Genomic DNA, 254,216 nt, shown 5'->3' on the forward strand with positions numbered 1-254,216 from the left:
TGTTCATCGAGGGAGTAACCAGTGCTACGGATAGATACGGCTTGTCATTTCCCCGGATCAAGAAATCGGCGAGACAAACGTTATATTCAATTCTTTTTTCTCGAATAAAACTTTTATCCATGTAATTTTGAGGATTTCTTAATTAATCAATATTTGCTCATTTAGTAAATTTAACTTTGTTCCTTTCGTTTATTACATATCTGTAAACGTGATTTAAATTATATCGTGTTCGGTGTTATTTCAGTCGGAAAAATCTCACAACTATATTAGTAAATATGTAATGTGAAAGATATCAAGAATATAAAAATTCCTTTATTGAATTGGTAATATCCGATGGAACAGGTTACGTTATTAATCCCTCGTACTTCGCGATGTGTCAGGGGGAACACTAGAACCCCAAGCGGGAAACTCACCCCAGTGCAATGGGGGAGACGATGGAGTGTTCAACGAGGGAGCCTTACCGGGTGCTTGGTACTGTACGGAAGTTTACTATATATATGTAGCACTCGCGATCAATGATTTTCACGTGTATTTCTTTGAAAGCGAATGTGTTCATCGAGAGGAATTTCTCAGCTGTTACATAGATCGACAAGTTCACACGGTTGATACTATCAGTGTCAGATCCCTTGCTATATTCTCAAGGTTGATAACAGGATAAACTGCAAACTCTTTGGTTCGAGGCATCGCCTATGTGGGCGTAAAGGTATTATAGAATTGTATGAGCAACGTTACCATCTGGAGGAACGTTTGCAATTCACCGATGTTTCCTCTTGTACTCAGACACACCACGATCACTAAACCAGATTTTTCATTAAATACACGTGATACGATGATCAAGGTAATATGCCAATTATACATGAACTTGATTTGACAGTTTAGAGGAAACTAGGTATTTAATCCTTCAACAAAAGAAGTAGCAAGGTAGTCAAAGTGGTAAATATGTGACCTTTCATAATCATTTTATAGATTTTGGGATCTTGAATGATTCTTTATAAAATATATGGGTAAAAGTGTTTTGAATTATGTATTTTTTCGTATATCTTCCATTCTGGTGTCTTTGGTATAAATCCTATATATCTTAATCGTCGAAAATTGAAATACATAGTAGTGTATACGTTAAAACTGAATATACCGTATACAGGAACATATTATCCCAATTACCGCATGCTGACAATTCGACTTATGCACGTGGCGTTTCATAGCTGTCAGTTATGCGACGGGACAAATTTTCTTTCGAGAGTTCGACAAAGGAAGATCCCTTCGTAGCTACTGACTTCGTCATTGTTGACGATCGGGACGAATATAATTTTCCTACGTTCGCAGTAGCAATTCGGAGAGGCTGCAAGAAACACTCAGATTTTTTCTAGTTATTTCACAACCTGAGCCATAAAGTTCCATTCAATGTCAAGTCGTCACGTCAATCCTGTCTTTAGTCAATGGCTACACACAAAAGACACTTGATCATAACAGCTTACCGAGACTATCTACTACGCACATTCAACTCTAAATGAATTTGAAACGAATATTGAATCATTGAAAGTATAATATTTAATATTTTATTCTGCTTTATTATATTAACAACGTTTCAAGGATTTACCATTACTCGAAGGACTGAAAGATACGACATCGATGTTTTCAGAATATTCATGTACGTTTCCATATTGACGATAAAGAATTTCCCAGCCTTCAAGGAAACTGGATCTTGGCTTTTCATAATGACAAAAACGATACCTTTTGCCACATTTTTCGGTATATGATACCAGCTGCAGAAGTACACAGAGTCGCCGACGCTCTCCATTTGACGCTTTAAATATTCGCCCACGTAACTGTATGCAAACAATTGAACCAACAGACAGCTCATTACTATCAATGTTTTCATCGCCATGACGATGTTCCCAACGCTCAGATCGAGAATAAATTGAAATCCTAAAAATAGATACGAATCGTTCAAACAGATTGATCGTATTTAAATAAACTTATGCCATCGAGTTTCATATGATTTCATTAAATGAGGTAAAAGTGTTCACCCGTGGTACAAATAAGTATACAACTCGTGAATAGTTGCACGACCAAGACAGAGCTGATCGTCTCGTTCAACATCTTGGCCAGGTTCAGTAAGTACACATGTCTCTTGATTAATACTACGAAACGTTCCATTATTCTTTCGTTCTCGTTGCCCAGTTTATTGAATTCCAGCTTCAAAATTTCTACTTGGCCGCACAGGTGAAAAATGATACCGAAGAGCAACGAATCGCTTCCTAATTCATATTTCAACCCGAATGAGCAAGATTCTTGCGCTACTCTGAGCAAATATCTTTATATGTATCTTTCAGAAGCCAAACTGATCAATTCCATCTTTTATCGCGTTCTTTAAGTTCATTGTCCAAAACGAATAATTAGTTTCAACATTTGAGAGTTTAAACACGTTACATACGCACGTCCAAATTCCTTATTATACTTTGCGTTATACTGAGCCGAGGGTTTATTTTCAATATAGAGTACCATATTTATTTAAGTAAAATTGCGAAGAAAATCGTACGTCAAGTCTTAAGGACTGATTGTAAGAAGCCAATGCAAATAAAAGAATCAGTTCCTTGCATTTAAAAAGATGATGTTAATCTTTCTTCTTCGTTAAAATCTATGGATTAATCAGCATGGCATCTGACAATGGGTGATTCATTGAACACCCGATTCATTACCTAGATTTCCAGTGCTCGTGAACAACAGCATCAAGTACTCTATGATAAAAACCATAAAGTACAAATTATCCGGCAATTGTATAACGTCCATTACATATTCGGAAGGTATAGGGTAATCCGTTGTACTTTCTTCTGTTACGTTAACTATATCTTTTTCTTCATTTGCAGCCAGCATAGGAATAGTCATGTAAAGAGTGGAGCCGATATACGAAGAAAATATCACAGTGGCAGATGCTACTCTGCCTATATAAGCGTGTTTTCGTACTATCAATCGTTTGTCCTGACCCTCCAATTCTTCATAATCCTTAACCGCAGAAGTAAAATTCGAAATAAGGCCAGCAGGTCGAATACGAAACCATATAATTTTTGACAAGGCCACAACGCCGCTTGTTATTAATATCAAAGCGTCCACGTTTTTTCCGGCGTCGCCGCTGTCTAAGTACATTTCCATTTGTAAGATCGCTAGCATTAGCAACTGCAAAAGAACGAAAATTCTTAAAAGCGCCAATTTCAGCTACTCGGAAATCCTATTGATTAGGCTCGCAAATGAAAAAAGTAAAAAGAGCGATGGAGTTATTAAAATTTGCTTCTTTAATTTACCTTTGAATTCATTATTATTTACACAATCTGCTTGTCACAAATAAATCGATAGAAATAAGACATTTGTCTTTCAAGAAGAACGTAAATAGTGTAGAGTAATAGTAAAATTGTGGAATTAACAAAAACTGTAGCGGACTAAAGCGATTTTCAGAATGTTTATTAACACATTCGGATAAAAGTAAATAGACAGGTAATGGAAACAAGTATTGTGGTAATTCGAAATATTCTACCGAAATGTCAAAGTGTTTTCCGAAACAATAACTCCAATCTTCCACCGAGTATTTAATTGACATTTAAAGTTTAGTTAAATATTCAGCAAACCTTACGAAAGAAAAACCAAACATCAATTTTGTTTCGTCAGATACGGCTTGTTTATACAAAAATTAATTTTATTTATTTATTTGCTAAATAATTTAATTATAGCTTTTAATTATTTGCTAAATAATCTATGTACTATACGATATACAATAAAAAATAAAATGTATCTACATATATAACACTACAATTAGTTCCATTAGTTTGTCCACTTATTTTTTGTTCTCGATTCTGTATAACGAAATGCAAACATATTCACATCGAAATAGTATCAAAAAAGTTTCATACCACAAGAGAGATCACGATGATGCCACGCATAGCGGAAAAAATACCGTAATTTTGAAGAGGCCAGGTACCAACAGGCCACGATACGATCTTCATCGGTGTCATCGCGTAAGCGAAGTCTTTCCTCGACGACTCTTTCATCCTCGAAAACGAAAATCGAGAAATGATTCTACGTCGACGTTAGTACCGTACCTTTCTTTCTTCCCATATATTAACAAATTGTGTGTATTTTCTTATCTTTTATTTCACTGTAATCGCTCAATTATCTGCCGTGCAATAGGTTACCAATTCTATGCCATGTGCACATTTCCAAGGAAATTCCAGTGGCAGTTACTTCGCAGGTAAATACGTTATTGCCGATCTGCTGTACGATTAATACTGCATTTTCCGTCGTTCAGCATCTTCCGTTTCGAAAATTGGTCTCTGTTTTCAAAGAATATCGAACTCCTATGGTAAATTGTTAAATAGATCATGCGTTTCGAAAATTGGTCTGTGTTTTCAAAGAATATTTAACTTTCATGAAAACTATTAGATGCGAGTTGCAACGGTATGTAAGTAAATGTAAAGAACGAAAATCTATTTTCTTATAGTAAGAAGATACCCTGTGCTACAGGGAAAGTAGTAGAAGTGAAACGTCTAAATTGCAATCGATTATGTTTGAACGCAAGCGAAGGGTAAGATCGTGTTCGGAGTTTCTCAAAATTGCATCAAAATTACTTATTTAATCGCGTGCATTGATCCAAACAGTTGTATACTCGGTATTCAACAGACTAAAGTGTGCTCCGTGCGCATTTATTTGTGTGAAAGTTTGCGTCTTACGTGAGAGAAAATATCGTTGCTCTTCTTCGCTGAATAAGAGTAATATCGCCTTTGTTGCTCGAGGGTTTACAAAGGGTAATTCCTGGGAGGAATGCAGTAAATTTCAGCATAGCACACTAAAATTGGATCCAAACCAAACGTCCATCGAGGAAAGAACCGGTGCAAGGGATAGATATGATGTAGCATTTTGCCGGATTTAAAAAGTGAGAGGACGAATAAGAAAGTGGTCTGAAAATCGAATTTATCAAAAAGTCGGTAAGACTAATGTTATATTTTGCACGACTGTTGGAGTAATCTCATCATCAAGATGAAGCTTTTTTATGCACCGACGCTTGTGCTCTCTCGTGCTCAAGCAAACCAGGAACACGAAATCTGGCTTTGAATACAATACACAGGCTGCGGTGATCAAGGTAATATACCAATTATACTTGTTTTTACACGAATTTGATTTGGCAGAGTTTAGAAAATACTAGACATTTAACTCTCTTACAGTGGAAGTAGCAGGGTGATAAAAGTGATAAATTTATGATTTATCGGTAATAATTATATAGATTTTGAGATTTTAAACGAGTCTTAATAAAATATATGGATAAAAATATACTCTTTGACTTTTTAATATTTATGTATATTATTGATTATTATCATTTAGAAAAAAGTACACCATATTATGTACGTTAAAACTGAATATAATGGTATGTATGTTTATGTAAGTAAAATGGCAAACAAAATCGTATGTAAAGTTTTAAGGAGTGATTTTAAAGGACAGATACAAGTGAAAACAAATTGTATTGCACTTGAAAAATGATGTTAAACTTTTTCTTCATCAACATCTATGGAGTTAATTAGCATGACTCCTGGCAATGAGTACTTGGGGGAATTCATCCTTAAGCTGAAGAATAATCCGCCATTGGCCCAATCAGCGATTACATTGACGACGTTACACATTGTCTGCAGTGCCAATACGCAGATGGGATGAGGCAAAGTTAGCAAAATAGGCAGTATGTTGTCATCGAGTAGTTCAATTCCAAGGGATTGTTAAGATCTATCTATGGGTCCATCGAGTGTTAAAAGATCTGAAAAGAGGTAAGGCACGTCAGCTAGATGATTAGAAACTAATGGACTGCACCAAGTTATTATATTTCTTTTATGCAATATATTTCTACATTTGAAATATTATATAAATTTGACTTATGATGTAAAATACTGAATGGAGTAAGATTTGTGATAGTGTTACAATAAACTTAACGAGTATTTGCGAAACCAGACACTATTATATGATTAGCCCTTCAGTGACATACCTCTACTTTCGTTTACTTACTTCGATTTGACGTACGATTTATCCTAGCACGCACACGAAAACATTTACGCCCACTTACGTGCATATGTCCTCTTCTTTGATCTGTTTTCATACGAATAAAAATATACAGGCACAAAATAAAATTTTGTTTCTGAATGCCTCTGTCTGAGGCATTCATAGTGTTTATATGTATCCATATACGTGTGTCTGCTTGCGCAGAAGAGGCCCTTCTTGTTTTACATGTGGATTTCCATGTGGAGAGTCGGCTCTTGTTGTGTTCCTGTTCCTTGACCACAGTGTAATACAAATGAACTTTGGTTTTTTTCCTGTATTTCAGAATCAGAGACGCGAACACCCATGTAATGTCACGTCTATCCTGTTCTTAGTCAGTGGCTATAAACAAACGATGCTGCAATAACATCTATCGAAAATTGCGTGAATCATTGACCATAACAGTCTACTGAGACGATCTACTGCGTACATTCGATTCCAAAACTGTTTGATTTCGAGTATACGAAGTGAATATTAAAACACCAGAAAGAAAATATTTTATATTTTATTGTACTTTATTAGGTTTATACCGCTTCAAGCATTTACCATTACTCGAAGGACTGAAAGATACGACATAGAAGTTTTCAGAATACTCATATACGTTTCCATATTGACGATAAAGAAATTGCCAGCCTTCAAGAACACTGGATATTGAGCTCTCATAATAACGTAAATAAGATCTTTAGCCATACTTTTCGATATATCGTACCAGTTGCAAAAATATATCGAGTCGCTGATACCTTTCATTTGGCGCGTTAAATAATCGCCCACATAACTGTATGCAAATAGTTGCACCAACATAGCGTTCAGAACTATAAATCCTTTCATCGTCATGACTATGTTTCCGATGCTCAGATCGAGAATAAGTTGAAATCCTAAAAATAGATGAATATCGTACCTATATATAAATGATATTCAAATATTCTTATACCAGGCTTCGTGTTATTTTATTAAGCGAGATCAGAACGCTCACCGGTTGTACAAATAAGCACACAGCTCGAGAATAGTTGCATAACCAAGATAGAGCTAATTGTCTCGTTGAGTATGTGGGCTAGGTTCAATAAATAAATGTGCCTCTTGATTAACACGATGAAACTTTCCATTGTTCTTTCGTTCTTGTTACCTAGTCTATTGAACTCTAATCTCAGAATTTCTACCTGACCGCACAGGTGAAAAATAATACCGAAGAACAACGTATCGCTTCCTAATTCATATTTCAAACTAAATAAGCTAGATTCTTGCGTTATTCTGGGCAAGTATCTGTACATGTACCGAGCCAATCAAGCAAATCAGAAGCCAAACTGATCAATTCCATTTTTTATCGCGTTCTTAGTTTCATTGTCCAAAACGGATAATTAATTTCGGCATCTGGAGGTATAAGCGCATTGCATACACACAAGATACACGTCCAACTGTTCAAATTCCTCATTATACTTTGTGTCATACCGAGTCTGGAGTTTATTTTCAATATAGAGTGCTATATTTATGTAAATTAAATTGCGAATAAAATCGTACGTCAAGTTTTAAGGACTGATTGTAAGAAGCCAATGCAAATAAAAGAACAGTCCCTTGCGTTTGAAAAAATGATGTTAATCTTTCTTCTTCGTTAAAATCTATGGATTAATTAGAATGGCTCCTGACAATGGGTGGTTCATTGGACACGGCGATTCATTACCTAGATTTCCAGTGCTCGTGAACAACAGCATCAAGTACTCTATGATAAAAACCATAAAGAACAAATTATCCGGCAATTGTATAAGGGCCATTACATATTCGGAAGGTATAGGGTAATCCATTATACTTCCTTTCGTTACGTTAACTATATCTTTTTCTTCATCTCCAGATAGCATAGGGATAGCCAAGTAAAGAGTCGAGCCGATGCACGAAGAAAATATCACACTAGCAGACACCAGTCTACCCATATAAGCGTGTCTTCGCATTATCACTCGTTTCTCTTGGTCTTTTAGTTCGTTATAATCTTTAACCGCCGAGACAAAATTCGAAACAAGGCCATCAGGCTGAATGCGAAAACGTATGATCTTTGATAACGCCAAAATGCCGCAGGTAATTAATAGTAGAGCGTCCAGATTCTTCTTGGCGTCGCTACTGTCTAAATACAACTCCATTTGCACGATGATCAGCATGAGTAGCTATAAAACAAATTCAGTCACTCAGAAACCACATTGATTAGGTTCACAAATTGAAAAGTAAAAAGTGCGATGAAATTATTCATATTTGCTTTTTTAATTTATGCTTGAATTCATTATAATTTAAACGATTTCTATGCTATAAGAAAATTTATAGAAATACGTCAGGTGTCTTCCAAAGAGAATACAAATAATGTGTAGTAATTACAAAATTGTTGGAGTAGCAGAACGTGGAGCAGATCAATTTGACTTCTAGAAATTTCATTTAACACGTTTGCATAAAAGTAAGTGGATAAGTAGGAGGAGTAGTTGTCACTGTAGTTTCGTTAAATACGGCTTGTTATTTCCTGTTATTTCCTGATTAATCTATGTACTATAACGATATGCAATAAAAAGGATATAAGTGCACAACATTAAAACTAGTTCCATTTGCTTGCCCACTTACTTTGTCCCCGATTCTATATAGTTGGTAGCTAACGTGTCAACTTCGAAACAGAATCACAAAAATTTCATACCAGAAGTAGAATCGCGATTATGGCACGTATAGCGGAGAAAATATCGTACACTTGAGGAGGCCAGGTTCCTACAGGCCACGACATGATTTTCAGCGGAGCCATCGCGTAAGCGAAATCTTCATCCGACGACTCTTTCATCCTTACAAAATGAGGATCGACAAGTAATTCCACGTAATCGTGAATATCTTCCCTTTCCTTCTTCCAACATACTAACAAATTGTATATCTATTTTCGGTTTATCTTTTATTCTGCTATAATCGCTCAATTACGTCTGCTGCCCAATTGGTTACCATTTCTATTTCAACTGCACATTTCCAAGAAAATTCAGGTGGTGGTGGTTACTTCATAGGTAAATACTTTATTGCCACGCTTCTATACCGCGTTTTCTTTTGTTCGGCGTCGTCTGTTTCGAAAATTGGTCTGTGTCTTCAAAGAATATTCAATTTTTATTATAAATTATCAGACTAAGGTTGCAACGGTATGTAAGTAAACGCAAAGGAGGAAGATCTATTTTCTTATAGCAAGCAAATACCCTTTCTTGTAAGTAATGTGGGAAAACTGAAACGTCTTACTTATGATCGATGCAATAGATTATATTGAACGCAAGCAAAGACTGTGATCGTAATTGCGTGATCTCGAAATGGCTCTAAACTGACTTATTTATTCGCATACATTGATCGAAAACGTTGTGCACTCGTGTTTAAGAGATTATAGTATGCTTCGTACGTAGATATGTTAGTGAAAGTCTTGCGTAAGAGAATATTTCGCTGCTGTTTCTGCAGAGCAGCTGTAGTATCGTCTTTGTTACGCAAGGGATTACCAAGAGTAGCTCCCACTAGACATAGGAAAGAACAGTGCGAGTGTTAGAAAAAATGGCCCGAAAGTCGGCTAGATCAGAAAATTGGTGAAGCAATACTAACGTTGAATGAAATTAATTTTTATTGAATAAAGCTTTTACCAACGTAATTACGGGGTTTTTCTGGTTGAAACAAAATCAAACACGATATAATTTGCGGCATATGTGCTTATTTAGTGAATTTAACTTATGTTCTTTCATCTGTCACATGTGTGTGAAAGTGATTTAAACTATATCGTATTCGATCTTATTTTAAATAGGGTAATGCCGCAAATGCATTAGTAAAAGATCCGTCTGAAAAAAGAACACAAATAAAGAAGCTTCATCGTTAAATTAATAGTGCTTCATGGATCAGGTTACAGTATTCAGCCCTCGAACTTCACGATGTGTTTAAAGGGAACATTAGATTCCCATGCGGAAAACTCCCACCAGTGCAGTGGTGGGGATGACAACCGAGTGCAGAACGAGGGAGTCTGAGAGTCTTGTCGTGTGCTTGGTGCCGTACGAGAATTCACTGCATATATACGTAGCACTTGCGACCAATGGTTTCTACGTATCCATCATTACCCTCAAAATGGACAAATAAGAATTTCACGTCTTCGGTATTTCTTTGAAAGTGAATGGGTTCATCAGGAGGAATTTCCCAGCTGTCACGTAGATCGTTAAGTCTCCATGGTTGATTATTAGTGCCACGTGCTCGAGATTGATACTAGAATGTGATACTAGAAGTGTAGACGGCTTACGCGATACCTGTATCGAGATTCAGAGGATGAGACTCCACAGCATCGGCTGCGTAGACGTAAAGGTACAATTGTATGAGAATGCCAGATCAGGGCGAAGCTTTCAAGGTAATATACTAATTGTACCTGTCTCTGTTTTTACATCATTTTGAGTTGGCACAATTTAGAAAGAAGAAACAGTAGAAACTGAATGTTGTTCAAAGTGATCAATTTGCGATTTTTCATAATTTTGTAGATTTTGAGATTTGAATGTATCTTTTGCAAAGTGTATGGATGGAAACATGTCTTTTGGCTTATATATCCTCGATTTATATTTTAATCGTTCGCATTTCTAATGTTAATAATAAACGGAATGATCATGTATAGTACTCTAAATTTCCTATCGTTATCACAGGTATTTCACATCAGCTAATGAAAACGAAAACAGAGAAAAGGATGTAGAAATGACATATTTTTACCTTCGACGCAAATCAACGAGGCGCTCATCAGTAGTTGCACCAATATGATTATATCGAGGATTTGTTCGAGATTATTGCCCGGTACCAGGGTTGACAGTGTCGTTCCACGGAAAGTCGGATTTTTTCTAACAGCCAAACTTCTCGAAGTTAATCGACTTAATAAAATTCGTCTTGATAATCTCGAATTGACTACAAAGATGCATCGTTAAGTCGAAGAGTGATCCATCGTTGATACAATGAACGATTACGTTGTCGAGAATGTAAATCGCTTGCAATGCCAATACGCAAAAGTGATGGAGCAAAGACAAGTGGACGCAAACTCGCTTGCCAGAAAATAGTTCAATTTTTTGGGACTATTTAGACCTACTGGCGAGTTCACCGAGTTTTGGAACATACGAAGATAGGTAAGGCACGTCATAGTTAAAATGTTAGAAACCGATCGTTTTACGTGGAAAAGTAACCTTTACCTTGAATTGTTATATTTATTTTATACAATGTACTTTTACATTCGAAATATGTATATCAGAATTATATATACTGCCGTAAATATGAGGGCGGCAGCTGATATTTAGTATAAATTTATCAGCTAACTCAGTTGTATTATAAATATTTTACGTAAAACACGTACATGGTGTAAGGCACTAAATGGATAAAAATTTGTTATATGTTAATTTGTTATGTATTGTTGTTTATTGGTTATTTGTTAATAGATGTAACGAGTTGGGGTCCTAATACGATCGTATTTATATGGACTGCACATAATCTGAACAAATAAAAATATAAAAACATCCAATGCATTTCTCATAACGTTTGGGGAATAAAACAAATCTATATCTATATGTGAGTTTGCATTAATCGAATCTTGAAGTACTTTGGAACGGCTAGAATCAGACTTGGTCCGTGAAAGACAACCCGGAGGCATAACCAAGATACGGCATCATTAAGTAACGATTCGTTCTTTTTAAAAATATTCGATCATAACATCGCTATGATAAGAATTATTAAGAACTGATCAGCTCTTTAGAATTGAATTTATGTTATCATGAGCGTGTTTCGAATTCCGGCGCGTAACCGGAAAATTTGACGATTCTTTACCAGGTTTGGACAAATTTTATTTGAAATAAAGATAAAAAACAGTTTGAAATAATGAATTATTTTTGTTGTATGAACGATATAGGGAAAGTAATTTCGTTCTGCACAAAGTTCAAAGAAATCGTTTTCAAATAATTTTCTATCTTGGTTAACTTTCTTAAACAACATGACATGGTCTTTAATGCTAATGTGGATTTGAAATATTATTCGAGTTGTAGGCAAGGCGGACGATTTACTTTACAAAGTAACGGCATTTGTTCTGAGAATTGATTTAATTTCAGTTACTTTTTTGCCACGTGGCATTGGCCCCGACGTGTTCGACCAAACGAGTTTCTGCTGTACAGTAGAACTCCGTTTATATAATTTTTATTTATTTGAACTAAATGTTAATCAATGGCTGATTACAAAAACTTTTGCTAACTAAATCTATTCATTTAAATTTGTATTATATGAATGAAACAACTTAGGTAGCGGGGAGAATCAGTGATCTTCTAATCTATAAACTATTTTTATCAAGTTCATATAAATGAAGTTTCACTGAATTTAAGTAATAGCCAAGTTTGCATTTTACTAGGCTTTTAAACCCACTCGCGTCGTCATTACGAAAATCCACCGAACAAAGGAAGATCCATCTCTCGTAGGCCAAATACCAACTACTTCCAGCACCGTCTCCTACATTTTTCCGAAATCAGACTCTACTATAAGGTTTGCTACTCAATGGCACTCCTCTACATTCGTTGGCTTCGATGCAACGTACGATTTATCGTGGCGCGCACATGAAGGCAGCCAAGCTCTCTTGCTTGCATATGTTCTCTTCTTTCATCTATTATTCTCGCGTACAATATTGAAGAGAGTCCGGTATAAATCAATATTTTCGTGCGAATAAAAATATACAGACGTAATATGAAACTTGTAAAAGAGGGAGTGGAGCTTTGCCGATGATGATTATAACTTTAAGGCCTTTTCAAACTTGAATACTATTAACAATGGACGAAGCAGCGAATAAAATTATAGATACGACACGTTGTCTTCTAGGAATAAAAAAGAATTAAAGAATAAAGACGATACGGCAAAGTGTTTTCTGATATCTGTCGTAGTGCTGAATGTTCAGGTTGCATAATAAACATGGTACATCGTTTATGAGAGAACAAACGAGACAAAAGAGTAACAGTAAAGATATTTTCACATTATAGAGCGTAGACTTTAGTGCATCATAGAATCAAATTGCATCATAGCGAAATTCCTGTGTTCCGCATCGAGCATCGGAGTTCATCGAGCAAAACGTAGATGAAAACAAGAATTCTGATCTCGTAACGGTGTTTCTCGAGCCTAGCAGCACGCGTGCGTAACTAAACGCCACGGTATTTTTTTAACGCAATCAGTGCCGGAAAGAAGTTACTTCGACAGCTGTTCGAGCGATTTATGGGTTACTTAACCATTTGATGTCCAGGTTTTTTTTCAAGTTCACGGGGAATATACAAGAAACAATAGTGCTAGCAAAACAATTTACATTAGGTTGTTCATTACCATGATCACATAGGTATACTTCGAAGCAAAGTATCCGAACACTTATCAGAAAAAATATTATACAACGCATTACTACGTAAATTACAATATATTTATTAAAGATATATATTTACTAAAAAAATAATGTGCAGCACGAATAACCATCTTAAGCGTATAATAAATGCATTTCGTAAATATGTTTTGTGTTGAGTTTATGGTAACATAATTTATTCATCTATTGTACATTGCGAGATTTGTTTCAAACTTTACCAATACAACCATGATGATCGGATCTCATTACAGTATTAATGAAATTCCAAAATGTGAAAGTGTAACACACACAATATATTCATCAAATGTTTGTGTAGACGTTGAAATATATAGCTATGTATGTAAATATATAGCTAAGTGTATAGCTATGTCACTATGTATCACGGGTGTTAAGCGGTTTAATATGGTCGAATGCCAAGAGACAGTGGTTATCGAAATCTTGGCAACTGGCCATAGAATTTCGAACCGGTTAGGTGAATCTTTGTCGTGAGTAGATGAGACTCGACCTTGGCACCTCGAATTCAACGGATTGCGCCTTGTTGACGCGTGTTCTCTAAATTCGTTTCGGGGTCAATGACTGGTTGCCAGCAAGGGCCACCGAAAGTGGCGATCCTACCCACGATGCAAGCTGGTTTTATCGACCTATATAGAGGAAATATTTTTATAATTCTGGTAATTCTTCGAAATTCCACAGAAGGTTCGTATCTTTTCTGTTTCCATTTCAATACGTGTAGTTTGATATTTTGTTATTCAAACTTGCTGGTTTATGATTGAAAATATGTGGAAGAACCGCACTAAGCAATTTTAAGAATCAACAATACATATGAAGATTATACCAACAAAAACAGATTTCCCACCTTTTCTCCGTTTATAAGTAGTCTTTGTTTATTCAAATAAAAAATTTAAAAAAAGTGCAGTACTCGAACTTTCGAACAAACAATAATTCAAGATTCTTTCATGCAAATTCGTATTTACAGCTGCATACACAGAACCTTCGGAGAATATTTGAGAATACATCAAAGATACAGAAGGTGGCAAGGAACTACAAACGATGCACGGTGTTATCGACTTCTCGCTCGCTGCTGAATGTACCTACCTGCTTGGGTAGGTAAGTACCGTTCGTCGAGCTACCTTCGACGGCAGTCACGCCACAACCTTCGTCGTGTCAGGTGCGCACGGAGATCAACGGGACTATCTTTGGTTATTCGCGAAGTCTCTCATTGCCGGCGTCAACGCAATTCTTCTCTGAATCGCTGGTGTCCAGGTAAATCCACATATTTGGAATCGACTCGAAAGTTCATCGACTTTCGTGTGTTTTTCAGCAATTTTTGTTCGTGAAAAGAGTTTAAAATGTATGTAAAAATGTATGTGCAAAACTTGTTTCTTCGTTGGAATGCAAGAGCAAAAAATCAGAAAACAAAGCCTGAATTTCAAGTGAGTCTGAAGTTAGAAGATTCGTAGGAGAAGATGCATAGATTAATTTTGATGGAATTCGCAGCGTTTTCATTTTAATCCGATGTGCTTAGATATACGATGCGTAACGAATGGCGGTGTGTCAAGCTTCAATGATCATAACCATCGAAAACATAATTGAACACGCTCTAGTTGATCATAACTACCGTTGTTGCGCTTTTCCGAATTTTCATAACCTATTAAGTAACTCGATTGTAATACCGTTTTCTTTGCTTCGTTTCCTCGTGCAACTTGTTGCGCGATTCTTATCGCTTGAAATTTCTTGTGTACGTTATTGCCACCGAAAATTCAAGGTTTCTCATTATACGAAGCGATAGTTTATCGGTCGACTCGTAAACACAATGAAAAGTTGCATAATTCGCCGATTAATTAAAACAGAAACATGTTGCACTTTGACGAAACAATATTGATGGCAAATATACGTTGTGACCGATTTATTTTTAAAATAAAAGTTTATTTCAAGGAAACGTGTACGAGGAAACGAATAATCGTTCGACATAAATTTTAAACTATTTCGTAAAGATGTCGTAAATATTGTAAAACAAGCAAATTATCGCTATCTACGATAAGCTATCCATAACAGTGATATAACTTTGAGCAACCGGAATTTACATAAATGACAAATAGAAATACATCGCGCATAAACCAATTGTTTTTTCGTTTCAGTGTTTGCGAATCCTTTTAAGATAAAGTTTATTTTTAGATAACAGAGGCAATAACACAATAGCGAATCAACACATTACATAATAAGGTCGCGTTTCTTTAATTCGTAAAGCAAAAATCTGCCTACTCCAATCTTACGTCTTATTCCATCTTCTATATCCTGCACCTCAAATCTTACATTATGTATCCTTATCATGTATCCTACAACCGATACTTCATTTTTCATACCTAATAAGGTAAGTACATTAAAAAATTGTATATTAAACTCCACGATTTCTATTCCACTTCCACCGCTATTCACATATTCTATATCCTACATCCAACATCTAATATCCACTATACCATATCCATTATCCCAAGCCTCTTGTACAGTTCATAATACCATCCCACATTCCATTTTTCATATAGCTTATATCACATCCTATATCCTATTAGTATTACTAACCTATGTCTTTCCATTCTATATCCCGTATCTCATAATCCCATTCTCAGATTCTATATCTCATATACAATATACCAAAAAAATGTCTGTCATTCTTAGTTTCACAGTACATATATTCATCCCATATCTAACATTTCATGTTTTCCATTTCCTCTCTTGTTCCATATCTAGTACTTGCAGTTAATATTTTTCACCTTAATATCCACAACACGCATCACCATTCTACATTTCATAATTCATATTTCCACCATCATTTTATAGCACATTTCCTGCATGCCCTGTTCTGCATCCTATGTAGACGTTTCTTTTCAAGACAAACTACTAATTTTCCCGACCACATGCCCCATATATCTTACACATTTCCAAGCACATGTCCCATATCTATATCCAAATTTCTTACTCTTTATTTCATTTCCTAATTATTAAATTTCCCGCCGCATATTTAATATATACAATCCAATAATCCCTATTTTATACCATTGCTCCATTCCATACAGAAGGTACAAATTATCCTATCCAAAATTACAATTCATTAAATCCTACATATACACCATCCAATACCAATATACTACATCCAATGTTTCCCATCCCACACCGCTACACCATTCCTTAGTGCCGATATTCTTTGTTCTGTGTCCCTCACCACGTTACCCCCAACCTAGTTCATTAAATACATCCTTTCAAACTAGACGCACGAGATACATCATAGACTGTCCACAAAACATACAAAACAGTACGAGAAATCGACTCTTCTCACAAAAGAAAATCACTATCCCACAAAATGAAATTCGTTGTCCACAAATTGCCCACAAATTCCACAAAAATCGACACTTACCACCATTGCTATCCTACAAAACAAAATTTGTTGTCCACAAATTACTCACAAAAAGGAATTCATTTTCCACAAATTAAATTTATTCGATTTCTGGTGGACAGATTTGTGGACGGCGAATTTCATTTCGTGGAATAGCGATCTTCGTCTACGGAGGTGTCAATTTTTTGTGGGTCTTGTGGGAAATTTGTGGGATGTCACTTTCGTTTTGTGGGAAATTTGTGGGATGTCACTTTCGTTTTGTGGGAAATTTGTGGGCAACGAATTTTGTTTTGTGGGAAATTTGTGGGCAACGAATTTTGTTTTTGTGGGATAACGGTTTTGATTTGTTGGAATTGAGATGTCCTATAGGTTCAGTTGGTTATAATTCACGCTTTGTGGGATACATATTTTTTTCACTTAAATTGTATTTTTCAATTTTTTTGCGGGACTGACGATGTTATAGGAAATAAGAAATAAGAACTGAGTTTCGGATAATTGGTAGTATGATTTGAAATGTAGGGCGAAGGAAATAAAGTTTGTGCTCTGCAACGTAGAGCAGAAGATATAAGATATGGTTATATGCTGTGGAAACTAGGATAGAAGATAGAAGGGGAAATAGGGAATATGAAATATTTGATATGGAATGGAGAGGTGAAGTTTTGGAAGTAAGATGAAAAATACCGGTTAGAAATACCAGTTATGAGGTATAGGATGTGAGACAAGGAATATGAAGGATAGAATATGGAATAGAAAAGTGAACTATGGAATAGGCTTGGGATAATGGATGTAATGGGATAATTTCAGTTACTTTTTTTAAATTATGTTTTAACGTATTATTCTTTATTTCCAAAAGGATTGAACTCGTAAATATTTTTCTTTAAATGAAACCTGCGTCACGCTTATAACAACGGGGCTGGAAAATTTGCACGCCTGGAAAGCCAGAGGCACGGAAAACGATATATGGTTTAAATGGATCGCACGGGATGGTAAATTGTACTGAACGAGTATAGAAAAATACTCTGACCGTGTCTAACAAGCTCTTTTAATTACGTAGTAAAATGTCGGTTACGTCTATACGTATCTATATGTATGGATGCTTGAATGCCTAATAAGTGCTTATTCTTATCCTCTTGCCTTCTGCTGGTTTGCATCTTGACAGAGCTGCGTCACCTATCCAAGAACGGTACGCGTTGTTGAACAAAATCATTAATAATACACGAATTGTACCGTTATCCGGTTGACTCTTTGCTCGGAACGCTTATTCGAGCAGAGGAGACTGAACAGAGAAGAAGAAAAATACAAGAAGGGAATAGAAAGGACACGTAACACGATGCGCTGGAACATCGCGAGATCGTGGTTCCCCGAACCTGGAAATGATGTCGATGCCCGGATGACCTTGGAAACTAACCACGAACCGAGAGTTCTCCTCGCTTTCCCTCTCGTCCGCGCCAGAACGATCTGCATTCTGCACTTTCTGTGTTCACGATCGAAATCGATAAATAAGCTTGCCTCACGCGAAACACGCTGGCTAATTGTAAGAAACACTTTCCTGGACGATTTCACCGCGTTACACTCTGATTCAGAATGTTTTTCGATCATCTTGATGCTCCATTGTCTTTCTCTTTAAGGTTCGAAGCTCGATTTTTCACGGTGAATCAGAGAAGAAATTTGTTTAAAGAAAGAAAGAAGTCCGTTTTCAATTTCGGTGCCGAATGTGAGAAATGTGAATCAATTGACGGTCGTTCGATTGACGCGTTGAGTTCGGCGCGTTGGAGGAACGATGAGTAACAGTCTGTACCGTTAGCCCGAATCGTTTCTCCAACTGGAGAATGTCAATTTCATGCGGTTTACGGTACTCAAATTGCGCGTTAGAATACAACGCTTCGATTGTTGGTCAGTTCCTTTTCAATCACGATCGTCCTTCGGCTATTTACTTCTGACAGACATTGATCTACTGTTCTCTCCGGGTCTGTATGATCCGAGATAGATGATTTATTTTCATAGATATTATTCGAATGTAGATAACTTTTAAATATTTGATCCGAGTATTTAATATAATTTTTCTACCTTCTGTGTATTTCGCGCATTTTCTAAATAAAGTATTCGAGAAAGGAATATATCTGGAGAGATACAGACGCGATGAAGTGAAGGGAGCAATAGAGTCAAGTCGTGCCTTAAAGGACTATGTATCTTGCGAAGCTCGAAGACGAACTAGATATAATTCTGTCAGTAGCCAGATTGATCAACTGAAATTGATCAAATTTTCTAGACACTCAATTTCATTAATCAAGTGCATAAGTAACGTAAGTTTTCGTAAATTTCTTGATATACTTAAAACACGACATATACATACATACATAGGAGTAGGAGAAACGCTACTTTGGGAGATTCTAGGAAGATTTATGACATGGCAATCGAATAAGGGACAACGTTCAACTGATCGTTGGTCGGATAGCATTCCACGTGCAACGGTATTCAAGTGTCCACGAGCCGAAACGTTTCCGGTGTATTACTCACGCTTAAAATCCTGTCGACGACCTGGATACAGGCGCGGCATCCTAAAATAACTCGACCACGATCAAGATCCGGTTGAAGGTGAACGACTTTTCCATGTTCGTCGTGCTGTAGGACCGAGAATCAGATTCCAGAAATGTGAAAGAGGGACATGTTATGTTAATCTGTCGCTTCGTTAACAAATCTATATTCTTGCAGAAACAAAAGACGGACAAAAGAGAAACAATAAGGAAACATGCGGTTGCCGAGGACGTGCATCCTGTTGGTTCTGCTGGCTTCGGCGAAATGCGAAAAACACGAAGAGGAGGATACTTCAGCCGTGTTTCTCGAGGCTGCCAAATCCTTCTTCTCGAATAAGGACAATATTAATGGTCTACAAGGATTGGCAAGAGCGTTCTTGCAACCGGATGGCAGAAAAGAGGTAAGATGGCACTTGGAGTATAGTTGTTTCCACTCGAAGAGTATTTTAACATTTGTTTCTATCGTTCGTATCCGATACCACAAATAATATAGTATGCATAGAAATATGTTTCAATATACTACAAACACTTTGATATTTGCTAATTTATGTGTCACGAAATTATAGGAAATTAATTTAAAAATCTATGACATACGTAGAATGCGTAAAAAATTAGCTTATTGGTTGCATATAGCACAATTTCTAAAATACGAACAATTAATTATACAGATCTTTACTTTTGCAAATGTTCATATGTTAAAAATCGTAGCAATTGTATAGAATTCTATCGAACAGGTCAGCAACGCTTTCGACGGAAAGTCCAACCTAGACGGTATCGGTCAAATCGTATCTGGCATAGGAAGTTTATTCTCCGGGAATGGAAACAGCCAGGGAATCGATTTCTCCATGATTGGCTCGGTTCTCGATGGTGTAATGAACTCTGATAAAAGTACCAAAAGAACAGCTAGGAGCGTGGAAACAAATCAAGAGCATAGAATCGATCTGGAAAACATCGTGAACGTGGGAAGCATGTTGATGGGTCAACGTGGCAATTCCGAGTTATTGATGGGGTTGATACCGATGCTGCTGTCGAATCTTGGCGGCGAGAGCAACGAAGTTGACAGTGCGCCTAATAATATACACGATCACTCTGGACATTCTTGGTACATGCCACCGATCCTTGAAAATTTGCACGTAATGTGGGACCACTTCAGCAACTCGGAACTGGGTCAAACATTGTGGAAGAAAAGTGGTCTGGCGCAATTTGTCGGCCAAATGTCAGACTCCGAGGGACGTATCCAGTACGAAAAATTGCTGGATAGTTTCGAGAACCCAGGCCTGCGTCGCAGATGGATACGATCGCTGACGAATTATATCGGAGAGTGGATTTCCCATATCTCTGATCCGCAAATTCAACAGCGCTACTTGAATACTGTTCAGTTCGTGGGAAATAGTTTCTTGAAGTCTCAGGGATTTCCAAAATCGGCCATGTTCGATTCGATGAGACCGGCAGAAAGTCTTTCTAGGTACTATCGCCACTGCTCTAGTTATGCGCTTATCTGCTATAGTTATGTCTTAGTTATGCTATCTATCATGCTATAGTTAACATTTAATCTCTTCGCTGTTTTTAAAATGGCGATGTATTGCGATAACAGTGCAATCAAATTCTGGAAATAATTTCCTTATGTGAACTTAGTGTATGGATATTTATCCATTGATAATAGAATATATGTACATATACTTTTCGTGTAATAGATTTTAAAACAAGAAATGCATATTATACATAAAACACATAAATAATACATAAATACATAAATAAATATTTGACCATGTATCGTCGCAACAGTTACGAACGAACAGTATATAAAACATTTTAATTGGCAGTTTTCTGAATGGTTAATCAGTTAGAAATCAATAAAATAGCGCTTATTTTGTGATTTCCATTTCATAGCGTAATTATATTTCGACAGATTAGTGAACGCAGTGGGAAAGAGGTACTTAGGGATGAAAATCGACAGTTCGCAGTATATCAAACCAGCTGTGTCGTACATCAAGGAGTTGATCGCCCTGGCTTCCGAAAAAGGATTCATCATGTCTCGAGTGAACGCCAGAGGAATCAGCAACAAGCTCAGTGATATGATCAACAATGACATTATTAATCCAATGTTACAGGTAACAAATGAAACAGAATATATAATTGAATCTGTTCTATTATAGAATCGTATGTTAAATTAAGAATCAATTTGCAGTCTTATCGAGCGTACAAGTGGGCAATTAAAATGCCGCAATGCGCCAGTCAAATCTTGTGCACAATCAATGAAAGGAACGAACAAGATACGGAGCAGCCTCGTTTAAGAAGTACCTTATTGAAAGCGACGAGTTTTCCTGCTGCTTGGGCTGTCAGTTATAAATTAGGGACTAATTTCTGGGCCCTGTATGGAGCCATCATGGAACATGATAAGTGTACTGTAAGTGAAATGTCTTGACAAAGTTAATACAGAAGAGAATAGAGATATGAGATAGGGTAGAATATCTACTATCAGTGCTATTATCAAAAATTAACGATTGTGAAAAATTTGTTTGATTAGTTTCAATCCGAGATAATGATGATTGGTAACTAACAAATATTTAATCATCTATTATTATTATTATAGGACAAGTCACTGTCGTTTGTTGAAATTATTATTGTCAGATATTTTTATTCGAATCTACTCTAAAACTTCATAGATTAAAAAATAAAATAAGTATCTCATATTTCTTTCTCTCTGTCTCTCTCTCTTTCTCTCTCTCTCTCTCTCTCTACATGTTAAGAACTATGTTGATATATTTTCTTCAATTCTTAGCAAAAATATCCAGCTGACTGCACAGATTTCCATGAAGAGGAGATACGAATTAAAACAGAGAACATTCACAGTGAACTTTAATATCTAATTAAGTGTACCTTGTGAGAGACATTCGCGATTTTTAAAGTCAATTTCACGAATACACAGCCGTACCGTATGGCTGTCATTCCATGCGTAGTATATAAGATTATTAAGCGTTAGGGAATAAAGGAAGAGAAAGCTGAATCACTGGAAAAGTTCAAAAACGTCTTAGTGTACATAGAAACACAGCTGAGAAAGGAGTCGTCGAATAAGTAGATTTTTAATGTTACGAATTTTTTATTTATCTCGAATCTCACGCGAGGAATATTCACTTTTTTTCATGTACATTGTGTGATTCTTTTACTTCCACGGTGCTAAATATTTCTCGGTCAAGTGTCGTGAAATCAACAGTGATCAATTATAAGAGCACCAGTTTATAATTATTTGTATGCATCTTCTTTTTGATTCGCTATTATATTTATTTCTTTCTTTAATGGAATCTCTAAGAATTCTATTTCATAAGAAGAGCACTTGTGAGAAGGTACGTATTATAATATAGATATATTCTTTGGGACGTCGTAATTCTGAGCTTACGAAAGCTCCTTCCATGAAGGCCGGAAGTTGAATGACTAGATCTATTCGATCGTGTTCATGCGTTTGCGTTGTTTGCAACAGCTTCTGTAAATATTAGGTAAAAGCCAAATAAAACGTATGTTGGATGTACGAGGTACATCGTAAATCGTTGCGGTTTGTTGTTATTCTTTTACCAGCATTACTTCCTCTTGATGTTCTTGCATGCCCATTCAAGACCCTCCTAAAAAATGACGAAATTACGTTACGACTTTAATAAAATGCAGTCCACGACGTTTAAGCTTGCTGCGTTAAAAAGTTTTTGCACCTTGACTCCTTTTCCTTCGGTCGCGATGCATGATTGTATCTGCCAGTCGCGATCCTTGATATTGTGCAATCCAAGACCTTCGGCGATTTCGGCTGCTGTGACAGCTTGTCCAAGATCTTGTTTATTTGCATAAACCAATAAAGGAACAGCTTTTAATTTCTCTTCCAATAAGAGTTCTGACAACTCTTGACCTGTTTCTTCTAGTCTCTTAACGTCCGCGCTGTCCACGACATATATCTTTGCGGAAAAAAAAGAGAATGCAAAAAACTTAATGTTGAATCAGAAATCATTCGAGATACTATTTCACAAAACATTCGTTCAAACGTAAAACATCGAATAAAATAAAAAATCATTTCCTTTGATGGCTAAATAATGAAATAAATCGAAGAAAAATCAGTTACATATTCGAATAAACCACCTATACAATAATTTCGATATAACATCTGACTAAATAGGGTAATATATGTATCATTTTTAAAATATTTTGTGACAGTGTTTGAATAATTGAAATAACTTACTAAAACATCCGTATTTTCAAAGTAATTTCGCCAATAGGGACGAATTTTTCGAGCACCTCCAATGTCCCAAACGTTCAATTTGAATCCTTCGCTTTGGACGCTCTTTATATTGAAGCCTTGTGTCGGTGTTACCTTTAAGAAACAGAAACTTAGTATAACAAACTATCAAACTATAATATAAATTAATTGCAAAAAGAAATACCTGCGTAATATCTTCACTGGCCAAGGATTTTAAAATCGTCGTTTTTCCCGCATTATCCAATCCCAGAAGAAGCAGTCGTAATTCTTTGTCTGGATTGGAACGCAATTTTCTCAAGATTGATAAAAGTCCCTGTTATTAAATACACAAAAATATGAAAACATTTTTTAACCTTGTTCAAGCAAAGATCTGTATGGTATTTAAATTTTTGAATTTAAAACGCGCGCCTATTAACGCAGCAGACGAAATCACTTCGCGATGGCATTGGTGTTGTCGAAGGAAGTGTGTCAACCTGTCGTCAAAAATTTCAGAATTTTCTACAAATGTATGTTTGTTTATATGAGCGGAGTATAAAATAAGCAATAAATAGAGTTAAATAGCGAATTTTCATTCAGTGAAACGCATTGTGATAAAAGCTGTGACGTTTAAATTCAAGATTACAAATTTTAGGTTATGTTTCGTATATCTTGTCTATCTTGTGTGGGAAACAAATATCGTTTAAATAGTACGTAAAGGTGCATAGTAAGGTTGAGTGCATTAAAAATCAATTATCTGCGATTTATTACCATATTTCACCGTTGTTTATTAAATTGGAACAAAAAACGTGGCAGTAGTCGATCACGACACGTCAAGCGTTTGGTTATCGTCCCTCGAATTTATTGTGTTGTTTCTATCGTATCTAAGGAAACTGGTGGTATCTGCGTCACTTGACCAATAGTCTTTCACGGTATTTACATATGTAAAGACATAAATCAACAGATACATAATATTTAACTCTATTTTCATGTCAGCCTATCTTCTACTTGAATAAGTATATAATAAATAAAACATTCATATCTTTATATATAAAATCTTTATTTTGCTTTGTAGAGACATGCCATTTTATTATGCTGGTTTTAATACCAGTACATTGTTCTCTAACGATGGAGATATCAGCTTTATAACAGATTCATTTACTAAAGTATCGTTTCCTGGAATTACCGATTTTCAAATAGGTTGGAGTTACTTCCTCATTTGGAAAGGGAATGAGCTATACATTTCTAAAAAACTTGAGGAAAATAATAAAGATACAGGCGCAGATACAAATATTCAACTAATACAACTACCAAAAAAGTCACTGGATAGGTATATTCTTGGATTTAAATAATTAAAAACATATAGACGTTTTAGTTCAACATTCATATTTTTGTAGTTGCAAGCAAGCTGCAACTGGTAGGGACAATATAGTAATTTTATCTAATGATAATGAAATATGGCTATATAAGATCTATGAGAATACTTGGAAGAAGATAATCAATTTTATAGGTGATAGCGACAATTCAGAAAAGGAGTATCCTATTAAAATAATACAAGGAGGATGCACTGTAGTCCTTACTAATTTAGGTAAACATTTGCAGCATTGAGTGCAAAAGTGAACTACACCAAATCTTTTTCTCAATATAAATTTGTAACATTAATTTATTCCAATAAGCTATTTTATTCATCATGCAGCGTATATTAATCATATAGAAGTGGAAGAATTAACTTTTTCGAAATGGAGAATATAACGAAATTAACTAGAAAGCAAATTATTCAGTTTATTTAGTATTGGTGTTAGCCCATTTTTGCCATATTTTAGAGTCTAAATATTTCAAATACTATAGTTTATGCACATATCTAAAACGTGGTTTAGGTCGAGCTTTTAATGTCCCTATTCTGATTGATATACCAAAGAGGGTTCGATTCATAGACATTGCTGGTGGATTTGACCACACCATCTTGTTAGCAGAGAATGGTGACATTTATTCAATGGGAATGGGAACGTATGTACTCGATCATGTATTATTTCATAAATCAATACAGTCAAAGTAAAATGGACTGATTCGTACGAAATAGGCGTGGCCAATTAGGACACAATGATTTAGAGGACTGCGATAATCCAAGAATCGTTGACGCTTTAGCTGGCATTAAAGTAACGCAAATATCGGCTGCGGGTTGGCATACTGCCGTAGTAACTGATCAAGTAAATAAATATTTAAACTGCGAATATTTATGCAATCTTGAAAAATTAAACAGAATCCATATAACGTGCAAAAACACATAATATATTTAAAGTAAGATTACTTATTATAATATTTAATAGACGAAACAAATTTCTATTTAAGTTCCATTTCTTTAGTCACGTTCATGAAAATATAGGATTGTATAAACATTCGCAGTTTATAAATATGTTTCATACTACTAGAACAAACTAAATCGATGAACATAGTTGGCAATAGTTATTTTTAAACCATAGGGTGACTTATATATGTGGGGATGGAACACAAATGGAGAATTAGGGCTGACAAAGCAAGAGAGCAAAGTAGTTGCTACACCCACGTTAGTAGATTTCACAAACGATCAAGACGAGAATATAGAAGTTTCTGTGAAAAAAGTTCACTGTGGAAATACTTTCACCATTTGTATGACGGGTATATTTAAAGACAAAAAAAAGAAAAGATATCGTTATTTCAGAAAAAAATGCATTGCAGAAATTTACTTTTCCAACAGATGATGGAACGCTTTGGGGATGTGGATGCAACAAATACGGACAATTAGGGCAATCCCCGGAAAAACTTTCGAGTTCTTCAAAATTTATTAAACTCGACGTTCCCTTACGTCCGGAGAGTATTAAAGATTTTAAGTGTTATGAATGGGGCACAGTCCTCGTAACAGACTGATATTGTAACTTCGTCCAATGGCTAGTTTTACAAAGGAAAAATAAAGAGGACGTTTTCCAAATATTTGCGTGTTCGGTTATTTAATGTTATGCATCAGGCGTCTCGAATATTTCCGAAGATTCGTTCGCTTCTATTAATGGCAGAATAAATAACCGATTGGTCAACAACATTACTTCATCGTCCAAAGAAGGCGGAGGTGTTGGGGGTATTTTGTAATTTGTTTTAAGTTTTTTGCCTGTAACACAGAGATGATTAATTTTTTCTATCTGCGTATTTTCTAAACTGCAATACAACTCCATTTACTGAAACGTAATTCGTTTTAATTAACTAAACTGCATATAATAATAGCATAAAAATAGCAGAAAATGCATAAAAAATAGTACGTAAAAATTGATGAATTTCTATTATATGAATTACTTATTCCACGACGAGTTCAAATAAATGGAGTTCTATTGCAGAAGAAAGAGTGGTTTCATGTTAGCTTCACCTGCTTTATTATCCTTTTTAGATTTGTCCATTGTTTCGATTTTCTTCAAACTTCTTTGCAATTGCATATTAAAAGGGATCATCTTAGGATCTGCCGGTTTCACTGGGCGTGGTGTCCGGAAAGTAAATGGTAAATTGTAAGTCTCTATCTCAATTGGTTCCACGAAAACCGCGTAAACGAGGGCGTATCGTAGCTCGTTCGCGTACCTATTTAACAAAAATTGTTTTTATTTTCTCGTATTACCGTCTATTCTTTCTATTGTTTGGTAATAAATAGACTGCGGATAATTTGTGCATTTATGAGAACGTGTTTCCAAGAATGTGTAGAATGCACATAATGCATAAAATTATATAAGGTATTCAAAATATAGTTACTATATAGTTTAGCGAGCGAAATAAACCTCAGTTTACTTCCTATTTCTTTAATTATGTTTATAAAAATATGAATTTGCACAAATATCCGCAGTGTAATGATGAAACAGACAACTTACATATCGTAAGTAGCTTCAATCACGATATCTAATACTGAAACTGGATCGATAGTACCCGAAAGTTTGATGTCAGCTTGAGAAGAAGGTTCTCGTAAACTTGTCACGAATGTACGATCTATTATTAAAGCATATAATAAAAATTGACAAGATTGTTTAAACTACCTTCTTATCGATTGATTTCCTGTCGACAGTCTTTCTTCTATTTCTTCACCTGCTTCGCGTTCGTCCACGATTTCGTCCCAATATGGCATTTGTTTCTGTTCAGATATTTTGTTAGCTGCTGCGATGAAAATGTTTTTCAAATCTCTAAAAAATCCTTCCCGAGTATGTTTCCTATCTTTGTAAGTAGAATGATTTGTAAGTAGAATAGCATATAGTAGCAAATATCATACACGTACATTATGAACATGCCTCTTCATAAGTATTAGGATCCTTCTGGAAATGAAGAGAAATTACAAAATCTAGAATGTTGTTATTTTGTTCGAAACTTTGAGACACAAAGAATCTGTATGTTCGATATTATTAGGTTGTTCGGAATAATAGCTCGTTCCAATATTTTAGGTACGAACAATACGATTAAGCTTCTCGTTTACGTTTTTCTCTCTGCATCACTGATCAATTTCGCTGTTTATAATTTATACTGTTAAATGTTTCATTACGTTCGCGATCTTTTGGCTTTATTGGAATTTTATAAACGATCCCACCTAGCATTTCGATTCTATCGCTTTCCACTAATACATAATTCTGACCGATTAATCGTTCTCCTAATATCTGAGTGAATTATCATGTTTTACCGAGAATTAGGAAATGTCCCAATGCTTATGAACGGGAGTGTAATTATTCGATGAATTTGTTACCTCGGAGTAATCTAATTTCCCCAGCCAACCAACTGACCAAAACACTCATGTAATACTCATCGAGATTCTCTCTGTATCGTATCATGTAAAGGACCAATGTATCCAAGAACCAAAAGGACGCCATGTTCGTGGCATAATCGTCAATTCCAAGAAGATCTCCTAATAATCTGTAGGAAAAGAAAAGATGTGGTATACTTGAACTCGATATCGTTCGATTTATAGCATTCTAACTTAATGAGTTCTTGAGGTTTGTCGTTTTCGATACTGATCGATGTGTCAAACAAGCTCTTGAACGTACGTGGAAGCGTTGGTAGAAACTTTTTGACAAACTCACCGCAAACATTGAATTCGTCGATCGACTCCGTTTCGGTTCGCTGTAATTAACAAGCAATTTGAATTTCGTGAATTCGTCGTTGAAATCAAGTTTCCGTTAACCAGTGAACGAAATGTGACGTATAGATATAAATAAACGTTCCGATTAGAAACCTTAATCGATCGGGCCCCTCCATTTTCCTTGATTAAATTCGTTCTTAAGTTCGACATTTCCATTCTCGTTTACCGGCGAATCTTCTTAAACGATGACAGGGAACATCTTCGATGACACAGGGCAATCGATGCTCGTTGAGACCGAATCGAATCTAGAAGGCGATCGTCGGCAAGATTTCGGGATAGATTGTAATAAAAGAATAGTCAGAGTAGAACGGTTCGTTCGTTTTTTATTCATTGATTTTATTTTTTAATTTTTTTTTCCATATTTTGTTCAATATTTTCAGAAAATAACACTCCAAAGCGAAAAAACCGTATATTCTCACCAATCCCAATGTGTGTATAATATATATATATTATACTTCTCATATATAATATATATGTATATATATATAATATATATATATAATGTATACTTTTATACTTTATATATAATAATATTATGTAGAGTATAGCGCACACTTTAGACTGTTATCGATACCTTTTATAATTTTATCGATAAATTACAAATATTGAAAAACATGAAACAGACACAGCCGGCGGAGACACGGGGACTTGGGCGTCCTGGGACATCTTTCAGCGGATCCGTGAAAAAAGATTTCTTTTGTTCTTTCGAGCGCGCCCTGTCGCGGCTTCCGTTTCGCTCGATAGTTCTCGGATTGGATAGCCTCGGTTTGATCGACGACCAACACTCGAGAAAGAGATCGAAAGATGGGAAGACCGAGGTGAAGTGGGCGAGAGAAAAAAAAAGAAAGAAGAACGTTTCTTCCCCCGTTCGTTCCTTCTCCCTCTCCGATTTTCCCGAGAAAGAAAACGGAAAGCTAAAACGGAGAAGCCAGGGAAACGGAAAACGCGACCAATAACGCGCCCCATCGGGACACCATTAAATACTTATTATATTATATTTCGGTCGCTCGAAAATCCCCGGGTCCCGGCGCGACTGACATTTTTTTTTTTTATTTATATATTTTCACACCGAAGTCAGAAAGGCAATACGCAGTATGAACTTACTTAGTACATTTGTGTGTGTATGTGTGTACGCGTATGTGTGTGGCTTTTACAACTATTTTCCTTTTTGTTTCTCTCTCTGTTTTCTTCTTCTTCATTTATTTTTGTTCACATTGGTTGTGGTTCTTCTGTTACTCTTGTTGTCGTTTTCCGTATTTTATTCATGTTCGTTCGTATTTGTTCCTTTTTTTTTTTTCTTTTTTCTTTTATATGTTTGCTTCCACGCGTTCCTCCTGCAACTTCCTAACCTAACAAAGCTTCCATTTTCTTTCCTTGCGTATCTTTCTTTTTGTCACGAATTTTCGCGGTTTTCGATCGCATCTTATGTAACTTCATATCGATCGATTATAATTATCCCTTTCACCTCTTCGTCTCTAGCGTTTCCCTTCTTTTTTTTTTTTTTTCGTCCTTCTTGTTACCGTTCAAAATTGTTTCTCTTTGTTTAACTCTACGCTAGATATAGTGCTGCTTCAATCGTTCGTTCCGTCTTCCCCCGTTCTTCCCGAGTCTCGATAATCATCCGAAGATACGTGAGAGTAAGAGGGAGAGAGGAGAGATGATACAGAGAGAAGAGAAAGGAGCTTAAGAGGGAGGTGCTCTCGGAGGGGTTTTGTGAAGTGAAAATCGTATACAGACGCAGCCAATTAAATTTTTATCGAATGAAAACGAAAAATGAAAAATATACAAGAAAATAAAGAAACGACCGACCAGACAGAAGTACGAAAGAAGAAACCGGTAGGAATAAGCGAGGAGCTGTGATTTCGAGTCTTTCTTTCCTTATTTTTTCTTCAATTTAGATATTCACTTGAATAAATATGTTCTTTCGTCTTCGCAGAAAATAATGGTATTGTGTACTTACATATATCGAGCTTCGTGTACACGCGTGTAAATGCAGTTTCGAAAATGTGCAATATTTGAAAGAAAGAGGAAATCACTGGCAGAAACGTAAAAACGTCTGGTGAAGTGCAAACGAAAAATAAAACCGTGGAAATTAAATATTTTCAATCGATTTTATTGAAAATAATACAACAAAATATCTCATAATAATAATAATAATTAAAAATAATTAATAATAATTAATGATACGTACTGCTCTATTCGGTATCTAAATAATCATGTCTTAAAACGTCATTTAAATAATAATAATAATATTATCGTCGTCATTATATAATTATCGTAATAAAATAAAATAAAATAAAATAAAATAATAATAATAATAATAATGATAAAATAATAATAATCATAAAGACAATAAAGTTAATAATAATAATAATAATAATTATATCGTATAATAATGCATCAATAAACAAACTTAATAATCTAATTATTGGTTAATGATTCGTCATCGTCCTTGATCGCTATCAATGGATCTTTTTTTCTTTACCTAGCCATTAATAATGGATAATTAATTAATTCATAATTAAATTACACGTTGCTTGGATATGCACATACAGATATAAAGTCGTTTTTGGTCCCACCTAACTGCAAACATTATATTCGTACAATTTTTTTTTTTTTTTTGTTTCGCATGGATCGCTTTACATGTAATGCGTGTATGTAAGTAAGTGTCTCTGTGTGTCATGTAAGGTGTTCGTTACGTGTGCCCAAGTTGCGAAAAACTATTGTTAACTACCGGTAAAGCTGTCGTTTCTCAAAAAATTTATAATCGCGTATACACATGACAATGTTCCATTTGCCCATTTTTTAAATCGCCTTCTGCCTTTTTATCCTTCCTTTCGCGGTACTTTAATATTTCTCTTTTTTTCTTTTTTCTTATCCTTATCACTCTCTATCACCTTAGTTCTTTCTATTTTCATGTTTCGCGGAACTCGTGATCGTTCCCCTCGGGCGGTCCGAAATAAGCAAAAGAAAGAAAAACGAAAAACCGATCGTACCAATGTCGCGACCAAATGTGATCTGCCGTTTCGGAAACTTTCTACTACCCCGACATCGTAGCTGCGTTTCGTTCCAAACGAAAATTTTGTATCTTTCTGTTCTATCAATTTTCAATTTCTTCCTCGTATTGCCAATTCGCATTTAGTTTCGTTTCCCGGCAATGAATGGACGCGTCGCTCGAGACATGTTCCCATTTTATCGAACATGTCTTCCCGCACTTCTACCACTGATATATTTTCCTTTTTTCTTCCTTTTCGAAAAGAAAAACTCTTTACAACTGGCATTTCGTTATGCTTCTTTTCTTTTTTCTTTTAAAATACGCTTAAGTTACCTAGTAACATTATTCTCACTAGATACATCGCCGCGTAAAGAGGAACGTGTTGGACGACGTCCTCCAGAGAAATTTCCTGCCTTTTTTTTTTTTTTTTTTTTCTTGGAACTCAAGGATGCATTTGTTTCGACGTCGTCTTCACGGCCCACTTTCCACGACAATATTTTACAGCCAATCGAGATAATTTCGACGCGGGACCATCCTTCGCGGTACCGCCTCTATTATACCTAATTTAATCTTTCTCATTAAGGCTAGATTACGCGAATTTTATTTTACATTTTCTCGCACGAATACTGGTTTATATCAGTCGCACATTTTTCTATTAGTCTGGCCATCCGTTACGACAATTCGACGAAGTCTTACCGTGAAAACTGTTGCTCGTTTCGCGCTCTTTGCGCGTTCTACGATTTTCTTTCTCGCTTCCTCTCTTGCTTTTCTTATCTTAAAACGTTATTTCGAGGATTAATTTGGAAAGATTACGCGAGAAGACCGCGCCGACTTGACGTAAACTGGACTCACAACACGAACCAGACTGTATGCGGGGTAATGCCAGTTGCACGCTTTCTCAGAGACGAATTTTACAACGTCGAAGGACACGTGCGCTTCCACCAATCGAATTCGGTTTAAATGCTATGAAAATAAATGCTATATATACAGTCGACTGACCATTCGTTCGCTTAACGGAACAAGTTATCGCTAATGTAGAGAAAGTGCAACTTGGATCAGAAGGAATGTTGACGAGTTAAAAAAAGAAAAAGGAAGAACAGAGTAGAAAATTATGGAAAAGAAGGTTTCACGCGGAAGCGCACGTTCTTCCAATTCGCCTCCTCGTCCGCTATTCGGCGAGACGATTGACACAACTTCACGGAACGCGAGTGAATTACATTTTTGGAATCGTTGTTTAGTCACGATCGGCTCGTTTCCGGAAGTCGTGGCAATCGGTCGATCGAACTTTCACGTCGCATCGTTAACACATTTCAAACATTATAACCTCACAACCATTTTGATAACAATCAACCTTCAACAAAAGAGCGTCCTACTTCAAAGAATCTTTAAAAAATGCGTCAGCCCGCGAATCCACTACCAGCGATACGCGTCACTCGCTTTGTTCTTTCGTAACCATGTTCTTCGCTCTACATCTCTCGAACGTTCCCGATAACCGGAAGTCAATCCTGCCGGCTGACGTATCACATGTTTCAAAGCTGCGAACCACGTACTTGCGATTTGTTCCGTACTCGCCACTCTCATTCACTCGCAATTCGCTCGAACGCGACTCAAAAGAATGCCCAAAGTATGTCTTTTTTCTCGCTCAAGCTTCGATCTCGACCGTTCACTGCGTTTACAGCCGTTTCCGCTAACGCCAAGAACGCGTGTACCAACCATTTTTACCCGAATGCTATAAAAATCTCGAGTTTTATCGACGATCGGTCGCAGTGCACGACTGTTGTCGTTTAATAAAATCGAAATCTCGATAATCTAAATTTAAGATGGAATTTCCTATCGAGCGTTAGACTCGTACGTTTCAAATTATAGTTGTAGCGGATGGCAGTTCTCACGAACTGTCATTCCGATGAATACGTTAGACGAATCAAATAATACCATATATATACATTTTTACGAGAATCGTTACAGCGCATTTCGTTCTTTGGATGTTTCGTTAATGCGAATATGACAGTCGAAGATTGTTTGGAAGTAATTTTTCATCAAAGATGCTTATACCGTCTTTCTTGGTTAACCATTTACAGATGTATCTTCTTTTTCAAAAGTCACCGCAATAATCTAATGATAGAAACCATTAAATTTGAGGAAAAGAGCATCTAAAAAATTACTTTTGGTAAAATGCACACTTAGTTATAGCTCTGGTAACATGGAATCGATGAATTTTCAAATTCATGGCAATCTTCAATTCATACGAGAACCTTCCTAAAAGTTACTTTTGCCATGTATCCGACCATTAATCCCGAAAGGGTGGAAATATCCGATCATTTAAAAAAAACATTCGAAAAGACGTTCTTTTATATCATCTCCGTTATTCTTCGTTCAATTAAAATACGAAAAACGTTAGATAGGATTAAAAAAAGACAGTAGAGGAAATCCTACCTTAAATGCGGAAGATCGATCGCGGTCGAAATGAACGGCAAGCGATCGCCGATAAATATCCATCCGTAGTCGGTCTACAATTATAAGTAACAATCATCGAGCAGATGTTTGGTTGGTGCACGCGGCCTTCCCAAGTCACGTATTCCCGATCCATCGGGCGAACACCGACCTCACGTCCATGAGATACGACCTTTACAAGCTACGAGAATCCGTTTAGCTCGGAAGGATCGTAGATCATCGACGTGGAGAATCCTTCTTGCCCGTTAATTCCGTAAACCAAGTGATCAACAGAAGTAACGTTACTAATTGCACGATTTAAAAACTCGATTTAAAAACACGATTTAAAACTCCAGCGATACCTATTTCTAGTCGCGCTACGATTACGTACATCAACTCTATACAAATTCGCGTATCCCGCGTCTCTCGCGCGTCCAATTTCTATGATACACGCGTTACAACTGTTCAACTGCCCCATTGAAGCGTATCGATATATCTCGTATGCGATACATTGGTCTAACGTATTCGTAATTGTGTCTTTCGACGAAAAATTGGTCTATCGATGTACGATTGTAATATGTGTATCCGCGTGTGTATGTGTGTGTGTGTGTGTGTCTATCATTTTTCGTGTCGTTTATGAATAAACCGTAGGCGTATTTGTTGAATACATATATATATATATCTGCGTGTGTATGTGTATGTATGTGTTTGATGTAAAAAGGTACAGATTTTGTATATAGGTGTTTCGTTTTGATGATCGATCCCGCTTGTATTCCTCCAACGAGCTCTCCCGCATCGTTATTTCGCGAAACGGGTGGAAAAAGGAAAAGCTTTCGAAACGAAATCAGAAGAAGATGCAAGCAACCGGCCGGTGTAAAGAGAGTAAAATAGAGAATGGCTGCCTGGTTGGAGAAAAGGGCCGGTGATTCTCGCTCGCACGTGGACGTAGGGCTTACCGTGGACGAACTCAAAGGGCCTCCCCCTCCCCGCGAGTTACGATCGAACGCGACACGCCGTTTTGCTCGATTTGCTCGTAGCGGCTTCGCGATTATTAATAATCGTCAACGAGATAATTAGCGACGCGTGCACACGGCGCGTGAGCGCGCGCGTGCCCCCTGCGCCGCCTCATAATTATCTATATATATATAGATATATTTATATGTATATATATATATAAACGACAGCGCCTACCGCCATAAGAATGACCGATAATCGATATATAATCATCGCGGTGTAAACAATAAATGGCGACACGTATATCGAGAGGTCTCATATTTATAATATATATCTATGTAACGCTTTGGACGCGCCTTTAAACTCCTCCCTTTCGATACGAAACGATAATATATAACTGTAAAATCCATGTGGAATATAAAAAATATTCTCTTGACGTTTCCTACCTAACTATATGAAACACTGCGCTAAGACTGTATACTTCGTTACGAAACGTATATGCGCGCGCGCGTTTGTGTGTACGCGTGTACCTGTTTGCGTCTGTGTATGTACTGTAACGTTGTATACGTTGTCCATGTGTTTCACGTTCGTAGCTGTGTGTCTCTGAGTGCGTGTGTGTGTCTGTGCGTGCGTGCGTGTGTGTGTGTGTCTGTGTGCTGTGTGTCTGTGTGTGTATGCGTGTGTAACTGTGTTCATCTACAACGTCTGTCATGTATGGTATATTGTAGTGTAACGTATTCGTATATGTGTTCCGTCAGCTTTACGTACGATCTTTCTGCTCGAGCTTACGCGAAAGTGTTACGTCTAAGAAGCGAGGACAACCTGGGGTCCAGATCTCGACGTATACCTGACCGGTAGCGTGTTCGCTACACGGGAATGCATCGATCGCCCGTCTCGAGATCTATCGTTCTTCCTTAACGCGACAGAAACAGAGAAAGAATCTGCATGAGCTGTCTGCTCGTTTTGAGGAGTCGCGCGTGGGAATGGACCTTCGGCCGCGTCTCAGCCCGTACAAACGTCTCTTAATTCTACGAGATATGCCGCTCAACGAAATAGGGCTTGAAACAAGGAGAGGTAGGGCTAGCGGACAAGGGCAGGGACACAAGGGTAGAATGTATATAGAGAGTCGCGGCCAGACTCATCGCGTCTGGTCTTGAAAAGGTACGAAGATCATTAACTCTTAACGCGTGCAAAAGTGTTACACTTGCATTGTACTTGACGAGCGATTACAAGAAAGGGACGAGATGAGAGATAGAAGTGAAAGAGAAAGAGAAATAGAGAGAGAGAGAGAGAGAGAGAGAGAGAGAAAGAAAGAAAGTGGGAGAGAGAGAAATGAAACTTAACATCGGCTACGTTTAGCGGAGGTGTCGACGGTCGACCGTGAATCGATCGATCTGCGCGTCGGAAATACACCGTACATATCGATACACTGGAAACTTAGCGTCTCTATACACAGGGCTACCTAAGAAATAAGCTTCCGGCAGGCGAGATTTAAACGATACGCCGCGCCGTTCGAAACACGCCTGCGCGAAAGCGTCCACGGTTTTCTAACGTTTTGCTCCGTTTACTTTACAAGACATTAAGACTGGCTCTGTTGCGATTAGACGAGTGTTCAACGAGTGTTTTGGGATCAGGCTATTATTTACCTACGATTTCTTTCTTGTCTTTCATCTTTGCCCTTGTTTCACCTTTCCACGTTTCGTATTTTCGCGCGCGGATTTCCAAATTCGTATAGATACAGCGGGGACACCGGGTGCCATTCCGAGCTTTTTGCCATTCGACTAATTTCGGGAGATTTTCGCTGATTTGCGAAAAATCGCGCTTCCTCGCGAATTCCTTAGTGGGAGTATACCGTCGTTGAAAACTCGATGAAGGAAAAACAGTGTGTTCCGGTAAAGGTTAGTTAATCGTGTGTCGTAATCGCAGCATTCGTGGGTGATCTGATGTGTGTACGTGTGTGTCACGGTTTACAGAAAGTGATGCATAATGTCTACGCGGTATGTACAAGGTTGATTTTCTATCCGACGCTCGGCAAACACCGCGTCGGTGTTTGCACGATTTATGCCCAAATTAGATATACAGTTGATTAAACGCGTTATTCTCGCGCCTTCGCCGTGGCAAAGCAGCGCGAAGAGACGATCGCGAGCCGTCTGTTTCACGCGCAAAGTCCACGCATCTTATTAAAAAAAGAGCGAAAAGCTACGAAGATCCTCGCGGAATGTGTGAAGAAGCGATTCACTCGTTAAACTCCTCGTCACTGGCAAGTCGATACGGTGTGAATGCCCTGTTCGCCGATGGTAAACGCCAATTTTATACTTCTTCCCGGTGTAACGAAAGAGAAAATAAGGGAAAGTATATATCGAGATCCACGGGGAAAAACGACGCGCGAATCAATCATTTCGCGTTGCATCGATGAAACGGGCATGCGTGATATTTAAGGCTCGTTTCCACCGTCTTCGACGGCTGATATCCTTCCCTTGCGAATCAAGCGACCGTTCGAACGTCCATCGTTCCTCTGGCTGTCGTTTGTGCCCGTTCGAAAAGTCGGGCAACGTAGAAAGTGAACGTTTTTTTTTTTTTTTTCTAGAAAATACAACGGAATGATCGTGGAATGATCGACATACCGGCAAGAACGATCGTTCGAACGTCGTTTGCTTTCTTATTTTTCTCGTTCCTTCAATTTCGATCGACGAAGAATTCGTGGAAGAGTAACGTACCACTAAAGGGGAAATAATGTTCGACAGTGCGTTTATAGGTGAAAAGTCGATAGAGAAAAGAAAGAATTGAAGCGGCCAAGGTGTAGAAAATAAAGAACGATCGGTAACGAAGCCTGGAATAGTCGGTGCCGTTTGAAGCTTTCCCTCTTTGCAGCTATGCACGCGTATTATTCGACCGTTTCACTCTGTTCCCGAGAGTTGTAAGTACTTTGGAGGAAAAGAACGGGAAAAGAAGAAGCTCGATAGAGCTAGGAGAAAAGCGGTAGATTGGTAGAAGAAACTAACGACGAATGGGAGGCGTTCACGGCCCGGAGGCGCGATAAGAAACGGGAAGTAATCTACGACAAAAGTAACAAGAAACAAAAGATTACGAATTGCACTTGGGTTGGTCTCGGGCTCGCGAGCCGCGCTTTAATTAAAAAGTATAAAAAACAAGCTACATTAAAAAAGAAAAAAGAAGAAAACGTACGTATATTGAAGAAATTGATTCGTAGTTCGTGCGTTTTTACTTGAAATTAATCGATAACCTTAACGAATACGTAACGATGATGGTAATGGTAATGATGATGACGATGACGATGATGATGATGATGATGATGATGATGATGATGATGACGATGATGATGATGGAGTAATAATAAAAATGAGGATGACCCGAATGACGAGGACGCGTAAGGACGATAATGATAACGATATCGATGATTTAACGACTCGTGATGACAATGACAACGACAATGCGAAAGATGGGGATGATAATGATAAGTACTACGTACATTAACCTATTAACAAACGCACGATTGTGTTCGCGTTAACGCAGACACGCCCACATACCATACGTATTTAACAACGTGAAATACTTTACCCGATACCTATATTTACGAGTGATGTAAATTTTTTTAATGGTTCACGGACTAACTAATGTTCTTGTAACATATATAGACGGCACTAGTAATAGAGATAATGTTTCTAATGATGGTGATTACACACGTTAAACGCGCTTGTGTGCGTGCGTGTCTGTATTTCATCGCGAACGCATGCCCGTCGAATTCACAGACTTTCTCTTTTCGAATAACAATAGTAATAGTATTAGTAGTAGTAGTAGTAGTAGTAGCAATAGTAGTGGTAGTAGTAGTAGTATTAATAATAATGATAATTATAAAAATAGCGGCAATAATTCTACTAATAATAGCGGATAATAAAAATAATAATGTAACTATCAATGTTAATAAAAATATCAATCCTAATCATCTGAATAATAATAATAATAATAATAATAATAGTAATAATGACAAACGTAACAGCAATTAATACGCGTAATTAAATCAATGAGTCTCGTCGTTAGCGTTACACGCATAGAGCTAAAGCGGAACAAGCGCTTCGTTATTACGACGATTGCCGTCGTAATCAGAAAATAAAATTCGCCGGAACGATTAAGTATGCCCTATTTACGATCGATCATGGTCGACCAGTGATACAAGATAAAACGGCGTAAGACGGCTCGCTCTCGCATCGACGTTTCTTTCCTCGCGACATTTTTTGAAAATTCGAAGCAACGAGACGAAGGCACGTATCGCGCCGCCTTCGAAGCTTCATCGTATAGAGAGCACTCGGTTTTTTTAATTAATCGTAGGGAAAAAAAAATCGCTAGACGAAGCTCGGCTCGTGTGCACCTTTCCTTATTTTCTCTTTGATCCGGTGTTCTTTTCGTATCGAGAGGTTCGCTCGAAGGGTCCCGCGTCTTTCTCACAGCCACGCTAACGCGGTTCTCAGTCAACGATTTCGAAGAACGTTCTTTCCTCCCCCCGCGCTGCTTTCCGACGATCACCAAACGACGATTATCGCAAAATCTCGCGTTCCCTCTATACTTCCTTTTTTTTTTTTGTTTTGTTTTAAGAGCATATAAAAAGTCGTGTGGCACATTGACGGTTGGAATGTTATCATTGTTTCATTAAATTTATAATAAGAATCATAATAATTAATAATAGTAGTAATATAGTACTTCTTTGTGTTGTTAATAATATTCTTTTATGTATGTTTAATAATTAATTAATTAATTAATAATAATAATATAATAATATATATTTATATATATAATATATATAATATGTACCTTTTTTGTTTACTATAGTAGTTTGTTTCCTCTGCACTTATCGTTTATATTCTGTGCTGACTGCGGGTTTTGATTTGAGGGGACTTTCACCCGGCCCCGATCGTCCGACGCCATATTTATAACTCGTCGATCGTTCCCCGAGCCGGCGATCGTAAAAACGAAACGAACCGAATCGGAACGACTCGACCGCGTTATTTGAATAATCATCGCGCCGAGACGATACGGGCTACCAAGTGATCCTTGCTTATTATTTTTTTTTTTTTATTTTTTGCATTGCTCTTCGTGGCATCTGCGTTTGCGTTGATCACTGTTGGATAATATGAGATGTATAGATTTTTAGTAGCTGTACTTGTAACTCGGATGCACGGCGATCGTAGCGAGTGGTCGCACGTAGCGACGAACTCGCGATCGCGACGTGCTCTGCTCAGACAGAGAGAGATGTCTATTGTTGCTGCTTGTGTGTTGCTGGTTGCATTGTTCTCGGTGCCCGGGTGAGTATGCAACCCGTGGCACGGCGCAGGGAAACGATCGGACGGTCGCGGCGCCATCGGTTCGAACGGAACCTGCTCTTCGATCGGTCGAGCTGTTGCTTTCTCTTTATGGATACGTTCCACAGGACTCGCGAGAAAATTCGTCGTATTTCGTGCCCGTAGACGAAACTACTCGTATCGACAGCGATACGATCGCAACGAATTTTCGTCGTGATTCCGGTAAAGAAAGACGCGCGACATGTCGAATCCGAATGACGCCCGTCACGAACGCACCCCGCTTTAAACTGTAAGGAGACGACTGGTATCGGGAGGCTGCAATATTGTTGTAGCTGTATGTAGAAAGCAGACTGCGTGTATTGTTATACTTCTGGTGTTCGTTTAGCGTGTCACTGAGTGTGCGTGTGTGGTCGGAAATGCGGGTGAATTTTTCAAATTGCTAAAGGTTGTCCGGAGGGGTTGCTCGTGTGGATGGATGACGATCTGTCCAATGGGATTTCGGTGCGGAGGGGATCGGAGCGTGGGGATTTTACATCCGGTTTGGATTCTTTAGTTTTCTTTTTTTAATCTTCTTGTCCTTAATTACCTCTTTCGCTTTCGATCGGTTACTTTAAACTTTAAAAACTTTGTAGCGCATCGGAACGCGCCCGGTCTCGCCGAGAGTTTCGGCGGGACGCAGTGATCGTCAAGGCCGGAACAACGAACTGCAGCTCGAAGACGAAGAAAAAACGCGAAAACGGTTGGCTCCTCGAAGAGGTCTCTCGTATACGTAACGCGCCGCTCGGACGTGTCTTTTGATTAATTCACCGGCAGTTCAGCGTACTTGGTCCGTAACTAGTTGGTCGTACTTTGAAGTTCCGGTGCGTATGATTTCAGAGTGATTTTGGTACAAACAGGTTTGATTGAAACACCGAGTCACCACCGTTGTTCCAACGTTCCGAGATTCGTTGGCGAGCCGATTCGATCGGTCGTTTCATAGTCATACGTGATCGCCACTTCTTTTCATCGATTCGACGAGTTTTCCTATCGATCGACTCGTTCCTTCGTAGTTCCAGTCGGACGTTTCCAACCTTGACGTTTTGCGCGGCGAGGCCGGGCATACACAGTGACAATATAGAAAAACGGAAAGAAACGAAAGAACACGATATACAAACAACTAAAGCGCCAAACTACGAGTACTACCGGTGCTAACTACGTAGTACCAGCGCCATTTTTTCCTAACGCCTACTAGTCGAAAAGTCTAGGCATAGTCAGTGTCGAGACCGACCGCCTCCGATCTGGCCCGCCACCTTCGCGGAAATGAGATCCGCGACCGACGAGGACGCATCGCTCTAACCGCAAACAAGACCGACTCAGTTCGCTCCTTAAACCTCGAAATAGGAACATGAAAGTAATTTCGATTCGTATATGGAACAAGAAGTAATTGTACTTTAAAGAATACATCACCTTTTGATGGACGAATAATACCTTTGTTTCACGAACTTCGTTTTCACCCGTTGACGCTCGTACGGACGCAGCAGCGATCGCGCGCTTTCCCTTTTCTTTTCTCTTTTCTTTTTTTAATTTGCTTCCATTTCTAAATATTTTCCCTTCTTACTTCTCAAAATCTAACGACGCGAAACTCGAAATTTAAACCGATTGACGTTAGTTAGCCGAGCAGCCAGTCGATGTCGGCGAATCGCGCAACCGTTATTTTGTTATAAAATATTCGACAAAGGTTGAATAAAAATCCCGATAGCCTCTAACACTTGCCTCTACCGAGCACCGACCGATCGCAGCTGTCTCTCCGCGGGTGTCGAATCGACGAGCACCCATCGGCCGTGGCGTCACGCGTAAATCTTAACCCGCGCTAAGAGGTTTCCCAAACTGCGGCGCGAGATAAACTATCGCTAGAAACGTGCGTGTCTGTGTGTGTGTGTATGTATGTGTGCCCCGAGAATGAAAAAAGACGTTTACTGCGGCAGCGAGAACGGATGATTTCGCGTAGCTCGTTCATTCCCAGCTGTCGCGAGAGAGCTTTGCAAAGAAATCGCTGTCAGTCGCAATACGAGGAGGCTCCGCGATTCGGGCTGATGTCGGAGGCGTGGTCGAGCACTGGCTTTCCCCGTCTTTGCCATTCTCGCGCTCAAATCTTCCGATTCTTTTTTTTCTTTTTTTTTTCGTCGTATATCTATCTACCTATCTATTTAGATTCCTTCCTTTGCGCGTGTGCCGTCCGTGTGAAGTTACGCGGACAGCGCACGGGCGTACGCGTTAGAAGTTTCCATAATTATATTTCGGTGTCGAGAGCCGGACGTCGAATCGACGCCTTGTCGACTTTGTTCGCCCATTTTGAACACAAATCGGTAAGTTCCAGCGTCGCGTCACATCGCGCCGTTTAGCGTATACGAATTCGCGGAAGATTCGACCCACCGCTTCAGGGACGACTTCCCGCCTTTTAAAGTCATTGCATGACTAGAGCCTACGAATTACGAGCTTATTAAAGCCAATTAGAAAGGTACCAAGTTTTCCACCGTTAACGGACCGTACCATCTCGGTTTCTACGTTGGTTCAGGCGGTAATTTATCTACTCTCTTTGGCCCTTCTCGATCCTCGGCCGTGCGCGTCGTTCTTCGTTTTCCTCCTTCCCTCTTTTTGATTCGATCGAAAGACATCCGAAAAAGTGCCGGCAAAAATTGATCCAGGTAATACAGCTTAGTTTTCGGTCAAGCGATTAAATTTCCCAACGTCTTTGTACAATTGTCCACGAGACATCGAACTGGATATCCGTCGAAGAAAGACGCGAACGTTCGAAGATAGAGAAAACGGCGTATCATACTTTGTCGTCGAATCGACGTCGGCTGCTTCTTGCAGTGTATGCGAGTACGTGTACGTGTTCTATGTAATATGGTAACGTATGTCTCTGTGTGTGTGTGTGTGTGTGTGTGTGCGTGTGTGCGTGTGTGTGTATGTACGCGTGTTCGTCCGTTTATCATATGTATGTTGTACGTGTTATTCTTATGTGAACGACAGGCCAGCTCTTCGTTGATCACGAAAATCCCAACATTCGAGAATGCGTGAATTGAAAATAGAATTTAAAAACACGGTAACCTAGCGCGTAACAGTTCGTTTTCTTCATTTTTTCTTCGACGTCTGTTTGACGTGTACGTGTGTGGGAGTGTAAATGCGTGTCGAAGAGTGTTTCTCGCGCATGTGTGTATGCGTGCGTGTGTGTTCCTGGGTTTTGTATGTGTGTGTGTGTATGTGTGTGTCATCAAGAGTGTGTTGTCTTTGTGTGTGGCGTCAGTGTACCTAATTGCACTTATTCGACAAAACGGAACGTAAAAATGAACGCAAGATGGCGGCCGGACGGCCCTGGAACGTATACGGAGGTAATATACTTTTAAAATTTAGCTTTAAGGTCGCCCATCTCTATTTTTCTTTTTTCCACTTTTCATTTTTGTTCTTTTGCCTCTATCCCGTTCACTGCCTCCTGACTTTAAACCAACCCCACCATAGAACTAAAACTTCAGTTTGCTGCTACGGTATTACATTCGTCGTTCGTTCTGTTGCGAGTCGTAAAAACGTAACGTCGAAACTTAGGCACAATTTGGAACTGTTTAGACCATTTCTACACGACCCCACCCCGACGGTGTTCGCGCGTCTACCGTTCGAAGAAACTGATTGGCCAATTTTCAATCGATATTTCGTCAGTCTTCTCCGGTTAAGTTCTAAGGTTCGATAATCGTTACGAGGTTCGACTTGTTTCTTTTTTCTTCTTCTCCTTTTCTTCTTCCTCTCTTTTCTTTTTTTTTTTTTTTTTTTTTTTTGATTCGAACGAATTTCTTCGAAAATTATAACGCACGAAAGAAACGAATGTAGGAAGAATTTTCAGTGGACGGCCATCCAATTTTACTTCGGCAACCGAAACACGCGAACATCCCCTACGCAAACCATACCAAACGTGACGATACTCTGTGAGGTAGCTGACATTGAGCCGTTTCAGGGCCAATCGGACCAAATCTTCCAGTTTTTGGAAACACTAACCACCCGAAATGATCGTCGTTGCTCGATGTTGCGAGGCTGACGAACAAAGAAACAAATTATACGATAAACGATTGAATTTTGACGATCGAGAGTCTAGACTTAAAATTTCAAGCGAAAAGATCATTTATTCTCTCTTCCTTCTCGTTTTTACTTTTATCCTCCGACGTAATTCCGGGTACGAGAAGAAAATCGTTGTTGGTATTCGAATGTTCTCGTTTGCCCGCGATGAAACGGAAAACGCGCAACGAAAATATATGAAAGCGATGAAAAAACGAGAATCTTTGGGCCCGATTTTCCGAGCAATGCCCGCCATCTTGGTCCCGTCTGACCACCGGTGTGGATAAACGTAATCTCGCGATCTCGCTTCTCCCGTATTTGTTTCATCTTTTGGTTTCTTTTTGTTTGTTTGTTTGTTGGCTTTCAATTCGCTCTCTCTTACTCGTCATTTTGTCTCCACACACCGTAATTACAATAGTATTTGTTTTTTTTCTTTTATATCCGTAATCTTACACATATACACTAGCTGGTTACAATAATTTGTGAAAAATATACATCAAAATTTTGTTACTTTTTACATCACAGATATTTTAATATAATATATCTTCTTTTAATTCTTAAAGATTTCTTTTCCTCCCCGTTTTCGACCAATCCGTCTCTCGCCGGATCGTTTCAGCGTATCGCCCGCGACGTAAAAGGAGACGGCCGGAAAATCTACGAACGCGAAATCATTCCTCTGCCGACGTATCTCCCGCGAGAACGAATTTTGAAATGCCTTTGAAGAAAAGCCGCGTTTGATCCGATGAAATCTGGCCTGCGATTTCGAGAAGCCGATTCCACGACGCTGCCGCTACGTCGTGTGTATTAATACAATCCTTTAGTTCCGTGCTAACTGGATTTCTTATTCTCGTCCCGCCGTCTCCCTCGAAGAAAAAAAAGGAAAAAAAAAAAGAAGAACGTAAATCGACACTTCTCTCTACAGTCGCGTTGGCAACGATATCTGCCCTAGCTTATGCGACCTCGTTACATCCACCCTAACACTCCTCTCTAGCTATTTCTTTCAAAGAACGAATTTCGATAGCGACAATTTTCCTAAAACCGCTGTACACGATAACCAATGGACAGAATCTGTCCGTACGCCGATAATGTTTAAAATCACAGAATGTTGTCCAATTTTATACCTCTTACGTGAATATTTGCCCGCAAAAATAGAGAAGCATCTCTTTCATTTTTCTAGAAAATTTGTTTTCCTCTCTTTTCACGTGTGTTTTGTCAATCGTAGCAATCGGTTCGTCGATGTCCATCGTTTCGGACACCGGAACGAAGAAGTTCCGAATTCCCCGAGCCGAGAACCAATCGTCCCTCGGTCTCGTCGATCGAAATCGCTGTGGCAGACACGTTGACGCGACTGTGTCACTGGGAAATCATTACACGGCAGCCTCGTTAATTACGCCGTTAGCGCCGATCGTCCCAATTGTCGCGATTCAGTCGTCCCGTTCTTAGCGAACGCGGACGAGTCTCATAGCTCTCGCGTGTCTAATTCGCGCAGGAGTCGAGGCTGTCGTCGTCGAACCAGAAATTTCCTCTTCCACCACCCCTCTCCCTTCCGGAAACCTCGCGGATCGATCCCACGAGACAAATCCGCGATTACCATTTTTGATTATCGTCTCTACGCGAATTCTCGAGAAGTCATTTTGTGCGTTGTGCATCACCGAATCGAAAGTAACAACAAAATTTCACCCCTCTCCTGTCTTTTCCTTTCGTTTCTTCTTCTTCTTCCTCTTCTTTTCTTTTCCTTTTTTTTTTTCTTTACTTTTAATGTGTTCGAAAGAACGAACGAGAGCAGCGTCTCGCGCGCAACATTTTTCCGACAGGACATTTGCCGAAACCATTGAACGAACGTCGAAGCTCGAGAAATGGACGAGCGGAGGAAATCTCCGACGACGATGAGGTCGTCGATCTCGCGGACATAAGTCTAATTGCGGCGTCGCGCCTCTCGTTTCCCTCGGTTGTAAAAGCCGCGGGAAGCTACCGTGGAACCGCGCGTGGATCGACGACGACGGATATCGACTCCTGGTTAGAGAACGCGTGCAGAACGTCGCGACGTATACTTTTTTGTAACTGTAATTGAATTAACGACAATCATAATTTACGCACGTTTTACAATCATCCGCACGATAAATATCCATTTTTCACATCTAACGATAAATCTTTCGTAAAAGGGTATTATCGGGAGTCTCTGTTGTCCCGGGTGTGTCGGTGAACTGGATTTTTGCAAGGTAGAAAGGTGAAGGGGATTCGATTGAATCGGGGGAGGGGGTTAGAGGGTTTTGGGGGGTAAGAGTAAAGTTAGAAAGGCAAGAGGGATGAAGGAATGGGAGTTAGGGTAAAGGGCGAAGGGGAAGAGGAAGCAGGAAAAGAAGGCGGTAGTTGGAACGAGTGTAAGAAATATCCTTCCCTTCCTTTTTTTTTTCTTTTTTCTTGTTGGTGTAGTGCCTGGCGAATGTTTAGAAAAAGGTATCCTTTCCTTTTTGTTTTTCTTTTCTTTCGAGGTATCGTGTAGGTAAGATCACACCGAACAATTTACACTTTGACGCGAAGCGGGTAGTCGGCTGGTGAGTGATTAAAAAGGGGTGTGTTAGTGGATACAGGGTTAGAAGGAAGGTTTTAATTTACGTTTACACACAATCATGATTAGTGCTTTGCTTTTCACTTGTGTTTTTCTGCTGTTCAGCTTCGATATTAATTTTTTTTTTTTATTCTTTAACCCTAAGGAGACCTTAACGTTTACACTCAATAACTTGTTATTTTTTTTTTTTAATAGTTTTCCGACGCGCTTCTCTGCGTGGGTGCGCTTCACCCGTCTTTTTTTTTTCATTCCCTTTTAGAGTTTTCCTCCTTAATTCACGGTTTTTTTGCTTTAAGTTTAGGGGTGGATAAATTTTAAGTTTAGTTCCAAAAAACACCGAGAGAGTAGCCTTGCTTATACGATTTACTTTTTTTTCGTAAGGTATAATTTTTTTTGCGTTAGTAAGGAATTTTTGCTTTTTTTAAAACACCGAACATACATGCCTTATACTTTATGTACAGCCTAGAGTCTTTCAGTCGTTACTTTACTTAAAGAGAGTCATGAGATGAGTGCGTGAATTATCCTTTCGTTTCCTCTGTCCTCGTCCTTTTTTTTTTTTTTTTTTTTTTAGAATCAGAACTTGTGAAATCCTCCTCGACACGCGAGAAAGACGGAAAAATCGTGGCCCGCGGTGTGTACTTTAACGCGCCGAACTTCACTATTTTCCTCGAACGTGGTAACGTTTTCTACGCGTGTTTCGCTAAAACCAGTCATTCTGCTTTCGAATTCGCCTGCTTTCATCGATTTCGTCTTGGTCCAACGTCCTGCTCGGCTACTACAACTAGCGAAACGACGAAATCACCACTTCTTCCCTTCTTCTTCTTTTTTTGTATTTATTTTAACGTGTTCATTCTATATAGTCAAGGATCTCCTGTCGAACGGAATTCTAATTTGAAATACGAGAAGATACCTCGATAGTCGCGCGCACGACGCTCATGGATAACCTGCGAAAAAATTAGTCAAAAGAGGAGGGACTGGCGTTCTTCGTGTTGTATCGTCGCTCACCGCGACCGAAACGATCGTGATAGAATTTCGAAATTTCCATTCCAAGAAGTTTTGACGTTCGCTGGCCTTTTTGCTCGGAAATTACGTGATTTTCCGAAGCTTCCATCGGCTGTGTTAACGTCAAAGACGCAGATCAAGTACGTAACGATGACGATGGTGATAAAACGTTATATGAATTTTGCAGAGATTAATTTCTAAGGATCAGTCGCATCGTTGAAGAGAAGCGAAAGAGGAATTCTTTCTCCGATACTCAACGATGATGCTCTCTAGAACTCGTTACGGTAGCTGCCGTCGTCATAGTCACCGTCATTGCCACTATTAATGGCCGATAAGAAGCTTCGAAAAGTCGTTTAACGTCCGGAAAGAGTATCAACGAACATCGGAACGTGTTTCTTGAAATGGAAATCTCTGAATTCCCTTATTAGAAATAACGATGGCCGATCTTTTCGACGCGTTCGAATTTCATCTAATTTTGCTACGTTTTTTCTTCGACGTTAAAAGGAAAACACCATCGAGATACAATCGTGTGGTTCGTAGAAAAAGTCAGACAGGAAGAAACTAATGTCCGATCGTACGAAACGTCGTCACACTCGCCTGATTTATCGTACGTTTCGATCGTCGACCACGCGGATCGACTATCTAGAAGAGAAAGGGAACCGATTCCTCCCAGAAGCGAGTGGGATGTTTTCCTCGTGAAGAAATTCTACGAACGCCGCCATTACAGCTGCTTCTCTTCCTCTACGCGATAGAAAATTTGCAATTCGTATCAAAATGCGTGGCGTTGCCGCGCGTAAGAAAAATTTTTGCACTTCGGTAATGAACAACCGAGTGGAGAACAAGCGCACGCCTATACATATAGCAATCCTTTTTCTCCAAATGCCTTATATACATCTACGCGTTTCCATTTTCTCTTTCAACGTTTTCCTCGTACATCTCCCCTCGCCGCAGTTCCATGGAACAAAACGATCGTCGTCGATGAGAGAATCGAATTAAATTCGTCTGTCTTCCCGTTGCTTCTTCAAACGACAATCCCAATGTTCTTCGCTTTCGGAAACGTAACGCGCGTGTTCGTGAAATATTTACTTTTTCGTGCATCGATCAACGATAAGAGCGATCGTTCCCTCGTCGATGAAAATCGTTTCGTACCTTTCTAAGCAGCTTATTCCCGCTTCCCTCTTTCGTCCTTGTTCGATGCGACCCGTTTAAGAGGGGGTACGCGTTTTTACCGAACGCCAGCCTCGAAATAACCGAGATTAGAGAAATATTGTCGCCTTATGAAAAAACGTCATCTATACGCGCGCCAACAAAAGTCTTGGCTCGTTCTCGTTTCGCATACGTTCGTAATGACCAAAAATATATGTATATATATATAATATATAATATATCATTCCTTATATAATTATGTTGCTCCTTACGAGTTAAGTAATGTTAGTAGTAGGTAATAAGTTTTTTTTTTTTCTTGCATTAGGTAGTTTTACATCGATAGAGGAAAAAATACGTTGTTGCGTCGGCAATTATTCTTATTTCTTCATTTTTTGTTCGTCTTCTCGTCGCGTTCGCGCGTTCAAAATGTCTATCATCGGCCAACGTATCCGCGCGCGTTGTCGACCGGACAACCCTGCAGAATTTTCATCGCGCGCTCCTACCCAACGCGTATCTTCTCTACGGACGCGTGCACGCGCGGACTGTTTCACGTGCTGCTTCGTCTGTTCCCCGTTTTGTATTTTAACGCCGGGCCGTTGCATAGATCGGCATACGGTAATACCGTACACGCGCATTCTTGCTTACCCGACGGTGTCAGAGGCGTCCATATGTACGTGTGAAAATAAGTGTATCACCGAGCGAATGAGTACGTCTATCTGCGTGTCTCTGTGGATGGCCATGTGTGTGTATCGTGTGTATGCATTCGGTACAATAACGTTGCATCGTGTCTTGTATCCGTTTCTTGCCTTCTCCTCCAATCGAAATATCGCCATAGTCAAAAATGTACTACCGGTACGACCTACCGTCAGCTGGACGGAGATCGAGCGCCGGATACATGTAACTGATGGAATCGCAGTGGGTTCACGGGTGGTTGGGTAGCATTTACGCATTTCTGTGTTTTCTCTTTCTTTTTTTTTTCGTTACTCGCTTTTCCGTCTTTTTTTCTGTTTCCTCTATTGCCTCGCGACGTTCAAGGGGCTTCCGGGTGGAAAGGGCAGGGTCAGGCTCGGGACTACTACCGTTTCGTGCCACGTTTCGCGTTTTCTTCGAAACGTCCCTCGTCCTATACACGCACACACACACACCAACGGAGGAGGTGCTCGGCTTTCACGCCCTTCTCCTCGGAAACGGTCGCGCGTTCGCTTTCATAGTCGACGCGCGACGAAGTCGTACACGAATTTCCGGTTCTTTGTCGGTTCTGGCCGATGGTGTCGAGGCCAATCGCGAGACACAACAGTGACAATTATCGAGTACACGTTGGTGTACATGCTTGAACCGAAACAGAGGGAGAAAGAGAGAGACAGAGAGAGAGAGAGAGAGAGAGAGAGAGAAAGCGGAGGCCGAGGATCCCCGACCGTGGCAACGTGGTGTGTAAAATGCCGGTGCATTGGGCGGGAATGTGGACTCTTACCGTCTACACGGATCGTTCACCGTATATTATTCGTTACTTGTATACTTTACTGATCAACGATACCGACTTTCTTTTCCTACTGCTCAACGGAGTCTTCCATGCTGATAACGGATCCACGTTGCTCCGTCGTTTGCTGGCTGTTGGTCTGCTCGCCGGACCTGTTGTTCCCGATGTTGTAGCCCCGCTGCAGTTGCACAACCAATCCGCTCACCGCATCGTATTCCTTTTGCTGCTGTTGTGGCTGCTGCTGTTGTTGTTGCTGCGGTTGCTGCTGCTGCTGCTGCTGTTGAGTCTTCTGGCTCGAATGATCTACTATAAGCTTACTATCACAGGCACTTTTTTTCTCAGTTGATACGGCGTAGAGATTGTGTAAGTCCGGGTAGTGATTCAGCTGCTGCTGCTGTTGCGGCTGCTGAATGGTCAGAGTCTTTCTATCGCGGTCTTCCTGTCCGCCGTTGTGAACCTCCCGTTCCCTGCTGCTACGATCGATCCTCGAGTCCCGGGTACTGTCCTCGTCTCTGCTTCCGGCCCTTGAGATCGAGAGAGGTGTCGGCGGCGACGTGAGTCGATCGCTGCCGTCGTCGTTCCGGCCACGTTCCGACGGTGACGGGCTAAGGTCGACGGTGGGCACGCGTTCCGGTCTTTCCGGGATCGGCCTACCGGTTGTCGATGGTCCCCTGTAGCTCTCGTCCTCGCTGCTATCCTGAGCCAGCCTCGACACCGGCGTTCTCCTCGAGTTTCTGCACAGTTGATCGATCAACGTTTTGCCCCTCATCGATTCCGGGAGTTGTTGCTGCGAGGACGACTGCTGCTGGTTCCTCGCGTCGGTCATTGCCCTCTGGTCCCTTGGAATTCCCGTCTCGAGGCTCGACCTGATCAAATTGTCCAAGAAACTGCCGTTCGCTCCCGAACCATCGTACAAGCTCTCGGACACTTCCCGTGGTGCTTTGCTCATCGGCGTGCTACGAGAATTCGAGGTTCCAGGTGATTCAGCGGTGCCAGCAGCGACGCCTATCCCGTCCCTGTCTCGTTGTTGGTGTTGTTGTTGTTGCTGCACCATGGCCGCGTTTCTTTGTTGTTCCTGCAGACCGCGGATCCTACTCGTCGCGAAGTACTGTTCCGGTAGGATCGTTGGAACGTTCGGCGCTCCTGCCATGAACGGCGATGGCATGAACGGCGGCGGACTCCAGAAATTGAACGGCGTGAATGGCAAATGAGGCATGCCTTCTATGAACGGCGGCATCTTGATCCCGTTGGGTCCTGGGATACCGCCCGGTGACGTGAACGGTTTCTGTGGCTTTAATTGTGGTTTCTTGTCCGCCGTACCTGGTCGTATGTTCGCGGCTGCTGCCGCCGCTGCCACGGCTGAGGTCTCTTTCGTTTTATCGTCCGACTGCTTCTGGTCCCTGGAAATGATAACAAAGAAATTAGTAGAAAGAAGTGGAAATGCTACTCTTGGCAGGCAAAATATAAACGTGAAATAATATTAGGTTGTCCGAAATGTTTCTTTCGTTTTATACGGAAACAATGTTTTTTGTTTTATATTAATTTATTGAATTATGCACGAACATAATAATAGAAATAGAACGAACTGGATCATACCTGATTCGATAAAATAATATGAAACAGAAATTCGTGTCCATCGGACCACCTAATATGATTTCGTCCGTAAGAGTGAGAGAAAATTGTAGAAAGATTATTTACGTTCTAGCTAACGAATCAGATAAACAAGACCGTCCAAGACTTATGTCTCGATTAATCGAAGCAATAATATTCGAAGCGTATCGTCGGGGCATTAAAGATACGCCAAGACAAGAGTTTAGGCTAAAGAATAAGAGGAATAATCGCGGCATCTATTGTAACAATGTTAAACTTTACGTAAACGAAAACTCGACAAAAGGGACAATACACGGCAGGAAATTTAATCTAGTCGTACGATTGAGATAAACCGGGCGCGGCTATGAGATCGGGTCAAGCATGAGCACATACCTGACGCAGATTAACCGTGACGCGAGATAGCGACAGTCGTGCTCGACTTACGGTGTCGATTGTTAAAACGGGGTCGACTACGCGTAGACGGAGACTTCTGAATTTTTCAAACTTACCGACGATTAACCGAGACCGGCTCGTCGATTTATACCCCTGCGTGCTCTTCTTCCATCGGTTCCTTTCAGTTTTCCGGAACACGCAGAGGTCTAAACCGTTTGAACAGTTAAGATACAAGAACAAAAAAAAAAACGGCGTCAACGACAGACGCGTAGACGTAAACAATAGTCGCCCGCCGTTGGTCATTGCGACGAGGCGATGATCTGTCGTTGCTACAGATTGGCTAAAGCGTTCACATGCTTATCGAACGATTTAATATAAGCAACGATCGACGATCTACACATGAACGTACCTCTTCCTTGGCCTCATCAGGTGCCGTTCCTTAACTTTGTACTCGAGGGTGGAGTGCGGTACTCCGTAATAGCTGCCTGCACGATGCACGCTCATTTCACCCCGCTGAACCGCGCGCACAGCCTCCACCAGGCTATCCCTGTCGTAGTTCCTATACTTTCCGCGTTTCGGTCTGGTTCCTTTGCCACCGGTAGCTGGTTTCGGTTTGTTCGCTTCTTGGGCCTGCGGTTTCGCCTGCGACTGGGCTTGCTGCGACGCCGGCTGAGGCGGAGTGTATCTGCCTCTTTTGAACGGACTTGGATCCGTCATTATCGCTTGCTGCGACTGTACCACTCCGGCCGGTTGACATCCGGGCATTCCGGCTGTCGCGACCGTTTGACCCTCTTGGAATTTGACGCTGATGCTTTTCGCGATCACGTCGCGGAAATTCACGGCTACCGTTTTCCCCACCAACGAGTTGGTTGGGCTACTGGTGCCGGAGAACGCTGGACTCGCTCGTTCCAGGAGACCCGGACTCGAGGCTGCTGTCGCAGCCGCGAATCCTTGCGCGAATGCGGCCGACGTTGGCTCGCCGTTCTTGCTCGAACATCCAGGCGTGCTCGCGGGCTTGTAGGACGGAATCTTGAGGATCGCTCTGCCTTGAGCACTGTCGCTCGCCTCTTCCTCGATGTTTGGGTTGAAGTCGTCGTTCGTCATCGGGCCACGTTGCTGCTGCTGCTGCGTCTGCGACTGTGCCTGGGCTTGCGGGTGCGTCGAGTGCGGTTGATGGTGATGGAGCTGCTGATGCGGTGGCTGCGACTGGTCCCCGTTTACGCTTTTGTTTAGCCTCTTGTCTTCGCTCATCAGCCTTCTCATCACCTCTGGAATGCGATAGTCTTGCGTCTCCATGCCTGTTGATACGACAGAGATAGTTTCAGTTATCAATCAAAAGGAGCGTACGTGTTTGTTAAGAAATACGATTTCGTTGGTTCTTCACGCCTACGAACATTTGTCGTAATCGCGGATTAGCCCCTGAGAACTGTTTAAGCCACTTAAACGAACTTCCATTCAGAAAGTGGAAAAAGTGTCGCCGACCCGTCGACCACCATCTGGCTTCTATCGATTTCCGAAGACCTACTCGCTCGTAATACACTTTTCGACTTTCGTCTCGGTCCTTGCTATACACTGGTCGGCGAATGAGACGGTCTAACGTCTATCGGAAATAACCCAAATCTCGTGTTTCGACGGACGTACACCATTTCACGCACTTAGCTTTCCTACTATGGTTGCTATCGCGAATTTTATCTTTCACTTGCGAAAATACTGATTTTCGTTTTTACTTTTGTTTTCATTTCCTCTAACCTAAGCTACACACATTTCGATAGATCTGCGAGCTATAAAATGTATCCGCACATACTCTGCTTCTCCGAGCGAACAAATTTTTCTCAGATACTACGTTTCATCTCCATCGTACGAAGGAATCTTCATAATATTAGATAACGCGGAATTTAACATATGCTTGTACTCAATAACACGTAAATGTTACAACAACTATAACGACGCGCAAATACTTTTCGTAATCGCCGCGTGTACTATGTGTAATTGTAAAAAGTATATATATATAATACGCTGACAGTAGTTCGAGAATGTTTTAACAATATTTGTCTTCGTGGGAACACGACGCGCTTAAAAATTCGTTGGTTCGATGTTCTTAACGAAAGAAAAACGAAAAGAAGCCAACTGGAAAAAGGGTTAAGCGTGTTTCTCACCTTTAAATGGCGCAGCTGCTGCAAGCATCTTTTGAATATACGGGCCGATGTTGGCGTGTTCGAGCCCTGGCCACTCGGCTCCCGTCTCGTGTCCTCGTTGTAGCAACGTTCTGAGGGAATCACCGCCGCTTCCTTCGAGGGCGGAAAACCTGACAAGGTCTTCCAAAGACAACAGTGGCTTCAACAGAGCTTTCTCCACTTCTTTCTCCTCTTCCGCTCCGGACAGTTCTTTGTCGTCCACCTGTTAAGAATATTTTTTTCTAGCGTATTCCACACATTCTAGCCGCGATAAGGAAACGAACAATTCGAAACACGAATCGTTAACATCGATCGATCCTCTCGAGGAAAGTCTCGTCTTACGTCGATCATTATCGTAAAATCGGTATAACACTTTCTTGGCGACGTTCTTTTCGCTAGCAGGATTTCATCGAGAGGCGTTCTTCTGTGTTTGTATTTGCGTGTATGTCTGTGTTGTAACAGTGTCGGTTGTCCATGTAAATACACTCTTCTTCGTCGAATACAGAATGACCAAGCGTCATGCAGGAATTTGCCAGATAGAATCGTTCGCAAAAAGCATGTACGACGTATACAAAAATAAAAAGGACACAGAAAAAGAAAGGAACGCTTTGCCCAAATGTTACTCTCATGTAAAGTTTCCTGTACCGGGGTGGTTTTTCGCGCGAAAAGAAAGAGAAAGGCATGGTCGAAAATTGAAAACCAGCTCGAAAGTGTCTCGCTCTCCGACGAATAAAAAGGACCCGGTGCTACACACCGGCCATTGCCTCGTAAATATTACTCAAACAACATGCATTCAAAGTAAAAAAATCTACCAGGACTAAACTACCTGCGCTTCTCCTAATGACACCAGGCAGAACGTCGTTAAAAAGGAAAATGAACCATCGATTATTCGATATTCCAAGATCCATTTCCCAACAAGCGTCGTGCATCGTTCGAATGTCAAGATATTACGGACGCTTTTGGAAAATTAATTTTCGTCTAACGTGTATCAGTTTCTCGAATATATGTTGCCGGATAAGCCACGCCACTTGTCAGCATGCCTTGCTATATTGCAACGCCACGTAGAAACCATTACTTCCTGACATTCCCTTGCACCATAAAATCGACAGCTGTACTAGTAATACTGAAGCACGATCGTCTGTACAAAACACATCGAGGATGCATGGTGTCGAGGTCGGAAAAAAAGCGTATGTACTCGTGACAACGAATTCGAGGGCCCTAAGAGCCCGTCGCGAACAAAAGCTCGCATCCAAGAAGAACTCTCTCCTCTCGGCTCGAAACGATCGTCCCGAAGACTTACCTCGAGTCTTGCAACCTCGCCAAGACCAAGCGGCCGTGTGTTAAACTACAAATAGTGAGATAAAAAAGTTAAACAGCCCATGCAAAAACATTCGACACTACTGAGCATCACGGCAACCGATAACGAACCGCGTGAACCGATCCATCTTCGTATTAATCAGCTTCATTTTCCTTTATTTATAGTCAAATTAGAAGATGAAATATGCTCGTACGACAGTTGCAATCTCCTGTACCTGTATATAGTTCGCGAGTTGATCGGTTCACGCGAACTCTACGATCACCGTGGCAGAGGTATGTTTTGGGGAAGCTCCATTCGTTCTTCCTAACCAAAACCACACTTAGATACAAATAGGCGGTCTTCCTTCGCGAACGAATTATCGAGATTCAACTGGTCTTTTATATCTCTCTGCAACCCCCCTCCCCATTCCCTCTCCGTCATATTCTCTCCTTGTCCTTGGATGCGTCATCTTTCGCTTAAGATAAATCGCGTCCAAAGGCATCATCTCCTCTATCGAGCGTAATCTTTCCTCGCAACGTCCGATAACTTATGATTAATGACGGTGGAACGTGTATCGAACCTGAAAGGAACTGCACGGTAGACTTTTTAATTAAACAATCATACGTATACGAAGAATTGGAAATCGAATCGAACACATGGAGATACTTTAGAGACGGAAAATCACCACCGAATCTTCTACGTAGAAACTTCTACGAGAGGAAACGTTTTCTTTTCCTCTTTCCATTTTTCTTTTTCTTTTTTCTTTTTTCTTTTTTCTTTTGCGAGATGAATATAATTTCTCGATTTAATATTGGAGCTATTCCTCCTACCGTCACTGACACGATTATCGGACATTCTCGACGTAACGATAACTCGGTCGACGACTGTCACCGAGAAGGAAACTCGTGCCACCAGTGTCAGAAGAAGCGTGGTTTCGAAAAACGATCTACATCCTAGCGATCCACACTCGACCCTGTAAGATACTTTCCAGTTTGCACGCTCTCTCAGTTCGGTATATTTGCTATTACGATTACTCAATTCTCGATCAATTGCCAATTCTCAATTCTCAGTTACTCGATTATCAATTCTCGATACTTGATTCCCTCTGCTATAGAAAGTTAGGTACAGATACGACGTGATTTATCGTATCATCGCTCTTTTTTATTACATGTTCCCGCACCCTCTGTTTGCCTCTCACTTCTTCTCTCGCTTTCCGGTTTCTCTTTCTCTTGTTCTGTCCCCAAAACCTACCTCATCCACTTGCGGGGGCGGAGTGGTCGCGGAGGCGTTTTGGGTCGTATTTGGTGGTGTTGTAGTTGTAGTAGTAGTAGTAGTGGTGGTGGTGGTGGTGATGGTGGTGGTGGTGGTGGCTGGGGCGCCGGGCTCGTGAGGGTGTGAGTGGGTGCTAGACAGGGACGCGTCCCTTTCGCGTTCCATCGCAAGCTTGTAGACCTTGTTGCGCAGGGTGCTACGCGGTATCCCGTAGATCACGGCCGCCCTTCGTGTGCCGAGCTTGCCACTCTGGATATCCCTGAGCGCGGCTTGCAGTTCCTCCTCGGTGTAGGCCCTCCGGCCACCCCCGGCACCCACCACGGGGACACCACCGACGCCTGCCGCAGCTGCTGCTGCCGCCGCCACGGCCGCCACTGGCCCGGTCATACGTGGTTTTGCACGATAACAAGAACTAAAACATTCAACATGGTATCGTTTATCGTATTATCAATTCGCGTTACCATTTATCCTCTCCTTTACTCGACCGTCTAGTCGCTAGACCGCAGACGTTCGTGCAATTTTATATTTTTGCGAATGAAACTAAAGAAACGGAACCTAAACAGAAATCTAACGGGGAGTTATTTCTAGGAAAGCGTTTAACATAAAATTGAAACTACGCATCGTATACACCGATAATAAAGTCTTCGTATCTTTGCTCGAGCTTGGAATTCCTTTTAAACTCCGTTTTTGTTAGAAAGATAGAATCAGGACGAAAATGATGGAAAGAACGTAGGCAGTGAGAAACAAGTCAATGTTTAATCTTGCTATTTTTTATCGCCCTATTGCATATCTCTCTATCCCGGTTCATTTCAAATTCCTAAGCCGCTTCTCTGTCTGTTCGATCTACTAAATATCACAACAAGTATTCTACTTTTGATATCTTATTGAATGTATTCGGCAGATATTTGCAACCTTCCAAAAATCCATAAATACCTGCGATCTATTTTGCACGTTGACGTACCGACGAATCGAGATTCCAGATATCTAATGAGACCCGATAATTGCACAATCACGCTATATAACACGCCATACCGATATCCTCGTAACGAAGTTACTGGGTTATCGGGTGGTTTTCGTACCGTAGACTCACGTGTAGAAGCGGTTCATCGGCCAAGCTGTACCAACGTTTCCCAGCCACGTGGCCGGCGAGGTGCGCGCACGTGTTGTACACGAGAAACGAATCGATCCAACAGAGTGTGTCTCGTTAACGCTTTGATCTTTGACCTAGCCGGCTGTATTAGAACGAATTCTAGCTGCGAAATTAGACGGGCTAACGGCGAGAGAGCTGTCAGTTATTACGCAATTAAAATGTTCCTCGAATATGATTTATACGAGCCGTTTAGAAGCCAACGTTGAACAACTTTATAAATTTAGAAATACAAAGAACCGATAGCGTTGCAAACGCTGTTTTTTTTTTTTTTTTAATTTACCTTGAACTTTGTTATCACGTTACGAACACTTGAACGATCACGGCGTGAAACATGGAGAAAGATCAAAGTAGAAAAATCAGAGAAAATCAAGAAAACGATCGTTCTTCCACGACATCCGCGATATTCGTTAAATTTATACACCGAGGGATTCAAGATTGTTCGCAGAATTTCACATCGAACGCACGTATCCTGAATTGGGTTGAATTATGGGAGTAACTCGTTTGTTTCTTGGGGATCGATCGTTAAACGCGTGTTTATGTAATGAAATTGAGAAATTAATAAGAAGTTGAATTGTCCAGTTCGGCTTCCGAACGACTGCATACGTATCGTACATAGCCGATTTATTCGGCTTCTTACGTGTCGTAAGTCTCCTGCTATTTTCCCCGCTGATGCTATACATATTCATCGATACCTTTTGTTCTTTCTTTTTTTCTTTCCCGCTTGCTTTCTCTATCGTCGAATTAAGAAATTTCAATTTGTATCGCTGATGGCAGTTCGAAGAATCGAATGACGCAAAGACGACAGGTAGCAATCGGGCTGCTACAGTCTGTCCCGTTGTTTAACAATAAAATTGATAGGAAGAATTCCACGTAAAAGATGTCGCCGCTTGTTGGTGATTCGCGAGAACCGTGGCCCCCCATGATGAGTTCGTCGACCTATTCTCTCTCGGACAGCAAAGTAAGCTGATAAAAGTGTATTTCGACCGTTCTGCCCCCTCCTAAGCTTCGCCACCGCTTCGAGTGCCGCTTGCAACAACCGTATCTCTGCAGCCTTTTATTCTTTATTCGCCACGATACCTGCTGCACTGCAAATTTAGCTTCTCTCTAATTATCCTAATTTCAACATTATCCAAATTAACCATTCGACGAAAGATCAACCCCCGACGGTGTGATAACTGCAATTCGTAAAGGACGATTTAGAAGATAATTATTTCTTTCTCGTTAGGATTTCTTTCGTTTCTGCTATTAAATACTAAAGATACGATACTCTTCCGTAAGAAATAAATGTCAGTAATTTTCAAACGTTCGAGGAAATCGCGTCTAATCTCAAAAACAAATGAGAAAACAGTTAGTTTCGATATGGGATCGTCCGAGAATAAAATTATCCTTTCGTAAGAAAAAAGAAAAAAAAAGAAGAAAAAATGCGATTTATCGTACTTTTTACCTGTGACCTTACTATATTAAGCAGCGAATGACGTCAAAATAAAAGATCAACCAAGATGAATTTCTCATGACACTGCGTTATCCTCTTTCAGCTATTTAATGCCTAATCTATATGCTATTCCTTAGAGACATAAATAATTAGCGCTACATCGTTGAACTCGTAATTGCTCCTATTTTAATCCATCATTGTCTGTAGCACCGATTAAGATAAGAGGCGATTGCGGTCTGACGAAAATGATCAATAAACGCTTGCGAGAGAGATCCGGTGTCGTGTGGTCACGTGACGTCTGTTATCTGGAATTTCCACGCGGTACAAGAAAACTTTGTCAACAGCGTCGACTCGAACGATTGTTCGTCCGGTTGATCGTTCGAGCTTCTAATTTTTCGACTTTACTCGCGTGGTTTCGACGGCGGGCTATCTTATCGTTAATTGCGGTAGCGCGCATGCGCCGCCGCGAGCAGAGACTCTGGCCCCGTCTCCTTTTCTCCAGCGTTCCTCTCCGCGTTTCGATCTTTCTCGCGCGGCGTACGACACACGCGAGGTACTTTGTGCCTTCGATGTGTCAGGAGGTGCAGATTACGGTGGACTAATAATAGACGACGATAAAAATTTGACGCGCAAAATGTTCCGCGGGGAAAACAGCGAAAACACGAGGGCAACGTACGGACACGGTTCGCGACTTTGACTCGGCGTTATTCGTCTTCTCCCTGTTTTCCCTCCCTCCGTTTCGTTCCTTCGATCATCGTGCCATTTATTCATTTTTTTCCCCCACGAATAACGTCCGCTTCAAGGAACGTTATATTATTTGGAATCTATAACGTTCTTCCATTTCGACTTACTCGTGCCGAGATTCTTGAATTTTTACGTCTCGACCGTTGTTTTCGTCTCGACCGAGAACAAGATTTTTAAATGCTCGCTTCGAACGTTCGTGAAAATTAACAAAAATCTACGAGTCTACCGATCAGCGAGAAGCGTATTAACGAATTAAAGATACATTCCTCTTTAGACTTTTTTGTCAGACACGTTGTAACGCGTTATCCTATCTGAACTTTCGATAAAGCGAACAAAGACTACGTACTTCGCTAAAATCACCAAAAGTCTCAATAATAATAAAAAGAAGCCTGTTACCAAAAGTTTAATAAATAAGTCAAGGTATATTTAGAAGTATAACACCGAGTGAATAGAACGAATTATAAATGTAACGAGATTTTTGTTGTATTCGTGTGATATATTGCGATGCGTTATCCTACCTGAACTTCGTACAAAGTAAATTAATTACTTTAATCATCTTCGATTTCTATCTCTAACGTTCATTCCTAACGTTGATTTTTATCGTCAAACAAATTAAAGATTCGAAAGATAGATGTTTCCAGAAGATATTTAGCATAATAACGACCGTGTCTTATTTTCATGATAAATTCAACGAGTTTTTCAACAATGGTAAAACACGATTAGCTAGAAAATGATCGAAAGAACGTAACAGGGTTAAGAAACATTGAACTTGCCGACGCTTAAGTGAAAACTCGGAAAGACAGGCGGTTCGTGTTTTATCGCGAAACGTTATTCAAGAGAGCGCGTCGATTTTAGCTTTTAGAATTTTTAGCAAGGATCTTCCGATTTCTCTTCCGTTCATCTTCGATTAACTTTCACGGCCGATTCGGGCGCGCGCAAAGTTTCTCCTCGCAATTTTCGAGTCACCCTTTGGAACGGACGCGATGTTGAACCCGATAACCGGCAGGTTTCGTACGAAATAAAATACCCACTACCATTATATGTATATTCTCATTCGACAAACGGATAAACGGCCGTACGAGCGCGATAATTTTCGCGGCACGCGAATTCTATTGAAGAGATTAATGCGCGGATAACGCGTATGCTTCGACACGAGTGTTTTCTAAACAAACCGACAAAAAAATTGTAACAGACTTTCGTGCAAATTTTCGTAATGAGTAGCCGGACGAGCAATGGGATGCTCGGCGGAAAATTTTCCGAATAAGCAAACAACGAACCGTGGAAACTTTTTAATTACCGTTTCGTACGCCGCCGCTATAGATTCGAATCGTATACCGTGCATCCTATTTAATGACACAACTTCTGTACGATATAAAAGTATCCAAGGTACGCCGAACGATCGGTATGGCAGCTTCAAAACGATCGTATACCACGGTACGATCAGCCTTGACAGAGTGCGTCGCCCATTAAGTCGTCGTGTTCGAACACGAATCTATTCTCGATCCTTTGGAATACGCGGCATACGGAATGCGATCAACACTTTCTTTTGCTCGCGCGGAATGCAAATACCTATATCAGTGGTGGCTTCGTTTCGCTGCGAGGTGTAAAACGAGTCGCGTGATAACACTGGCAGGAATCGACGCGCTTCTCGTTCTGGTTACTAAGCATCACAGACGAATTTCAACAGCGCCAAGACGACTTTTTTTTTATTTTTTATTTTTTTATTTTTTATTCTTTTTCTAAACAGCCTGTGACAGCGTCGGAAAAATACGATCGATAGCTAGTTTTCGTCGGTGCATAGCGAGAACGCGAAATCGTTTAAATATTCTTGTTAAGAAAAAGGTTACTTACTTGAAGATACTCTTGGGGTCGATACCTGCTGTCATCCTCAGAGGTATTTTCTGTTGTTCCAATAGAGATATGTTGTTATCCTGCGACAGAAAGCGTCATCGTGTCATGCATCAGCATTTTATTTTTTTTTTTTTTTTTTTGGTAGAAAACGCTCTAGCGTCGTAAAAATAAATGATAACGTAAACGAAAATGTGAGAAGACGATAATTGCGTTGACTCTTATGTTTCGCGTTTCTAGACGCAAAGGAGAAGGAAAGCGAATCTACCCACGCCAGAAGGAACACGTACCTGAGAATTTTTCGGTTTGGCCGAGAGGTCGAGAGGTTGGTCGGCTGGCGTTGCACTGTCCTGATGAGGCTGCACCCCAACGAGAGGCGCCTCCCTTGGTGGCAGACACCACTGAGGCAGTAAGGTAGGGTAGGTACCGGTGAGAGCCGCGGCGACCACGGACGCCGCCATCGGGTCCACCTGGACCGACATCGGTGACTCGGCCGATCGCGAGCTGCTGCTACTGTCGCTCTGCGGACTCTGCAGGATTCGCGACATCGAACGTTATGTTCGTCCGGCTCGTCATTGGTCGGCGGAACACACGGAAAGGAACTGATTACCACCGGCGTGGGAGGGAAGAAACGATCATGGAAAAAGGAGCACATCCTCGTCGACGTTGGAGGACAAATCGAATCCTGATCAAATTCGCTTTTCGCCACGCAGGAATACGGGTCCGCCTTCGTGAAACTTTTATAAGGGCGGCGTGTCAAAGCGATCAAAGCAACGGATGCGAAGAGACGTACTCTTTTGCGCGTGATAATAAAGAATTGAACGTTTCCTAGTGTCCTGCGCCGGAGGACCGATATCCGTCATATATCACGTAAAGCGTTGTCCTTTCCGCGCGATTAATTATGCGCTTTGAAGAATTCCGCGTTGGCTAATGCAGTTTTATGCGCGACGAATCGCATCATGGCGACAGAGCATTCCGAGTCAAACCGGTGACGAATAAATTAGTCCTCCAGCTAAATTATTCTTCGATCGATCGTCAATTGATTCGTATTGAATAACGTCACCATGATGCGAACAAGACAGGTTCCGCTTAGCCATGGTTACGAGAATCGTACTTACGAGAGGTGGTTGATCATCGTGCGGTAGCTTGCCGTCCAGGCAAAAGTAACATTTGTCTAGCGGCTTCCAGTCTTCTGGCGGTGGGCTGGTGCGTCGGCTTCCAATAAGAAACGGCGGTACCGCGTTTCTAGCGGCTGCTTCAACCTCCCGGCACGGCAACCCTGACCTGATCGCATCCGAATCCGGCGTCGGTGTCGTCAATATCGTTGGACCGCCTCCAGAACTCGGCACTCCTTGCAACTCCTCCTCCGTTTTCACTCTCAATGAACCCTGCGTCACCGGTGTCCGCTCCAACGCGACTTCTTCCGTTCGTTCCTGTAACAAACACCGTTACACGTTATTATTCGCTCTTTCTTCGACTGCTTCACCCTGCCCCTGCCCCCAAGAAAAGAAAAAGAAAGGATTCTACAACGAACCTTGGTCCCTTCCGTATCTGTAGCGTTGGCAGTCGGATAATCCCGAGATCCTCGATCGTTCTCCCTTCTCAGAGGACTGACGGGCCTGTCGGCGTCTTCGTCGAGCTTCAGCCGTTTTTCCGCTTCGGCCTGCCCCCTTCCATCCTCCTCTTCCTCGTTCTCTTCGTCGTCCTCTCTGTCGTCGGTGGCCTCTCCGTCGTTCTGCCGGCGTTTGCGTCGCCGCCTCGTCGCGATCGTCGTGGTTCCCGTGGTCATAACAGCGGTGGTGTTCGGCGTGGTGATCGTCGCGATCGTGCCGGTCGCGGTACTGGTGGCAAGTATGCTCGTTCCCGTTGTCGTCGTCGACGTGGTCGTCGTGCCCGTCGTTACCGTGGTCGTCGTCGACGTATCCGCGGTCTTCGTAGCCGATTCCTCTCGGGCGACACCGTTCGCGAACTCGTCCTCGCCGACCTCGACTTTGATCTCGTCTGGCCTTAGGCGACGGTCTTCTTGTTGCCGTTGTTGTCGTTGCTGCTGTTGCTGTTGTTGCTGCTGATAGTGACGGTGGTGATCTTGAACGGCGGAGGGCTGTAGGTGATGGTGGTTCTGCAGGTGATGCCTTTGCAGGCTCTCCTGCTTGATCGGGCCCGTTGTCGTCGCCGTCGTTGCCGCTGTCGTCGTCGTTATCACCGGTGGCACCGTCGTTGTCGTCGTTATCGTTGTAGGTAACGAGGAGGACGCAGGATGAAGCGGACGCGACCCAATTTGTTCCAAATTCCCGGGCACCACCGGGTCGCAGGACGACGAGAACGCCGGGTAGAGCCGGTGGTGGGGCTGTGCCGTCACTGATTCGCTGCTGCGAGTACCGCTGTACAGGGTGTCCTGATATTGCTTCCATCTCCTACGGCCCATCAACTCCTCCGCTACCCGTTCCAGACCTGCGACACCATCGTAACTGCATCAAACAATGATGAGCGCCACTTGCCCGCAAACCCCTGTACAACCATTTTTCTAACCATACGCTCCGAGTATAAACGAGACTATCCTTATTTGCACTATGGCAGATTCGTCTTGCAAATTTTCCAGGCGTATTGAATTTTTCGTATCGATTAAAACGATCAGATTAGATCAACAGTGTCCGTTACTGTGACGAGCGAGCTTGACGAACGCATACCGCCTAGCCCTTCGTTCTTACGGACTTGTGTATTTTTGTTTCGGTATGGCCATACGAAGACTAATTTTTCTTCTTCGTTATAATTTCTCAACTCGTTACATTCGAACGTAAGTAGTTTCAAAATAGGTGATCTATATTCAGGGAGTTTTCATAAAGAACCGAAGACACGGCTAATGTTATAGCAATCGATATTTTTGACTTAACTGGAAGAATAACTAAACCGTACATTTTCAGTGCTACAGTCGAATAAAAAGGGAAATTTTGAAATATAGAATTGATTAACAGCATATGAAATTTCAAAAATTACTCTATCACGAAACACGATGAATATAACTTGTCGCATCATTTCCCTGTGGTTTTCACAGTTATACGACGTGAAAAATTTTGCGCTCTTCTATCATACTTGTCTTCTGTTGCAGTAAGAACATATAGATCATGTGCTTGTTATATAGTTTTAAGCAGCAAGAGAATTCTAAAAGCAAAGTGGCATTATGTATTCGATTATTGTTATGTTTCGAAATATGCTCGTATACTGACATATACAATTAAGTCGTTAATTATATCGTAATTGGTACTTCGTATTGCAATAAATTGCCAATATATATATAATATAAGTAATTTATGCTTAGTTTCGTTTACAAAAAGTTCCCGTTCGCATCTTATCTGAGACACCTGGTCGATGAGATGTTCAAACAATTTACGAAGAAAGAAACAACTAGTTATTTTTACGCGGACTCCGTGAAATTTACTGAACCGTTAAAGGGTTAATCATCGAAGTCGCTAAAAGGGCAGCGATAAATCATTGGCGGAGAAAACGCGAGGGCCTGAGCTCGTGGAAAACGCAAGTTGCTCGCGTGAATATAAAGATCCGTTAACCACGATAGCTCTCTGGTAATGCACGTCGATGTCGGAATCACCAAAATTGCATGCTCGAGAAACCGACCGGACGCGGTGGTTTTTTGAAGGACACGGCGGTAACACGCACGGCCCGGTATATCTGACAGAATGTCGCAACGAAGAAAATTGCGGCACATCAAAAGTGGCGGTGCAATGCGAACGCATTTGCTAATGTTTCCTCTTCTCTTTTTTCGCCGATCGTTCTATCGGATTGCTTTAGCTCCATTGCCATAACGATTCTCCCGCTTCGAGCTGCCATTTAGAAATCCCGTTCCGTAAACGATACTCGCGCTATTATAGCTTTTTTTGTACGTTCGAGTCGCTGTACAGCGACTCACGCAAGCATTTGAACATTTGCTATAGGACATTTTTCTGAATATATTACGTGCGTTACGTGGAACTTTTTGGAATTCCGGTAATTCACCGGTTAATGAGATAGAATTATTGTAATTACGTATATCGGTAATATTGGAAACCGATTCGAACGTGCGACAGTTACGAGACATATACCTGCAAAGACGTATTTAGTAAAAAAAATTCGCCCGCAGCATGCGAGTATCGACCATCTTCAACGTACGTTAAGCGTCGAAATAATTTTCTGATCTCCGCGAAGAGTAGATAGGTTTGCAATAAATATTTCCTAGCTTCTATATATATTTTCAGATTTGTTTCAAATCTCACCGATATAATCGCGCCAGTCGTATCTCATTACGGTGTAATAGGCTTTCACAAGTCACTGTACACCACTGTGATTCTCAATCCTCCAGGTACAAAATTCGCTCGATTTTATGAAACCCGAGAAACGTGGAAGATTTGTGGTATTTCTAATTCGATGACTAGGGGCCGTAATTCCTGCGCGAGTAATTCGCCACGCTCCTCAAAATCGCTATCGATAGATGCAACGATAACAGGACTTTTTAATTTCCTTATCCAAAGGTCAAACAGTCGAACGTTATCGCAACGACGTGCCGTGTCTCGCTGGTAACGGCAAAAGGTTCCGGAAAAATCAAAATCCGTCCCGATATCATGCTGTACAATTTTTAATGCATCGCTTGCGACCGATATTAATTCTCAAAATAAATATCCAACGTGAAATATCGAGTTCCAATGTAAATTCAACCACGTTTATTTTTCCTTCGTGATCGATATCATGATGAAACTGTCGACAATTCTATTTCGAAGCAACCGAGTAAATGCGTGACGACACAAAAATGGTCGACGCATGTAGTCGGTGAGCCAAGAAAAAAGTCCACGTAATCTCCTACGAACACCACGATAAAAATTCTCGATACTCGTACTCGCTCTATTCATCGACCATGCTCGAATTGGGCCGCAAACGCGTCTCTTCGCAGAGACCCACTTTGAATGCGTCAATTGATTCTAAACAGACACCCGGTACGGTGGCACGCGTCCCGCAAATGCACCATAACTGTCACGTCATTTGGTCGTCGCGTGTGCCACGAGCACATGCCAGCCGATGAATGTACGTAAATATATTTGCATGTGTAGGTAGAATTCGCGTGCGCAAGGAGATGGAGCGTGGTGGCGATTTTTCATGGCTGCCGCCTTTATTTCTCGCCGAATTGATTTTGTCGTCCAGCCAGCGCGGGATAGTCGCGCCGATTAAACTTCGACTCCATTGCCGCGAATTTCTACCACGTCGACCGACATCGCCAACTTTTCATACCGAACCGCGCCAACGTACGCCAGTGATTCTGCGCGTACTCTTCAAATTCCCGCCTTTTGGTTCCGCTTCTTTAAACCCTCAATTTCCTGTGTCTCACTTTCGCCTATAATCGTATAACACGCATATGCCGATTCGGATTGTATCGTACGAAAGTATAAGAGAAAGATAAGAACCAAGAAGCATAGGAACCAAAATTTTCAGAGTTGCTAAGAAAAGAAAAAAGAAAAGGGAAAAAGAAGAGAAAAAGAGAAAATATCAGAGAATATAGTACGTTCGGTGAATATCGATCGATAAGGTTATATTAAACGCTAGGTTTCGCTGCAAAAGGAGTGCGCGCAATGAAAAACATCTGAATAAATTATTATTGTTTGTCGAACGTTTCGAACGAATGACGACGCCCCCATCGTGGTAGCCCATCGTCGTTTGTACGGCCATTATTTAAACGCTCTAGTTCCACGCAGCTTATCAAATACAGGTATAATGCCAGTTTGCGGAAACGCGAACTGGATCTGCGCCGAGCGTCGCCGCTGCGACATATCTGCTTGCACGCGCTGCTGTCAGAAAAACGTATGACAAGCATTACGGTCAGGGCTGAGTTTATACAGGCGGACTTTAAATGCAACTCCAGCGAAATGTGTTATTTTCGAACGGGTAAAGGCTTATTTCGTAATTGTCCCTGGGTCACGAAAATCAAATTCCTAAATCACCTTCGTGTATTACCGGCCATCCGATTTACGACTAGATGTAGCAGGCGTTCCTATATTTTCTGCAAATTCGACGTCCCTTCCTTGCTATCGTCACACGCCCATTCTTCGTTTCTTCCAGGCGAGTCAATAACGTGACTAACGTGTTTCACGGCAACATTTAGCCGCTCGTAGATTTTAATACCGCATCGATAAGAGGAACACAAATTGCACAAGTTAACGCAATCACTATAATTCGCTAATCGGCGTATTTAGAAAACCTCGAACTTCTTCGTAATCGAACTGAGCATGCATCGAGACAACCACAACAATTATACGAATCATCATCTCGCGAGAACGTGCGGGCCCCAAGGCCGCGCAAGTGAGTCATGAAAATCTGTCCAGAATAAAGCGATCGTTACACGAAATTTTTTTTTCTGCGTTAAATTTAGCCTTGTTCCGCGATGACGTCAAATCCAACTCATCTACTGCCGCGAAAGAACAAAAGGAACGCGTTGTACTCTAACGCGCGTACAAGAACAAGGAAGATAGTCGAGATGCAAACATTTCTTTGTATTATTTAGCTCGTGAACGATTCACGCTGCTGGTCGTACGAATATCGCCACGTTTATCCTACCGCCTTTAATTAAAATGTGCTACTTTTTTTTAGTATTTCCGAACCGGTAGAAACCGAAGGTTTATCGCTCTATTTTCTGTCATCTTTGCTGCTCATCGTCCGATTCAAAGTATTTGGACATTTCTTAAAACGCAAAAGTCAGTTTTCGTGAGAAGTAAAGAGCGACGGAAGCTTCAAATGTTTCAACGTTATCTTGAAAAAACTGGGAAATATGCTGGATACGATAGTATTAGGTCGTCCGGTTGTGGACGCACATTTTTCGTTTTACATTATTTTGTCGAATTACGTATGATCCATTTTGTTCTATCAATATAAAGATTACAACGTTCGACGGATTAGCTTTTTGTTGTTTGTATAAAGATGCGTCGTTGTAAAAGACGTGCTCGTAAAAGACACTTTTCAGACAACCTAATGCTTTGTCTAAGGAGAATTTGACATTTTGACTGGATAAAATGTGACGTTACAAGTAAATTGTGCGACTCTTACCGTTCTCATCTTCCAACTATTTGGTTAGAAATTTGTTATTTCGTTTTTGCTACGAATCGAGATTTCGATGCTGTCGAGTATTATAGAAGCTTCATAAATAATGAACTCGCAACTTTATTCTTTATCGCGATTCGCTTTCACGACGCGAGAAGAATACAATGAAATTTTAACAAGGATAAGAATAAAATGCTATTTTGCAAAAAATAACTATAGACGTCAATTTCACCTGACTTACATACGTCTTTATAACCCGCGTCATGGATTTATAATTAGGCTATGGATATTTATGTATTTGTGGACAATTTGAATATGCAAAAATATACAGAATACGCACAACATGGAAAAATATACAATGTTGAGCATTCGTTCCAACATTCGAAGGATGACAAACAATACACGCCACGTTTTCATAAGCATGTTCATAAAAATATGAATCTGCATAAACATTAGCAGACTACACAGAATGTAAAATACTAAACGAGATAGAATTTGTAAAAATTGTTCAGTAAATGTATAACGAGTAGGTGTTCTAATATGTACGTAAGTACACAGCTATACTTATGACCAACAGCGTACACGTATGATACGTAAATACGATAAACGTTAATCACGCTAGATAAAAATCTAACACAATTGGACAACCATGGCAATTTCTAATTTCATACGATACGTTTAAGAAAAAATCGTTAAAAACAATCGTCTGGGGATTAATGATACTACGTATGCAATCGATGTACTTTCGACGGCGAATGGCAGCTAAGATTCCCCTTTTCTTCAAAAGGTCTGATCAACCTCGTCCAAGAGTATCCGAGTGTACATATACCTCAATCCGCGTCTACTGGTTGCAGCATCATCGACCTTGCATATAATCAATGGTTTCTGAGAGAATAATCCGCTAGGAAAGTAGCAATCGCGCTTTTTCCTCTCACCAAGTTCTTCGACGAGTGGGCGGCGAAACACGGGATCCGGATTTCCAAATGAATGAACGTAGCCAGCAGAATGCAACGATATAGGCAACGGAGTGAGGAAAGAGGAACAACGTCTCCGGGGACGAAACGTCTTTTGCAAGACATTTTCTAATGACGTAAACTGCGCCCAACCGAAAACGCAATCTACGTCTCGTAGTTCGTAACGTTCGAACCAGATCCTTCCAAGTTAAACTGTAAATTGTATCGTTCGCCACGATTATTTAAGACCGATCGTTCTAACCAACTGTGTAATACGGTACGAACGCTACACACTGTTAAGATACAGAGACGACACGAAGAACATGCTAAGAACTTGACGCACTCGTATCACCAACCATAAACTGTAATAACTAAACGCACACTACGTAACTCTCACTGGAAAACTGCTGGTATCGCTAACGCGAGAAACTGAAAGCCCCTTAAAACTTCAAGTTATACCATGTAAGCATGAAACGCTTCTCGCGATAAATCGTACACGTTACATACACATTACTGAGTAAAACAGAAATACGATTATTCCGACGATGTTCGGTATCGTTGCTCTTCGATCGTTTCTAATCTCGATATTTTTGAAGAGAACGGCGGAAAGAACGCTCGCTGTTCGCTGGATATTCACGGCGAGCAAAGTTCCCGTCCTTGATCGATTCTAGAAGTAATTAGACGGGTGGCGGCGCGCCTTTGGATGAAATTCCAGGCAGGAGGTGCCGAACCAATCTTATCTCGCGTGCCATTTAAGAAGAGGAAGAAGTAGGGCAGATGACCACGCCCGGGATTAAGCCAATGATGACGTAGACTTGGCACCAGGAACTTCTCCAGTGTATAAAACGATTATCCCCACCATCTCCGCCATTTCGTTGCAATAAAACGTTGCCGCGCATCGAAAGAATTTCAGAAACTCGACCCGAGTCCGACGTTCGGCCGAGTATCTTAAATTACTCGAAAAATTCCAACGACCTTTATGAGAATATCTTGTAAAAATTAAGTAGCTGGAATAGATATCTGTACAGAGGTGGAATATTTCAAAATAACTTAATAGGAATTTAAAATGGAATTTCTTCCGAGTATCGAGGCTTTGCTATTTCTTTGGAAAAACTCTTTGTAGAGGTTGAAAGAGAGCGGAGCATGTTCCGGGAAAATAACAAATGGAATCGTGTTGGAGAGGAATTTCCGGTATTTCCCTGATCCAGCGATCGCTATGGTCGTTGTCTTGATAAATGGTGAATCAAAATGAGGAAGATTCGAGAACGAAGGAGAATCTACTTTCCACGGGCGTCCTCCGTGAGCCGAGGATATAGCGGCACCATTCTTCAATTCTAAATCGAATGGCCTCGGGCCCCATCCAACCAATGGCGGAGCCGTAATTTTAGATCCAAGCGCGCGCGCTATATTTCCCCCACAGTCCTGCGTCTTGGTGCTATTCCCTTGGTCCCGTCACTAATCGCCGGCCCGTTTCGACCAATGGCAATCCGGTTTAGACGAGAGTAGAAGGTTAGGAAATGGGTGACCGGGCATGGTGGGGCTGCAGCTGGCTCTCACGGCGCACAAGGCTATCCTTTGTCCGAAACTCGCTTGCGATTCGCCGCCGATGCTAAACCTTCAGGACGATAATAACCAAACAATTACGATAACGACCCCGGTGCTGGCCAACATCTATGCTTCCGGTCGAGATATTATTTCTCGTATCCACCGAATTTCACTTATCCCATCGATATTTGGTACAGATCGACCTGACACGAAATCGAACATTTTTTTTCATACAGAATGTCGTACTTTTGATTTCCTCGAAACGATCCTCTTACACGTTTGCGTCGACGTGTCTTGAACGTTACGGTTCGTACACGTCGTGACAGACCTGTACCGAGGCTTATCGTTTCAGCGTGTCAGCCGTGAACCGTCGCGAAAGCTTACGATCGAAGATCTTCTAGTACAGATTTGACGATTCGATGATTCGACGAGGTAAGTATCGGCGAGAATAGACGAAAATCCGCGGGATCTATTTACCGTTACGGTAAGTAGCTGGACAAACGATCGCGCGATTGTTCGTAGTGGTGATAAATAGCACGCATAAAGAACGGTTAGGTTTATTGCGAACTCGCTTTAATTGCAACGATCCGGGTGTCTTTCGCCGGTTCGAAGGATCGTTCGTAACACTGGCGTAAAAATATTCTTGGTCGCCTACTCGAAAGCTATCAGCGTCGCTTTGTTACGCGATCACGAGATTCCCATTCACCGGCGAGAGATCGGTTACTAGTTTTCGAGGCGAGCAAAGGACAGAAAGCAAGATGGATGTCGAAATCCATGGAGCGTTACTTGTCTCTCAACAAGGCATGGAACCCAGCCGTGCCTCATTAAGATCTTGAAACGATGCTTGCCAAAGATAGAGTCTCCGAAGGTTATTTGTTAATCTCGCCGCGATATTAACACCTGAAGAATTATCGGTGAAACATTACACGCAGAGACGGGATTCTTCGAGCTATTCGAACGATTCAACGTACGTCTTGCTAATGTATTCTAACGAGGTAAACGAAAGTGAGTAAACAACGCGATTTATCGGGAGAATTGTTGCACGACTGTTCTCGTAGAAGAGAAAAATCTGGACAAATTATACGGAACAGGAAATCCCAGCCGCCAAAGGCTGTTACAAAAGCATGGTAACGAACAATGTACGAAGAAGGGCACAGCCTTTTCAGCAATGCTTCAACTCCTCTGACTGACTAACGAAAAGTACCAGCTGCCCCCGAAAATTTTGGTCTTTCACTCTCTTTGTCCTTTAGACTTTAACGTTCGTTCGAGCCGTCACCCCGTGTACCAGACGCTAGGCGCAGTCGATGTATTATCGAGCAACTGCTTCTTTTTCTTCAACAATGTTCGTCAAGGTGTGCACGCGTCGGTACGTACACAGATCTACGTGAGAATATGTACGAACGTAGGCTGACCTCGCGGACCATTCTTCTTCGTTCCTCCTTCTCTCTTTCTCTTTCACGTTCTTTCCCTCTCCTCGGCTTGCCTCCTCTCGCTCTCTTTCGCTTGCCATACCGCTCTCCTTGTCGCTCCACCTTTTCGCCTTCTCTCCTTGCCACTCACTCTTCCTCGACGATCCTCCACTGGTATAATGACCTCGGGAATCACTGCTCGGGTCGAACTAATGGAGCGATATCGTGCAATGAAATAATATACTGGAACAATGTGAAATTACAGCTCCGGCCGCTGCATTTACCGAGAGCAGGCCAGAATTTTCAAGATTCTGTAGCGGCGCACGAGTAGAGGACAATTCGAATCATGTTGTTGTTTTGTCTCGGAGTATCAAGATCGTTAGGGTACAAGTAACGTAAGAATAAATAAACTGCGGACAAAGCAACGTCGCCGCTACGCACAATCGTCGAACGAAGACGAATTTGAATTTTCCGACCCCCCCCCAACCCCACCCGAGCAGTATGAATAAATCGACGCAACCGAAAAAAGTTTAGTATCTACCAGTATCGACGAACTATCTAAGTGTTATCGCGAGTTATCTATCGAGTTATCGACGAGTAACTAGCGAGTATTTATCGAGTATTAATTAGCAATTTTACTTTGCCGTTAATACACTGTACGAGCGACTCAGCTCGAATATAGAATATAGAATTTAAATATATTCGACGGTATCGACAACAAGCAATAAAATCTAAGAAATCTCACGGTCAAACATCCTATATACAAGTGCTCTACGATTCGCGACTCGATGATATATGCACCGAGACGCAAAGAGTAAACAGAGACTAGCCCGCCTTCCCCACCCACTCCTTTTTTTCCTTCTCGCCTGTTTAGTTTGAATAGCATCTCCTTTTCTTCTGTCTCTAATCAATCGAGAACGATGCACGACTCCTACAAACCGGTAAAGTCTCGGTCGTGGAGCCGACATTCAAACTCGTGTCGAAGAAACTCGCCATACCACTTGGCAAACGTTATGCCGGTACGCTAGGTATTATCCAACCTGGAACACGATGATCACGGTGTTCACGTTCAAAGTTACTCGAATGGAGCTGGTTAAGGTCGGAAGTGTATAACAAACTTCTAAATGGCAAGACAACTTTATCGTCCGTTTCCTCGTGTCTCGGCCCTCGACGCTTCGCAAAAGTGATAACAAAAACGAAAATCCTGTTGATATGGTGAAAAGGAACGTGGATCGGCTCGTACTTTCGTCATATTTTAGCTTGCTAAGCGATGCAAGCGGCAATCGGATACCAGACGTACCGGCACAGTCGTCTTGTGACCCATTTATCGTCCGCTGCTGTCTAATGTTACCCGCGGGAAGAGTTGCATTGCAAGATTGCCGTGTGGGTTACGTGAAATTCATGATTTTAACGCGGCGATAAAGAAGTGACATTGACGAATTGGAATAGAACGGTTGGAACGCGGCACGGCGGAAGTGGGAAGGACATCATTATGTCGCGTTCATATATCAAAGCCTTAACATCCTTTTTCCATGCCTAATTATTTTGATAACGAAATCTGTCGCCAAATGTATTATGCGACGCCGTCTGTGAGTCAACACTTGCAAGCAACGCTCTATTCGATCAACGATGGAGTAATACAGATGTTTTTAATTTCAATCGAAAGAACGTACATACCTACTGCAAAACTCATAGAAATATTTAAGACAATGGTATTGGTAATTGCTTTGGCTCTAGCTCTATTTTAGTTCGCTATATTATTCCTTTGTAGCGAACCAGAAGACAGTTACGTAGAGATCAGTTTATCTTGTACTTCCCAATTTTAGTGTACTGTGTCGACGCGCAGTTGTAATTATAAAACGAATACGATGCTTATCAAACGCCCGTGTCACATGGAAAATTAAATCATACCTATATGTTGCGGATTTTATTACAAAGCTATTTTATGCTTACAGTTAGCATGTGCCTCACTTACACTTACGAACGAGAGTACCCGTTATGTAAAAAAAGAGAAGCAAGGGAGGAAAAAGGGCGAGTAAAAATATAAAATCGAGTTTCTATTCGAGAGTCTCTATATCCGAATATTTTTGTTACTATCGGAATAGGCAGGTATAACTACTAGTGTTTTCGACTCGGCGCTGAAAACGAACAGCGAGCGAACGATGTGGACTAGAAAGAAATATCATCATGATGTGTGTTTAGACACGGGTTGCGTCCCAGCGACGAAAGGTGCGACATATAAAAGAGAGAGAGAGAGAGAGTGAGAGAGAGAGAGAGAGAAACAAACGACAGAGAAAGAGAGAGAGAGAGAGAGATCTAAACGTGAGGACAGAAATGACAATAGTCAGCGTACAGGAAGTATTACGAGCTAAAAAAAGAAGAACGATATGCAGTGGCTCATGAAAGTATTCAAACGCTTACCAAGTAATCTTTTTATGAATATATTGCGTACGTTGTGTGGTGACCTTTCGAAATTTCATTAACGTTAAACACGACTATCGTGATTATAATAGTAAAATTAGAAAGCAACCCGAAAATGTATAATTTACGAGACTTACTTGCCGTAAACATACGCTTAATGGAAAATTAATACACAGTATCAATGGTAATCTCAGACGTACAATTAGTGTAACAGATGGTCTCGATACATATTGCGGCTTATTAATATATTGAATAATTGACTGTTCAAGTGTTTCGTATAGTATATAAAGTTTCTAGTATCGTTGAAATGCTTAGGTGAACCACTGTATAACCGAATACGAGAACGAAGAGATACGAAGAATAACCGAAAATAAAAGAGAAAGGGAGATAAATCGGATAAGGAGTTCCAGGGATAAAAATGCAAGTGAAAATAAGATAAGAATAGAAATTGAAAAGCAAGAATAGCGAGGACGCACGATGGAGAAACAGTGGGAGATACCACGTTCGTTGCACGTTCGCAACGTGCAGGCGTGCGCAGAGACACATGCACACGCGATAACGTTGACAATGGGTGTGGACATACACTTGTATCAACTAATATCGTCATTTTGACGTCGCGGTAAAGCAGAGCTTTGTGCGGATGAAATTCGATGGCCGATCCAAAAAGACAGATTAAAATGCAACAGATCACCGTCGCCATCCGTTATCGGATTAACGTTCCCAGTTTTTTTACTAGTAGATCTAACGGGCCGTTTCGCAAATTGTGCCGTTTAACGGGAAATCTATAAATTTATTGCTCGCCGACGGAAAAAAAGGCAAGCGACCCGTTTTCAGGACAATCCACGCGTTTCACTTGGACAGGTTGATTGTATTATTCGATATTATTAATAATTTCATAGGCAATCCACAGCGTGTATTCTGTATTTCACTGGTTCTAATTTCTAAATCGGAAATATTTTATAATTCAATTGATCTTTGATACTTTCACGGTGTAACAGACGAGAAACTCGAGCAAGTTGTCGAATATGTGCTATAAAGTATAGGTACTATAAATTTCACGTTTTAAATATTATTATACCGGCGAATCTATTAACGAAGTTGTTAGACTATGAAAGGTTGAATGGACGTATTTCTGCATCTATAGATCGGCTAGCACAATTGGTTTACAAGTCACAAATTACGAATTACCGATATTAATAGTCTTGCGTAGCACATACAGGAACAGGTTGGCCAATAAAACAAATGAAACTGCAGGTTGTCCGATCATCTTACCTGACGAAAAATTATGAAACGATGAAAAAATATTTTCTAACCTATGACTTGTAACTTGTCAATTTACTTATACATACGTCATTAGCTAGTGATCCTGGTGATAGAGATTTTACCGAAATATAACGAACGAAATAATTACATAGCGGTGAAGCTGCCCGTACTAAATATTTCTTTATTCGATTACATCGTTATATGGTTAACTTAACACTAAATTGAGCCCCTAAGCCAAGATCACTTATGCTTCGAAACTAAACACAGTTACCCATGTGACCATACGTTAAATTACCGACAGATTAGGCGGTTCTGTCTTAAGACCACGAAAGTGCTGACTCATAGAGGACACTTTAGGAAACTAGTAGACGATTCGTTCGGATTTCAATCGTCACGTTTTATACGTACATCGTTTGTAGTGCTATTGACCTTTTTATGTGTTTGCAATTTGTTTTTCTAAAAACCGCTTACGGATTATCGGGAACAGTGTAAAACGAAAGATTTCTTCAGTTTCGGCTGGTTTTTTAAATCATTGCTGAATTTCGCGAATTACGATCGTGTCGAATGTAATGGCCGGTGGATTAGTGTCCGGGGACCACACGTCTTAAAAACTAGGATGCAAAGTAACAGGAACGAAAGAGAAGAAAATAATCGTTGTTTTGTTACTTAGTGCATTATCGATCGAAACTTTCATAAATCGGTCAAAATTGCCTGTAGGACCTACTTTCCTGATTTATGACGGGTAAAAACGCATCTTACGAGGAAATACACAAGGTATATCTACAATTGAACTAACCTACGAATGCAACCAACGAATGCAGCTAACAAGTGTAACCAACGGTGCCAAATATCCACGTAATTGTAAGTACTATACACGCTTTCGTTACGAATTTGTCGCATGTTCTTTATCGTTTCGTTTATTTCGTACGAGATAAATATAAAGTTCGGATAGAAAAGTGAAAATAATTGAATCGGTAGGTACTTAAAAATCTTGACAATCGCAATAAAATATGTCTGAACCATATAGACCGTTCTATGGAAGCTACTTGCGCTGTTGCACAGCACGATTTAAATAATACATGGGACAGATAACTGGTAGACAAAACTGATAAAACGAAAAAGAAATTGTATCGCGAAAGAGATAATTTATCAAGTACAAAGGGGACAAAATTACCGGTGTACAATATGAATTTTACAACTAAAATCGACTACTCGCTGCAACACGTCCGTTATATTTTACAAGGAGAATGATCATTAATATCGTTTATTGATATTAATTTCTGTCAAGCTTCGTAATTATCTGACAGGGCATGTGATCATTTAATGGATTATTATGCGCTTCCATCTGAGTATTAACTCATTTTCCACGTTTTAAAAAACAGCTCGACACGGTTCGTTGGTAATTTTCGAAATTGTTTACACGCGATGCCTGGGCTCATTTACACATGGCGAAAAATATTTTATAAAATATTAATATGCGCAAAGTTTGCGCTTTACGCCCGATATTACCGTAACAAAATATTCCCACTTGGAATGAAAAATTAACAAGGGGAAATTTGATCGCGGCCACGTTAGCGAGACCAAAAGGATGCTTGGAAAAATAATTTCTCTGTGTAGGCATCGCACGAATCGGTGTGAAGAAAACGCGTCGGCGTACATTCGATACAGCAAATAAGAATAATATCAAACGACACGGACGAGTAAAACTCACATTGAATATCGAGTCGTCGGGTCGTTTGATAGAGTGCCATTCCACGCAGTAACCACAAAGTCGTCCTTTTGCCGGTTCGCTCTCGAGCGCGGTTCGTTAGGTCGTGCTTTCGAGCACTAATGCTGCTTTGAAGTTTTTCGGGAGGCGTTCCAAGGCGTTGCATCGCCCGGCGAAGAGTAGATAAAGACAAAAAGAAGGTGCCGCGTCATTTTCGTCAATTTAACTTGGGTCTCCCTTCCTGGTAGGCCACGTAGGATCGCTCGGCATTTCATCCCCCACCGAACCACCCTTCTCGCCACGTCCGCCCCTGTGGGCCACTCACCCCCACCGTTCGTATTCGCCTCGTCTCACTTCGTCTCACCCCTCCGCGCGCGGCTTGCTTCGCCTCGTCGAAGCGAGGTCAATCGACGGAGAGGGCTGAAGACGACCCCCACCCTTCGTCACCAGCCTCCCTACCACGGCTACTCAATATCGTTTCATTACGCACCCTGCTCCGCCATACCCATCCTCCACTTCCACCCTCGGAGTCTCGCTACCCGCCACCCTCGCTGCGCCTGCACCGACACCCGTCGCCACTGCACCCTCCCATCTTCCTCGCCCTGATCACCCCTGACCCTCCACCGTGCCCCTTACTCCTCCCTTTCCTCCACCGACTCCTTCTTCTCCTCCTCCTTCCTTCTCCTCCTTCTCCTCCTTCGCCTTCATTCTCTCCTCCTCCTCCTCCACCACCTCCTTCTCCTCGTTCCCTTGCCGTTTCACCCCCTTGAACGTCTCGTTCCTATCTCGGCGACGAAACACGAATGCCCACGAATTTTTATTGTTACTTCTCGCGCTGCTTCCTCTCGCCTCCCCCTCTCACGACCTTTTTTTTTTTATGCGCCTTTTAACGATCAGCAGTAACTGCACCCACCCGAACACTCCTGCTTTTCCTACCTCCTCATCCCTCTTCGCCATTCTCGGTCCTTTCCTCCCTTGCGCCTTGGAGGCGAGCATTTTCGAGAAAACCGGTGGTACGGGTATGGGTATGGTACAATGGGAAAAAAAAGAACGGAATAGGCGAGCGGAAAATTGTACCCTTGCAAAGTATTCGTTTATCTTGCACAATGTAACGAGCAATAGGGAGAACAAATAAACTTTCGGCCGTCGAATTTTTTGTTTTCAATTTGATGGAAAAACAAATCTCTCTCCCCCCCCCTCTCTCTCTCTCTTTCTCTCTCTCGTTGTATCTCGCGTCGATGAGCACGAATTTTCATAGGCCTACCCCGGCTCGATCGTGTTACGTACAAAATTTTTAACGTTCCATTTTAATTTTCGACGGTGTACATCACAACGGGGATTTTCATTCGATATGTATGTTGTACATATACTTCTCTAGTTTGAATGCATCAGCAACGAGCGTCAACAAATGCTCTCCGAGCGAGTACACGTGGCGTACCTATCTGTCAGAGCTGCAGATCTGTCTGCAAATATTTTCACTCTGTATATACGTACTCTACACGTCGATCCTCTTGTTCCTGGTAATCTCCCGTGTCGTGTGGTTGTGCGACGTCCTCGCGAGAATACAGCCACGGCGAATCGGCATCCTTACCGTTCTTAATCGCGACGTGCAAAAATCTCGCGATCCGATGTCACGTCCAGCATCGATCCGAAGATTCGAATCGATGGGAAATGGCATCGCTTCATTATTTCCGGTTCGAGACGCACGCAACGATCGCGCGTGATTAATCCGTTCGACGTAGATTACCAGTTACGACCACTTTCCGTACTCGAAAATTTTCAAAACCCTCGGCATCGATCGCCGCGCGTACACGTTCAAGCAACACGTGCAACGTAACAGGTCGCGATAGCGGTTGCTCGCGTGAGGCAGAACGATCGCGGTCGGTTCACAGCGAAGTCGCAAGAGCGTGGAGCAACATCTTGATATCTCGGAGCATAATCGACGACACTGAACCACGATGACGACGACGACGACGACGACGACGACACTGACACCATGAATTTCTTTCACGGTCCTACGGAACACTCGACAACTCTATCTCTCTGTATCAGGCCACGTTGCACCACGAAAGAAAGAGCGCTACTGGTGCGGGATGTGAGAAATAGAGGCACTCGTGAATTTCAAAAGCCTGCTGCTATCCTTCGTCACCCTTTCCCGAACGCTTACTGGTTGATCTCCGAAGATCATGGAAGTCTCGAGAGGAGTACGCCGGCAGAGGTCTAACGCGCACATACGCAGCTCTTCCTCGCGCTCTCCTACACCCCGCGTTTCCGCTTTCTCTTTCTCCTTTTCTCGGCAACGAGCCACTACCACCTTGCTTTTTAGAATCTTCGGCGGCCGACAGAGGAGGAGAACCGATCGCGAAGAAAAAAGTGGAAATACCAGGGGTTTGGGAAGAAATCGAAGGGCGGGTGTAAGAGTTGGGAGAGGGCGGGGGAGGGTCGGGCGAGGTGGAAGGATCGAGGGGGTTGGGAAGGACTCGCGAAAATTTCTCGACCACCAGCGGCAGCTGCGTTCCGAAATGAGGAGAGACGCGAACGAGAGAAGAGGTAGTAGGGACAACGAAGCTAGTCTGATGGGGGAATAAAGGTAACGGAGGGGTCGCGAGGGGGCCGCAAGGTGGCGGAGGAGAAGGAAAAAGGGGGACGTAGGGTGAGGTTACGAAAGTGGAGGAAGAAGCGTAACGGCGAGTGCACGCAACAGCGGCGCGCGTGGAAACGCGCCTTCTACGAGTAGCAGAACTCTTCTCTTGACGGACTAACCCAAAGGCGGAAGAAGGAGGGAGCGAAGGGGGAGTAGGAGAATAATGGTGGGGGCGTAAGCGACGAGCGGGCAATAGAGGGATGCGGATCGGGAAGAGGGAAAAGGGAGAAGGAGAAAGAAGGGAGGTAGTAAGAAGAAGAAAAGAAGGTTTCGGGCGGCGGCCGGGATCGCTCGGTTGTCTGTGGTCAAGGCACGCAGCTTGTGCAGTATTCTCTGCGCGCCTTACTCTCTTACGTAGAAGCTGTCGCGGGTGCGATGGTGTCGGCGCTGCCCGAGGCGGCTTTCGCGGAGAGGGGCTGCCGCACGAAAGCGACGCTATACTTCTTTTTCGTCCGTCTCACGACCGTCTGATCGAAAACAAAATCGACAATTTTCCGCGGAATATTTTCTAATTTCCAACTTTTCGAAATACTCGTTTTTAGGTGTAAATAGGTTTGAAAAAAAAAAAAAAGATATATCTGCGAACATAATTAAGAATACAGTCTGTTTTCTGATAATTGCACATTCACGCGTACAAGATCCCCATTTTCGTCCGTTTGTAGTCCGAAAACGAACTCGTAAATGGAGCAAGGATTAAAATTCGCAACTGGGAAGTTTAGCCTTATCTGTGGCACGATGCCGGGAGAGGTGTTATTTCATGAAAATTGTACAGAGAGGTGAAATATTGTAGAATTTAGCAACCCTCGGAGAGATATACGCGCGAAATATTGCTCTGTTTCTCGACAACGTGCAACCACCCTGTTGAACGTACGGACACGAGTAGGAGTCACGCCTGGCTCACAGTCAACCAGGATTCGGCGTTTCGGGTTCGCAACAGGTCTCACCACCGGCGTTCGTTCTCTCTCTTTCTATCTTTCCCTCTTCCCCTCTTTGACCCCTCTGCCTCCCGTTCCCGCCCTCATCCTCTCGCCACTCAAACCCCAGACTCACCCCACCCTTCGCAGCCTCATCTCTCTCTCTCTCTCTCTTTCTCTCTCTCTCTCTTTCTCTCTCCTGCATCACACATAGATGCTCGACTCTGTTATTGTATCTATATATCCTTGACATATTCGGAGAGTCACCAGCATGTGAGATTCGGAACGTGAGTCAACATGATCGTACGAATCATCCCTAACATCTGTATATAGACTGCCATAGAACGTAACGATTGTATAGTTATCAGCTATTCAAAAATTATGGTTCGAGATCAAAGAGAAAAATGTTAAGGAATAGGTTCGATGCGTGCTCTCCGATCGCAGGGTTCGCGACCTAGAGAGGGATGGAACCGTTGGTCGCAATTTAACTCACCGACTACGAAGACCATATTCTTTGTCCATCGCAGCAGCTCCCGTCGGATGTGTCTGCGTTCCTGTATGCAACGGGCATAGGGGCAATCCGCCATTTTTGAAATCACATCTTAGAATGAATGTGTGTGCGTGCCGGCCGGGTGCGCCTGCCTCGAGTTCCCGCGTGGATGTCCACCCCCCACGCCACCGGCCGTCCTCCGTCCACGTCCTCGTCGTCGTTGTCGTCGTCGTCGCCGTTGTCGTTCCCGTCCTCGTCCTCGTCCTCCTCCACCTCCTGCTCTTCCTTCTGTTTCCCTTGCTCCTGTCTCAACGTTCGATCGATCGACTTTCTCGATCCGCTGCTCCTTTCGATTCCGTTCGTCGTAGTTCGTCCAATGTTTCTTCGTCGTTGGACGCGCGCCGTCGACTTAAGGCGTGCGCGAGCAGGATACGAGGGGAGAAGGTAGTGCACACTGCCGCTCTAACGTGCACGCTGGATACGACGTCACGCGTGGCGTAACGTGCACCGAGATCGGGCAAAATGTTCGAGGGCCGATGATGGAAGCCCGATGGTCAATTTAGCGTTGGCGCTGGCGATTTTCGTCAACGTTCCTGTTTTCGTCTTCCTTCTCCTTCTATACTTCTTTGTCGCCGTCGTCGTTGTCGTCGTCGTCGTCGTCGTCCTCGTGTTGTTGTTGGTGTTCGTCGTTGTCGTCGTCGTCGTCGTCGTCGTCGTCGTTACGTCGGCTATGGCGGTGCTTCTTTGCAAACGTTGGAGGGATGGTGAGCCGATAGCAGCGTCGGTGACGGTGGCGGTGGCGGTAGCGGTAGCGGTAACGGCGGCGGTGGCGGTGGCGATAACGGTGGCGGCAACGGCGGCGATGTTGCTGGAGTAGGGATGAGAACGCCGAGAAACGACTACTCTCTCGTGTTGAGACAGGGTTAGGGCACGGAAACGCACAACATACGTGCACGCTTGCGCCCTGAACGGTGCGAGAGTGCAGTCTGTCGCCGCCGGCAAGTCCTGCCTTTTACTTCCTCTTTCGGCTTTCTTTCGCTTCAACCGATTTCGCCGTTCACGCTCACCCCTCCGATCCTCTCGTCCGGCCTCCTTTCGAGGAAACCGCTACTCGATCGAACGTTACCTGTAACACAAATTTCGGAATCTTCGTTATCCTTCCCCCGATACCATGGTGATATAACATCGCTTTATCCATAGACACGATCGATCGATCTCTCGATCTCTCGATCGGTTGGATTCCTTTCACGATCGATGAATGACCGAAACGATCGAGACACTGTTCGATCCTGATCACGGTTGTTCGAGAAATCGGACGAGCATTCGAGGTAGACAAAGGTTCTCGCGACACCTGCGTGTAAGGAGCGATGGGTGCTGGCCCCACCCCGAAACAGAAAGGGTGCCGCTACTCGAAATGAAACATTGCCGGTAAGAAGAACGTCAGGGCCGATGGTGTAGGTAGGAAAGGTAGTAGGGGAGACTCGCACTCTCGCGCGGTGACGCGATATGGGCAGGAAGGGTAGGAGGATGGAGGGTGGCGAGGGGGCAGGAGAAAGGGGAAGAGGAAGAGGCGCGCAGGGTGGTCGGAGGGTAGCTATAGGGGCGGATTCGCGCGTTCTACGCCTGCAAGGGGGTGGGAGAGCGTACCGCCGAGAGAAAGAGAGAGGAGGCAGAGTGCGCCTAATATGCAACAAGAGAAAAAGAATTGGCGATCAATAGGTAGTAGCTGGTAAGCGTCCTTTCATCCGCCCCCGCGGACACCCTCGTCCTTTCTACTTGCCCTATTCCCCTCTCGACCACCGTTCACCTCCTTCCTTCTCGGTTCCCTCTATCCTCGGCCCCCCCTTTGCGCCCCCGTGTCCTACCTTGCCAGCCCCTTGATTCTCTTACGTTCATCGCGAAACTCCTTCGCTCCATCGCCTTTGTTGTCGAGATATCCGCCCTACTCACGCGCCTAACTTCCTCTTCGTCGCCGAAAATCAAACATCACCTAATTTGCGTTTCTCTATTTCGCCTTCCACCTTTTCCCACGCGGGCCCATTTTCTCTCTCTCTCTCTCTCTCTCTCTCTCTCTCGCAACAAGGTTTTCCCTTTCTTTTCGTTCGCTTTTCTACCAACAAACTTTCGAGTAACTCTCGGCTACACGTGCTAGCGGACGACACGAGCGGAATAGCGCGTGCTCACATATACGAACAAAGAGAATAGTTAGGTGGCTTCGAAATGTAACTTTTAGTACATATGTGATGCACATCTTATTCTAATCTTAACAACGTGGACGAGATTGCACGGCAATTAAACGATGTTCCTAGCCTCCCTCGTTTTGTAGAAACTTTAACGAAAAGATTCCAGCGACGTTCTCTCTTTTTTTTTTAATGTAAATGTTCTATCTGATCGTAAATTCTGTAATAAACACGCGGTAGCGAGACTTGAGGTTGCCAGCGGACAGGGTCGGGATCGATCTTCATCTACTTGTCAGGAGGCGGAAGATCGATAGTATTTCGTTGATATGACACATACGGTGTAGGTGATCAAAATCGGAGCGGCAGCATTCGTTAAAAGCGTTTGATTCTCTGTGTTGATATTCCACTCGCGCATGGACGCCGTTCGATGAATAGAAGCTAGCCGTGGGCTAGTACGGCGATATCACTGACGCTGGAAGATCGATTGGATACTCGTGCTAGGTAAGCCTATACGAACAATATCGATGAAACATACGGCACTTTCTGTTCTGCAGTTCTACACGTTTGTTCCACATTTTCCGAGGGTCGCGTGAGGATGCATCCAAGTTTTCGTCGGCGTCGTTAAACTTTCACAAGCATCCGCTGCTCGAAGGAGAAAAGAAAAAAAAAAGAACTTGAAATTTCGTTGACGTTTCGGTAGTGGTACTCGAGTAATTAGGGAAATTCCACCGGTAGTTTCCCATAATCTCTCTATCTCCCCTCGACCGTTCCCAATCGTTAGAAAAAAAAAGCGAACGCTTTTGCTACGCGTTCCACTTTCAGCTCGGTGCGCCTCTGTGTACGTGTACGGGAGCTTCTACCGATGTCATTGAACCTTCGCAGGCATGCTGGGCGAGGGAAAAGTGACTAGACTCTCAGAGTACCTTGAAGTGGTCGGAGTTCTAAGATGCTCGAGTTTTGCCATATTAAGTATTTCTTTGTTCGACCTTTCGATTTCGACGTTTATCTTCCTTTCGTTTCTTCCTCTTTTCAACTTCTAATTACATACGCTTGCGTTCGAATATCTTGGGACTTCTTCTTTAATAAAATTTCGATACTTCATGCGGTTTAAGAATATCAAATTGCACGGATTTTTAAATAAAATAGTTAATACGTTTGCAGTACAGGTGCTTTCTCTATAAAATACGAAGTTAGATGGGTCATTACGATACAACTCGTCGATAACGAACGAAGCACAACGAATGTCCTAAGATTTTTCAGCGAATAAGCATTTTAATCGTGGTTATACGTTTGGGAATTTAAATAACCTTTCGTAGTAGTCGTTCGATCGGCCGATCGAATTCGAAAAATTATTTTTTCACGACTCGTTTAATTCCGCGAATGTAGAAGAGCTAACAACTCTTCTTGGTGTATCTGTACATCTTGGACGGTCACCTTACTCGCTCGGTTCCTAATCGATTTTCCCATTACGCGAATCCGGGGAGTGCTTCGCACACACTCGCTTCGTTTTCCGTCGTTCCGTGTCCAGCCTGCATTTCCGTCGACGAACAAACGGTCTCGATTCCCCTGTCCCATCTTCCCTCACTATCTCACCGTCCTTCTCTTTCTCTCTTCTTTAAGTACATCCACACGGCCATTTCTACTATCCATGTTTTCTTTTCTACATCTCTGCAATGGCCTTGCACTATGCGTACTTGTCGATTTCAAACCGACGTAATCGCGATTTCAACGTACTTTCTGATAATCGTAGAAAGGTACAACGCTTACAAATCGGCCGATCGTAGATCATCGTTGGCATTGTTGCAAATGGAGCGCGTCGTTTCCCAAAACCACCCATTCTCGGACGATCGATAAGATCTTACAGTTAATAGCAGGCTATTCGGTGGAAGATTTGGAACATAGAGGACAGATCGGAATTTTGTAGATCGTTGTTAATCGAAATACGAATGATAAAACTGGAATTTCACGGGTAATCGTTGGACGAGGAGTAATTGAAAGAATCGGATCGATCCGACTGAAATTCCTTCCAATCGATTTCTGGTTAATTAGACTCGTGATTAGGATATATCGATCGTTGTAACGAGTACCCTCGGCCAGAATGGTAAAAGTTAATAAGTAGTCGCGAAGTCGTTGGCGCGTGACTGTCGAGGAGCGCGCAAGGATTCGTCGCGTTCGATCGGAGGTCGCTCGTAACGTCATTCGAAGTTGAAGTATTTTTTTCGTGGCGGAAGAAACTCGATGACGAGGGAGGAAGATAGAGAAGCGTGGCGGTGGGGAGGGCAGAGTGTAGGACTGCTTCAGGAAGAGCAGTCAGGGGCGGTCGAGAAGGAGGATGAGGATGAGGATGAGGATGAGGACGAGGATGAGGATGAGGAGGTGGAGATGGAGATGGTAGAGGAGGAGATGGAAAAGGTGGAGGATGAGGTGGAGGAGAGAAGTGGGGGAGATGGTGCACTCGGTTTTTTCTCTGCTGGGGGAGGCAATGGGCGCGAGGCAAGGGTGCGTTGGATTCGGTTACTTGGTCTCACCCCTTGGACCACCTCCACCGGCGGTTCTAGCGGCAGCAGCAACAGCGGCGACGGTGGCGGCGGGGCAGCGGTGGCGGCGGCGGCGGCGGCAGCGGCGGCGGCGGCGGCAGTCGTGCACTCTCTTTCTCCATCTACCTCGACTGCTCCTCTTTTCTCTATCTCCTTTTTCGTCTTTCTTCCCCGCTCACTCTCGGTCCCTCGCACGGCTTTCGTTTTCTCTTTCTCGCTATCTCGCCTTCTCTTGCACTTTTTCTCTCCCTCTGTTCCGTATCCGTCTCTGTTCCACGCGCCTCAGCACGGTGCTTCTCGTTTTTTTAACGAAGGATCCGCTCAATACCTCGGCTGTCATAACCTCCCGGCACCCTTCCAGGGTGGCCCGGCTGCCACAGCAAACCCACCCTCAACCCTCCGCCTTGCGCCTCCACGGGGCCCACCGACCCTCCCGACCGACGAGCCACCACCTAGCACCCCCGCGCTCTCATTCCTCTTCCCAGTTTTTAACGTTTCGTTCGACGTTTCCCTCCGGGCGAGAGCCAGGGACGGCGTAAAGGGGGAAGTGCATTTCGTCGTTACTTTGTTTTACGTCCTTCCTCGCCTCCTCCTCTTTCTTCCTCCTCTATTCTTTTCTCTTCGTCTTCGTCCCTCTTTTTCTTCCCCCTCGGCTCACATACGACCACGCGTATATCCTCTCACGCATACTCGTTCACGGCCTCTTTTTCTTCTTTCCCTTACCGACACCACCCCTCTTACTCTCTTGCTCTCTTCCTCGTCGCGTCTCCTTCTTTTCTCTCCGGTCCAGTGTCCTCCATCCACCTCGCCCCGTACCTCCGCTGACGCCGCCACCCTCCGGGCCACACACGCACTTCGCCGGTCCTCCCTTGCTTTCGCACCCCGAGTTTTTCGTACGTTCCACGACGCTCATATTTAAAGGCCACCTGTGCTCTTTGAATCGCCTCGCGGAACGGTTCTTCCACCGGGATACCGTTGACTTTCAATTTGACCGAACACCGTGGAAGGACGATGCGCGAGAGCGGAAAAATTCTTTTTACGAAGCAACTGACTTTTTACGGAAAAAGAAACATTAATGTGCGAGCGAGATTCTGGTCCGGTTGTTTTAGAGAGGGTGACACAATTGACCACGAAACCCTCGTCGCGCTCGACCTCTTTTGATCGAATCTGTGAACGATGAACGGTTGGCTGCACCCCCGAAATCGTGTTCGGGTTTGCAAAGATTTTTAAATTCTGGCACAGAATCTGTACGATGCTCACCTATCACGTTACATGTATACCTATACCTATACGTGTGCTATATATCACCATATACCTACATCTCTGACATTTTTTAACGTACGATAGACATCTGAGAAATTGGTTTCAAAGTAATTCAATCGAGTCGTTGATTCGACTAGTCCTTTAAATCTGTACTTTAAATCTGATATATTAATTGTATTATTCTTTGCGAAATATTCAACGTGGATCGTCGAAATTCTGCATTTCGAGAGACCGGCTTTAGTCCGATGCCTGACTCGGTTGTCTGATTTACTGACACGAGGCAACTCCCAGAGAGCGTGGAAAATACAGCCGCGAAGTTAAAGGGAATAATAAGTAACAGGGATGCACAGAAGGCTATATAGGTAGGTCTTTTCTTCCCTCGAGTTCCGACACGTTCGTTTGCAACTTTCTTCTTATCCACAGATATAGACCAATCCGTCGAACAACCTAGTGATCACCGAGTAGGAATCACGTTCATTTCCTCTATAATTCTTTCTTTTTTTTCTTTTTTTTTTATTTCTCTACATACCACGTAAGCCGTTTATTTGGCAAATTGGTTAACTCGACGAAACAAAGTGTGCGTGAAATTGATGAAATTATGTAAACTAAGCATCGATCGAGTGTTCTGCCATTAAAAATTTCAAAACATCCGATTTACCCGTGCGTATGTATACTTTGGCCCGCATGCAATCGGGCGTCTGTGCGAAAAGTGGTCTCTGTTGGACCGCTTTTGAAAACACACAAGATATACTAATTTTGTAGATCTGAAACGAGAACGCGCGAGGCAACAACAAAGAGGAGGTACAGAATCGAGGAACGTTTTGAGGGAAATTGTATGGAATACTGGAAGAGATACTCCTCGTGGCCGGTGAGAACGCTTAAATCCTGTTTGGAGGCTCTCGAGAATCCTGTGTTAGAAGTACCAGCACGACATGGTTCTCGGGGAAGCAACAGTTCGTTCCGCTCCCCCTCCTCCCGCCCGCCGCCGCTTCCACCCTCTGGTATCCTCCTTTTGCTACCCTAAACCGTTGCCACCAAAGCACAGAGTTACCCCACCCCGTTCTCTCCGTGAATCTCCTCTCGCCACTGTGATGCTCCTCGTCGTTTCTCCTCGAACTCGCTCTCTCCTTCTCTTTGCACGCTTCCATGACTATACTTTGGATGTCTACTAAATTTAGGCTCCCGTTTCTCTCGCCTTCCTCTCTCTCTCTCTCTCTCTCTCTCTCTCTCGCTCGCTCGCTCGCTTACACACAGTCACACACACCACTTTCTCCTCCTCTGTACACCTTTTTCTTATTCTACTGCTCTACGGTTACGAACACACTTTGGACACCTTCGCCGACTCTTGCTGCTCATACCGACTCGTAGAGTAAAAGGGATACGACCCCTAACACTTCAGACGCCATTTTCTTCCCCGTATAAAACGACGGCGTGAGATTTAGCCCGAATCTCTTAGGGTCAGAACGCAATAAATATCTGCGACCCACGATCACGCTGCTGACTTCCCCGTCTTTAATTACATTTTCCATTGCCCTGCACTTTTTGTGTCGGTTACTGGCCATGGAAGATCCGAGGATTCATCGAGTGTCGCAGATGTCGTCGATTGTTAAATAGCCGATGGAAACTTTGCACCGCGTCCGACTTTGCTACAGCTGCGCGAAGGATTTGCACGGCGCGTCGATACAATGCGGTCGACGTTTAACGTGTGTGTCGAACAAATCACGTATGTACAGACATACTATATTGGCTGGTGAAAGTGTTTCAACGTTTACTCTAGGCAATTTTTATGCATCTATTATGCAACATGAGTTATCAGAATGTGTTTGTAATTTCATTTACTGGCAGGCAGATAGCAGTATCGTGATCGTATTGGTAATATTTGAAGGCAATCTGTGAATATTATATAGTACATAGAAATTGCACGATATTTATTATTATCGAATACATGTTTAGTAAAAAATTGGAATACAGTACGAATAATCATATCAAATGTATCTACGTATAATAAGTGTTAAGGATAATTGAATTTTAATACCTTCGCGATCTTTGTGAAAAAGTATGTTTGTATTAGATATCTTGTAATTTTCATGTGTATATTTTCAGATTTGTCTCAGAGTTGACCAATGTAATCACGATAGTCGAGTCCCGTAACGGGATTAACGAAATTTCAAAATGTTTCTCACAGCATACAGAATCTGTTCGTAAAACGTGTTTAAATGCGTTGAAGCTTTTGAATGGTATAATTTTTTCCACTTTTGAAGGAAATGTAGAAGGACGACGTTTTCAGCAGACCACTACTGGTTTCTATAAAATATTATCTTCCATATTTATTGTTATAAAAAATTCACCGTATTTCTTCAAGGCACGAAAACGTACCACGCCACAGAATAAAGTTATAACTTAATTAATTATGAAAGTGCAGAGACAATGCTTTTAAGGCTTGAGACACCCGACTAAATCCAAATTCTCAGGACATTGTTAAAGTATCCTATCTAACATTTCTCCACTTTTTAAGATACGTCGAGACATTTCTAATTCCCCGTATCTTTTCAGCTCTTAAATATAGTTAAACCAGACAGACCGTTACGAAACAACAATAAGTAAATATTTTAAACTAAGCGAAGAGAAACAAAGGCGGTACAAAGAAAATTATAGAACTGAAGTCTTTCTCAGTCTCGAAATGGTAAATGATTTAACCATTTAACCAAGGAGAGTAGTATGTGTCTTTTAGCTGAACACATATTAGTTTACATACACAGCTTTTCCATCAATGTGAGATGCTGGTCTTACGATACATTAACCCTTTGCAGATTAATCATCAGTGGATGAAATACGCCCCAAATTAATTATTTTTCTAACGTAACCAAGACCTGTTTGATATACGATTTCGTGATAAATGAGACTGGGTATTCTATTTTAAAAATTACGCTCCATCCTTATATATTCCACTTTCAAATTTTAATTAATTATTAGAAGGTGATATTATGAAAAACGTTTACGAAAAAACTGCAGCTTCCTTGAGGTTCCAAACAGTAGGTAGAACATTTGAACTAAAGAGGGCAGAGAATTCCTCTTGTCTTTGCCTGAAATGCCATCCGAGCGACAATAGTACGACGATTGATTTAATCTCACTTTGGTAGACGGATGAAATGCGATCGAACGCATTAAAAGTTTCGCCGCGTGAATAGGATAATCTCAATTTTCGACTCGATCTGAACCCGATGATTGCGATGATGTCCTCTGTGAAAACGAGTTGCAGAGAAAAAGCGTAAAAAATCTGTTCAGTGAATACAAGCATAGGAGGGAGAGTAGAAAGAGAGAGAGAGAGAGAGAGAGAGAGAGAGAGAGAGAGAGAGAGGGAGAGAGAGAGAGGATAGAGAACGTTGTAAAACAAAACGTTTCACTGGACGCAATTTCCAGCTGGGATTCCACGCTGCGAAATGCAATAAAAATCGTTCCGCTGCATCCGCGTGCTCTCCAACGCTGTTCGAAAAACTCGAAAACGCGTGACTGCTCACATTGCCGAGTTAAATACGCGTGCTCAAAGCTCGTGCTGCGAATCGTGTCGTTTCAAAACGAAAGGCAGGCTGATGTCATTAGAGGCGAAACCACGATCGAAACGTCATAAAGTTATGAGCGTGCGCGCGCTTTTGAAAAATTCATCAAGTAAAACGGTCAACGATTAATCCCGAGGAAACGATTAAATTATCACGGTGCTATTTCACGTCCGAGCGATCATTAATGAGCTATAGCGATCTAATTTTCTACCACCTCCATACGTCATCGGATGAACCAGCTCAATTCGCTTTGTTTGTTCGCTTGATCCTTATACGTCGTCGAATGAGGTCAATGCGTTGGTACACTGGATTTAAGTCTAAATCTGTATCACGTTGCGGCAAATTCAGATCACATTATGCTAGTTTACCATGTCGTTAACTACTCGAACGAGTTCTCCTCTTGTTTTCGAAAGTCCTTCGATCCACGAAAGGAAGTTCAAAAAGGAGGTGAAAAACCTATCAAAACCAATTTCGTATCTTCTTATCGATTCGATTACAAATTATCGTTATTATTAAATTTGTAAAAGATAATAACAAACGTGATAATAAGACGAATACAAGTTCACGAATGAATTACGGAGTCATTCGATTATCCTATTTGATGTAAAATCGTAAAAGAGGACGGAGAAGTCTATAAGCTGTAATGTACGACTTGTCGACTCACTAATATAGTCATAGTACACTGATATTAGTCGGTAAACGATTATACAATAGAGTCGAAATCGAAACTTTACGACACACGCGACGAATGTCATCGATGCAATACCGGAGAAGACAACTTCGTTCCAACTTGCTTCTCTGTTGATGCGACCAATAATCTCAGAAAGACACGTTGCGTCCGCCAGGACAGAGGGAAAAATTGTCAGGAGGTTGGAAAATCTAGCAGAACGGAAGTGCACGTGGCAAACGGAATTGAAATTAATTTAGCGAAACAACCCTTCGACCGGACGGGTAGAAGAGAAAATTTAGAAAAAGAGACAGACGTGTATAACGGACTAAAGAAGGAGGGAAAAGACGAAGTAGGCACGTGGTTATATACACAACGTACGTCTACGTATGTACGTACGATATGGAAAGCTCGGTTTCTCGCCGCGCTGGTGTGACGAAGACGAAGATGTGTGCGCGTTATACGGATTGCGAAAGAGTGGTTAAAGGAAAAGAGGGCTTCGTGCTGGGCCAGAAAAAAACTCTCGTGGACGCCGCCGTGTTCCTCTCTTTTTCTGTTTCGCTTCTATCGTTCGGTCCGTCCCTTTTCCTTCCTCTTTTTTCCACTTTCTTTCTCTTCTCTTCCCTTCTCTTCCCTTCCCTTCGCTTCCCTACCATTCCCTACCCTTCGCCCCTACGGTACACGTATGCCAACACTTCCATACGCGTCCGCGTCCTTCTCTCCTTCCCGTCTCCCTGGTTCCTCTCTTTTTCTCTCCATCGGTCGCTCTTCCGCGCACGCTCGAGTATACGACGAAACGCATCAAAGAATCCATCAAATTAAAAACGCAATTATAAAAAAGCGTCGTCGCCTCTTTGTCGAAAAGCAAGCCTGCCGGAGCGACCCTCCAGGCCCGTTCTCTCTCCCTCTCTGCCCACTTTCCTACCCTGCCAGCCAGCGGTCCGCAGTCGTACACCTCCTACCCCTTTTCTACCGGCTGTTCCCTCGTACGTACATAACTGGCGACGTAGCACGGTATATCAGTCGCTGTGCGTGGATGTGTCACACGATTCGAGCCCCTTCTCGTCGGCCACCTTCGCTCCACGTACGTAGTCTACGTACGTCTGGGTTCCTACCCCGAAAAAAAATGCTATCGATCCCCCGTCCTCTCCCGGTGGCGGGAGACCGCGTGCTGTGCCTCCCCCGGTTACCACCACGATCTCAATTATAAAACGCTTCGAAACATGGCCCGCTCTCCCCCTGCCACCCTCCTGCACCGCTGTAAGCCTAGCGTAAAGACGATGACTGGATGGCTGGTGGTATGAAAAGCGCGCCGTTCGACAACGTTGCAGCCGGTTGCAGCAGAGTCGTTGCACCCGCGCCGCTGCATCGCCCGACCGCCGTTCGTGTTTCGCGGATTCGTTTTCCGGGGGAACCCCTCGAGGGTTCCGCGTGCTCGCTTCTACCGCTTTGACGCTTACTTTTATCTTCCCCCTTATTATGCTTCGCGTTTTTGGTAAATGAAAATGCGTGGCTTACGCGACGACGGCGTTCAAAGTTTGAAAGTGCCTAGCCTCAGCCAGTCCAACCCCCGCGCCACTCTTTTCCTTTTTCTCTTTCCTCGACGCTCTGCGGAACACCGGGCGATGTCGCGTGTCGAACTGAACGCGGTAATATCGGGTGTTCGGTTCAACACCGCGAAAGACGGCATCGGAGTTTAAAAAGGGCGGACGGGTCGCGTGGCGGGTGATTCGAGTATGAATTGGTTATAGTCCAATTTCACTGTCCGCTACTTGGTATATAAGAATAACTATAATAGCTAGAGCATGGAAGCGTGGCAGGTGGCTGATTTCGTATTCGCGCGGCTTCTAAAACCACGCTAAGACCGGCCACCATCGAGACAGCAACTTTTGAAAAATAATATTTTCATGAGACGCTCGAGGGTAGACGGTCCGGAGGCGCTTATACCGCGAAACGGCTGGCAAATTTTTAAAGAGACCACGGCCAAGCTGTGACGTTATACCCTTCCATCGGTAGCTCGTCGATATCTCTTAAGGATAGAACACGGCGATCGTATACAGCCGGTGGTAGAAAAGAAATAGGGTTGAGCTATAGGACGACGTACCGGAGGGTGGTATGTACTCGCGGAACGAGTGCTACCTCGGCAATTAATCGTGGGAGCGAGAGATCGGTCGGACGTTCTCGGAGAAAAAACGGATATGTCTCGGTCTCGAAGAGCGCGACGAATCGCGAGGATAGGGGTGGTGGTGGAGTTCCAGCAGTACCCATCCGATACCTCCCCACCTCGGCTCCTTTTTTCTCTGCGAGCAGCTACCTATTGATCGGATATTCAAAAATTTCAGAAACGAGGAGATAGGAAGCCGGAGGAGGAGAAAGGACACGAAAGATGGAACAGAGAGAGAGCGAAAGGAAGGTAGAAGGTGGCGGTGTGGGGAATCGGGTGAGGGAAGTGCAGCGAAGTGGGGCGGCAGGGATGAGTTGTCGCGAGCGGACACCCTCGAGAGAGAGAGAGAGAGAGAGAGAGAGAAAGAGAGAAAGAAAGAAAGAGAGAGAGAGAGAGAGAGAGAAAGAGAGTGAGTGGGGGTTAACTAACACACTACTCCCAAAGACGCGGATTCCTTTTTGTTTTCACCAGACCTTTTTTGTTTCTTTCCCCTACGACCCCTCTGCTCTTCTTTCCTTTCCCTTTTTTTTTTTTACTCCCTAGACTCGACCACCACCTACCTCTCGTCTACCTAAAATACGAGTTCGATATTACCTTTCAACCGACGACCACTCGGCTCCGTACGTTCTCCGGGCACGTCCTTCGATCCGGACCGGTTCGACCATTACCGATCCCCCGCACAATTTAATTACTAGCATTTTATTAAAAGTATCGACAGCAGCCGTCTTGTTTACGACTTTGCAAATTAATGTCCCGGCCTGCCGCGAACTCTTCCTCGGTTCCGCTTTTGCCAATATCGGAGGAAGCATGGCCGGGAAAGCTCGACAAAAAACCTTGAAATTAATATTTCCTCCATTGCTTCGTCGAAAGGTAAAAGGACGTTGACCCTTGTAGGGGCTGGGGGTATAGGAATGCTGCAAAGCTATACGCGACCGATGCACGGAGCTACCACGCAAAATGACAATGCCGTTTATACCTATACGAACTACCGATACGTTTACGCGTTATCTATGTATGTACGTGTGTTTCGTCGCGCGACGCGTTTCTTTTCCCTTCGATTTGCAATTTTCCGACAGATTTCCCCTTAGTTATTCTACGAACGAGCGTCAAAAAATATAATAAATAGCGCGCCACCGTCTGGTTCGAGTCGACGAGCGGACGGTTGAAGGGGGAGGGGGCGGGCAGGTGGGGACGGTTGATCTGGACACAAAATCGACAAAACGCACGATGAAACGTCAGGTGCAAGACGGCCAATAAAATCCTGGCGAATGTAATTGACTGGTAAATAAAAGGCGCGAGACGCGAATCAATAACGAAGGGAGAAACAAAAATTGAAATACGCTTTGAAAATCAACCGACCGACGAGAGGTCTTGATGCGACGCATCGACTCTGATCTAAATTGCTCGGCACTGCCACGATACATGACGTTTATTAATTATAGGAAGTGGGATTTAGTTGGGGGAAGGGGTGGTCCGGCTGAACAACTTGTTGACTCCGGCACGCTGTTCGTACACGTCACACTGTTGGATGAAGGTGAATTTTACCATGCGTATCGAACGATCAACCTTTCAAGAACTCGTTTTTTAAAAATTCCCTCCACACCGTGGAAATACTAACTTTTACCGGAATATATATATCTTCAGGAAACGTTTTCGCTCGGCTTTCTTTAAACGTGATCATCGACACGCGTTTCTTTTCGCCAAGTAGCTCGTTGATAAGAGGCTTATTGTTGAATTTCACGGAGACAAAGACTGCTCGTGAAATATAATAACTTAGTATCTCCCTTCGACGCTTTCGTAAACACTGTATCGCTGAACAGAGCCGACATTCTCCAAACAATTCCTTGACTCGCTCCGCTTCTCTTCGTGATACGAGTCGCTCACGAGTCACGCTGATCAGCTGCGCAAATTGAAACGCGCGAGAGAATGACAATCAAAAATACCATGTTTCGATATTTCCCTTCGAGTTTACAAGCGTCCGTGATGTTCCTTTACTTAAAGTAAATTTATGAAAATTACATTTCCCTTTCTACGTGTTCAAATTCTAATTACGTATCTGGATAACGTGAAACTGATAACTTCGTGAAAAGGCTGGCTGATCGATTTGCCTTTTGAGAGGCTTAAGTCATTTACGTACGAAGAAAGACGGTTGGATGAAAGAAACGAGGGTAGAGGAACGAAAGAAACGAGGGAAAATGTATGCCGGAAATCCCACGTTCTTCGGACTTCTCCAACCTCTAGCCAACTACCTCCGATCCGATTTTTGGAAGTGCACTCTCCGTGCTCTAATCTGTTTCGAGATAATCCGATCTGATCTCGGAATTCTTGGAACTCGGTGAGAAGCTGCAAAAGTATTGGCGCGTTCTTATTTTCCAATGTAGCGCTTTTTATCAGCTTCTACGTATTTTCATTCTCACGGTATATATGAATATAACAAATTTGTCTAGTCCTGTGACAGCACCGCTAGATGACACGAAATTTGACACACCCGATGAAGACCGACATTGCGTTAGCGCAACATTCCGTTTGTCATTTTCTTTTTTTTTTTCAATCAATTTAATCTCCGGAAATTGCAACTTAATGTTCCATCCAAAAGAACTATTACTAGTCGAACACCAATCGTACGTTGTATGGTTATTTTAGCTGTTTCGATCGTACGACGCTAGATCCCTAACAGTGCACATACATTCATTGATCTTTTTTCTACGACCATTTCGCTTACTTAAACTCCAACGATCTCTCTTATGTCGCTTTAGATTTTCTTCATCGTTTCTTCCTACTACTTTATTAGCTAGTAATTCTTGATATTCATAAGTCTCTATATATTTAAATGGTCAGGCAATTTTTATTAATTATATATTAGCCAGAACTATGTCTTAGCTATTAAGTTCCTGCCATGTAATTACAATTATTTATCGATTACTCGAGTATCTTTCTCCTTTTCTATTACCAACGAGATTTCCCCTGTCAACATAACGGATGAATAAATTTGCCCTACGAAATTCTATTTTCCGACATTGTGGCGACGAAAAAGGGAATTCCAGGGACAAGTCGAACGTATCTTCCTCGTCGTCGTTTCTTCGATCTGGACTTTACAATTTCTCGAGATTTCAAGAAATCACAATTTCAATAACGTTATGACAAACTGTCGCTTGGTCTTTGATATACTTGCATCCAACTAATCGGTATGTAGATGACGATAATTAACATGCAATTAGTATGTAAATGCGATAAATGCAATGGCGTGGCAATATTTTTTATAGCTACCGGTGTCTCCCCTTTCGTCCATCTAAGCAAAAATCTGTTTCGCAGTATTCGCGCGAGTCAAGGTACGTAGATCGAGCGCATCTAGCAGAAGACAGACGTCTATACTATCCGGTCGGTTGGGAATGTTAGAAATTGAGGCGACCAGTTAGCGGCGATAGACGAGAACGTAGCGCAGAAGGAGAAAGACAATAGTCACCATTGGTTAGCACCAAAATGTCAGCTGACAGGTTTCGTGCGGTTACGTAAACTTATAGCGATGTAGATAGTCGAACTAGAATGGGGACGTTCCGGGCGTCGCGACTCGTCCGACGAAATGCACTTGCGTGCTGCACTGTCTGACGCAAAAACATAGCTCCTTCTCCCCTTCTCTTTTTCACCATCTTTCGCGATACTCTACACGCTCGTCGCGAGCTGCACGCACGCATGCAGACGAGCGAGCGTGAACGAGCCGGCTAGCGCGTTTCAGCCGCGAATCGTCGCGAGATGCGCGGAAACCATTCCAGAAACGTGATACAACGCGGCTGTGTCGACGGTCAGGGTAACAATATTGGTCACTGGCTGACGATTTATTGGGTCGAGATAATAAATTCGTTTCACAGGCGTATGGATTTCGAAGAATGTTATAAATAGTGCACGGACTTTTATGCAAATTCGGAATTTTTTATGGGTAGTCTTGAAAATGTTGCGAAGAATTTTGGGATATTTCGTACGCTTTCGCGTATCAAGCGTATCCTACGCATTTTTCGTACCTTAAAACTTCTCATAATTGCGAATTTGTAATTTTAACTTCGGCAAATACGTATAAAAGTCCTGAGTGTATTTTAAATTGATACGCGGCTGTAAGGCGTATTTGATAATTGAAATAGGTCGCGTTATAAATGCGAAATGGTTAAATCGGTATGAAATTCCTTTTCATTTTGTGAATGTAGGAAGAACGCGATTCTTTAAGCGTTATCGCGCAAACCTAATTATCAATTCGAAGCAAGTGATACGAAGGAAACACGCATGGAAACATCCAACGAGAATTCGATCGATTCACAAATTTGCGTTACGGTCCCCTTCACCAGAACGTTCCCCCGGAAAAGCAAAGATGGACTGGAAATTCTTCGCAGGCTCTGAAATTCCGCGCACCAGGGAGCAGCGATAAAAGTAAAGATTAATTCGTCGGTGAAACGCGATAGAGTCGGTCGTAGAATTTTGAAGCAACGTCAAGGTGGAAGGCTTAGGCCTCCAAAGAATCGATAAAAATGCAGCTGCGACGTGGAGCTCGTATGGCGGTGGAGCGCGGGATCGTAGGAAGGAAAATACGAGGGCGGCACTGTTTAGCCTCGGCCCGAAGAAGTGCAATCTATAATCGAGTCCGTTTACGATTGGCGAAAGTTAATTTCGTCGCTCCAGATTTTTCCACTCGTTGCAGCGTGCGCGGCAATCGCCAATTGCCAGATAACTTTACGACTGCACAGATAATTTAGAAATAACGAAATTTCGCGTGACGCAACGACAGTGCGTCCCACGAATCGAATCGTGCGTTGTAACAATGTCCCGTTATAAAAAAAAATTTCCCTTTTCCGCGACAAACGTTTTATCCGGCTGGTACAAATAACGCTATATATATATATATATAACGCGTAACTCCATCTCTTCGTTCGATAGAGAACGATAATAAAACGTCGATTATTGCTATTGGCACTAACGTTTCGTTTTAAAAAGAGGAGAAAAAAAGAAGAATCAGCGTTGATGTTGCTGTACCCCACTCTCATCTGTCTTTCCGCCGTTCTCAACTCCGTAATTTCGTGTACAGGCTAATTTGCATGATCGTTCATTGTCAATTTAGCAGCTCGGCAACGAAACAAGTCTGAACGTTGCCCGTTACATCTAGCGATAGAAGTAATACGTCCTGTGGCAACGCGTTTTATGGCCGTCGATCGATGTTACTTCAAAGTTTCGAAACGTACTTCTCTTATGAGATATATCTCGAGAACGGGATAAATTGCACGATCGCGTTAATTCTTCGAAGCGTCTAATTATAGCATTCTTTGAACGTTACACGTCGATAGATAACGATCGAGTTTAACAGACCTTCATCAACCGCTCTCCGAGATTTTTCAAATGTAGAAATCGCGATGCCAGTTGCTCCCCGGGCCAGTTACTTACAATTAATAACATTTCGGCGTTCTATTATTAAGCGCGTGTCAATGGCAGCTACGATAATTAGTAAACGCTGCTTTACGGTTGACGAACGTCCGTTGCACTCGAAGCTTATGGAACGGTTACCATGCTCCGTATAATCTGTAATGGAAAAGCTAGCTTCTCAGCCGGCCGGATTACAAATAAGTTAGAAAAACATCGATTAAATCTTGCAGATGATCGTGAACGAGAGCGAGTCCGTGGCACCGGTAACGACACCAGCGCGCAGAAGCGTGTAATTTAATGCTGTAACGATTAATTCGACGACGTCGATCTTGCTTGAAATCTTTTTGCGTGGCTTGTACGGTGACGCAAGAGAGGCAAAAAACCAGCAAAATTGGTGGAACAGCCTAGCCTTACAGCGCTATGTTTCAGTCGAACACTTACGTCACCGATGATAAGATCTTAATAAGTACTACGAAGAAACGTGAACCGGCAGACGAAACCGGCGAATACAGAAAATTATTATTTCCCCTCTTAACGTTTCACCTTCTCTCTCTCTTTTCCGCTTTATTTCTTACTTTCTTTTCTCGTTTCCCTTTCCCTCTCCTCTCCTCTCCTCTCCTCTCCTCTCCCCTTCTCTTCTCTCTACCGTTCGAGAAATAGCAATAAAATCAACGACGGAGATTCGGAACTGGAACACGTAACAGATACTTTTAACTAGGTAAATTAAAAGCGCATTTTAAACGCGTTTTTCAAACTCATATTTATGAGTATCCGTTGAAATAGTTAACAGTTTGGTTGGCGTTGGTAAGTTAGAAAGAGACGGAACGAGTCCTCGCGAGAACGTCGGTCGATCGTTTACTCTGCAAACCGACGCCTCTGTGCCCGTGGTGCAAGTTAATCTGTACGTAGACACCGTATCCTCGAACGCGATCAGTACCACGGCCGCTTATTGGCCTGATTTTCGCCATTATCAATATTAATAGAGTCTTGGTCCATTAGCTGGTCTAAAGAGCGGCCTGGACAGTAACCTATACAACGTCGTCGTCGTCGTGCGTCAAAGTCCAGCTCTACTCCTTTTTTATCATCGCCGTGTAGATTCGAAAATTCGTCGCACTAAGCGGCGATTTTGAAAAATCGAAAACGCGAGAAAGAACGCCACGCTACGAACACACTTGCAGAGAAAACGTTGCGCTATCGGATCACCTTGTTTTACAGTCACCTTTCAGTTAATTTATATCGTTGAATTGTAGTTTTTTAATCTCGCCTTTACGAAAGAAAATGTCAAGGGGATTTGCTGAATATCTTTTTCGTCGCTATATTTCCCCGTCGGTGTCTAAATTATCATTTCCCGAAGTTTGAAAGAGTTTACACAGCCACGATGAATAGACCGCGAATTTTTATGCATTTATGAATAAATCTGCAAAATTTCGCAGGATACGCGTAATAACAGAAAATACGTAAACTATTACTATCCGAAGTAACGGCACACGTTTATAATCGATATTCGCTAGGTGAAACAAACCTATATTTAGGTTTCTTTTTTTCTTCTTTTTTTTTAACTCTGATAAAAATGCGAATTTGCATAAATATCTGCAATCTAGTTACGAGCAGCGCAAGTGTATCACATGAAACAAGTAAAGTGTCCTGTGCCATTTCGCTAGTTCTCTTTTCAGTTCTGCATAGTACACGTACTACAAAGTCGATAGGAAGCAGTATCGTGCCATTAGACAAGGCAGGATGCGTATCTGGATGGGAATACAGATCGTGTCGCTTTACTCTTCGAATGCTGCATTTATTCATCGAGCCATGTCCAGAAAGGAAATGTAAAAATAAACGTTTCAACTGTTCTAAGCGATATTCTTCGCGTTTGGCGCGACGATCTTCTCTCTCTCTCTCTTTCCCTCTCTTTCTCTCTCTCTCTCTCTCAGTTGCATCGATTAATTAGCAAACGAAAGAGGTCGATCGTTTCTAAACCTGGACCAGATAGAGGACGAACGTCGATCGAGCTTGTTTCTGCGTTAATGGATTGCGGATGACTCGCTCGAACACCATATAATGTTCCCTTATCGAAAGTAGCGTATATAGGGAGTTGGTATCGATAGCGATGGGAAATCTGATGGATGAATATTTTCATCAACTTTCAGACGAACCGAAGAATCTATGTTTATCGTCGAGGAAAATGTCTTATCGATGATGAATAATAACGATAGGCGTGCGAACGTTGTTACACATATGTGATTGCGTTGGTGTTTCTCATTGCGTATAGATATACGCGACATGCAGATGTGTTGCGGTAATCCATGCACATCTGCAGTCATTCATAGCAAGAACAAAACCACGAACGTTCTTTCGATTTCTTTTTTCTACTTTTCAGCTAATAATCCATTGAAATAACGAGAAGCGACGAGCATAATTTGTCTTCCTATCGTCGTTCTCAAAAAATCGTTGACACAAGTCCCACGACATTGTGATACGATCAAATACAGTTTTTCTGCGATACAATTACAGCCCTATGAGCGTAACGACGAATATATCGTTAGAAAGAGTGAAATCGACGTTGAGGAAAAATTAAGCGAAGGTTGAACGAGAATTGCAAACGCGTTTGCTCTCTTGAACACGGACGCAAGAATCCAAAATGTTACGACTCTCGCGATTTAATAAATGTAACCATTCCGGCGAACAATACAAACGAAAATAGACGCGCGATCGAGATTGATTTAGTTCGCAGCAATCTATCAGACGCATGCTCCTCCTACTCGTCTTTCGTTCGACTCTGCAAAATATCTATTTCCTTCTCTTCGTTCTGGCGTTTCCACGCCGCCAGAATATATAAGAAAGGAACGACGCTCCCGGAACGGAAAACCGATTTCTAGGTATGCGTGGAACGTAGAGCGATCTGTGCTGGCGGACGGTGCTCGATGATCAAACTGTTTTGCATCTCGCGTCTAACTAATCCATACGTTTCCCTGACTAATTAACATTTCGAATACCCGATATGACCTGCACGTACGTGCGTAGCACGGATAAAAATAACTCAAAGAAGACTTTCAGTCGAGGACACCTTGTCTAGGAGGGACACGTGAAGTTACGCAAGCTTAAATCTACCGATCATTTTTCTAATTCCGCTCTGGCTTAAATACTTTTGGACGGCAAATGTAGTATACGTACGTGTATACACACGTACAGGTATCCCGCGAACAACGTCTCGCTATACGGTTCGAGCATCGGCCAGAACCCCGTACAAAACGGCACGTAGGTTATGAGAATTTTTAAGTTCGTGCATCGTCGTTTGACATTTTTCATTGTGCGCGCTATCTTAGATTCGCGCACGGAATTTTGGAATATTAAAATTTTTAGGTCGCTTTTGCTTCGCGAGGTATTAACCCTTCGCACTCGAAACTTCTTTCGCTATAGACAAGTGGCAGCTCGAAGCTTCCTGATAAAAAGTCGATGACAGTTTTTCACAACTGACATAAATAGGATTCATACGTAAATTAACGAAGCTCAGGAGACGAAGATATTTCGCCTCTCGTTTAACGATGTCAAGCGGCGATGAAGGACAAAACGTATGTACATGTGATATTAATACAGAGTAGGTACTTTCAATTAATTTACTGACTCTTTTAGCAAAAATATTTCTCTTGATTGTGAAAAGAAAATAGGGTAACTCGTTGGTTTTTGCAATAAGCCTGTTCTTTGTACCAGTTGTTTGTTTCGTATAACAGGGATTCGTAATATACTCGTGTTCAAAAATCTTAGGACGCGTCTCCTATTTTTAATAGAACTTTCCACATTTCATATAAATTATGGATTTTAAATTACACGCAATTTTCTCTAAAATTGTCAATATATTAACAGCGCGCGTCATCTATGTCTCAACAGTTCGCATCTTATATTTCATAAAGTATAAGGTTAAACGTTAAATGTTATTCAAATATAATCGATCCATAACTTTTTCTATGCAATTTCGTATTTTTATGGACACAATTGAACAAGTGAAATCTAGATAGAAATTCGTTTCATCTACTAAATGTCATGATAAATGCTCTACTTTCGATATCTGATATATCTCAGCATATTTTGTAGATCCTCTAAACTTGTGAAACGTTAAATCCAAATATACGCGAATATCCGTAGTCTAGTAATGATCGTTCTAAGATTTTCCAGCGAGGGTGTAACTATCACCGTGTTATAAGGGGGATACCTGTGTATGCGTTTCACTATGAACGATATTCGATATCGCGGCTCAAATTTATAGTATGGCGCCGCACGCGGAACGTCTGAAAGTTTAATCGCGGCACACACCGAGCTGTCCTACTGGAAAGACAAGTCTTGTCAGAGGAGTGGTACAAAGAAAACGTCGAAACGAATTCCGATCGCGAGAGTTATAGACCGCGGTTTTTCAAACGACTCGATGCAAAGTTTCACGAGTCGGTCTATAACCGCCAGTTTCGTATGAATCCTTTAAGCGATTGCCACGGCTCGAGTCGATCTTGGCAAATTTTTCGCCAACGAGTATCGCGTACTCGCGTCGTATCCAACTGCTACACCAACCACCAACGTTACAGTAACTTACGTATACGATAAACACGATGTACAGGTCTCGCGGTTAAACTACGAATCGAAACAACCCTCGACTTGCGCTCGATACATGTGCAACGTTACGAGGGACAAAGAACGGATAGGATTGAAATCGCCACTTTAGCCAACGATAAGAAAGATGCTTCGTATCGTCTTCGACACGTGAAGCCATTACGTAAGCCTTAATATGCTGACCCTTGAAACGGCTCGTTGATCTAAATGAATTCATCGTGCAGGCCTTGCGGTTTTTCACTTTTGCGTGAGAAAAGCTCAAATACGAGCGGATTCTCGATTCCAGACTTACGAGCAGGTAGACCGCGGATTTTTATGCATTTGCGGGAAACTCTAATGTGCGAAGATAAGCGAAATCCATGTAAGCAACGTACAAAGATATACGAAATATCGAAAGTAGCGTATCTGTTACTACGTTTGATTTAGCGAAAGCCTGCCTAGAGCTAAACTGTACGAATCGCGTGAACATAAAGATACGAATCTGTACAAATTTTTATGCAGAAATTCGAATAACCAGAAAATAGCGCGTAGTCTACGAAAATGTATAAAATATACAACTGTTGCTTTACTATTTGATAGGTAAAACAATTTTTTACCCGGTTTCCATCTTTCCTTGTTTCGCATGAATTTGAACAAAAATGCACAGTCCACTTGTCACTTATTGAATACAATTGCTAACGATAGTTTCTTATTTACGAGCAGGTCGACGATGTCGACAACGAGTGAGCGATGGTTTTCGACAGGATAGTCTGCACATGGCGGGCCGTCATCGAAGCGAAATAGCTGGGACCGAGTCACCGGGCCGCGTTCGGCACATGCAAGCGTTACGTAAGTCTAAATCTGCCGGCCATTTTGCTAACACGCGCGCGCTGGCGAGCGGATCGCGCGACCGCACGTATGCAGAAACGCACTGGTGCGTGCGTGGATGTGTGCGAGCCCTGCGCGTCTGTCGGCTGGCACCCTCTTCGCTCGCCGCGGCCTATCCATCCGTTTTCTGCCTATTCTACTGCGCGAGCCAGCGCACGCTCTGGGCTAAACATTTTGAATGTCACCGCAGTTAACCGACGCATCGTCGTTTCTACGAGCGAATCCACGTGCACTCGCGCACCACTCGTCGCTCGCTTCTCGCGTTTGCTCGCGCGGATTCGGATCCGCGCCGTGACGTCTCTAGATCAGGACGAATACGCGAGTTCGCGCTTTTCTTCCACGCGCCACCGAGACGCTTTCGGGGCAATTTTGACAACGTACGACGTTAAAAATCCAACGTTACACAACGAAGTGTTTCGCGGATATATTTCGGTAGGATCGTGATTCGATGGAAATGTTCGTGTCTCTCTATCGTTGTAAAAGCTCGTAAGCTCGAAGGAAACGAGGGAAAATTGTTATGGATGCATAGGGCGATGAGAATCGAAACTCGGAGAACGCGTACTCAGGTATGGCTCCTTTGGCTTCATGGCAAATCAGCAATACGTTTTCATGATTTGAGTAAATATAATGAATTTCTTGGAATAATAAAGGTAGAATATTATTCCATGGGGAGGATAATAGTCGACTAAGATACGCTGTTATGATCCTCGGCCAGGCTTGTGTAATGATCTTGTTTCAAGTTTATGTTAAAGGTTTCCTCGAGAAACACGCGATTCGACAGGACTACGTTCTCGAATCCTGTTGCGCTATTTTGATCATCTTCGACCCAATTGTGTTTTTCCCACGTTACGAATCGCGTGGTGTTCGAAAAACGCGTGGAGAAATTCTTATTAGTAGATTGGGAACGTTCGTACAACTCGGTAGATACGTTTGAACACGATTAAAGAAATGTTCCAACGTATTTGCAATCGTAAGCATAACGTCGAACAGACATCGCTTGTTACCTGGCCTCGCTTCCTTTCTGTTCTATTATTCTGTCAAACGTCACGTAGAATTTGCCATTTAAGCCGAACTCTGTTAATTTCGCAGCGCGATACGCGTACCCGAAGGGCCTTTTATCCTAGACTAAATGATCAAAGTCGGAAAGTAGGTCAATTCTATTCTGTTTCAATAATAAATGCCCAAGTAGGACTTTTTTTTTCGACCAGGGACCGAACCGGTTGATGGTTGGCCGATGCGTAGAAAGAGAGGCGCAACGCGAGAGAACAGAGCGAGCCGGAGAAGGTAGCGGGTCGGAAAACACCGGGTTTCCCGCGGGCAACAAAGGAATTCGGTTTCTGGCTGTGGTCGTCAGGCCAGGCGTAAGTAATAATCATTAAAGTCCTTGAGTAGCGTGCGTAGCCAGGGAAAGGTTATTCCGCGCTGGTTATTCCGGGGCGTTCTTTCCAATTGAAAAGCTTTGCGCAATTCGAATTCTTTCGTCAGCGTCTCAAGTACAGGCCGGGCAAGTGAGAGAATTCGCAACTCGGGGGAAACAATGAAGAATAATTCTACGCGGGGTCGCATAAAAGGACCGGCAGAGAGAAAGAATTTTGAAAATATTCGTGGAAGCGGAGTTTTCAAGTTGTCACAATGGCGCAACCTGTTGCTCACCGGGCTTAGAAACTAAAGGTTTGCGCTTAAACGTAACGGACATACTTCGTTTGCCTCTTTTTTTACACCGCATCCAACTAGGTTTTTGCTAAGTGCAAACGATCCGCGCGGTCATACGCGAGCCTCTTCCCCCTCCCCCTCCCCCTCCCCCTCCCTCCCTGCCCCTACTCCCCTTCCCCTTCCCCCGTTCCCTTCTCCGGCACCGTGTAATATTTTTGAAATAAAGAATCGCATTTTTCTAGCGGTCGCCGCGGAAACGAATTATCCTCCTCCGTTGCAATTTAGCTTTTCCGCTTGTTTTTCGTTCGTACTGTGCCGGCGGCTGGTGTAGCAGAGCGGCCGGGGTAAAATTATAAACGATTTCTCGAAAATTACGGTCGTATCGAGGAATACTTACACGTTTTACAGGATATCGCGATTCCATTGTTGGAATTAAATGCTGGTAGTATCGTGGTTTTCTGGCGAATTTATGTGACGAAGCGTAACAGAATTAACTGTGGCGCGCGGCAAATTGGTTGTGTTAATTTTTCACGTGCATTTTCACGACCGCGTATTGTTCCATGGAATTTCGCGGGATGCAAATATTCGAAAGGGCACTTCAGGCGTACATTTTGTTTTCACGAAACATTAAAATGAAAAAGGTCCATTACGATTCGTTCGAATTTAATTATCGTTATTTCAAACGGGCCCACCGGTGTGTTTATTTTACATAAAAATGCTGACTTCGGATTTTACGCGACCCGTAAAACTCTGTTTCATTTAATATCTTTATTCGTCCGCGTAAAACCATGAATCGACGGCCGACGAGACGAAACGAGACTCGACTAGGCGGCCAACGCGCGCCGATGGTCTATCCGTTGTTTCATTTTTCTCGCAAATTCGCATCGGCCAAGCGAACACGCGACGACGTTCAATCGCCGTCAACCTCACACCGAATTATCATTTCACGCCAATTATACGCACGACAGTTTATCGCATTTTACTTTTGTAATTCAATACCGACTCGATTAAACCAATTTTTTCTGTTTTACGCGCATTACGAATTACATCCATGCTCGTTTCGTCATCGTACTTTGATCCGCGTTTCCTTCTGTCCTCTCCCTCTCTTTCTCTCTCTCTCTCTCTCTCTCTCTCTCTCCCTTTTTTTTCGTTAGTCACTATTTATTTGCACGCAACGCGCGAATGTCACGTCTGTTTTCCACATCGATCGCGACTCCCGACGCGTAAAACCGTACAATAGATTTCCCGAAACCACGTCCGACGCTTCTGCATTTCTTTCGCCTTATTCGGTGCACTGTAAATATTTTTATCGTGCGTTTGCAAACATTGCGCAACGTACTTTAGAAACCATCAGGCTATCTTTTTTTTTTCCACGGCCCCGGTTACCGAGTTCGAGTTCGCGAAAATTGAACTCGGCATTTTCGAATGGAACAGAGGTGGGAGAAGCTCGGACTGCAGGCTCGATGGAAACCTCTCGCCGCTACTTAAGGACTTTGACACGCTATGCCTGTCGTTCTAAATCGAGGTCAAACCGAATTTTCTAGTTTAACCTACTAAATAAGGCAAATTTCTGCTTTCTAAAACAAGACGCTACGCCGGCTGATCGTAACTTCACCGTGAACTACGGGACTCAAAATTAGTCCCGGTGACTTGAGGGATTTCCAAACGACCTAGGTGGAAAGATACGACGTGCTGTAGTTACGTGCGAACCGTGCGAACCTCGCATCTACTTACGCTGAAACATTACGCTCGATATTGATTTTTGAGGCCAACTTCTCGAACGCTTCTATCGAACGATCAACGAAATAATCGCGACAAGGGTATAATTTCTTCGGTACGGCGTTCGTACGCCGTGTAGCGTTTGTCGTTTCACGGTAACCGTAATATACTTTTTTATTTCAACTCGGCGAAATTCGATGATAGTTATTAACATTCGCGTAAACAAATTCATAGTTTTAGGAACGTCGTTTAAAAAAAAATGGAACCACGGCGGACAGATGATCGTTTCGCTCGACAAATATTAGAACAAATACCATGCTTCGAGTAATTTGTATATTTTTCTACGTTTCCTACGTTCCGTGTATTTTTACACTTGAAATGCATAAAAATCCGTGGCCTGGTAATTGCTGGAAATGAGAAATTCGACGAGATGTGACGGACTATTTGCAACGAGGTGTTCCGAACGATCAAAACGCAAGGACATAAATAATCGAGCGATAAAACAGTAGGCTGTATGCGTGTTTTTGACGATTATGGGCTACAGTGGACGCTGATAGGGGAAAAGGTTGAGAGCAAACGTGAAATTTTCGGATCGTATCGAATCGAAGGCACCGAAGGTACTTTCAATGTAAATAGGTTCATTTCGAAATTTAAAGATGCCGCACACGATCTCCGACCGTTCCATGTAGTCCAGTGTCAACACGCGAAGAGAATTTCATATTGGTTATTATCATGCGAATATAGCAGGCCTACGATGACAACGGATTACATGAATAATTGTCACGTGCACGCCGAACGCGATATGTAAATCCGCTATTATTTGATACAGTTGCGACAATCGTTTGCCCGATTCGATGTTGCTTCTCACGATCCTTTGTATACTTTTGACATGGTGGATTGGGCGCTGTTTACAATTAATATCGATCGGCCGCTTCTTTCGCGCGGCATTTCGTCGCATTAGTTGCGAAACGTCGCTTCTAGAATTGGACGTGTTCGACGATCTCTGTATCGAACGTACTGCCCGTTTAAATTTAGATTGCAACATTCGTCGCTCGAGTAGTTGAAATTTCTATGAAAGGCGTTATGCGTCCATGTTTCAGCTTTTTCCTTTCTTTCTTTTTCGTTTTTCTTTTTTTTTTTTTTTTTTTCTTGTTTTTCCTCGTCTATTACATTCGAAATTTCGTTGTAACGCGAAATTTCGGGCATCCGCGGACGATATTCGCCGATAGTTTACATCGACAGCGTGATTGAAAACAGCGGTCTGTCAATGAAACGCTCGAAACTTTCTCGATCGCGCACAACGGTCCAAAAAGCGTTCGGATAAAGGTGTCGTCGCCACCAAGTCACGACTGACGGAGACAGAGAAACAAAATTCTGGATATCGCGACACGCGATACCTACGTGCGTGTGCGTGTTTTTTTTTTTTTTTTTTTTTTTGTTTCAGACGAGAGATTTTCATTCGAAAATGTTGTCGTATCGTCGTTGAACGTTCCGTGACACGCGCTCGAAAAATCGCCATCGCTTTCTGGAAATCGCCGTGGATTCTAGGAAATTAATAATACTCGAATACCTGATGCGAAGTTTCCAACAAACTTGGAATTAAATATCAGCCGGAATCTTGTCGCTTCGGAAAATTATGCGAAAAACAGATAAGAGCGAAAGAACGTGAACAACGTTTATAATTGGTAAAGCGTGGATACTTATGCAAATTCATATTTTTACGGGCACGGCTAAAAAGTTGGAATGTAAGTAGTACGGTGTTGTTTCATTGGTTGAGCGAAGAGCATAGAGGAAAAACAAGGAGGATCCTTGGTTTTTGATTTTTACGTTACTCGGTGATTGATATACGTAGTTAGAAAGAGAACAACTCGTTAGTTTCAGAGATATGTATCGTAAAAAATAGTTGGTAAACGCATGAAATTATGTAAGATCGAATAAATAATTATTTTTAATACGTTTAACGGAATGAAAAATACCTACATATTTAATCGCAAAGCCGAATAATAAAAGGACATTTTGGAATATTTTATATGTTTCTCTATATATCGTGTATAAATATTTTTCGATAATTACAACGTCGGCTTCTCCGCGACTTGTCGCAATACTTTTCAAGAATTAGAGTGATCGTGTTGTATGAAATCGATGACGCGTTAATTGCACCAATTTAAATAATCATTAATAATACGAAATGTCGCATACAGCGATCTTTGAACGACAACAACAGTAAACAAGAGTTCTCGAGTCGAAGAAATAAATGGAAATTAACAGACGGGAAAATCTATAAAAAGACGTTCGTTTTTCTCACTCGCGGCGATACTTGGGCTGAACTTGAACCTTCTATTTGCTCCTAATCACGGTGTTATCCTTCCCGCGACCGGTGTTAATTTTACTAAGTTATCGCGTCAATAAATGTCTACATCGACGGCTCGTGAAACGTTCGACTGACATAAATGCAGACGTTCGCTATTTCCGGAGGAACGCCGCGCGTCGATTTATCAAGAACCAGCCGGCGAGCTTTATCGTAGCGAATTCGAGGTTAAGAATGAATCGTCCGGCTAACCGAACGCGCGTTAACGTCCACCAATCCCCGCCTAAGTTGCGCACGATTTTTATTGTCCTCGAGAATGTCACGATTTCTTGTTTTATCTAAAAATTCTTTGTGCGGATACGATTCGGCGAACGGTCTACGAAAATTTGAAGAGAGGATCGCGAACAGAAAGCAACGGTTACCGGAAACGCTGCACCGCACGATATAATCGCGGCCGGCGTGAGTCTCGTTTTCCCAGCATCCGTGTTCTAATTGCCTCGCGAACCAAGCGTGCATCGCTCGATCGGCTATAACGTAACCAATAGCTAACACGTAAACAGTGGGGAATCTGTTTGCCTGCTACGACAGGGTGTGTCGTTATCGAAAGGAAATTTCGTTCCGACATTCGCCAAGATTGCAGCTGGAACCTGGTTGTTGGTCGATGGAAACCGACAGAGGCAAAGAATCGAACGATTCACAGAAAAATAACTCGCACGCGGATAACTCGAACGTTGGTCGGCGATAACGCGTGGACAATTTAGAATTTATTAAAGTTGGCGGAGCTGTCGGTTTTCGCTAGAGCGCGAACGCGACTTTCGCGTTTCGGTCGCCCTTGGATGTTGAAAATGCACAAGTACCGGTCGTTACGTGTTCCAGAGCGACAGGTTCCCCTGCGAAACACGTGACGCATTGCGTATACTTTCGCAATCGTTTGCGAGTGCGTCCCCTGTACCAAGTATACGCGACTGTTTCACTTGCAAATTAGAGAGAAATCGTTTAATTTTAAACGTTCCGAAACGACAGATCGGATCCGTTGGATTATTACGCGAAACTCGGGCAACATGGTGAAACATCGAGTACACGATAGACTAGAGTACGATAGCGCGACTATTTTCTATCGGATGCTCTTGGCTGCACAAAGTGCCATCGACGTTAATCGTTCGCCGCGAAAGGGATGATTTTTCGTTTTGTCGAGGTGTCGCGCGACATTTCGGAACTGCTGCCAGACACCTGGCAACCAACGTCGGCCCAGACATCGAAACCAGAAGAATCCCAGAGGGAGAAACGTAACGGACACGACGTAAGACCGGCTCGAGCGAACGTAATGAGGTCACTCGTTATACGAGAGGGAGGACTCGGCAATGAAAGGTAGACGATCGTAGACGAAACACCGATAAGAGGCTACCGGCGAGGCGAACGCGCATCAAACATTTGCAAAACGTACCACCAACGAAAAACACACTATCTACTTGCGTCTGAAGTTGAAATTGTCACCGCGTAGAACGAGGATGAAGGTTTCTGCACAGGGAAAATCTATGCAAACGGTGTAAACGCGTGGGTGAAACGACGAAAAAAAGAAGCGAAGAAAGGGGGGAAAAAAAGACGTGGCGTGGCTCGTTGAAGAGCGCACCGTCTTTTCGGCCATTTTGGTGTCTAAGAAGCTCTCTAGTGCGTCTTGTGGCCTGTCGATCTCCCTCCCTTCGACCTCTCCTCTCCGCAACCCGACAGCTTCGTCTTTCTTGCTCTCTCACGCACCTAGAATCGCATACGATGACACGTGCACACGCTCGTTGCATGCACACAGGCGCACGCGAGGGCACTCCTCTTTCCGTCTCTATCTTATCCCCTTATTCTTTTCCTCCTCCTCTTCGGCCCCTGCGCTCTTTCTCTAATCCCTCTCCCCCTCTGCCTAGCTTTCAATCTGTCTTACTCGCACGCCCTCCCCCTCTGGCGGCCCCTTCCTTTCTTCCCTCTCGGTGTGTCTCGTGCGCGCGAGCGCGACCGCGCTCACACGGACACGTACGCGCGTACGCGGCCGTTTGTACACACGTTGACAGAAAACCCTCACACTGGCGCGTATGTATACGTGTGCACGCGTACACGCGTGCTGTACTCGCGCGATTCGTTCTACGATGATTCGTTCGAGGTTTTCTCGAAACAGGGGACGAGAAAAACAATCATCGCCGGTACTCACTCTCACGACAGGAAGAATCACGGGTTGCACTTCCTTCTCGCGTGACGATCGGCGATGCGCTCGGTCCTCAGAATGGTTGGTAGCGGCTCGCCACTCTCGCGTCGAGCCGGTAGCCGCGCTCGTCGCGCATCTTCCTTGACATTTTCCTTCGAATTAAATCGCGATCTTCCTTTTCTTCTTCCTCTTTCCTCTCTCTCTCTCTGTGCTTCTTCCTCTCTTTCCGGCGTCGTTTTATACTTTCACGCACCGAGAAACAGAAACGAGACAAAGAACGTAACACAGGCGCGACCGCGAAACGATCGACGGCCGCGAACCGACAAGGTCTCCAACGAGAAACGTAGCTCCGCTCGTAGACTGACACGCGTACGAAAAAGGAGACCGAGCGCGAACTAACGAAATGGAATCGACGGTTGCACCGAACTCTCCAGTTGTACCGCCTCCCCTCCACCGTCTTCCTTCCACGCTAGGAGCCTGTTGCTCTCCTCCGTTCGATCCTTCCGATCCTCGACAGCGTCGCTGGTACTCTCCTCTTTCTCCCTCTCCTTCGTTTTTCCTTTTACCCTTTGCTCTTTTACCGTTTTCCTTTCCCGTCTTCCGTCTTCCGTTCCCTCCGCCACGAATTCGATTCGGCAATCCGAGCCACAGGAAATTGGAGGCGCGCGCGAATTTCACCGACGGATCTGCGTTTTGCCACCGTTCCTACGATCACTGCCACCAACGACGATCCTAACACCGGCCAGTTCTTCCTTCGCTACTCGCTCGTTCCACCTTTGTCTTCTTATTTCTTTCTCCCACTGCTTTTCCGTCTCTACCGTCCGGCTCCGTTTTTATTTCTCCGATCGTTCGCGATATGTACGATCCGTCGATTGTTCTACTCGCCGACGATGGTTCCTCTCTCGAAACCGAGTAGTTTTCTTGCTCGTAGCGGTACGCCTTGGCCGCAAGAACGCAGCGGAAAACCAGAAGTTTATGCAGCGAGGGCGTGAGTACGAAGCGCGGAATCACGGCGCGCGTGCACAACAACAACAGCAACAGCAGCAGCAGCGGTAGCAGCAGCAGCAGCAGCGACGACGACGACAACTGCGGTTCGTCTCGATCGGAGGAGCGAAACAACAACGAGATTGCTTAATGTATTTGTTGCACGAGTTCGACAATGTTATTTCACCAGGTTTCTTCTCTCTCTCCGTCGCTCTTCTCTCACCGTTTTCTTCTCCCTTTATTTTCTTTCCTTCTTCCTTCCTGCTCGTTCGTCTTCCGTTTTCTTTTTATTTTCTCGAAGACGCGCTTACGCACCGCCGAGGGAAACACCGTTTCTCATTTTCTTCGTTCGTTTCTTTTCGGCTTTACTTCTCGCATCCGTCTTTTCCCCGTCACTCCCCCTTGGTTTCTCTCTCGCGTGTTTCACGGGCGCACAGGCGAGAGGGAGATGAAGCGACACACGCACACGCACCACTTGCCCAGGCCTCGACGTTTGATCCGGCTCCGGATATGCGACGTTCGTCGAGTTGCATTGGGTCGCGCTGCGCTCCCGTAACTGCATCCGCGTCGGACGGTGCGGCTTGCGCGCTAGGAGCGCCGCCATCCAACCACCCCACCATCTTCGTCCCACCACCACCGCCCGACAACACCACCGCTATCCTCCTCACCACCGACTCGCGCCACTACCACTACTATAACACCACTACACCTTTTCCATTATGTGTATCGTCCACGTAACCAACACACGCGACCTTCTTCTACTCGCCTAACCACTACCACTACGTACCACCTATTCGCCGTTCTCATTGTCGATCCTCTCGTAGTCGTAGTCGTAGTCGCCGCCGTCGTCGTTCTCCTAGCGTAGTCATAGTCGTCGACGTTGTCGTTCTCGCCCGTTGCCACCGTCACCATAGTCATCCTCGTCTTTCTACCAGTATTTTCATCGTTGTCGTCGTCGTCGTCGTCGTCGTCGTCGTCGTCGTCGTCGTCGTCGTCGTCGTCGTCGTTGTCGTTGTTGTTGACGCTACGACCACGACCACGACCACTACACCATTACCTTCGTCACTGCCATCGTTCTCGACGTTCAACCGCTCACGCACGGTCACTCCGGTGTACCAACGACGAGCGCCAGTTATGAGTAGTATGTACATACTTCGAACCGCTATTCTTTTTCTACGACCGATCACACGGCATTGTAATGAGAAGCTTGTGCCACCGTACGATCATTCGATTTACAGTTTCACCGTGAGATCGTTTCGCTTCGTCGTTGTAATCGTTTTCTGGATCAGCCACCAAGCCACCAGACCTCTTATCTCGCTTACATTTTGGCGCACGTTTTGAAAGTCGCGCCCAAACGTTGCGCGCTCCGTGGCACGTTTTTATTTGTTGTTATTTATGGCGAGGACAAAGATATTATTATTATTATTATTATTGTTGTTTAGATTATTTGGATTATTTCAGAGGATATGTATCGGATATGGATGCGAGATTATTTTGAAAAAAATTACAGTCGTCGAACGATCTAAATGTTAAGAATTCGATGCATTTTGGAAATGGCGTCAGGTCTCGTCTGCGACTCGGTACGAATCCACGGGCGGATTTTTATTATTTATTTGCTTCGTATGTGGCTTTGTCATTTTTCCAGAGAGTTATAACCGTTGAAAATTTGATCGAGAACTCGGTCATCTGCCATTCCGCAACGACGATATATAAGAAAGGACGCTGGGATATAAAAAAGGAATGTGTGTAACACTGTAAAAATGTATAAGTGGAAATATTGGACATGTCGGTAGATAAAGTATTCTAATACAACGACGAAGAAACAGCTTTTGATCGACGTAACGTACTTCGTATCGCTCGGTTGATAAAAACCAAGAGAAATTTCTCTTTTAATCGATTAAAGGTTTCGTGAATTTCGTCTTTATTTTGCTAGCGCGACTGCGAGTCTAACGCGTTGCGTTACTCCAAGACATCAACTACTATCTTTAGAGCGAACGTTTGCTCATTTCGTAAAGCCACGATACGTATAGGGACGCGTTCGGCTCCCCGGAACCTGTTCCAGTCGCATTGCTTTGTCTTACGGTCATAGATCGGTTTAATGCATTCTTACATGCGAGTTTTATCGATTTCCTAGTCCCGCTCCTGTCAGCCTTCTCCTCGTAAAACGCGATCCTTCTAGAATTCAGCTTAAGAACGCCTCGCTACGTTTCTCCAGCCAGTCGAACAAATTTCGTTTCCTAAAATTTCGAGCGCCATGTATAGGAAATTGATCGTTTCCACGAAAACTTGCGCAACGAGCAGCTTCGGTGCAAAGAATAGCTCCGACTTTTGGCGTTACTTTGCGAATCGAGGGTCTCGTAACAAAGACTCTCCATATTTCAAAGAGAACAAAAGAATATTCTAGCATCCTTAATTCTTCCAGGTATAATATCTTCATTTCTCTATTGGTTACGTAATTTTTCTATACGGGTTTGAAATTATATCGCGAAAGAATCACATCTAGTCGAATCGAGAAGCTGTGGACGAGGGTTTTTACACAAGCGATTAAATATTCATTCGGCAATAAATCAACGTACTTATGAATCATCTATCGTAACGTCGGCACCATTGTGTTGCGAGTCTATCTTCCGGCTAAAAGGACGCGTTATTGCTTAAAACGTGGGAAAAGTTCGACCGTTTTTATAGGTACGATAAACGATAAACCGCAAACGTTTCTAAGATTTTTCACTGGCCGCTTACATTTCCATCTGCGAGGCTGGCAGTGGCGATTCACGCAAGAGAACACGCGCGCAGACGTTTGGTAACCCGCCTGATCCATTCCTCCCCGCTCCTCCGCACGCCACCGTGGCCATGACACTTTTAATAGGAGACAATTTGATGCAGTTGCTGCTGCGATTTGAAATTTAAAAGCTAATCGCTACGACGCACAGTGCCACCGCGTCCATTTGCTAGTTTTTCTGGAGATCGATGGACAATAAATACGTGGCGTGCAACATCCGGGCACGTACGAGGCGAATAAAACTGCAGCACAGCGCACACAGTTGCGGATCGACGTCTTTCCAAGCGACCGCCACAGCTCGAACCTGCGGCCTTTGAAATTTACATCCTCCGGTATCGTCTATTAATTATTATAATTTATTAACTGAAAATACGCATCGTTTGGCCGCGGTTACAGTCACGATAAAATCTTGTTAAATTGACCGTGAACATCCCATTAATGGGTGCATCTACGATAAACGCGATTATAACTTTTATCTGGCCGCGTTTAATCCGCCCGCTTCTTTCTTACCTCCAGTAATTGAACTCGCTCTCTTTCTTTCTTTCCTCTCTTTACTTATGCACGCAATATACGGCGGTGCGCTTCGCGTGTAGCCGAAGAAAAATTGTTTCGTTTCGCGACACCGTCTTAAGGGGTATCGTCGCTGCTGTTCGCGAACAGTATGTCATCCGCTTCTACGTATACCGATTGCGAATGTGTTCACAGCTGTCTACATCGCAGCATCCGATAGATACGCGTACTGTGTATTATAGCAGCTAGGCGAAATATTTTTTTTACCTATCAAAGACTGTGAGCGTGTTACAAATCTATAACACAATTCAAACAGAAATTTCTTCCATTCCCTAAATGTCACGAACCTTATGGACTTTCGATATTTTACGTATGTTTTTATATTACATCGTACGCTACGACCATTTCTAACAATTATACCGGCTATTTGGTCGTAATTTTCGGTGAATTTCTCGGTAGAATTAATTGCATATATGTAGCATCCGTATAATATATATATATATAATATACATCCATTGAAAAATTCCAACCAACTTTACTACGCTTGTTACTTTGCATTAAGGGACACGTACGATACGAACAAAGTATAACAGATTCGTAGTAACATACGTAGGAAATGAAATCAGCGAAAAGCATAGATACCAAATATTTATTATCAGTGGCCACAACTTATGGCCGACCATGTTTGTCCCTGCGAATCCTATGTTCGGTTAGGATAGTTGGCTGAAAGTCGAAAGTCCTATCTATTACATTTATTGGCTTATCTTATCACGGATAAGCCTATATTTTTCGCGTATCGTTTCAAACTTTACGCAAGACCACTCGGAATAGCTGGAGATCGACGGGCGGAGAGGGTGGAAGGAGGAAGACGACGGAGAAGGGGATCACGACGGTAAAAGAGGCGATCACGCCGGACCTTGAGGCGGGCGGACGGACGGTTTAGAAATTCGTTAGATAATCTTGGGGCACGGCGTGCTTCGGGTTTCAAGATGGCAGTCGAAAGTGGCTGATTAGATAGGACGCCCCATGTCGACGCCTTCTGTGCCGACTGTCGGAGCCAACGACGAGAACAACCGACGACAACGATCAAAGACGAGCGAACGGTTATGCAATTCGCGCGAAATTGGTGTATTTTCCCCACAAACGCTGGCGAGTGCGCTTTTGCACGCGCGCTGATCGCCGCGGAAACGAGAAGTAAGGGCACACCATTTGACCGTACCGACATTGCCGTTTAATCTCGCAAAACCAATTCCATGTATACTTGACATTAAATTTTCCACCGGCCTTCCAAGTTAGCGCGTCGTTATGTGGGCAGCCAGCTCCTACCGCTGCCTTTCTCTTTGCCAGCCAATGTCTGGCTACACGTACCGAAAAATCTACGCCTACTGTAGCGTCCGACTTCGTTCAAACGCTTTTTACAATTAGATCCACGTTCATCTATGGATCGTTTTCTTCCTTTTTCTTTTTTTTTTTCTTTACGATTTACTACGCACGTCGTTTGTTCGCGTTCGTCAAAATTGACCGGCTAAACCAGAGCTGTCTACGCACATGATCGTTCACAGGTCGAAGACGTTGATTCGACGTTTTTGAAACGTTCGACATTTTATGGCCAAAGCGGTTGTAATTTCACTTTTTGAAGTTTTACCGTCAAATTGGTTAATTACAGCGTTTGAAATTTTAGTACCGTTTAGTGGCTAATTCCGTTTTAAATATTTTCTTTTTTTAACTCTGGCCACAGAGCTTCGTTATCCGTGCTTATCGTGTATAATTTCACCGATTTTCTCTAATTTCCGTTTCGCGGTGTTAGCCGATTCGCTAAACGAGTTCCGTATAGCAATTGCACTCGCGAATCGAAAGTCTCACGAGCGACGTTTATCGCGCGATCGATCGATAAAGTTGAGGATAGTCAATCTGCGACGACTCGAAAGGGCGGGGAGCAAAGGAGCGTTATTCATAAGCTCTCGAACAAGATATAACGGTCGGCATTTTATGCGTGAGTTCTTCTTCACAGCCGCAGCTTGAGCTGCTCCGGTCGGATACACGGTTGTTTGCGTGTGCGTGTGTGTTTGTGTTTGTGTGTGTGTGTGTGTGTGCGTGCGGGCACGTACGTCGATGCCACGTGACGTCTAAATTCAGTCGGCCATTTTGGAGCATGATTCATTTGTTTAGAATGGGTTGGATAGGAGTAGGAGGCGGAGCCACGCACACCAAATCTTCGTCAACGTTTTAGATTCGAGTCGAACGCACCGAACGTGCCCAACTTTCGTCACACGTGTCCCTTCTCGTCCGCCTCTTATCCATCTTCGTTTCTTACCGATTTTTCCAACGCGATCTTCATCGGCGAAAGTTACGCGTGCTTATCGATCGAGCGCGGCACTTTCGAAATTTTTCAAGGCGCGAACAACGACGCTCTTAGGTGGCTGCAAAAAGAAAAAGAGAAAAAAAAAGAGAATGAAAAGAAGGAGGAAAGGAAACAGAAACGCGAGAGAGACAACGCGCAAGGCCTGGTGCATGGGAAACGATTTCGCATCGAGTCCTTCTGTTTCACATCGACCCTCGGCGAACCTTCGCCACGAATTTCGCGCCCTCGAACGATCATCGAGACGGCGACCGCGTTGTCTCACTCGAGCCGGGATCAAGGAGCGCGACAAGGTTACGAGGTACACGCTGTTCCCTCGAAAAGGAGCATGAATTATTTATCGGGCACAAATAAAATGAAAGGAAAGGAAGGCGAACGCACGGGACAATGACGATCTTATCTACGCGTTATCGAGTCGAACGGAATCTTTCGTTCTCGAAATTCTTTCTCCGTGTTAAGTCGGTTATAATCGATCGATTCCTTGCGTTACCTTCGCGCGTTTCTTTTATTCCGCTGTTCGTCGAAACGACCGTGTGCAACGAAGCTTAGAAGAAATTTATCTTACGCGCACCTTTTGTACACTTAATTAGTACATAGATCGCGAATTCATATCTTTTACGAGCACAATTAAAAAGATACAGCTTGGATAGAAAACGTTTTATCTATCTATAGGCAGACTGAACGTTTCATACGTCTCTGCGTATTACGTGCATTCTACACATTTTTGCGTCTTCGATTCTCCTGTTGCATAAATTTCATTATTTCACTCGTCGCTACACCGAGTGAAAATACTTTGGTATTTGCAACAACATTGAACAAAGTAAGAGCGCAATTAACGAGTGACTATATCTGGCAGTATCTAAGGTTACATCTAATTAACAATCGCATCTAAACCGAAGATCGCAATTAGCAAGGAGAATAGAGAGGGAATAAGAATAACGGAACAACAGTATAAACGAATATCCTGCTACGAATCTTAGCAATTTGTTTCTTTCCCGGACAGCGAACAAATCGAAAATATATCATTTTCACTCGACATCGATTATCCTTCGTTGGAATATCAGCTGATCGATTTTGCACATGGCGAGAGAATTTCCGTGGAAACGGAGCCGATCCGCCAGACAGACGGTCTCTTCCTTCTCGTTGGCTTCCTCGAAACGGCCGCATCGTGTTTGGTCGGACATGTTGCCGAAAGTCCGAGCGTCGGATGAGGGAGCTGGTACGGTCGGTGTGTGGACGGGCTCAAGGTCAGTGGCAGTGGGTCAGTCGGACCAATCGCGCTGCTCCTCTGACGAAGACCGCGCCGAATTCGAAGCACGCTTGAGAGGGGAAGCGAAACGAATCGAGACGAGTCTTTTTTTTTTCTCGAGGCCGGCCTTCTTCGACTATGGTTACAGTGGACGCTTATTCGGACGAATTGACGTTTCCAAGAATTCAATACGTCAATGTAATCAAATACGTATCTACGCTGCCGTTGATAACATGTTCGGACGCTTGTAAATTATTCGCGATATGTAAAATATATTCATTAATTTGATTTTCGCCTGTGATTTTATTTCGCCAATTTGTACTCGGTCGATGGCAGATACCCATGCGAACGATAGTTCAAATTTATTAATAGATATACGCGAGAAAACGAGACTTTAAACAGGTTTGTTCAATGTTGGAACGTTAGAACGTTAGAAATCTTTCTAGTCACATTGTATAAGCTCGTGTAGATCGTAAGCGTCGTTATACGTAAATACGAAATTTGGACGACGCGGGTATATGACTTTGTTTCAGTTGCAATTTACCTTACGAGTATTTGATCGCGGTTCGCTGCTACGACGATATTTTCGTACACGTACCTTTATTCCGCAATGATGCAATTTTCTTTATTATCAGGTTTCATGTTTCACCTTTACGGTATAAAATCTATAAGGTCGTACGAAAATACCGAACGATGCGAAACCTCAAATACTTCGGCTCGATAGATCGGTACACTACACGAACGAATAAATAAACAAATACAGCGGAGTGCAAATACTTTTTGTAGAGCCAGTGTTCGTCTGTCGTAACTTTGAAAATACTATTATAAAAATATCGATCTTTGGAAAAATGTTAAACTAGTCGTCTAAAAATATCTACGGACGTTATCGCGTGTATGTATAGCTTGCAATATACAGTTATTGCAGTTTTCAGACGTTTCATTCGTCCGAATACGCATCCGTTGTAACCGTGGCCTTACGCCACTCTACAGCGTGCAAGACTCCCTCTAGTCCGTCGTCTCGTCGATCGTCTGTTGCTCGTCATTGACACGATCGTTGTAATCTTCGTGGTGTTCATCGTCCTCGTCGTCCAGATCGAAGCGTGACGTCGTATCGAGCGTGTACGGTCGCGCGCGTTAATTCCGGTGTCGAGCCGGTGCGGTGCAGGAAAGAGAACGGACAGACAGACCGGTATGCAAGCCGGCCTTGACCGTATCTCTGCTTATCGCCACGTTCGCGCTCTACGCTCGACGTCACGCGTCACGTTGTCGACGCCAACGACGCGAGAGTTATCCGGCCCGTCGGAGACGACGCCGACTGCGGCATTCGTCAGCGCGACGCGAACGAGCCGGTTGTATTCACGCTGCAACCGTGTACCTAACCGAAGCCGATCTTCGGTATCCTCGGTGTAAATTCTGTTTTACCAGCTTCGTGCAACTCGTTCACCGAGAACGAGCGTAGAGTTCGAAGATGCGTTTTTTCGCGCGTTTCGTAATACCGTCAAGTTCCATGCAATTTACAATGCACCGATGTATTAATTCAATTAGAACAAACGCTGGATTTTCGCGTTTACGTCGGCAACGAAAACAGGAATCGTTTGCAGGATGCATCCCGATGCTGGCCCATTAACTTTGCTCGCGAGCAGAAATTTCCACGTCGGCAATTACTTAAATTAATTTCGCGATAATTGTATCGATTATGCAAATTACGTAATTCGTTTCATTAGCCGGCGATACGTATTATCGTAACGAGGCAACGAAACGTGCGCCTCGCGATTCGTAACGCACTTGGAAACGCGATAGTCGCGAATTTCGTCGAAGCCGATCGTATGACGTCATGGCAAAGTGGCGTCACGGTTGTTACTGTAACTTAGATACGAGCACATCCCTCTTCCACTATAATTTAGTAATTAAAACGATGTTAGCGAGTTGATAAGTTACAAGCTGAGACTCTCACTTGTTCTTTCCAGTTATTTCTTTCTTATTCATCCTCGAATGAAAAATGAACGGTTCTACGGAAGCAACCTTTATCCAGATTTCACAATTTCGTGGTCTAATTAGACACGGTTCCTGTGTGATATAATTACAGATACGTATACCTATATACTCATGAATATCTTTCGATAAAAAGAAGAAAAAGAGAGAAACTTGGAGCGTAGATACAGAACAAAAATCTTCTTTACATCGTCCGGCTATTAAATTTCGTTTATAGGTCCTATTTCAGCCACGTGTTATCCCTAGACCACGCATTACATTTAACCTTAGATTTGAAAAATTGTTAAGAACGCGCATAATATGCAAATTGTGTAAAATATTTAAAATATAACGCTCTCTGTTACATTTAGCGGATAAAGCGAGCTTTTATACGCTAGCTGCTCCGCTCTTTTTAATCGTATCGATAAAGATATGTATTTACGTAAACATCCGTAGTTACGAGGGGCGCCAAAGGGTTCTCCAAGCGATGGTAAATGCGAGCTCAGCTCTGCTCTGACACCGACGCCGTAACGCATGCATAAACGCCGGTGACGAACCGATGTTTATCCGTAAGTGTCGTAGCCTCTGTAATTGGTATTACGTAAGTAGTACTTGCACGCGGTGTTACTCCTGCGTGGATAAGCAATGGATAGCCAACGAATCATCGCCTTTCTCCTGCGAGCCGCTGGAACGCTCTCAAACTTTGCTCGCGACCGTTTTAAACGTTCGTTCAACGTTCCACGGGACATTTGTTGAAGTTAAAAGGAAACCTCAACCCTGGCGAACAAAATCGAAATGCTGGAGATCGAGATCGAAATTGTTGAAACGTAATTTTAACAGTCTCGGTACGCAAACGTTGGCGGGAACGTTCGCTGCATTCAAATCGTGTAGAAGATCGTGAGACTGGAGATCGTCGAATCCTAGCTGCGATTCGCGAGGAATGCGAGTGGAAAGGTTTGCCATAATTCCTCGGTAGGTGCAAGGGCAAACAGAGCGAGAGAAAGCGGCCAAGAGAGACACAGGCAGATCTAGTCTCTGCAAAGGCAAGACGCGGATCGATCCCCTATATATCGGACCGATGAGGTTAAACGCGTCATTACGAATCGATAAAGTCGAATCTCGGCAAGCTTTGTAACTAATTTGTAATTAGTTGGAGCGGCGCCAACGATTCTATGCACTGATAACTCGGCAAACTTTCTCGGTATACTCGTGCGCGCACCCGGTCATACGTCTAGGAATTAAGTTAATTTTCCACTCTGCTAGCACTTGGCAACACCACGATTGGTGTTCTTTTCGGGTTAAAGACAGACGTACGATGGAGGGTATAGTCCGGGAAAGTAAGTCGTTCAAGGAAAATACGTTTACTCGTTGCTCTTATTAAATATGAATCCGTTTTGCAAAATTATCGCTTTGTCATTAAATTTAATTTATCGTTTAACTTGTCGTAAAACTTACGCCCTTTTATCCTATAAATTTTCTTTCGTTTGCCACTGTATCTTAAGGAGGACGGAACGAAACACGACGACTGTGTTTCAAAAGTAAAATAAATTTTATTTCGTGTTTTACGTAGATTCATCTGGTAGATTTCAACCTGCTCGATTTTTCCATGAACTGCTCGATAGTTCCAGCCCTCAGAAATGTTAAGGTTTAAGGTTAAAGGTCTGGCGCATTCTACGTAGCGTTACACGTCGTTGAAAATCCAGAATCTGCCGAATCGCGAGAGGAATAGGAAAAGCTGGAGAACGGGGAAGCATCGTTTCCTCTCTCGTCTCTCGCGTTGGCTCTTCCGCCGGTCGTCTGGCCATATTTTGGCGATACCTACTTGTTGCGCGAGGTACGAGCCGCGCGTACATATGTACAGCGTGGCATCTACATATCGTAGTAGTAGGTGCCGGCGACGTCGGTCGCCGCTTGGCACAGGTACAAATAAAGTCAACGACCGGACGGACGCTCGCAATGATTTTCGTCGTTTCTTGGAAACCGGGGTGAACCGCGTATCGATGATACGTGTATCACGGTAATGAAACATGGTAGTTCCAACGGTTTGATCGGCGTCGTTCTATCCACTACACCCCCCAACACCGGTACGCGAACGTATTTAATTGACGTTTAATCGAATAACGCGCTTAATCGTCGGGCTTGTTCGCGAAAAGACTCGGTTAACCGCGTTTCGTCGTTATTAACGGCTAATTTCCCGAAAATTATCGAAGAGCGCGGAGAGAGAGAAAAAGAGATCGAGAGAGAGAGAGAGAGAAAGAGAGAGTGTGTGTGTGAGTGAGTAAGAGAGACGGCCTTCGACGCGCTTAATTCACTGGAAATTCAATGCAACATGAACCTGATTTTAGCTTTGACCAGTTTGCAACGAGGCATTTTATTCCCCTGCCGATTTTAGTTACGTCCGCTCGTGTAATTCTCTCTGTCTCTATTGTAATCACGCCTTTATGGTAATCGAGCCAATGATAATTTTGTTGAATATTTTCGATAACGCGAGTCGATGTTGAACGTCGATGTTTAATCGATTTATCGATAATCAAGCGTGCGCGATGCCTACGCTCGCAAAACGGAACAAATTGAACGGTATAATAGAAACTGAACGGCTATATAGAAGGTCCCGGTGGCGGTGTAATTTCTACGCGAGAGCGAATCGAATGCACCGGCTACGGCTAACGTAAAGCGCCACCGGTAAAAATTTTCGCCAGGATTTTTGCGCGTGCTGCTGGCAAACTGTTGCTGCGCGACATTGGACGCGATCGACAGTAGCATATGTAGATAGAGTAAGGTATATAAGAGAGAGAGCGGCCACGGGTACATGCTACATTCTATGTATTTCGGAGGTGGTTTGCCGCTAGTCAACGGACTACCCCCACTTTGTACGACTTGGAAAATTTTCGGGGGTAACTGACTGCGCTTTAAACTGGCTGCGGCTCTGCCGCTGCTGCGTCAGCTGCCGTCGCGTTCCAGTCGACCTATATATTCGGTTACGTTATATATGCACCTACATATATACTAATACCTACTGTGCATCCACTACGTAGCCAACGGCGCCGATATAAACGCGGTTACTACTTGTTGCTCTAGTCCCAGAAACTGCCAGTGTCCGTGCATTTCGGGCTTCTCTACTTTCCGTCGAACGTGTATAGTAAACCTCAGCGACTCTCAACTTTTGCATCCGTGAACTCGACGCTTCCGAATGTCGTTCGACAGGTGCGCCGAAAGTATTGCGTGGCCTACGACGTTCCGCTCTACTTACGGAACCGACGAATCTTTCAGCCACGACACAAGGAGTATCGAGCCACTTATTCACGACATTCGCCACATACACGACCGATATCGATGCTACATGTGCATACTACTCTATAGCTGGTTATACATATTAGGTACATGGTTGACGTATATCGTATTACGTATCTTTATTCCGCTTCGATCTGCCACATTCTGCTTGAATTCTGATGTTTGATTTCACGCTTCGTTTAACAAGTGAAGGGATTTTTCAGTTTTTCGGAAAAATTCTACATTCGTGTATGTCGTCGACAACCATTCTTCCTGCAGATCGAGGAAATCTGTTAATTATAAAACGCCAATAAACATTCGATATAGGCTGTACAGTTAAACGTATCTTTCTCGTGAATGTAGTTTCGATTGAAAATGTTTCGTGGTACCTTTCCGTCAGCTATTGTTCAACTCGCTGAGAACACAGCACGAGACAGATAATATATACAATGGTAGTATAAATTTCACATCTTAGCTGTAATTACATGTAACGCCATGATCGATATTTATTTCCTGGAAAAAATTCAAAGCGTGTGTTCTTTGCATCTGATACCAAGAACGCAAGAAATCTTAATGACAAGGAAATAATTATACTCCAAATTCGTGGTATTAAATTCTACGTTATTTTGATACGCTGTCCGCTGCAGATCAATTGAAAGGATTAAGGTAGTGTTTCACTAAGGAAAAATGAACTTTTCGGACGGAGTTTGGGTCGAGAAGCGAGAGACGGAAGAATTTGCGAGCTATCTTCATCTTGTCGATCGATTATGACACGAGAGTTCTGCCGGTCACGGACAATTAGATCAATGAAGGGAAATAAAGGAGAAATATTATACGAGTGCATAAAATAGCGGAGTCTCACGCATCGTCTTGTTACAGTCTATCTGTTTGATCCTATGCATTAAAGACTTCAGCTTTCTTCAATCAAACAGTGTTTCGCTGTTTCTCGATGCTTTAAGATTACAACTACCGACCTGTAGTATGTGTCTACCAAGTATTACTATACGTAGAGGATTATAATTAAAGCGATACGAAGAGCTCAGAAGCAAATCAATGTCAGTCAGTTTTTTTTTTTTTTTTTTACTAAAATGACTGATGTTGCACAGATATCCTTTCGTTGTAAAAATCTACGATCGACGAAACACAGTTTTCTTGTTACGATATAGCGGCGATAGTAGAATGTGCATTTTTATGCATTTATGGAAACTGCAAATATGGAAAAATATACACAAGGCGCGTAACATTTAACGATATACATAATATTCAAAGTTGCGTATTTGTTATGACGTTTAAAGGGCGTGAAAAAGCTCGATTTAGATTCTATCTTTGTTTATTCGTGTTCATAAAAATATGAATTTGTACGAACATCAGTTTAAGCAGTTTAATAACGATCGAATTATTTCCTCAGCTTGGAAAAGGTTTCCACAACAAAGGAATATTTACACGACATTGGTATAGCCAATGAATCATTCTTCCGAGCTCCACGCCTTTCATTCACCCAAAATAGATAGATACGCATATAATCGCAGTTCTATTCCTATAAATATTAACATCAAATATCTCAGGTACATCTAGGTACGCGGTTTGCCTAATCACAGAACCAGCGATCCTGAAACCCGTCAGTTTGACGAGTTTTCTAATTCCAAAATTTATTTACGATCTAGCCACGGTGACTTACGATCGAACCACATCTCAGCGCGGATCGGAGAATGCATCAAAAACCTCTACGGAAAATTCTAACAATCCTCACGAGTTACGTCTTTCGGTAAGCGTAGTCTAGTCTCGAATCGGCGTGCAGTGGATGCATCTGATATGCATGCAGACACCGAGACGCCTGCGAAGCGTCGCGTCGTCCGTGCGCATGTATTCGAGTTGTAACCAGCGACATACGAAGCAAACACAGACGCGCCTACACACCCTCGTACCCAATGTTCGGATACTCACTCATACTTTGTTCGTTTGGTCGATGTTCCCGTGAACGCGTTCGAAACTTGCCACGTGCTTTTTCGTGTGTGTACGCCATTTGCACGGTTACATGTAGGTTGCACACGTGCAACGGCGTACGTACTCACGGATGGGTGCTACGCTTTCGTTCATACACCTACATAGTTGGGTATAGTACAGTGCATACACATAGACGCTTATGTAGGAGCGCGCGCATGGATGCGCACAAATAGCTCGACCGCCTGCATCGGTGCATGTGCATGCTCGTGGCTACGTGTTCGTACGCTGGTGCATGTGCATGTGCATGTGCATGTGCAGCCGGCTGCGCCGGCTTGTATCGCTGCGAAACACGATGTGGAACACACTCGCTCTCGATGGGTCACTCTCACTCTCCCGGCCGAGAGGGAAATTTGGCAGCTGTTTTAAACCCGGCTAACTGGCCAAACTACCGACCCCATCTATGCTCGTGGTCCTTGCAACTCCCGCTTCCACCCCTTTTCTACCGTCCTTCTCTCGCCCTTTTTCCTCGTCCCCGCCGGCTTTCTTTCCCTCTCACGCTTTTCCTCCTACTACCACTCCGCGCTTTCGAGCTTTCGGCACTTTGCCACTCTCGATCGACCGTTCAACCTTCGTTTCGCACCACCTCCACCTCTCTGCTTTCCTTGAATTCTCCTTTTAGCGTAGCAGATTGTCGTAGAATGGAAATTGACGGGCAGCGCGAGTAATTTTTCCCGATGCGAAATATTTACGTGTAACGTAATGTTCGCAATAAACGCGTATTTTACACATTTGTACGTAAGCGGAGAAGATATCGAACAGCACATTGTTTCACGCTATCGCGAATCTCGCGAATCGTTCGTTTTTTCCCCTTTGTGCTTTGTTATTTTCTCTGTCCTCCGCATTTTTTCTTTTCTTCTTTTTTTTTTTTTTTTGCCAATTACATCGCAGCGAAGTGAACAACGTTTTCATTGCGAACGTGAAAACACTTTCAGATACGATTACAAGAGCCGTATCTATGACTTAAAATGAAGAGATTAGATTACGAAAAATGTAATGGAGAGCGAAAAACGTACGAGCGAGCGTTCGAGTTGCATCGAACAGGCCGGTTCGGCAGCGGATGTGTCGCGCACGATTATTTGTCGCGAGCGTGCATAAGTACGAGGGCGCTTACGCTGGCAACAGTACGAAGCACGCACACACGTCGCGTCGCTTCCTTCTTTTTCTCCCGTTGCCCCTTCTCGCTTTGATGCACTCCGCCCGTACTGCGAACTCGCCGAACGTGTAGCTTTTTTACCACACTGACCTAGGTTAAGTTGGCGTACAGTGCCGAATAATAAAACCGACGAAACCACTGACCCTCTCCCTCTCTCTCTCTCTCTCTCTTTCTCTCTCTTTCTCTCTCTTTCTCTCTCTCTCTTTCTCTCTCTCTTTCTCTCTCTCTCTCTCTCTTTCTTCTGGTGCGCGCATGCAAAAAGCAGCGTATGCACGTTCGTGTACGTACGTATGTATGTCCGTGTGTGTAACGTGGTCACGCAGACGCGGACAGACACGCACGGATATAAACGCGAGCGCACGTTTCAAACCACCGAACCCACTACGCCCTCCCAGCCAAATATAAATGCAACGGTGTGGTGCATCGTACTTGCACGCACGCGGGCTTGTTCCTGGCTGTGTGTCGGTAGAATGCACCGAGTGGCACACAAACGATCCAGTGCCGAGGGCAGGGCCACGGTCACCCGAAAATACGGCTGCTCCGAGCTCTCACTCTCGTTCGCGTTCACGTTCCCGTTTCCTCCTCTTTCGCTCTCTTCTCCCCTCCCAATCCTCCCGTTTCACCTCCTCCTCTTTTTATCCTTTTTAGTTTCACCCTCTTCTTCTCTCGTTTGCCTCGCTGCCTTTCAATGGCCCGCACTCTCTGTATTCGTATATTGTGCGCGCTACCGGCTGATTCACGAACCGCGACCCTCTCGATTATTTGCGCCAACCACTGTTCGGATACGGGGTCAGAAGAACAATCTGCTTTCGCGAACAATCGCCGCTACCGTCCATGCCAAGCCGAATAATTCTTCGATTCCGACGGAGGTTGCGCAAGGGCATGGTGACAAGTTTCGAATAAGACGCGAATCTTTTCCCTCCAGTGTCGTTACACTGCGTTGCAGAGGGAAGAGCAACGCGCGCCTAACGGCTAAGTAGCGCTCGTTACCAGATGCGCGATGATCGTACAGTACGCTGAAACGTACGAGACGTAATAATCGCCGTAAATATTACAACGTCCATGCGTTACATTTGTCGGGAAACTCGAATATAAATGATTTATCGAGTATCGTATATCATAAGCTACCGATCGATTTCAAGTCACTTTTTCGATCAAGTAGGCCTGCATCGGATCTGCTAATTCTATTATCGATTAGCAGTTGATCCTCCAAATATATCGATAACAGTGTCCTTTTAAAAGGAAATTAAATTTCACAAATGTCGTAATACTCAAGAACAACGCTAATACCCGGTAGAAAGAAAGCTTCTGTTTAGATTTCGTTTCTTTAACTATATTTATAAAGATGAAAAATTGCGAAGATCTTCTGATTCGATCGAATCGCAAGACACGAACGAGCCGAGCGAAGTAACGTATTCGTAAAACAAGTAGAAAATAAAGTCATTGAGAAACATCGAATCTGTTCTACGTATCGACAAATATTCTAACGTCTATAGCTGTTACTGTATCTAATCGCGAGTACGCTGCACGCGCGTGCATACATTTCCCTACGTAATCTGATCGATTGTTGAAACTCGCGTGAAAGTCGCTCGTCCGCTCCTCTAAATCCAAAGATTCGAAAGAGGCACGGAACGAATCTCGTGGTGGAAGAAAAAATTGCCGATAGGTCTGGTCTTGCGAACGATGGGACGAATGGTCGTGTACAGAGAAAGACATAAACGTGCGTATGGCAGGAACGTGGAAGAGTGGACCGGCGTGGTGATTACGCGCTCGAGGCACTCTTGGAACAAAGCGCCCTCTGTCCTAACGAACACGACGACCTATCCCAACGCGTAGCAACTCGCGCGTGCACGCGTGTGCACCGTACACGCCAGACGCGAACGGAATCGGGCTTGGCTGAATGGTTTCGAACCGGGCCATTCGTCGATGTACGCGCGAATATCGACAAAATTATACCAACACAGCGTAGGATCGCGTTCATTCAACGCGGTTTCGAGCGGCGATCGACGATGCATCGCATGACAATCTGCAACTCTGACTCAGCCGCGACGGTCAGGTGAGTCAATACTCGCCGATAATAAGCGAACGCGACTACACGCGACGAATCTTGACGCGTAAAATCGAATTCGCCGACGCGTCGGTGCAACTTTATCCGACTATCGTCTTTTTTCAGCGCGCTTCGGAACGTGCTTCGTTATCTTCGTCTCGAATGTTTCTCGCCTCTGTAAATTCGAATACGCGCGGCTTATGAGACAGGCGCGCTGAAATCGTCAGCAGTTTTAAACGCGAGTCATGAAGCACCGTTTCGGAGAAACGGTGGCTAAGGCCATAAATACTCCGTTAACCAACGCGTTGGCTCGCACTTTGTTATTCCCAATTGCCAAAACCAATGGCAACGTTTCGTCCAGCCTTTAGTCGCTGTACGGACAAAATGGTCTCTCTCTTTTTTATTTTTATATCGGGCGAATCCCGTGTATTCGATCGGACTACGTAGAAAAGGAATACGTGGCACTTGTACGCGTTTCAGAAATTGATCGTACACGCGAGTACAACGAGAATGCTTCGTACAAAATATACCTCTTATGGATTATTGTCCGTGACATATAACGAATATCGTGTTCTCGCATTCGCTATGCGATTATCCTTACAGAAGATGACTTGGAAATGACCACCTTGCGAACCAAGGTAAGCATGTACACGTCGTTCATTTGGTTACTCTTTCAATGGTTCCTAACGACGTAAGACGCGACAACACGCGAAACCTATCACGTGTCATAGTATACTTATTATACGGTGCTTATAGTTTCGGACGATATTATAAGTACGAACTTCTTCCGTTGTTTCGTACGTGCGATAAATTTGAAAAGCGATTCTCACATACGCAAGGCTGACCATTTTCAACCGTAGTTCTCGTTTGCCGCGCGGAAACTTGGTCGTAAACGCGGGATATCGCGTGCTCGATGCAATAGCAAAGTTGTACTCACTTGATTCCAGTTGTATGCACAGCTGCGAGCTTCTGGCTGATCGCAGGCCGAAACAGAACCGACCCAGTTCGCGTAAAATTCCACGTTTTCGCGTTATTCAACGGCCTGTCGCTTGATAGGTTGCAACGACTCGAGGCAGGTATTGTCGGGACCCGTCTTCGTTTTCCGCTCGACGTCCGCACACGCTCGACGAAAACTCGTGCAATTCACTGGATCGTGATAAAAATAATCCCCCATCGATCGATGCTCGTGCCACCGTACGTTTAACGAGTGGACACCGAAGACGAGCGCATCGCGCCACGGTTTCTCAGATTCCTTCCTGCCGGCGACTTGTTTTCGTTGCCTCGATTCACAGAAATTTATTGTTTTCAATGTAAAGGTTGATTTATGCGTCGGATACGGCTTTATCGGTCGCCACTTGCCGCGTTCCTTCGCTTGCACGCGCGTCCACCGAAACTATTGTTACAGGTTATTCACTCCCGAACGGCTCGACTGTGAAAACAACGTACTTAAAATATAAGAAACGATTTCACTAATCGGTACCCGACCGCCAGAGACAAAATTTCCCGGTCGCCGCGCACACTACGAAAACTGCACTCGGATGGCTATCGCACTTTAAGTACCATCCGATAAACGATAAGAGCTAGCTGGTAAAAAGGGTTATCTGGCATCCGATAATTTTCACCGAGTTCGATATCGAGCCGGTTGCTCGCGTCAAAGATGCACCGTCCGTCGTTATCGCGTTGCCTTAAAACAAGAAAAGGACGGTGAACCAGCCGAGAACAGAGGAAAGAAAGAAGAAGAGAAAGGAAAAAAGGGAATAAGAAAGAAAGGCGACGCGCGCGTGGTCGAAAATCCGTGAAGTCGAATATACGCGTGGAGGGAACGTTTCCTACGAGTCAGCTCGAGGATCGTCAGCGTCTAGACGCGCTCAGCCGTTTCGCGATCTTAACGTTTCCAACACACGCGCCCCGGCTGCAACACACTTTTATTCGGTGGCTTAACCGGTCGACGATTCACCGTCTCTAGTTTCTACGAAAATGGGCCGTTTAGGGCCGTCGAGGAGCCGCCGTCGTTGAACTCGGTATCGCGTGCACGCCGGAGGAAACTGCACCTCGTGCGTGGAAAGTGCGCTTTAAGTGCCGCCCGCCAAGCTGATTCGCCAGCTTTGCTTAAAGTGTCTCTGTTTCGCTGACTCGGACATGTTGTTCCGTACTGGCCGTCTGCACGTTCCGTGCATCCAGATAACACCCGTCGATTCACTAACCTACCTCACTTCTCCGCTACAGGGTGGTCCAAAATCTGCGAGCTGCGCCTCCGCCGCTGCTTTCCCGTCACTCCTGCATTTCGGCGCTCGATGCGTGCCGCGATCTTCCAACATCGGCGCTTCATCGATCCTTTCGCGAGATTCGATCTCGCTTTGATACGCGCCACCAATTTCCTAGCTTCCCTCTGAAACGGAAAAATATAGGTCGTCGGATCGTGTTCGCCAGCTTCCTTTTAGACGACCAAGACTTTCGTTTCGCGTTCGATAGATGCAATTCGCAAATATTAGGACGCTTGCTGATCTCATAAAAAAACTTACTCGTACAGGATATTGGATCGACGTACGATAGAAATCCATTTACTCGAACCGATCTCCTCGCAATGCCCAATTTACCGAATTTACGTTCCTCGACTCTTATTATCCGACTTTAGGTCACGCTTACGAATAAAAGGCTTATACGAACAGAAGTTTACACGCCTTGGCATTCTCAAATTTCGGCTTAGCAAAGTCCTGTTACATGCAAATTAACTGCAACTATACGAATGACAAATAGCGAACGAAGAGAGAAACAGCGGAATTCCTTTTATCCGACTGATCCAGTTATCCGACACCGCGTCTTGTCGGATAAATGGAGCTTTACCGTATGTAGAAAGTATTTGCAAAAGTTACTTTCGACAGCTACGGGAAAATAGTAAATTAACGATCGAGCGGCTGTCTGCAAGAAGGGTGAATGCATCTTTGTTTATAAATATCGTAGATCTTATAAAAATTGTACACGTACAGAGGATACTGACTCAAAATACGTAGAACGAATTTGTGAAAAAGTTGGGGAAAAATGATAAATCGACTTGTCTGCAACAAGAATTTATAAAATAAAGTGCTGGATTGTGCGAATGGATGGTAGCTTGTTAGTTTATTAATTGCAAGAGTTCTTAAAAAGGTTTGTTTATATTTAATTCTATATAGTTGCACTGTTTGACTAGAAAACGCAAATACGTCCGCATGCAGAAACTGTTGCGTAAAAGCGGTCTCGCGGATGGGACTCAGGCAATTTATAAATTCTTCGCACTTTATTCCTTCGATTTATTATATATTCCATAAGGATCCTAAGAGAAATTAGGCTACAGTACGTTTCAGTAGCCACTTCTGTTTTCCTTTGTTTCGCACAACCGTTTTGATAACTCTGCTACGTACATCGTAATCGCATCGACGCTTCGATTACGTCGCCAACAATGTCAATAAAGGCAGTATATTTTTCGTGCGCGTATATTTTTTGATAAAAAAGAAAAGAAGAACGAAATTCCTACTGCGCGACCTACTGAGAACCAGAAAATCTTTATTCGCAATCTAATGGAACGTCGCGTTCTGGACGTATGGTCTGGACGTTATCGCGCGATGTTGTAACATCGATTTCGCTAATCGTCGCTGTATCGCGTCGATTCGTAGATCCCATCTATCTGGACCGTGCACAGGACGTTTCGTTCGTCGATTTTCTTCAGACTGCAGACGCGCCGCGTCGTTGCATTATCATTTTCTGCCGTGCTGCGTGCAACGTAGATACGCCCGTAGATTTCGTTGTTTGTTTTCTCCCGGTTTATCGATAACGCTATTATTTTGGCGAGAACAATCGGCATGCAACGCGCGAGCATAACGACGGCTTATTTGCCTGCTGCCGATGCATTTCGCGTGTCAATGACACGTTAAAAAAACACGCAGATACGATTTAGCTACGAACTTACGTTATCTCTCGTTTCGAGCAATTTCTTTTTCGCACGAAACGATAGCGATCGTAGATTACGGACGGAAGACATTCTCGAATCAGTTAAAAGTTCGACTTATCGATAATCTCGCTGAAACTGTCTATTCTTCCGTTGATATGCACCGTATTTATAGTAAGTTAAAGCGTCCGGATACTTGTTTCTCTCTGTAATTTAATTGCAAGTTTACGGGGGGAAAGAAAAAGTCTGATTTTTGATAATCGATTACTTTGTTCCTTATCGTAGCTAGGCATAAACACGTATACCTGGTAGAAAATATTACGATACGATTGTTGAATATGCGATAACTAAATTGACATTTCTAATTGTAGGAATCTTATCGAAAATCTTGTGAAACTTACGGAGCACGTCTCTTTTATTTTTTATCGAAGTTGCATCTTCTTGTGTACAATATCTTACTACACCACAACCTTTCGCACACCGATGCTAACATATTCCCGTATTTGAGACAAATAAAGAAATTAATAAACAGATCGCAGAATATTTACGCAAATTCGTATTCTTCTCGCTGTATCCTTTCCTAAACCAATACCAGTTTTTACCGTCTATCGTAGATACGCGTTTGTCCCACTGATTATTCTCACTCTGGTCACTAATTGCCTCGGTGGATGCATGCGACTTTAATCTTGTAATTAAGAAGTGAAAAAACCAATGACACCTGGGTATATAAACTCGGACCTTTTTCATGAAATATGTGACGCGCATTCTGTGCGTCTCTACGCGCGGAAACCTATCGATATGCGTGTGAAAATGCGCGCAGTCTAATAATAAACAATACATATCGATTCTGAGATAACGGACGAAAAACGATCCTCGAGTGCATGTTTTCGTCGGGTCGTTTTTCCTGAAATCGAAATGAGCCGCTTATCTCTAGCCGCCAAAATACGCGTTATCTGACAGCAACTAACAAGTACTCACGTGTCCGCCGGCTCGATAAGATTGCATTATTTCGTCAGGCCCGGGCTCGAATTAATTACACCGGGAATAAAGACGCCCCCGCCGGCGCGTCCCGGCAACCGACGCATGCCGAACGATCGTCGTAAGCCAGATTAATGGAATTCTATCGAGAACAGACGTGCGCGTCATTGGCCACGCGTCCGAGAGACGACCTTATCGATACGCTATTTCGGCGGTGATAACGTCATTCGACGCGCATCGTGTCCACCAGCTCACAGTGTCTGCCGTGTCTACCGTGTCGTTGCGTCGACGATCGACCAGCAGTCAATTCCGTTGCGATAAACTCGACGAACCGCTACCTTTCGTCTTCTTCGACCGGAGAGATTCATCGACCGTGTCCATCCTTGCTACGTAATTCTTACCGATCTTGCTTTAAATACGCCGCGGTTCTTCCATGTTCGTGGCTCGATCTTTTGGCTTTTGTTTCGACAAGTAAACAGATTTTTAGTATCATCGCGAAATAAGTTTGATACAGCGTCGAAATAAGGAATCACGCGTACCAACAAAGATTCTTTCATATTCATCCGAAGCTTAAGACATTTTTCAATTATATCGTACGATCTATGTACGTTCGCTTGGTGTCGTTAACCCGTTAACGAGTTAACTTGTTACTCGAGTCACCGATCTTTTGCACGTAGTGTGCGTCGAAGAAAAATACGTTTATTTAACAATAACCCGTTTTTTTACGTAGATATCGTTTCATTCCTCTCGGGAATGATCAGCCATAGCGAAAGATCCGTAGTAAATTTTCGTCCAAGTTGGTAATTATCGGTACGGTATGCTTGCACCGTCGTTATCGATCGTTTTAGTACACACAGGTTGCAGATACGTATGTATTTCGTCAGAAGGCGATGTAACGTTGAACGCAACAAGCACGCTGACTGTATGGAAGCTCATCGAACAACGTAAAAACCGCCCTTCTCCCAAAATATACTAAACGTGGTTCAGACCCTTGTTCGGCGAGGGTCATTCCTTTCCGTTTCAACCAACGGCATTCGTCGTTGATGCAAGAATCAACTCGAAGGGGTTAAAACTTGCAAGACTCGGCTTTATATATCACTGCATTCGCGTGACTCGAGCGTTGCGGTAGCTCTGCCATGTTGGACTTTTATTTGTGTCGGATCTTGTTACATTCGGCGTGCATGCGGGAATACGGGAATCCGTGGCCGTGGAATTGCGTTGTACCGAAGCTACGTGTCGCCTACACACCGATATCCGCCTTCGCGGTGACCATACAGTTTCCGTGGAAAACAATCGATGCGAAAGCGATCGACGATTCTTCGACGATCAGCTGTTCCGAGGATGCTAATGAGACAACAACACCGAGAAGTCGCACTCGAAACCCCGTTCCTTTTTTTCTCTCTCTCCTCGGCGTACGTACGCGTTAAAACAAGAAACTGGTTTACGGATCGACTCCCACGCGGTCTTCCTCCTCGCCGTTACTTCATCGACCGGAGAACCGCTTTCGCGTTCACTTTGCTCGATCCGAAAATAAATCGTCTTCCGTCAAATATCCGGACTTGCCCGGTCGACCAACCTGGCCGAGACGTTATCGGACGATAAAATTTCAAATGTCGGGGAAAAACGTTGCTCTTCCGCTAGTGTTGCTGAATGCGTTACGAAATCAATCAGAGCGGCCGGAGAAAATGGAGCAACGTCGCCGCCGATCGCAAAATACAGATAACGCCTTACTCTCGTAACCTCACGCTTGCCCTTTCGCGATACCTTTACTCGGCTCGCTTATGACATTTTTTTGTTAAGCCAAGTTGTACTCCGCGCGACAAAGAGGGAAGCGGACGTTGTCTGAATCGAGCAACGACGATTCATTGAATTTTAATCGATCGTAAGAATTCTCCTGAGCAAGACTCATTCTCAACTCAATTCTACTGCTTTCGTTCTAATTAGCTATGTACGACGTACGGTTAAGCGAAAGATCGATAGTCTCAGCGTTAAAGACTCGTAGTGTCTCATAACATGCAACAAGTTTGATCGTTCTGTGCAAAGTTCAAGGTTGAATTTTAACCCTGCCGCGGACCTCGAATATTTTACATCGCGGTATCGCTTAGCTCGCGATCTGAATCTGATAGATTTTCGGAAAATCTTTACTACGAGATAGAGACGAGAAATCATCGAGTATACCGATAGTTTCGTATTTTCATCGAGCTTCGCCCGCATAACGCGAGATAAAAACGAAACAACACGACGGCGCAGAATAATATCGAAAGGAAATTCGCGTGGGATGAAATTTCAGCCTCCAAGGATCGAGCGATCTTCCATTGGAAAGCTACGATTTGATCGTAGATGACCTTAAAAATGAGAAAAAGAAAAAAAAAAGAACGGGACAAGGTCAAGACGTTGAAGCTGACCCAGATATTTCTACCCAATTATCCTATTTGAAGAATCGCCGATCGTTAACCGTAATCGTAAGGTGTTTCGGCGAGTTTCGAACGAAAGAGAGGGTACAGCTAAAATCTTCTTAAGCCTCATCGAGCACGATAGGTGTCGCGCATCTCTTTCATTGTTTTGACGCGTAGAATCGATCTGGCTAAGATGTCCCCCGATATTTATTAACACCCTGTATATCTGCGACGATCGTCTAGACGTCGCAGTTCTGTTTGTTCTCGAGAGGGTCCCCGATCGCGCCTTAAATTCAGCTTTATCTCGTCGCTCTGCCGGCTTTCCCTCTCTCTTGCTTCGTCGGTTTCTCGTCGTCTCGGTCGGTTCCCGTCGAATGTCGCGCATGAATCGACCGATAGCAGCTGGCCTCGCTCACACGTCTAAACGGGGTAAACGAACTCTTTGTACCGTTGAGTGGGGCACCGAATTGCGAGCCCAAAGTGCATCCGACGATAACGCAGCCCGATATTATGCTCGTTTCGCAGTGACACACGCGGTTCCTTAAAAACATTCTACTCGCCGTGTCCACAGCCGCGGCTAATCCCGCCTTTTTTCACCTTTGTCCATCGTCAACGAAATGCTAAACTCGAATGTCTCGTCTACGATGACGATCGATCGAATTTTGCTCTCGAACTCGGTAGAAAATTAAACGAAACTAAAAGCGGGACGCGGAGGATGAGGGAACCGCGAGACAGGAAAAATTTAGTTCGCAATAAGTAGGTCACGGAGTGTCTTCTGCGAGATCACCGTTATTTGTAGGTTAAGTTTCTTTGGTTTTCATTTATTTCAATACATATGCAAATATTACGATGTCGCATTAACGACGAACGAAAAAAAGGAAACGTATTAAAAGTTCGATGTCCTTTGAAATTTCCGCCGCGATGCATCGTGACTTCACTCTCCAAAAATGAAATACTCCTCGGGAATAAATGAAATTGCGTGAAATATCTGCGCGATGTTTTCCTATAGGCTCGTAGGTCGCTTCGTTATTCGCGAAAGAGGATCACACGCGCGTATTATACGGTCAAACGTTGTCAAAAATTGTTTGCAGGACCGTCGTTCGTCTTATTGCCAAGCTCGGCGCTATTACGCAAAAGTAATTACTCTCGATCAACTATAATGTGTGACTTGTAAAATTTCGTCGATAATACTGTACATCGAACTATGAATTCGATTCTCTGCGAGAGTTTCTGATAAAAGGATCCGGTTGGACAGGTTGAAAGGATGTCTCCGCGTCCAAGTTAATCGCGACTGTCTCGCCAGTGAAAACGAGAGAAAAATTACGGTATTGTTAAGATTCTCGTCACAGGTCAGCCGACAAGTTTTTGCGCGGATCGTTGTCCGATTTCTCGACTCATCGAGAGATTGAGGGAACCTAGACGATCGGCACCTTTGAAAAGAGACGAGGCAAGAGAGAATGAGAAACGAGTAAACGAGAGTCTCTGCTCATTAGACATCCGGTCGCTACTGTTTCACCGAGGATGAAGCGCGCGCTAGAATCTCACCAATTCGCATCCACCGGCTAATCCAGCGTGCGAGTCGTGCGAGTTTTCAGCGCGTACATACCGGTCATCCAGGTTAAGGTGTCACTCGATGCCCCATTACTTATCGGACTCGAAGTGGATTCCTTCTATTCGAGAGTTTCGATCGGCGGATCGCCGGATTCGCCAACACGACGACCTGGAAATCGACGAGCGAAATTTCTTCGAAAGTTACTCGCGCATCTCTCTCCAATCGTTTTATAATCTGACTTTTAATTCAGAAAAACGAACCCTCGTTGAAAGAGGCGACGAAGATGAAGCAATTAAGCTTTTAATTTCTTCGTCGTTAGGAAAACGAAATTCTTAATTATTAAGAAATTGACACTCTGCGGTCGGTATTTTTCTTCTGATCGCATTAACGACTAGTCCTAGCGATGGATATTCGCAATTTCCAAGACAAATTTTAGATGCTGCGACTGTGGCGACGTCCAACTGTGAAGACAGTATTTTAAACGCTACTACAACCGACTGCAAGAAGTTACAAAATTTCAAGATAGAGAACTGGCCAAGCAACGAAATAGTTGGACGATTATGGACAACGACCATACCATTTTACCATTGTACGTCGGCTTTGGAAAGCTATCGCGGGTTTAACTCTGTCGCGGTTCTCCGATTTTCGTAACTCGATCTCACTCTTGTTTCGATACGTAAAAGGACTCGTGCTACTTGAAGGAAGACGCTAATACAACGTTGGAATGCGAAGTCGTGCGTATCGCTGCTTCGCGTTGATAACGGCACGACTTAAAAAATGCACATTTTAGAAAAGAGACTTCGAGTCGGTGTTGTTGTAAAACTAAGGTTAGATCGATAGCGGCATAACTGTCCTCTGACGCATAACTGATAGAATAATAAATATACCGTTTTACGCGATAAAAATAGAAACATAACGTACACTCCTATTCGATGTTTCGTATTTTTCTTCGATTTAAGAAATTTGTTAATCGTGGAAGAACACGATTTGCTCAAAAATAATCGACGTCGTCTGACAATATGCCTATTACACGTAGCTGTGATAATCGTAAGAAATAAGATCGCTATGATATTTCTTTCTAATTGAAACGCATCTTGTCAGAAATAATTCTTCGAAGCAATCTCTCGCGGTAGGGGCAGAGATATTAATCGAACGATTAACGTCTGAACGAAATTGCAGCGACTGTGGACATTTAAAAAAGAAATTGGCGAGGAAACGGGTACAACGGCGTATCGAGAACGCGTGGTCGTACGAAAAACCTCGGCTTTTACGGTTTCAACGATAATAAGAGGAGCCTGCGCGAACGAATCACGAAAAGCGCAAGGAGAACAAAGAATACATTCTCCATCCCCTAGGTCGTGTCGCGCGCAGATAACTGGCGAGATAGCCCCGTTATCGCGGCGAGGGTCCGTCGAAAAATCCCCGGTCGAAGGATCATATCCATTCGAAACGGTTTCCGTGGGGTTCGACACGGTGGTAGGAGGTCCTTTGCCTTCTTACGATGGCGACGCCGCCAGTCTCTCCGTTCTCGCAAAAGCAAGATAACCGGAATACAGGTTTCTGCGGATAGAGTTGTGCCGTGACGACGACGCGAAATGGTAGGGAGTATACCGGTAGAGATGCTAATGTCGGCCTTGTGCCACATACCCGTGCTCCTGGTGCCCGTCCACACGCACTTACACCACTCCATGATCGTCGTGAGTATTGACGAGCGAGAGCACGCGGTCGCGCCAAGCGCTCCTACACTCACTACCACCTGTGTATACGTATAGAAACAGATACGCGTACGTACTCGTATTGCACGCACGTGAATACGTATAATACATGTACACATCTGCAGCCACTTGCATGTTGGCGATCGACTGCAATCCGAACGCGGATCGGTAGGCGCGCTACGCACCGAAACGCATCGCCGCGCCGGTTTGTCCTCTCTTCTTTCGGCGCTGGTGTCTGTATATGGCGACGCCAGATCCTCTATTCGCGCGGCGATTCGAGAACCACGCGGACCGACGTCGGATTAGACGCTCTCTAGCTATCGCGTTTCAAGCCGTTGCGACAGAGACGCGAAACCTGGACGACCTTGTTGAAAATTTGGTGACATCTCGCCTTCCATCTCTACTCTGCCTGCCTCTAGCTTGCCTTTATACTCTCCATCCGTCTGGCCTATCCTTTCACAGGTTTTAGATAGGTTTTCAAACGAGAACGGAAATTAATCTCGTTCCCATCGATCGTTGCCTCTCCGGCGAGATTCGACACGAAATTGGAACTCGCCCGATGTAAGCGCGTCCGCGCGGCGTCAATTTCTTGCGCCGCAGGTTCTATCTTTGGAAGAAAGAGATCGAAGCGGATGTATCGGCGAGCATTTTTCCTCGGTTCGTCATTCGATCGAAAAGCCTTGAATTACGTAAACGTTCGATAGGATTCGAAGGGGAGGGTGCGCGAGAGAGCGAGCACACGCTCGACGAACGAGAAAAATCGTCGTCGTTCACTCGTTCGTCGCCGCGTAAGTCGCAAACAGGCCTGGCTAACCGGCGGCCGCTAGGTTGCCGCGACGTATTATCGCGAGCGCCGATCGCAATTTCATCGCGAGCAAGAAAGAAGGTTAGGCCAGGCCTCGGTATAGGTTAGGCACGGAGCGCGTTGTATCGCGCGAAAATCGCGTGAAAAACTAGCTGTCCTAGAAACGAACTGGCCAGTCAGTGGCACAAACCACTCCTGACGCGAGCTCGCACGCGCGCCTACCTTCCATCATCGAGGCGTACTCGCGCCAGTCTACGCCTCGTTGAAAAGGGAATCCTTGTCGAATTTGATTTCCTAACGTTCGAACCGCGCAACCCTCGTCTTGTTCATCGTCACCGTGACATCTAACCGGCCTAGAAAAAGTATTCCAACGCTTACCACAAAATTGTAAACGAAAAACTTTTTGAAATTTCATTAGCGTCGTAACGAGACGCGATTATCGTCGTCGTTATGATAGCAGTAATTCATACCGATCGGAAAATATATATTTAAAAGTTGAAGACAAAAGAAACGCATAGAGAAAAATTAGTATACGGCATATATAATAATCCCGAACATGCAATTAGTGCCAAAGATGATTTATTAACAATCGTGTCTCGTTATTAGATTACGGATTTTTATGTGTTTCTAAGAAATTCTAAAGTTGAAAATTACGTGCAACACGTGCAAGATACGAAACGATATATAAAACATTCAAAGTATAGCGTTCTCTATAACACGGTCGATAGGTAACGCGTTTTCCTGCCGAGCTTCTACTTTCTCAATTACATTTTTCAGTTACATTCGAAAAATTACGAGTTCGCTGAAAAATTCTGTCCAGTCTACTCGTTACGACTATCAATGAAATTTCAACCTGTTTTCCCTATAACGTACATGTAAAAAGTTACAGTTTCTAAGAGTGTTCGAGCGCTTTAGCGGGCCACCGTATCCTCCTCCTATTGTCCAACACGCCGGTTGAACGCGCGTTTCACAGCACACCGGTAAAAATAATCGGTATATTTCTCTGCCTATCGGTGGCGATTCGATTTCCGATGCGCTGTACACGGTGCATCGTGCGTTCTCGGTCAGACGTTGGATGTCCATGCAAAGGTGTACAATTTACAGCGCCACTTCTCGATATTATTGGACAAAGTTTCCCGACGAATGCAACGGCCGTTGATCCAAGATAGAATTAACAATAAAATATTAGCAAAGTTGCTGCTGTAATTACGACGTTGAATTCACGAATGGATCTGGTTATTAGACGGCGTGGAACTGCGGTCGCGTAACTCGTTACGCCACCCCTTTTTTTTTTCTTCTTCTTCTCCTCACCGGCGCGAAAGTAGGTATCTATCGGGACGGTCGTAAAGCCGCAGAAAATAACCTTTGGAACTACCGAGATTTTCCATCGTCTTCTGATCTTCTATACCTATGCCAATCTTCTCGGCAATCGCGTTACGAAATGCCCTTCACAGGCCGCACGTCCAATTTCTCGAGGCGCTTCGTGACACCGTGACTCGCCTCTCGACCTAGTCTTCGATTCGACGAACAATTTAAACGGATGCGCCGATCTTTGAACCGACCGACCAACAAACCATTGCCATTTCGTCCTTCTTCGATATTCTCTCAACTCGTATTCGTCTATCTTCTTCTTTCTTTTCTCTATGTATCCGTCATTCCCAAATTCTTTGCGAATACGTGCACGACCACGACCATGTACGAAGCGTAAGAAGAGAGAGAGAGAGAGAGAGAGAGAGAGAGAGAGAAGAAAGAAAAGAAGAAATGTCACGAAATAGCTTCGATCAGAAAATTAGGTTTCGGTATTAAAGTGCGAATTTGGTCGCATTGATCGTAAAACGAAACGTATACTATTGCTGCAATCTTTAATGCTATCTTACGGAAACATTTTCGACATACTAATCGTTTGATAGTTCCGTAATCACAGTTCTCGCGCGCAAAATGCGTTATAAAGTGGGAAAAATACGTATTCCTTGTTTCACCCTTTACCAGTCGTACGCTGTATAGCCGAAACGTTTCGGAAACTCGCTACTCCGAGGTCTAGCATTAAATGCAAATCATCGGCTCATTATTCTCGCCGGTGGCTATGAATTTTCCGAGTCGCGACAACGCGAATCGATTACGCGTCGTTTTCAATCGGAGACATAGTCCTCCTTGCGTAATAGGTAATTTTAGGAACGCTCTTTTACGACGCATTTTAACTTCGCGGACACTTTACGTAACTTGTTTTGCCGTGAAATTTTACCGCACACGTTCTTGCTACGTTTCAAACTGTCCATTAGAACGCACCACACGATCTTGTCTGGCTTAGACGCGCTCTATCTCCAAGAAGGAACCTATCTGCCTGCTCTATTTATCTATTTCGCGACCCTGACTTCGTCTCTCTGATCAAGGTTGCTCTGCTATTCCTGCAACTTGATTGCAGCTAGTGGATTTTGTAGAGACTGTTAACTCTTCAAACGGTTGTGTCGTATACGCACGTCAGGGCCAAAGTCAATTCGCAGCAGGAACAACGGATACAATTGAATCGTGAAAATTGTTGTATATCTCGATATTTGTTCCTCGTATTTCTACGACTTTATGCGCGATATTTCGTGTATTAAAATGTACACGTCTAACCCGTTCGACAAATTCAATTAAATTACATTAAATGAAATTCGTTGAAATTAAATTCAATTAAATTTATGTCGGATACGTCGACTTATGAGATTGTACCGTGCCGGACCTTGAAATGTCTCGTCGCACTGGTCCACTCGTCCAAACTCATCCTCTTCTGTTTAATAATACATAAACTCAATCCTCAAGATACCGTATCGGTTATCGCATACATATACGGTAATAGCGGAAATTTCGTGTCACCGTGGAGTACACTCTCAGTGATGAACCATAACGAGGGATTAATTTCAATCGTTTACGAGGTCGTGTAGCAGAAGAAAGTGGCGGAAGTGACGCGTTGCTCGGACCAGCAGCTACTATAACCTTCGATCGGTCGTTGAAGATCGATGGCTTTGCCCGAGCGAATCCGCGGAAATCTCGACTAGAACAGACGCGTCCGAAACCATCTTTCCACGCCCTGATGCAGAGATTCGCGACAGCGACGAACGCGTTAACGCGTCGCACAAGGTTCGTTTTCCGTTATCCACGACCACTACGCGTACGTACGTAAGCATTTTAAAGAACGACCACGAACGACGACACGATGAATTCCTTCAAGGGAAATCATCGTGGGACGCTGCATGGCGATAAAGGAGAGACGCGCGCGCCTGAATTCGAATTCCTTGTTCAGGAAACTCGTGGAATTTGATTTGGGTGAAACGCGACGAAGATTGGCGAACGGTGGTCGGTTGGATAAAAGGAGCATAGAGAATCGTTAGAAATAGATGGTGAGGGACGGTCGGCGGATTTATCGTGCGGATGCCTGAGGATCACGCGGCCGGCTCCGCGCGAGTAATAATCTTCGAGTGTTCTCTAATGCGAGTTGGAACCGGGCGGCCTCCAACAGCCTGAATTCGTCCCCCTTTCCCCATCTGCCTCCGTGTCCCCGGTTCCTCTCGACCCCTCCTTTCGACAGGAGAGACGGCCATCTTGCTTAGACCGCGGCATGTGCACTGCCGAATGCCGCCATGCTAACGCGACAAAGAAACTTCTAACTCGAGTTGTCGTGGGTTGCCGGTGTCGGGCAGAGGGGCTTTCCATCTCGTCCGTTTGCGATCCACGCTCTCTGTCTGTCTGTCTCTCTCTCTCTCTCTCTCACTCTCTCTCTCTCTCTCTGCCTCTCTGTCTCCCTCCTTCTTTCTCTTACGCTCGATCCTTCTCGTTCTCTTACGCTCGATTCGTTCCTTCGTTTCGTTTCGTTCGTTCGTTCTTTCTTATTTTCACGTCGTCTCTTCCTTTCGTTCGTTCGTTCGTTCGTTCGTTCGTTCCTCCGACTCTGCGTACGCCGAGAGAGACGTCGACCACTTCAAGGACGACGATCGTGCCGATCGATCAAGCCGCTGGATCGCTGTGGTAACTCCAACCAGACGATGTCTCTCTCTTTCCATCGCGATCTATCTGCCTTCCTACTTTGCGCTTTTCCCTCTTTCTCCTTCGCTCGCGGACAGTTCCTCCTTTCCCTGTTCCTCTGCCGCGGAATCTTTGAAACCCCACTGCGTAACCGTTGTGGGACGCGATCGAGGCTTTTCTAATTTGCTTGTCAGAACGCGAGAACCATCTATCTAAGTTGATCGGAGAACGAGCAGGTTTGACGGTCGATCGGAATAGGAAAAATAACAGCGAGTCGCGCAAAAAACGCTTTGGTTTTACGTAATTACGAAGCGAGCGATGATCGTGTACCGACTGATCCTTTAACGATACCTGGATCATCGGACGAGCGAATTTGGAACGGTTAATTCGATCGTCTCGGGTTCATAGGAATTTTACCAAAAAATCAAGTGTCGTTTAAAGACGACTTGGTGTTTTATTTGCGTGACTCTTAAATCTTCTTTGTAGATTATCGGTAAAGGACTGGGTTTAAATCGCGAAACAGGCCTCGGTTAACGAGGCTCGAACGTAAGAGAAACAATACACGGTATGAGCGTGCGAATGAGTCGTCAGTCGATACGTCGGTAAAGCTTCGAATATAAAACTCAATAGAGCAGTTACTTAAACAGTTATTGTTCCGCTGTTCTATCGATATCGAATCTATCATCAAAATGTTCATTGGATCGGATTCGTAAATAATTCAAGAATTTTCGCAGTAACGAGTTTCACAGATTTTATAGAATTTTACAAATTTATAGCTTTTCCAATGTCCCTAACAATTTTTAAGCTACATCGTCGCCTCGATTACACGCTCACATTGCCGGCCCTAATTTCATCCGCCTAACTTTAGCATCTATAAACTAACGTTAGATTTGAAACTTTCGCGAAGATTAGATAGCATACAATACTGCGAGTGATTCTTCCAGTTTCAATCGTATTACTAGCACATTTATCGAGCTTTAGTCGAGGATTTCGCGGTGGCTCTAAGTCTGCTCCGATAGAAGTAAACCGAAAGCGCAACGTCGCGATACGTGGTCCATAAACTGACAGATAATTGCGTTTCCTAAATCATCGAGCTAGGAAATACTTCTCGTATAGGCCACCGTGTCCAGCCTCGAATGTTCAAGTTTCGAAATCATGCGCCACCGTCCACCGAGCGTAAAAACATTTTCACGCTGCGAACCAAAGTATCGTATATAATACGTGATTCTTTCTCCATGGACGACGTAGCTTACGCGACGAATGGAGGTTGAAATTCGGGGTCGAAGCGGCTGATCCGCGGAACGAGGTCGACGTTAAACTATCCGAATCGAAACGGCGGTGGGAAGGTGGTTGGTGTGTGCACGCGACACACAGAGCAGGAGGAACGAAACGAAACGAAACGGAACGGAAGAAGCGAGCCGCGCGGTGGTGGTTTGCGGCCGTTCGATATAACGAAACGATCGACAAGCACGATTGTTGTTGGTTCACGCGGCCGGCTATCGGGAAAATAGCGGCTGGCTACTTTCGGAGCCGCGGCGGTAACAGCGTCTGCCGGAGGCGCGGTAACAAAGGCTCGACACGGGCTTGCTCGATGCCGGTGATCGACGGAAACTCGACGCGTGTCCCCTTTATTTTTAATCTTTGCTTTAAATCACCGAGCCGCGCACTCGCGACACGCGTCGATGCTGTATTCGCAAATATCGATTCTGAAAAGCGCCGAACAATGCCGCTTATTTTCTGTTTTCAATGCCCATTGTGTCAGAGCCCGTTGCTGTCCAGCAACCGTGTTCTCCTTCTCTCTCTCCTTTTCTCTCCTTCTTCCGCTCTCTTCTCGTAGCCACCTCGCTCGTTTCTCTCCACTTCTGCTCGTTCTCTCTCTCTCTCTTTCTCTCTTTTTCGTTCGATTCTCTAACCACCGTCGTCGTTGCATAGTTTAAAGCTTCGCTGCGGTCACTTTGAATTTTTAGTCATTTTTACGTGACGCTTCTTCGCTATCGCTCTAATTACTGCTGCGAAGTGGCTGGATACTCGATCGTCGTTGACCAGACGTCTTTCGATAATAAAATCACGTTTCTCTTTCTTATTTCTTCGTAATCATCGTCGTTACGTTACGTTACGTTACGTAGAACAGAACGTTACAGAACGATTCGATCGTTTTCAAGATTCTGTGGATTTTGTTACTCGACGAACTGTTCGTCGTCGGATGCTTGGATTTTCGAATAGCAGTCGGTTGGGCTAACCGACGAAAGGCCAAAGGTTGTATAATCTAACGTCTCTAACGTTTTTCTAACTTTTTCTCGAGTTAGTTCGCTTTATCGAAATCTGTTATACAAATTCATATTGAGATTACGAGAAGGAATTCCAAGTTTGTCCAGATATTTCCCACCGTTGTTTATTCTTTCGTCCAGATAGCTCAACTCTACAGAGTTCGGAGAAACGTCTTCTCTTTCCAGCATGTTTCACGCGCGGTACTCTTTCGTATTCCATCTATGAATTTCCTATACTTTGTTGTACTCTGACAAACCAAATTTGCAATAATATTGCGTAACTTTTACATATTCCGTGATAATCGTGTCGCGTTACGGAATATTAATTTCCTACCGAACAATCTTCTACGGCCATTTTCAAACAAATTCCACATTTTGCCGGTGAAATCAGGATATACGGCGTCTCGTTACAATTCTAATGAAATTTCAATATCGGCGAAACAAATTCTTCTCGGTTCACGACCAACGTTCGCGTCGAATCGAATCGTCCCACCATCGATTTATTCCGTGGAGCAACATTCCTATTAACGGTACAGCGAAGCTAATAAAAGTTAACGAAGGGTGTTTCTTAATACCTCAGCCTGTTCGTATTAATCGACTTTGTGCGTCGTTTGTATCTGAAATGTATCCGATTTGCGTACGCTTTATGCAAATCGAATGAAACTGTTTGTTAGCATTGCAAATATAAAACGCGGCAACGATGTAGCTCCGATGCGTTGGTCTTGGGCAAATTTGCCACGCCGCTGAAACCGGACAGAATGAAATCTCGGTGAATTGAACGCGATATATGCTGTAACGAGCCGTTAAGTTGCAAATGAACGCGTACTTACAGGTCGCGATATTACGAAAGCGATGCAGTAACCAAACGATGTTGTCGCCAGCAGAAATCCATTGTATATTCCCGGCGTTTCTTCCGACCATCGAACAAGTGTAAAACAGCGTGTCCGCGTCGGTTACGTCCCTCTGTACGCGAAAGACGCGTTTTGATTTACGGCGACCAGTCGACTGCGAATTTTTATGCATTTCGCAGGAAAGGAGGATGGTCACGCAAAGTGTCCAACTTCTACCTGCGGCGGTACGAAAAATTCTGATCAAGCATCGTTGTACGAGTCCTAAGGTGTCGTAAGAGTACCATCGTTTAGGAAAAATGCGAATGGAAAGTTGTAACAAAATGGAGACGAAGTTGCCGGTGATCTGAAAGGCAAATTCGAACTTTTCCAGTTCGAACGACGATAATACCGAAACGAATGCACGAAATGCAACAATTCAAACGCTATTTTGTAAACGAAAATCGATATTTACACGGAATGCAAAAATATATTCGTGAAATCGTTAGCTAATAACGATAAGACGCGACAAATTAAGATAAGATATTACGATGCAAATATTCCATGACACACGCGTTTCTAATTTCATATACTACGATATAACGTACTTTTCAAACAGAATGCAACGCGTCCAATGTATTTCGGAGCGCTGTCAACCTTCTCCCCATCTTTCGCGACTTTCCTTTTCCTAATTCCTAATGATGACTCAAGCCTAACGAAGTACTTTGCCATTTTTTAACCATCCTTCTTCGACGGCGCAAACTTGCGCATAATCCGCGAAATGCGAGAAAGTAGCTGTATAAAATATCCGAGATACAGCGTCTTGTATAACAGTTGATCGATCAAACGATTTTCTACCGAGGTTCTAACTTTTTAATCGTATTCTCGAATATACGAATTTGCATAAAAACCGGCAGCCCAGTGACAAGCGATTGCGCCGTTGAAACCGCGTTTAATAAATGGCGTACGATCGTTTAAATTCGTATAGCCTGGAAATTCGAGCATCGTGATTGGCCACCGTTAGATTTTTCCATCCGTTCGAGCGTATCGAGTTACCGTTACGTTTTTGTTCCGCTGATTTTGTCGTGTATCGGCGCTGCCATTGCGGTAATCGAATTTTCTGCACGCGCTTTTTCGACAACTATATCGGGCCCGCGTCTTTGTATCCCGAACGGTGAAAATCGAAAGCTAGCAGAGCCTATCTGGTTGATATTTCTGACAGAATACCCGGTTTGTTACGCTCGCGGTTAATTGATTTTGTCGTAGGCAACACACGCGCGTGGTAGTATCGAATTTTCGTTACAAAAAGTCCCATCGAGCCACGCGTCACCGCGTTTCGTCCAAGTGTCGTTGTCCGGCCTTTGCGGTGTGTCGCCTGCAATTTACATGCGAATGCATGCCACCGCTTACGTTATCCGCCGTTTACAAATAACCGTGAACGGCCTCGTTTTGCAAATTGCCGGCGAAACTTTTGTGCTCGCTATCTCGGCCGACCGAAACGTTTCAAAATCGACATCTTCGCTGTTACACATTCTCGCATACTCTGTATAGCTTCTAGCCTAATGTATTTTTACCGCTTCTGAAAAAAGAAAAAAAATACAGCGATCGTAACTGTGGCAAATAAAACACGAGCTATAAAAGGATAAAATACGAAAATAGGGAAAAGTACGGCAAAGTCGTACAGCTATAGAAATCATGGAAGACGATACGAACGGCGAACGTTCGAGGTTGAAACGGAAAAGGCAGAGTATCGTCCGCGAAGTTGCAATTCGCCGATGCACGCGGCAGCGGAGGCAAAGTGAAAGTGCAGTGTGCAGCTCTCTGCGCAAAGCGGCTCTCAGCGTCTTGAAGCCGGGGAGCGCAGAACCTTCTGACCTTGTCCCAAATACTGCGACTGACTGGCTCGTTCGTACCTGGACGACGACGATGGTGGTGGTCGTGCCATGCCGGCATACGCTGCGCTGTTCGTGCAACTTCTCTCCGATGCCGCGTGTACTGCTGGCCCTCTGCTCTTTGTCTCGGATCGCTTGCTGCGCTTCGTCGACTTCCTGTCAGGATACTGCTTGCTTATTACGTTACTTTGGCCACGGTGCCAACGTCTCCAGCACGCTCGAATCACTGGCTGTTGTATAGCTTGTCTCCGCGCTCACTGTCGTGCAACATCGAAATATCCACTCGGAAGTGCATACAGTCTCGTTTATAAGTATTTCGATACTCCGCTACGATTCCATCGACAGATTCGTATTTTCACTATATTTTCAATCTTCTAAACGAAAGAACGATTCTTTACCTTTCGATCTTTGCCTTTTCGCGTCTCAATGTCGTTTCGATGTTTCAACATTACGCAGAGACGTTAAAAATCGCTTCGCATGGATGTCTCTACAGCGTCAAATCTCGTTGATCTTTTCTTCATTCTTAATCTTAATCTTAATTCTTCGGTCTTAATCTTAATTGCACTTCTAAATAGTTGGAGTAATTGGTATTAACTATTGTTTATATCGGTATGTACCAGCTGTATATATCTGCCTCGGATAAGATCAGATGCCAATTTTAGATCCGAGAGTTTCTTATCATTTTTCCATGCCATGGCACCTGCTTTAGCAAAATTCATATATCGTCACCACCGATTGACCAAACGTAATGACAAAATGTTTTTGCCTGCCAGGATACGTACGGCTAGCAACGAATGTTATCGAATAAATTCTTAAAATATGGTGGCCGAAAAATATTGTGGATAGCATCTGGAATTTTCTAGCGAATTGCTGTCTGAAAACCTGGAAACTTGAACGTATATGTTAGTTCGAGGCGTGCCAATGGCGAGAAAGACGAGCGATTCGAGAATTTCGACGAAACGTCGAACGTGAGTTGCGGCGAGAAGAAGGACGAAGAAGAAAACGCGATGGCTGCGAGATCGATGGTTTCAATTTTTTTTTACGACTCTCTGTCGTGAGAGATGCTCGTGAAATTTTAACGGGTTCTCTGCAACGACCTTCTCCTCGGATTCCTCCCGGAGGATTCGAATCGGCCAGGATCACGTCCGTTTATTACAGATCCGTGTTGCGATGCATGCGATTCGCATCCGCAGTGGCGATTCCTTTTCGTCGGGATCGCTTTACGTTCGAGGAATACATTTGAGAAGAAAGCCATCTCTCTCCCGCTTCGCGACATCGCAAATGAGCGTCTTGGCGATATGTCCCGATGCGATGCCCGACATCGCATAAAACTTAACTGCGAGGAAAAGAAACGCTCTCTTTTTTCTGCATAAATTTCGAAATTCGAGTTTTGGTCAACTCCTTAGATCGAAAACTCCATTGCACGACGCGTGGATGTGCGCGTAAGTCAGGGTCGGTCGGAAACACTCTCGAGAAGTATCGAATTTGCGTTTGCCTGGGACTCGTTGCGGAACGTCCTTGCCTCAATGCGTACGGTAAATATGTAAATCGCATACGCAGCTGGATACACCGGCTGAACGCAGCGCAATGGCTAATTTTCTGAATACACGTGCACAAGGTAAAGATATTGGTGGTTTAGGAATCGCTTCAAATCGTTTCCCACGCATATCACAACAACTGCAACTTTTGTTTCGAACTATGTCTTTCCTATGGCAAATAATTTCCTATTTGTTCCAAGTGCTCCCGTTACGAGACTCGTTCTGTATTTACGGTAGAGGATCGTTAAAATAATACGAAAAAATCCCGAAAGAACGTCGTCTATTAAATTTGGATCGTTCGATCTGGCGATCTGGTGCGCAGGTGGCGAGAAGGCGAGAACGTTTGGGTGCTGACACGGACAGGATCGTTCGCAAGCGTATCGGCCGAAACGCTCTCGTTTTCGCTGTCCGCGCGTAGAAATGGGTTGGCCGCTGCGAAGAACACGGTGAAGGCAATTAAACGGCAGCGACGGTGCCGATCTTTGTCTCCTCTTGCAATCTCAGATGCAATTAAATCGGATATTTCAGTCGGTGCCGTTTATCGCGATTCCACGAAAAACCTTCCAACAACGACCGGTTGGTCGAAGTAAAAACCGGGCCCTAAGGTTTCCCCTTCTGTCGATCGTTTTTCACGGTAGATCCTTCTCCCTTCTTCCCGTCTCCCGCGGTCCACCCTGTTTCCTCCTCTCCTTCTTCGTCTCTTCTCTTCTCTTATCCTTCCCTTCCGCCACCGTGTACTTATCGATCGTTCGAATCCTTGCGCCCGATATCGGCGCGACGTAATCGAAAACAAAACCGGTTTCGTATATATTATTATCCCGCCGTTGCAAATCACTCGTATGTCGAAACGATCCGCCGACCAGGATGCCCATTAGGCTAAAACGCTGCTACTCGCCTATGAATCGATGGCTCTCGGTTATTATCATCCCTGTGTTCTCTATCCTTAGATCGAGGCGGCGAGAGCGCACCAGAGCGACTCGTCTAAATTAATTTCTTCCCCGTTCTCTCGCCGAACAGCCCTAATTAAACGATCGAACCCCTCATCGTCGGATTTGTTCGACACGCACTCGGATCTCCGGATAGCTGCGGATAATCGTGGCCTAACCGACGTCCGTCCGAGTCTTCCTCTTTCCTTTATTTCTTCCCTTTTCTTATCTCTCTTTCTTAGATGGTAATTTTTCTAACAACAGATTTTTCGAAACGCACCAGACGCGAGGAAGACGATGCGTGACGATCATCGCGCGTTAAACTCGGTTTTTGCTCGTTAAGTGGCATCTCGATTAAAAAACGGCGTACTGGCAGGAATAAGGGCGCGCAAGGATACGTGCAGGGTAAACGCACGTCGTATACGTAATTGCGAAATACTGTTTCCGTTCGTTTCGTTGCAAGTGACGCGAGCAGGGTCATTCCTCGAAGTCGTTAAGCCCCTAAGAACGCACGATCTGCCGTTCGACCCGGCTCGAGAAGTCCAGTCTCTGCTGTTGGGGTTGAAAAATGGAAAAAAAGCCATTTACAAGATATCTTCGAGCGTCCATCTTCGAACAGCGATTATCCACGTCTTTCGTTTTAACGCACGCGCAATTACTCAAAAATTCTAATGTTTGTCAGAGAGAAGAAAATAGATTATTGTCTTTTTTATTTGATAATCTCAGGGAGAGAGAAAGAAAGAGAGAGAGAGAGTGCAGTGTCTCTGATTCGATAACCTTTCAGTAATCAAATTTGCTCGAAAATCGTGGAATCTCCATGGTCACGGTCAACTAACAACTTGTTACTCTCCTCGAATCTAACTCTAACTAAATGAACGTTGCGTTGCAATGGACATTATTAAAACTGCATAGCTTTTCGATATTGTTGGTATAATAAGATATAAGTTTACCGTCTCTCGCGTGTTTCCTATTTTATCCGAATAAATTATTCCAAGAGAAGAAGATATCCGAAGAAATACGAATGCGAGGAGGGAACGAGACCAGGTTAAGAGTGCTTTCTACAGTATGATGCATCACTTTTTGCGTCTCGTTGTAAGAGCAAGGTCGATCGCGGCAATCGGAATTTGAATATCGAAATCAGAAGCAGATTCTACCATCGATGAAAATGCCGGAATTCATCGGGGCGAACGTAGGCGGACTTTGAAAGACCCGTATACCTTTAGGACGACGCGATCGACCTTTTTCATCTCGCCCAGGCGCGTCAAGTTCCGTTTACGCATGTTCCTAAAGTATCAAAGCATACTCCTCGTACGACTCGAGAGTACCTCGAGAGCGTCGTTTGATTCAATTGCGACAACTCGAAAGACGGCTTGCTCGCTTCCGCGTGCTTCTTCAATACCGTCTCGAATGAAAACGTTGATACGGAACGTTCTTTGTGCGGCTCTTTTACGCCGCGTCGGTTCGATTTCCCAGAAAAGCACGCGCAACACCAGGTACTCCGAAGCCTTTCTCGTTTTAATTATCAACGAGTCTGTTATACGACGGCGTTTTATGTTTCGCACTCGATTAGCGTAGCCGTTGGCGAAAATGGAATATCGCGCAGACGTCCGTTCGCTTCGTTGCGACGACATCCTTCGCGTCGTTGTCATTCGAGTTTTACCAAACGCGGTTATCGAGAAGATAAATGGAGATCCGCGTCCAAATTATTTCTCTCTCGCTACTCGATACGACAAAGTCTCGCAGTAAAGGAAAAGAGGAAAAAGTAAAAGAAAAGAGGATAAAGAAACAACCTATACGCCAACTTATAGTTGAAAAGTAAAGGGAAACAGGGAATGTCACAAAATAGCTTCGGTGGGAAAATTAAGCTTCGATGCTTTAGTCCACTAGAAAAGGAGCAACGTTCGATGAATTTAACCGTAGCTATGGTCTATAAAACGTAGTTTATGCTTCGCTTAGACATCGTAAAGATGAACGATCGACAAATTACCGATTCTTTTACAGTAATCGCATTCCACGCGTCGTTCCAACAGCGAACTCCCTTTTCGACTGTTCAATTTTAGCGTCAAAAAATTGTTAATTTAGCATCAAGTAATTGTTCTATTGCACAGACGTTTCAGACGATTCGATAGTTCCGCCGTGACACCAACAAAATGCGTTGTAAAATAGAAAATTACGAAAAGCGCAGAGTCCTCTTAATCTTCGATAGAGAGAGGAAAAATTCTGACCGACGGTATCGTCCGTACCGATTTCCCGAAGCAAATCGAACCTCGGACTGTTGCGTGTCGGACGCGATGTGAGTTGCAGTTAACGTGAACGCGGGTTCGAGGCAGCCGCACGATTTGCATGTCGCTCGAGGTATCTCTCCTCGGTTCGTAATGAATAATAGATTAACGGCCGCTTATTGGGCGGCCCAACGAGGCCTTCGCGACCGTCAAATGTTAGAACGTTCTAAAATGGCCGCCCCGAAGGCCAGACCAGGTTTTTACGACGACCGGTTTAGAAACCGACTGCGCTTCCCGCACTACTTGCCGTTCGATCGCTGTCCACTGCCAGAAACCAATCACGATCGCTTCTCGAGAATCGACGTTCGATGCGTGCCGACCAATCCAGATCCCATGCAACATATATACGACCTGGCTTTTCGTTCTCGTGCGACTTTGACTTTCTTTCTTACTCCGACTTTAATCAATTATCCCTACCTATATACATATATATATATATATATATATATATATATATTTATATGTATATATATGTATACATATACACATACATATATGTACGTATACAACTATGCACTCACGATAAGATGTAGCCTGTTTGTTTTTTCTTTTTTCTTTTTAATTAATTAATTAAGTATACCAAAGATTAGATTAAGTATACGAAGATTATGTAAGAGGAAGAGTACGCGAAGGCGGAACGGGTCGGTAAAGACTGCGGTTTCTTACGACGCGAAGTCGTGTTGTCCAAGAATCGTAAAGGTGTGCCAACTACTGATTCAAGATCGAGCATCGATCAGACGGCTCTTCCACCGCTTCGATGGGACGAGTTTCTTTTTCCACGAATCGAAAGCGGTTCGACGCATTTCCTAGCCCACTGCCCGATATCTTCCGTCTCTTTTTTTTTCTATTTTTCTTTTTTCTTTTCTAAACCTCGATACGACATTGCGCGTCGAATAAGCACACAAGATCGAGTCGGCGAGACTGGGCTAATTGTCTCGAGCTAACGAGATCGAGGATTTTCTCGCCTCGATAACTTTGGTTACGTTTCGCCGACCGATCGGTTCGCGGCGTAAGAAGACCGATCGCGCTCATCGATCACCGCGTCCTCTGGCTGACCGGTAAAAACGTTTGATAAAAATAGCCGATAAAAATGGCCGATAGAAATGGCCGAAAACCGCAGCCACGCGGACGATCTCGTCTTCCAAGCGGACACTGGTAGCTCTAGCTGGTAGACAGGGATCGCGTTCGCCGCCACGCATGCTCCATGTTCGAAGGCCTCGTTTTTCGCTTATTTTGTTCGATCGGGCGAAACGTCGCACCGAGACCAGACCAACCGAGAGGAAACAAGATGACACGAGAGAAGAGTCGTTAGCTATCGGTGGGATCTGAAATACTTGGAATCTGCGTTGTGTATAGGTGGCGACAGGTTCGAATCACTTGCAACGTGACTCGAAGATTAAAACTCTCGAAATTCTTGGCAAGTCGCGAGTCCTCATAGATCTTGCTTCTTTAAGGTCTAAAAAGTCTCGATCGGGTTCAAAGTCTAAAACGTCTCGAAACTCTTAAGAGATTCGATAGATTTCGAAAGCTTGATCGGAGTATTCGATGTATTACGAGCTCTTTGATTACTTCTGTTCAAACGGTATCGTTGATGTAATATGTTAAAGAAAGTTCGGAAATTGCGAGTTATCGTAAATACGTTTATTTCACGACGATCGAGACTCTCGAGGCTCTAGAGAGACTCGTCGAGACTTTCAGAGTTTTAACCCTTAACTACAAAAACTCGGTTTACTCGATAGTACTTTAGTCGTTAAATCGTCGCATTCGAAAGATTAATCTAACACAGATACGTACTAGTTTGTTAAAATTCTTTACTTATTTTAGAAAAGAACATGGAATAGAGCTATCAGAATTTCTCACCGGATCGTGCCAATGAAATATTATAGAAACTTATCTCGATATGTTTCTCCGAGCCAACGGAAGTCTGCGATTAAGACTTAAATTGCGATTCAAATTTTTCGTCGCATATATATCTATACCTATGTTGGAAGCGATTCGACGTGTTTCAGATCCCACCGCTAGTTGTAGAGCACGCGTTCAACGCTGGTGGACAGAGAATGACAAAGAGAAAACATTCTCCTTCGGTTTCAGATCGACGATACGAAACGGTCGTTGGACGACCGTGCGCGCCATCGAGGATCGAGAGCGAGAAAGCAAAACGAACCGTCGTCGAATCTACGACATCGCGTTCGAACAACCTCGATCGTTGCACCTTTTTGTTCTACCCAGTGCATCGTCGATGGCTGGTTACAATTTCACAATAAGTAGTAAGAACAAAGGTCTGCTATTACGTCCCCTGGCAGACAATACCGGTCGCGGATAATGAATCGTAATCGCGATCGACTGTTTCGCGGCACGAATTAGGCGAGCATCGTCTGTGCTTAGAATACGATCGTCGCGAATAACAAGCCTCGAATAATGCGACCGGTACAACGTCGTAGATCGTTACACGCTGGCGTGCGCATACAAACTGGATATGGACGCGAGTAGTCTTTGCACCTGCCAGGCGTTCGATTTACCAACTATTTACGATACGCGTGGACAAACGTTTGCCGTCTCGCCTCGAATCTCGACCAAATCACCGTCCTTCCTCCATCTCCGCGGATCATTGTATTTTAATCGTATTTTTGTTCCCTACAGCCGCGAAACGGGACAATAAACCGACTGCGAGAGAAACGCGGAAAATAACGAGCGCAACAATGTCCACGTTCGCTCGATTATTATTCTTTCCATTCGTTGGAACGCGCGTACCGATCTTAAATTGCGGCTCCAAGTTTTTCATCGTTTAACAACGATGCGTATACACGCTGGTTGTAACGAGTATTGGCGCGTTATTGTATGCTTATGTACGGCGTTTACGTACTAGTCAATTAGATCCAAACACAAGCTACGACGATCGAAGTATAATCGTTTAGTTGTACCTTTATGTGGCTACAAAAATTTCACGCTGTGGAAATGGAATATACGATAGAACCTGACGAAACGGCCGAATCGAAAAATAAATAATCGTACGTGCCAACACGTTTTGTAGCCACTGTGCGATCCTGTCCTAGGATAGTTGGAGATTCCTCGCGAACAAAAATTCCAAACTCGAATGATACGGATATCGTGGCCACGGTTACAGACAGGTGAACGATCGGTGGATTCCATGTAAAAAAGAAAAAAAAAGAAAGAAAGATAAGAGATTAAAGTGTGTTTAGCACATTTTTGGGGAAAAGCGGTTTCTAAGTTACACCGTTCCACGAGTTTCAAACGGTTCGTACTTTCTGACGAAATATCGGCGAGCTCGTGCATACCTTGTTGTTAATTCAACTTGGATCATAAATACAGAACCTTGCGCGAGAGGTTTCCATTCAATTTACGATCTCGCTATACTTTCCCCCTCGCTACCATCAACGAATCGACAAAAACCTATCGATTATGCGTTACCGTTTCTAATTGGAACTGCCGGCGCGAGTTTAAGAGGAGGAAAACGCAGGAGAAAAAAAAAACACACACACGAAATTAATTTCCGCCTGTACAGGAATTATTCATCGTATTACGGGAACGCTCGCGTTGAATTCTAACGAGACGGTCGCGCATAGACGTACTACGTATTTCTAGGCAGCGTGTGGTATCTTTTTATAAAATCTTATTTGTCTCGCGAAGGTATTTCTCTCGGCGGTACGTCGTTTCTCTGGATTCAGCGCGGCGACCAACTATCCGCGCGCTGTCCTTGTAGATTCTAATGCTAAATCCGTCTCTCTGAACCTCTCTCTATCTTTCGAGCAACCGATTGGAATGCATTACCAATGGTTTTAAGAACCTTGAAGCCACCGGCCACGTTTGAAAGTAAGCTGCACAATTTCTTACCCACCGGCGAGTCACCACTCGGAATAATTGCTCTTTGCATGTATTACGGTCAAAGTTCGAATCTCGTTCTCGCTTGCTTCATCGATCGATCGCTGCCCGCTCTATTAATTTACTCGTCCGTCTCATTTTTTTCGATCCAACAACGACAGAGGCGCGTATTTTCCAAGATCGCCGGACAATAGTTTCGCGAAGCGCGGAAATCGTCGTGCTATCGAACGTCAAATCGACGATGACACGGTGCCGATATCGCGCAGCGATTAGATACAGATAGAAAAAATACGTAACACAGAACGTACAGCCAGATTCGATAATTACGGTAGCGGACAAAAGAAAGCGAAAAGTTCGCGAGCGCTTTATTTCTCTATACTCATCGTGTAATTTCTCTACTAGATATTTTTCACCACGTTGCTCACCTGTCACCTGTTTTGCAGGTGTACATGCTCGCTCGGAAATCTTACGGCGGTCGTTACGTTTCGTTTAACGCGTTGCGACGAACTATGGACGAGCCGCGTCGTGAAAAACCGTGTAATTCGAAATGTAAAATTCCTCGTCTACGCCAAATATCGAAGTTTTATCGAAAATAAGAGATCACCGGTCTTACGATTTTTCCACCGCTGTGTATATTGCCATGCTTCTTGCCTCCGGTTTCTACAATCTTATTTTATTTATTCTACGTACGATCTATATTTAAACTTCTTGTTTTTTTCGTCCGTCAACGTGTATCTGATCATCTCGACGAGCAAACACGATCTGCCGATTAGACGGACTTCCGCGATGTCGAAGGTCGTCCGACAGCGGAGTAGATGGCAGTTGCACGGACTAAGTAGGTTTCTGGGTAGCGAATCTTACCAAACCACGCGGCGTTTCGTACCGATCTCGCGTCCCAAGCTTCACCGGTGAGTACGCCTTTCCCTCGGAACCATTAGCGTGGTTTTACGTGGAACGATTATTCCACGGATTATCTGGCGAATTTACGCGTTTCGTCGAACCACGGCTTCCACCGCGTCCAGGTTGGGCACGCGGAACGTGGTGGAATGGCACGACCTTAAGGCGCGTTCGCAGAGCCACTCCCGGCTCGGTAGCGGTGCGTAAAAAAAAAAGAGAAGAAAAGAAAAACCGTTCGCGAGACTTACTTCAGGGCTATCGGGAGCAAAGTCTCGAAACTCGTCTCGATCTCTGTTATCCGATAGGAGATCCTGAATTCCTCTTGTTCGGTAAACGATCGGGATCGCGCGACGCGATAGACGCGTTTAGTCGCCATTCTAACGATTCTGACATTCGTACGCGGAGACGCGACGGTACAGTGGCGTGTGAAATTTCCCGGCCAGAGTCAAATTTTAGCTGTGGTTATATTCGAATGGCGAGTGATATCAGGCGGAAGATTCTGCCGAGCAAAAGAAAATGGTACAGTGGAGAAACGCTATTGTACAGTTGTACAATGTTACTTAAAACACTAAGAAACAGCAAATGGTAGAAAGTAAAAATAGTCGAATAGTAAATATAAGGGGGAAAATGTACACGGCCGGAAACTTGTGCACAGCACTGTACAATGGCTCGACAAAGTATTTAAACACTTGCCATAGAATCATTTATAATAAAAGCACTCGTTAAAGCACGAAGCATTCTGAAATTAGCGCTGTATTTATCTAGTCTGAGAAAAATCTAAAAATATATGCGGAGGTTACCAAAGATTTTATGGCAAACGTATCTAGTAAAAAATCAATGTACGATATGAATAAGCATATTAAATTAAAAAACAAATGAATATGGAACGTGTTTAAAAGGGGAAAAAAAACAAATCGCCTACTGTTACCGCTTATAACAGAATTATAGGAAAGTAGAGGAAGTAAAACACGACAGACACTGAATGTGATAGACATTTTGCCCTATTCCATTATGGTGGCGAGCGTGTTAAGCGTTAATAAGTGTTAAATATGGTCCCATTAAATATTGATTTTATCGATATAATGGATAATTGTCTGTTTAAATGCTTATCGTGATCGATGTCCTAATTGTTTTCAGCCCTTGAAAATCATGCTTCGTAAAAAGAAACGAGATCTCGTTAATTCATAGATCTCCGCCAGTATTTTACAGAAAACAGCGTTCTGCGTTTTTGCTTGTCTCCTACCATACCAAAAGATATTTTTACCAAAAAATAGATTTTTATTATCGTGATAAACATCCTTTCTTCGTGTACGCTACGCGATAATCGCTCGTTTTTTAATGTGCCAGCTAGACAGCAATTGCTACGCAATCGTTGCGTATTTTTCTCGTGCGACGGCAACGATACGGATTAATTAACGTTTTTGCTGTGAAAATCAATCTACGAGGAGACGCGTCATTCACGACGCTTCGCGACGCCTGGCCTTCGAATAGCTGGCGTAGATGACGTCAGGCCCTTCTAAACAGGAGGGGCCCGGGCGACTAAACATGGCCGTAGATTTAGGCGACCAATCGCCAACAGCCAGCACCAGTCCCCCTTTCTAAACCGTTCATGGTCCTAAAAAGACCCGCACGAATTTCGGATTCGAACCGAATGGCCGACCGAAAATGGCCACACGGCAGCCTTCGACGATTCTTAGATTAACTGGCCCTTAACGCGTAACGCGTACATTTTCATAAATCGTTCCCCCCAAACGCAGGAAGATAACAAAGTTACGTAAGCAGAATATTATCATCGATACTACATACACGCGAAGTGACGAATCAAGCGAACAAATATAAATTACGAAAACTATACACGTTTCTACAAACTTTCATATCCGACTTTGTCCAAACAAATACGCGTGTTCGTAGGAAAGAAGCGCCGTATAAATCTAGAACTATAATTGTTCGTATTTGTGGAACAATCGTAAAACGAAAAATGCGAAATAATAATTTGTTTAATTTGCCGTGTTCAGAAGTGCAAACTTCAACTAATTCAACTAAAAAAAGAAAGAACCTTAATATCGTACTGCATTGACAGTGGCCGCGACATTTCGTGGAATTTTGATTTCGCCGTCTATAACAATCGATCTTTGTTCTTGACGAGATCAACGTGATTTCGAAACGACTCCGCTACACGACGATCTATTTATATTTGATCAACGTTGATACTACGATGCAGTTTTGAAAAGTGAATAATCATGGTCGGGGAGTAACTTCCTTGCCGATAAATATACGTACCTCGTAGTCAAATGACGACGAATGACAAAAAGTCTGAGACGTCTTTCGCGTCTTCTTGTTCCGCCCCTTGGATCCTCCTTCGACTTAAATTTCACGACGAAACGATGGCCGAGCGAGTGGATCGATCGATGCATTCATTAGACCAATTATCGTCGTTCCAACGCGACGCGCTCGTCGATCGCAAATATTTACGCGCCGAGCACGCAGCATTAATATTTATTGCATGCAAACTACTCTGCCGACCTCGGTGTATCAGCGTCGTTTTCGCAACGATTGGTCCAATTTCCGCGGTATCCGATCCATCTTTGCCATCGTCTCGATCCATTCTCTTTGAAACAGCGCGGATCTACGAACGAAGCAGAATCGAGCGGAATGCGCGAGGAAAATCGAGTCAGCGAACGGACGAATTTTGGGGGCCGCGCGTTTCCGCAGCCGACCGCCGATTTTGAAAAGCGACGTCATGCTGATCTTCGGCGAAGGAATAGAGAAATTAAAGAAACGTCGCGTCGAAGCGTATTACAAATAATATGATTATAAGTAGTTCAAGCAAAGAGTAGAGACATTAATTAAATGCATTAGCATACGAGGTCAGCTTGGAAGCCATTGATTAACTGTAGCTGTAAAGTGAAAAGTAACGTGCGTTGAATGTTATAATTTTTCAAAAATTTCCTTTGAATCTACGTTAAGTGCATTTTCTCGGAATAAAGGAATTTACGAGGGTAACTTGTTTCCTCGGTCAATTCGATACTAATCGCACATCCAAATAAAGTAATCGAGAAACTCGCAAGAAGTAGCGTTGATTAGATTGGCTTCTTAGACGCTCATATACATATCCGTGTACAGTGTGCCGGACTGAAGAAAGTTAAAAATTCATACTTGTGCATAATAACTACGTTACATTAACGACAACTACATAACATGTGCATAATTAGTAGGTATATTATACCATACATAGGCATATATTAGCTATATTAATTCATGATTCTTTTTCTCCTCGTCGATTATAACTTTTTTTTCTAAAATTGTCCTGCTTTTTCTACTGTTCATCTTCCGAACTTTCTTGTCTCTTCGTCTTATCGTCGGATAATTGAAATAATCTTTGCTATTAGAATGCGCTCGCGTCTCTCGATCTTACGATTAAAATTCTACTACGAGTAAATTGTGAAAAATATGAAAAATTCCGATGTTCCTGATGGAATGACCAGACGTATACACATGCAGCTAAGGCTGTAGCGGTTTCTTTCAGGCGCTTCGAACAGAGGTGAACACCGAGCTAGTCCCGGCGTGTGGTAATCGTCGTTTGCAAGATGTTTACGTAATTTCACCTTTTTTCGCATGCATCTCCGCTGATCGGGCACCCGCCTCCCCTCTCTTGTGGTGTCGTGTTCCCCTCCTTGGCTCTCAACCTCTTTACCGATGCACGCGAGAAGCGGTTTATAATACCGCCATTAATGGACGTCGTCGTGTTTCTCACGACACGGACAAAGTTAAAGTTTCTCTCTTCCTCTTCGTTCTTGTCCTTTTTCTCAAAATGAATCAGACTCCAGCACCTTCCCACCGATCGAGCGCACCAAACTTTTCAACGATCGCGTGCCACTCGCTGGAGAACGTAAACCGAGGCATCGAGTAGCCGCGGCGCCGATTCATGCCTCGACAACCCAGGGTCGCCGCGCAACCACTCTGCGAAAGCGAGTAAAAGTATCATTCAACGACGTCGATCGAAGCTACGCGGCCCTTTTGTCCGTTTCGATTCCAGCGATTCGATCGTTCCAAGAGTCTTAATACTCAAAAGTCACGTGTCTCGATCGTCTTTGAGTCGCAACCTCTCGCCCCCTTTCGGAGTAGTCGAACGATCTGCAACCCCTTTACGAAGAAAAATCACGATTGTCGAATTGCGTGAAGAATAATGCAAATTATCGGAGTAAAAGCATCGTTCGATGATTATCGTTCGATCGAGACTTACGGCTCTTTCTTTTAGATCGCAGGAATTTGATGGTCCGACGAATTTTAATACTCGTCGCGTTTCTCGATTCTGTTCGAATCGCAACCCCTTTTGAAGCAGTCGAATAATTCGCAACCTCTCTATAAACAAAAAAACACGAGTGTCGAACTGTGCGTAGAATAGCTCAAATATATCGTACTAAGACGTACATGCGTGACTCAGCGATCGAGTCTGTCGATCGAAGCCCAGGGCGCCTTTATCGGTTTCTAGGACTCTACCAATTTGATAGTTGGTAGGCGAAAGACTTGAAAGACTCTTCATCTAAGGAAAAAAATAGTTCTAGTATAACGCGACGATTCAGTCATATTGAAATAAATAAGCGCCAAAGATGTTCAACCAAACTCGCGATGGCGATTCTCCAGGAAACTTTGCAACCCCCGTCGGATTCATGACTCACAGGCTGGAAAACCGAGCTTTAAACGCGTAGTCGCTTGGCAACGTACACGTACCGTGAGACTTGCGCGATGCTTTTTTCAATTTCTTTCTGCCTTCTACGTATACATTTAGCTGTTCAGCGACAGACTCACGCTGCGAACAAAAGTCACGCGGATCGTTGATAGCTCCTTACAGTCTTACCCTGTTGAAACAAATATTAATGCTTAAAAGAGCCACGTTTCTAGCGAAACGTGTTAAGAACTGTTTCGCGGATCTTCAGCGTGGTTGGAAAGACATTCGATGGAAATATAGAAGAAAAATACGCTATTCGGATTGGAGCAAAGTACGAAAAATTCGCGTTACCGTGAGAAGCGACTGCACGTAGAAAATAGGTGTTCTCACGCGGCACGTCGCGAGCCTCGCGTGGACAAAATTTTTCACGCGGTCGCGTAAGATCGTCGCTCTCCTGCTTTCTCTCTCTCCTCCTTCCATCTTCTCTATTCCCCTTATCCTATCCGTGTTCCCCTTGGGCCGGCCCTCTTCTCGTTTATTTCCATCGGCTGTCTTCTCATCACGAGCGACGCGAACAGCAGCCGTGCGTGAGCTCCAACTTTTTGTCGGCCGTCGACCGGCCGCCGTTCTCAATGATTCGAAACCCGTTTCCACGCACGTACACGCGTCCCCATCTCCGTCTTAGACCGCGTTCCTTCGCAAACAACATGCAACAGCGTCACCGGAAATTTTGGTGTCTTTACTCGTAACATAGTCGATCGAAGACGAAGAGGAAAGTTTCGATCGCGGTGCTCGCGGCCAGTTCTCGATTCGAGGCATCTCCGCGTTTCTTTTATATCGAAGCTGCTGCTAGCTGATCGGAGCAATGATAGGCTGTGACGTCCTGCTTCCTGGACGGGAAACAGGGTCTGCCGTTCCTCCGAGAAGAACAGATTTATAATAATTATCTGAAAAGAACGAAACGCATGCTCTCTCCAACAAATTACAGAGGAGGGTATTAGTACGGCGAGGCATGGCACGGCATCGAGCTTGACGGTAGGTCAGTACCTTCTGCCTATTCGAAGCCCTCACGCCGCGCCACGCCGCTCCTTTCTTTTTCTCCCTCCGGTGATCCCCTTACCGCTTCTGCCGCTCTCGGTGGTTCAGCTCTGCTCGAACCAACCCGGTCATTCGAACCGACCAAACTGGTTTCGCCTCGTTTTCCGATGTCGCACCGTGTATTTGATAGATTTCTGCTTCATCCCGATCACGCTCCGTGAATTCGACTTCTCCGGGTCTTCGAAAAGTCCTAACCCGACTGAAACTGTTTGTGCCTCGTTTTCCGATATCGCGCCGATACGTACAATCTGATACATCTTTTTACATCTTTATGGTTGCTTTATAGTTGCTTTATAGTTGCTTTATAACACGCCCCGTGAATTCGAGTTCCGCTGGTTTTCCAACCGTCGCTGACAAGTTCTTCCAACTTCTTCGAAAATTGTAGATTCCACGGATTGTGAGATCGTTACGCCACTTATGAGCGTGAGTATGCTCGTCGAATTAACCATCGGTAAACCTACTTGATGATAATTTCACCTCGTTCGAGGTCGAGACGAAGGCAGGTGTGCGAAACCGTTGCGTGGAGAGTTTTTAACAAACCTTCGGTTTAAGTCGATCCTTGGCAAGCCTGAGAATCGGTTGGAATTTTGCAGGAGCCGGTTCGATGCACCGGTGTACACCGCGACCCGACTTAATGAAAAATAATCTAGATTCCGGATAAGGGTGGAAACGAGAGCTCGTTGGTCGTTATTGCCACGCTCATCTAGATAGACGCCACCTTAAAATTCACTGGCATAGGTATCGTTAATTACGCGGATCGTCCTTCCTGTCGGTGTTTCGCCAATTCTTCTCTCCCCTTCAATGGCCACTGAAACAGATAACGTCTCTTAGAATCCTAAATCTAATTCTCCTCGCCATCTATTATTTCTCGTTTACGTGGCAGGAGGTTTCGCACAAGTGAAATAAACCAGCGAAAGTTCAGTTAACGCGTTCGGTGGGAAGTGGACGCGCGTATTTAGGAAGAAGCTCTTCGTTGACGTATCGTCGATATACGTAGCGACACAATTTTTTGCAATTAACGCGTGTGCTCGCCGTTCTTAGAGTCGACCCAAAGGGAAACTAGCTATTTACATTTTCTTCGAGGAAAATAGGAATCGTGGAGATGCTCCCGAATTAAACGCGTTAACCGAGCATTAGCTAAACCTTCGTCCAAATAGACAGAGTTCAGGTAAAAGAAATGAATTTCTGCTGCAAGCGTTTATCCGTTTAGTTAATTAGCCGGATAAACTAGCCACGTCGATTACATTTCGCTACAGTGAAGCGCACGACATAACTATCGGAGCTAAGGAACGAAAAAATCTATCGAACGAACGGCTACGTCGACCCTCGCGCCATCGTCGCCAGCGCTCCCTCGCTTTATCTAATTATCCGCTCGCGTCTCTACGCGTCCCTTCTTTTTTTCATTTGCCGTGCTTGTAACATATTCTACCAAGGGGGCAGTTGGCCGGAGGACATAATAAATTCCAGTGGCGGCTTTTCCCCGCTCGCGGCTTCCGACTCACAGAGCCGAGTCTCTTCTCTTTGGCCTCGTCATCGGCCACTCTTGTCTCCGTCTCGGTCGCTCGCCAGCCAGCGCATCTGGACGTCTCTCGTTCGTCGCCGTAAACGGAGGAAACGCCGAGGAAGACGCGAAATATGAAAAAGGAAAGAGGTTGAAGAGAAACAGAGAGAAATAGAGAGAGAGAGGAGAGTCGGGTCGCCTGGCGCGTAATTGAAACGTCCTGTACACGCCTATAACGCAGGAGGAACGCTGTTGCAGTTCATCAGTCATTCCGGGAGTATACGGCAGTCATCGCGGATGCATTTGCAACCCCACAGAGCGCGAAATGACGTGGGTGGTAGGGTGATGGAAGCAGCGGGAGTGGAGCGCAGCCGGGGGTGTGCTCGCGCCCCCGTTCGTCCCGATTCGCCCCGGTTCAGCCCCGGTTCGTGAAGGGAGACCAGGAGAGCGGAAAGGGAGAGGATAAGGGAGGATATATATTCGCGTATACCTACGGTTCGCGTATACGTACTCGTGGGGTAGGTCGTGATTGCTCGACGATACAAAGGATGGACAGAACCCCCCTGGGCACCCTTCCCTATTACGCCCGTGAAACTCCTCCGGTGGCACGAACGGTTCGCCCTCCAAACCAACCGATAAGACAAAGACCGACCGAAGGAGACGGGGGATACCGGTAAATTGAACTAGCCGCCGAAGACGCACCGCTCTGGGCACGCTTCCGCCCTCCTGTCACAGTCGCGGAATTTCCTCTCTTTCTCTGTTTATCTGCACAGAGTCGTGCGAATATTCGTCCGTTCGTAGCACTCGATTTTTCGAACACGTTACCACCCTCGTGGAAAAATTGGGAATTTTTACCAATGTTACATTCGCCTATTAATATTAATATAATATGCAAACAGTTGTTTCTGTGCTTCCGATTTTAATTTCATGTACGTATTTGTACTTGAATATCTACTATAGAAAATTCTCACGAATATATTGGATGCACAAAATCTATCAAATCATATGAAACTAATATACACGTGGACTTAATTAATTCGAATAGAAATGCTACGATAAAGATGAAACGATCGCAAATGAGAAGCCATGTTTCTCTTTTATAGAGAAACAATCTTAAGGTTCAATATCTCGTCGACAAACTCCATCGTACGTGTCGCAACTATCGTCGTATTCGATTTTGGAATTAAATTAATTTGATTTTGTGTTTCTTCGTTCTCTTGCATTTTTAACAAATGTTAACCACGTTACTCGTATACGCGGACTGTTATTAATTAATTTATTATTAGTCTTTTGTAACCACTCTACGTGTCTCCATCGAATCTCCAGTCTCTTCTGTCCATTTCATTTCCCTTTTTCCCCTCAGTGTTATGCTTTCACCCTTCCAATTCTTCGTCGACCACGTCGCTGGTTCCTCTTCCCGTTGCCTCGTTGTCGCCGCAACGCAAGGGATCGTCTTTGACAATTTAATAACGTTCAACTCTCGCCGCATCTCCGCCTCTCCGACTTCCACTTTCGCGTTAATCCCGCGCCACAGGGTGGCTCGCCGTGGCATAGACGAAATTATCGGGGTCCGAAAGACAGAGGGTCGTTCCTCGCGGAGCAACGTTTGGCAGAGGCTGCGCCGGCTACGGAAATTCGTCGCAGCATTGTTTTTGAAGTTTCAATTAAAGGCGGATGCGTGGGTCGTCGAGGACCAACGTTTTGCAGACGTTGCACCGGATCTCGGATCTTGGCGAAAATTGTACAGTCGCCGCGCGTTCGTCGCGTTTCGCCGAGAAAGCAGCGATTGTACGAGTGGATGGATCTCCAGAGGCGTGCTCGCTAATTGGATTAATTCCGATGGCATTTTTCCGCGTTACCCTTCGAGCCGTGTAGACGAAATAAATAACGCGAATTACGTGAATTACGTAAATCGTAATGAATAGTCAGTAACGGCCGGGAATTTCTTTCAACTGTACGAGACTTAGCGCGCCAACTTGAATGCGCGTACACGATACGGCCTTTAATGTTATCTAGAAATTCTCCAGTTGACGTATATTTTATATTTTATTACTTTTCCGATTCGATTATTACTACTGTCCAGCTAACTAAACACTGCTACTTGGTAACATCATTTAATAGCGGTTTTCTATCGGTGTCAGATTGGAAGACCAACTAATCGACTCCATTTTCTACAAGTTTCTTTTCATTTTGACAGCAGTCCTACGCATGATCGATCTTATATTTTCCAAAAACTGGAACGATTAACCTCGATGAAGCTGACCAGTTTGATCTCTGAATGGTTCATCAGTGCTTATTATACGTAGAAATACTTATTCGTTTCTACGTATATTTCAATGTACGTATTCGCGCTATCAACGCAATGTAGTAACCACGAATGAGTTATTAGCGTTATTCGCTATACCTATTCATTACCCATACTATCGGCGTAATAGCCAAAAATAAATTACCAGCGTAGTTTGTCTTTTACCTTCTTTAATATTAAGGCCTATTATTTATTACACTTAACTGCTTTAAGATATAACATACTATATTATACTATACTATACTATATTACGCTACAAGATCAGCTAAATCTATAATTACCGTTGAGGTATAATAAATTAATTGCTTTATTCGCACACAACATCTATACATATATATTACACTCTGAAGACCTCGATAACCTTCTTACACGCACGCTTCTTGTCAAACAGACTGTTCTAGATGCTTCTAACAGCTACCAACAGTCTTTTGTCTCGACTAAGCCTGAACGTCCTCTGACGCTTACGCACATATTCGCATGTACAGTGTAAACGTATCATCTACCTAACAATTACAACGGAACTAAGCATCTTTTCGAAGCGAAAAAACATAGAAAATAACGACAAAACAATTCGTTGAATCATCCTTCTCCGACTCTATATAACGCGTGACGATACAATCTAAAAATGCTTTGTCGTATGCAGAGAAGTTATGCATTTAGGGGTGAAAATGAATGGTCGAGCCGTTACAAAATCTGCATCTAAAGGGTTAGAGATGCCGATTAAAACTAACGTTCCGCGTGATAATTAACGCGTTAAGTTTGCATTGTCCGTGGACCCTTCGTTCGGCCAAGTTCAGATCTCAGATAGAAGGAAGATTTTCGCATCGTCGGGGACGAGCCATTGCCGGGAAAACGAAACGCAAAGCGGAGCAGGAACGCGGAAAGAAGAAAGGAGACGGAAACCCGCTAATAAAAGCACCCCGCAATGAGAAAGTCTTGAACTGCCGGCAAATGAGACGTTACCCGAGCTCCCAGTTACGAGTTACGTATGCGTTGGCGCTTTGTACGAGCCAACCAGTTCCTTCTTCGCTTATTCTCGCGCCCCGCCATTTCTCACTTTTATTCCTGCACAGCGATTCCGTTAAAGTTTCCCTCGTTTCCGTCTTCTATAGGAATTATATTGTAATCGAAGTAATTTGCGAAAACTACACCATGGTGCCGGCAGAGAGATCGTAGATTGAGAAAAATAAAAGCCAAGAACGTGGCAATCGCCGAGCAAACTCATCGAGTTCTACACGCCACGCGATATCGTGTGTCCTCGCGGGCTTCCTCCTCGACCTTTCCGGATAACGCGCCGTTCCCTTTCGCACCTGCCGAGCGATTGCGTACAATTTCGCTGCCTCTTCGCCACGTTGGGCAACAGTTCGTCGTTAAATGTCGAAATTTCACAGCCTTTTATTTGTGCAGCTAAAAATAACTGCCGCATCGAAGATACGTTAGCGCCGAGACTCGTAGATTGAAAAATTCTTCGAATTCGAACCGTTTTCCTTCGATGCTGGCTCGTGAAAGCGCTCGTGAAAAAACTTTCGCTTAACATCCACGACTTTCGCGAATACTACACGCAATTTGTATTTTTAATTATATTACAGCCGATTATATCTAACAATTTAATCTTTATGTATAATTCCTCAACATGTTATATACGACGCGCGCGACAACGTATAATTACGCGCGTTATAGAAACATTTAGGAATATCGTTAAACGCTGTAGTGCGACGCAATTGTCACGAAACCGCTTCTACTTAAATTATTTACAACGGAATAATCCTGAAACTACTAGTTTACTTTTTACATCGATTATATATGCATTTATATAAAAAGCGCCGGGTGCAAGGAACAGAAACCGGACTACGCGTGCAGCGTTACTGTTCGCGCGAAGCGGACTTTTACGCTGTTCTTCGAGAATAATTAACAACCGCAGAACGAACAACTGAATTATAGGATTAATTGGAAAGGAACGATTCATCCTTAGTCGCGATCAAGCATTCGAATAGAACAATGCGGAGAGGGAAAATTCATTCTATTAGAAACGTGAGAGCTATTTCACGTATGTGTACGCGTATTTCGCGAACGTTTCTGACAAATTGAAAGTAGAAGATTCTAAGCATTACAGGATATACAAAGCGGCGAATTTGCATCGTAACTCGACGTTATTACAATCGCTCGTTTTTCTATATTATCTTCGTATATTATTATTTCAATTATCTCGGCCAGTCCAAGTCCGCTAAATTTACATGCTGGTCCGGCATGTAATAATTCAAGGCCGAGAAGTAGTAGCGGGGTTAATCCCGAGTGTAACAGCGGCGCGCAACAACGTTTCCCTCGCTTCGATTTCCGCGAAAGGGCTGTCTCTCCTTTGTCGCATTAACGAACGTCCGCGATAAATTCAGCGAGGACTGCGCCGTGCGCGCTTCGTGTCGCGACAATAAAACGCTGATGAGTTCTTAAGAATGCTCGTCGTACAATGAGTCCCGCGTACGAATTACTCGCCGTCTTCCTCTTCTTCGTGCTAGCCAGCTTCTCCGTAGAATTTCAATTTCTCGCGCGTGCGATTGGGAAAGAACCGTGCGAAATAATCGACGCCTGGCGAAAGCAATCGCAGATACGCTAAACGTACTTTGAGTAGAACAGATTAGGTATTTTTTTGTTCGTAGCATCGGTGATTCGAGGGGGAAAAAATTGAGCTTGTTGAAAACAAGCTTTATCTGGTTGCGGTGTTGCACGGCGCGGTAGGGCCGCTCGTTCGTTCATGATAAGCCTTATCGAAATAATTGCCTTATCTGAAAATGTCCATTGCTCTTCTCGCGAAAATCCCTCGATAGGTGCAGACGAATCGTCGAAAGTCGCTACTGATCGATATATAGTAATATTACGTCTATAATATTCGTAACGTTTCGGTATAATGAAAATTATACTAATTTTACCGTTACCGATCGACGCGTCCATTTCTGCTTAAACAACTTGAAAAATAGCTCACTGCTATTTGACATGTAATAGCGTTCTATCTATTCTATCTACCCGTAGTAGAGTTTATTGTTGTAAGAAATTCATTATCTGTTTTCGAATCGTGGAAATGCGTTACGAGAGCAGAGGGTATAGTTGCGATTTACAATTTAACGAGATATAACACACTAAAGGGATGGTACTTGTAAAAATTGCGATACCTGGCTCGAGTCAAAAGCTGAAAATCTTGACTCTCAACGCTACTATTTTTAACTTTAAAACGACGCTTGTGCGCGTGTTTCTCTTTTTGGGAAAACGAGTGGGCAATTTTAAAAATTCATCGATGGTATCGAAATACGATTGGATCGGAAACGATGTACGAACAACGTAGCGTTTCTTTGGCCAATAGATTTTTTAACGAAACAATCATTATATTACGTAATTGCTGCATGTTGTCTCAAGTATCGGCAATTATATCATAACAGAACCGTATTCGAGTAGACTATGATGTAGGATCTTGATAAAAACAGTTTTTTCTTTCTAAAGAAAGATAAAAATCAATAATTTTATACAAAAATGTAATATCAAGACAATATGAAAATGTATATAATTTTAGGTAGAAATATGCAGGCGATCGAAACTTTTCGATGGTTTTGGATGGCTACGAAACGCAGCGTACAACGAAATCACCGACTTTGGTCGCTCGTACTCGATTCGTCGATTTACTTTTGATGCGCTCAGGGTTACGCGAATCGCAAAAAATATTCGAAGCACTCTCGAACCGGGGCCTTGAACGAGTTTGTTTGCGAGGGCCGCGTTATCGGTGCAGTCGACACGCGGGTTATTTTTTGCGGAAGACGACAAGCGTCGATCGAGCTTTACAAATGTGGACTGCGGTCACGCGGACAGACATCATCGTGAAAAATTGGCGCAACTTTTCGTAAGAGCGCGATAACACGGTGATATCGCTGTTTTTAAACAATCGAAACACACGGCAAAACCTTAAAAATAACTTAGAGAAAACGATGTCCTTCGTCTGAATCCATCGGCTGTATCGATACGATGATTAGTAAAAATGGACAGCGTCGAACAATCGTCTAGCTAAGTTTCTTATCGCGAGGGGAAAGGAGGGGGGCATTTTCAACGGGGAAAAATTCCCGATAACGAGAAAAATACGCGAAATCGTTCAGTGACGCGCAGTTTTCTCTTATCTGCGTCTTTAATTAGCGAACAAACGCATTATAACGTTTCGGGTGCGAATAGATCGATCTTCTCTCGGAAACGTTCTTTGCCGAATAATAATTACGCAACGGAGAATAATACAGATGGAACTTTTCCGATGACGAACCTCGTTGACACGTGAAATAATGCGATTTCTATCTTTACTGCTTTAACCGGACAACAAGTTGTTCCATACGCAAGTATTTCAACGCTTATCGTATATAACTTTTATGTATACATTGTAACGCGTTGCATAAAACATTCTGACATTTCATTACACTGTAGCGAGCCCCGGCTGCCATGATTAGGTTAATAAAATTAGAAATCAGTCGGAAAACGTACATAGAAGTTACAAGATATTTATTACAAACATATACTTACTAAGGAATCGACGCGGGGCATGGATTTCTTGAAAATTATTTCTACGTAGTTTTATTAACTACGAAACAACTGTTTTTGTATTTCTCTCGCCATCTGTAAGAAGAAACGATATTCAACGAGACAAGAAACCTTACATTCTTTTTTTTTTTTCAAGGGATGATTTCAAACCGCACAATGCCACCACCAAAAAACGGGTTTCCGTTATGGATGATCTATTCTACTTGCTCCGCAAGCTGCACCTAAATTCTCGGTCCTTTATGAAACGTACATTGTGAGACCATTTGCATTGTAAATTGTTGTCATTGTAAAAAAATTTAGCTATTATTCGTTAATAAGCCGAGCATACTTCTATATGTATCAACGTTTGCTCGTACGTACGTACGGGAAAGATATTTCCCGAAAATATTTCTGATTTTTATGTTCCAAGTATCTCGCTATAGAACTGTACTGAAAATTGTTTGTTCAATTTATGAAATTATCTCCTCGCTTGACACAAAGATCACATTTTTTCCTCTTTCGGATCACAACACGCCGCTTCGTCTAGCTACTAGGTCAAACTCTTTTATCGAAATAGATTTCAAACGTTTCGATATCTCATGCGCAATATTTCCTAAACATTGGTCCAAAGGTTACCGTAGATTTCGTGTTGGATCTCGATCCTCCGACAACCTACTCGTTCCTCAATAACCAAGAATAACGTGCTCGAGTAGAAGAAAATTTTCGTACGTGCACTTGGCTCGAGTTCTCGATTCTCGATTCTCGGAACCGACGAAAGGGCTTCAGCTTTTCCCTTTACCTACCACTCCTCTCTTTCTCTCTCTCTCTCTCTCTCTCTCTTCGTTTCAGCTATACAGGGGTTCCCTTGTACTTGATACGGGGTGCGCGAAATGCCCGATGGCGTTTCCATTTTGCGACGGGATAAAAATTGCGCGGGTTGCCGCGCGACAGTCAGCGATTCGCGTTTCTGTCATGCAGCTTCCCTTGCTATCGGAAACGAGACCAGTTCTCCGGTGAAAACCGGACCTCCCTACTTGCAAACGGTTTCCCTCTTGAATTCTCGAAAAGCCTAAGTCTCGATCGTCGACATAAAGAGAAGAGAAGATATAGTTCTCTGTCATCGAATCACGACCATTCGGAATTTCTTCTTTTAGTAAACTTGACAGGCATTAGCCTGAGTTCTATTGGCAAAGTTCATTGATTACTAAAATGTTTTGTACATGTGCATGTTGGTAATCTATGTTTTTTATTTCCGCCCCTCGTCACAGTTGATATATTTTTGCAAGTCGCTCTATATGCGCTACTTGTCACGCATTTTGTGTTCCCATTATATCGCTCAACACGTATATTGGCCTTTTTATCGTCAAATCGAATAACGCGTAGCGGTCGATAATGAGTTTGTAACTACTTTAACTCGGCTCTAGATATTCGCCGGTGAATGATCGTGGCGATACGATGATACTTTTCGATATGATGTAGTAATAAATTGAACAAATTAGACAGCAGCCATATACAGTAACCGTACAGTAATGTTTACGTTACACCAAACGTTTCCGATACGAGGTTGCGTATAGAAATTACAAGATATTTATCGCGAACGTATATTTGGTCAAATATTTAGCTATTTCCAGCTGTCATTGCAAGCCATTGCAAGCATACAATGGATGTCAAATGCTTAAATTTACTAATAGAACGAATAATTTATTGTTTAATATACTTGTACCAAATATCTTGCAATTTGCACACACATTTGTATCGCATTTGCTTCGAACCTTGTCGATATCGATCGGACACTTTCGAAAGCCAGTGTTTCGTTTTAAAAGAGACGCAAACTTCTGCGCGTGATTCTAATTGGATGGCCGGTGAGCGTAAATCGCGGAACGTTGCGAGTTCGGGGGCAAACGAAGATATCTCCAAAGACGAGTCGCTATCTCTCGTTCGTGTACGTAACATCGATTTGTTTGAAGTCGGCCAGAACCTCGTGCATGATGCACCGATAACCGATACGCGGGCACCGGGTGCATCGAACGATTCACGCGACGTCTCTCTGTCGCTGAGTCGCCGTAACGACATGTTTGGGACACGTGTCGGAACGCAACGGCGACGAACGCGTTCGAGGGACGACTTATTCGCTTACCGAGAGTCGCGACGATGATAATTCAAACCGAGGACCACCTTTTTTTGCGAGACGAGACCAGGCATCCGTGTTGCGCGGAGGGGAGGTCGACAAATAACGAGAACACCGCTGCTGGAGGCCGCTGACCCGTCTTGTCACGTGCAACACGACCACGCCATTATCTCGCGGTTCTGCCGAGGAAAAAATCAGAAGGCGATCGAAATGAACGGTTGCTAAAAATAACGGCGTCGTCCGATCGTTCCTCACCGCCGATATTCCTCGATATCTTTGTCTTTGCCACTCTCCGATGGCTCCGTCGTTCGCTGGTTACCCTATCTACGATCCACGAATTTTTATATTTCGATCTTGCCGTCATTTTCGCGAATCGAACGAGTTTGCAATGTCTCGTGAAGATTTTTGGATTTTAAACTTTCACGACGATCGATCAACGTCACGCTTTTGAATTTTCGAGACCGATCGTGGTTACGTATCGTTACATATCTATCGAAGTTTCGTGAACGTTTAACATAAAAGTGAAAGAAGAAATCGTGCTTGCAAAACTGCCTGAAGAACAAATAAATAAATAAGAATAAAAAGAACACGACCATGGAAACTGTCCGTAACGACGGGAGAACGTGGCAGTCTTAAAAATACGCTTTTTCGTAACGCTCCTCGCGTGGTAGATCTCTACGCTTCAGTTCGAGAAACCTGTGCTGTTTCCGCAGGAATAACGCTCGGTAATATGATCTCGTGGTTTCTTGGTTCGTCTTGCATTATTCGAGTAAATGACAATTGAATGGGATTATGTATTCTCGTATATTCGTGGTCCGAGGGCAAGAGGCTAAGAAGAGCCGTAAGCGACTAAATTTCGATTTTAGCTCGATATTTCAAGGTGTAGAACGAGAAGGATGTTCGAGTATCTCGGAATCGAGCGGTTTCTTGCCGACGGTCGGCGCGCGTGTTCGTGCCTCTCCGTAGGAACGGATACGTAAATGCAGTTTTTCGGTAGCGTGACACGCATCGTCGGTGCGTGCGTGCCATCTGTCGCTCCATGTGCCGTTCGCTCGAGCCACGTCCACGACCACGACCAGCCATACCCAGCTGCACTGCGTGGAGAACAATCAACGACGATTCGACTGCTTTTCAGCACGCGGGCGATCCACGGGTTTCCGACCGTCTCGTTCCCTCGTCCTCGGCCCTTCCCACGCCGTGGGAATCTCGCGTGTCCTCGGTTCCTTTCCAGTCGAACAATACCGATTACGAAAGTCCCTTGCGATTCGTACGATTTTTGATCGTCATCCTAGAGAAGGTTCGTTCGGACGCGTCGTTCATCGCTACCTGATCGGTTTGATAGGAAACGTTGAAGAGAAAGGAGGCTGTTGCGTTCGATGGACAGAGCCGTACATCGAGATCGAGTTGTTTGGATTTACCCTGTCACAAGCAAACTCTAAAATCGTTATCTAAAATCAACCATTGTATTATAATTTACGATATTACGTTATAATGGCTAATTTTAACGAATGACTGGTTTATAATGGATAGCTTTCAAGCCTTCCACATACGTATTACTATAACTGGACCGTGGTTGTTTATGCGAATTCATATTTTTGTCGATATACCGAAAGAAACGAAAGCTAAATAGCAGTTTATTCTACCCTGTAAACGTTACGATCAATACCTTACTTTGGATATTTCGTACGTATTTGCATAATGCATGCATTGTGCACACTTTCGCGTCTCTAAATTTCCTATAAACGCACAAACATCCGCGGTCTAAATATAACATACAGAAATCTATATATACGTAAACGCGACGCGAGCGGGTGTTAATTTCCATTCATCGCGAGCGCGCTCGCTTTTTCCTCGTATAATCCAATAAACCGCTGAAACGTTGAACGCGCCAGAGGAAACTCGCTCGTTTGCATCTGGCCTAAACGGCGTTTAGTAAACGCACGTTTCCTCCGCGAAGCTCGCCAAGTCGAAACGTGGGCTCGGGTTGCGCGTGGGCCACCGATCGTTCTCGATCGACCCTTTCGAGCGGCGAGCCGACATTCCGCGAGATCGACCGTAAAAATTCCCGTCGAAGGCTAAATCTTAACCGGCGCGCGGTTCGTCGTTGTCGAGGAGAAAGGTGTCTATCGCCGGATAATCCGAAACTACCTGCCAAACAAACCTAGCCGCGTCGAAAAATCTCTCCTTTGTTCTTTTGCTTCTTCTCTTTCCTTCGTTTTCTACGAACACCGCGATTTTACGTTGCGCGATGACGAGCGCTGGAACGCCGATTCGTTACGCGAACGACGATAAAAAGCGCGGACTCGGGGCGTCCGGCAGATAGGAGCGGCGATTCGTAATCGGCGCTTTTAAACGCGAATAATGTAATCGACACTGAAAGAGTCGCTCGGTCGTAACTTCTGACAGCCGGTGAATGGAAACGTGAATGGAAACAGCGTGCCGTGCGATCGGTACGAAAGTAAGAGGCGTTCATTCGCTCGCGAAGCAATCAACTCCGCGAACCAAAAGTCAAAGGATCGTTCCTCAGTCGCGGAGAGATCTTTCAAGGTAGCCCGAGAATGGCCGAGGAAGTTGCCTCGATTCGAACCGTTCCATGCGCTCGTTTCTTTTCTTGCCGGACCTTAAATTAACGCTCCATTAGAGAACCAACCATTTTTCGACGAGATCACGGCCGAGTAATCGTTTCCTCGATAATGTCAACCAAAATTGTCGCGTTTTATACGAAACCAGGACGTGTCCTAATATTTATCACAGTAGTCGAGGAGCGTGGATTGCGTTATATTTATTTTTATACTTGCGTCCTTAATTACACGAATGAACAAGGCTGGAAAATGGAATGTCGACGTTAGGCACAGTTCGACGCGTTTGAAGTCTCGAAACGGCGAAAAAATACAGTCGCTAACAGTTAAAGAACCTTATCGTTGTTCAAGGATAAAGCAGTTCCGGCCAGAGCGAGCCAGATATTTGTAATTATCGCAACAGTCAGCCGTAGTCAATTAGCGCGGCATGTTATATTGTAATCGATCCGAAAATGCGAATGCGAGTGAGCCGATAAGATGGGAGGAAGGAAACCCGAGAAAATGAATGGGACTAGGAAGAAGAAAGGGGAAGGGCGGGGAACACCGTGGAATATTTCTTTGATTCGTGCGTCTAACGCTCAACTGCAGACTCCCACGATCGGTTCATGGTCTTGGCTCGCAAAGTCGACGGAGATCGGCGCAACTGCGCGATCAGCATTTCCCAATGCCTTTTTCTCGCGATTTCTGCGACAACGACCAACATTTCAACTACGTAACACTATCGTGCATTTGTATCGGGACCATCTCCAAGCACTGTCTATTGTTTCTTTTCTGCTTAACTCGCCAGCCGTTTATTTTATCGTTTCTTATACGATACCTCTTCTCTGACTCGGATAACGTTATCCTAAGATTATTCGAACCGTTTCTTCGTTTTTAATATTTCCTTTTGCTCGTGCACCATATTTTCTCCTTCTTTCGTTATTCTACTAAATACCAACGGTGACTCGTAATACGCGACGAGCTTGACTATTCGATGCGAAATACAAAATTCGGTTTTAAGATATCCAAGCTTATCTAACTATTATTATATTGACTAATACAGCTTGTTAATCGTAAAATTAATTCAACTATTATATCCATGCTATCCTTCGATTCGTCGAAGATTAGACTTCTCCGAACATTCCGAAACAACTTCGATGGTATTTTTCGCGAATAATAGAAAGAGCAAGGGAAAATCGATTAGAAAGTGGATAGATGGGTTGGGAGACACTGGCGCAGCTACCTACGTGTAGCATTTTGCATCGCGATGTATACACGTATATCGCAGCGCATAGAGAGGCACACGGAATCGAACGGGTGTAAAGGCGCCCTTACGATCCCACGGCGACTCGGCATGCTTCTGTGGCCTTGCCGCGTGAAAGGCACACGGAAACTGGCGCGTCCATCTTGTTACGTAAAGCCCAAGTTTTCATGAGACCGCCCGCTACTATCCGCGGAGACGCAACGATTCGCAGGAGGAAGGAAGAGGCGTCGGACGAACGTCGACGAACCTTTTGAATCGCGACCGACGCCGCCGGTCCGCGACGCGGCATTCCTCTCCGCACAACCAGCATCGTTCTTCGCTCTAATTAACTCGCGGCACGAACCCCTCTCGCGGCTTTGTCCCTCGACTCGATGTCGAGTCGCCGCGATAGGACTCTCTGCTCAGCCACTCGATATTCCACGAATTAAAAATCAAGTTCCTGCAGGATTGTACGGAAACTTCGCGTACGAGAGTCTGTGGCGCGTTTCGCTCAAAGCTGAATCAACAGCAAAATATGATTCTTCGGATCGATCGTCGATCGTCTTAGTAGACACGAGTTGCGGACATTTCGCCAGAAGTCGACGTAACACGAAGCACAACGCGTCACATGCTTGAAACTTGCGCTATTACGCTAAATATGCTTCAGACACTTATTTGAGGTTTCTATTCAGTCGTAGAGGGAGTGGCATCTTACGGGTGCATAGCGCATTTTCGTCAAAGTTGAATTAACGGCAAAGCGTGGTTCTACAGTGCCTGTCGATCGTTTCAGTAGACGCAGGTTGCAGTTATTTCGTCAGAAGACGACGCAATATCGAATACAAGAGGTGCGTGAAGTGTGTCGAAAATGGTGGAACAGCGTAACCGAAGAACCGATTTTTCCAAAAATGTACCGAACGTGTCTTTTTTTATTCTTCTTGTTGCTGGTTGCCATCCGATTTCAGAACCGATCGATTCGATATCACGCGTACGCTATTGACCATAGTTATTAAGACATCTGCTGGTCTCTCACGAAATACGTTGATCGATTCATCCCAGACTGATTTAATTAACCTAAGGATATTGTAAAATTGAAATTTTAGATTTACACGAGACGACGAACTAGGATACGCGATAAAAGTTGACGAAAAGGTTGCAGGAATTCTAGAGAAATAACGACTTAACGCGAATTAATTCATAGCGTTTTATCCTTAAACTTATTTGGAAAATAGTGGCCAAATTAGATGAGATGAAATTTGAATTTGAGAAGTTTGACCAAAAGCTGAGTTTCATTTATGCAATTATTTACAAAGTTGGCGTAATCGATATAGAAAAATGATAAACGTAACGAGTATTGATACGAATGGCAAAATTGGTCGGAGGGACTGGACGAATATCACAAATGCGAAAGAATTTTGAATATTCGATATGCAAGTTCTACGTATTGTGGGATTTCAAGAGAGATAAAAATACTGAAGGTTCTGCCAATTTTTTGGTGATTATCGAGGTCATCCATACTTTCCGTAAGTGTCTTAATACTTAATACAAAGATCGTTAAAAGATACGCGAGAATCTAATACAGGATTGAATAATTCTTAAGCGATTCGAAGATAGGCGTAAGTCGAAGTGAATTACATTTTTCTGATAGTTTAGCCGCTACTAGCTTGGCTACCGGTACTCGCCCGTTATTTATGAATGAATTAACGTCACGCTATCTCCGCTGCGAGTACGCTGCCGATTACTATTAAGAAACCGTTCCACGAAGCGTCGCCTCGAAACATGGAATGCGACTGACGTAGAACTTAAAGTTAGCCGAGTTAATTCGACGATTATTCCGAGCTAAAAGCATTATACTCTTGCTCAAAATTCTTACGACGTCTCCTAATTTTAATATACAGCTTTAATATTTTACGCACACTATGAATTCTAAATTGTATACATTTTTTGACAAAATCGTTAATACATTATCAGTCTGTCCACTCGTTGTCCTATAAAGCAATTCAATAAATTATCGCAACGTAATAACAATTCATTTATAACTTGTTTTCCATTTTGAAGCAAATAGAATAACTTTCCTAAAATAGTTGATCGATTCAAGAGATATGTTTGCGGTATCTCGCTTTTTACGTAGTAGTTAGTGGCATTGATCAACGTAACAGTTGCGAGCCTCAAATACGTTTAACCCAATACGTTCGGAAGGTGTATCGACTTAATGACGAAAGTCACGATTGATCTGGCGAGATTTAAAATCGAAACCGATGAAACAAACAACGGTTCTTCGTAGACTCGCTTCGTAGGAAATTTCGAAAGACGATTTCGAAAGGCGCGAAAACGCCTGCAGACGGTTCACGATCCGATCGAAACGGGCAAATAGATCTCGTTGCGACACAGGCTTTATGTTTTTCGCGAAACGTGGATAGGTAGCGCACGTGGATTCTTGCGAAAATGCCTGAGTGGCCTGAAAAAATAAAGCGCATCGATAAGCGTCGGTACCTGATAAAGTTGCTCGCTTTATCGTGTTTGCCCGACGCGATAGCGATGCGCAAAAATGAGGTTGAAATTGCAAAACTGCAGCGGTTCAACGGCGAGCAAAAGAGGGGGGTACGAGGGGCGAGAGCAGGGCGAGGTTGATAAATCGCGCAAAAGGGTCTCGTGGCAGGGAACGTAACGGGCTATGGGGGTCGGGGTTCGGGGGCATGAGACAGAGAAGGTAGGAAAGAGGCGGCGAGGGGACGAAGGCAAGAGGGACGAAGCGAGAGAGAACGAGAGAGAGAGAGAGAGAGCTGGTGCATTCGATGCACCGCGTCGAGGGGACCGCGTAATCTGAAAGGCTTATAAACCTGCATCCGGCGCGGCGATCGATAACGGGAGTTATCGGCGTTTCCTACGAATCGCCGCGACTTCCTCCCTTTCTTTTCTACCTTGACGCGCGCGCGCGCGCGCGCGCTATTTTTCCTCCTGTGTTCTCTCGAGCTTCGCGAGAGAAACGAAAATCTCCAGTCCCTGAGTCGGTCTGATCGACTCTCTTCGAGAAAGCTCGAAGGCCATTGCGGCGATTAACCGTTCGTACGATAGAAGATGGAAGTGTAGCCGGTGCAGCACGAGAAGGCTCGTTTGTTCGCGACTCTTTCGCGGTGATTACGCAACGCGTATCGTTCTTGATATTACGGTTTTATGGTGACTGCGTGGCGAAGGGGTCGAGCGGAGTTAGGGGCTTCCCGCAACGCTTCTCCCGCAAATATGCTTAATTCCAGGCGAACGGAGACGGAGCCCGGCCCTTCCTGGCGGGACAGCCTCGGTCTTTTATTAATTGATCGAAATTAGAGCGAGCACTCGGCCCGCTTCATTGACAGAGCTACCGACGGTGCAATGACCGCACTCGGTGATTCGACTGCAGCCGATGACGTGCCACCCTGGTAATCGGCCAAATGTTTATTTCGCGCGTGACACGTTCAATGTGCTTCGCGTTACGCGGAAATAATCAAAAAATTGTTCTTTATTCGTTCGTGGAATAATCGCTATCGTCGATCAGGTTCGTCGAATCTTTCGAAATTTTCGTCTCCACGCTCTTGATCTTTACTTTTTCCAAGACGATATGTAATGATAGATGTGGTTAATGGTAGAATGGCACATTTTTTATTTTACTAATTTAATCGGTAGAACTACCGACGACGCGAAAAGTGTAAAATTTGTATTAAAGAAGAGGAACTTGTAATGCAACAAGAAACGGAAGCTTTCGTTCATATACTTTGCGAAAAATCATTCGAATCTCTAAAGATGCACCGTCGTAAGTTTATAAAATTTCTATGAAAAAATAAGAATTGGTCGTTTCGACCACTCTGCTAGTTCCGGTGCTGAAATATTTTGCTCGATCGTATTCGTATGATATTTTAACGAGCTCAAAATATTTAGGAAATGCCTACCGTCGCTGTTCAGATTCAACGTGGCAGTCGACATGTTGAATAATCGTGTCGTAGGCGAGACGTAGAAGAGCATCGTCGAGAACTTCCAACTGACGAAAAATCGAGATTCTCGAATGCGTAACGTCTCTTACGTCGCGGGAACTGGCCTGCTAATGACGCCGGTAATCCGACGAGGAGTCACGCGTTAAACTCGACGCGCAATAGCATTTGATTTTACGACTGTTCCACTCCGGTGGCGCGACTGTTACGAGGAAAGTTGCACTCAGCAAGATTTTAAGGGGATCTGAAACGCGTACGCTGGGTTTGCACCGCGGGAACTCCTCCGTACACACGCTAATTACGAAACACGCTATCAACTTGTTCCTTCGTGTCGTTCGTACTTCTTCCGTGTTCCGTCATCTTTGTTTCGCAAGCGTCTTCGAGAAAATTCTTCCTCGAAAATCTCGGAGAAAAGTCCCCGAGATGCTGATTCGACGTTGGACTCGAGACGAAATCGACGATCGAGTGAACAGCGGTAATGAACGGTATGCAGAGTTCGTTTGTTCCATCGGGCAGCAGCGCGATTGAACAGCTCGTAACAAAAATGACCCTTGTCCATGTTTATTTCTCTCTAAGGAAACCAAAGGATGCTCGGATATCTTTAATCTCAATTTTTTTCAACAAGATATTCATCACATTATACGATCGTGGCGAGTATATGTGCGATCATATCATAGGTGCAGGACTGTTTTAATTAAACAGTCAAGTGCAATCTCGACGAAAGTTCATTTAAAATCGCTTAATTTTCATGAATTGGAAGCAACGCGTATGATCGTCAATTGCTTTCGTAACACTCACTTTTTCGACTGCTATTTTATACTTAAATACAATGGTAATCGATTAATCGTCTTCTTGACGATTTAAATCAATCGTCGCATTTCATACGAGACCAGGAAGCATTCTACCGATACTTATCAACGGCGTGTATGCAATAAAAATCGAAGCTCAGTTTGCAAAGAAGAAACGTTAACCGGTGAAAGATCTATATAGTTCTTTCTCTTGGATCTTCCATTACTGTCGAAACGACTGGGTGCACCGTGCGTGCCCTCACCTCGCAACAGCCTTAACCTCGAGGTAGGTCGGATCCCCCGAGCCGAATGTTTGCCAAAGCGAAATGTTAATAAAACGAATCGAGGCTGTGGTTAGCTGAAGCCGCGGTGAAGGTCGGGGGCGGACCTCCAGTCGGCCGAGTATTCGGTAGGTAGACAAGGTCCGACCTCGAACTCTGCCGCGAATCGGGGACCTTCGGCGTGTATTTTTCGCCCGTTCGTCGTTCCTCGCGTTCGTTCCTTGCCGGAGGCAGACATCTTCCGTGGCGTTTAAGGACGGCAAAGCGGCGAGAGAGCGACGTATCGAAAAACACAGTTTATATATCGGCGATCGGAGAGCTAACGCGACGATAGCCGTTTTTAATTACGCGTTACACGCAGAAGCGTCTCGGTTCATCTCGCTTCACGCGTTGGCATTTAAATAACGGTGTGCGCGTCAGCTCCTTGATCGTCACACTGGAAATTATCCAACGGAGGATCGATCGAGTGGAGCGTGGAGAGTGCGGTGGCATGGCAGTCGATCGGTGGTGGCTCGAGTGCCGGGCTTCCGTAGTTGCCTCCCGTAACATAGTTTCGCAAAAACCGCCGGCTAAACGGAACACGCGCGGCGCAGCTCGCGTAACGCGCGCCGCGATCTGGAAACGAGGTACGCGCTCGTAATCGCCGTCTAGGTCTCGTGCTCCTCTTGGTAGGTAGCTGGTGCACGCATGTTCGTACGGACGCGTAACTCGTATACGCATGTTCGTGTCGTGGAAATCGGTAATTCCGAGAAACGGATATCGTCAGAGGAGACATTATCCCTGCAAACAATGCCCAAAGTTAAGAGGTTTTCGCGGGGAATTCGAGACGGATGCTCTCGGATGCTATCCTATCTAGCCGGCCCTCTCATTGTCTCTCTGTATCGTCGATAAACCCGCGTATTCGCGGCGAAACGCGCATTGTTTGGGCAGCAGGGCGAGCGCGCCCGCTCACCGGCACGCACGCACACATCCCCTAAGCCGAGGAGCGTGTGCGCGCGGATTAAGCGAGTACACTGTGGATTTATGAGCGGACCCCGGTGGGCATCGGTTCAGACAATGCGTGTGCACTCGGCAACACGGGCATTAAGCGAGCACAGTTTTACCTCTTGCAAGTGCAGCTTGAAATTAACTAAGTAACAATAGCCGTCGCCCTGATTTCGCTTCTCCTCTCTCCTATTCCGTTCTCGTTCCATTCTCGTCCTTTGCTCGCGGTATTCTTTCCAAGAGCTTCCTTTGTTTCTTTCGAACGCGGTTTTTCCCGTCGCGATTCCGGCAAAGGAATTGAAAATCAGCCCGCGACTCGCAAAACCGATCGCCAACCGATCGGTTCCTAGTTACTGCTTTTTATTCGATTCAGTTGGACAGCTTTCGAACAGTGGAAACGAAAGTAGCTCGCATAGAGCGGACCGTATTTTAGTTGAAGCAAAGTCGCGTTCTCGTGGACGCTCGTAACGCGCGATACTCGATACTCGATAAAGCGCATTTCGCGGCTGTAATGGATCGCTTGGCCTGCACACGAGTTAATAGGTGTTTAAATTACTCGCGGCTACTAGGCGGTGATGAGCGCGCGTCACTCGTTCGGAAGAGAGCCGGCGAATTAGGCCGCGCCACGTGAAAATAATTAATCGACGATCCGGCGAACGTGATTACTGAGTTTTGCTTTGGATACTTTTCCCAATGGCACATTCCACATACCAGATGAAATTTGGTAGTTAGTATCTTGGTTAATAACGACGTGCTCGAAATACGTATGAAATCACAGCTTCGCTAATTTACGTATTTGGAAAATATAGCTTTTAACAGCGACGTGTCCGGCCCAGAACTTCTTTAAAATTAATATCGCATTAATTGAATTTCGGATAAAATCGGATCGGTACCTTCGAAAGAAGAAATTTTGCCAAACCCTCCAAATGACAAAGACTTCTAACCCTTGACCCTAATAAATAAAGGCTTCTTTTTTCACGAAGAATCGTTGTTTGTCCGTTTGTACCACCATTGCAGAAATATTTGCATATTCTCTACATGGTAACCGGTATCTTACAAGTTTGATTGTCCGTGACTCTCGCTGTACGTACAGCACATAGTTGTTCCCAGTATCTCGACAGGGTCAATGTCGACGTCGATTCGAACAACCTTTGGTACGGTTCGAAAATCAAACCGATTAGTCGACAGCGGATCGGACTTTTATTTCCCGAGCGAAACGAACCCGCTTTCCCTCTTCGGTCGAAGCTTGGTTTCCCCGTTGTACACGTGTCACGGGCGAAGCGCGATTCATTTTCATCGACGCTCGGCAAATAAACACCTTGGACGGTTCTACCGCGCGATACACGCGTACCGCGTCTATTAATTGCGCCATCCAACAGCGATCGGTTATCGGGCGTTGCGATCGTTTCTCCGAATTTCGTCGGAGCAGCCACGTCCACGTTATCTGGCTTGACATTGTTTCGAAATCAAATTGTCCTATATATATATATATATATGGAAATTTATCATTGATCGTCTGGATCTCGATGCGCGAAGATTACGCGTTTCTTTCATCCTAGATCCGTGCTTCGCACAACGCACGCTTCTTGCGTAGATAAAATCGCGATTCTAGTTCGTAACTCATCTGCACTCATGCGTGCTCAAGCGATGCGTTGAAACACGAGATATCAACTACAGCTTTGACTTGTCCTATCGATAAATTAAGTAGGTTTGTAAGTATGTGAACGAAGGAAGAGATAGGGGGAAGGGGAAGAAGAAGAAGAAGAAGAAGAAGAAGAGAAAAGAAGAGGCGCGCTGGTAAAAGCGAACGTGACGGCCAATATTAATCCTCGTGTTTCTATAGCCGAGTTACTTAAGACCTACCAGACTTAACCCAATTTCCTGTGCTCTTCGATGTTTTTACGTCTCGATCTTTCGTTTCGATCGGAGGAAGGACTTTGAATGTTTTAAGAAAAGCTTCGGTGGAAAGTTAAAACGAGCAGTTGCAAAATATTTACCGCGAACGTCTATTCAATGAAAAATTAGTATACATCGTGAATAGCCATCTCAAGCATAGTTACGTAAACACGATGCCACTGAATATCGATGTACATCGATACAATGGATAAACAACTGCTTAAACACTTTTGCAAAATTCTACTAAATACCTCGTAATTTCTATATACGGTTACAAACGTGCTTCGAACGTTATCAACAAAATCGCGATAATCGAGTCTCGTAACGGTGCTAACAAAATTCGAAAATGTTCTATAAAACGCACGTAAAGTATATTTACGAAAGGTATCCGCAAGTATTCTTAATACTTTCGTGGTATTACCAAGCATATATGTCTATATCACGAACTTCGATTGATCCATAATTTTGTAATCAAAGTACACCTTGTAAAAAGTAAACGGGTATTAGGATATTTAAGATACTGTAAAATGGCGTATATATGTATATATCTGTGCATGCAGGTATTGCAGGACTGGACGAGTTCGATCGGTATTATTTATTTATCGCTGCCTACCTACCTGCGCCAGTTACGGTTGGCATTCCGCGAACCGGCGCCTACGTGCGAATGCAACTCGTTGCCGAACAACCTCGAATCGTTTCCGAATCGATTTCCAAATCGGTTTCCGTCGCGAATCCTTCCTCGGATGCACCCTTCTCGCAAGGCCGCACACGACTCTCTCTGGTCGACACCGTCGTCTCTTCGAGTGTCCAAACTGGCCGCCAACTCGGTACAAGGTCGAGCAAATTGGCACCGCCACCGACCATGAATCCATTCCGAGAATGTCGCCTTCGTTGCTCCGCTTCCGACAAAGAGGCAACTTTGTCTTCCGTTGGCCCCTCGCTTTTCGAGGTCGCGCCGTTCAAATTGAATTACGGCCACGCTTAATAACTTCTAAAACTAGATCGTTCGACGTTCGTCGATTATATCTCGCACCACGAGCGGTTTCGTATTCAAATCGACTAGTAACGTTCCACGATGGTCGATCGAATATCGAACTATTTCGAACGACGCGTTTCGTCTATCGAATGCACAAACTCTTTTCGTTGTGTTCCGTACCGAAATATCGGAAAAGACGGAGTGACATCAGTGCGTTAGTCTGTTAAGTGTCTTTTATTATGTCTGTTAATCTTCAATTAAAAATTCCTATACGCAAGATGTAAAATTTAAATTCGCGTCAATCGTAAAGTAGGATTATCTGAGTCAACGTCCTAAAATTCGATCTTTGCACGGAATAATTGAACTCGTCGTGTATTATGAGACACCATTAGTTTTTAATACAATAACGAAACAACAAGAGAAGGAATAAGTGAGAATGATTTGAACAAGCTCGTGGTGGATTTATTTTTAACTAAGCAACGAAACAGCATCCAGAAGTAACATAACGCACTATTGAATTACGATAATCACGGCTGAGTATATTAGCATTGAGCAAACTTCTTTCCCTCTGACGAGTTACTGTTATACGACACTCCGAGAAAACTGGCGGCCGCTAAGCTATTAAATGTAAGTACGCGCGATATATTTCACCGTTTATCGCGCGCCTAACACCGAGTCAAATACTCGGTATTCAAATGTAGATCGTTCAACCAGACGTAGATCGTCGAACGTAGATTCGATCATAACCGAATTCGGCGAGTCGCAAGACAAATTACTTGGCCGAAGAAACAACTCTGACATTAATATCTTCTGACGTTTTGCTTGACGCCTTCGGTTTCCTAACGTTGATTCGGATGTGTCCAACGATCGACGCGGATAGCGAGCGGGCAGAAAGTCGATAAATCGACGCCGACCGAACCTACGGCGTTGTATTTGCTTTGCAAAAGTATCCTGTCCCGGGCCGAACAAAAGAACCTTTTGTCCCGACGCGAACGCCCATGCTCGGTAATTATCAACGCTCCTATTCATCGACTTCGTTTCGCGAGTCACTGGTTCGTGACTCGCGCGCGCGAACCGCCTCTCCACGACCAGGTCCCTATTTTTCCCCATCGTGAAATTTTTCGCGATGCTCGCCGCCTGCCTGGCAAACATTTCGGGCCGCAACATTTCCGCGTTGCTTCGATCGTATCGATAGGAGCTCGAGAGAAAGAGGCAGGGACAGAGAGACGAAGAAACGCAGCCTGGAAACGCGAGCTATATGAAACGACCATGGCCACCATACGGACTTAATAACAAGACGCGTACGCGCGCTCGGCCAACGATCGCAAACGAAAGGACTGAAGGGGCAACGCCGGCCAACGGGCCGGAAAGGGGAATGAGAAATGACGAGGAGAGGAGAAGAGCGAAGGAGGGGAGGACCACGAAGTCCATAAAGCAAGTCCCGACCTATCCTCCGTGGCTCGCATTCCCGCGGGCCGAAAACGCGGAGCCAGTCCCATGGATCCAGTACCAGGAGGCTGCAGCCCCTCCCTTTTTCTCTCCTTTCTCCACTCTCCTGCTTCCTTTTCTTACTCTTAACCGCCGCCTCTCCTCCTCTTCTTCCTCCTCTCGGTTCGTCTTTGAGTCTCTCTTCTTAGGCCTCTCGTCTCTCCTCGTCATTTCGTCGAGTCGTTCGGGGTTTCGCCTGGGTTGGTTCGTTCGCGGTTATGCCCGCCAGTCCATGTGCCCCGTTCACGGTGCATTGCACCGTGGCCACGAAGCTGGAAGCAGGCGAAAGAAAAGAATTGCGGTTTCTGTTGCGCCTCCGATGCTCTTTTTGCTTCTGCGTAACGTTCCATTCCGTTTCGAGGACGAGAGATCGTTAACGAGTATCAACCATCGTTTCCCTGATGTATCGTGGTGTCTTCTCGGTGTCGTCTTATTACAGTTACGACCATTTTCATCCTATAAACGATCCCGAAAACGATCTAGGAAGTTACGAGCCCCGTGGTAGAATGGCGACGCGAAATCCTCGAAAAAGTCGAGTGGAGCACGCGCACCTGTGGCGTTCGTCCGGCACACGCGAACGAACTATAGCTGCGTCGAATTCTTCGCCGACTTTTGGCAGGCAGTGTACGGAGGGTGTTCGAGGGGCTGAAGGGGAAGAGTTGGGACGCTGGGAAGGGGACGAGGTGCAGCGGCAACGGCAGCGGTCGTTGGGTGAGGTCAGTGTCGGGCGTTCGCAAGTTGGACCGGGCCCTCCGGTCTTCGCCGTCCCCGGCACTCCTGGCACCCGTTGCACGCCTGCACGTATGCTCATTTGCGAGCGTCCGCGTCCACCGGACGATCGCACGTCGATCGACCTCGGCTGCTTTCGTTCACGTTCGAGGACTCCCATTTCTCGTTCCTTCTTCTCTCATTCATGAGGACGATGTAGGTTGCTTGGATAGCCCATGCCCGATATCAAGTAAATCCCTTTCGTCTCTACTCTGCCGCCTACCATACGATAGTAAAGCGTATGCTCGATACGTTTTCCGTTCTCGACGAAAACGACGAAAGGGACAAAAAGGAGGAGGAAAAAGGAACGTGACACCGAAGAGACGCGGATCAGCCGAAAGTGACGATGGGTTACGTTGGCTCGTGAAACGAGTGTACGCGCTCGAAAGAGACGAGCGTGTGTCGTCCATGAGAAAGTAAAGAGACGCGCGTGTGCGTCCGCTCGCGACGCGCTCCCGGTTTCGCAGTGTGTTCGCCAGGAGAGGTGCATCGCCCTCCGTCGCTGCGTCAAGGCCAGCGAAAATGCTCGCGCGCTTCGCTCGGCCGCGCTCCTTTTCTCTTTCGACGCGTTCCGCTCGCTCCTGCTCCGTCTCCATTTCCATCTTCGTCCGACTGTAGCCCCTCTTACAGCCTCTCGTCTCTCTTTCCTTCTCTCTTTCTCCCTTTCAGACACTCCACTAACCGCCGAAAGCCGCGAGACCCTTTCCGCTCCGCGCCATCCCTCTCGTCACGGTGGCTCTCTTTCCTCTTCGGCCGCATCGCGCGCGCTACCGCCCCGCTTCGTCGCGTGAAACCGTGAGACGAGAGAGACGAGAAGAGAGGTATTTTTGCCGCGTACGGATTGGGCGTGCAGCGTTTAAGGACAGCGGCGATGATCGCGCGGATTCTTTGCCTCGTTAATTCTGCTTCGATGCCGTCCACGGGATTCGTTGCTCTCGCAATTAGTCGTCCGTGGCCGCGTCACGCAGCGTCGATCCGATCGACCAGCGGAATGCGATCGGCAAGATAATCGACTTCTCCTCGCGACACCTTCGCCTCGGTGCACCTTCTTTCCATTTCGGAAGTCGTACGCTTTCGTTTCTAACTCTTGGAAGCTTTTTCGGACGATCGAGACAAAACGTCGCGAGACCATTTGATACGCGTCTCCGCCATCGATAAAACGCGATACATCGCCGGAAAGCTTGATTATTGCTATAATTTCCTATTGATAAATTGCGGAATATATTATATTCTAAAGACATATCTATCATCTGAATTCAATGTCTAATCGTGAGATACGAACCCTTGCGTGACTCGCTGCGTATATTATTTCATTTTTACTCTTCTGCTCTAACTCTTCGCGTCATCTTGTCTCGTTTACTTTCGTCTACCGAAGGATTCCTATCCTTCGACAATAATAATAGCAACGATAAATTGGCTTTGTTTTTTCAGGTTTTGCTCCGATGAAATGTACCGAAACGTTTACGAAACGTCCGAACAAAACGCGGCGTAAAAATAACACGATCGAAATTCAGAGAACCATAAATATGTCATGGTGAAAGTTGGAAATCTAAAATAATAAATTGGTCAGCTTTAAAATCCAGCGAACATTGACTCGTCGTAGTGGAAGAGAGCGGCTTTTAGGCGGATCATTACCGGTAACCGACGTTGGTCGGACAATGCCGAGCCTTGTCTCCTTCCTTCTCTTCTTACGTATGTAGATCGTTACGGTAGCCGACCTAGTCTTTAACCGCATCGCTCGAGACGAATGACGAGGTAGAAGAAACTCGACGAAACTCCGACAGTTCTCATTGGTACGAGACTATGCGGATCGTTGTCCTCTGCTGGAAGCAAGCTTCTTCTCGAAACAGGTGTAGGTAACAGCGGATACCTATCAACTATCGTCGAACGTTCGCTCGTATCGAAGTAACGTCCGAAGAATGATATTTCAGTTGCGACTGTGATAAGCGCCAAGTGTTTATGGATTACGAGCGATAAAACTCTATGCAAACTTACGATGCTCGCTGACCACCAGTAAAATGCTACTAAATAGCTTCCAGCTAATTAACGCCAGCTATCGACCCATCATCGATCGATTGAGTTTCAATGGTTTATCGGCCGGCTAAAACGAATCAATAAACTGTTTCTTCGATAAATTGTTAACGTGTTTGTCGACACAATACCAGGAATATCTGTTTTGTCAGCAATTAAAATCTCCACAAATCTTTTTCATTGCTTTTTCTTTTGTGCTTTTTTTTTTTTTTTTTTTTTTTTTTTTTGATACAAACTATTTGCAACGAATCGATGAAATAGTATCAATTCAGGAGAGTTTACGGTCTAAACACCGACGCATTTCGATTAGTACGAGTTAAATTCGTATAAAGTTAAAGTTATTTGTACCAAAAATTAAATAGTATTTTTCAATTGTGCGTCGAGAGTTTCGAATCGCGGAAATAGAGCACAATGTTTCGAAACTATCATTTAACGTACTCTTTGACAATACTCTGCTGCTTTGTTCGATGAATGAAATTCGTATAAATCGAGACGGGGAGTTAAAAAATTCGTGTGACCTTAAAAATGTTCACCGATGCAACCATCGCTGCGACTTATCGAAATGCCGGTCGATTGGAACGATCGAAGGTAAAATATTAAGAAATCCGTGTCTCCCGGTGAATTCGCAGAAATTCTAGCTTCTCTTTGTCAAGTTTCATAGTAACGCGTTTTACGCCCAGACACAAGGAAATACATGCGTGCCGGAAAGCGTAAGAGAGAGACAAAGAAAGTGAGAACGGTGATAGAATAACGAAAGAAAAAAGGGACGAAGCAGGGATGCTGAAAGCCGAGAAGGACGAGAGACGAGAGTAAGAGCTGGCATTCGAAGCGTGGGTATGCGCCACTTTGAAATTATGCAACGGGCAAGTTTTAGTGGGCCGTATAGTTACGCCATAAGGATAGTCGTTCGTTTATAGTCGCCTCCTGTTGTCTTTCGCGCACGGCGGTATCTACCGGTACGTCTCCTTTGCGTATTCCCCTACAACCGTACAAAATCACATTCTACCGTATAAAATAAATCGTGTATTTGTTGAACGTTGTCACAGTGAACATGAAATAATAAAGCTGGAAACTGCGTTCGTTAACTGTTGTGAAAATAAACATAGAACGATATAAAGATAGAATCCGGAAGATTAAATATAGTAGGTAAATTGATAATAAAGCGGAAATCTCTTCTTTCTCCGATTTTATCCCCTGTGTATATTATTCGCTATGCGAGCGAAAATAATTCCAAGCAACTACCACAACGATAAAGACTTAATGCAAAATAGAAACATCGATTGTACGGGAGCCAGCCATTTCACGACAAATATCTGCCAACAAGGTGCGCGTAAGGTCGTGGCCGGAAAATAAAGCCGAAAGCTCGCCGATAGAGACTCGTTCCCGACTCTCTTGCCATTACACGGTATCGGTATCTCAGCCTCGGGCTAATGTAACTCTCGTGTACCGCGCGTGTGCCTACAGATCCTCGCGAGCAACCGTTAACCAACCGTCGAGTTTATTCGGTGACTTTGGTTCCCGATTATAACTGAATCCACGAACACCTTTGTTTTCCCTCTCCTCTGTTCTCATTCTCGTAGCGCTGCGGAGCACAATGACGCTACGGCGACACGGTGCTCGTAAGCGCGTAACCGCGTTGCGCAACGATCGCCAGTTTACGAGGCTGTTCGTTCGCTAAGGACGAACATCGACTTCTCCACCGTTTCCCGGCTATCGGACTCGTCCGTCACCGATCGCAATCCGCCTCGATCACATCCCAGCTACTTTAGTACGACGTCAACCCCGATTCTGCATGGAAACTGTGCGAGTTCCGTTCTCGAATTCCGATTACTCACAGTTTTTTTTTTTTTTTTCTTCTTTCTTCGTCGTCGACGACTCGTTCCACGAATCTTTTAATCACCAGCTTCGAGTACCCATCCAGGGGGCTTTTCTTCGGTCAACGCAGCAGCAGCAGTAGCGAGGTACACGCGAGCGCGCAGAGTGCGTGCAAAGGGTTGGCAAAGACCCTCTATGGGTGGCTTCGAAAAACAGGGCAGCCGTGCCGTAAGGACGAATGGAAAAGCCGCACGAAACGAGCAGCTATAGCCCTCCGGACCGTGGTATCGGCATGAATGAATAAACAGCAGCATAAATAAGCTGCTTAAAATTAGCTGTTACGGAGCGAGCGAATTGCATTTAAGATGCTATCGACCGGTCGAGGTGCTATAGAACAGGAGGCGGTGGTCGTTGGTTCGGTCGAGCGGTCGGTCAGTGCCGGTGCCGATGTCGGTGACGGTGACGGTGACGGTGACGGTGACGCTGACGGTGGTGATAACGGTGTGTACCGCTGACGCCGCTCGAGGATGCCCCAGACGCCTTCCCCTTCGACGAACGAGGGAACCGGACAGCTGTCCCAAGGTGTCATGGTCACCGACCCTCTTCCATTCGAAACCTTTCGTTCGCGGTAGGAAAAGCGTCCTTCTACCGCCAATTCATCTTTCAAAGGCAGTGTCCGTTTCAAACATTTTAAACTTTTCATCGTTAAAAGATGAAAGATTGGTATCGTATCGCGAATCGTAATTAGTAATAAACGAGAGGGATTCCCTTTCTATAACAGAGTCGAGAGTGAAACGCGATGGCAAGGTAGAATTTTAGGAGGCTTAGAAGCGAACGAGCGTTGTGCGTCGCTAGTTCTTTATTTATGAGATTAGAGAAGGGATAATTGACGGTGGAAACGATACTGGCCTCGTGCCTCCCTCCGTTTCCGGTAGCGTAGCCGGTCGCGTCCATTCGTCGCGTAGAAAACGGGCATAACGAAAACGAGAAAAGTCTGTCCTCTCGGGTAAACGCGATCGACGTCCAGGACACTGCTGCTCGAGCCTTTAGCTCGGCGCACCGCATGACATCGCGAGAATCGTCGCAAAGATCGGGCGGAGTGAATCGGTTGGCCGCGTTCGGCCGCGACAAAAGATCCCGGGGCTTATCAACCGAAACGTCGGGACGCGGCTCGTGTAGTAGAAGAGAAAGAGAGAGAGAGAGAGAGAGAGAGAGAGAGAGCGGGAAGGCACGGGATTTTTATTCGAGCGGCGTCGAGTGGCGTCGACGTCCGGCCGAGGCAACTATTTTAACGTCGGTCGCGTCGCTCGCGGTATACAATGTGTTGGAGGACCGGCTCGATCATCGCTTCGACCTCGCAATTTCGATCCGCGACGCGGGTCGTTGCACCGTCCTCGACGCAGCGTCGAAGGCAACCGGCACATACGCACGCCGTGCATGCATATGCACAGGCGAGCCTCCACTCGCACAGTCTCGTGCGCGCTCTATATCGATGCACGGTATTATGCACATAGGCCACGCGTGCATCCCTTTGACGACCATAAGCCACGGTTAGGGGTGCCGCGGTGAAACGCGGTAAAGTAGAGACGTGCACGCATACGCGTTCACGGCACCGCGCTTATACACGGTGACTCGGTGCCAACCGCGCGATCCTATCGACAGCGCGTGTCCGCGATTCCTAATCATCCACTTTCCTCCACTTTTCTCGGTGTCTTCGCGATAGAAAATAATTGGCCGTGACTTCCAAAGGAATCCTGTCGTCTACGATATGGGTATGCGGATAACGTATACTTATCTATATATATATATACAGCTATTACGAGACATTCGTTTCTAAAGATAGGTGGAATATTCGAATGGAAAAATTTCACGCTTAACGAAGATCACGGTGCTCGATCATGGACGAGCATTTAGCAGACACCGGGTGTACGGGCGTGTTTGCGAACATGCTCGTCCAAGGCGTATTCGAGGTGCATGTGTTCGGCCGTGGAATCGATGAAAATAATTCGTTGCCTTTTTTCGTGATCACCGTCCCAGCCTTTCGCTCCCCCTCGCTCTACTCGGCCCGGTTTCACCTTTTCTCTCTGTTTCATCCAGTAGCTTTCCATTTCTCTTCTGTCATCGGGATGGAAATGACACACAGAGAGCGGCCGAGCGAGAGCGAGAGCGAGATCGAACGTGCCAAGAGAGGGAGAAAAAGCGAGAAAAAGAGAGGCTCCCAATCGACGGGAAACCACGAAGAGGATCGCGTAGAGGGCTCGGGCGTATAATAAAGCGTAATGGACGCGCCTCGGACGATCGATTCGCCCTTTTTTTTCGTGATTTTCTGCCGGCATGCAGTCGGCAACGGGCGCGCGTAATACGGCGAAATGGATTTTTCGACTGACGTCTCGCGATCGTGACAGGCCAGTCGCGTTGGTCTGGCGAAAAACTGTAACACGGCCGGAAAAATTCATAGAGCAAGCGGATTTATCGAATCCCTACACCGATTATTAAAACGATTGTCGAGACATTTTTGAATAGATTTCAGCGTAGCGTCGTCGCGCGCCAGCCATCGCCGTTACTCGTTCGCATCCCGATAAAACGAGACCCGTAATTAACCTTCGAACTCGATCGAACGTGAAATTTAATGATATTTATTTAAAGACCGTTCGCAAAATCCGTCGCTAGGTTTTCGCGTTTTCCGTAGGAATATTACGTTATCAAAATGAAGCGTTATTAATAATATCGCTGCGTCGCGTTGTAATCACGCGCCAGTAACGCGATATTTCAGTCGATATTAAAATGCACGCGTTAAAATAATACGATCCGGTAATCGGTCGTTCGTTCCGTCGTGACGCCCGTTTCTTTGCACAGGCGCCTTTGCCCTTGGAATCTCCGCGAGCCGCGAGTTTCAGTCGCATTTCGCCTCAACTACCCGTTTCTCGTCCCAAAGGATTCGCGTCTTTCCTCCATCGTCGCGGTTCTTCCATCGGAACGCGCGCGCAAAATCCAAGAGGCGTCAGGCCCCCGTTTACTCTCGTCCGTCAGTTTTCATGCGTTCGATTATTTGTTCGGGAAAATTGTACAGGCCAGCGACGAATTTGAACGGCGAAATTAATTTCACGTGTGCGTATCCTAATTATCGGAATCAGATACGGGATTATTTACGGACACGAGGGACGCGCGTCTCTCCCCGGTGAAATTATTACGTTGCCTGGCTCTGATGGTTCGTCCACGTTCGAGATTCTTTCGATGATTTTTCGTCGAGCGCGTAACGTTCGAGCCGGCTTTAGTTCGCCGCGCATTCGCCTCGCGAAACTGGTCGAAGCTGGCGCGCGTACTCGTCGAATCGAAACCACTTTTTCTGACGCTGAAATAACCGAGCGTACGTTGGTCGCGGTGCGTACAGCGACTACCTGGTGCACTGCACGAACACGCGAGGGGAATCGAGAAAAGAGAGAAAGGGAATACAAGAGGCGACCGGCCAGGCTCCCATGCGGGAGCAAGAACGACGAAAAAACGTCAGCGGAACAGAGAGACGAAAGGCAGGCAGGCAGGCAGGCAGGCAGGCAGGCAGGAAGAGAGGCTGCAGGATTTCGCGTACGAAAGAGCAGGAGGAGCAGGAAAAGCAAGGGCCCGAGCGCGCACAATGCACGCTCCGCAGAATAAACCAACTCTTTCGTCGCGAGAGCAGAAGTGGGCCTGCGAGTAACCTCGAAAGGGTGCCCCTCGAAATCTCAGGTGGGGCGAACGAACCGTACTGGGAGCTGAGAGAACCGGCTGGAATTTCGGGTAGGTCGAGATCCTGTTCTCTTTCATCGGCTGCTCTTCCTAAATCGCCGTTCGAGGTTCTCTTCGTCTCTTTCTTTTTCATCCTTCTTCGTCTCGCGTCTTCTCCGCCCACACACGCCTGCCTCTCGCGTCCTAAATTCGTTCGACCCTGAGACGTTTATCCGTCGTCTTCATCGCCTCTTCTTGGCTTCCTCGTAGAGCGTAATATTTTTTTCGCGTTTCACTCGACGCTGCTGTCCTTCTCAGACTGGCTGTTACGTTCCAATAAATATATTCAAACGTGGATGCTTCTTAAACGGTTGGTTTCGATGTCCGATATAATTTGTTACCGTAGTAGACTTCTGATAAAAAAAAAAAAGGACTGAACTCCAAGCTGGATAAACGAGTAACCGGTTAATTAAAAAATATACACCTACGTATATCGATCGTCGTTTACCGATTGTTAACGAATATTAATTGTTACAAATATATCAGCTACATATACCTATAAGAGAGATACGTTAAGTTTATACGTATATTCTTGTACGTGTGTATGATAAAAATTGCATTTAGTCGGACGAAGAAGGGTGATTGTCATGCGATGTGTCAATGATTTTCCTAATCGCTCGTTTTCCTCTCAACGAAAACGTGATCGGTATTTTGCCTGTTCCACGCTGTTTTGTGATAAAAGCATAGATATATATACATGTTCCAACAGAAGAAGATACTTGAAGTGATACAAAGGCGAAGAAGAGACGAGGGGAACGGCAAGGTTAAGCCGTTGTAAGCATTTTTACGCGGCTAAAAAATAAAAATACCACGATCAATGGCAATTTCGGATTCGATGTACCGAATCGTCGAACAAAGGGAGACAGGATTTGGTTGGTTCGCCCGATCTAAACGGCTCTTTCAACGCCACGGAAGCACGGGCAACCGGCCATGAAATATAGATGGCTCGGTTACGAGCAGGAGAATGACAGTAATGGAAGTAGAAATAGAAACGATGCCAGAACGATATAAGATGCAGGAGGAGCCAGGGAATGTGTATCGGAATACCGAATAAAATGGCTAGAAGGGAAGCAGGTAGAGAGAGGAGTGCCCCAAACTGTTCGAGATGGTGGCAACGTGGTCTCCGGCATTTTGGGACGGCCACTAAGCTCTAGCCTACGAAAGACCCACCCATCTAATCGCCATTCTGACACGAATAAGAGTCGTGAAACCTACGTTCGAAATGGCACCCGTTCACTCAAATGTCGTCGCTCTATCGAAACACGTATATACGTTTAATTTACAGAGGAAATCGTAACACTGTATATACGCTTCGATGGACGTCATCTATCGACTTTTTTCTTTAATTGAATCGAATTACGAAATTCCTTTTATCGAAGTGTGCATACGTTTTTCTGACCCCTTCGTAGTTATTTTATACGATAGATCTTTTGATCGAAACTTGCGTGCAATCGCAAACACAGAGACGTCGATGTTCCAAATTAATTTACGCGAGCAAAGTCGTTATTGTACGAGAGCCGTATCGGGAATTCACAGCAAGTTCTAAATAAATATGTACTTATACAGTGTGCGTCAAATGTGCGTTCGCGTTATATTTTTACCTTTTTTCCATTTTTGATAAATTATTCGTATATGTGCGCGATGCATATATCATCAGTCACGGGTCTGGAGCATTACGAGGCGGGAATTATCGCGTCCAAATGCGAACAGTTATCAGCGAAAACCGAAACGAGGGCGGGACGTACACTTTGGTGGGCAACGGTGTGCGTACGTGGAGGAACTACAGAATTTAACGATATTATTTTTATACCTCTGCCACGCAAATTTATAAAAATTTGTTTGCTGCCAGACGCAAGTAAATTGAATATCAACGAACCAAGTGGAAAATAAATTTTATCGGAGGGCGTTTCTATAATTAACAACGGTCAATCGGGACCGAGAGAAATGATTTCAATTTGAAAAATTGAACCGGCCCGGATTCGTCGAACGGGATTCCCCGCGAATGGTTTCCTTTTCAGCGGGCGCGACCGGCTTCGCGAAACACCATAATCGTTATCAACGACGTTTCCGTTGAACCACGGAACCGAGAAGAAGCCGACGGTCGAAGACCTTCGGGCACTGGTTTCTCTTCCCCCGGATTTCTCACGGTGGCCCCTTTTCCGGTGGCCCGTCGGCCGTTCCTCCGTATCTGGAAGACGCCAGGAAACAGCCGGGCAGAAAAAAAAGGAAAGAAAAGGAAAAAACCGCGCCAGAGGAACGAATCGAAACGTTCCCTGGACGCAGAACTCGAACTGCCATCGATGACATCCAACGTCTATCGGCAGCATTCGCACCGTAAGGCACGTTAGACGCTAGGTAATTCAATGCCGCTATTTATGCTGCCACATTTCAGAAGCTTGACTTTAAAGCTCAATTATGCCTTACGAACGTATCGCTCCTGGCGCTTCCAAAAATACAAGCGTAGCCCTGAACATCATTGGCCAAAGCTTACAATTCGAATTCACCGTTCGTACTGCTTATTCCGCGGATTAAATCGAGGTTTACACCGAAACATCGGGCGACTTTCGCTGTATGTATCCGAGGGACCAGGACCAGGTCGCGAACAATGCGAGTCGACGGTATCGCGTTAGCGAATCTACGCGTTCCACGTTGGGCATTTCCATCGGATTCTCGCTCGGTCCCTCGACACGACACCGAGGAAGAAGGCTGCGCCGGCCAGAGGGGCGTAGAGAGGAACGGAGGAGTGCACCGGTGCGCCAACTCAATTTCTCCTCTTTTGGTACCCAACTTGTGGCTCCGGGTGGCGGGGTTCCCCCACTAAGCGAGGCACACAGGCTCGGGCTCGGGCCCGAGGATCGAGCATGCCGGGCCCTCCCTGCGTCCCTCGGCCCCCGCCGCGACCCTGGCCCCGGCCCCGCACGGCCCCGTAGCCAAGAGGGTCCTACGGCCATTGATCCCGACCTTCGCGCGCCGAACGAGCGCGATTGCCAACGAAAGCCAACTTGCCGAACCCGAACCTGCCGCACGCGGTTTTGCGTTGCCCCTCCCGTACCCGCGCCGCCGCCACCGTCTCAGCCGCCGACACCGCCACCGCCACCGCTGGGCACCGCACCATGCCGCGCCACGCCATGCCACGCCACGTTCCCCACCGGTTCCCCATCTACCTCCTCGTTTCCTCCATCCTTCGACGACGAACCCACCGCACCTCCTGCCCTTCCTTTTCTGCTTCCTTCTCTTCTACTCTCTTACCCTAACCGTCCTAACTCGAACCGCGATTGCACGTCCGATTCTTTCCTTCTTTCTCTCAGCTCGTCTTTCGTCTTCCCTTCTTCTCTCGGTTCCTCGCATCGTGTACCCCATGCGATTCGCGAGGGCCCATGCCCGGGACGACGCGACGGGACGGGTGAAAACGCTGTACCGCGTACTACCTGCAGGGGGATGGCGAAACGTTCGCTGCGTTTAAAAATACCTTTCGTGGAACTGTCATTTTTCCTGCCTTTCGCGTACCGTTTCCTTTTTTCCTCGCTTCTCGTTATTTTCCTCTAAGAATTCTCGAAAAATCTCCTGTTATCGAGTCTCGTGGGATAGCGTGATTATAAGAATTTAATCGTTGCGATCAAGTAGCTGGGCCACGTAATTCGCCCTGTAACTCACCAAATTCGCTTGCGTACAATTTTTAAGCGATCCAGATTTAAAAGCCGGCTGTTTGATCCGTTATTAGCGGGGTTAGCAATAATAATCTCCTCGTTTCTGATATTTTCTCTCGCTGGTCCCGAAGATGATACTCGAGCACCGTACATTCTCGTTCTTTCTTCGTTATATTAAATACTAACGATGTCTTGTAATATACAAAAGTTGGTTTTCTTCTGTGCAAAGTTCAAGATTTTAATTGAATTAATTAGAAGATGTTGAAGCTTAGATAACTCGCTCAAGTAACTCAGTATCTTAATATACGTCCCGTGTATTTTGGATTTACCGGTACCGAACGGTACGTGGAATCAGTACGGTACAGAGATCGAGACGCTTCGTGACGTACGAAATCGGCGTGCTCGAAAACTACTCTCATCCGATATGAAGCTAGAAAACCTGGCTGACTCTTCTTCCGCGGAGAGAAGCATCTAGGTCCTTCGTGCGGCACATGGTCGAATAATAGATGCGTGTTTTACCTTGAATTCAGTCATTCCGCTTCTCAATTCAACACAGTTCGACAGCCGACCGCGATGGCTCGTCACGCGCGAGAGCTTTCGCGTGCGTTTTGGTTGTTACACCCGGAGCTTCGTATCCGCACCTGCCTGTTATCTGCTTCGCCTTAATAACATTTCGACCGACGACGCACGCAGATATCAGGGCTGGACTCGCGTTAGAGTCCTCGGGAAATCGACGTCCAGCACGAAATTCCGTTTTCGGTTCTTAGTGTTCCTACACATGAGTGAACCGGAGCGCCATCAAGAGTAACGCGCTCTTTGCCACGCGCATTAACAGGATCATGTTATGCGGAGCTTACTAGCGGAGCAGTGCTACAGTATAGCGTATAGTGGATTACACATTCGTTAGAGGACGTAATTAATACATTGCCTGGTCATTGAATTAGGAGCACGCGCAGATATTTCACTTTTCTAATTATGATATGCCTTATACGTACACTGGCACGCGAGAGTCACGGGATACGTGTCATTTTTAATCAAAATTTGGTACCTGTTCGATATAATTTACGAAGTTTAAATTACATGCACGTTTCGATAAAAATTTTAATGCATTACCGTTTCGCGCATTAGTTACTTCCTTCGTCGTATAAGCCATGAAGTTAAATGACAAATTTATGTATATTACACGTTTCTATGAGTATTTAAATGCTTGCAATTTTGTAAAAATATAATAATTATCCTAAGATCTTAAAATTTGCGTCCAATAGATAAACAAATTATAGAGCAGTCAATCTTAATGTATGTATCTTGACATATAAATACCACCAACAGCGAGCCAAATATACAATAATTCATTTCTAAATGTAGTTCCAATATTTACTTTATATTTATTGCGAGAGGAAGAAGCAAAAGCACCGCAAAATTCACGCGCAAAACTTCATTAATAAATATCAATTGACACGTTTGAAAAAGTATTTTGGTTTCAATTGAGTTTTGCTTGATTTTAGTTGGTTTACCCGAATTAATGAAAAGTAGACTCGTATCCTAATTTCAGCAGCCACTTTCGTTCCTTCGATTCCTCGACTCGCGTATCGCGAGCTTCGTGGATTGAGAGGTCCACGCGGTCAAGTTGCGCACCGTGTCGTGGGGGTGACATACGCGCGTATAGATACAAGTACGGTAAGTAATCGTTACCGTAGCTACCGGTATAACCGGCGTTGAAATTAACGCAACGACCGACGCTTTGTTGGTCGCTAACGTGCGTACGATGCACACGCACGCAGCCAGATCTTGTATGCACGCACGTATGCACGCACGCATGCACGTACGCACGCAACCGGCTGACCAGCCGGCAGTCTTCTATTATTTTGCGCGTCAACACCGACCGCGAGTTTGCGGATATAGTTTGGGGATCGCGTTACGCGGTGTCCGCAACAAATACGCGTTGAATCTCGCGCGTCGAATTCGCACGCGGTCGATGTAATAAGATTCTTCTGCTATTTATGACCTCATCTGTCCCCATCTTCGCATTTTCCACAACGTCTGTCCCTAAAATAATCGGGTCTTTAACGGTAAAAGGGAATTGTAGCGGCTCTTCTACAAAACTTATGGTAGGGCAGGATTGTTTGCGTCACTTAAGCTTCAACGTTTTAACGCGCGGTCTTGATGCTAACGAAAACTAAGAATATTAACGTTTAACCAACTTCTTCGTTTTTAACAAATAGAAGTTAAATATTCTCGTAGAAAAAATGGTCGTTGAGTTGCTAATATAAGCGATATGTGTCAGTGTTTATCACCTGACGGCCGAATATATAATCTGTTTTCTTATGTAGATGAAAGATAGCTCATAACATAATTTGGCAAATTACTCTGCCGAGGAATAATAGAGTCCTCTTCGTTTCCTACAATTATTCAAAGCTTTACGATAGCGGAGTCATTAGAATTGCAGATATAATAGATAAAACGAGGATCATTTTTGTTCATCGAAAGTTCCATAAAAAATGTGCTAGGTGAACTCGTGTGACGCTTATGCTTCTAGGTGAATCTGAAAGATTTTGGTAACTAGATTCTAACGTGTATATTTTTCTTTTTTTTTTCTTTTTTGTGATACCGTCGTTCGCTTGCATAGGTTTTTGACATTTTCCATGTGTCACGTTTCTAGTTAAACCTATAATACTTGGGCAATCCTTGACTTTAATCCAATTTTGGTATCGTCGTTCATTTTGCGTTTAACGTCTCTCAAAGTTGGTTTCGATTTTATGTAGTACGAAGTTTCAAAAGCCGACATTCCTTGAAACGACTAAAGAGCAGCCGCAAAACTTGTGGAACGTCCTGTAGCGTTACATGCTATAGCCATCGCGTTACGTGAGTAAGATGATTCGAAACAAGGTTATTGGCTCTGCGAACGCAGCTGCCGGCTGCTTGTGTTGCTGCAGCTTCTCCAGCAACCGTCGCACCGCACAGTTCTCTCAATCCTTCTTTGTCTTTACTTTCGTCTACCCATTCATCCATTTTTTTCTCCACTAATCTTCCTCTTACACGAATCAGTCTGCCGAAATAAGCAACGTAATGATGCGACCATCGGAAAATCCAGGCGGCTTGATAGATCGGTTCGCGATACATGCTTTATCGTCTCTAATGTCGCTTCAATTGATCTCGAATCGAAGTTGTTGGCAGGGAGGATATTTCTACGCTCGTAACGTCGCGTTATTCCAGCTCGTGAATCGGGGACTGGTTTTAATTGATAGATAAACTCGAGAAGCATCGACGCGTGATGCTCGAAATTTCCTTCGACGTTGAAATATTTCATTGGTTGGAGTTTCGCATCGAGTTTGGATGAGACTGGGAATAGTGGGAATGCTCGATCGAATTCCAAGCGACTCGGCTGCTGGCGGTGACTGTACCCGAAGTTTGCGGGCCCGCCGAAGTGAGGTGTGTACCTACTCGCCAGGTACACTCTGCTTGCAGTCGTGGTAGGTCAGTATACCCTGGGCAGAAGTATTCGAAGCAGCAACGTTCAACGTCCAACCGAGCAAGCAGCCAACCAGCCGGCGCGCCGAGGGACAAAGAGCGGCCGCCGGCCCAAAAGAATAAATAAATAAAAGAGCCACCGAGAAAGAGGGACGCAGAGGAGCGCGGCCGAGAGACGAGGAGGCCGAGAGAAAGGGCCAACGGGAGGAGGACGAAGAAGACGAAGCGGAGGAGACAGAAGAAGGATAACAGAAGAGGAGGAGGAGAATGCCCCACGGGACGAGATGGAGAGAATAAAGTGGTACCAGGCCGAGTGGCCGCCATCAGTGCCAAGGACACCGACCGAAATCCAAGGGTACTAGCAAGGCCGACACAGGACCCAGCCCACGCCACGGTACATTTACTCGCTCCTTTGCTTTCGCTCCTGCCCGCCCTTCTCTTTTTTATTCCTCTCCTTCCCTGCTTCACCTCCGTGTCCTCTTCTTCTTCTTCTTCTTCTTCTTCTTCTTCTTCTACGGCTTTTGCGTCGTCCTCACCGGTCCATCCACTTTCCTTTCCTCGTTTCTCTTTTTACCGATTCTCGAGCAATCTCTTCGGCTTCCAACGAAAAAATGAACGCGCGCTCGTCACCGGCGCCGATCGTGCCGACCGAAATATGTACAAGGGCGTCGCGAAGGCCAATGCCGGAGCCGACAAACCGCCGACTCATCCCAAATCATCGTCCGCCGCGCGGACGTCGCTTCGAGGCGAAACTGGTCAAATTGAAAGTGCAAGGCACCCGTACAAAGAGACGCGGAACGAATTACGGAGAACGAAGGTACGACATACAGCATCGGACATCTGTCAATTCTCTGCAACTTCATCCAATGAACGGTATAATAATATCGAGGGAAACTTCCTCGTCGTTGCATGCCAATTTCGTACAAAAATCCGCAATTTATTCGGGCATTCAAATCCCTGACGCGGAGCGCTAGGAGAATCTCTAGGAGAGTTCTGGAAACGGAGAAAGACAGATGATCACGGTGGGGACGAAGGCAACAACGGCGTTGGAAAATTCACCAAGACACGTCCAGAGCTGCTGCTCGCTGTCTCCTTCTTCGAACCTGAATGATTCGGTTAAAAGGTGTCCGGCGGAGGAACGGGTTTTCGATGGTTGTTCCAGTTTCGCGTCAGGTTTTTCGTCACCACCTGCCAGTTCGAATTAGCTTCCGGTGTTCCGGCGGCGAAGCTGGCTTCGCAGACTCTTTGCGCCGTTAATTGCCAACAACGAGGAGGATCCCCTCGCCCTTCCCTTGGAAGGCCATCATTAAAAGAACGAGGCCGGCGGCTGCGGGTCTCGAGTTTCGAGGCAACGTTAGGTGGATGACCGCAGCTCGCTGCGCCAGGGTTGATGACTGGCGTCGTTGCGAAGGAAAAATTCCAGAAAACGTGGGGGGCGGATCGCGAGGGTGGACCGGTGTGTGTAAGTGCGTTAGCCGGCTACGTCGAGCGAGGGTAAAAGGGAGAAGAAGTAAACCGTACGCATATGCGTAGGTACGGGCGATCGGCAAGAGTATAGGTAGGGTTATTTCTCTGGTTAACTCTCGCGCGCACTCACCCTCTCTCCCTTCGCATACGCCTCTCTCGCTCCATCCTTCCGCGTGTGTTCTCTTCTTTCTCCGTCGGCCGCTTCCACGGTCCGAGCGACTATCTCGCTCGCCATTCTGCCCCTCTCTTTCCCTCTCCCTCGATTTCTCTCTCCCCGTTTCTAACCCGGTTACTCGTTCTCGCTCTCTCCCCCTGGCTCTCTCTATTTTTTCATCCCCCAGAAGGATGAGCCTGGACGGGGTGGAGCCACCCACGCCCACGCAAGCCGGCTCTAGGCCTACCCCAACGTAACTCCCAGTGCGTATACCTACCCTTTAGGCTGGCAGCCATCCCCAGATGCAGGCGACGCGTAGGGGGCGTGTACGTGCCCTTGCCGCGGCAGGCCTAGCTGCGAACAGGTTTGCCAGTCCTGGCTGCTAGCCACCGAGCACGTGCACGTTTTCACGAACACGGGATGGAGGGAGCTACACGCTTCCGTTGCTTAAGGGGCCAGGGCGGGGGGAACATTTCGATGCCGAGGGTGGAAAAAGCCATCGTCCTCGACAAATACCGAGGAGGGAGGACGAACGTCCGCGATCTTCGAAACGCGATCTCCGCGAATCCTGATCCTTCTTTCTCGAAATTTCCTTCTCCCTTTAACTGACCGTCGGTGGTGTCCAACACACCCCCTTGGCGGTATTTAAGCGATTCCCCTGATTGGTGTGTACAATTACTGGTACGGGGATTACGATGGATCGCGATACCGCCAATTTATACATGCACGTAAAATGCGTCGAAAAGTGGACTGATCAACTCGAAAAATTAGTAGAGTAGAAAAGTAGTGACGTTGCAGATATGGTTTATTTCAATTTACCTCGACATTTACGATTATTTGTGCCGTTTCTTTCTGACGAGTAATCTTATGGATGCAAGTAATTTGTTTTTTGCCAAGTCGTTCTTAATCATCTCGAATAATGCAACTGCAGGTTTATAGAAAATGGAGTTGATCAATTTGATTTCTCAGACGTTGATATAATAGAGTACGTTATTCGAGTAATCCTTGTCAAGCGACAAATATAGTTTTTTTTTTTTTTCTTTTGCATGCTATTGCGATGTGGTCGCGCTCTGTCGCCGAGATCCACTTTCTTCTCGCTAAATGGTAAAGTCACCCATAAAAAATTTACGCGTACAATCTACGATACGAAATTTATACGCTGTTGTACGTGTTACAGCATTCGCTATTTAATTAGATCCAAGTATACAGTAGGTGTATTAAATTTCGTCTCATTTGGTAATACATTTAAATCACTGCAAAAAGTTGATACTATAGAAGTGAACCTGATTTAAAAAGACAACTGTACGTACAAATACCATTTCTTGTGGCATCGCTCAAAGCTCGGTCATAGCAATAACAGTTCCAACTATCTTACCGATACGTATCTACTTTTACTTTTATTTTTACGAGTTTCGTGCATCGTGTCGACGTCCAAAGAAATCGAGCGATAAAAGATGAGAACTGGAAAGGAAGAAAAGAACGAGGAAGACAGACAGCAGAGTCGAAGAGGTTACCGATTGGCGCATCGTTTGCATTCCATCCCGATCTGGCAACGATGCGTCATCGTCGTATCGTCCTCGTTCTTCGTTTCGATATCTCGATCATTGCTCGCGCATCGGTATTAAACTAAACGGACGCTGTTCGATTTATCGGAACGCGTGAATCCGAAAGATACGATCGCATTCACAGCTCGCGACTGTTCTGGTTCGGAAGATCGACCTTCACAGGATAGCCCGCAAGTGTGGAGCGGACCGTTTTGCTGCACGTTTTCTTCGCGGCCTTTCCTGCCCTCTCGCTTCCCCTCGCCGATCCACGTTGTCCACTGGCCGATCCACGATGCACGTTGCACTCCTCGATCGGTTTGTTCTTCTCCGTTATAAACGAAAGGCCGTGGCCGACTGAAACACACCGTGGAGCAGGTGCCAACCGGTTCGAGAAACGTCCATCTCGTTTATATGACTGCCATCGTAGTAACCCTTTATCCCTCCTTGCCTCGTGTATCGAGCTTCGAGCGTCGGAATCTTAATCGACGCCCCTTTCGATCCTCACCCCTTAAGATTCACCTCCTTCTTCGAATATTTATTTTCGCCTCGTTTTCTACGACCAAACGCGATTACAGCGGATCCCGAGGAATTACCAACGATCAAAGTGTCCATTTTTGGCGGAACAGTACGTTGGTGGAAATTTCCGAATGCCGTGTAAATAATTCGAATAAAAAACAGTCTTAACAGTGAAATTAAAAATGGATTAATTCGGAAAGAACATCGAACAGGGGATGGTTAATCTGATTTAGGAGCGTTTGGTTAAAGCGAATAAACGGGCAAGCCAATTTTTTATCACCTAATGATTAATTAAATTTTAATCCGCTGCTCGCTCCTTCGATCGCGAGTTGCGTCCGTTCGTTATTCTCGCAGCGAATGGATCGAACGTCGACTACAAACGACAAAATTACTCCAAGAGACGGATGATCGATTTCGACACAGTGAATCCAGTTGAAAACGCGTGGAAAATTCAAAGGTTCGTCTCTCCAGCCCTCGGCTAATAAAGTCTTCGGCCAGGAATAACGAGCGGGACGAATCGAAAGCGCCTGCTGGCAGATTACGCGAAAAGCCACTACGAACGGGTGCGTTCGAATCGACGACGAATCGACATCGAATCGGGGGCAATCGTACACAACGAGAGTAATTTTTGCGCGACGTAAACGGGCTTCTCACGTAACACATGCTCCGTACGCATGCAAGCACACGCGTAAGTACCTTCTTCTCCGGACGGCTCTTCTTTCTTATCCCTCCGCTGTCCTCTTCCGATCGCACGCGCACAAACACACGCTCGCAAACGCGCGCTCGCTCACACACACACACGCACGCACGCACACACGCACACCGTACGGACTCTTTCTCTCTATCCTCCTGCACTACGTACCCCTTCCGCCCTCGGCAGCGCACACACACGTCCCTCCCTCTGTTCTGTGTTCGATGATCATCGTCCCTGCTGCACCGTGCGTAACAGAGTAACGCCGCCAATAGAAGATCGTCGCTCGTGCGACGAGGAAGCAGGATAATCCAGCAGGAAGAATAAAGAGGGCCAGATGGTGGGCATGTCGCGTGAAAGAAGGACGAGGGTAGCCGTTATTTTTATAGCGTTACGGTAGGTTAGAGTCGCGTCCAACCAACGTTTCAGGCCCAACCTAACCCTGCCTGGTCAGGGCTCCATACGCGTCTCTCCCTCTCCTCTGCCCTCGCCTTCTCCTCGCCGCTCTTCTCTTTTTCTCCTCTCCTCTCCAACAGTTCCTCTCCCCATCGCTCACCTGTCTCTCGATCTCCGTTGTTCTCGTCTTTATCGGAGGAACAGTGCCGGTCTCGCTCCCACCCGCAAGGCTGCGCGCATTTATAATGCACGCAAAATTTCATGCAGAGCCGCTTCGGCTGCCTTCCAATCCTTTGATAACACGCTTCTGCGTGCATACACGCGGTCCTCTCTGTTTCTCTGTGTGAGCACACGTGTAACCGCTACGGGACGGAAAGAGAGGGTCGCGGACGATCGCTTCGCGGAACCTACCTGCATCTATGGTTATGCGCGCGCTCTCGCGCGTCTATATTTAAAAGCGCCGCATGTTTTCTCTTCTCTTCTCTTCTCTTCTCTTCTCTTCTCTTCGGTTCGTGTCTCTATCGTTCTTCTCTTCATTTCTCCGCGTGTCTCTGTTTTCTTCTCTCTTTCCTCTTTATCGCGTCGTCTCTGGTGTGTGTCACTTGGTCGTTCTTGGTCGATCCCTCTGTTCCCTCCTCGTCAGCACACCCAGGCCCCGTCGATCCTCGCCCCGACGCTATTTCTCCCCCTACCTCGTTGGGGAAACGCGCGACAACTTCCGGTGGCCGACCAGCACGCTTTCACGATCGAGATGCGTCTCTCAAGCGACTTCTCGAAAAAATATCCCTCTCGCGCTGACACGACCGCCTGTGTACTTACTCGCATCGATATACGACTTTCCTTCTCTTCTTCTCTCTCCCCCTCGCATTTTTCTCTTTGCATCCGTCCTTCTTCCCCCTTTTGCTTTACGTGTTGCCGCGCTGGACCACCGAGCTCTCTATCGGCCGTTTTGCGATCTTTTTATAGGCAACAAACGACAAGTTAGCCGCGCTCCACGCGGTAAACAGGACACGTTGGGATTCGAACACGCTGCTTCCCCGTCTACTTTCAGATTTTTATCGATTCGTCCGATAGTTTCGGTTGATTTCCCTTCTGAATTCCACCATTGTTCCATACTATATGGTTTTTCGGCAACGTGCAAGCGTCTCTGGGTTTCCGGCTATCTCGTAATTGATTCTGGCATGGCGAAACGCCAAACGGGTCTGCTCGGTGGAACCTTAAACAAAATTCCAGCGGCGGGTCAATCTTCGCTCGCTCGAACGTAAATATTCCGGAAGAACCGCGAATCGATAGCAAGCTATCCCCCAGGTTCGTCTACGTCTTTATTCGCGGTGCTGCCGACAAATGGAATTTGCGCTTCCTTTTCAATGGGATGTGGAAGCCGTAACATCATTTTACGTTACATCTTGTCTCATAGGAGATCGAAAACGGCACGCGAGGTGTCGTGGTTCATCCGCGCGATGCATTTTCCGGTCTTCAACCTACATGCGACTTTTTACGACCGCTACTCTTTATTCGTCTAACTCATGTCCGAGCGTTTCGATTCCACCACTACTTTGTAATTTTCGCTGCACGAACGAAATCCTGCCGCGTGCCGCTTTATAATCGTCGCGAGAATCTGACGAAATGGGGGGAGGCGTCTCGAATTTCGGAACTTTGACAATGAAAGATCTTTGGCGGAGAAGCGACGTCCGCGCGTCATCCCTCGGCTGTAATCGAAACTGAGCGCGAACAGACTGACTGGTACGCACCCTTTCTCCTTTCTCGGAATACCAGACGAACGCCGCAGTGTAGAAGACGCGAGTTAATTAAGCGAAATGCTCCCTTAACGCGATTAACAGTGTAAGGGGGTTTTAATTATTGCAGGCATACTTCTTCGCCACGAAAATCGCAGCTGCTTTCGATGACAAGGCCGCAACGCGATAGAAAGGGAAGATCGCGAGTCCGTTCAGCAGGGTTGACGGTAATAGGGAGACTCACCATCCCTAAATTGCTCGCTCCTCAATTATTCAGCGCCGTTTCTCCTACCACGAACGTCGTCTCTCTTTTCCTGTCTTTCTTGCCCCCGTTTCTCGTTTTCCACCGGATTCCGTTCTTCCTTTCCCTTCACCTCGACCACTCTGTCTCGGCTCGTTTCTCTCAGCCACGCCGTTTCTCTCTTTCTCTGTCAACTCCTCTTCTCCCGGAATTGAAGTACCACCTACCCAATGGCCTACCTCCATTATGCATCGGCCTCGACGACGCCACCACCGTCGCCGCCGCCACCGCCAAACGACGACGACGACGACGACGACTACGATGACGACTACGACGACGACGACGACGACTACGATGGCGACTACGACGACTACGGCGACGACGACGACGACTACGACGACGACGACGACGACGATGATGCCGAGGTCCTCAATACAAGCCGCACAGACATTTAATTCAGTTCAGCACCGCGGTATTTCGCGCCTCGTGATGTTCCATTAAAACCCGAGACAATAACCTGACAGCTCTGATCGGCACGTCTCCGCCGGTTCCCGTGTACACCAATCTCCACTCTTGTTTAAAACGAAGCCAAAGCTGTCTACCGAGAAACTGGCTTCCGGCTTCCACGCTGCTTCATCCACGGATATGATTCTCTTTCTCTGTATTCCTTCCGTCCTCCTCTATTTATCAGACTTTCTCTCTCTCTCTCTCTTTCTTTCTCTCGCTATATGTCGCCCCCGTACTGTTCTCGCTTCTCGTTCGATTCACGCCACTGCTCGCTTGACCCTGTTAGAAATTTGTAAAAATCTCGGACCACGTGCGGCTCATTTACGGTTAAAAACCGTGATTAACTTTTGGTAAGATTAATCGAGGATAGGGTAGCGAAAAGGTTTGCGAGAAAAATATAGAAATCGTGCATTAGACAAGCTACAGGTAATTTTTGGTTGAATTCTGAAATTAACAGAAATAAAAGTAATATAAAAGTTCCCTTTCCTTCTTTTCCTTTTCTTATTCCCTTCCTTCTCTTTCTCCTTGTCTATGGACCGGGATTGGTCAGAACCATTTGTTCTTTACCTCCATGCGTCGTTTCCTTCTTTCCTTTTCCTTCGCTTTCTTCCTTCGCTTTCGTTATTCCCCTCCTCGTTTCTCCTTCGAAATATACGAGGAGTTCCTCTCATTCAGAGAAATACAAGCGATACTCATTCCCTAACGGCGAGCATAGAAAGATACAGTATATCATGTAATAATAGCTAGTCTTCGTCGACAAGATTTACGACGTGTCAGTTTAAAATATATCTGTCAGATCAATCGCTACCACTGCAGAGTTAATAAAGTCCGAGTAATCGTTTCTTTTAGTACCGCGTCGACATGTTTGGCTTCTATCTTGGTTTATCGATTAAAGAAAATAATTACGTAGTTGCGCGAGTCAATTAATACACTCGTCGTTACTAAAATATGATTATTCCATCCACTTCGTTATCCGAGATATCCTTTAACCAATAACGTCAGTGTCAATCCTCGTTATTGTTTTATTTCGCTTCCTATGAAAATGCGTAATTTCGAAGACACAGCAGTTGTGTCGATATCGCCTTAAGACAAGTAGCTGCAAATGTGTCGAGCTTGCATACTTTATTTTGTTTTTTTTTTTTTTTTTTTAGATATACATACATATATGCAATAGTGATATGAATATGTATTCCCAGCAACCGACTATTTCTTTGTACGAATAAGCTATCAACCAGATCGGTCTATGTATCGTTCGATACGATACCTCGGGCCAAAGTTGTTGGCACCGATACATGTGGGTCACGAGCATGAATGCCGTTTCGCTGGCTTCGAGTTCTTTCGCTTCGTCCGATTGTCGCGACTCGAGCAAGTTCTCCGCAGCGGCAGTCAGTCGAGGCACCGAGACAGCTTTTCTCGGCGAAATAATTTCCCGGAAAATTAACGTCTCCAGGCTCGTGCACGCGTAACGCGCGTACACGCGTGTATACACGTATCCCCGCGGCCGGCACGCATGAAGAGAAACCGGTAGATAAGTAGGGGGTGAGCTAGATCGCGGTGAGCGGTACTGGTGCAGCCGCTCCGCCGCTAGAACAGCAAGGAAAAAAAAAAACGTTCGAGGGAAGAAGAAGGGTGGCGGAAGAAGACCAGACGAGAAACCGTGCGCAAACGTGTGTATGGAAGCGCAAAGAAACAGGACGCGGACGGAAGCTAACGGAGGAACCAAGTCAGGAAGCAGAGACCTAGTGGCAAATGTCGGAACTGACTGTGAAGTAAGGGGGACGAAGAATCGAGGTGTAACAGGAGGATGGGTGTTCTCGAGTCTTTGAAACTTCAGCTTTCGATCTCTCGACGAAAAAAGAAAAATGGAGGATTAATATCGCTCTCGTTAGATCGTGTCGATACGGAAAATTCGAATCGTCTTGCGTTCCTCGTGTTTGACGGTAGATGAAAGGTAAGATCGAGAGATAAGAAGGGCAAAGTCGGAGGGAAGGTCGCGACAAACAAGCTTAAACAGGCACGTGAACCGAGTTAGAGGAAGAGAAAGAACGAAAAAAAAAAAAAGGTAGAAACGAAGAGACAACGGGGGCCAGAGAGTCACAGAGCGTTATAAGATCGATAGTTGATGTGATAGCAAGCCAAGCCAGGCCAAGTCAAGCCAAGCCAAGCCAAGCCAAGCCAAGTCATGCCGACCCAACCCAACCCGACACAAGCCAACGACGAGCCGACCCAACCGAACCCAATCCGACCCTCGGTTCGTTCACCCCCGCGGCACATTCGCGCCATTATCTGTTCCAAATGTCGTCAACGGCATCGTTTCGTTTACGGTGCGGCACATCCACCTTCTCTTCGCCGGAGCACACCGACTCAGCCCACGTTCGCTCACCCCTCCGCGAAGCGCGCGGGATATATGCCCCCTTTTACCCCCGCGGCTTCTCACAGCCCCTCGCGGCCCCTCGCAAACTCGTGCAAGCCAACCGAGAAACCGGGCAGAGACTTGCCCCGTTTCCTCCTCCGCATTCTCTCTGCGCCCAACCTCGCACACCACCCCCCGTCTCTCGCCCCTTACTTGTTTTTAAGGTTATGTGTTCGCCGCGCATTACGACCCATTCCGGTGCTCGGCTACGTCGTTTTACGAATCCCTGATTCCGCCTTATCGTCTTCCCTCCCTCTCTCCTTCCTCTTTACATTCCCCACCCCCAGCCCCTTTCCACCCCCTGCGCCACCATAGCGCGGGATCCTCACGCCGTTACAACGGACGCTCTTCTTTTTCGAGTCTTTCGCTGGATTTCTCTTTTTTTTTTCCCCCGTTGTATTCCTCGCCACGGAAACCTCCCATCTTTACGATTTCCTTCAACGATCGATTTCCACCAACGATAACCAATTTTGTCGGTCATCGAGGCGACAGAAAAATTTCCAGAAGAAACCGCGTCGAAATAAGAGAGGAACGAGTATAACGCGTCGCGGTGCGGGAGAAGCGTCGACGACGTTGTTTGGTCACGCGAAGAAGTGTCTCGAAGCCGGTGTAGAGAAATTTCTGTATGAAGCTCGACGAGCCGCGAGGGAAAATTACGAGCGAGAGGGGTTAAAAAGCAGCACCGTAACGCTTAGCGCGCGCACTCGAGAGAAGAGCCGGATAATTGAATGTCGAAGACGTTTCTTTCTGCCGTTTACGAGAAAGGAAGAGCAAAGTTTTCTGGCTACGTCTCCGTGTATTTTTCCATAAATGGGATGAGGTGGCGCGTTTGAGTGGCAGCTGCCACGCGAAATGCTCCCTCTATTCAGTTTTATGTCCGATGCATACAGGTTACGCCGATAACGCTAGAGAGCTAAGACGCGCGCACTTTTGCTCGATATTCACCTTTTCGCGTATTCTTGCAAAGAAACGTTCGTCAAGGGTAAGTGCAGATGATGCTCGGCCTGAAAAGACTCTACGCTATTACAAAAATACCTAGAAATAGAATTTGACTGCGACGATATAATAGACGTATCGTTGCATTCGATAGTCGACTGCCCCCTAATCTGACCGACGAACGAAGAGAGCGAACGCGAAGCAACGTCAACTTCGCAAGAGACAACTAACGCAAGACAGTTCCATCTTTCTTCGACCACCGCGATGCACCGGAAAGGAACAACTCCCGACTCGAGTTAGCTCCGAAGAGATTCGAGTCCAACTATTAGCGTAATGCGAGTGGCCGGTGTCGGTAACTGGTCGTAAGATTCGAGTTAAGGGAAGATCGTGTAAACGTTGCTCCGGCTTTACCAACTAATCGAACGATAGCGGTGAACTTACTTTTGACCGGACGACCGACAGACCGATCGATAAAACGCATAAATTATTCGACTCGTATGCTTCGGTCGTTTCTTTTAATCGTTCGAATCCAAGCAGCGTTCGATTGTACGTTGGTAAAGCGTTGTAAAAACTCGGTCCACGATTTATCGCGTCTCGGGGAAGAATTTTTGCCTTCGTTCCCCTCTTCTCCGACTTCAACAAGTAGCTAAACTACTCGCTGCACATAGATCTGCCATCCCCTTCGTCTCTTCGATCGCTAGACCGAAACTCGGTTAAATCGTTTTACCGTCTCCTTAGGATCTTCCGCATGGTTGATTCCAGGCGAGGGTTGAAGCGTGCGCGAAACAAGAGAAACGAGGAATTTTAGCGGAGCATGGCATCGCGAGGAAAGTGGCGCGCAAAGTTGCCAGAATTACGTAACGTCTACCCACATAAGGGAACTCAATGTCACGACTGAGCCGAGTTGAAAGAACATGCACTACCATTCACGGCAGACTAGTCGGCCGTGCCGAGAGAAGAGCAAGACGGAGATCGAGAGAGCTAGGGAACGCGAACGAAGGAGAAGGAGAGAATCTCCCCACCAAGGTCCGTGTCTCCGCGTCCCTATCTCTCCCCGCGATCGGGCCCGATGCACGGAACTTCCTCCGCTACGCGTACTTCCGGCGGACGCCTAAATTTAGGCTTGAAAGCTTCGACCGACTACCCGCGCGCCTCTTCCTCCTTGCCATAGTGTTTCTATCACCGCGTGGCCGATCGTCCGATCGTCAAAGGGGAATAAGGAGCGAGAGCGACGAATACGAGCAGCGTAAAAGGGAAGACCGAGGTGAAAGAGCTGAGTATAGAGGGTTGGCGGGAAAAGGAGGGAGAAGAAGAAGAGGGAAAAAGGAGAGACGGACAGATACGCGTGGTGGCCGGCTGTCCGGCCGTCCGATCGGCTGGCAGGTTTACAAGGAAGGTAAGGCAAGACGAGGCAAGGAAAGGCGAGGCAACGCGAGGCAACGCGAGGCAACGCAAGACAACGCAAGCCAAGGCATTGCAAGGTAGGCAGCAGGCAAGCAAGTAAGCAGGAGAGGCACATCGCTCCCCAGGCTAAAGAGTATCTACGACACACACCGTCACGCATTCACCCTCGTCCGATCCCAGACCTGCCTGAACTCTTTTTCCCTTGGTCCCTTCTTTACCCTCCTCCCTTTCCGCTCGCAGCTCTCACCGCGCAGCCGAGCTGCCTGCTCTCCTGCATGCCTGCCCCTGGCTGGCTGCCTGCTTGCTTGCTTGCTTGCCTGCTTCCACCACCGTCATCGCCGTCGTCACCGCCGCCACCACTACCATCGCCACCACCACCATCGCCACCACCACCACCCACTAACGCCGCTATCGCCACCGCCACCGCCGCCGCCACCGCCGCCACCGCCGCCGCCGCCGCCGCCGCCGCCACCACCTTTCTCTCTCTCCTCATCCACCTTCTCGACCCTTCGCGCACTCTGCTCGTCCCCCTTCTACGTCTTCCTCACTGACTCGCTGTTTCTACCTTCCTTCTCGCTCTGCCTCTCTCAGACTCTGGGTTCTTCGCGGGATCCCCTCGCCCTCGTCGCGTCATCTCAGTCGTTGCTTGCACGCCGAGCTGAGCTGAGCCGTACGTGCCGTCTGGCCCCTTTTCCCCGTACTCCTCCACCCGTCTCTGCCACCCGCCACCTCCTACTCCTTCTCTTTCTCCTTCTGCTTCTCTTCTTTCTCCTGCTCTTTCTCCTTCTTCCTCTGTGCCACGCGTTTTCTCCTTTCCTCCTCCCTCGCCCTTACCATCGCCGCCGCATCCACCACCTCCTCCTCCTCCTCCTCCTCCTCCTCCTCCTCCTCCTCCTCCTCTTCCTCTTCCTCTTCTTCCCGCCGCCGATTTCTCCCTCCCCTGGCCTCGCTGTTCCCCTCGCGCGGCCCTGCGCCCAGGGGTGAACGAACCTACTAAATGACGGCCATGAAAACAGCCGAAGCTCGGGCACGAAGGATGAAGAAAGCCACGGACCGAACCCGCGGGAAGATTCGCCTTTTCTTTCTTCTCGTTCTTTTCTTCCTTTTCCACTTCCTCTTCTCCATCCTGCTGATTATCCTCTTCTTCTCCCTGGATCGTCCTTCGTCCTTTTTGGCTCACTCAGATCCTGTCCAATTCTCCTCGGTCCTCTTCATCCTTCGCCGTCGGTGCTTCGCGTCTTCCCTCTCCATCTTTCTCGCCCCGAACGAGTCTTCTCCACTCGAGCTGTTTACCTCAGGATGCACAATAACCGCGAAACCGGCCGGTCGAACGATTTTCCAACAACGCCGGTCCATCGGACGACGAACGGGATCACCAAGATCAGAGGTCGTTGCTTTCCTATCGATCATCTCTTCGTCGATGATTTTCTTTTCGAAATATTCGCTAAGCGTGAGTTCTGGAAGAAAGAAACGATGAAACATTCAACGCTCCGTCGTTTTCGAGAATCGCTCGTCCGTAGAAAGTTGGAAAAATTGATCGAAGAAACAAAGAACGACTCCGCAAGCACGTCGCCTTATTTTCTGTTAAAAAGAGCAGTGGTGCGATCGAGCGATCGCGAAATCGATCGAGGCGCGCTCGTTTCCAGCGAATAGGAAGGAGCCGTGCGATGCGCGCGCGCGCGGTCGCGCGCGACGTTTCAAAAGACAGACGTCGCAGTGTGCCGCGACTTCCGATCCCATCGACGAGACATCCATGGAAAGTTTGCGTCGCTGCGTCCTGTAATCATCGTCGCGCGGGCACGTAACCGTGGAAAACGCCGGGAAACGGCGTATAGGAATTACGAAGTCAGTGTGTCTCGTCGACTCGGCCGACTACCCTCGAATAGGCATCGTGCCGGAAGAACTCACCGGCGGAAGTTCGATTCTCAGGATCGATTCCGTATGCCGTCGGGCGTGGGTGCGTGCGCGTCTCGCACGCGACGACACCGGGACAACCGTCGTGCGAGCGAGCGAACGCGACCAGCCTTGCGTTTGCAAGGCGATCGGTTCTGCGCTATTTTTAAATATCGATCTTGCAATCATTTTGGCCCCTTAAATGCGGACGAACGAGTTTAACTCGTCCATTGGATCGCATTGGTTCTGAAAAATCTTAGGGCATCCGTCGGTTTTCGTTTGATTTAAATTTTTAATCCGACAGGCGAGAACCCTCTAGAAGCAATGCGAACAAAATTAGAATCACAAGTTACAAGCAATACGAGCCACTACTTTAGTCGCGTGTAGGGAAAAACAGAACTCAAGCTAGGTATGAATGCAAAATAAATAATTAATGGATAAGTAATTCGAGAAATAAATAGAATTATATCGGATAAGTATCGATACCCTTTATCGATATGCGGGACCAGGCCTTGAACGCAGAATTATTTTTATCGTACCTTAAGACAAGTATCTATCTGAAAGAAAATCTTGCTTCCTAGAAAATTTGTTCAAGCGTATACCGCGCGTCTGTCGATAAATCACCGTCCGAAAGTGTCGTCTAACTGACGTAAATAATCAAAATTATAATATCCACTTCGGCGTAATAATCTTACTATTGTAAAGTTCCTTCCGAAATACCATTTTCACCCCTCGAAGCGTCCGCCGTCCTTGTCCAACCAGCGAGAACGAAACAACCATGTTCGTGATCATCGATGAGTATGCTCGCACGCGTGACGCGCGCGTATTACGTAATCTCGCGACGATAAGAACTCGTTGCTCGGTTATAGCTCGTAAACGCCGCTCGAGCCTGACTCGTCGCGCGACTCGCTGGATCGTAATGTGTTGGACGCGCTGCCGGAGCGCCCCCGTCGCGCACGAATAACATCGAGATTCATTTTGCGCGATTTATTCGCGGAAGGTCGATCGCGAGGATCGATCGCCTTCTATCATCGAGAAACGGAAAAATGATCGGTTTATACCAGTCGAATTTCACGAACGAAACGTAAGGAAAAACTGTCCTGGATGGTTTGCGCCCGATTGCCAAGGCTTTTTGCCCGGGGACGCACTACGGACAGGCAACGCGCTCGAGTTTTTGCCGAAGGAACGGTAATTTGCTTCCGTTTATAAAGGCGTGTAACACAGAGCGCTTCAGGATTAGACCGCAACCGGTCTCTCCGTCATACGAGGCCTTTGCGTGAATATCGGTCTTGCCGTAACTTTTTCTCGCGCACGCCAAGTATTTTTATTAGTTTACATGAAATTAAACCCATTTCCTTCCGGTCTAATAAATAAAACAGCTAATAATAGCCGGGAGAGCCGAGGCTCCCGGAGATGAGCAACGTGTACACGCCTCGCCTCGCTTCGCTCCTGGGTTTGCCCGTCATCTAAGAACGTTATTGGTTCTTTTTCATCGTTGCGTCAAAAAAGGATCCTCCTTTTAGAGCGACGGCTTCCCCGATCGCCGATAAATTGACCCTTTATCCTCGGAATTTTTTCACGGCCGGGCTGCCTGCCTGCCTGCCTGCCTGCTTGCCTGCTTGCTTGCCAGCCAGCCAGCCAGCCAGCCAGTCTGCCTGCCTACTTGCTTGCCATGTAATATTAGAAGTCGCTTTTTAAACCGCCAACGCGCGTTCGCGGTAACGCGTGCCGGTGGAGCTTTTCGTCATGACGATATTTACCGTAGGAAGATGGTAAGGATCGATAGAGGAGTCTGCCGGAAACGATCTGGTCGAATGTCCCACGATTGCGACGATCGATCAAATTACAGCTCGATTGAAATACGTTAAGAATCTTAGATTAAATTACCACCTGCAACAAGTACGTTCGGTTAAGATTAAAGATAACGTGTATCTGTATCTAAACTGTAACTTTTCTGCGAAATATTTTTCTACGCGTACTTTGGTTCGTTGTATTATTATCGTCTATTATCAATGGTCCAATAAAATCTCGCAAGAACGATATGAAACAAAACTGACCCGATGAATATTTCTTGTTGGGCAAGCATCGTTTGTACAAAATTGTCGTTATAGCTTCGGTTATACTTTCCATCGTACGCGCATACTTGTCACGGTGACCAGATGAAAATTTCATCGTACTTATCGGAATTAACGCGATTATAGCGACAGTGATTACGAATATGGATACGAATGCGACCACGATGATACCGTGAATTACGACCGGAAGCTTACGAAAAGCTTTGTTGACCGTGGAGGATCGGTTTGGCAGCGTCTTGTCGCGACGCGTCGCGTTCGGTATTGTTTGTTTAGGCTCGCGTACGCGGTATCCAGTCGCAAAAAAAAAATACACGTCGAGTTATTGTACTCGGGTTATGCGTGCTCTCGTGGCCACGGTTTCGAGCGACGAAGAATAAGAGAACGAAGGAAGGAGAGATCAAAACGAGCTTCGGGTTTCGAGTCGTAAAACCAGAACAGCCTCGACCGAACCCTCTCTTCCTCCTGTGAACGTCGTGCCGTGTGCCCTCTGTCTTGCTCTCGCCCTTTCGTTCCCTTTTTCCTCACCGGTTGCACCCTTCCCGAGATTTCCTTCGTCCCCGTTTCGCTCTCGATTGTTTTCGGATCAAGCAACCATGGGAATCGCTGGAAACAACGCGGAAAGAAGGCTTCCGAAGATTCAGCCACCGGTGTATACAACCCGAGGGGAAATTGATCAAAACTCGTTGCGGCTGCAGAATTTTCGCGTTTCAGCGAAGACCCCTGATAACCTATTTCTTTTAATACGTTCCTGCGTCGAAATTATTCATATTATATATAATTATGCGTATATTATGCTTGGATAGAAATACAAAGTCACGGATCGTTGAGGTATTCGTGAGTCTTCGAGTTTCAATTATTCCGTTTTCATCGTAGTACGTTCCGTTTTGTTTCCATGTTTCGTCAACATTCCGATCCATTTCTGCCTCTTCTCTTCTCCAAATGTCTAATCTGATCACCGTAAAAATTCGAAATCTAAAATTTAAATTTTAATATATCTGAATATAAATTGTCGAGTAATGGCGTACAGTTACGATTCTCTTGGAATAAACGTAGATACTTGTAGCTTATGGGCATCAGATCTCGGAAATATATGTTACAATATCTCAATTATGAAAATGAGAGTAAAATCTGGATATAAAAATCCGAAGACCGTGGCAGAGTTAAAAGCTGCAAGTTGACGTACTTAATGTTTAGATACGGAACGCTGAAACACGACTACAGGCAAGGGCTTCATCCCTCTCAAGATAATCGTGTCAGATAAAGAGGTTATTTACTGTACTCCAAGTATCAACGAAAAGGATATTTTTATATGAAATGTACGATGTACCGCCAAATAGGTAATTTCGAACAATTTCGTGCAATTTCAAAATCGGGACACGCCTCGTTCGATGTTAAACAACGAATGATCGGTGCTTGAGATCTAACGACTGACGAAAATTATTGAAGCGCATATCGCGTTGCAAGGAGATTGCGTGAGTTTTCATAAACGCGTGCCATGAACGCGTAACACACTGCCTCCTCCACGTTCACCACGTGCTCTCTAGTCCGTCAACAACGACTGTTCGTCGCGCCATGAACGGAAAAATCACTTCGATGGTTTCCGCGATACTGAAAAACAGGCAGACCCTAGATTCCAGCCAATAGTACGAAAGCAAAAGTGTGTTTAAATCCCGACGATTCGAATTAAGAACATTAACGTCAATTGTACCGTGCAGATTTATCATTTATTTTAATTTTCTAACGATATTTAGGGTTTAGTTGACTTTTCGTAAGTGTCCCAACACTTGCGAACAGCAGGGATGGCGAAACTTTTGCTATTTTGATAGAAGATACGAGGTGGATGATGTTCGACATCTAAACCCTGACCCTTAACTAAACTTTCTCTAGATTTAGAACTTTGAAAAACGAGGGTAAGATTAATTGAAATGCGTGGACATAACGACTCGGTTATATTTAACGATTCATTTAGTAACTCAACAACGAAAACACAGAAAATAGCAAAGCGGCCAACAAATTGCCCGTGAGAAACGTTTAGGTGACATCCTTAATCCGTAGTTTCGATGATCGATTAATAAAGGAACTCGAACGAAAGTTTAAATCGGTGTTAAACGAGTCGCTTCGAATCGGAGAACTTCGTTCAACTTCTCCGAACGAGTCGACGTCGTTCCGTCACCGGTCGTTTAATTTCACTGCTCGCGCGGTCATTAACTAACGTCGAATATGCTGATTACCAGCGATTAGCATTCTCCGCGATTATCGTGGACTTTTTAACGATTCCACTTCGTCCAATGATCAGGATGCGATTCCTACGATTTCCCTCCTCTCCGTTTCACCACCGCTTGCACCTGCGTCACGCGAGGGATGTCGCAGGTATGCCGTCAAGACGGACTTCTCGAAATGCGGCAAGAGACGCGTTATTAGCATACGCGCGCGGTCAAACGAGCCCATTGTCTCGTTATCGATGTCGAGGTTTGGAGGCGCCGCGCACAGAGGAACTCGAAGAGCAAGAGAGAAACTGGGAGAGAGAGAGAGAGAGAGAGAGAGAGAGAGCTACGTATGCGGCAGTGTATCGTAATGGGCTTCGTCTCGACCCGTCTGCGAGCACTGTCTTCGTCTCCCTTGCTGCTTAATCCTCCCTCTGGGTAAGGGAAGGTGCGATAACAAGCCACCGAGCTACCTTCTTCCCTAGCTATCGCCGACTCTGTTCTAGGACCTCTCGAGACGGGAGAATGTGCGCACTCGCGCAACGAGAAAGAATTCAGGCCGTACGTGGCCGTACAGAGCGCGAGCCGGCGCCCTGTTTCCATCGCCTGCCGACAGACTAAAGCGCGTCAGACTAAAGCCGAGATCTAGACGAGGATATTTAGGACGAGGATTTTAGGTCACGATAAACATCGCCAACAAATCCCCCGCCTCTCGGAGAAGCTTCGCTCGAATACGTCACCGTTTAACGGTCGACGACACCTCGGCTTATTTCATCCTCTCCCCCGAATACTATCCCTCTCCTTCTTCCTGCGCAGTATGAAACCCTCGGGAACTGCTACGTATGTTATCGTCCCCCTCGTTCCAATTAATTATCGAATAAACGTCTCCGCGAAGAAAGACAAAAAGGAAAAGAGATTCTAAACGATCATTAACGAACGGTTCTTTGCGCACCGTGCTGTGGCCTTTGAAGGTTCAAGAGGATTGTTAAAATTCCGGTCGCGCTACTTTTCGAGCCGGCCACGAATTAGCCTCATCGATAGGTCAACCTGGATCCTGTAATTGCGGCCGGTCCATTCTCCGCGGATGCGAAGTAAGCGAATGACCCTTTGAGGCAGATTCGCGCGTAATTACAGCTGACGAGCTTAAAGCGGCGGTACTCGAATAAACTGAATTTCGGCCAGAGTGCCACTTCAGAGGAGAGGCAGGTCGGAGTGCGGAGCCACGTCGCACCGTACCTATCCGCGGCTGGACGAAAAGCGTGAACAGCCGGGCTATAGATAGCGGCCCGGCTGCGTTTCAGCGTCCAAAAGACCGGGTTTAACCGGCGGCGGGCCCACAGAGAAAGAGAGAGAGAGAAAGGGAGCGGAAAAGGAACCGACTCTTTGACGAAAAAAGGGTAGCTCCTCTTTGCCTCGAAACGCTCGTTGTTCCCGGCGGTTTACGAGTTCGTCGCGCCGCGAAATTTTCTCGCATCGACGCTTTCGCGAGAGAATTCACCTTGATCGGTCTCCTCCGTCTCGTTGCTTTCTCCGGCGAAACCGAAAGTGAGAAAAGCGACGAGCAAAAGGGAGGAGAACGAGGAAGGGCAAAGCGACGGTTTTGACCGAGAACGAATTCGTTCGACGGATAAGTTGGACAGTGGCACACAGCGATCGCTGCACTTGAACTCGTTCCACGAAGCTGGAGTGTTCGACTGGAGAAGAAAGGGAGTGGATTCGCAGGTACTAGAGGGGGAAATCAGGTTGTTGCCGTTGTAGGTATCGGATCAAGGGGCGAGCCATGAAAATTAAGATCTTCGTAAGTCGATTTGCGAGAAAGTTTATTTCGTAGATAAATGATAACGGAGGGAGCGTACCGGTTTGCGAACACCTTTCATATCTTGTACGCGCTTCGCTTTAACACATACGTTAACGAATCGCTTAAAAACGAAGACGAAGAGAAGTGGAGGGATCAACGTTCCTTCTTCGCTACCGATACGAGCTTCTAAGCTTGTAAATCCTGTTGCTTTGGCCGCACATCGAGTAACGTATTAGTTGAAGCTAGTTTATTTATCGTCATATTCTTTTATCGCATATTCGTCGTTCGTTCATCGAGACGAAATTTTTGGTAGCGCCCGATCGAATTTATAGCAAGCGAATCTAGTTATCCGAACGTGGACTCTTATTGTACGAACGAATAACGATAAGAATCGAACAAATGCAAAGAATCTACGAAATAATAGATCATTATCTTTTTACGTATAGAAGTCTGTTCTTGGAATCAATGTGCAATTTCGCGAACACATATTTAGTCGGCGACCATTCCGCTAAGGCGACGAATTAAGTAGATACCGCACTTTGGTGGTCAGACGATTACTAGGCGCGTTTCGTAAAGCGTGTGTGCGAGTGCGTGCGTGTGAAGGAGTGATTAAGATAGCATCTAAGAGATAATTAACATTTGAGAGTTCGATAAGAATGTTTCTTTATAGACCTATTGTTGCTATAAATTCTTTTTTCTCTTACCTACAAAATCGATGAGATTTCTCGCCTCTAACGCAAACGCGACACTCGGTTACTGTTCCAGTTCTCGAATTTTTATATCCGACTACTCGTTTCGACGAAGACTTTCAACGAAATCTCACGCGTATCGATATCTCCCGCGAGATTAAGAAAATTGTCAACGTTAGAATTCGTTGAAAAACAGGAAAGATTCTGCAACAGACTTAAAAACACGTTTAGAAGAACGTTATATCGTTATAGCGATACATACAAACATGTTACGCCGATAGTAAATGTGTGTGCGCGAACAGTAGCTTATTTAACCGAGAGACGCCTCCAGACGCATATATCTAACACTAATATAAATCCCACCTTCGAACTTCCGGCAAGGCAACGGAGAAACTGAAAAGAAAACGGAAATGCAGGCGGTTGGAAAAAAGGAGGAACGAGGAGAGAAACAGCAGCAGTAGCAGGGCAGCGGTAATAACAGCAGCAGAAGAAGTAGCAGCGGAGATGGAGAAGGAGGAGGTTCGGTAGGGGAAGCAGGAGAGGAAGAAGCGGCGATCGCGCGAGGAAGAGGAAGAAGGTCGTGACTCTGGTAGCCTACATCCAAACGCGGTTATCTCGTTCCCTCTCTCGATGTCCTGATGCCTTGGCGGCGCGCGTGTAAACGCAACTTCTCTCTCGCTCCCTGTCCGTTACGCCGACGTTAACGGCCCTTAACCATACGGCTTGGCCTTCCTTAACCCTCCAACCGGCGATACGAGTTTCGTTAAACGGTCGTCCATCGTTTCTCGACCGTATCGTCTAGCCGCGCCGATGAAACGTCACCGGGACGATCGCGATAAAGCGCCGCGAACTCGCCGCGGACCTTTCGCTTCTCCGCTCGACTTTCCTGATTTTGCACCACGGATCCTAGACCGGTCAGAGTCGTCGTGAAGAGATCTCCGGCGAATTGACGGTCGATGGATCGCTGAGAAAAAGGAAGTCGAGAAGATGCGATAAATGTTAACCGATTTCAGCGTATATACCGAGTTATATCGCGTCGCGCGCTCAATTATTCATGCAAGCATCGCTGGGAACGGTACGGTGCCGTGCAGCGGGTATCCCTCTCGTTACGTTCGAATCGATACAACGTATAATTCTACGCGTAAACGTTCCATCGTGCGAGATTCCTAATTTTTTACGTGCGCCCGTTCGTTTCTCTTTGCCTGGTAAAAAGGGGCGGAAATACGTTCGACGAGAAGAAAAGCTGGGGCTGGCGAATCGAGCCGAGCCTTGACCCGGTCGGACCATGGAAAACGAACGGTTGGTCGGATGGCGAACGAACCAACGTTCCTTGCAATTTAATACAGGCACGACAATGCGCAAACACAGACGGCCGCAGGTCCGATGCGAATTTAATATTGGCGGGATTTCAGCTGCAAAAGTGTCAGGGGGATTTCGCGATTGAAATGCATCGTAATATTATCATCCGTTGTAATTTCGGTAATGCAGCGGCACGTGAATTACGCACGGATCCATAACAACACGGTATCCTGCCGCGGTGTAATTCCAGAGACGACGGTACGAAATATTCGAAAGTCGTAGAACGTTCACGGTTCCCCTTACAAAATCTTGCGTCCTCCGTCGCAGCCTCGTTTTTTCGCTTGGCTGCGACGCAAAGTCCAAAGTCAAGCGCATCGATCAAACGGCGAAAGTGTCCGACAAAGAGAGAGAAAGAGAGAGAGAGAGACAGAGAGTGCATCGAACTCGAAGATCTAGCGCGAAAAGGTTGGATGAAATCCTTGGTAGATCGCACGGCGATGGTGGGCCAAGTCGACGGTGGTTGGGCTCGATCGCGAGGTACATGGAAGCCGGACGTTCGTCTGAGAGACGCAGAAAACGGCGAGCGTACCCGCGCGTACGTACGTGCGTGCATTCGTGCGTGCGCTCATGTACTCGAACGTAGGAACGTAGAGGAGAACGTAGAAACGACGAACGGACGTACTTAGGTACTATGGTCCGGTACGTAGGACGTGCGTGGCACGCAGGGTGTTGGTGTAGGTCCAGGGCCCGGCTCGGCCAATGAGGGGCCGGGAATTCGTGGCAGAACGCCGAGCAGACCGGCCAATCGCGGGGCCCCGGCTCCCCGGGGTTACTGACCTGGCCAACGCGTTAAATATCCCATCCTGAAAAATATCCTGCCCTCTGCGTCGCGCGGCCGCCGATCGACGAAGACGCGGCTACACGCGTGCACGCGCGTACGTGTACACGCGGAAAGGGAAAAAGAGGGAAACGCCGAACGGGGTATATAAAGAGAGGGACGGAGAGGGGACGAAGGTTCCGGCACGAAAGGGACGGAGACCGGCGAACCACGAAGAGCAACGAGGAGAACGCGAGCGAGCGAGCGGACCGATGTGCCGAGGAGAGGAGAGCAGAGGAGAGCAGAGGAGAGGAGAGCAGAGGAGAGGAGAGAAGAGAGAAGCAGCGGCCGCATATCCCCTTTGTTTGCACGGCCACGTTCGACCGTCTCTCTCTCTCTCTCGCTTCTTCTTTTTTCTTCTCTCTTCTTTCCACGCTTCTCTCTCCGCACGCATATCTCCTACTCCCCGTAGCTTCGTATTTCATTGATTAGTATTGCCCATTAAAAGGATGCCTTTATTTCGCCGCTCTTCCATTCCCTGGGATCGACGCTTCCCCCAACCCGCGTTTCCCCCAACCGACGTCCTCTTCTTTCCTCCATCGGCCCTCGCCGTTCTTCCGAGCACGCTTTCGCTCCGTTTCTTCGGCGCTCGTCGCGTCTACATAACGCGGCTTCCAAGGCAGCGTGGCTTCGATTCGATTCGATTTATTACGCGGTCGTTGCAACTCGAATCCGGCCAATCTGAATCTCCCATAGTCTCGTTGGTTCGGATAATCGGTACGCGAGGCTCTGTTTCGAGAAAAAATTCGTTTCTCCGAATCGTGCTCGCGCTCCATTTTCGAAGCTACGTTCGGTGGAAAACGAGACACCCGATATACGACCGGAAAGCACGAGTCCACGCACGCACGTCACCGAGAACGTATCGCCGCTCGTGCGCCCAATTGCAGACTGGCAGAGAGGCCTCTTGGCCGGAAACACGTACCAATACGCGTAAAAATATTATTAATGAGCGCGGTTGCGTGTCACGCTGGCTACGCTTTCGGCTATCGTTGCCCCGAATCGTCGATCGACTTCGTCATCCGCTCTCGTCTTTATCAAAAAAACCGTATCGCCATGAAAAAAAAAAAAAAAAAAAATAAATAAAGAGAGGAAAAAGGAGAAGGCAAACGCGTAGTCGATATTTAAAATCAGCCTCGAAGCGTACGTGGCTCTTTGACGAGGCGAGGCAAAGAATCCGATGCCGGCCGTTACGAGACAAATGGTGCGTGTCGCGATAAAGGGTTAAACTTTCTACGATGTCCCGTCGAGTGGAAAAAAAGACGATCCGATTATTTAGTTTTCGTAGTTTTTTTTGCCCGCGTCGCTCGCAAGTCGGTTCCAGAAACGGTGCAGCCGCGGCGGAGTGGAGTGGAGTACGGTCGGTTGTGCCTCTCTGTGCGCTAAGTAAAGAGGGGAAAAAAAGCAGAGTACGCGAAAGAGAGAGAAAGAGCGGGGCCACTAAGGCGGCCCAACCCTTGTGGACTTTTGTATCGATTACCCATCGGTTGGGCGAGGTTTCGCCCCGGCGTCGGACGGCCGTAATTTTAGCGCAAATACTCTCGCGTTAATTGGAGCGATCGGCCAATCGCCGATCATGGTGCGTCGCAAAATAATTTCGCGTGCTCGTCGCGGCGTCGTCCTTTCCCTCTTGCATTTTCTAGCGGAAGATCGCTACAAGCTCTCTCGACGTTGTCGTCTTCGATGGTGCTCGACAGGCTCGCGAAATTAACCCAACTTTGTATTCGAATCGCGACGACTGAAACGAGCTTCTGTTCCGCGGCAATCCCTCGGAGATGCTCGCGACCACGCTTCTCTAACATAAGGGCCAATTTTCGACGGCGTGGTATCGCGGGAAGTGGCGCGCAAGGTGGACGCTTTAAAATTTCAAATTCGGCCCGCGATCTGCAAGTCAACACTGAGCTCAAAAGCTTAACTGCGAGCAACGGCATGGCAAGACGCATAAAAATACCCGTCGATATTTGCATTCGAGAATCGTCCTCGATACTTGAGCCCTCTTTCCGATCGTCCCTCTCCGATACGATCGTCTCTCCAGCCTTTATTCTCCGTCAATGTATCGAGAGAAGAAGCTGTGGCCGTACATATTTCTCGACGCGTTCCGTAACATTTTGGATGTTCATTTTCTCTCTTTCTCTTCTTCTTTCTTTCTTTTTTTTTTTTTTTTTTTTAACGTGTTTTATCTAAAAAGATCGAGATATTTCCTTGGTATACGCGCGGATGCGCGTAATAAATTCTAATCCGATCGCGATAGTTTAACAGATCGTGTAACCTGTTTGCCATTACATGCGTCGAATAAGCCGCTTAATTGTTTAATAATAATGGTAATAGTATCGCTAACAAATAGACGGCGAGTAAATAGAAGCGAGTAAATCGCATCGATCGAGCTCGACTACCACGAATCTACATTGTCGAGGAAATTAATTGTCGCATTTGCGTTACATCCAACGAAACACCGCCCGACCAGCTTTTTCGTCGTGCCGGCTTCGAGTAACAGCTTTGCGGAACGGCTCGCTTATCGCAACTCATCCAGAATCGAATTTTGAAACCAGTTAAATTTGCGGCTTAACCTGGAAATCGCATTAAGTGATCGGTAATACTTTCTCCTCGGCTGCGACTTTTCCTGGTCGACCACATTCAAACGTAATTTCAACGATAGGTTTCCGAATTTTCGTTCTTCGATGGTCGACTTACGATCGAGACATTCAGACGAAAAATAGACGACTCGCGATTGCATTATTTCTAAGTACGAGCTTCTAACGTTAACTTATTCCAACAAGCTATGTCAATCGCTAAAGGCAATTAATCGCGCACGTGTAGTATCGCGAATATTTTTAACCACGTTTCAAACGTTTCCCTTGGTTTTACCAATGCGTTTCAGATTCGTATTCGCAAAAATCTTGTCAAAACTACGAAATACATCTTCTTTGCCTTTTCCACTCGTTACAGAACTTGCGTATTGTCGAGTATTTTACTTTATTCCGGGAAAACTATCAGATAAGAAAAATGTTTCTAAACTTATATCGCAATTGGTTCGAACGATAATTTAAACAAATAATTAAAAACGTATTGTTCGTTCGTTCTATACGAAGATACCCAAGTATGTAACATTTTTCGTTTGATTTAGAACGTCCGGTTGCTATTTTAGTCAGTGAATCGACGTATTCGTTGAAGCGAGTCCATTTTTGCTGCCAACGCCTCGAGTGGAAAAATCTTCGAAAAGATTTATTTCTTTATTGACTGGCCGTCTTTATGAGCGAACTTGTAGTTATGGTCTCTACGCGAAAATATCGAAATCGACGCGTGAATAACTGCATCCTGGAGACGATGCGTTGAAAGTGGGCTGCCCGGCAGACCGTCTCGGTAAGCCGATTATCCACCTAAATACGAAGCCAGAGCGATGCATGTGGCTTAAATTGACATTGTTTCCTGTCTGCCCCACCGCCTAACGCAAGCTCACCCTCTTTTCAATTTTTAGTGGTTGATTTTTACGACGCCGCGGCGATCAAAGAATAAACCCGCGACTAACTTCTCAGGATGCCGCCGTCCATTCTATCGTTCCCAGCAAACAATGCGGAAGGCGTTGACGACGATTCGATGGACAGCGGCGAGCACAGCTCTGGAGAAGGTGTTGGAGCAAAGGAGAAAGGCGTAGAAGAGTGCGTAAGAGATAGCATCGGAAGGGTCGAGAATGCCGACGACGAAAAGTTGGTTGACGCCATACGGCGAATCGGCGATTTACGATCGCCGTCTTAAGCCAAATTTACGCCTTTTCGCGTTTAACGATCATCACGGATGATTTATCAAAAAGCATTGTTTTCTTCGGCGTTTCGTCCAAAGCGAGCTGAAAGGAACCAATCCCTACTTTCGACGAATTGAATGAATGATTCATTGACACTGGCAAGTATAAATTTATAAGTTATACTGTACGTGTATGTTGTTACAAGTAGGGTTATATTTCACGTTTCTATGACACGTATACTACGAAATGGATAATGGATTTGGCCGACTCTTGTTATTTTCCGACGGGTCTTCCATTAAGAACTGTAATAATCAAAGAATGCAGGCGATAAAATATATTCTTTAAAAGAGTTAAGAATGGAGAACGAATATCGTTACTCCGTTTCAAGATCCATCGGCTTAGTAAATTTAGCGAATATTTCATCCGAGCGATACGAATACTCCGGCTGTCATCCTTCGCGTTCACTACCAATCGATCATCCGACGTGATCATTCAAAGTGAAAATGCGTAAATTTCGTTTCGGTGGTTGTATTTTATCGTACGCTTCGACGACGACAACGTTGACGACAACGACAACGACGACGATGACGACGACAACGAAAACGACGAACAGGACGAAGAAAAGAAAAGAAGATGAAGAAGAAGCTCCCTGGGAAGGGTACGTAGAAGGGGAAGGAAGGGAAGGGACGCGATTTTTCCGCGGGCGGGATTTTGAAACCTGTTTGAGCGCTTTGAAATCTAGAGAAATAGAAGAGTGGAGACCAAAGCCAGGCGGCGGCGGGCAGGATCGGGTGCAGAGGCTCCGCCAGCTGGGGAAGTGCAACGACTCGAGGAAGAAGAGACGCGCAGAGAAGACCGAGAGAGGAAGGAGAGGAGAGGAGAGGTTGTGCGCGAAGGATGGCCCGACCGACGAGTCGAGGCGTACGCAGAGGAGAAGATCGGCAAAAAGTAGTTCGCCGTTCGTGTACACATCACGCCGATTCTCTCTCGCTCTGCCTTCCTCGCCGCTTCTTCTTTCGGTTCGCCGCGTGCGATGCCTCGCTCTTCTCTCTTTTCGAACGGCAAGCGTTTGCCCGGTTGAATGTAGATCGGTCGACTCTGGACGCGGTGTGCACGCGGGATATTGGGTTTCTTACCACGCGCGTGTCTTCTTGCCTCGTTTCCGCGCGATTCCTCGCAAAACTGGACCCCGACGCGTCGTCAAACGCTCGCGGTAATCGTTACAAGTGCCGCGACGCCGCATCCTCCAAAGATCTCATCTACGGGCGGAAAGAGAAAGATCGAATTCGTTCGTTTCGTTTTTAGAGGGAGGGAGGGAGGGAGGGCGGGGGGGGGCGAGAATTCTTCTTCCTTCGGTTAATCGTCGATCTACCAAGGACGAGGGGAGTGACTTTGCCAACGTCGAAAACTCCTCGATCTCTGTGCCCGTTGGTTCGAGTTAATCGCGTTTCGCGATAGGATCAACCGCAACCACCTGACGCGCCGCGTGCTTTCTCGTACGGTAATTATCAGCACCGGTCGGCCCGCCACTTTTCGACGTGCTTACAGGCCGCCGCTCCTTCGAGTATTATACCCGAGTACTTACGCGAAAATTCGATCATTTCCAAAATTACGATCCCGAATACCCAATTTAGTTGTAAAAACGGTCGATGAAATTTCAAATGCCGAATCTTGCGACTCTGAGTTCGTCTCACCTTTGTTTCCCTTTGTATTCTCCCTTTTCCATTCGCTACGACGAACGATATCTGCGAGATCCGCGCTCGAGCCGTTCCATTTCTTACGCGCGGCCGATTATCCCGTAATAAACAAACGAGCAGGGTATCCGCGTTTCCGCAAAGGGTAGAAATTTGTATGCGCGCGATTCAGGGTGGTTCCCGCGAGCCCATCGACGAACCCTTGAATCGGAGGCCACGAGGGACGCGATTTTATTAAGCTGAACCGCTCCTCTCTGCCGGGCGTAAAAAAATCCGTAAACATTCTTTATTTATCCGGGGGCTAAAGCTTCGTGGGGATAGCGGGGCGCGTTACTTTGCAGCAGTGTTCAAAAGGTCCTCGTCGTATTACCACAGAGACGGTCCGCGAGGTCGTAAAAGGTTGCGCGTCAGCGACATAAAGCGTTTAATGTGCAACTCTTGAAATTCTATTTGCACCGGCGATGTGCCGCTGCTGCTGCGGCCCTTTGCGTGCCGTGGCCGCGCAGGTGGCGCCATCTACCACGTCGGAACAGTGCGTCCTCGTCGTCGCCTCTTCCGTTCCCACAGGGGACCGGTCTCTCCTTCGAACGAAACTTCACCCTTTAGTATCGTCCCGCGTCTCCTTGACACGTTTTCTCGTCGTCTTCTTAGTCTTCCTTGTCGTTGTCACCGTCGTTAATTGTCGTTATCTTCGCCGATATTGTCCTCGTGGAACGTGAATGCGTGCCAAGGATATTATAGAAGGAAAAGAAAAAATCGTTCGATGATTCTTCTTCTCGAGGTTGACCAACCTCTGCGACCCAATAACAATTTCCACAAAACGTACGTATATAGCTAAAGAGGTCGCACGATCAAGGAAACGCGAAGCATCGCCGGCGAAACAGCGCGTTCGCTCGAAATCTCCAACGAACCGCAATCGCAAAACGAAACAATCCCGCGCTCTCGTCGCCATTACTCCCCCTCTGCCCCCTTCTTTCGCTTTGCTCTCTTTTCAACCCGACGCATTCTTTCTTTCCTTGTCGCTTTGGGATCTGACTTTGCCAACCATGTTGCTTTAGGTCAGTGCCGTCTTCCTCTCCCGTTCCCTCTCTGGTACGCTCCGGGACCATCGCGTGTCCTCTTCGTCGCACGCAGGTGCGGGCATTTGGCCAGACCGAGACGCGAGCCGGGCAGAGGTTCGCGAGAAGGACGAGGAGGACGAAGCGAACGAAAGTAGGAAAGAAAGACACCGACAGAGGCAGGGACTGGGTAGAACGAAAGGGCCAACCGAAGTAGAAAAAGGACGGGTAGATCCAAGAGGCAACGAGTGGTTTAGGGAGGGGCAAGAAAACCGCCGCCGGTCCTTGGTCCGTCCTGGAGTTCTTAGACTCTTGCTCGACTTTTTGGGCCAACCTGCCCCTCTGCCACCTTGCCCCCGTTTCGCTCCTCGTATCTCTGTTCGGTCTTCTAGCACCAGCGGCCGGGCCGGTCCGGTCTGGTCCGGTTTGGTCCCTCTCTCGACGACCCTTTCTTCGGCCCTCCCGATCGGCAACGTCCTCCGAACCGTCTTCGGAGGATCATCCACCTGGCGCCCCCTCCTGTTGTCCCTTTCCCCTAGTCTTCCCTCTCAGCCATTTTTCTCTCTAGCAAACTCGTCGAGTCGTCCAAACTTTCGGTTTCGTTCGCGTACCCTGGACCTTTTCGAACTCGCACCATCTTCCTTTCTTTTTCCATGCAATTATCGGTCGTCCAGTTTGCGTGCACGAGTTTGCATAACGTCACTTTTCTTTTTCCTTCCACTTTTTCTTTTTTTTTTTTTTTTTTTTTTAATGAAATTCCGCGACTCGATTTGCTCCCGCTCAGCCGCTCTCGGTGAGTTTGGAATTAATTTGCATACGTTCCTTCAAATTCCCGCGCCTATGATTTCCCGTTTGCGTCGCGTTGCTCTCTAGGCTTTTCATCGACAAAGTCCAGCCAAGCTGATTTTCGACCGCGTAAAACCAATCAAACGGAAAACTCCGTTATTCGAGGTCTTTGCTTTTATCTGGACCGATAAAAGGAATTTTTGAAATATTCATATCCCCCGAACGAAGGAATACGATAGCGTTGTTTTTTCTCGCGCCTCCAGGGTTGTCGACACCCGGACTTGTCCAACGATTAACCTTCGCTATTCGTTGGTCTATCCCTCTCCTTCGGTAACTATAACTCGTCGGCTCTAATTTGGAGGCATCCCCCACGTCCTGCTCCTCCCTTGTCTCGCTACCCATGCCATCGTAATTTACAAGTATGTTACGGGCCCCTCTTTCTCTCTCTTTTATTCTACGTCTTCCATTACGCGACGTCCAAACGGCTCTAAATTACACAGTCTCGAAACCGAAGGAGGATTGTTCCACCACTTGCAGGAGCGAGGAGCAGAACAGAAGATGCGGTAGGGGAAAAAATGGCAAGAGCTCTTTTTACGCAACCGGTGCTTCTTGCAAACGCGCTCACACGCGTTGCAGCTATTTTTAAACGAAAATTAGTCGCTCTCGGAACTAGATACCCCTCCACTATGAGTAAAATTCATATTCTCTTGCAAGTTATCGAGTCTTTTCTAATCACGAGAATCTATACACCGAGATACTCGTATTTTTAACGACTTTCATATCGACTCACAAACCTTTCGAAGCTCTTTTATCTCCCTCTTCGGGTCTTCCTTCCAACGCGTAACGAAATTAATTTCAACCGCAAACGATATTTGTTTCGGTATCTTTCGATCCCCCGATTATTACTCTTCGGAAAGCTGTCTTTTTCGCCATAACCGCGTAACCACGCGGAATAAAAAGATGTTTGAAACAAATGTCACCAGTTTCAACGAGAGTTGTCCAAACGGATAAGGAAATGTTAGCGCAACGAAGGGAAAGTCTGTCTGGTAGATGGAAGAAGGAATCGTGGACGGTAGTCGGTGGCTCGTTATTCAAAAAAAAAAGCGATAGGGTCGCTGGCGTGGCCCGTTTGCCGCGTAATCCCCTTTACGGGCGATAAATCCCGGGAAGAATTTCGCGAGGGTGAAAGCTCGCGAGGGCGCGCGTATGTGATAACGTCGAACGCCATTCACTCGATTCTTCGAAGATTCATTGGAAGGGGTCGGAAACCTCGCAAACGTCGGAGCTCTGGCACTCTCGGGCGCAAGAGGAAGCCCCCGTATTCACCGGCCCGTCGACGTTACCTGGGCGAATCTCCGTGTAGAATGTAGATGACACTAACCATCGGTGCCGGTATATCCGTCGGTTAATGGCGTCGATAGTCGCCGTTGATGACGGCAACGGTGCATGGTGGTAGCAGCTGTCGTTACCCAGAGGCAAGCTTGCTCGTGACTAATCCTGCATTCCAATTCACCATAACCTGCCCTACGAACCTATCCCTATATAACACGATGCCGATTAAGCGGCCCGGGTTACCCTAGGCCTGTCATCCTACTACAAGGAAACCGAATCGATATCGCGCGTGCCATTCGTCCTCCACGACCCACTAATTCTATTCGGTTTACTTATTATATAGGCTCGGCCCATCATCGATACTCCGAGTTGCCTCCTGTTTTCACTTTAACGTATATACGCGAGAAATGCAGTATGTTAATTATGGTTTATTATCAGTATGATTTATTTATCTGTATTTATCGAATAGGGATCTTCGTTGTCGACCGAATCGAGACGTTTTTTACCTTTTTCGCTATTTTCAAAGATTGTCCGGAGTAGGTACTACCTTCTATCGTCGATATCTTTTTCCTCGAGAAACTTCGATTCGAAACTTCAACCCTGCCGCGATCCTCGAATTTGTAAATTTTCAATCTTACTCCGGTGTTAGCGAGCAAAGCAGATTTCTAATATTTGAGGAAAATGTTTCACATAAAATTGATGGGAAAAATCATGCATATCGATAACAAGTTTTTCGTACTTTGATCAAATTTAGGATATCTTTTAACGTTTGAAAAATATAATTGCGTCGAGAATGGCCGGAACAACGGAGCAGAGTTAATTCGAAGAAAACATTAGCCATCGTCGAATCGAAACACTATATGGAATTTTTAAAAGTATGCAACATCTTTCCCACGTTTACAGTGTTTCACTATCTCTAAGAAGGTTCTTAAAAAATAGAGTCCAATGAAAAATAGAACCAGTGTTGCTACCTACGTTTGTTTAACGTCCCTCTCGAGCAAAAACCCTTTTGTCCCTCGGCGAGACGATACGCTTGCGAAAAGATCGAGTCCATCGTTCGGAAAGGTCAATTAAAAACACCTCGTCCTCCAGCGGTTCATACGAGAAGGGTGGTCTGGGTCTGGCTTTCTCAACTCGCCAATGTTCACGCTACGAAGCCTATTATCCTAGCAAACGAGTGTAACGAAAACTCGCCGACTTTCCATCCGGTGTATTATCTTCTCTATTATCACCGCCTCCGATATCGAACCGCTTCGTTTTTTCGTTTCTTCTACGGTTCTACGTCCGTAACACAATACACTGCAACAACTCGTCATGAGTTTTTCCTCGTCAAAGACAGAGAGACTATCGTCGTCGTCGTCGTCGTCGTCGTCGTCGTCGTCATACATCTCTCTACTTATCGTTCTTCGTTTCTTTCTCTTTCTATCTGTATCCATTCCCCTTAGCCGAGCTCTTTCCGTGCTAATATCATCGTCCTACGATATAACGAAATATTTTCATTGCGTTCTTTGCCTGCGGCTAGCTCGGTGAATGGATGTCGTTCCGCAGCCGATATTAAAGTCAAATCAGCAGGAAAACGTCAGGCTAATATTTCCCTCGTCGGCGAACCCTTAGACGACGAGGAGGCACGCTCTTCTCTCGGAGATACTCGTCCTCGCTTTTGCTCCTCTTTCGATAGGGAGATACAGAGGAAAAGGACGAGAGCCAGGATAATGGCAAGGGGATAAGGGAACGATAGGGAACGATGGAAAGGAAGAAGAAAAGGAAAGAGGCAAGAGAAGAAAGGCTCGGCGGGGAGGCGGAGGAATTAAGCGCGAAAAGGCGAAACTCCGCCAATTTTCTTCCTTTCAGAATACGATACGCTCACCGCCAACATACCGTAATTGTGTACTTTGTGCTTGCGCTTCGATCAGCGTTCCGTAACGAGTTGTCATACGGCGCAAAAACACCGATCGATACCGTGTGCATTACGGCCGTGTGTAACGACCGTCGTTTACGTGTGTGCGCTATGCACTCTCTCTCTCTCTCTCTCTCTCTCTCTCTCTCTCTCCCCCCCCCTTTCTCTTGCTCTCCGCTGTATTTTACGAGGAAACGCGTGTGCCCATTGTGCCCATGGACACACCCGTTTGGCCTGTCAGTGGCTCAAGTGTAAGCAACAGTAAGCATACGGCCGAATGTCACCGGCCGATCAACGTTCGTCGAGGTAATCGCGATTCTTACAAACGCGCCACCGCTACTTCGCGGGCCATGCGTTTCCACGCGGAAAGCGAGCGTAGGACGGTCGATCGAATCGAAACGAATGCACACACGTTCGTAAGCGTCGGTACATTTACAAAAAGTCAGGTTAGAAGGAATTACAGACTATAGAATCTTAACATGAATCAAGAATTCACACGTTGCGAAACGTTACGATGACATTCAGTTTTCTCTCCTTTATGATATAAAATACTTAGGTTTTTTGACCGTTACATCGATCAATTTCCATGATCTTTCGTTAATCGATCGATCGTATTTGTTGTTAATTAATTCCAAATTTCAATTGAAATTTTGGCCAAGCTTCTCCGAGTTTTACATTTATCTAAAACAAAACTTCTTCGATGAGACTATGGTTCCTAAGTACGTGTGCTGTGTTCCTCCTCTTGAATTCATACAAATAATTCTTGCATCGTTAGCTTACGCGAACGCAAGGCCATGATCGATTAATCGTTTCTTTGACAACTTACAGCAATTGTGACGTATTATATGACACCAGAAGGTATCATAATACGTATGAACGGCAGTGAATGTTAGATTTGGAACGCCGATTCGATCGGAACGACATTAACGAACGATATCGGAATCAAGTGACACCGATTCCAAACAAACCAAATCGAATCGAAGAAACAGCTCGCCGCGATTAGACGCGGGTATGAGTCGAGTCGGATGGTTATAGGCTAAAAGTGCGAGAAGTAGGTGCGCGACGAGAAAGTTTCGCGGCACCAAACTCGCCAACTATTCTCCTTGGGTTCCGGTAGTTTACGGAACGACGGTGGAAACGGAAGGGTCGGCTAGCTACGCGACTCGGACAGGTTATCGATCCGTCACGAAAGGAATTCTTTTTCTCGCGCGTTGCCTTTCAACCCGGAAACGAGCGAGCCCATTGTCCGCGTTCGTCGCGAACGACGATCGACCCGGCCATTTCTTTCCTTTTCGTCCACTTCGCCGAATTGACCGTAAGATTCGGCTCTTTTCGATTCCTTTTGACACATCTCGCGTTTGCCACATGTTCTCGTTCCAACATACGTACATGCAACCGCGACGTGGCATGACGTTGCTTTCGTTATTTTTGTTAATAGCTTTGCCCGTTGCTTTTGCCGGCGCGCGCGCCGTTCGATCTTTTGAGAACAAAAGTCGAACGGAAACCCCTATCGGACAGCTACTCACCGTTCACCGTTGTTTGAGTAAAACGCGCTCGACGCTTATGGGTCTGCGAGCGCGAGTGACTCACGTAAATTACACAAACCATAAGAATCGATACCCATGCGTTGATTCGCCGAGCTCGTTTTTCAGCAACCCCATCGGTACTCCCCCGATTTTGGCCCCTTTTCCGTCCTTGACACGGCAGGCACGCTCCTCGCTAGAACAAAAACCCTGGTGTTTCGCAGTTTACGGAAAAAATCTAAAACTTTCGTCGCGAAACTGTTATTTTTTTTTTTTTTTTGTTTAAATCATTCTCAACGCTTCGCCGCTTTATTTCGTTCGGCTAGGAAGATGAAAAGGAGGTGGTCGAGGTTCGACGAAGGGAAAAAAGCGAAGTGGTAATTAAAATTAACAGGAAAATTGGCGAGCGTTGGACAACGAGCGAGCGGAATGCGGCAGTTTCTTTGGCAAGAGAGGAGAAAAGAGAAACTTTTTTTCAAAGTACACACGGCAGAGAGCCTATGACAAGACGAGGATCAGGGGACGAGCGCGTGGCGGTCGACAAAACTTTCCAAGCAAATCTCGTGGCTCCCTTCGATCCGACTGTCTCCCTCTTTTCGCCGGGACTGGCTGCACGCGGGACCGTCGGCGTGGCTCGACCAGGACCTACCCCAAATCGCCCGTTAGGCCTTTCGGCAGCCGGCGAGTGCTCGTGCGTGCTCGGCCAAAACTTTCCCGACCGACATCCGGCCCTAACCTTCCGCACGGGGGAACTCGTTGCGTTCGCCACGCGGCGAAACAAATGTCCCGCCGTTTCGTGTACAGTCGGGCCTAAAACTTTTTTACCGTTTCCTCGTAGCACGTTTTTCGCTTTTTGTCTCCGATGCTCGCTCTTCTTCGCTTCCTCTTTCTACGCTTTCCGAAACGACGATAGCGTAGCGTCGTTGTTACTTGCACAGTGGGACATTGTTCGATCCATTAAGCGCCAACGTTGCGTTAACGCAGTATTTCATTTATTATAGAACCTTCTTTCAGTCAATTTACATGATTGAATTCTGTTTTTCTAACTTTCTGATCGTAGACGAGAATTCCAATTGTTACTTCTTCTTCCAATTTAAACATAACAATTTTATGAAATTTATTTTGCTTCGTACGATGAAAATTTCCTATACGTCTTCGACTCTGGCTTCCGTAAGGCGTCTATCGTTCTAATGTTTTGTACCTTGTCAAAACGATATGTAAGTTACTCTAAATCGAACCTAAACTGTGATTTGTTTCGTCCATTAAATGTTACGATCGGAGTATGTTACATCTTCTGCCTGTTAATAATTACACCGATCGTTTTTCTCGTAACCACGTCTGCGCTATGTCAAGACGATCGTGCATATACCTCAGATACTTGTATATCTTCGCACATTTTACGTATTTCGTGTATTTCTACGTTCTTAGATTTTCTATAAATACATAAAAATTGGCAGTCGTTCTAAGACCTGGATTAATAAAGAGCAGGAGTAACTGAACACCGGTTAACGTAGGCTGCGCTATATTCCCGGCCAAACTTAAGCTCTGTTCCTCGATGACCCGAGCAGTAAGATAATGGGTCGACGGAATTGGCATTCGCCTGGTCGTTCGGCGATTCGCGGCGGTCCGATCGATCGTACGGCGACGTTACTTTTCGACGTTCGTCGCTGGCCTCGTCGCTGGCCTCGTCGCAAATCCGATTAACCTGACCCGCAGCTGTAAACGGAGAAGCCTCGTGGCTTATTAATGGCCGACGAAAGACCAGCACCGTGCGCCTGTCTCGAATCGAAGCAAGTACAGCCGAAAAATTTCTTACTTGTTCGCGCGCGTTCATTTTTACCCAAAATCGATACGATTCGAGGGATTTCGGTAAGAAAGAGAAACTAAGAGTAAATAATAAGAAACGAAGTGATACATTTTCGAGACGATCGCTAAAATCGGTTGTCATCTTGAGAATCGACGAGTGCGAGGGAGTAAGTTCGCAAGGGACGAGAGGAATTTGTAATTCAACGGGCGTGACGCGAAGGAGGAACGACCGGTTGAAATTCGACGCTTTCCACGCCATGGAAACGCATTTTATTCGCCGGCTGCACTTTTAGCCCGCACGCATGTGTACGCAAGGTCATTGACGCGGTACACTTTTATCGTTAAGTATGGTCGACGATGAGTGGTTTGCCACGCGGTTGAATCCCCCTTTTCGTTTCGTTGCCTCGTTTGACACTGCAATCCTTCACCGAAATCCGTACAATTTCTCGTCTTTTCGATATTTTATACTTGTATCGGTCGGAATTTTGAAACGAAGCAACGGCTGGCGATATCGGTGGAAGGCGCGTTGGAAATTTCGAGAAATACCGTTCGCAAAGCGTTTCGACGCGGTGCAAGTGAGGTATTCGCAAGTGAACGCGTTCGTACGCGGCGCGAATTCGAAATCGAGCCACTCGGCCGGGCTGAGAAGAGGACGCGACAGGCGGTTTACTCATATTCGGTGAGTGACCTGTAACCGCGTCTCGACGACCGGCAGCACCAAACGTTTGTTCGTCTACTGCCCGTGCTGAATATATCTGGCTTGGCAAGTAGGCGCGGGCCCTGACCCTTCCTAACGAGCCAGTTCTTGCGTCGCCGACGAAATTCGGCGTAGCTCTTAACGAAGCCAATTCAACGCCAACCGTCGTACATTGTATCGTGCGATCACGATTTCGCGAGAATTGCTGCGATATTTCCATGTTAGCTTGATATTATTATTTAGCTTCTATGCACGACAAATCTTTTCGCTATTGATATATTGACGCGGTAAATATCGTATCCGACGTAAATCAAGATTTTGTAAATTTCAAGTCGCTTATTTGCTTCTTAAACGTATCATTTCTTCAGTTTCATAATTAATTAAGCTATAGCTCTGTCTTTCGCCATGGTTTCTAACGGGCAGGCACGTTTCCATCAGCCGAATAAATATAATCGATTTTTTATAATAATAGAAACGGAGTACTACGAGTAATGAGAACGCGAGCAGTGGACTGAATCACACCGCGACGATCTTCAGCTCTCTATATGCAAATATTAGATTGCTGCCTAAATTTTGTCCATTTCTTCGTCACAGTACAGATCGATATAAACCGTGCTTCTAGAGTCTCATTTCGTAACGATGGAAAATAATCTACACTTAGCTAACGCACAACATACGTATACGCGTAAGATATTTAATATAATTTTCAAGTAGACCTTCTATACGTGATCCTAATTCGTTGATTAGAGACGATAGAAGCAAGCTTGAAGCGTTGTGTTCGAGATAAAGTTACGAGGGAAACGTCAAAAGGCGTATTTCGTGGAAAGTCGCTTCTCTAAACAGCAGTTCTCCGTAGAACTCGGCTTCTGACCAAGCTGACTGGGTTTCCTTGGTTTTAGCCCCAAGGAGCCGAGTAGTACTTGTTGCTCCGGATCGATCTCGCGTCGCGTGAACACCGATTCGGTGAAACGAAACCGCGTTTTCGATGCTCTCCTCGCTGGCGGATGCGTTCGATTCGACGACGACAACGAACAGCGTCAAGGCCAAGGCTGACCCTTTCGATGGACAACAAAACGCAATTTTTCCCGTTCTCCCCTCGACCGAATCGGTGAGCGCGCGTTGCCAGCTGTACGCGATAAAGTTTGCCGCTTGCAATGGCGAAAAGGGTGCGCGCGGCCGATGCAACGAACTTTCCTCGCGTGACAACGCGAATGGCAGCACCGAGCGTCATTAGCGATGCTTTGTCCCATTATTTTTGTTCCCCTTCGATCGTTTAGACTGATTTCCTCGCGGATTCTTCGGCTCGTGAGCCCAAGCGATTCGCAGCGAAAATCTTCTTTGGAGTATGTTGTATATACATGAAAATTCCATTCATCCGGAACTTCATTTATTGGAACGAAATTTTAATTAGTGTTCGATCGACTGAATCTAATTATTTCAACGTAAAGTCCTCCGTATAAATGAAAAATCGCAAGTGGCGGAGAAAATTAGCGAACTATTGTATGTATTGTATCAAAGTTGTCGAATCTTTTCCGAGTCGCGATTGCCTTTTGTAATAACCAAGTAATTTGCATGCAATCGCCAGTCAGATACAAAGAAGAAACGTTTTTCAATAAGGTGAAAAGAAAATACGAAAAATATTTCAGAATAGAATTTTAACTTAATAATATTTTAATTACCTTTTTACAACGATATATTCGATGTATCGAATTATCTTATTTCACGCGATGGCTGTACTTGCATCTGGACAACAAGCTATTCTGTACAAAATAACGCAGACGAATCGCACAACTTTGCTGTATTTTACTTTTAGGGGGTGAATCAAGGTCCGCCACTGCGGAAATTAAACAAAGTATAAATAACAGTGTTAAAATAAAGAAGTGCTAAAAATTTTCAGCTAAAAATAACCACGGCGACCCTTCGGAAGACTCTTAATGACCCACAGGTTGGGAACCAGTGTATCGCATCAACTACAGTTACACGAACTGTTTGTTCCCCAATGAGTACAGATAAATCAAGTTCTGGAACACATGGAACGAATAAAAATTGGCGAGCAAACGACAGAGGCGGATCAACGATGAGACAAGCGCGTGAATATTCCAAATGAAACGCGAAACGCGAGGTATTAAAAAGGCAGAGCGGTTTACACGAAATCGCGTGGCTGTCATCGGAAATGGGACGCGGGCGACGCGACGCTATGTGACGCTACGTGACGCGACGGAAAGAAAAAGGAGAGAGCCAAAGGAGGCGGAGAAAGCTGAAAAGAGAGAAAGAGTCGTATCGTTCGAACTCGATACCGGACAAAGTTTTCGCGCTGGTCGCAGAGCGCAGCGCGAGTGCGCGTGTGCGTGTAGGTGTGCGTGTATCTCGTCTACGCACACGCATGTACCGAGCGTGCTGAATTATGCAGCCTGCATATTTTCCGGTCTGTTTGGTGGGTCTCAAAGCCTAGCCGGTAATCCAGCCAGTCTGCGTGCACACCGGGTGACTCGTCTGCAGGAGGCCCGCAAAACGCGCGAAAATTTTTCAATTTCACAGCAGGCTGCGTCCGCGAGAGACCTCGCCGAGAGACGGGAAAAAGAGAGCGAGTCGGGGGTGAAAGAGATACGCAGGGTGGTGAAGAAGAGAGAGAGGAAGGGAAAAAACCATCCTCGAGTGGGAGCGACTCGAAACCGGAAATAGAATAACGCCGGAGTTTCTTACGAGACAGATTTCCGCGGGCCGCTCCAGAAATCCGTCAGGGGGAATAATTCGGAGGTGCGGGAGAGAAGCACGAAAATGTCGACGAGCGTTAGAACGAACTCTTCTGAACAAACGAACGAACGAACGAACGAACGAACGAACGATTGGACGATCGACTCCTCGCCTCGGTGAAATTTACGGGTAACGCGATAACAGAGACGAAGATTTTATTTCCGCGATTTCAAGCAGAGAAGTGGACTCTCTTACCAGTGCGCGGCACCACGATATTGGAAATACCGGAGTAGTCGAGAGTGTCTCATCGGCGTACAAACAAGCTTCGGAGAGCAAACGGGCAATTTGCGATCGTACGGTCCAGTTCGTTACACGAGCGATTAGACTCGTCAAAGCTCGCCGGGATCCAACTGCCGGCTTTTCGTAAGAGTGTACGCCCCGTGTCTCGGTGCTGCCGGCAATTAGCTTCCCCAAGCGGCGCACCAAGTCGCCTCTTACCTGTCAGCCGGCGATAATAATTGCCGGCAACGGCACCCCGTTTCTCGAGTGGCAACCCCGATTCCAGTTCTCCTCTTCGCGCCCACCTCTGACCTTCCGTCTCGAGGTGTCGACGCTCGAAGCAGCCTCGATTAGACTTTTCCTACTTTTACCCCTCCTCCGCCGCCTTTTCTTTCCCTCGCTTCTCTTTATTTTCCTTCTCTTTATTTTAAACGCGCGCCACGTGACTGGGAAAATATAGGTAGTAATCGAGAAACAACGACAAGAAGTCGACCACTCGAATCCCGTTGTACATTTGTCAATTAGAAAACATATATATGTGACGTTATATTATCCTTTTACCAATTTTTTTGTAGAAATTGATTTTTCGATTTAAATTTTATCAACACCACGTATATCGAAACGTTAATTTATTTTCGCTAAAAACGGCGATGCACGATATTTTACTCGGTATATTTATTCTTGAATCACCTTTCTGTTATAAAGTACAGTATCAATTTTTCAAAGTACGGCGTCTTCCCGTAATCTCGCTATTCGATTTAAACCACTAGGAACGAAACATTGAAACCAAGTATAAACGTTATTGTTTTAACAAGGTACAACGACTATACTTGAATAATAAATACATTACGAAAGATCATCGCACGAATTGGGAGCAGAAAAAAAAGTTGTAGAATTCGAAACAAAAAGCTTATCATGGTGTTATAAAGTGTTTCAATTTCTTGAAGGATAGTAAAGACGATTGAGAAAATAATTAAAATCTTTCTCGCAGGACAAGAAATAGCAAGCAAAATCTTGGAATTTCTTCTCGTGATTAAAACATGACTTTAATAGAGTCGATGCAACGTCGGTCCTTAATGGGTTAACAGTTCAAGCTCGTCCGTTTTTCCTTAGCGCTCTCTTCTATGCGCAAGGAGATTCAGGTTGCGCTGAACCGACGATTGCGCTGGTTGTTTCGGTCTGATTCGAAAAGCGGAGAAAGAGAGACGCCACACGAGCAAGAAAACACGAGTTAGCACACGACCGACAAAAAAATCCGCGTCGCCCTCGCGTTTCTTATTCGATCCCAATTTCATCGCGCACGCGAATTTCCCTGAAAACGTTCCGCCCGAGAATCGACAAAGCGGAGAAAGCGTGACCGACCGACGTTGTTTCTAATCGAGCAGCGCATCCATTATACACCCCTTCGACCAATGAATTTTTCGGAAGCGATCCACGCGACCGTAGGTCAATCAGCTGATTACTGGCATGGCTGCGCCGAATCCATCGGACTGACACGACGAATGAATATTACCATCGCATAATGCGCTTTTGTATGGTAACGAAAAACGCTATTCGGATAACCCTTGGTTCGCGAACATTACGGTTTTAGCCAATTTGGCATTTTCGATCGAGTCGAGAAACTTTCTTATTGATTTTGTCGAGAAACTTTCGTATCGATTTTGTCGAGAAACTTTGATATTGATTTTGTCGAGAATCTTCAATATTGATTCTGCATTTATAAGAGTGATGAGTACATGTATATTTTGGATTTAATCGTTTATTATAGTTACGTACCGTATGTGACATTGTTTATTACGTTGTATATGATTTGCGTATAGGATAAAAAGGAAAATAATCGAGTGTTGAATTAACACCGATTGTCTCGCCTTTCGCTTAAAAGCATCTTTCTTAGGTAACACACTCCGATATCCTTCCTCGACCATGTCTAAACGTTTCTTGTTAATAATTTGGAGTTTTCGTTCTGATGTTTTGTTCTCTTTCTTGCTGCTATTATTATGTTATCGCATCGTGTTCCATCTTTTGCTTTTCTTTTCTCTACTTCGGAAAAAAGTATTTCGAAGGAATACCGAAAAGACGTTACCATGTACACAGAAAACGTGCAGATGAACAAAAATTTGGCCATTTTAAGATGACGGATTCGAAAAATATCCAAGCAATACAATTTCTAGAAAAATATAAAAAGCGCCATTTTTCTAAACATCACCGCCGCGTTCTTTCAGCGGCCAGCAACAACGACTGTCCATCGACCCTCGCTGAAGCGGTCGTTCGAAACGGCTAACGTCAGAAAGAAACGAGGTGTCGAATTCTCTAGTAAAATCGATAACCACATCCATTAGAGATGATCACGATTGCCAAGTGCTCGGAAAAAGAGGAACACGAGCCAGCTAGCTGCCGTTTAAAATGTCAGCTTCGCCCTACCGATTCCATCCCGGCTACCTATCCTTTTCTCCTTCTTCACCCTCTGTTGTACATCGACATCGATTCAATAATTGGTATACCTACGAACAGGGGATGCAACGACGTTCTTCAATGAAATACTTGTAACCGTTTGTCCGGACATTTCCAGCCCCTTTTTCACCCTCGTTGCTTTCCTTAGCGACGACGCTTAATTGCTAACGTTTATCGTCTCTCAAAACGATCGACGAACACCATTCCGTTTCAAACGATTTTCCCGGCCAATCAGCGTTCGACGCAGCGCGCCGTTTCGCGAGAAACGATCGCGAAACATCTCCATCGCGGACGAACCTCTCTCTTTTCGTTCTTTGAACGCCTCAACGACGCAGACGTTGCGTCGGCGTCGTGACGTTGCTTCGTCATCTTTCAACGCGATCCGACGATGAGAAACTATCAAGGCAGTCTGCACGCGATCAATAATATTGACAATAACCCCGACTAATTTCTTGTTTTAGTGATAAAATGACGCTTAGAAAAGAGACTGCCGTGGAGCAGATAAAACTAGAAAAAGTTACCGCATGATTACTGAGAAATAATGCGAAACCAGATGTGATCACACTTTTTCAGGGCATTTAAAGATATCGAACATATTGGTTCAAGTGGCAGAGCAACAAATGACGCGAACACATATATGCAAATCGTATTCTAATATTATTCGTTGCCTTACTTTCCATTCACTGACACAGCCCTATACTGTCCGGGGCTGTACGATTCGTAAACAATTAAAGATCCAACAGCGTTAAATCGACAATGTCGTGGAGAAAGAATATGAACGCGCAAAGAGTTTCGGTCGACGAATTTTCGTTGCTAAAACGGAGACGGATCGTAACTGTTGCGATATCCGACGTGGAGGCGTGAGCACGACGCGAAATCTTCCGCAGATCTGGTACAAAACGAATACGTTTTCGCGTCACGACCGTGACACGCTGCTTTCGTCGTTCTCGTGCCAAGATTTCGTGCGAGTCCACGTTCGTGATAGAAAGCAAGTTTCATAAATTTCAACAACGAGAGTCGAAATAGGAGACAAAAAAAGAAAGAAAATACATCCGTTATTAACGTTTTACAATCGATAACGTTCGACGAAGCGACGTTACGCAATCTCATTGTCCGCCCGTAGAACAAATTACGTAACCTGGTTATGAAAACGATTCGCATTCAGTCGGTGCGAAATTTCGCGGAAACGCGTCCCTGTGTACAGCGACGATGTTCCTGGAAAACGAGAGAAAGCCGTTTTAGATGCAAAGACCAAGCTGGCAACGAAATACTGGAATAAAGAACGGACACGAACATCGATTAATAAATAGCAGTCGTCCGTCGCCATCGTCGTTAATCAGATTAGCCGTCAAATTTCATCCGTTGCTCGGACAAGATTTCGATGCGAGGGCGACAATCCGCGGAAAAATTGGTTGACCTCGTTCGCGTCTTCTTTCATTCGTAACGTCTCTCGAGCGTACCTTCTCTAATTGTACCGAATTTCTGGGAAATCGTTCCGAAATTGACGGTGACGTTGCCTCATCGCCCCTCGACCGATTGCCCCTCCCCAGATTCGTTTCTCTTTCTCCGTTCCTCTTTCTCTCTATCCATGGGGTGCGTAACTTTCCAGTAATTTCTAATTAATGATTGATTGGCAGCTCAGAGTTCTTCTCCCCTAACTACGATTCCCTTTTAACCCTTTTTGTTCCTCAAATCCGTCTGCCCCTTTTTCGTCTATCAACCTTCCCCTTCGCCTCGCGTATTCCTTCACGCCAGCTTTCTCTCCTCTTCCTCCTTTTCTCACCTCTCCGTTCTTCTTAGACACCCTTTACTTCTCCGATCGTCTTCTTTTCCCCATTCTCTTTTTTTTTTTTTTCGTTCAACACTCCCGGCCAACCAGCGATCCCATCGTTCGACATCGATTCATTCGTCCCGTTTCCAAGCAGGCGCATCCTGCTCCTCTTCTTTCGACGTCGCGGTCAAATCTTGCGCCCAAAGTGGTTGCAGGGCATCGGTCGATCGTTCCAACGCCGCGTCTCGGAGGAACGTCAGCCTCTCTCGATAAACGAATACATTGTGCGAGCCGCGTCGTTTGTTATTCGGCTGTCAATTAAAGATAACGGTAACCGCGCAAAGGGCCGCCCTACGGACTCTGCGTTCCCGGTAGATGCCGTGAAACCGGCAACCTGCAGATGCAACGTCCTCTCGCCAAAGATCGTCGAGTCGGTTTCCCAGTCCGACCATTGGCAAACACTCGAGCTCGCTAATTTAATAAATAATTCTCTCGCGGATCGATCGACACGTTCGTTACGGAGCAACCGATACAACGATCGGCCGGTGCAAACGAGGTCCCATAACCGTTTTAGTACGGCGACTCGAAAGAAATAGCGGCGACGATCGCTTCGAGGAAGTAATTAACGCTGCTAGTGGCCAGCAGTCCGTAAAAATCTCGTCTCATCGAGGCGCGCTACATTTTTTTACCGAAGTAAAAAGAACAAACAGGTCGATCGTTTGTTTCGCGATCGCGGCAATGGCGGTGACGGCGACCTTCTCCCTAGACCGTTTTAGAAAATTGAATGTTATCCGGCTGCCCCGTTGACGATGAACGTTCTCTCTCTTTCTCTCTTTCTTTTTCTCACTCTCTCTCTCTCTCTCTCTCACTTTCTTTCTTTCTTTCCTTCCCTCTCGTTCAGTTTGAATAGGAAGAAAATGTAACGATAGGCGCGCGTCGGTAAGGGCATGAACCCTTGCCTCGGCGTAGCAACGATCTCGGTCTGGGAAAAAAAAGGACGTTTCAGAGCAGCAACTAAAGGAGGATGGATAATCGCGATTCCCGTTTGAATTTATTTACCCTACAAACGCTACCTCTTCGAGAAGAAAAACACGCGCTCCTCGAGGTACGAAAGGTGGAAGGGAAAGGGTTGGAGCGTAAGGGGCGCCCGGCCGCGCGTTTCAAAGACAACTCGATCGCTCGGCGATAAAACCGAATTTGAAATTTTCCAATGAATTATGTCGGTCCTTTTCTCATAGGGTAGTCGACGTGAAAGCAGCCCCTTCTGGCCAGGGTGTATTCAGAGGACCATAAAAGTACGGAACCAATGCGTGCACGCATGCACTCACGCACGCACGCACGCACGCACGCACTCTTTCACTCTTTCCCTCTCTCTTCGCTCCTCTCTTCGCTGCTCTTCTCGCTTTTTTCTGTTTCTTTCTCTTTCTCGCGATAAACATCTCGCTTCATCTGTAACCGGTGACTCGCCTGCTCGCACCCGCTCGCACCCGCTCG

At 44.8% G+C, this 254,216-nt stretch overlaps 6 protein-coding genes across 13 annotated transcripts; 2 read left to right on the top strand and 4 right to left on the bottom strand.

Moving 5' to 3' along the window:
• Positions 1 to 1,533: 1,533 nt before the first annotated feature.
• Positions 1,534 to 8,280, bottom strand: LOC117166374 (uncharacterized). The gene is made up of 7 exons (XM_076625085.1): positions 7,708 to 8,280; positions 7,040 to 7,326; positions 6,607 to 6,941; positions 3,903 to 4,076; positions 2,700 to 3,174; positions 2,028 to 2,258; positions 1,534 to 1,926 (listed from the first exon to the last, which is right to left on the bottom strand). Exons 1-7 carry the CDS (start codon positions 8,208 to 8,210, stop codon positions 1,586 to 1,588), a joined length of 2,346 nt encoding a protein of 781 aa, XP_076481200.1. The 5' UTR covers positions 8,211 to 8,280; the 3' UTR covers positions 1,534 to 1,585.
• A 6,162-nt stretch (positions 8,281 to 14,442) lies between these two features.
• Positions 14,443 to 22,899, top strand: LOC117166283 (uncharacterized). The gene is made up of 6 exons (XM_033350132.2): positions 14,443 to 14,695; positions 19,536 to 19,758; positions 20,092 to 20,822; positions 21,267 to 21,468; positions 21,546 to 21,764; positions 22,140 to 22,899. Exons 2-6 carry the CDS (start codon positions 19,573 to 19,575, stop codon positions 22,218 to 22,220), a joined length of 1,419 nt encoding a protein of 472 aa, XP_033206023.2. The 5' UTR covers positions 14,443 to 14,695; positions 19,536 to 19,572; the 3' UTR covers positions 22,221 to 22,899.
• Positions 22,438 to 24,445, bottom strand: LOC117166290 (ADP-ribosylation factor-like protein 3). Of its 2 annotated transcripts, XM_033350142.2 has the most exons (6): positions 24,342 to 24,445; positions 23,779 to 23,907; positions 23,577 to 23,708; positions 23,059 to 23,295; positions 22,928 to 22,974; positions 22,438 to 22,838 (listed from the first exon to the last, which is right to left on the bottom strand). In XM_033350142.2, exons 1-5 carry the CDS (start codon positions 24,342 to 24,344, stop codon positions 22,933 to 22,935), a joined length of 543 nt encoding a protein of 180 aa, XP_033206033.1. In that variant the 5' UTR covers positions 24,345 to 24,445; the 3' UTR covers positions 22,438 to 22,838; positions 22,928 to 22,932. The 2 variants fall into 2 exon arrangements, with proteins under 2 accessions (XP_033206033.1, XP_076480860.1); XM_076624745.1 differs by having other exon boundaries at positions 22,438 to 22,974.
• On the top strand, positions 24,026 to 27,609 carry LOC117166288 (RCC1 domain-containing protein 1). Of its 2 annotated transcripts, none has more exons than XM_033350139.2 (7): positions 24,026 to 24,100; positions 24,646 to 24,900; positions 24,968 to 25,158; positions 25,448 to 25,577; positions 25,651 to 25,777; positions 26,051 to 26,225; positions 26,305 to 27,609. In XM_033350139.2, exons 2-7 carry the CDS (start codon positions 24,650 to 24,652, stop codon positions 26,472 to 26,474), a joined length of 1,044 nt encoding a protein of 347 aa, XP_033206030.2. In that variant the 5' UTR covers positions 24,026 to 24,100; positions 24,646 to 24,649; the 3' UTR covers positions 26,475 to 27,609. The 2 variants fall into 2 exon arrangements, with proteins under 2 accessions (XP_033206030.2, XP_033206029.2); XM_033350138.2 differs by lacking the exon at positions 24,026 to 24,100 and adding an exon at positions 24,362 to 24,502.
• LOC117166289 (uncharacterized) lies at positions 26,536 to 30,022 on the bottom strand. 2 transcript variants are annotated; one of them, XM_076624741.1, is made up of 6 exons: positions 28,643 to 30,022; positions 28,309 to 28,475; positions 27,614 to 27,788; positions 27,452 to 27,547; positions 26,962 to 27,167; positions 26,536 to 26,709 (listed from the first exon to the last, which is right to left on the bottom strand). In XM_076624741.1, the coding sequence occupies exons 1-6, from the start codon at positions 28,855 to 28,857 to the stop codon at positions 26,561 to 26,563; spliced, it is 1,008 nt and encodes a 335-aa protein (XP_076480856.1). In that variant the 5' UTR covers positions 28,858 to 30,022; the 3' UTR covers positions 26,536 to 26,560. The 2 variants fall into 2 exon arrangements, with proteins under 2 accessions (XP_076480856.1, XP_076480858.1); XM_076624743.1 differs by lacking the exon at positions 27,452 to 27,547.
• Positions 30,023 to 46,214: 16,192 nt separating this feature from the next.
• On the bottom strand, positions 46,215 to 133,924 carry Eip93F (Ecdysone-induced protein 93F). 5 transcript variants are annotated; one of them, XM_076624730.1, is made up of 10 exons: positions 133,350 to 133,924; positions 82,994 to 84,116; positions 64,107 to 65,023; positions 63,691 to 64,005; positions 62,863 to 63,102; positions 62,576 to 62,655; positions 57,378 to 57,810; positions 54,812 to 55,052; positions 53,065 to 53,953; positions 46,215 to 52,072 (listed from the first exon to the last, which is right to left on the bottom strand). In XM_076624730.1, exons 2-10 carry the CDS (start codon positions 83,085 to 83,087, stop codon positions 50,743 to 50,745), a joined length of 4,539 nt encoding a protein of 1,512 aa, XP_076480845.1. In that variant the 5' UTR covers positions 83,088 to 84,116; positions 133,350 to 133,924; the 3' UTR covers positions 46,215 to 50,742. The 5 variants fall into 5 exon arrangements, with proteins under 5 accessions (XP_076480845.1, XP_076480846.1, XP_033206007.1 ...); XM_076624731.1 differs by lacking the exon at positions 133,350 to 133,924 and adding an exon at positions 114,093 to 115,696 and having other exon boundaries at positions 64,107 to 65,040; XM_033350116.2 differs by lacking the exon at positions 133,350 to 133,924 and adding an exon at positions 114,093 to 115,694.
• Positions 133,925 to 254,216: the final 120,292 nt, after the last annotated feature.

Source organism: Bombus vancouverensis, chromosome 15 (genome assembly GCF_051014615.1).
Source record: "Bombus vancouverensis nearcticus chromosome 15, iyBomVanc1_principal, whole genome shotgun sequence".
Lineage (NCBI taxonomy): Eukaryota > Metazoa > Arthropoda > Insecta > Hymenoptera > Apidae > Bombus > Bombus vancouverensis.

Excerpts from the sequence above, each read along its gene's own strand:
- LOC117166374 (XM_076625085.1), bottom strand. The coding sequence starts at position 8,210 with ATGCTGATCATCGTGCAAATGGAGTTGTATTTAGACAGTAGCGACGCC. Across the intron at positions 4,077-6,606 it reads TCCTTCGAGTAATGGTAAAT|CGACGTAGAATCATTTCTCG; the intron begins GCTTGAAGCGGT and ends CGGTACTAACGT. Across the intron at positions 2,259-2,699 it reads CACGAGCACTGGAAATCTAG|GAAGCGATTCGTTGCTCTTC; the intron begins GTAATGAATCGG and ends AATATGAATTAG.
- LOC117166283 (XM_033350132.2), top strand. The coding sequence starts at position 19,573 with ATGCGGTTGCCGAGGACGTGCATCCTGTTGGTTCTGCTGGCTTCGGCG. Across the intron at positions 20,823-21,266 it reads CCGGCAGAAAGTCTTTCTAG|ATTAGTGAACGCAGTGGGAA; the intron begins GTACTATCGCCA and ends ATATTTCGACAG. Across the intron at positions 21,765-22,139 it reads TGGAACATGATAAGTGTACT|CAAAAATATCCAGCTGACTG; the intron begins GTAAGTGAAATG and ends TTCAATTCTTAG.
- LOC117166290 (XM_033350142.2), bottom strand. Across the intron at positions 23,709-23,778 it reads CCAGTGAAGATATTACGCAG|GTAACACCGACACAAGGCTT; the intron begins GTATTTCTTTTT and ends TGTTTCTTAAAG. Across the intron at positions 22,975-23,058 it reads CCGAAGGAAAAGGAGTCAAG|GAGGGTCTTGAATGGGCATG; the intron begins GTGCAAAAACTT and ends GTCATTTTTTAG.
- LOC117166288 (XM_033350139.2), top strand. The coding sequence starts at position 24,650 with ATGCCATTTTATTATGCTGGTTTTAATACCAGTACATTGTTCTCTAAC. Across the intron at positions 25,159-25,447 it reads TGTAGTCCTTACTAATTTAG|GTCGAGCTTTTAATGTCCCT; the intron begins GTAAACATTTGC and ends AACGTGGTTTAG. Across the intron at positions 25,778-26,050 it reads CTGCCGTAGTAACTGATCAA|GGTGACTTATATATGTGGGG; the intron begins GTAAATAAATAT and ends TTTAAACCATAG.
- LOC117166289 (XM_076624741.1), bottom strand. The coding sequence starts at position 28,857 with ATGGAAATGTCGAACTTAAGAACGAATTTAATCAAGGAAAATGGAGGG. Across the intron at positions 27,789-28,308 it reads GGAAATTAGATTACTCCGAG|ATAGGAAACATACTCGGGAA; the intron begins GTAACAAATTCA and ends CTACTTACAAAG. Across the intron at positions 27,168-27,451 it reads ATTGAAGCTACTTACGATAT|GTACGCGAACGAGCTACGAT; the intron begins GTAAGTTGTCTG and ends TTTGTTAAATAG.
- Eip93F (XM_033350112.2), bottom strand. The coding sequence starts at position 79,108 with ATGCAACGCCTTGGAACGCCTCCCGAAAAACTTCAAAGCAGCATTAGT. Across the intron at positions 65,024-78,945 it reads CCGACGACTCGATATTCAAT|GTCTGGAACGGGTAGCGGAG; the intron begins GTGAGTTTTACT and ends ATGGTGTCGCAG. Across the intron at positions 57,811-62,575 it reads GACCCCAAGAGTATCTTCAA|TTCTTGTTATCGTGCAAAAC; the intron begins GTAAGTAACCTT and ends TGAATGTTTTAG.